Genomic DNA, 288358 nt, shown 5'->3' with positions numbered 1-288358 from the left:
CCACGTAGATTTTGACGCCGGCGTTAAAGTCAATGGGCGTCCAAATAGTGTTGACGGACGGATTCGACTTTTCGGACATGCACATTTTTTTGATGCCTGCGAATTTTCGTAGGAGTTTTGTGTATTTATTTGCCAATGGTGAAACCCGTAAATTCGCCACAAATTTGCACCAGCTGTATTGTCTTTATTAAGGTTCCCTTGACTTGTGTAATGTAATGTATTTGCTGCAACATATACGTCCATTCAACTTTAAATTTCCCGCCATATGCAAGACCTCTAGCGAATTTGCGCTAGGCAGAAATGAACGCTAACACATCTTTGCTTTCAATTGCTCGCATTGACGCCAACGCCTAAACTCTGCATTCCAGTGTACTGATAGGTGCGAACCGGTCGCTGGTTAATTTCCGGCCTTGAGTAAATCTGCCCCCTTAGTACCTTGTCTATAAGCTCTATAACACTCTTATTGCAGAATTTTAGAATAGTACAATGTGGGACTGAATCAGCTGATCCTCAGGTCTCCGTCAGGCTAGGTGCAAACACAGAATGGATTTTGGTGGGGAAAAAAGAATTTCTTCACCAAAATCCGCTCCTTGTCTCTGCACCCAGGACAATGCAGTGCCTGTAAGCATAGACACACCAACAAGTTGAGGCCTGTTGAGCTGGGTTTCGACCTGTATTTAATCCCAGGTTGCACCCAGTTGCACATGGGACTGATTCTCAACCTTGGTTTAAATGCAGTCCAAGAATCAGCCCCATGTGGAACTACCCTAAAGGTTCAGATTCATTTGGCTGATATCTTGATATTATTTAAAGCTTGGATTAAGCCATGTGTGAACATTTATATATAAAGGGTTTGTGTTTATGAACTGCATGATAAATTGTATACATTATATATTTACCGCATTTTTCTACATTTTCTTACAGAACACTGTGGCACATTTACCAACATAGAGGCGAAAACTGAGACCATGCAGATACACAAGAAAAATTGTTTCAGTATAAAAAAAAATATCATAAACAAAAGTAAAAATTCAATGTTACTTCAACTAGTTGTGAGTTTTCTATTTTCTCTTTGTTGTCTCTATGTTCAGTTATAGGTGAATTGATTTTTGTAAAATGAAAAAGGGATCTCACCAAAACATGGTTTCTTTTTATAGCACTTCACACGAAAGAAGCAAATGTTCCGTGGATTTATAGTTTCCCTTTCTCTCTCTTTTAAATATTCTTGGGTGTCATATTTCATTATTGCTTTATGTTCTCCTTGTGTTCTGCATTCTTAGAAGTGTACTTAAGTGATTTAAATGAGTAGCATTGCTAATCCTTTCCCTGACAACAAATATTATATGATTTGCTGGGGTAAGACAATGAGGTTACACTTTAGCTCTCAAGGAGAAAGGAGGTGCCACAAAACTGTCACATTTAAAAAGCTATACCAGCAGGCACTCACAGACTCCACAACCAGGCATTATGGAACAGAATTAAGCTTCATTACGAACAGATATTAGGTACACAAGTAGAGATACACGTTTCATGCCATGCTGCTATATAAGTAAAGCTTATTTTTCTTTTACTACACCTGATTGGAAGATCTCTGAGTGTCTGCTGCATTTTCTGCTTTGGATGACCATCTCAGGTTGTAAGTCTAGAGAATGTGCACCCAGAACACAACACTTAACGGATTCACTCGAACACGATTTCTAATTTAAAATTACGTTGCTTTATTCATACCTTTAAAATTTGTAAGCTAAGGTACAGTGCATGATGATCACCACTGACGCGTTTCATGCCCTATGGCACTTCCTCAGCACTTCCTCATCATGCACTGTACCTTAGCTTACAAATTTTAAAGGTATGAATAAAGCAACGTAATTTTAAATTAGAAATCGTGTTCGAGTGAATCCGTTAAGTGTTGTGTTATAGAAGAGAGTTCTCAGGCCAGGAACCCGGATTCAGAGACACGTGATGTCTGGAACCAATCAGAGATCCCACACACTGAAGTAAAAGTTTGTTTCAATGTGCACCCAGACCCCACATTTTTACTAGTGAGCTTTTGACTATGTGGCCATAAAACTATTTCATTTGTCCTTTAGAATACATGTAAAAAGCTGACATTATTAAGTAGCTTACGTGTTACTTGTAAGCTGTGTTCACCAGACATACAGTAGGTTGATTATGAAACTAAAAGGGTTCTAAAGTCAACCCAATAAGAATTCTGCTGACCAAAATCTTAAATGTAATTTAAAAATGAGAATGAGAATGCTAATTACCCGCAAAAATTGTTACTGAAATTTACAGAGATTACACTGCAGTCCCTGCACCAGTGGAATTTACAATCTAAGGGGGTTATTTATTAAAGTATGAATGCCAAAATCGCTAAAAAATCAAGTTTTTTTTTACTATAAAATCTGAATTTTTAGTGGGAAAAAGTGGGAATTTTTCAAGATTTATTATATCCCCCGAGCATGCAAAAACTTTGAATCAAAAAATACTCCATCTTCAACCTGTCTAGGTCCTGTAGAAGTCAAAATATTATGGTCTGCGCTGTTTTGTAGTATAATCAGAACATTGTGGGCTTTTCTGCTGATTCTTCCGATTTCACACAAAAAATCAGATTTTTCAGGCGTGAAATTTAAAAAAATTTTGGGCGACAATCCTAAAAAGTCACTGTTCTGTGCGACAATCTGAAAAAATTGCAATTTTCTACCGTTATTTTTAGTGATAAATAAGGTTATATGTAAAGGTGGCCATAGACGTAACAATTACGATCTTTCTTGTAAAAGATGTTTCCAAGAAAGATCGTACGTTTCAATACACACGTGTAGAGCTGAATCGTCAGATATACAGGTAGATATACAGGTAGAAACAATAGAATTCTACCTGTATCTGACGATTCAGGACTAACAATGGCTGATGTTTGGGTCCCTTCAAAGGCACCTGATCAAAATTCTCCGTCCAGCCCGATGATGAGCCGACCGATATCCAAGTCTTCTGCCGATATCGGTCGGCTCTTTTCCCACCATACACGCACCGAAAATTTGTTTTGTACCTTATTATCTCGGCGTCTAGGGCCACCTTTAATCGTGGTTTCTAGTTTGTTCAGACTTTTTTTTAAAAACATCTGAAAAATGTAGATTTTGATATATAACCCCCTAAATCTATAACATTTATATACACTATGGCCAATTTTATCAGGACTATGAATACTATTAGCATATCATTTGCATGTACCATGAGCAGAGTTACTGTCCTAGAATAGAATGACAAATCACTGAAATAATATTCCAAAAAAATGCACTTTGTGCAGTAAGTTTTATGTTGTGCCGGACTGTTACTTATGAATGCAATGCACATGGAAGACTACAGAAAAATCGACACACAGGAACCACTTGAAACATGTTCAGAATGCCCTCCTTATGAATGATGACAATATGTGATACGGTTATGTGTGTATGTATGTATGTATGTACAGAATATTTTTATTTGTATAGCTCTCCTTGAGGGCAAGACAGCAGAACAATAAATGTGTAGAACAACCAGGTGGTCATTGCAATAATAAGGGGCACATTTACTAAGGGTCTAAGTGAATTTTTGAATTTCAAAAACTGCGAATTTCGAAGTAATTTTTGGATACTTCGACCATCGAATAGAGCCTTCCCACCTCTACAATAGCTACCTGTCACTTACAGAATCACACTTAAAATAAGAATCCTTGAAAAAAAAACGACACCTCTGCTTGTGTATTTTGTTCTACCCATGCTCTCATGTCTTGGTTTGCTTATGCATTTGCTTTTGTTTGCAATTGATTTATTTCTGTTTGTTATATGATTTGTGTTCTCATTAAGTCATTGTACAGCACTGTGCAACATGCAAATAATAATACCAGTTTGCCAATACTAAATTTCACTGTAGGTGTGGGGCCTGTTATCAAGAATGCTCATGACCTGGGGCTCTTTACTCAGAGGACTGTGAGTGTTAATGGTTAGATTTGCCCGACCTGATAAAGTTTACTACTTAGTTTTAATGTTTCTTTGTCCTTTAAAAAAAAGTATCTATCTGCAATGACCGTCCACACAATAGACTTACTAACAATATTTTTTTTTTTTGTCACACACATGTTGATAACTATATACTGTAGTACTAAAGCAAAAATGCTGTTTGTAGCAGTGCAGGTTAACATATTTTTTTTTTTTAAGATGTTGGTCCTTTTAAAGTTGGATTTGTTTCAACTCCATTCAGTCCTATAGCTCTCCTCTCAGAAAGCACCTAGGGGCCCATTTACTTAACTCAAATGAAGGAATAGAATAAAAAAAACTTTGAATTTTGAATGTTTTTTTTGGCTACTACGACCATCGAATGGGCTACTTCGACCTTCGACTACGACTTCGAATCGAATGATTCGAACTAAAAATCGTTTGACTATTCAACCATTCGATAGTCGAAGTACTGTCTCTTTAAAAAAAAAACTTCGACCCCCTATTTCGCCACCTAAAACCTACCGAAGTCAATGTTAGCCAATGGGGAAGGTCCCCATAGGCTTTGCTATCTTTTTTAGGTCGAAGAAAAATCGTTCGATCGATGAATTAAAATCCTTCGAATGGAACGATTCGAACGAATTGCGGTAAATCCTTCGACTTTGATATTCGAAGTCGAAGGATTTCAATTCGGCAGTCGAATATCCAGGGTTAATTAACCCTCGATATGCCCCCCAATGTTAGATGAATTTCATAACAGCTAACATACTGTACATTAAACTCCCATAGTCTTTTTTTCTAGTCCCCCTTTTTTAAGCCCAGCCCTTTTAAGCTTTAGCTCCCAGCAATAACCCTCCAGCCTCACAGTTCTCTTTGCACCCCAGCAAAATTATTTCATCTCCCATAGACTATAAAAATCCTATCTGTATGAAAGTAGCTAAGCTACATAAATAAATGAATATCTGTGTGCTTATTATGTTACAGGTATTGGATCCGTTATCCAGGAACCCGTTATCCAGAAAGCTCTGAATTATGGAAAGACCGTCTCCCATAGGGTATATTTATCAAAGAGTGAAATTAGAGATCACCACAGTCCACTAGTGTAAAATTCCGCCACTCTCCATTCTTTTCTATAGGATTTTTAAAAGAGTATTTATCAATGGGTGAAAATGAAAGTTCACCCTTTGATAAATATCCCTGTAAAAATCCCATAGAAATTAATGGAGAGTGGCAGAATTTCACATTAGTGGACTGTGGTGATCTCTAATTTCACTTTTTGATAAATATACCCCATTGACTCCATTTTATCCAAATAATCAAAATGTTTAAAAATTGTTTCCTTTTTCTCTGTAATAATAAAAGATTACCTTGTACTTGATCCAAACTAAGATCAAATTAATCCTTATTGAAAGCAGAACTAGCCCATTTGGTTTATTTAATATTTTCATGTTTTTCTATGAGATTTAAGGTATGAAGATCCAAATTACAGAAAATCCTCTACAGAAGACCTTCATATGCTGGGTGGTCTAAACTTACACTGGGAAGCAGAGCAGGCAAGTGCAGCAGAGTCTGAGGATTCAACTCCTCTGCCAGCAAGGTGGAGTACAATATAGATGGATTATTACAGTCCTTTTCATGCATCCCTTCACATCTAAACACTCCCCATAGAACACTGACCATGCTAAAGTAAGTTTATAACCTGCTGCCTCCCTTACTTATTAGTTCGATACTTGTGTATTATAATGCTGCAGGCTACTGAAACTAAATTCACAGAGTACTAAGGTTTGGGTAGGCCTTCATTAAAATCCACCTATGTAAATAAAAACAATAGACTGGTTTTGCTTCCAATAGGGATTAATTACATCTTAGTTTGGATCAAGTACAATGAACTGTTTTATTATTGCAGAGTTTTAAAATTTTGGTTTATTTGAATAAATTAGAGCTTTTCAGTAATTCAGAGCTTTCTACATACTGGGTTTCCAGATAACAGTTCCCATACCTGTTTTTGCAACCACTTCACCTGCTGGTTCATTTCTGCTCAACACGTCATTTTTAATTTTATGTTTTAAAGCAGTGCTAGGTTTGTAGCATGAAGCATGTGAATGTCTTTATACTGCATGTATTGCATTGTGAATGGCTGTTAAGCACCGTTACCCATTCTTTTTTTTTTTTTTGTAACATTTTTATTGCAAAAGTTTTCAGAACATATAAAACAGAATTGAAAAGAAAAAACTAAGGACATATAGGGTTAAAACAAAAGGTAAAGGCAAGTCGTTATTATCATCGTTTTGATAATTACCGCATGCACATTACAAAACAACTCTAATATAAAAATATGCAATGTTACAATATGAGTGCAGTTTGTAAGCATAAGTACAGCTTAAGCCCATTCCTTAGTGGGGGTAATGTTGACAATAATTACAATATATTACCAGCATAAAAGAAATATGTTAGTTGATGGGTGCTTCTGTTAAGCCTTTGTATAGGCTTTGTGGTTGGAGCCAGAATGGGTAAGAATACAAGTATTAATCTATTGTCTTGTATTGTGAGGGCTTTGTAGCCTTTCTTAACTTGGCCACGATGGTTTCTCTCCTTTGAAAAATCTTGGTGTAACTCATTGGAGCAAACTGTAACAGCTTTACAGTGGGGACAACAAGATCGGGAATATCTCATTTCTGTTACAGCAATACAACAGCTCATTGCTGATCTGTCTTTGATGAAATCACCCCTTGTGGCCTGACATATTCATTTTTATATTATTTTAACATATGTGTTATTTCTAATGCCCTGTTACAAACACTATACAGTTGTGCACTCTCATTTTATATTCATTCAGATGATTCAGTGGCCCCCAACCAGTGGTTTGCGAGCAACATGTTGCTCACCAACCCTTTGGATATTGCTCCCAGTGACCACCAAGCAGCTGCTCAATTTTGAACTACAGGTTTGGAATTTAAAACCAGATGAGCTGCGAAATAGAGATTCCTTTAGACTGCCAGTCTACATAACGGCTACCAAATAACCAAGCACAGCCACAACTCTTTTTACAGTTGAATATGGCTGAAGGTAAAAAAGGTTCGCAAATTGGGCGTGAAAATTCGCTGGCGTCCAAAAAAATGGACACTGGCGTCAAAAACTAGATGAATTTTTGTGAATTTTTCGGCGAAGCGAAATGGCCCAAATTCGCCCATCACTATTGGGGAGCCCTGCTCTAGATGATATGGTGCCGTATTTTAATCGTGTATTGGGACTAAGTTGAATAGATTTCTTAATTTTTTTTCTGCTGTTGGGTTTGGTATAATAGGGTGACTCTTTGGAACTCTCACTTGCTTTTTTAACCTAGGACTTTATTAAACAGTATTTACATCTGTGAAGGTTTATTTGTCAATGCATAGCGTATATAGACTGTGTTAAACAGTATTTACATCTGTCAAGGTTTATTTGTCAATGCATAGCGTATATAGACTGTGTTTGGTCTTAAGGGCATGTAAACAGTGCCGGGCCATGCTGGGAAGGCGCCCTAGGCAGGCCCGGCAGTCGCGGCGCCTGCACGAATCTGCATTCGCGTGCATGCACATGCGCGAATTCAAGCGCATGCGCAGAAGCGTAAAGAAGCGAGAACAAATGCAGAGTAGGGAAGAGAAGGGAACCGGACTTGGGGTTGGCGACAGAGAAGGTACGTGCCTGGCGCCCTCCCAGCTTTGCGCCCTAGACACGTGGCTTCTCTGCCTACCCCTAGTTCCGGCGCTGCATGTAAAACAGTTTTTATTTCACTGTTTGAGCGATTTGAAGGACTTTCCCCTCTCCCTCCTTCTGCACTTGTTTTTAAGGTTTTAATTGCAGTAAATGTTGTGCAAACACCTGGGCATCTAGAGCACACATAGGAGGACAGCTAAAGGCACACTCAGCATTCTTCACTGAGGTGGTGGCCACAGCAGGGAAATGTGAGAGAAGCCACACTATCCCAATCCTTAGCCTCTAGGCTAAAACAAGAAAGCAGTAGGGGCTGTAGCTATTAATAGCAACAACCAATGATGACTTTCAATCCATTTTTGCTGGGCACATCATTTTTCCCCTTTAATTCATTTGAAAGGTTTCTTTGCATTTTAAGCATTCCCAGCCCTGTTAATAACAATAAGATATTTTCTGCTGTTATACTCAGGTTTTATAAGTGGATCCCCAAAGAGATAAGAAGCATGATTCAAATGATAATATAATCTTATTAAAGACATAATTAAATATAATTAGCATTCATATAGTGTACAATGCTTATATATATTCAGCAGTACGTAACCAGGTTTAATTTATGCATTACAAAGGGATAATTTAAGTTGCATAACATATATAAGCGTAAAAAGGGAGAAACAGAAAATTATCTTATGAATGGTGGCTTTATTACTTTGTAGTCATTTACTTCAGTTAGCACTTACTATAAATATTATTCCTTGTCCTCCAAATGTAATTGATATTGCAGCTCAAGCACAGCAGCAAGTAATGGGTCCTGGGGCTGGATAGAAAGACAATGAGTACCCCAGGGAATGTAACAACAATGAATATGCTTAAAGGCAAATGAAAATAAACAGGACATCATCTATAAAACATGGTTTCCCTATTTATGGAATCCTATAAGCTTGCAGAATACTTTGTCTTCCTTTCAGTTCTGTCTTAGAACACATGAGGAACCCTCCATATACCACTCACAGATCTAAAAAATTCCAAGTCTTAGTTTTCTTTTTGAGTGTATTCTGGGCTCATAGTATTACTTGTTTTTAGCATTACAAATAATGGGATGCCGGCTAAAGGTTTGATACTTGTACAATGTATGCAAACAATTGCAAGCTCAATGATCAAAATAAAAACAGCTACACAGATTGAAATGTAATAAGTACAGACAATGCAGTACTGCAACAGCTATTTATTAGGCTTGTACCTGAATTTTTAATGAGGTAGCCCTACCTTTACTGGATAATGCAAGAAAAGAAACACAAATATCATGTTACAATACTAAACCCAAAGAACAATCATAAATTAATTTCCTGAGAATTACTAAATACTTCTTTTTAGAAAGACTAAAAGTGTTTAGATGTAGACTCAGCCATTTTGAATTTTAAGGAACACATATGCCCTTTATCCCAATGTTTGATTAGAGTGGAATATTGTCAGAGCCGCACAGCCTCAAAACTTAGGAGGAAGCTTAACATTGGGTAATAGCCCTAGTAATGTAGTAACTAGTGATGAATGAAATTCCGCTGAAATGTAGGAAAGTGAAATTACGTCACAGAGTTGCAAAATCGTATACATTGCCCTACCTTGTTATAGAAGCCCTTCCCACTATGCTAGAGGAGCTTCTCCTGTACCCCTAATTACATAACATGAAAATATATATATATAAAATTTAAGAATAGCATGAGCCCTTATAAGCTGATGACTTGGTTAGTTGCCTGGGAGAAGGGTTACCCACGCATGTACATTACATACTACACAAAGCAATATCAGTGGAACTAAATTGGCCACCAATATTTGAGAGCTTACTGGTTAGGTGTGTTTTCTAAAACCACGTTTGCCATATCACATCACAATCCTTCCTCTTATTAAGATTCCATGTTCATTTTGGATTCTCACTGGAAAATGGTATTGCATGTATAACGTAGTATTTCTTAAACTCAAGCTGTAGTACAGAAACTTTTAATTGGAGCAAAAGTCCCATAAAAGATCAATGTTCCATCAAGGTAAATTCCTGTAGTTTGTTGAGCAAACTATTTGCTGGCAATCTTTCACTTTCAAATTATAAAGAATGACCATCGTAAAAATGTGTGAAACAAGTGAATAGTGAAAAAGTTTAATATACTGTAGGTTAAAAGGCAGTTCAGGGTTAAATTGATATTAAAATATTATCCATATTTTTGTGAATTAACATATGAAAACTATTACAAATATTAGGGAATCAAATTATCCAGTATAGTATTCGTTTTCCAGTAATATTATAAGATATAGGGGCACATTTACTTTGCTCGAGTGAAGGAATAGAATAAAAAAAACTTTGAATTTCGAATGTTTTTTTTTTTGGCTACTTCGACCATCGAATTGGCTACTTCGACCTTTGAATCGAACGTTTCGAACTAAAAATCGATTCGATAGTCGAAGTACTGTCTCTTTAAAAAAAACTTTGACCCCCTACTTCGCCACCTAAAACCTACCGAGGTGCAATGAAGGTCCCCATAGGCTTTCTAACAATTTTTCGTTCGATCGATGGATTAAAATCTAGCTATTTGCGGTAAATCCTTCGACTTCGATATACGAAGTTGAAGGATTTACATTCAGCAGTCGAATATCGAGGGTTAATTAACCCTCGATATTCAACCATATGTAAATCTGCCCCTAAGTGTAAATTTTTTTTTCCTTTTAGGTTTACCAAGCTTTACATCCAGTTTCATAAATCTATTCCACCTTATTAGATATTTCCCAAGAAATGGAACACATTTGTATTTGTGACATATTTTTTCTGAGCCAAATTTTAACCTGTTTGTACATATACTTTATTTTTTTTCTACTCAGTTCTTGTAATATTTATACATTACACCCTGTTGAGATTAGTATTGTCTAAATAAAGTTTTGGTAAACTATCATATTTCAAAGCTTGCTGAATTCTTTCCCTTGCATTTCATTTGCGCCATAAAAAAAGAACAAGGAAGTCACATTAGCCTTTTTTGATTCTTTATAGTGTGTCTTCTATATCTTAAGCAGACTCATATACATTAATCTCTGCAAGCATTTGGTTTGTCCAGTTCTATGGCTCTAAAATGAGATGTCTCAGAATTAGAGATGAGCAAAACTTGCAAAACCACTATTTGACAAATTGTCAAATGCATTGGAGTCAATGGGCGGTTTTTCTTCTTTATTTTTCCTATTCTAAAAAATTGGGATTTGCTCAGTGCAAGAACATTAGCACGAAAAAACACCAAATTTGTCACAATTGTATCAATGATACAAACAAATGTATCAGGTGAAAATTGTGTTTAATAGTTTTGGAATATAGGGGTCATAGAAAGGCATTATTTATACCTGCTTTGAAAAATGGCCGCAAGCAATACATTTCAGAAGACTGTGGCTGCCCAGATGAATACAGCACTGCCAAAGGTTAATCCAATGTTATCCCTGATTGAGCACTTAAGGGCTACTAGGTTCTTAGTACACAAAATAATTTAAAGGTCAAAAAGTAAAAAATGTAGATCAATTGCAAATTGTCTAAGACTATCAATGCTTACATCATACTGACATAACCCCTTTAGGGTAATGTCACACCTGGAGGTTCGGGGAGATTTAGTCACCCGGCTAATCGCCTCTTCTTTGGGGCGACTAATCTCCCCGAACTGCTTTCCCCTGTTACAATGAAAAAACTCCTGCAGCATGGCACTCATGGTGCTTCATTTCCCGAAGTCGCCCGAAGTTTCCTCGTGAGGCAACTTCGGGCGACTTCGGAAAACGAAGCATTGTGAGTGCCATGCCGCAGGCGTTTTTTCATTGTTTTTTCTCATGTATGTTAAAGCAAGAGTAATTCCAGATCTCAGAGATGCTGAGTTCCATCAAGAATCACTTGGTAAAACTAAACAAGCAATTAACGTTTTCTGTGATAATTTGAAAACTGAAGAACACTGTTACACTTGAGTGTATGCATAAGATGAACTGAATGATTTGATGAGAAACAATGTGGCAGCCCCCCAATTACAGGAATTAACACAGCAAAGCTATACCACTACACCAATACATTTTACTGAACTCTCAAATGAGAATAAAGTGACTGCAAGTCATATGTATACATAAGACTTAATTTTCTTTAACAAAATGATTTAGTGAAGTCAGAATACCAGAAAAGCAGCAAAGAGGAAGAACAATGTTATATAAACCAGCATAATTATGATGAAGAATGCAGTCTGAGTTCAGATGAAAAGCTACTAAGAGTTTTAAAAAAAGGAAAGTGGTAATAAGATGATAGTGTACCAGTTACCCTGCTGATAGCTATACAAGTAAATAGCACTGCAAGCTTGCCTGTTTCTTTCATTGAGGGGTTCTGTATAGAAGCAACTAAAAGGTAAACGCATTGCTTTTTATTTATAACAATAGATCATAAAATCTCAAAGAGATTTCTCCAGTATGTTATCTCTTACATTTAGAGCAATTTATTTTTTACTTTCTGAAGTAACATAACAAAAAGGCAGATTAGTCATTCGATAATTGAGTTCTTAAATGTCAAAAACAATACAGCATAAATATTCAACAGATCCATTCTTAAGTAGTGCTGAGCCTTAAATCACCCACACCTATTGTTTTTCACTAGAATGTCTGTTAACCTGACTTTCTAATGTTGATGGATAAGGGGTACTTAAAAAATATATTGTTTTGTTGCTCAGTAATGCAACAAGTTGCTATTTAATATGCAAATGATGTAGAATGTCACACACACACACAGAAAGCATTAATATATCTAGACATAGGTTCATTCAATATAATTCATGCTCCACTGGAATGGTATTGACATCTACTGATACTTCATTCTGTTTGTGCAGAGCCACTTTAGGGACCTGTACAACACTAGCACTACCAGGTACCCAAATTTTTTGCGTTGCCATTGTTTGATACATAACTTATGGAAGCTCCTTTGTAAATTTTGTTTCTCAGCAAGTTAAGGGAGTTTTTGCGGAAGTTGCATCATTTTTAACACAATTGTATTTGTTACTTATGCAATTTGCAGAACTTTCACATTTGAGCAGGCCTCCTTTCAGATGAAGATTTTACCAGGCCCAGCATAACAGTACCCCTGATGGCAGATTGATGTTGGCACAATTCATGAATGATGCAGTCTGTACAGTTGGCGATTACTTGATTGACCACAGTCCCTACTGGCCACAGATCTGAGCATCTAGAAGTCACTTGTAATGACTGCATGCGTGGTCGTCTTTAGCAGTGATTGGTTTCTTCTTTGTTTCCTTCTGTGTAGTTACCTGCATCAATTTTATTTCAGATGTTAGGAATTTCACATCACAAATACATTAAGAGGCAGATTTATCAAGGGTGAAAGTGAAAATTCGAAGTAAAAAGTTATTTTTGAGTACTTCGACTATCAAATAGGCCAAATTCTGATTTGAATTTGAAAAAAAAGTACTGTCTCTTTAAAACTTTGAATTTGATCATTCGCCATCAAAAACCTACAGAATTGTTATTTTAGCCTATGGGGGACCTCCTAGAACCTACTTGGAGTCATGTGGTGGACGTTTAATGGACATATGATTCGAACTATTCGAATAAAGCCTATTCACCCAAAGTTAAAAACATAGAAATGTAAAGAACTTTGATTAGTCTTTTTTTTTTTTATTGAATTTCAAAGTTATGGGAGTTCAAAAAATATCCAATTACTTCAAATATTCGACCTTTGATAAATCTGCCCCAAAATGGTGAATTTATCAAGGTGTGTGTAATTTTCTGCCATGCGAAAGCCAGATTTGCTGCTGTTATTTTACATTGCTACCGGCATAAGTCATGCTAAGAAAAACAGGTAAAAAATTTACATTGTTTTTTACACTGTTTTTTACACAGCATTATAAATATGCCCCTAAAAAGTGTGTTCTAATACAAAAAAAAATTAGTTTATTTGAATTCACATACTATATCTTTCTATCATATTAAAATGCATTTTGAGTGAAGTACAATGCGTATCTACCATAGAAAGCACAAGTGCTAATGGAGCCAAATTTGAGAGTGCATTCAGACAGTGAATAAAAGTATTTGAGTATATAGGCTCCCAGGTTGGGACTGAGTTTTTACATGCAAGCGCACACAAAAGGAACCTGACCCTAATGCAATGGAACCCTGGAATTTTCACCAACTTGGGTATGGTGATAGTTCTCAGTCTCCACTCTTGAGTAGCATGAATATTTATGACTTGTGTTGAGTGACACTAGTGCTGTTATTAACATGCCAGCTCTGGTAAATTATATACAAGTACACACATTAGAAAACCCTGACACAAGGGGACCCTGGAATTACCACAAGCTTTGGGACATGGTGGTAGTTGGCTCCACTAGTGAATTCCATCAATAGCCACTGCTGACTGTTTCAGACACTAATGCAGCTATTAAAATGTCATAAATTGCACTATTTCCACCATTATAACAAATGCCACTGTAGAGCAAGAAAGTTGCAGCAGATGCAGCTTAACATGTTGGAATTTTGTAGGGAAAGCTGTATAATGCATGGCAATTTCCTTTGTACTTTGGCCATCCTTTAAAGAGGCCTTACATGTAAATGCATGCAGAGCATCTTCCATTTCTATTGTTAGTGACTCAACTCTTTTAGGAGGTCTCACCTCTTAAACATTGAGCGGGTTTACTCCTGCTTATTTACCAACATTCATGGAGCACTACAAGAAGTACCCTGACCACAGCCTTGAAAATATTCATTTATTACTGCCTGTAGGTAGATTAGAAATGCAGTTATTGGTAGATGTAGGAATTAGGGCCTACAGTTGGTACACAAAAAAGTTATGGAGCACCCTGCCCCCCCCTCTCTCTCTCTCTCTCTATCTATATATATATATATATATATATATATATATATATATATATAGAGAGAGAGAGAGAGATACCCAGTTGACTGCTTTTTGTACTATACCTGTAACTTTTAATACTTGTCTTCACTATGGTGGTTCAAATCTCTTTTTTTATCATTTCTATTTTGAGCCTCTAAATTATTATAATTTGGAAACCGCATGATGTGATGTTCATATGGCATTTGAATTAGATTCTAAATATGAGCATAGAGTAATAAAATTCAAATGGTATGGATAAAATAATGTTATTAAAATATTGTTCAAATTGGTCACTGAGATATGCAAGATGGATCATATTATAAAAGTTAATAAAAGGCACTCAAACGTTGAATAATGAGCATAAGTAACACCTCTCTGCAGGTTTACATGCTGAAATGGGCATAAGCAAAGGCAATCCCAGCATCTCAGCACCCAGCAATAACTATTATTTATAATTTTGGGAGAAAATGATGATTATAAATGTACCATGGTTAATTTTCCCCCTTTCATGCTTCAATCAAACAATCTCATTTCTGTAAGGGGTATTATTACGCCTAGATAATTCATTTGCAGCCCCTGGTCCCAATCTCTTTTTCTAGGGAAGAGAATTAATATCCCCTGTAATAACAAGCAATCTGGAACTTTAACTGGGTGCTACCAATGAGTTTAAGTTATATATATAACTTGCTTTCCTGCCATTCCCGAATCTACTTGTCACATAAGCATTATGGTCACATGACCAGTGCACTGTGAGCGGTGAGAAGTGTCTGTAAGTTGTTGATGAGTTTGAGTGTGTGTTAGTGTATCATGGAATCTGAGTTTTTCTACTTCTATGCTTGTCTGTGGCCAGTTTGTGTTATTTGTTTGGTTCTGGGTGTGTCTAAGAGTCCCATTTATTAAAGTTAATGGTCATGGTGCTCTTGAAATAACAGTAGCCTAAAAGAATCATCAAAAATGTTTTATGACGAAAAATGACCCTAATGGGAGATTTGTCTTTGTTAAAGGTACTCTAGGTACTCAGAAACGTACCTTTGCAAATATATACCTGCCCAACGAACATCACGATGTAACATTCCATACTATGACTGAACCTCTCTTGGGCTTCACAGAGGGGCTTTTAATCCTCGGCGGAGACATGAACGTTCCTCTCGATCCTGCTATTGATTGCTCCAAAGGTAAATCTAGCATATCCACAAATCTTATTCACAACATCACAAAAGATTTACATCAACTACAGGTAGTGGACACATGGCGCCTCACCAAACCAGAAGAAAGGAACTATACTTTCTACTCAGCCAGACATGACCTATATACCAGAATTGATTATTTATTTTTGTCCCAGCATCACCTTGGCGACCTAAGTAAGGTCGAAATATTCACTCGTTCGTGGTCAGATCATACTTCTATATCTTTTTCTGTCTCTCTAAACGCAGACTCCCCCAGAGAAGGTACCTGGAGGCTGAATGAGGCAGGATTGAAAAATACAGTATTTTTGAACTAACTTAAATTAGCCCTCAAGAATTATTTTAAAGAAAATGTGACAGAGGATGTTAACCCCATAACAATCTGGGAGGCCAACAAATGCTATATTAGGGGCATACTTATCCAATTATGCTCTAGGAGAAAAAAGGCACACAAGGCCAAACATGAGAAGTTGCTCTCTGAAATTCGAAAACTTGAAATCACCCATAAAAAGGTCCCCACTGCAGCAATTTTATCACAACTAGTCATTTTACGCACATAACTAGCAAATCATCATAATCGCTTCACTAAGAAGGTTATCTTGAGTACTATGGGTACTATGAACACGGGGACAAGTGTGGCAGATTGCTTGCTCTACTCTTACATCCACAAGTGACTAGAAACCACACTTATAGCTTACAATCTAAAAAAGGCAGTTTATTGCATCACAGCCCCCGTCAACAATCAATGGCACATCCCATACTGTAGCTATAGATACATTTCTCAACTCAGTGACTATCCCTCAACTAAGCTCAGCACAGCAATTGACCTTAGAAGCAAACATTACAGCTGATGAAGTCTCTCAAGCTATTAAATCGTCCCCGACAGGCAAAAGGCCAGGACCAGACGGATATACCATAGGCTATTACAAAACATGTTCAGACCTACTCAATCCCCATCTGACTAGTGCATTCAACGCTCTACAAACTAACGCCCAATTCTCACATAACTCTTTGGAAGCGCATATTTCCCTCTTGTTAAAGACGAACAAAAACCCAGAAGATCCGAGCAGCTACAGACCCATTTCTCTGATAAATATTGACGTAAAACTTCTAGCAAAAATTGTCGCACTCACAATACAGAAAGTAATAAGCCCCCTGATAGGCCTTGATCAAACGGGCTTTATCCCTGGTAGAGAATCTAGAGATAATACCAATAAATTAATTAACATACTTCACTATGCGAAAAATAAAAACATTCCCCTCATGCTTTTGTCGACAGACGCCGAAAAGGCCTTTGACAGGCTCAACATATCACTTGTATACGATCTGTTAGGCCTAAAAGCTGAGAAGAAGCAATTGCCATTCACAAAAGCGTGGATAAGGGACCTAGGTCTGGAAATCTGGGAGAATAGCTAATCTAATGTTGAGCTCTAGATGTTGTAAAATCCAAGAGCTAAACTATAAAATCCTGAGCAGATGGTATTAAACACCCCTTAAGCTGAACCAAATTTACCCTGCTGTAAGTAATATATGTTGGAGATGCAAAGCCAATATAGGCTCCCTTTTCCATATTTTTGGGAATGTCCCTGTCTGGCGGAATACTGGGCAACGATTCTACAACTCAGCTCTATAATCTTGGGGAGGAAACTATCCGAATCACCTGCTCGAGTCCTATTATTTTTGGAGATTGGGAATGAGGAGGGAGTCCCAGACACCACCCTGGAGAGGCACCTGCTTAATGCCACTAAGATACTCATCCCACGGCTCTGGAAATTAGGGATGCACCGAATCCACAATTTTGGATTCGGCCGAACCCCCGAATCCTATGCATATGCAAATTAGGGGTTGGAAGGGGAAAACATTTTTTACTTCCTTGTTTTGTGACAAAAAGTCATGCAATTTCCCTCCCCGCCCCTAATTTGCATATGCATATTAGAATTCGGTTCGGCCGGGCAGAAGGATTCGGCTGAATCCGAATCCTGCTAAAAAAAGGCAGAATCCTGGCCGAATTCCGAACCGAATCTTGGATTCGGAGCATCCCTACTGGAAATCCTCCAGCCCACCGTCCGCTAAGGAATGGGCTGGAAAAGTGAATGAAATATCTAAATTTGAGGAGCTATCCACCTTTTCAAGTAAGCAACACTCCAAGTATAGCGACACATGGTTGAGATGGCTATTGTTTAGAGACACAGACGAATACAAACACTTATGGAGTCCTGATAGGGAAGGGAATGAAACAATTGAGACCCTAAAGCTTTCTGGAGAGTTGGCCCTCTCGCTAGGAGTCACGATACCTCTGGCACTCGGATACCATGGGTATAGAATTAAACAGGTTGTGATTTGTGATCTGTATCCTGCAGCATTTTACTGGTGATATTACCTATCTGAGAATGCATCTGTACTGTATTAATATGTAAAAATACGGAAACATTTGAAAGTTGTGTACTTTGGCTGTAGACTTCACCCCTCCCCCTTTTCTTCTTTTCTGTATCCCCATTTTATTTTTTCCTCTTCGGAAATCAATAAAAACTATATTGCAAATAAAAAAAAATTTGTGTGGGTACACTACATGTTTCTCAGGTGTACAGAGTGCAAGGCATTCATGCGCCAAAAGTCACAAAGTTTTCTGATTTGTTTATTCGGAAACTTTGTCACTTTCGGCGCATGCGCAGTAGAGCTGAACCGGCAAATGCTACTACTGTGCATGCGCCACCAAATGCTGGGCAATCCAGGAAGAAGACCGCATGGGAGAAGATGGCGCTTGTGAACTCCATGGACAGGACCTGCGCAGAGGGGTAAGTAGCAAGGGGGGGGAAACACAGGGGAGGGGGAGGGATTTTAGCACCAAAGGGGTTGACTTCTCCTTTAACAGCTCCTGCAGTGGAGAAGTCCGGACCAAGAAGGAAGCACTCAACTGAGAGTTCAATTCGCGGTTGCCAAGGGATAAGGAAAAGTCGTAGTCAGGATACAGGCAGAGTTCAATAGGCAGGCAGCATGGATCATAGTCAAAGTCTTAATTATAGGTCAAAAGTCCAAGAAACAAGTTATTATGAATTTAGAAGCACCCAGGAATACAAGTAGTAAATCCTATAATCAGGCATTGAACATCTTAGATGCGGTGCTGAAGGAGACGGGAGCACCATCGGGCTGAATTTCTGTAGACTTTGAAGTCCAAAATCTTTTCTACTTCATATTCCTCTTGACCATCCATGGTGACCGAAGAAGGAGGAGGTTGTGTAGAAGAGAAGCGATTCGCGATTGCTGGTTTCATCAGAGATACATGGAACACATTAGGGATTCACATCTCAGGGGGAAGTTGAAGTCTGATAGCCACAGAATTGACAATTTCCACAATGGAAAAAGGACAAACAAATTTTATAGGCAGGCAGCAAGGATCATAGTCAAAGTCTTAATTATAGGTCAAAAGTCCAGGAAACAAGTTATTATGAATTTAGAAGCACCCAGGACAGCATGGTTGTCCCTGGTTTAATTTTCTTTGTTCTGTTCCGGTACATTTGGTGTAGTGTGTATAGATGCAGGCCCAAACTAGGGGTAGTCAGAAGAGGCATGTGCCTAGGGCGCAAAGTGAAGGGGGCACAGGGCTCGTACCTCTTCCATCTGCTTATTCCTAGTCCGGGCCCTCTTCCCCACACTGAAGAGTGTGTCCATGCTCTCTGGTGCCCCCATGTGACATCACTGTGCGAACAAGCATTCATACAGGTGACGTCACCACGCCAACGAGCACATGCAGGAGGGGGTGAGGTGACCAGCTGGGTTGCCTAGGGCTACCAGCCAACTTGGTCTGGCTCTGGATAGGAGGGAAATAGTGATGAGTGAATATGTCCTGTTTGGCTTTGCTGGAAAATTTGCGAAACTGTTGAAGAATTTGAGATACAGCAAGAAATTCACAAATGCATTTAAGTCAATAAGCTACAATTTTTATTTTACACAACTTTTTTTCTCACTAAATATTATTTACATGGAAGTCAGTAGGTGTATTTTCTTGCCAGAGTTTTTTTTTTGTCTCTGAGACTTTTTTGTCGCCACAGTTTCGCAAAAATATTCGCAGATGGCAAAATGCGGAAATTCACTGTGACTGTGAATTTATGCCTGCCAAAAAAATAGCTCATCCCTAGAGAGCAATTCACTACAAGGAATAGTTCCCCCAATAACTTGCCACACTGGAGCTCATAAAGTGAATGGAATAGCAGCAAAGGGATGCAGTAGAATAAGAGGGAAGTTTGGGATGTATAGAATGAAATTTGAGAAATAATAACTCAAGCACATAGGAACAGTGGTAATTGGGTCAAAGCATGTAAGGAGGGTAACTGTTTGTTGGACAATTTTCCCACATAGGACACGAACTCCAGAAGAGCAGGTAACCAGGAGCTTTATTAAATCCACTGTCTCCACCATAACCACATGCATCCACCATTGCACAGTGACATACATTCAAACTTGCATAATATTCACACAGGCTTGTTTAAGTTTAAAATATATTAATAAAGACATCGGAGCTCACCCAGTGTGTGTAACCTCTCGTCCAGACGCTGCTCTGGCAAGAAGTCGGCCACTCCAAACAGGCACTAGTACATTCAACAAAAAGATTTCCCGCATTCACTGGCGCTGTCTGAGACTTCCAAGTGGGACCACTTCATTGGCAAAAAATTGGTTTATTTGCGACACACTGTGTGGTAATATCATTATGAAGTCCAGTGAATGTTTTACGTAAATATTTGCACAAGAAAACAAAGGACTAATTTTAATTGAGCACAATTTATTTAAATGAATTCAATGATGTTTGATTACAAATGCACTTTGTGTATGAACTTTACCTTTAAGAATAGATAATGAGCAATGTGTAGACTATTTAAATCTTGAGACATGCCTAAACCCTTTCCTAATGGGTCTCTATCCTTTGGAAAATCCACGGGCACTATCCCCACTACCTTCCTTGTTGGGGCATTAGCCGGCCCATGCTCACTATCCCAGTTCAGACACCTAGTGCCTGCTATACTCCCTCTTACCTTAGCCTGCTTCTATTTCTTTTTCAGGTCTCTTTTCTTCCCGTCTTCTGTTCTCTGCCATTCCCTCCTAAGACTAAGGCCAGGGTGTGGTCCCCTTTTTATAACTCTCCCTCTATTGATGGGGGAGTATATTACATCCACACTTCTACTACCTTCTTCTGCCACCTACTGGCCGATATAACAAGTTACACTGAACACCCTGTTTTGCAAACACACTCAAACATAAATAAACCTACTTTTACATATCAGAAAGTTGCTTATTTTAGTTCATATTACTCCCTTTTTTTGGGACATTTTCCTACACCATAACTTTATTTTTGTTATCACCTATGTAGTTCACATTATTAAATTGTACCATATAGGATAAAATATATATGCAGTTTTTTTTGGCTTTATGGGCCATCATGAGAATGAAATGAGCAGAGCTTGAAATGAAAAAGTTGAAAAACCACCATTGTAGATCTTCCATTCTAGCTTGATCTTTGTCCTTTCTAAAACTGATTTACTTTTTTATTGCATCCTGGAAAATAATACTGTTGTTACATTATCTGCTGCTAAGGCTACTTTTGGCTCCACATACTATGAAAAGAAGCAGTGGTGCTAAATTTATTAACAACGCTTCAGTTTGTTTAGCCTTGTCAAGTATTAATTATGTATAGAGAAGTAGATGTAGGCTGGACATTATAATTTTTTTGCAAAAATAAATCCCTCAAATCACGAGTTAGATATATTCCTTGGTCTATAATTTAACACCAGGGCTAGTAAGTTATTAAAATATAAATTAGGCAAATTTGGCACAAATTTATAATACAATATAAAGGCTAATAAACACTTTATTTAAAGGTGTTAACTCCCAAATTTGAGCTTCTATTTTTTTACCCTTAGACTATAAAGCACATTTGCTTATTGAGGGCACAGCATAATGTATTTTTCTGCATAAATTAGTTTGCATATCAGCTTGGGTCTTGCCATATCGCTTGCCTTGGAACTGATTCTCCTTCGAATAGATGCCCATGAATAGATGATATTGTTTCTTCTATATGAAATGATTTAACCATAGTAAACAGAATGTGGGTTAACACATTTATATGTATATCGAAATAGGCACAGTAGCTTCTGTACAATAATAATTTCAAATGTGAAATGTCTCTTTATGAAGCTATGGATCTGTGCACCAACTCATACAAATAAAAAGAGGTCTATCTGACTGCATATACATATAAGCTGGGAAAAGAGTGGGAGCAGAGAAGACAAATATGGTTTCATGTAATCTCATTCGCAAGGTACTGTATCTTCTGTTTGCTCACACCAGATAATTAACAAATCCCTTTTGGGATGAGTGGGGGGCAGTTTATCTCTGTCACTTTACATGTATCACAGTGTATTTCTCCCTATATAGACATTGATTATTTGTCCAACACCTCTGGGTATTCCTCCAGTGACCTTGATTCTGCTCCAAGTAGGGGTTTTTTTTTTTTGCTGTATCTCTCAGTCCTTGTATTAATGTGGTTTTGATTTAGTGTTTCATTCCCAGATAACGTGTGACTATACACATCTGCATGATTGTTTTGTATGTGTCTCCCATAATCAATGTGGAAATTATCATTAGCAAGATTGTGAATCTGTGTGGGTTAGAGTTGCTTCAGTGTTTCATTTTAAGGCAAAAGCATGCATTTACAGTGGCCAACCCTATTGTCAATAGCTAAATGTAACTATTTTATTGAAAATGATCTGCCAGTAGGTCTATTAATTTAAATAATTTATTAGAACACGTTTCTACTTGTGCGTTGACTGCTGCATTTGTATATGTGCATATTTTTTCATGAATTTACAGATATTTAAAAACGGCATTTGTTGTTTCGTAGCAGATAATGGTGTCCCGAGGAAGGATATTGCTTTTGTACCTTTGTTAGCTCTGTCCCATAGAAGGGGCTTAAAAGAGAACTAAATCCTAAAAACAAATATGGGTAAAAATTGTATATGTAATACACTGAACTTACTACACCAGCCTAAATTTGCAGAATTTCTATAACAGTAATGTTCCAGGCCTTCAAAGATGTGCACAGGAGCTCCCCATCTTGGATTCTGTAAGCATTGTTAGTAACATGCACTAGCTCAATGAGTTTTGGGCCGATGTTGAGAAGCTAAGCTACTTACCCTCCCCGCCTTCCATTCCAGGTCAGGTGCTGGAATGCTACCGTCACTAGTGATGGGTGAATTAATTTGGCAGGCATGGATTCGCTGTGCATTTCTGTATTTCGTGGCCTGAGAATACATTTCTCTGATTGTTTGGTTATTCAATATGTAGCCAGCTGGACAAGAACCTACATAAGACACATTTAAAGGGGACCTGTCACCCTAAGAAATAATTCCAAATCCTATTTTATGATGTTATTCAAGACAAAATAAACTTCTTACCGTACACTGCATACCGTACACTGGAAAATGACTCCAGACCAAATTTGATCATATTCGGCACAACTGTTGCAGACATAAACAAGGCTAAATCAGGTTCACATGTCACAGATTAAATTCTGATGCACAATGCACTGGGTTTGGAGCTGCCATTAAATGATACTCTGAATTAATTACTTCTTGTAGTGCAAATGTTATATTGTATATATACAGCATATTGTAAGTCTGTCCCTAAGCTCAGGTTACTAATATCAGCTCAGAGTTTGTGTTGTGAATCAGCAGAAAAGAAGGTGGGGAGCTACTAGGGAAGTCTTTGGAGGCGCAGATCTTCACTGCTAGAGGGCTGCGATTGACTTGGGCTGGTGCAGTCCCCCCAAAATATAATGTGCAGCATTTCTAGCCTTTGTTAAGATTTAGTTCTCCTTTAAAAGTCTTGGTGTTTCTTTACCTGTTTATGGCACCTTGTGGTGTCTAGAATTTACTCTCACTCTTTTATTATATTTCTATATGATCAGCGTGTATGCATGAAAGAGGATGTTAAAATGGCTTCATGGGGGTTGCAACTAGCAGCATACAGAATGTTCCCACCAATGAGAGTTAAAGCAATTTAGGAGCAACATCAGATATGGATTCTTAAAAGCATCACTGCTTGAAATTTCCCCCCTATTTCCTTTGGTTTCAGAAAACAGGTAAGCGGGTGCGGGTTGGGCTTAGAGTAAGTGGGTATGGAGTGGACACAGGTCTGAAAAAACATACCCACACAGGCCTCTAACATGAGGATCCTCCAGTGAAAGCCTTCTCTGTGTGCACCAGCTCCCTTTGGACCTATTATTGGTGCTGTCTGCATTAAGGGGATGTCAATTTTCCATAAAATTGATAACCCTGTGCTTTTCATATCAGAAAGTACTTAGTTACCCATAACCTTTCCTTACCCTTAAGTAAATGGCCCAGTTTTCTGGTTTATCGTCAATATGCCATTTGTTATGTTAAATACTATTATATACATTCGCACTACAATGTATATATAATTTTCGTACCTATGAGATGATGGTTAGTGTAAGCAAAATGTTTAAGGGCTTTCACGAGAAGCTACAAAATGTTGCCTTTGGGTTTCCTAAGCTGTTAAGGGAGAATCATCCCTCATATGTCAGTCATCTAGTGACAACTACACTGTCATTGAATTTAACAAGGGCAGAAATAGCAATATTTCCATATGCCAAGATGGAAAAAAATGTTTAATGTCTTTGATGACAGTATCCAGTGTAAACAGAGATTCCCATTGGAGGTCCATTTTGCAGTGTTGATGTAAGAATCCATCTCTTCTTTATTGTCATGCTTTAACTTTTGATAATATGCCCCAGAATTCTTACATTTGTAAAATAGCACCATGTTGTATAAATTTCAATAAGCAGGAGCACTCCCCAACATCTTGCCTGGGTGTAAGTAATAAAATCCATGTCATAATTAGAGTACCATACTCAGTCATCAGGATTAAGTGAGAAAAGGAAAATCCAACTACAAACTGGATTCACTTGTACTAGTTAGTTTGTAGTTTTGTTTCCCTTAGGCCTATTTCATGGAAGAACGTTTATCAAATGGGGATCTGTGTGTTGCAATGTGAAAATGCTTTTTTTCCATTTCTTTTCACACTTGGATGTTGGATGTTAAACAAGTCAGAAAGTGTCCATAATGACCAGTAACTATGGTGATTTTGTTGGCAGCCAATGATTTGAGCTACATCAGTCAACATGGATGCCAAAAGTTATAAATACAGTGCACATGCAAAAAAATAATTCTATATTCACAAAGTGTAGGTGGTTGAAGAGACTGTTATGGTAAGAAGCAAAGAGGATTAGCAAATGATATTACATTACACATACTGTACATCACAGTCTAAACTGTACAACGCTACACTCACACATTATCATATCAGGGTCCTTCAAATTTTGTGCATTTTCAAAGGAACAGATTTGAATTTAATTTATTCTGTGCCTAAAACTTGACAATAACCCAAACATATTGTAAAATAATAGTTTCTGATTCTACAATTTGTGATATATAGGGTTAAATTCATGGTTAGTTCAGTATTTATAAATGCTTTGTTAGCTTTTCAGCTCCTGAAACACGAATAAAGACAATGGATTTTATACCAGTGGCCAACTTGCTAAACCCATTAGTTTACTGATTGATTGTTGGCTTTACTGGCTGCTAAATTGCCTGGATTAATATGCATTTTCATCTTACTGGCCAAAAAATCTGCCATGGTCTAAGTGTTAGGGGCTAAGCCAAATTGCAACACATGTGATGGGCACTTTTTTTGTTTAGCAGAGCTGCAAAGTTATATTTTTTTTTTGCGTTTAAAATTAAGGCCCATCTGTTTTATTTTGAAAGCATTGTTTAAACATATCATAATTACTGCAGAGGAATTTAGGTTGTCTGGTTATAAGTAAATTCTCACTTCTGTCTAGTTATTTGGGAAGCTTTTTTATGCACATTGCATTCTTTTTTTGTCCATCTTTCTACATAACACTGGAGAAAATACTGTATTTGGACAGTTATAAAAACTGGAAAAAAATAGTAGATTCTAGTTTGGTCAGACTTTTTTCATTTAAAAAATCAGATAAATTCAGATTTTGATAAATAACCCCCTACGTGTTGAATGATAATTTTAGAGCCATGATGCCATTTTCATCCTTTCTACTTCATCATTTATTTAATGTATATAGTGCCAGAAGTAACATAATAAAAATAGTTTCAGAGAGCCCTGCTCATAAGAGATTTGGGGCTAAATTTACTAAGCGGCTTCGCAGCCATTGCAACACTTCACCAGGTAAAAATTCGGTCAGACAACGTTAATTTACTAAAATGCGTAGTTGCGTCCAGGGCGCCGAACGCTCGGGAATTTTCACTAGCGTTACTTCGTCAATCAAAGCGAAAATGCACTAGTGTTCAATTATGTCTAGCACAACTTCGTTAGAGGTCTTCGCTCAGACTTATTTGCATATGTTGGAAAAGTTATAAAGTTAAATGGACGTCTATGTTGCAGCAAATACATTACATTACACAAGTCCAGGGAAAGAAAATAGAGTTGTTATAATGCCCTACACATGAGTCCAGTGTATAGTTTATGTGCCATATGTGAGAAAATGTATGGGGGAACCCGTTTACCCAAAAAACATTTTTAGGACTTTTGCAGACTCACTCTGAAAAAAGGAAAAGACGCCAGCGTTTTTTGGGACTTAGAAACTTTTTCCACTAAAAATATGATGTAAATAACAGAAGATTGAGGAAGATCTATGCACTCCAATGCACTTCGCCTGGTCTGAGCTGGCAAGTTTGGTGAAAGAGGTAACGTTCAGTAAAATCTGCATCTTGGTAAATTTGCGGAGTAAAGTTAATTCGCCAGAAAGAAAATTCGCCTGGCGATTAGGGATGTAGCGAACTGTTCGCCGGCGAACTTGTTCGCGCGAACTTCGACCGTTCGCGTTTGCCTAATGTTCGCGAACGTTTGGGAACGTTCGCATTTTGAGTTCGCGTTCGATTCGAATACAAATCGTTCGACCATTCGACCACTAAAATCGAACGATTTCCATTCGTTCGAACGATTTCCATTCGTTCGAACGATTAAAATCCTTCGAACGTTCGATTCGAATGAAAATCCTTCGATCGAACGATTAAAATCCTTTGAACGTTCGATTCGAATGAAAAATCCTTCGAACGTTCAAATCGAACGATTTTAGCGGGTGTTCGAAGTTCGCGAACTGTTCGCGAACGTTCGCATTTTTTGCCAGTGTTCGCGAACGGCGTTCGCGAACACCAAATCGGCAGTTCGCTACATCCCTACTGGCGATAGAGTGCAAATGACCGCTACTGTCTGTCTCTTTTGCCAGCAAAGTTACGCTTGCGCCTGTAAGTAATTTGGCAAAGTGCCTGAAATTAGTAACACTGGCGAAATCAGTAACACTGGCGAATTTGCCCTTTACTTTCTATTCTGTTTTGAATGAATCCTCCCTAGTTCCTGTGATAATAATTAGGTAAGGAATTTTCCTATATGGAGTATGATTGATGTATTTATTCAGGTAGAGATCTCATACAAGTCAGAAATAGGCAGTTTATGTAGTATACCCCTAAAAAATATGTGTTTTGCGACTCCAGGATTACATGCCACGTGGCCACATATGTCCAGCCCATGGGCTGCATGCTACTATAGATCTATGTTAAAATAATGCAATTGTGGGAAAGCAGGAAGCAACCATTTTTTGCACTTTGTACACTGAGTGGGGCATTGTGAATGAGCCTTATGCACTAGTAACATGCATTTCTATATGCTACATCTGGATTAAATTGAAGAATTGATCTGATTTGATGTTGATGTATTGTTTTCTTTAATAATTCTAGAAATCTTTTGGATTGATGTGAATCAATATTTCTCTTCAGTACAAGTACAAGACAAGCTTTCCCATTGTTCCATAAAGGAAACAGAAAGTTGATATCCAGATAAATCTAGACATTATTATTATTCCTTTTGTTAAATACCTGCACAAACAAAATACCTACGGTATTTATAGAGAAGAAATGTGTGACTTATGTTTTTAAGGTCATCCAGTTTTACACCCCCCTCACACTTAATGTTCAATTTATTTTTCTCTTTGTCTTCCTTCCTTCTGTTTCTCAAAGTAATTACCACAATCAATGACCCCACTTACTACTGCCTCTCTACTTTTTCTTTGACCTTCCCTCCTTTCTAGTTGTTTGTCTGTCTGTATATTTTTATTTTTATAGCAATACTTATGTATGCAGCACTGTGCAGCAGAACAATAAACTAGATACAAGATGATCGAAGTCCCTGCCCCATAGAGCTTACAATCTAGCTTGCATTGTCTCTTCATTAATGTCCTCTCATTACCTAAAATTCATAAGGACAAAACTAAACCTCCACTAAAACTTCCAGTTTTTACATCTATCCTAAAATAATAAAATATTCTCTTATAATAATCAGTGTTGATAACAAGCATATAGCCCCAATTCCCCAGGTAAAATGTTTAGTAGTCATTGTTTTACTCTCCCTTCTAATTCATTCTCCACATCCATATGCACACAAAATCTGTGCACACACTGTTCTATCCTCCGTCATTGCCGCTTCACAATCTACATACAGGATTTTCAAATGCTACATCCGTTGTCTGAAATTCCCAAATTGTTCTTTAGTGTCGTTTTTATTTCTAAATTACACTGTTTATACTGCATGTAATTCTCTCTACCATATAAAATGTTATACCTGAACCAACAACTGTATTAGCTGTAATATTGGGGTGTAGGCAGCCATCTCAAGTAATTTTGCCTGATCCTGTGCTTTCAGAAAAAGCCAGCACTTTTACGATGGAACTGCTTTTAGGCTATTGTTTACCCAACTCAATGTAACTAGAGGAAACACAGTAGGACTTGGATTTGTACTACTGAGTGCAATTCTCATATGTACTTGAGCTGTTATCTGGTCACCTTCCCATTGGTCTGCTGAGGGGCTGCTAAGGGAGAAAAAGAGGTTGATGACATCACTCCAACTTGAGTGACTTAAGTTTATCAGAGCACAAGTCACATGACTGGGGGCACCTGTGAAACTAACAACATTTCTAGGCCCATGTCAGATTTCAAAATTAAATATAAAATAAAATATAAAAAAAATCTCTTTGCTTTTTGAAAAAAAGATTTCAGTGCAGAAGTCTGCTGGAGCAGCACTATTAACTGATGCATTTTGAAAAAAACATATTTTCTATTAAAAGCTTTTAACTGTTTTATTACAACAGAAAAAAAAAAAAATCATTAAAAAAATAAATAAAACAGTAGTTACACATTTGGCAGCTATCTAGATAATGAGTTCAGGATGCCATGCCTATACTGATCACTATAACCTTAAATTTCAATCCAACCCCCATTTAGAGTATGAGCTATTGCCAACAGGGTCATTCACCTAAACACTATGCAAATGAAACAATGTTTATCTGATTTTGTTAGATGCTATTATTAGTATGTGTTACTGGTTAAGTCTTGTGTTTGTATCCACTTACTGCTTGAGAAAATGGCATGATAAAAATAATAATTAATTAATAATTATTTGGAGGCTAGAAAATAGGATTAAGGTAGATGCTTCTTTAATGTTGGCATAAGAAGACTCCTTAATAGATATAACATGCTCTATGCTATATTCCATGTCTGCTATGTGCTTTAATGTCTATGTTGCAATCTTAAAGTGTGTTATTTCTCATATGCTGCCCTGACCCTAGCAAAGAGGCAGAATTACTTGTGAAAGCAGATTTTAACCAGGCTTCAGGCAAGGTCAGTGGGCGTATATGACCTGAGATCAAGAGAGAAGAAATATAGGTTTTAGCAGTTGTTCTGCATTAGAATAGCTCTTTGGCCTTTGTATATTTTCTAGGACTAGGTAAGAGGTACCTAAAATATATGCAGTAATTCTAGACATTTGTCTTTTGAGCCTTTAGTAGTTTCACCAGCATGCAACAAACTTCCTGGATGGTTTTGCATCTCAGTAGCAACTGCCTGGGCCTACACAGTACACATCATTTGAAAATACATTTTTGATTGATGGCCATTAACATGATTAGAAATAATTTAATGGTGATTTGTGACTCACCAACGGGCAACTAAAATCTTAGGACTTAAGGGTTAGTTCACACGAGGAGATTTTGTCGCATGGCTACTAATTGCCTCGTCTTCTGAGCGACAATCTCCCCGAACTGCCTCAGCGTGTTTTCCCATAGGCTATAATGAAAAGTCGCCCGAAGTTGCCTCTGTGAGGCCAGGTGACAAAATCTCCCCGAATCTCCTCTTGTGAACTAACCCTAAAAAACCCAGACTATATGCATATGCCTGATTAACATATATTATTAATTAAGTCTTCTTCATTCTTCCAACCCCATCCAATAAATCTGATTTCCTTCTGTAAAGATACAGTATATTGTTGCTACAGTGGCATACACTGGATTTTCATGGGTTTTCCAACTCCATTAAAAAATAAAAAGTCAAAACGAATTCATCCTATATATAGAAATGTTTGCCATATATTATGCCTCCAAATGCATTTGTACAATATATATATGTGCCCTGGAGCAGCCTACACAGAAGCCAGCTACTCAGTGTAACAAATGGAGCCAATATACAGCTAGGCCAGCATTAATGAAAACTCCTTAATCATAATGGTTTTGCAACTAAACCTCTTGAAATGGCTGTTTTGCTGTTGTTTCCCAATTTGAAAATTAGTATTTCACTGGCGAAATAAGCTTATCATTCTCAGCTGACTCCAAAACATGTAGGAATATCATTAAAAAAAATACTTGGCACTCCTATTTTTTATTGCTATCATTCATTATTTCCATACATGCAATGAGTACGGATAAACCAACTTTTACCATTACCTCTGTCCTTTGCTCAGATCCTAGCTTTATTCCTATGTATTTTGCAACATAAAAAATACTCTACTTTCCTGCTGGAAGTGACCAGAATGAATAAGCGGCTTGCATAAAACTCCTTAAACAATTGCCACAGCTTATTATCTTATTGTGGGTGGTAGGTTAATAAATGATACAAACAGTTTCCCAAAACATTGGTAACAGTTATTTCCCTGACTGTCTGGGGGGAGATCACCCACTAAGGCACAGATGTACCAGCTTCTAAGAGAACTTTTGGAAGTAATAAATGTGCAGAGACAAGTGTTTCCCAGTGATTCTTTCAATTTGGCACTGGAGATTTATTTGTAACTGAGGTTGTAATGCAGCTATACAAAAACAGAAAAATAACTAATCATACCTACTGGCCATATGTACAGTAAAACTCTAATTCATTCTTTGGCCTACAAGAATATAGCCTAGAGTCAGCAATGCTTCAAATATAATTCAGAAAGTATATAATGAAATCAGTCATATTGGTAAATATGTGCAGTATAACTCAAAATATCAGCTCTTTTATTGCCCAGGAAAATTCTTTTAATTAACAGTATGTGAAAAAAAAAAAAAACAACTTGGACCCTACAAGATGATTTATTTATTTTGCCATTGAAAATCTAATACCATCTTCATGCTAGAAATATCACTGGAATCAATATTAAGAGCTTGTTTAAGCTTGACTAAATTGTCATCAATCTCAGTAACTAAAATCTTCTAAACGAAATTTTAGGGATGCACCGAATCCACTATTTTGGATTTAGCTGAATCCCTGAATCCTATGTAAAAGATTTCGCCCAATACAAACCCGAATCCAACTCCTAATTTGCCTATGCAAATTAGGGTCAGGAAAGAAAAAAGTGGAACACATTTTTTTAACTTCCTTGTTTTGTGACAAAAAGTCACCTGATTTTCCTTCCCGCCCCTAATTTGCATATGCAAACTCAGATTCGCCAGGCACAAGGATTCGTCCGAATCCTAATCCTGTTGTAAAAGGCCGAATCGAATCCTGAATTCGGTGCATCCCTACTAAATTTCTTTGTATATTTTAATACATATGTTAGACCAAATGTTTTTAATCTTATTGTATGGAATTGGAGTAGATGTGGGGTAGTTGATCATGCCTCTACCCTTTTGATTTGTGAAACCAGCCATTCTTTCAATATACTCAGACCATGCCCTCCAAATAAATCAGACTATGGAGGATATTTATTATTGTTTATGCACTGATGTACCCCATTAGTGATTGCTCCTACTAGTTGCATTGTTCAAGTTGCATCCTTCCATATATTTTATACCTGCTTAACAGGACTCATGTTTGTGCTTAGCACCTTTGAAATGGTTCACTAGAAAGCATAATATGTGGACACTATGGGCCACCCACTTTCTGCCCCTTCCATGTTGGGGAGCAAACTTTGCCTGCCCTATTAAAATCGACCTCAAACTTACAGCCTTTTCCATTTGCAGTACAGATTGAATAGTTTCTAGTGATGGGCGAATTTGCGCCGTTTCGCTTCGCCGATAAATCCGCGAATTTTGCGCGAAATTCGCGAAACGGCACCGGTGTCACGTTTTTGACGACAGCGCCCGTTTTTGACGCCGAATTTTCGCGAGCGTTGCACGAATTTATTCGCTGGCGGCGAATCGCGCAAATTCGCTGCGAATTCGCGCCTGCCGAATAAATTCGCCCATCACTAATAGTTTCCTCTTCATTAGTATGAGCCGTATGACAAAGTGCTACAATATATATACCTGTCTTCAAAATACTGACACAAGCCATACTCATTGAACTCATGTTAATCAAGGGGGTATACTGCTTCTTTAAAGAGCAATATGACTTATCTACTGTCTAAATCCCTAACCAGTGGCAAATTACAAAACAACTATCAAACAAATACATCCACCACCCTAATTTAGGCATTCCCATAATACCTTGTATGTTCTGTGATTAACAGACCTGTAATTAGAGAATCAAAACATATCTAAGAATTATAGGAAATAGAACTTAAGGGGGAGGGTTACAACTCCCTAAAAATACTGAGCTAGAATTTAATAAGTTCTGCTAAGCAGATCTGTTTTGATTTGTACTAGGCAGGTAGATTCTACAGATATGTTACAGAATGTAGGTAAGGAAACGAGCACTGTAGTAGAGCAATATTTCTGTCACTTAAAGGAACAGTAACACCAAAAAATGTGTGTTTTAAAGTAATGAAAATATCATGTAGTGTTGCCCTGCACTGGTAAAACTGATCTGTTTGCTTCAGAAACACTACTATAGTTCATTAGCTCAAGCTGCTGTTGAGCAATGGCGGAAATTGAAAAACGGCTATATGGCACAGGTTAACTAATGGATAACAGATAACACCATTAGACAGACAGACCTAATTTGCTATCTGCTGTGTAACCTGAGTCTTTTCTCCTTTGAATGGCTGCCCCCATTGCTACACAGTAGCTTATTTATATAAACCAACATTGCTCAGAGGAGGATCTCTAATACCGAAGGCATCTGTGCCCTCTGACAGTGATATCAGGTGGGAGACGAGCATCTGCATAATATTGATTGATCTTAGCCACTGTCTTGAGTTAATAAATAGAAGTGAGAATTTCATGATTAGGTCCTACAAATCAATAGGGGAAGTTAGCATTTTGCAAGCATCTGTGCAATAATCTGCTGATTCTTCTGAGTGGAAGGTTTGTCCTTGAAAGGCTATGTATAAGGTTGCCTGCTAAGATATCCTTGTTGTAATGTTTCCTAAAATTCATTTCATTGGTAACAAATGACATTGTATTTGTTTATGATGGTGGAAACAACCTGTCATATTTACGGATGCCATTAGCTAGTTGCATTAGCTGTATCTTGGTACAATATATAAGCATTTGGAAGAGGATGGGACAGAAGCTTACCACTCATGAAGGCATTCTCTAAACAATGTTTTTATAAATACATACTAGACAAATAAAGTGTCCTTTATATTTGTAATACTGATTTTGATATACGGTCCATTTAGTATATGGTAAATAGATTTTCTACAGGTACTACTCATTTCTGTCCAAATCGTATACTGTAATTAACTTCAAGTGTGTTGAAGTCTTTGTGATGAAAATTTAAAACTACCTAGGTAACATAAGGTATTCTTCAAATTTCTGACTTTGCAGTAGAATGCTCTTAGTCATCATAAACAAAATGCTGTGTGTAGCACAACATAACATACTGTCATTCTGAAAATCTTTTCTATGCATAGTGTATCTTAATTTCCTCTTTGCAGGTCTTTACTTTTTATCTGAGCAGTTAAGTAGTAGTGAAGGTATGAGTAAGACATATTATGAGACTGCACTCAATTGTCTCCAAAGACACAGAAAACAACTTTTCTTTAGCTCTGAGCACCTGATAGAACTACAGCCACATTTATAACGTCACAGGTAATACTGACCAATGAATATTGAGTTGAAATTCCAATACTGTATGCTAGATAACAAAAAACATAGCACTAGTAGGGACAATTTCACTTGGAAAATAGGCTTTGAATATTGACCTTGGAGAGCAACAGAAAGTTTTATGGGAGCTATATGTTTACTTAAAGGGGTTGTTCACCTTCAATGTACAAATCTCATGAAACCACTAACAATGATCTCAACATGTTAGAAAAACAATTTTCCATAACAAAATGTAAAAATGCCATTGTAAAAGCTAATTTTTATACCTATTAACTAGTCCTTCCCCTGTCACTCTGACCAGTTTTCTGAAGTGATGGGAGTGGCCTATTTTGAACCTGACACACCAAGAACTTCCTATATGATGACATCATCATGCCCAGGCTTTGCCCTTACTTGTTTCCTATTGGACGTTGATACTGCCCTCCTCCTAGTAACTTACACATCAAGTAGTGACAGTAGGTTTGCCACCTCATCCCTTTAAAACCAAACACATATGGAAGCCACAGCCTGTATGGCTAATTAACAATTCATTTAGATGCATGCTGCAGACTGAACTGATTTATGTGCAGCCATGCATCATGCATTTAAATAAATTGCTAAGTATCAATACAGGCTGTGGCTTCCATATGTGTTTGGTTTAAAGGGGGTGAAGTGGCAAACCTAAGTGACAGGCAGAGCAGTGTGACAAGAGCAGGTAGGGTTAAGTGCTGTTTTTTGAACATTTTGAGCTCTCTCCCTTTAGAGGCATTTTGGGGGGTGGGGGGTAGTTTACCTAGGAAAACTATACCTTTTTTTCAGGAGAAGTTAAGTGTTTGAGTGTTCCACTTCTGGAACAAGATTTAGAGCTATAAATAATGAAGAAAATTGGGAAATTTCTATTTTTTATGATATAGGGATTTATACCAGAAAAATATTTCACTTTATACACCAAAAATTCAACTCATTCAGAAAGCCTCAAGCGCATACAAATAGTCCCGGAAGTCACGTCAGCTGCTGAATAATGATTTTTTTATGGGGTAAAAACACAAAAGAATACATTGACCCCCCCAAAAATAATATATTTATTGAAAGTACAAGGGCCATCTCCCATAGTATCCATTTTAAAAATGATTTCTTTTTTTTCTCTGTAATAATAAAACAGTAGCTTGTACTTGATCCCAACTAAGATATAATTAATCCTTATTGGAGGCAAAACTAGCCTAATGGGTTTATTTAATATTTACATGATTTTCTAGTAGACTTAAGGTATGAAGATCTAAATTACAGAAAGATCCATTATCAGGAAAACCCCAGGCCCTGAGCACCTCGATCCCCCCATCTGCACAGTTGAAGTCTCTGCAGCCCACCGCCCACACTCCCCCTCCCTCTCACAAACTTGTAACAGTTTCTCTTCAGTACCTGAATGCTGCTAACTAAAGTTCCCCAGCACAGTCCAGCACAGGAAGCAGTGGCAGATTGACAGCAGACATAGCCAATAGGAGTTAAGTTAGCTGCCAGTACAATGTGTGATGTCATATAAGGAAGAGGAAGTGAACACTGTAGTGTTTTTGGGGGTCAGTGACCCCCTCCCAGCACAGGGTCTTGTGCAACTGAAGGATTAGTACAGGAAAACTTCTGAGGTGAATATCTCTTCAACTGTACCTTTTCTGTTAACTATTTCTATGGCAAAGTTTGTTCTATAAATGTGAACTGTTAGATTTGTCAATTTGTTACAAAGGTGAACAACCCCTTTTTTTTTAAAAAAGATTTATTTGTTAATCCAACACAAAGCCATACATGGTGGCATATCAGTACAGTGAACAAGAAATTGCAGTTGACAACGTATTGGATGATTTTCCAATTAAACCCCTGGAGAAACAGAAAGGATGCGAGACAGCACCCTAGAGGTGAATAAAGACAGAAAGATCAAGGAGAAAGGGTAGCATGAAAAGAAGAAAAGAAAGAGAAGAGGTAAGAAGAGGTGAGGGGGGGAGACAGTGAGCGACAAAGCAGCGACAGGTAAATCCAACACAAAATTGAGATGGCACACATAGTCACCTATATGCAGTTACAAGTGTACTTAGTGAACAACCCCTTTAAAGAGTAGAAGTTATTATTGTACTAAAGGGATTGTGAACCTTCCTTCTGAATAACTCTTTTGCACCTTCCCCCAGCTCTTCAAAGAAGGCATCCCAAGTAAGTGCAGGAGGAAGATTCTCCAATGAGTATCATTTCTGCAAACACATTGTCAGTAACTTTGGTGTTATCTAATATCCCAGTGTTCTACAAACATTGATGCTAGTTGAGAAGAACGTTAAGGCCCTCAGTAAGACCAGTGTTCAACCAAGTGATAACAGCATTTGCCTTGTGAAAGCAAAGCCACTGTTTATGCGATTTTCTTAAAGGGCATGTAAAGGCAAAAAAATAAAATCCCATCTTAACTCTCTTTAATGAAAAAGAAACCTATCTCTAATATACTTTAATTAAAAAATGTGTACTGTTTTTATAAGAAACCTGACTGTATGCAGTGAAATCTCCCTTCGTTTACTGCTGAGGATAGGAATTGTTAGATGGTCCCTAACTGCTGAGCAGGGAAACAATCATACTTATGAACAGCAGGGGGAGCCCCCGCCTTACTTCCCAGCTGTGCAGAACTCAAGCAGCTTTGTTTATGATGATCCCTAAGCAGCCCAGACCACACTGAGCATGTGCACAGTCTTAGTCTTGCAAAGATGTTTAATAAAGTTACAAGATGGTGACCCCCTGTAGCCAACTTTGAAAGCATAAATTATTTGTTTTAGGCTTGTGGTGCAGTAAGTTCATGTTTATATTCATTATTCAAAATACAGCATTTTTAGCCTTATTCTATTTTAGACTTTACATGCCCTTTAAGTCAGAGTTTGACCTAAAGATTCCCATTTTTTTGCCTTCCTTCCTGCTGCATGGCTTTCTTTTCCCATTCTGTAATTTAATTCTATCAAACAATACAATTAAACAACCTTTTTCCTGCACATTGTTCAGTCTTGGTCTTCCATTTCTTGTCAAGCTCTGGTCCTGGTTTTACTCTAATACAAGTATTAATTCATATTTTTCTCCCTGTCATATAAAAGGCTCCAGTGATACTATGAAGCAAATTAATCAAATGGTGAACTTCAGCTCCTACTCATTGAAAAATATGATTCTAAAAGTCCTATAGGAATGAATAGAAAATGTGTGAGTTTTTCTGCAGTGAGCTGTAATTTCACACTTTGATAAATCTGTCCCAATAAGATGGCAATAATAGTATATAGTGCAGTATCGGACATTTCCCACAGCAATACCATTGACACCAGTGGGGGTGGGTACTTTCATACCAGTATTGGATATACACTCCTCACAGACAATTATTAACAGTAGCAATGAGTGAATCACCCGTTTCGCCGAAGATTAGCAAAACGGCAACACATTTTCTAAACACATTGAAGTCAATAGGTGACAAAAATTATTTTATGCGTGCAACTTTTTTTTTATCCTTCCAAATGCTATAAAGTCAATTGGCATTTTTTCTTGCGGCAACTTTTTTGCCAAAGCAACTTTTTTTTTCACAGCAAATTTTTGCCACAGTTTTGTGTAAATAATGCAAAATGCACATTTTCACCATGAATCCATGCCTGGGGGGAAAAATAGCTCATCACTAATTAGCAGGATGGTCCATGAATGTCCATCAAATTTTATTCTCAGACTGGAACATAGAAATGGAGGAGCACCCAGTCACATCTTTTATTTGGAAAAATACAAGTATTGCTTCCATTCCATACAGAGACAGGTGGAGTCTCTTTCTACCATATATCCCTTCACTGGCATCTAGTGATGATGTCACACCTGCCGTGTTTTACCATGTGGCTGAAAACTCTGAAAAATTGAGGGCATGATATTTATCCCTTTATTTTTGTTATTGTTTTTTCACATTGCTATACCTGGCTTGACCTCTGTCTGTTTGCATAACTCTTTCTAGCTCTCTATCGTCATAGTGAACATTCCCACATATATGCATACAAACGCATAGACTGCTCTCACAGATTGCCCCCCTTACACACAAGTTACTCTTTCTCTCTCTTTAGTTTTAATTTCCCCTTAATATTACTACCCTCTGTGCAGAGTTTGAAATTCATCAGCATTCTGTGTTTAACAATAATTATTTTAATATACCTTATGCCATAGTCTGTCTAGATAGGATATATTGGGTAATGGAGATTCCTTAGCATATAGTTCAGTAAGAAGATGCAGAATAAATGAGAACAGCTTCAGAGATCATCTAACAACCATGGCACACACTTGTACACACAAACGCTACAGTCTCCAGCAGTTTATATTCCCTCAGGGAAGTGACAACAAATGAAACATTGGAGATGAATGATTATTTTGTTGTTTTAAACCAAGCACTAAATACATATGGGTTTGGCATTTTAATGGTTTGAAATTTAAGGGTACTGTGGCAATCTTTATCATAGAAAATATGTTTGTTTGTGTCTTAAGTAAAACACATTTGTTTGCAATCATGAGGCATAAGGTTGGGTCATATCAGGGCAATTTGCCAGTTCTTCCCAGTATTCTAGACTAATTGCACCCACTGCAATCAAGCAAAAGGTTATGTTCTAGATCAGGGGTCCCCAACCTTTTTCATCCGTGAGCAACATTCAGATGTAAAAAGAGTTGGGGAGCAACACTAGCATGAAACAAGTTCCTAGGGTGCCAAATAAGGGCTGTGATTTGCTATTTGGAAGCCTCTATGTAGACTGACAGCCTAGAAGAGGCTCTGCTTGGCATTACACCTGGTTTTTATGCAACTAAATTGCCTCCAAGCCAGGAATTCAAAAATAAGCACATGCTTTGAGGCCACTGAGAGCAACATCCAAGGGGTTGGGGAGCAACATGTTGCTCACGAGCTACTGGTTGGGGATCACTGTTCTAGATAATGGAAGTTCACATCATTATGTCAGTTAGTAATACAGGAACAACTTAGGACATAGGGTCAACCTAATATGGGCTTTCAAGCAAGTGAGTGCGAATGAAGGAATGAATGAATTATGGTGCTTTTGTGTGACCCTTTATTTACTTTGCATGAGACCCTTTATTTACTTCTTGGTCATGCCAGGTGTTAGATACAGGACCCCCTTCTTGTAAAACGCACTGCACCTTGTGACTCATGTACCAAAGTACAATCAGCAAACGGTGTATGGCTCTAGTATAAAAGAGCGCAAGTATGAGCAAACACAAATTTTGGCCTAGTAATAGTAAATGAGTCTTTAAGGGTGTATGAGTAACACTTATGCTTCAGAAATAGGAGCAACCTTTGAGTTTGAAATAATAGGAGTTCAGGGGTCTATGTAAAAGAGGGTTACATTTTCCATTGGTCTAAGAAGCTAATAGCAACCCAAACAGATGTTTACAGCATACAGCAGTACATCATGGGGGTTATTTATCAAAGGTCGAGTTGTGTTTCTCTAAAAAGTTGAGTTTTTCAAAGCTAGTTTCACTAAAACTTGAATTATTTGGTTTAAAAAAAATTGAATATTTAGAGTTTTATTATGCCCCAAAGCAGCTAAAAGCCCAAATTGAGAAATACTCCAGCTAAAACCTGTTAAGGTCATGTAGAAGTCAACGGCAGAGGTCCCTTTAACCATCTGAAGATGTTTTTTTTCTTCATGATATACCAGTTTATATGGAAAACGCAATCAATTCTAGGAATTCAAGGTTTTCCTTTAATTGCATTCAATCGAGTTTTTTTCATTCAGGTTTTTTCATAAATAAACATTCGAGTTTATTCAAGGTTAAAAAAAAAACCTCACAAACTCGACCTTTGATAAATAACTCTCTAAATGTTATGGCCTAAATACCAATTACTGAGCAAACTTGGACTTTTACTTATTTACTATTTTAGAAACTAAAGACAAATGGGATAATTGATGATTGAACTTGTTGATTTGCTACCCCCAGCATCCACAACACTGCCTCCTGGACATAACCAAATTAGTATGGTGGAAGTTGCCCCTCAAATGAATGGAAAGAAATAAGCACAAGGTCTTTCATTCACCCAAATGATCGAGGTGCTGTAGCACATAAAATCACAGTATGCGCCTGACTAGGAGTCGTCGAATGAACAATTTAAGAGGAAAAATCAATAAAAACTGTAATATGGAGAGAGAATGTAGTGTTTGCAGCAACACTGATTTATTGATGGCGTAAACCACAAAAAAGGTCAACATAAACAAGAATAGAGAAGTGTCCCCTTTGTTACTTTGTTAAGTGCAAGCCATTATCATGATAATACTCTTGCTGGTGCTATCTCAATGAAATGTTGGCTTTGGAAACCAAATTAAAAAGCAGTCAAGTAATTTATGCAATGTAAGAAAATGGGGCTACATTCATACATACTAAATTAGGCAGAAGGGGAATGGGACAAGACATAAGATAGCAGTCAGGGATATAGAAAAGATCAAATGACCATGTTTAAATATCACCATGGAACAATTATACAGTCATATGAAAAAGTTTGGGAACCCCTCTTAATTCTTTGGAGTTTTGATTATCATTGGCTGAGCTTTGATCAACTTCCTTTTTTTATATAACCAGCCATTCCAGAATATTGTACTTCTCCCTCTGCATAAATGCCTTTGTAGATTTCGAAGTTTGTTTAGGGTCATTGTCTTGTTGGAATACCCAACCCCTGCTTTGTGACCGATGCTTGAACATTATCCTGAAGAGTTTGTTGATATTGGGTTGAATTCATTCGACTCTCGGCCCCAGTCCCTGAACTAGCCCCACAGCATGATGGAACCTCCACCAAATTGGACAGTAAGTAACAAGAGTTTTTCTTGGAATGCAGTGTTCTTCCTCAGCCATGCAAAGCTTTTTGTCATGATCAATTTTTGTCTCATCAGTCCAAAGTACTTTGTTCCAAAATGACTGTGGCTTGTCTTAATGAGCTTTTGCATACAACAAGTGACTCTGTTTGTGGCCTGAGTTCAGAAAGGGCTTCTTTCTCATCGCTCTGCCATACAGATGTTCTTTGTGTAAACTGCGCTGAATTGTAGAACAATGTACAGATACACCATCTGCAGCAATATGTTCTTGCAGGTCTTTTGAGGTGATCTTTGGGTTGTTTGTATTGATTATCACAATTCTCTGCATATGCTGCTCCTGTATTATGATATCTTGGCCTGCCAGACCTGGGGTTTACAGCAACTGTGCCTGTGGCCTTCCATTTCCTGATTACATTCCTTACAGTTGAAACCTTTGAGATAGCTTTGTGTAGTCTTCCCCTAAACCATGGTACTGAACAATCTTTGTTTTCAGATCTTTTGAGAGTTGCTTTGAGAATCCCATGCTGCCACTCTTCAGAGGAGAGTCAAACAGAAGCACAACTTGCAACTGGCCACCTTAAATATCTTTACTCATGATTGGACACACCTGCCATGAAGTTCAAGGCTTAAGGAGCTAATTCAAACAATTTAGTGTTGCCAGTAATCAGTATTGAGCAGTTACATGCATTCAGATTAGCAAAATTACAAGGGAACCCAACTTTTTGCACAGCCAGTTTTTCACATTTGATTACATTTTCAACTGAATACTGCTTCACTGAAAATCTTTGTTCAGAAAACACACCAGTAATCAGATGTTCCTGAGAAATAAAAGACATACCACTGTTATCTTTTTTGTTGAAAGTGGAGTTAATTATTATGCAGGCTGAGAGGGGTTCCCAAACATTTTCATATGACTGTATATATGGGCACAAAGTGACTGCCCATGTCAAGGGAAAGCATAATCGTTATATAGTTACATAGTTAAATTGGGTTAAAAGACAAAGTCCATCAAGTCCAACCCCTCCAAATGAAATCCCAGCGTCCATACACACCCCTCCCTACTTTCACATAAATTATAAATACCCATATACTAACTATAGAATTTAGTATCACAATAGTCTTTGAAATTGTGTCTATCCAATAAATCATCCAAGGCACTCTTAAAGGCATTAACTGAATCAGCCATTACAACATCACCCGGCAGTGCATTTCACAACCTCACTGTCCTGACTGTAAAGAACCACCTACGTTGCTTCAAATGAAAGTTCTTTTCTTCTAGTCGTAAGGGGTGGCCTCTGGTATGGTGATCCACTTTATGGGTAAAAAGGTCACCTGCTATTTGTCTATAATGTCCTCTAACGTACTTGTAAACTGTAATCGTGTTCCCTCACATTTTCCAGAGAAAACAACCTCAACCTTGACAGTGTAATTTAAGTCTTCCATCCTCCTAACCAGTTTAGTTGAACGTCTCTGTACTCTCTCCAGCTCATTTATATCCCTCTTAAGGACTGAAGTCTAAAACTGCACTGCATACTCCAGATGAGGCCTTACCAGTGACCTATAAAGAGGCATAATTATGTTTTCATCCCTTGAGTTAATGCCCTTTTTTATGCAAGACAGAACTTTATTTGCTTTAGTAGCCACAGAATGACACTGCCCAGAATTAGACAACTTGTTATCTACAAAAACCTCTAGATCCTTCTCATTTAAGGAAACTCCCAACACACTGCCATTTAGTGTATAACTTGCATTTATATTATTTTTGCCAAAGTGCATAACCTTGCATTTATCAACATTGAACCTCATTTTCCAGTTTGCTGCCCAGTTTTCCAACTTAGACAAATCACTCTGCAAAGTGGCAGCATCCTGCATGGAACCTATAGTTCTGCACAATTTAGTATCATCTGCAAAAATAGAAACAGTACTTTCAATGCCCACCTCCAGGTCATTAATAAACAAGTTGAAAAGCAAGGGACCTAGTACAGAGTTGTCACGGCCGGCACCCAACACCAGAACAAGTGCTCGAATCCTGGGTCTGAGCTAAGCTTCACCAGTGGTGTGACCACCTTTGAGCTTCGGGAGGAGCCCTCAGCCTAATCGGGTGCCACCTGGTCTTACGAGAGGTTCAAGCAAGTGTTCTGGCAGGCAATGGGGCACGGCTGGTAGCTAGAGTCTTTGGGACCGAGGATCACGGTAACAGACAAGGATAAGGCAGAAGGATCGTCAGACAGGCTGGGTCGTGGCAGACAGAAAGCAAGGGTTGTCAGGCAGGCAAGGGTCAAAACCGGGTATCAAGCAGGAAGGGTACAAGCAGAAGAGTAGTCGGATATCAGGCACTGGTCAGGATACAGAATTCGGGATGGTCAAGGTACAGGCTGGGTCAAACACGGATAATCAGATTCAAACAGACAAAATAGCACAAGGCTTCAGAACAGAGCACCAGAAACAAGTTCTATCACGGGCAGTTTGCTGGGAGTGGAAGTGGCCTATTTATACCTTGTTTGGACGCAAAGGTTTTCGCGCCAAAATCGGCGCACACGCGTCAGGATCGACGCGCGCGCGTCCGCGTCAATAAAGGAAACGAGACGCGGGCGCGCGCGTCCTAAGGAGGCAAGATGGTGGAACCACGAGGCGGGCGTCCCCGCGGCCGGCGTGGTGGGCGTCCCCGCGGCCGACTTACAGCACCCCCAATCCCAGGTAAGACAGATTTCCTTACATTACCCCCCTCTCTAGGGGGGGACACCGGACCCCCAGGCTTCCCAGGAAACTTTAAATGGAACTGCTTCCTAAGACGATCAGCCTTGATGTCATCAACTGAGACCCAGGAGTTCTCCTCAGGACCGAATCCCTTCCACCTAGTGAGGTATTGGAGTTTATTACGTACCATTCGGGAATCAAGGAACTCCTGGATCTCAAATTCAGGCTGACCGTCAACTTGCACTGGAGGGGGAACAGAAGTAAGGCGAGTATTAGCGGCAGGTTTAAGCAAAGAAACATGAAAAGAATCAGAAATCTTGAAATTAACAGGCAATTTAAGGCGAACAGACGAAGGGTTGATAACAGTAGTGATAGGGTAAGGACCAATGAAACGGGGACCCAGCTTAAGGGAAGGAACCTTTAACTTGATGTTTTTGGTAGAGAGCCACACCAAGTCTCCCACTTTATACTGGGGTGCTTCTCTACGTCTTTTATCAGCAGCCCTTTTCTGAGCAGAAGTAGCAGTAGACAAAGAATCATGTACCTGGGACCAAATCATGGAAAATTGTTCGACAGAGGAATTAGCGGAAGGGACAGAAGAACCAGAATTAGAGAAGGAAAAAGCTTTTGGGTTTAACCCATTAACAATAAAAAACGGAGACTCCCCAGTGGAGGAGTGAGTAGCGTTATTGTAGGCAAATTCTGCCCAGGGTAGCAGTTCTGCCCAGGAAGATTGATTTTCGGACACATAACATCTTAAAAATTGCTCTAAAGTCTGGTTCACTCTCTCGGTTTGCCCATTGGTTTGTGGGTGATAGGCGGTTGAAAAAGAAAGATCGATCCCCACTAACGAGCAAAATGCGCGCCAGAACTTAGAGACAAATTGAACACCTCTGTCTGAAACAATATTACTGGGAAAACCATGCAACTTAAATATATGTTGAATAAAAAGTTCAGACAAAGTTTTGGCAGATGGGAGGTGAGGAAGAGCAATAAAATGACCCATCTTACTGAATCTATCCACCACGACCCAAATTACTGTTTTCCCCTAGGACACAGGCAACTCCACAATAAAATCCATAGAAAGATGGGTCCATGGTCTTTCAGGAATAGGGAGGGGAATCAGTAACCCTTGGGACAAATTTCTAGAAGTCTTGGAGCGTTGGCAGACAGGACAAGAATCCACAAAAGATTTAACATCTTGTTTACAGGTCGGCCACCAAGCACTTCGAGTAAGTAATGAAATAGTTTTACTTACACCAGGATGTCCTGCCATCTTGGAATCATGAACCTCTCTTAGAACCTGTTCTCTAAGATCTTCAGGAACAAATAATCTCCCAACAGGAGTGTTAGAGGGAGCGTCTGTCTGAACAGGGGATAACAAAGAAGAGAGATCAGATTCCAAAGTAGCCACAATGACTTCACCCGGAATAATTGTACTACAGTCATCAGTTTCAGAATATATTGAGTCAAAGCTTCTGGAAAGAGCATCTGCCTTGACGTTCTTTGTACCAGGCCTAAACGTCAAGGTAAAGTTAAACCTAGAAAAGAACAAAGCCCACCTTGCCCTGTCTGGGATTTAGACGCTTTGCTGACTCAATATACAACAGATTTTTATGGTCAGTGTAGACCGTAACCTGGTGTTTAGCCCCTTCTAGTAGATGCCGCCATTCCTCAAAGGCCCACTTGACAGCTAATAGTTCTCTATTCCCTATGTCATAATTTGCCTCTGCAGGAAGAAATTTTCTAGAGAAAAATGCACAGGGGTGTAACTTATTAGTTATCGGGTGCCTTTGAGAGAGAATTGCCCCTGCTCCCACCTCAGAAGCATCTACCTCAACTATAAAAGGTAGTGTTGTATCAGGATGGCGGAGGATTGGGGCAGAACTAAACTCCCTTTTGAGGAACTCGAAAGCTTGGATAGCTTCCGGAGGCCACATACTGGGGTCAGCACCTTTCTTAGTAAGATTTGTGATAGGAGCCACAATAAGTGAAAAATTTTTAATGAATTGCCTATAATAGTTGGCAAAACCTAGGAACCTTTGGGTTGCACGAAAAGAATAAGGTTGGGTCCACTCCAGGACAGCTCTTACCTTGTCTGGATCCATTTCGAGACCCTTGGAAGAAATATTAAATCCCAAGAACTGTACGGAAGCAACCTCAAAAGTACACTTCTCCAATTTTGCATACAGGTTATTAGCTCTAAGCCTACGCAATACCTCACAAACATGAAGACGATGATCAGACAGATTGGCAGAGAAGATGAGGATGTCATCTAGGTAGACCACTACGTATATCCCCAGCAGGTCCCGAAAGATGTCATTGACAAACTCCTGAAACACTGCTGGGGCGTTACATAGACCAAACGGCATAACAAGGTACTCGTAGTGGCCATCCCTAGTATTAAAAGCCGTTTTCCACTCATCCCCCTCCCTGATGAGGTTATAGGCACCCCTCAAGTCAAGCTTGGAGTAGATTTTAGCATCCTTGACCTGGTCAAATAGTTCGGAGATTAATGGTAAGGGGTAGCGGTTTTTTACAGTGATTTTATTAAGCCCCTATAATCAATACAGGGGCGTAAACCACCGTCTTTCTTACCCACAAAAAAGAACCCTGCCCCCGCAGGGGAACAAGAGGGCCTAATGAAGCCCCTGTCAAGATTTTCTTGTATATACTCTTTCATTGCCTGGGCTTCGGGCAATGAAAGAGGGTAGGTTCTACCACGTGGAGGAGTTGACCCAGGAACTAAATCAATAGGGCAGTCATACTGCCGATGCGGAGGTAAGGTCTCAGCTGCTCTTTTAGAGAAAACATCAGAGAAAACAGAATATGCTGTGGGTAACCCCTCAAGAGAAGTAGTGGCTACTACAGAGGGAAAACAAACCCCACTACATCCTGTACCCCATTGAGTCACCCCCTTAGAAACCCAGTCTATCAGAGGGTTATGCCTCTGGAGCCATGGTAAACCAAGAATAAGAGGAGAGGAAGCTCCCTCAATGAGGTATAGAGCTATCTCCTCACAGTGTAGATTATTTGCACACATGGAAAGATTTGTGGTCTTTTGGGAAACCACCCCTGATCCCAAGGGTCTTTTATCGACAGCCAGAATTCTCATGGGAGGATTGAGGGCAACCAAAGGAATTTTATTTTTAGCAGCGAATGCTGCGTCCAAGAAATTACCCTCCGCCCCAGAATCAATGAAGGCTGACAATTTAACAGTGCCCGTAGGCCAGGTTAATTTAACAGATAATAGGACCTTGGAGGCAGATTGGGGAGAGGAAACGCCTGCACCCAAATGGAGCTCCCCTTCTCCATTTAGGCTAGGGCGTTTCCCGGCCTCTTGGAACACTGATTGAGGAAGTGACCCTTCTCCCCACAATACAAACACAACCCAAGAGACCGCCTCCGTGCCTTTTCCTCAGGAGTAAGGTGAAAAATGCCCAGCTGCATAGGCTCCTCCTGAGGTTGAGACACAGAGGGGTTTGACAACTTAGCACTAAAATTATGCTTATACACAGAAGAAGTACCCTGTTCCTCCCGATTTTCCCTCTGTCTCCTATCTATCTGGATAACCAGAGACATAAGGTCATCCAGACTGGTAGATAGGGGGTAATTGACCAGGCTGTCTTTGACAGATTTGGCTAGACCGATGCGAAACTGGCTCCTTAGAGCTGCATCGTTCCAACCAGTTTCCACCGCCCACCTACGAAACTCTGTGCAGTAAATCTCCACCTCCCGTTTACCCTGGCGTAGTTTGCGAATCGCGGAATCGGCCGAAGAGGCGCGATCCGGGTCATCGTAAAGAATGGCCATAGAGCGGAAGAAAATATCTAAAGAGTAACGGGCAGGGTCAGTGGCTGGCAATCTAAGTGCCCAGACTTGGGGGTCACCCACTAATAGGGTCATTACGAACCTGACCTTTTCCTCGTCAGAGGGAAATGAGTGGGGGAAAAAGCTGAGGTACAGCTTACAGGCCTCTTGAAAAACAAAAAACTGGGTTCTGTCCCCACCAAACTTGGCAGGAAATGCAATCTTGGGTTCCTGAGGTCTGAATACAGCACCTCTATCAGGCAGGGAACCCACAGAAGGAGTAGGAACAGAACTGGCTGGCTGCTGCGAGGGTTCCAGCTGGCGTGTTAGGTTATGGAACCCCTGGAGCAAATAGTTCTGCTTTTGCTCCTGCTCCTCCATACGTTGCAGTAGAGTAGTTAGCAACAGCTCGGAAGAAGATGGAAGTGGAGCAGCGGCAGCAGCTTCGGTGTGATCGTCGTCCTCCATGGCCCGTGATAAAGTCACGGCCGGCACCCAACACCAGAACAAGTGCTCGAATCCTGGGTCTGAGCTAAGCTTCACCAGTGGTGTGACCACCTTTGAGCTTCGGGAGGAGCCCTCAGCCTAATCGGGTGCCACCTGGTCTTACGAGAGGTTCAAGCAAGTGTTCTGGCAGGCAATGGGGCACGGCTGGTAGCTAGAGTCTTTGGGACCGAGGATCACGGTAACAGACAAGGATAAGGCAGAAGGATCGTCAGACAGGCTGGGTCGTGGCAGGCAGAAAGCAAGGGTCGTCAGGCAGGCAAGGGTCAAAACCGGGTATCAAGCAGGAAGGGTACAAGCAGAAGAGTAGTCGGATATCAGGCACTGGTCAGGATACAGAATTCGGGATGGTCAAGGTACAGGCTGGGTCAAACACGGATAATCAGATTCAAACAGACAAAATAGCACAAGGCTTCAGAACAGAGCACCAGAAACAAGTTCTATCACGGGCAGTTTGCTGGGAGTGGCCTATTTATACCTTGTTTGGACGCAAAGGTTTTCGCGCCAAAATCGGCGCACACGCGTCAGGATCGACGCGCGCGCGTCCGCGTCAATAAAGGAAACGAGACGCGGGCGCGCGCGTCCTAAGGAGGCAAGATGGTGGAACCACGAGGCGGGCGTCCCCGCGGCCGGCGTGGCGGGCGTCCCCGCGGCCGACTTACAGCACCCCCAATCCCAGGTAAGACAGATTTCCTTACAAGAGTCCTGCGGTACTCCACTAACAACACTGGTCCAATTAGAAAATGTTCCATTTACCACCACTCTTTGTAGTCTATCTTTTAGCCAGTTCTCTATCCAGGTACAAATACTATGTTCCAGGCCAACATTCCTTAATTCAACCAGTAACCTTCTCTGTGGCACTGTATCAAATGCTTTAGCAGTAAATCACATCCACTGTCATCCCAGAATCGAGGTCTCTACTTACCTTCTCATAAAAAGAAATAAGTTAGTCTGGCAAGATCTGCTATGCATAAAACCATGCTGGCACAAACTCATAGTATTATGATTTGCTATGAAGTCCAGTATCTTATCCTTTATTAACCCTTCAAAAAGCTTTCCTACCATTGACGTCAGACTGGCCTATAGTTTTGAGGCTGAGAACAGGATCCCTTTTTGAATAGCTGCATCACATTAGCTATTTGCCAGTCTCTGGCACTATGTCAGACCTCAAAGAATCCTGAAAAATTAAGTAAAGAGGTTTGACAGAGCTAAGTTTGTTTATTACCCTGGGATGAATACCATCCGGCCCAGACCTTTATCTTAACTTAACATCTTAACATGATCTAGTCTCTTTTGAATTTCCTCATGTTTGGACCATGCATCATTAGGTGTATTACTAGAACTGGGACAATCAAGAAGGAAACCTTCATTAACTGGTTCCTCATTCGTGTAGACAGATGAAAAATATGAGTTCAGAATCTGCACTTTTTGTTTTCATCAACCAGCTGACCCTCCTCTGATATTAAAAGTCCCACCCCTTCCTGCTTCATTTTTTTACTATTAACATATTTAAAAAATAATTTTGGATTCTTTTTACTGCTTGCTGCAATATCCTTTTCTATAGCAATTTTAGCTTGCCTTATAGCTTCTTTGCATGATTTATTGGCCTCCTTGTACCTTATAAATGATTCGGCTGTCCCAGCTAACTTGAAAGCCTTAAAAGCATGTCTTTTCTTACCCACCTCAACACCAACGCTTCTATTGAACCAAAAAGGTTTTGCTTTTCAAAGACGTTCCTTGCTTACAAGTGGAATATACTGACGTATATTTATTAAGCAGCATTTTAAATACTTTTTACCCATTTTTGCTCTGTGTTTAACCCTGTGAAAAGCAGATCCCATATAATATAAAATATGTTGCAGAGATGCCCTTATACTGTCAAAGTTTGCATGTCTGAAATTTAGTGTTTTAGTTACTCCCTTATAGAATTGCTTCTGCAACAGAATCTCAAAGGAGACCATGTTATGATCACTATTCCCTAAATGCTCACCCACACAAATGTTAGAGATGAGTTCAGTATTATTAGTTATTACAAGGTCCAAAAGAGAGTTATTCTTAGTAGGTTCTTGAACGAGCTGGAATAAAAAGTTGTCATTCAGCATATTTACAAACCTACTAGCTTTTTCTGTCTTGGCAACCCCATTACCCCAGTCAATGTCTGGATAATTGAAGTCACCCATAGCAACAACTTGACCCAGCTGTGAAGCCGCTTGTATCTGGGAGTAGCTGGGCTTCATACTCGACACTTATACAAGGTGGTTTATGAAAAATTAATGATATGCATTCAATACAAACAACTGTTTTAAAAAAAATTAGTAATGTAACTACAGACAAAAGTCTATCATTTTCTCTTCTATTCTCTTACTCCTGGTTATAAAAGAATATAACAAAAGTCAGTTCTCCTCCCGGGCTGTTAATCAGTTGGGTTCTACTACATTGCTTCAGGAATCAGAGCCAGCAGAGAGTATACTGGTAATATATAAATAACCAGTCAGATATTGATTTTACTTGCTATTGCATTTACAAATAATTTTTAAACTTAAGAAAACATTATTTTTACTTGATCTACGTTTCGGCTCCCCTCTAGAGCCTTTCTCAAGAGGTCGAAACGTTGGAGACACTGTGAGTTTTGAATAAATTATCGAATTGTTTTGGAAATAAATAAATAAATAAATGTATAAATTACAAAATAAAAAAAGGTCCTGGTACAGGACGGAAACATTGAGTATTCTGCATATGGTTTCTATTTAAATAAACGTATTACTATTTTTTCAATTCCTGAGAGTGCAGCAGCTTTATTCGTTTATATACAGTATATATATGATATTATAAACATGCACCACAACTGAGCCAGTGAAAGTGACACCTGTCTCTCAAGTTATGTATCAGAAAATATTATTTATGGGTTCATAGTTGAAATAGTAATATGTGAAAAGTTGAATCATATTGAATAGAATATGACATTCACACCTTTGTATCAGCCAAAGAGTTGTTTACAAAGACATTGCTTGTGGGAGGTATGTGTGGCTGTGTAATTTGAGTTTCTGTCGTCAGTCCCTTTAGGTGAAAAATATAATGAGTTGTATTCCCAGGAAGGACAGTTCTTAGGGTCTAATGAAAATCCCTTCCAAATAGCTTCCCGCTGCACAACCCCTGCTTGGCAGTCGGGAATCGCTGCTAAAAGGAGGGGAGACCTGGCTTTTGTGTGTTACTTACCTGAGAACAGATTGATGGGCGCTGTGTGATCTGCTTCTATTAACATTTAAAAACAATTAGCCACTGGGAGCGGCAGCTTGCGCCTGCACTGAGAGCTGTCATTATGCAGCAGAGTGAGGAAATAAGGCCATTAAGCTTGCAAGATAACGAGTCTATTTGTATTGCTCTTAAATGATTTTGTTTTTTGGATAATGTCTTCCACATGTAGCGCTGGTAGTTGATCAGCGCCACTTGAGACCATCCAAAAATGTTACCCCCTCTGTGCCTCTTGGCAAAACAAATATGACTCTAATGGCCTTGTTGTCTGTGTTGGAAAATGTCCAGAAATGTTGCTCTATGTTCTGCCAACTCGTTTATTGTGACACCTGTCTCCAGCCTTATCACACTAATATCAGTCACCTAGAGAGACTCTGACTCAGTCTATAAAGAACAGCATCGTGCCTAAGTAGTCCCTGAGATTTATTAAAGAACAAAACTAAATAACTTTGTAAAAAATCTAAATCTTCCCCTGAATGTAACAATTCATTTTCTATTGCACCTGTAACACGAATCAACCTACTCCCCCAGCCTTGATTCTTTTCATGCTAGCCAATGAAGCCACAATTATGCTGCAATTATGGGGGGAAACACTGCACTCTGAGTAAAAAGCATTGTAAATTGTGCCCAATATTGCATTTTGTGTACTGCACTTGAGTTCATCAAGTCCAAACCAGCAAGCTTAAAAAGATTTATAATGAAAAAAAAACAGCAAAAATTAAAAAAAATAAGTGCAAGATTTTCTGCAGGTGTAGTTACCTATTGCAATCAATCAGCAGGTAGCATTTATTTGTAGTCTATTTAAAAGCAAACATCTTATTTGCTGCTGTGGGTCACTGCACAAGTTCAAACCGTGTGCCTTTTATTAAATGCTCCTAAAATAATAAACTACTTGAAGTCTACGGGGTTTATTAACTAAACTCTGACTGCCAAAAATCTAAAAAATTGTGTTTTTTTAGTATAAAATCTGAATATTTAGTGGAAAAAAATACAATTTTTTTGGGATTTATTATATCTCGAGGATTGAAAAAGTCTGAATCCGAAAATCCGGCATCTCAGACCTGCCGAGGTAGCATATAAGTCAATGGGAGAAGTTCCAAAGATTTTTTGATCTGCGACGGTTTCGTGCAATAACCCAAAGTTTTCTGAGTTTTCAGGTGAAAATTCCGAAAAAATCTTGAAAATCGGATGTAAAAATCCGGGGTTTTCGGGCAAAATTTAGTGGAAAATCTGAAAAATTCATGTGTTTTTCGAGTTTTTTCCTCGCAAACAAAACTTTCAAAAAGTGTATTAATCAATAAGGCGTAAAAACCCTTTGCGGATTTGGTCGGAGTTTTTTCAAAAAAACTGAGATGAATTCAGACTTTGATAAATAACCCCCGACATATATGTGGATTTAAAAAATCTAACACTTTTGGTGACAGATGCTGAACATTTCAATGTGTTAATATTTTTCTCTATATAACAATGCAGTCAAAAATGGTTACACCATTGCTATATGTACCAATGTTTTTGACAAGTCAAATGAGGTGAAGCAAGAAAATATAGGGGGGAAAACCTGCTAGTAAAGAGGAAACTTTCACTAGCACACTGTTTTAGTTTTTTCTGGATTTATAGAAAAGGTTTTTCTTGAATGAGACGTGCATAAGAAAATCTGATCCAATGGATGGCAGCACATAGTGTTAAAATAAATTTAACTTAAGAATTGTAAGTAAAATAAACCAGTGCCTGTATCATAAGTCTGCCTATATTCCTACCCACATGTACAGTATGTGTTGCTCTGAATAGAAGGATGCCTAGCAGCAGAAAAGCTCACTGAGATAGCAGCTACTGCAGCTAGGTATGTATGTCTGTCACATTATTAACAATGCAATAAGCACAATGAAGACATCTTTTTATTAAAGGAGAAGGGAAGCTCCAAGACAGTTTATTGCCAACAGATTAGCCACAATAGTGCAAGATAGAACACAATATTTATTCTGCAGAATGCTTTACCATACCTGAGTTACCAGCTCTAGACACTGTCTCTGTTTGTTTAGGATAGAAGCTGCCATATAAGCTTGGTGTGACATCACTTCCTGCCTGTCTCTCCCTGCTCACTTACAGCTCTGAGCTCAGATTACAGCAGGGATTGGAGGAGGGAGGGGGTAAACTGAGCATGCTCAAGCCCTGCCCTGGAGGTTTATGCTGAAAACAGGAAGCCTGATACAGAAGCCCATGTGTACACAATAAAAGGAAAGATGCTGTGTTTCTTTTGACAGAGGGTTTACTGGTGTATTTATATAGACCTTTCTGATAAAGCTTAATTAATTTTAGCCTTTCCTTCTCCTTTAAATTCACTGTTAGGAATGCTGGGTGGTTTCAAATAAAAACACATACCAGTATCAGCTCCATAAATGAGGCCACTAAATATAAAATGACATACAGACCTAAGCCAAGCTTTATATAACAAAATAGAGGATATCTCAGCAAACCATAAAACTGCCCCAGTGTGTTTAGTGGAGTTTTAAGATATATGACTAAAAACATAAATTATAGATGGAAGAAAATTCACCAGTGGGAATGCTGAATACCAGCACTGTGTCAGGAATCTTGCTGTTATCTTTCACACAGAGAAAGGTACAGTATGTTGTTCTGTGGACTTGTTAGAGTAATTTTACAGAGAAAATAAAAGGATTATGTTTTTGGTATGTGTTAATCCGTATTCTTTCTCATTTTTATCTATCCACTGGGAGTGGCTCATATTTTTAATTGGTGTTTATCTCTAAACTCGGTGTATGGAGGATAGAGTTTGTTTTTTCTGCATCTTGATCTCAGGTCCACATGTGTATAATCTGTAATACTGAATAATATTTAAATGTTTAACATTAGACATTGCCAGAACTGTCACCTCCCTTCCTCTTCCTGCCACAAACATATTCTCCTGCAACAAACTTTATTAATCACACACAGCAACAGAATTAACAAGAAAAGAAAGGCAAAGCAAACCTGCATCAAAGCAAACCTGCATCAAAGCAAACCTGCATCAAAGCCTGAATACTAAATCATTATTAAACTCTTACAAGCATGTACAATCTACTTGCATGAATGCTAGAAATTCCAGTTTAGCAACATTTTGGCAGAGCAACATTATCTAGGAAGAAAAGAATTTATACCCAGGTAGAGTACCTACTCAATGGGCTTTCTAGGTCCTCATAGTGGTACCAGACTAGGGGTCCATTTACCCTGCTGTTTATTCTCTTGAACCCCTATGCTGAGGGCTGGAACTAGAGGTATGCTGGTGGGTGTCTACTAATGAACTACATTTTCTGCTTTCTCCAGTGGACCACCTGATTCCTCTACTAAATATCCCAATCCTATCTTATATTTTGGCAGTGAGCCATTACAGGAGCTAGCCCTCATTATCTAGTGGTACCATTTAGGTCTTCTACTGAGGCCTCCTGCCTCACATTCTTCAGCAGAGTAAGGTTTGGCTAAGCAACAAATGTTTATACCACTGTAATTTTAAATTTAAACTGCTCACATTTGATACACATTTCTTTGGATACATATTTTCAACAGCTAGGTTTGCTTGTAGTAGCAGAAATGACCAGCCTTTAGCTGTGTTTAAATGTACTATAAACAAGTAATGCCACGGATAGCAACAAGGATAGGAGGAGTGGCATCATGACCCGGGCTTAACACAGGCAGGATCCTAATTGGAGGGGACAGGGAGAAAGGGTGTGATTTAGCTTAAGGGTGGGCACTGGTGGCCATTTTAGTGCCAATACAAGAGCTTAGTGCCGCCATTTGATAAAATTGGAAAGAGTGAGAGGTTTCCCACCCACCGTCCCTGAAAAGGGGTTTACACGAGAGGTCAAGATGGTTTGCGTGGTACTACGGTAGAGTCGGAGTATTTGGGGTTGAGGCAAATATAGCCTAGTGGAGACAGCAGAAGGGTCGGGCCCTTGTCAGTCTGCTGGGTACTAAAATGGTGCCGCTAGGAGAGTCATACTCATGATGTGATGGTTTAACCCCTAAGGTGGATGACCATCAGGGGGAATTAGAGACAGGCAATTGATGCAGCATTAATGGCAGGCTCCAGTTAGGTGGAGGCTCTAAAGGATTTAAAGGCTGACGGCAAATCCTCTGAGCCAGGATGTTGCGACTAGAGGATATTGCTTTGGCAAAGCAAAGGCAGACTGACATATGCTCAGGGGATATTGGTTTACACAATGTCAATGTTATATTTTTTTTTTTTATATTTAATATTTTTTATTGGTTTTCAGTATAACAAATAAAAGATGCAATAAAGTACAAAAAAAGGAGAGAGAAAAGGAAGGGAAGGAAGATTTAAAGTAAGGGATAGTTATTTGGGATCAGTATAATATCACCAGACGACATCTGATCTGTGACGCTGCTCAAGTAGCTCCAGAATCACCAGGTTGAGATCCGGGTTGGATGCTTTCCAGGAGCTGGGCCCACGGATACCACTCCAGCTCACCCTCATAGCTCCTATCCAGAATTCTATCTCTGATTGATTCCATTGTTCGGGTCCAGTTTACTTTGATTATCAGCAATTGCCGATCAGGTAATTGTGGTCTTTTCCAGTTTGCTGCTAGGAGAGATCTTGCTGCTGTCAGGATATGTGTTGCTAATTTACAGGATTGTTTAGAGTTAATGGCCTCGATTTTCATGCCTAAAAGAAAGGTTTGTGGAGTTGCTGTAATAGTGCTGTGTAGAACTTGTGAGAGCAGAGTGGCTACCATCTTCCAGAATTCTTGGGCCACTGTGCAGGACCACCATGTGTGTATAAAAGACCCTTGTTCGCCACAGCCTCTAAAGCAGAAAGCATGTTCCGGATTGTTACTCAATTTACTTATGCGTGTGGGGTATAATACCATAAAAAAATAATTTTATGTGCTCTTTCGCTGGACGTTGCGCATATAGATTTTTTTGGCATTGTCCCAAACATATGACCATGTCTTATTTGGGATTGTGAGGTCTAAGTATATTTCCCATTTCGCCATGTAGGGTTGATGTATGACAGTGGTATCTGATGACAGTTGACTATATAATAGTGATATCAAATGTGCTGGGTAGGACCGTTTGGAATAAATTCAAAGTAGGTCATGGTCTGGGCGTTCTGGGTTTTGATTTCTGTGTCTAAATAGTGTCTAATTTGTAAGTAACAGAGAAATTTAAATTGGAGGATGTTATGTTGCTCCTTTTTCTGGGTGAAAAGCTGCAAGTGTGAGCAAGTTTGCGGCTATCCATGGTTGAAAGTCTAGTGGGTGACACAGAAGCGTAACTAGAGGGGGGCGGGCCCTGGCGCAGGACGCACAGCCGGGCCCCCTCCGTACACCCGGAAACTGGCCGGGAATATGCGCCACACAGCGGCACTCGTACTGAGCGGACTGCCGGGGGGCCCTGAGGGGGTGCGGGCCCTGGCCTCCGGTAGTTCCGCCACTGGGGTGACATCTTTATTGCAGAAGATAGTTCTGTGTCTAGTGTTACTCGTGCTCAATTTCATCCTAACGGCTATGGAGTCCCATAAATCCAGCACTTGTTGTGAGGAGGGTAAGAGGTTTCTGGGGGTGTCTCTGTGTGCTTTCGGGATCCAGAATAGGTGTGCCAGTTGCATGGGAGCTGAGAAATGATTCTCAATTGTTTTCCAAGATTCATCTACCTCTAATCTGCTTGCCAGATAATATCTGTATATGTGTGGTACTCCTAAACCCCCTAGTGTTTTCAGCTTGGTCATAATTGTCGCTTTAATTCTGGGTCTTTTCCCTCCCCAAATAAAATCTGAAATATTTTTTTGTAGTGAGAGAGCAATTTTTTCTGGGAAAGTTATCGGTAAAGTCCTGAAAAGGTATAGGAGTCGGGGTAAGAGTGTCATCTTTACGGACACTATTTTGCCAAACCAAGAAAGGTGATAGATATGCCAGATAGAGAGGTTTTTTTTAAGTTTGTCAGTTTGGGGTAATTTGCTTTATACAAAGTGTCCTAGGAAGGTGTGAGGTTGATTCCCAAGTATTCTAAGTGCTCACTTTCCCATTTGTAATCAAAGTTAAGCTGGAGTAGTTTTAATTCAGGTTTGGGCATTTTCAAAGGAAGAGCATGCATCTTTGTAGTGTTGATTTTGTATCCTGAGATCTTTTGGAACTGCTCCAGGGTAAGTAATAGGTTAGGTAATGTGGTTTGGGGGGATGTAAGAGTGAGGAGGATGTCATCCGCAAACAGATTGATTTTGTGTTCTACCTCTCCCACCTGGAATCCCTTGATGTCTGGGTTGGAGCTAATGGCATTAACCAGGGTTTCCAAGGATAATGTAGAAATAAGAGGGGACAGAGGGCATCCTTGACGTGTCCCTCCTTTTATCTCAATATGTTCAGATAAAAGACCCATGCTGAGTACTCTTGCTGAGGGAGAATCATATAATTGTCTAAGACCTGTGATGAATGGTTGTGGTATATTCAGTTTTTCCAGAACTGCAAACATATAGTTCCAGTCTACCCTATTGAATGCTTTTTGTGCATCTAGGGACATAAGGAGAGAGGAGGTGGGTAGTTTAGGGGCTAAGCTAATCAAATCAATCATCATGTGGATGGCATCTGCTGCCTGTCGACCTGGTACAAATCCCACTTGGTCCCGATGGATTATTTTGGGGAGAAACTTAGTGAGTCTAATTGCCAATATTTTCGAAAACAATTTGATGTCAGTATTTATTAATGAGATAGGTCTGTAACTATCACAGTAATGGGGGTCTTTTCCTAGTTTCAGTATCATCGTTATGGTTGCTGATTGCATATGTTTTGTAAGGGGTGATCCATAGAGGAGTGATTGGAAAAAGTCTTTCAAGTGTGGGCCCAAGAGTTTATCGCATTTCTTGTAATATCTAGCTGTGTAGCCATCTGGGCATGGGGCCTTAGTTGCCATAGAGATCTTAATCACATTTTCTATTTCTTCCATTTCTATGGGTGCAGCTAAAATATTTTGTTCCTCCATGGTGAGTTGGGGGGGGCGACCAATTAGATAGAAAACTGGATTCTCTGGCTAACCTTAGCTTCTGGGGCTTTGTCCGCTGAGTACAGTGCTGTGTAGAAATTACTAAACATATCAAGAATTTGTTTTGTGTTTCGCGTTACATGTATGGGTCCTAATGGCATGGATTGTTTGCGTGGCTTGTATAGCTCTCAGTTTGCGTGCTAGCATTGTGTGGGGCTCATTTGCATATTCGTAATATTGATATTTAGTTTTGCACATAGTGTAGGCTGCTTTATCTGAGAGCGTTTGTATTAACTGCGTTCTTGTGCTTTGTATGTCCCTATAGTTGTCTGGAGTTGGATTTTTTTTATGTGCTGTGGCCAAGTCATGCAATTTTTGGGATAATTGTTTAATCTGCAATGTTTTGGTTCTTTTTATTCGGGATGCATGTTTGATCAAGATCCCTCTAATTACTGTTTTATAAGCGTCCCACCTGACGGCCAGGGATGTATTTTCTGGGGTATTATTTTGGAAATATTCTTTAGTTATGTTGGTTATTTCCATACAGATGTCCCTGTCCAGCAGTAGGGAGTCGTTCAGTCTCCAATTTCCTCCCCCTCTAACCTTATCCCATCTGGTAAAAAGTGTTTTCCACTAAACCATGATCTGACCAAGTGACAGCGTGGATTTTAGCAGAGTGAATGTATTGTTGTAATGTGGGTTTGGTGAATATAAAATCTATGCGTGAGTAAGTGGCATGAACGGTGGAGTAGTATGTATAATCTCTGTCTATGGGATGTTTCTCTCTCCATACGTCTACTAATGCCTCCTCCTTAAGGTGATTGACAAGATCCTTCTTGTCTCTGTCATTCGTGCTGGATGACTGTTTGTCTAGAATGTCTCGTGATCTATCCACATTGTTATTTATAGTCGTATTAAAGTCTCCTCCCACTATGACTCTGCCCTCCGAGATTTCTGAGAGTTTGTTGAAAAAATTTCAAAGAAATTTCTGTTTTAAGGTATTAGGGGCATACACTGAGGCGAGTGTGGTCAACTGATTCTGGAGATATCCCGTTAGGATAATAAACCAGCCATCAGGGTCTATATATTTCCGATTAAGTTGAAATTTCACTTGATTTGGGATAAGTATAGCCACCCCTTTTGTTTTTGTGGATGAGTTTGCTAAGTATACTTGGGGGTAGTATTTTGACATGTATTTGGGTGATGAAGTTTTACTAAAGTGAGTCTCCTGCAGCAGTAAGATGTCCATTTTTAATTTGAAATAATCAGAAAATGCCATAGTGCTTTTTGTGGCACATTAAGGCCATTGACGTTATGAGAGCATACCTTCAGGTCAAACGAGCACAAGTCTGGGGGTATCCGTTGTCCTTCTCGAGTGATTCTTGGGGGAGCTGTATGTCACCAAGGTGTTAGGCTGATAATAAGGAGAAATCAGAATATAAGAATAAATCGAGTAACGAGATGAAGGAGGAAGGGTGAAGAAGGGGAGAGAAATAGGGGAGGGGGAACTAATAACAATCACTAATACTACTTAAAATAAAGCAAATCTAATTAAATTATTTTCTCACAAAGTAAGACAATTTCCAAAAATAATCACTAATACTACTAAAAATAAGACAGATCTAAGCTAAGTAAAAGTTATATTCTCACTAGGTGAGAGACTATTTTCTTAGTCAATGAGGTTACCAAGGAGGGGGGAACAGCAATGTTGCTCCCCACTGGAATGACCTCTGGTTGGGGGGGGTCACAGATTGGAGACCAAATAGATAGCCTGTCCATTATTCCCACCATGAGTTTTCTAAGTAAAGCCCCATATACGGGGGGTGAAGTATTTGGTCTCCTGAGAATCTAAAATCTATTAGAGAGATAAACCTTTCTAACCGATAAATTAAGTAACAATTTATCTTAGGCATATATTAACCCAAAAGTAGGTTGAACTAAGGAACTATTTGCTACTACAAAACTTGAATATCAACAACTTGTCCAGAGGATGTGTCCTAGGAGAGGTTCCTCGGGATCAGGATCGTCCAACCTTAATCTCAAACTGATTAAGTTCCATCATCCACATTCAATATATTGTGAATCATAAGACATCTTTCTGATATCACTTGTAGTCTGAGTAGTCTCTTTATTCCTGTTCAATATGTTCTTGGGGTTCCGGATCAGGGGAGGTCGGTGAAGAGTCCCGCAAATAAGGGAGTGTGTCTTCTATGTCATTGGGATGTCTGATTGTGTACGTCAGACCATTGTGCTGATATGTAAGTTTAAAGGGGAACCCCCATCTATAAGGAATGTTTTTCTGGCAAAGTACTTCTGTCAGTGGTCGGAAGTCTTTCCTCTTCTGCAGGTTAGTGGAAGCTAGATCAGAATATAGTTTTGGTATTATCCCTTCAAGTTTCACCTGGTTTGATCGGGATGCTTTCAGGATGGATTCTTTGGTCTGAAAGTAATGAAAGTGCACTATTACATCTCTTGGTGGCATGTTAGGTTTAGGTTTAGCCCGTAGTGCTCTGTGCGCTCTGTCTAGAAGGAGGAACTTTTCCTCAAGTCCAGACATCACAGCCTTGAAGTATTTAGGGAGAAAATTGTCCAAAGGAACTAATACAGGTATATCCCAGAGACGTAATTATTTCTTCTAGTGCGATTTTACAGGTCCTCATGAGCATCTTGAAGATCTCTTACTTGGGTTTGGAGGTCTTGGAGTAGGACGATCATGTTTGATGCTGTTTCCAGATCAGAGTCTTGAGTCTGTTCGAGTTGGAGAACTCTTTGATCAAATGCTGTAAGCTCTGTTCTTACTTCAGTAAGTGAGTTACGTGTTTCAGTTTGAATCTCATCCTTGAAGCTGAATAAGAGAGATTTAAGATCATTTTAATTTTTTTAATGTTTGGAGGCTGGCAAGCTTCTAATGTGCGCACCAGGAGAAGTCCCGCGGAGCCGTCAGAGCGCCGGTGAGTCTATGGGGAGCTCAGTGTGCAGCCTAGAGATGTTATCGAGGCGGGCTCCCAACCTTTCTTCGGTGGGTACTCTGTGCAGGGAGGGTCTCTTAGCCTACCAGATGGCGGTATCTCCGGTGTGGAGTCTGCTCCTCTGCTCAGTTGCTGTATGTGCTGCCTGCGTCGGGTATATCTCCTACGTATCGGCCGCTTCTGTGGTACTCGCGTCACCGAGTGCTGACTCTGCACGGTTGTCCGTCTCTAAGGCAGAAGTGCAGTGCCGGTTGCAGATAATCCCCACTGAAAGGTACAACAAGATCTCAGGGGTCTCCAGGAGACTCTTTAGAGAGAATTAGTCAGATATGGGGTGCTTATGTAGGCTATTGGCGGGTTATAGAGGAGGAGCTTTGGGATTAAGCAGCCATCTTTGTCAGCGCCCAGGCCACGCCCTGTCAATGTTCTATTTTGATGTTCTGAATGTATAATACGTTTTGATTAAATACATGAACATGATTTTAATGTTTGGGGAATTTCTGTGGTAAGATTAATAAAGCTGTGGCCAGGAACATTCCAATAAAGAAGTGTCACGCAGTGGTTATTGGTTGGATGAAAGTGGGTGTATGCAGTGGTGAATGCCTGGGTCAGGTGTGATTTACTTTTTAATATTGACGGGCTAGGGCCCACTGTCAACTTGGTTTTTGAGGCGGATGAGTGGATTGTTTTGCAGCCCTACAAACTCACAGATGAAGTTGGAATTACAATGGCACTCATACCTCCTGTAAAATAAGCTAAATACGGGGTTTAAAACCCTTTAAAACTGTAATTATACAATGCCCCATGTAAATGTTACTTATTTATCAACATATGCTGCAAATGTGCTATTATATTAACTCTTTCTCTTTCCATTTCATGAACACTGCCTGCAGCAGGTGCAGACTGCTAATTTGACTGGCATCACAGGGGTCAAGGGGAATATCAGTCTATCCGATGTAGTACAAATTGTTCATTGACAAAGTCATCGATCCAATTGATTGAATTCCCTCTCAATCTGGGATTTACCAGTAATCCCATAACTGTAGCAGTGTAATTGTCCAACCTTGTTTTCCGGTCTATGTACAACAGTGCAATCATTCAAAATGCTTTTTCAGAATCCCCATGCAGAGATCTGCAAGAAAAAATTCTTCAAATTAAGTGTCCAGATTCTTCCATGTGTGGTTATATGTACTAAAAATGAATTACAGACCTTAGTTTTTTAGGTATTAAGGGAGTATAAAGTGCAAACGATAAGCACAATTTGCAATTATTTTACACACAATATAGGTGCAAAGATTCACACCCACTGCAAGAAGGGGGGGGGGGGTCATTCACCTGCAGGAACATAGGCATATTCTTTTTAAAACATGCAAAAGTAGTCCTGTGTCTAGCATCTTAGGCCCAAAGTAAGGGCAAAATAATATGGTGCTAATACAAATGGGCAAAAGTATGTGTGTAGTAAATATGTAGTGCATTTTTTTGGCTCAACTCTGCACCCATTTTTTTCCCTGAGCACTGTACTTAGTCATTTTAGCTGAGCCTTTCATCTTCTCTATGGAATAGCAACCATTTTAGTCTACCTGTGGGAGGGTAAAGGTTTTGCTCTCCTTTACTTTCCCAGCAGAGTTAGGCTACTTATAGTTTGGAGGGGGAAGCTGTTCCCTGGGTAAACATTTTTTCTGGCAGTTTGGTAATTGGGATTTCTGGTGTCTCTTCTTTAAATGAGCCACTATGTGCTTTGCCTCTTTCTACTATGAATGTTGCTGGGGACAGGGCTGGACTGGGCCACCGAGACACCTGGCCTTCTGCCTGCTTTGAGCCAGGTGCTCCTCCCCAACCCTTGATTGCTGATGCAATAAGAGGAATGCGGTGGCATGCACGTATTTGCGAGAGCATGAAGGGGGTCGGGAGGATTAGGGGTTGGGGTCCCTGAGGTGACAACCCTGGTGGGCCCCAGTCACCCCAGTCTGACACTGGCTCGGGAGCCTGGATCATAATGCCCCATCAGAAGTTCTGTGCATTAAGAGAAGGAAGACCCTTAAAGGAACCGTTTAAATATGGTCGACAGTTGATCCTGTTATAGCACCTTTAGGAGTGGTGAGATACACAGGGTAACTTTAAAGGAACAGTTCAGTGTCAAAATAAAAACTGTGTAAATAGATAGGCTGTGCAAAATAAAAAATGTTTCTAATATAGTTAGTTAGCCAAAAATGTAATGTATAAAGGCTGGAGTGAACAGATGTCTAATAAAACAGCCAGAATCCAACTTCCTGCTTTTCAGCTCTATAACTCTGAGCTAGTCAGCGACTTGAAGGGGAGCCACATGGTACATTTCTGTTTAGTGAGTTTTCAGATTCAAAAGCAACAGAAATGACCCATGTGGCCCCCCTTCAAGTATCTGATTGGTTACTGCCTGGTAGCCAGGGTAACCAGTCAGTGTAAACCAAGAGAGCTGAAAGCAGGAAGTAGTGTTCTGACTGACATGTTATACATCAAATCACTCCAGCCTTTGAACATTACATTTTTGGCTAACTACCTATATTAGAAACACTTTTTATTTTGCACAGCCTATCTATTTACTCAGTTTTTATTTTTAAACTGAACAAATCCTTTAAGAGAGTCCTGTGCTACACAGCATGTGGGGTAGTTCCCCCGATGGTACACACCAGGGGGACTCAAGTGGTTAGGGACTCAAAAAATTGTGTGTGTAGAATAGTTATTTTGTAACTAGTTTCACAGTATATAATACTGAGACTGCATAATAATTCCTGGCAGGATTCTGTTCTCAATACTGCAAAATGAAATGCGTACAGGGTGAAGCCTCTAATACGACAGTGCTATGGTGCAGTCGTTTGACCTATGCAGGATGCGTGCTGCTTTGGTTCAGAGACCCTACTGTCTGCATTCCATTTTTTATCTGGAATGTTGTGGAAGGCACGGTCATTTATTATTCTTTTAGCACGTATCTAATCTTTTTTCTCTGTAAATATTTTACAGCATATTAAACTCCACAGGCATGTTGCCAGTTTTATTCAAGATGATATTTTATTGTGCAGCTAAATGACAGTTAGTAAAGAAAAATCTACCCTTCTAAAAATGTGAATTTAGTGTATGAGTAGACATTTTGTGGCACCCTGCCTCCTTTTCTCTCCTTAGACTTTTTTTTCACAGTTGTTCCTCCAACTGCAACCTGCTATCTTCAAAGCCAAATAAACTCAATTAGAAGCACCTATGCATTCTTTGTTCTACACACAGGAAACAAGTGAATCAGACCAGTGAATCATGTTCTGTGCATGTTATGTTTTGGGGAATATGACAAATTTTTCCTGAGTACAGAAGCTATCACTATATTTTTAGTATAGCTATAACGCAACTCCCCTGTGCTTTGTTTGTCTCTATATACCTGAGAAATATTAAAAAATGAGAGGACACATTCTCCCACAATACAAATATTCTGTCATTCTTTCTGGCTGACATTTTAGCTATCTTAATAACAGAATATTCTTACCAAAGTGACCCAAGATTGAGACTATGGTGTATATCCTTAACGGAATCAATTGGCATACAAGTAAATGCAGCAAAGAAACTATTTCTTGTCTGTTCTAAAATATAACATTTTAGCAAATGTTTACAATTTTTTATAAAAAGCTTTGTTTGGGGCTATAATTATCACTCTAACTGCATTTACACCAAATGCAACATTTTTATGCAACCTGTCAGATCACATTTTCATGCTGCAGAGTCTGTTCTAGAAAGTTGCTGTAAACTACACTGTGCTCCAATTGGTTTGTTCTGGAGAGTCATGTTTTAATCTGCTACTCAGATGCCGCCAAATCTTAAGTGAGAGGACCAAGAGGAGAGCTCTGAGCAGACTAGGAAACCGAACGTGCAAGGAAAGGACGGAGAACAAGGAGCATAGTTGAGGGTCAGGCCAGGTAGATACCAATCAGGCAGAGCAGTACAAAAACAGGAGTCAGAAACGTAATTCAGGTCACAGGCCAGGGCCAACACCAACAGTAACACAGTACAAAATCAGGATCCAGAAGAATGGTCAGTAAATAGGCAGAGGTCGGTACAGGCAGTGAAGTAGCAGAAGACAGGGACAGGCAAGGATCAAAGAACAGAGATCAGAAAAATAAGAGCACCCAGGAACTATTAGTAAATAATAAGTTGGGCACAGAACAATTGGGTGTGGGCCCTTTAAATATTTAATTTTCGTGCCAAAAGCGATGCAGCGCATGGAATAAAAGAGACGAGCATGTGATGCACGTCAAATCCGAATTCAAATTGCTTTGTTTTGGAGAGTCATGTTTTAAAAAGAGTAACAAACTCTTGTGGGACAGACGATGCCTATTTATAAAGCACAAATTTTAAAATAATTGAACACATTCTTACCATATTAATCTATTGCAGTCCCTTGCAGGAAAGTCACTGGGGGCATAAAAAAGCTATGACGAATTTAAACTTTTTTAAATAATTAAAGTAGGTTTACTATTGTTATTTATGAGAATTCAGAAATCTCAGAATTCTGATTTTTAATCTCAAAATTCTTTAAAAAACTGACATTTTGCATTTTTAAAGTCATAACTTTGAGATTACAATTTAAAACAGCATCTTTTTTTTTTTTTTTTTGCATTTTATATCATTTTGGGAAACTGAACCTTAATTTTGGATTTATGGCTCCTTTATACTTTTGTACCAGTTTTGGAGCCTTGAGAGCCCTTTAAGGCTAAGTAAAATAAAAGTACGGTACTGTCTAATGGAAAGACTACTGATCTGGCAAAATTTACTGCAACATAGAAAAGGGGATACTGATCCATGCACATTGACTGGCCTCATGTTTTATTAATAATTCCATGTATGTAAGTCCATATATTTCCCATGTCAATGTAAAGCCCATATGGTGGTTTTAACAATTTACCTCTGGTCATACATTTCATTGGCTGGCGCCTCACAGCTTGGTTGCATTTCTTTGGAAAATTGTATCTTGGCAAAAGCATTGGTCTCACAGGCTGATCCTCCCCACTGTAGCTTTATAGGAGAGAAACCAACACCTCTTTTAAAGGCAAAGGACTGCCATTGATGGCATAGGTATGAGAGTGCTATAACTTTAGGGAATTGGCTGTAGCCAGTTTACTCTGTTGCTTGTGCAATATAGTGGGAAATCACGCTAAATCCTCCCATTCCTGGCAATAGAGGTTGGCTTAAAATACCAACACTGGTGATTTTCCATAGGAAAATATTCACAAATATGTTGACTGTGTGTTTTTCCCCTGCATTAAAAAAAAGAATTAACATGCTTCGAATTGGCCCCTTCCACTCTAACTATGTCAATATACAGTCTTGGTTTTTATGTCCTTCACTTTTTGCTTTTCATTTCAACTCACTTGTATTTGTAAGTCCTGGCTAATAAAGTTCTTTGTCAAACAATCCTGCAGGCAGGGGTATGTTGTTCCAGCCTGGTCTTATCCATACTTTCAATAGACTAAAACAGGTATGTGCCTCTGAAGAAGGTAAGAGACATATTGTGGAACATGGATATCATCCTTATGCTGGCTCTTGTACATCACTCAATCTGTTTTTACTGGTGGAAAATGGCCAATAAGCACTTCATCAATCCCAGACATGCCAGTAAGATCACTGAAAAATGTCCAATGAGCACCCCATTTACTCCACACTTGCCAGCAAGACCACTGAAAATTGGCCAATAAGCACTCCATAAAATCCTGTCAGTAAGTGGATAGATTAAAAGCATTACCTTACATGTGCACAATACCAGTAACAAAGTTTCCTTCTTTACTTGCTTCCACAACTGCTTGGTGTGCTCTTTTTCTGTTTGCCTGCCTTCTCAATACACTGCTGTTCTACAGTGAAATACACAACCCTCCGTGAAAAACAGAAGAAAGCGCAGTAGGGTTGAGGAGGGCAGCAGGAGTCCCCCAAATCAGTGGAACCTGGGCAGATGCCCCATTTGCCAAATTATTAAAGTGACCCTGATTTGCAATATTTGGGAAGAAAACTAAATGGTCATTGAATTCAATGCATTTCAAGAATTTTCCTGGGCAAGAAAATGACCAAAAGGTGGTATAAAAGTGATACCGTTATTGGCTAACTAACATAATCATAGTAAGCTTTCAGAACATTTTAGTTCCTTTTTCAAGCTGATTACAATTAAGCTGTGGTGTTCTCTAATATATATATATATATATATATATATATATATATATATATATATATATATATATATATATATATACACAACATTCTGCTCATAGATCAAATGAGACCAATAAAAAGGAATTGGTGTGTGTGAGGTGTAATAGTAACACCAGTAACAGCAAAAAATTTCTAAAAAAAATTTGTTAGTATTCTACAAAAAAAAAGACACCAACACATATTAAACGTTAAAATTGTTAAGTCTTTATTTAGAAATAACTTACCGAATCTCCACTTGCGCTCCTCTTCAGAAACGGTGACAGGGCGACGGTCCATTGTGTGGCACTCGATTTCTCCTCCCTGGCTATCTCCTATAAGGAAGGCAGTGAGGAGAAATGGAGCACCGCACAATGGGCCGCCAATTGCCTTTTCTGAAGAGGAGCGCAAGCGGAATTTCGGTAAGTTATTTCTTAATAAAGACTTAGCGACTTTAAAGTTTAATATGTGTTGATGTCTTTTTTTGTAGCAAACGAATGAATTTTTTTTAAAAATTTTTTTGCTGTCACTGGTCCTTTAACAAAGTCATATACATGGGGACATGCAAGGGACAGCCAGATAAGGTACAAGATAATGTGTATCAAAGTGGCTGAGTATAAACTAGAGCTAAATTAATGGAATCTGAAATGAAAGTGATTCCATATGAGCAGTTAGTCTAGTGTCCCAACAACTGTAAATCCAAGGTCCAGGTTCAGTCCCTTCTCCAGAGAGTTGAAAGTTTTTATTAATTTGTAATCCCATACTTTTGTTTTGTTTTCTGTTTCAAAATGTCCCTTAAGAACCAATATTCTTAAATTATTTATGGAGTGGCGAGGGCTGTTGAAATGGTTTCCTACTGGTGTGTCCAATTCTTTATTGGTTATGGTGAAGCAGTGGTGTGTATTTCTCTTTCTCAGACTTTGACCCTTTCTCCTATATACAGTCCTCCTGTTTGGCATCTGGTGCATTGTATTAAGTACACCACATTGGAAGAAGAACAACTGTACTGGCTGTGGATGCTGTATTCTTCTAATGTTTACTGAATCTGTATTCTGTCTGAGTTCGGGTTGTGTGGGCAGGTTTCACATTGTGTTTTGCCACAGGGGTAGTTCAGTTTTTGGTGGGTTTAATTTTTCGGCAAAAGTAAAGCAACAGAAAATTGACAGATTCACTCCTCACTAAAGAGCATCAGTTACATTAGACCATATCTGTAAGTTTGGCTCTTGCAATGTTTTGTGGAGGAAGGTGTTGTCAATGTACACCTCTCAGAGATGTATACCAGAGGCTCTTAAACAGCAAAGGGAAAGATCAGGGAGTAGATTGTAGCCTGAATCTCTTCCTAAATTGTGGTCCCATCACTTTAAGGTTAGTAATACCTCAGGAGAAACCTCCAGATACCAATCCTAAACTGGAGCTTAGTGCTGCTCTCTCTAACTAAATCTGCTTAGCCCACTCACATAGAGTGTGCTATGATAGTGATCCTATTACTGTCTATATATCAGGACTTAGAAATAGAATGACATAGTCTAGTTGGGGTTCCAACATATGTGTTGATATTACTTATCAGTAGTATAGTAGTCTGTACTTAGCTGGGCCCCTTACACCTCTTAGACCCCAGCAATTTCAGAGTCTGCTTTAACTGTAGTTCCACACCTGCCAGAAACAATTTTTCTCAGTGAGTTGTTTGTATGTAAATATTTACTTTTCCTATTTGTTCAAACAAAGTAATTCTTTAAATAATGTATGCCACTTGAAGCTATTGTTTAGAAATTAAAATTCAAACTTTTTCTTTAATTATTTAGGTAGCTAATTAAACTTAGACTTTGCAGAACACTGTCACTTTATGATTTATTGCATTTATGCACATTTATCTTGAAGCTCACAGCACTTACAAGCATTTTAGAGCTATTCCCTGCAATGGGTTAAGTTTACTATGGATTCCCACTGCAGATGAAAGCACAAAAGCTACAGCAAGAAGAGTGCTCCCTTTTGCACCCCTTATTGCTCAAAGGTAGGAATGTGTGGCTCAAATATGGATGCAAGAGTGATGATCATACATGTTAGCACTCATCGGGCCAATATTATATAGTAAATCAAATATCAGAAAGGTGGATGCAAAGTCCTGCATGGGGGGAGGGGGGTAACCTGCAGAACAGGATTTGTCAGAAAAACTCAGATATATTGACCATGAAAGCATTGAGTAGGATTCTACCTGTAAAGTATTGTTATAAGAATAAATTTGTGCTCCCTAGTAATCCAACCTGTTAGTGATGTCACTTCCAACCTCCCCACAATGTAGTGACATCACTTTCAGGTTTTAGAGACTTCTGGTAAGGGGTTGGCTATGGCCTTTGGGAAGGCAGTTGCGATTGAGTGGATTTGGGTTGGATCTCCTGAAACAGACCAATGTTGGTCTACATCTTCTATAAACACTTCATCAGTGTAAGAGCCTGTTGTTTATACTTGCATGTACGCAACAGATATCCTAATTTACATAGATCAATTAAGGACCTTTTGCCTCATTTGGAATGCTGGTTCTGAATAGCTGCAACATATGGGTGATGATATAAACCTATTCCATAGAAATCTCCCTCCACACTTGCTAGTTCTACAGAGCAGGCAGGGGTGATCGAAAACCTCCATAAAATGGCACTGCTGCTAAAATAGTTGACCAAAAACATAATCACAAATGGAAAAGATTTGCTACTTTCCAGCACTCACTCTCACGGAAATGATTGTGCTGCTTCATTATGTTTCCCCGTAATCAAACATCGGATGGGGGCACACTGGTCCTACATTATTCTGCGGTAAAGCTGTGCTTAAAGCTTCCAGCTCCAGTTGCGGGAACAAAGAACATGGAGCCTGATTTATACAGATCAGCTGGGATTCCAAAGAGGATTCTAAAGAGCTGCCAACATTCTTTAACCCTTGATAATATCTTAAATATGCTTGTATTTGTAGTCCAGTGATAACCGTGCTAAGTGTGGCAGAGCTTAAAGCAACAGTGCCCAGTGAAACCTTTTTCAAGTCATCCAGGTCAGGAAACCCAATTCATGCAGTTGCTGCCCACCCTTTGTACAAATTATTCTCTATTTGTGGTATTATGCCACTGTCCCCTCAAGATGTTAAACAAGGTATTAAACACTTTAACAGTGCTATATCCTGCCTTCTTTTTAGATAAAGCTTACTACCTTACTACCAAGTGGACAGTAACCAATTGCAACCAATCAGTGAATAGTTGTTTTCAGCTAGCTGCAAGTAGAACAAGGACAGCAAGTTAATGCCCAGGGCCAAAGTGGCCCAGTGTTTATAAATGAGCCCAAGGCATAGTGCTAGTAGGGAGGATTTTTACTGGAGAATTCTTTTGCATCTGTAATTTTTTTAACAAGCCTGATCTGCACAGCTAGGGTGCTCAAATGAGAACATGTAAGGCTTTGTACTAGGTTTTGGCACATTTTGTTACATTTTCCTGGTTTAAGAGAAATTCATATGCTCTCACAACCTGACAAAGCATTTCAGTCATTTTTATGACCAGCATACACAGAACTCAGACCTTACAAACACATCTACAAACAGTTACAGCAAAGCCTGCAGGGAAAAGCAGCTTAGAATGTAATAAAATGTTGGGGGATACAGCCACAGATAAGAATAGCCTTATGGATAGGGTAACATGTATTACTGCGATTGTATATATCTTACTCATCCTTTCATCTATCTCCCTGCAACACAAAGCAATAAAAGAGGATTTGTCACTAAAATGAGAAGGGGTTTCCTCAGAAATTGCTTTTCGTTTCGGGACTGGAAAGTTACAGAATCTGCAAAAGCTCTAAAGGAACATTTGTGTGGCAACAGAGAAGTCAATAAGTGCAGATATGGGTCTTGCTGCCCACTGATCGGCATTGCTGCTCTAAATGTCATAGTGTAAATCTAACAGGTTCCTGCCTTGCACAGTTCCATACATTTGCCTTCATTAAAGGTCTTCTACAGTACAAAAATGAAACTTTCTAATTACTCCTCTATAAAAAAGCATATGGTATGGGTCTCCTTAGGGTGGGGGCACACGTAAAGATTCAGGGGAGATTAGTTGCCCAGCAATAAATCTCCCCTACTTCAGGCAACTAATCTCCCCAAATGCCTTCCCGCCAGCAAGAATACGAATCGCCGGCGGGATGGCATGTATTTCCAAAGTCGTCCAAAGTTGCCTCACGAGGAAACTTTGGGGGACTTCAGAAATTTGATGAGATTTGCATGCTATACCGCCGGCGATTCATATTCTTGCCAACGGGAAGGCATTTCGAGGAGATTAGTCGCCCGAAGAAGATTTGTTGCTGGGCGACTAATCTCTGCCGAATGTTCACATGTGCCACCATCCTTAGGGGGACCAGCTCAGAGGGGTCTTTGATTTATGCCCAAACTCACTGCCCTTCTGTTATATTTGCATATGTGTATATATAAGTGACACAATGCCCACTCTTAAAATCCTAGATGCTGGGATGGGGCAGGGGGCCATATTGAGCATGCATCCCAGAACCTAGGCAACCAATTGTCGACCTGTGACATACTACAGAATGATGATGTCATACACAACAGTTTATAGCTCCCATAGGCATGATATTGCAATCTGATCCACATTGTTGTTACATGTGCAAGTTCTGCATAGTTTTGCTCTTCACATATCACGACATTCATGACATGACATCATGGCATTCCTCTCCATGGATCTGTGTATTCAAGATTATGTTGATAGAGGGAAAGGCAAAGTACAAAATGTGATATTCTAATGTGATAGTGTAGCTTAAATGAGCTACAATATGTGCATAGGAAACCAAAGTCCTACTCTAGAAAGTCCTAGTCAATGCTTCATTGCTGTTACACATACAAGTGGCACATATTGTTATTTCCCCAGCCTCATATTTTCTATTTAGATGACTGGCATAGCTCTGTTTACATAGGCACCCAAAACTCAAATTACAGATGCAAGAAACTTCTTTAATGAAATTCCTCCTGCCAGTGCTATATCAGTCATCTTTCTGTTATCTATCATAGAAATAATTCTGTCATTTTGACTTGTTGATATTACACTCTAATCAAACATCAGAAGGGCAAACAGTCCTATTCACGTGCTTAGTGCCAGAAAATGTTTCCTTAATTCACTTAGTGGCATTGACTTGAGCAAAGAAAAGGCTTTTCAGAAAGCATTGCTTTAAAGGAGTGGTTCCAGGGCCGGAACTAAGGGTAGAGCAGACAGAAGAGGCATGTGCCTATGGCGCAAGGGAGGGGGGTCATCTAGCGTGTACCTCTTCCTTCGCTTACCCCTTGCTGACCTTGATCTTGCTGCTCCCAGCATGTTGTAATGTTTATTAATGTGTTGGGGTATGCTAGGTTTTGTAGCAACTACTATAGCAGGGTCAGTGAAATTATCCACATTAGTAAGAAACCCAACTACATTCCCAGATATAGGGAAGGAAGAGGAAATGGTTTAGCCCTTCCTATGCTTATTAGTACCTTTGTCCAGTACGGCTTGTAGTAAGCAAGTAATTGTATTTTCGTTCAGTATAGTTGAGCAAAATTGTTTACATCTCCTTTAATAGAAATTATAAAGATGATACATTATGCTGACCAATTATGGATAACTCTTTTGTATGGCATTTCTTTCTGAACTTAACATGCTTTAGAGACCCTTATTTTTAAGTAAGTAAATCAAAACAAGATTCCAACATGTGTTACAGTAATGAGGCCGCTCATTGAAATAAGGATTCTTAACCTAAGTTTTAAGACCCCAGCATAATTCCCTGTGCCTTTAGGATGGGTCTAGATGATTCCCTTTGATGCAACAGGAAATAATAATTAAAATATCTTGCATAACTAAACCAGTTCTTGGGTCTATAAACTGATTCCCAGATCTAAGCTGTGCCCCCCCTGAGAAAAAGGATAAGAAACTCTGCATTAGAGTCAATTCTTGATATATTATAATGTGCATATGTCTCAGAATAACAAGTATGAACCAACCATGCATTTAAATCTTTATGCAGAATAATTTATTCCAATACTGTATGTTTTACTAAACTTGTACAAGGAAAAAAAGCCAGCATTAAGCCTAAAGCATTTTTTCCCTTTTAATAAAAACAGCATACAGTATAAACGATCAACACAAGCGCAATCTGCTGGACACATGTTAAACACAAGAATATTTGGTTACACGGTTCTGTTAAATCTTAATGAAAACACAAAGTCTCACTGTTCTCTTTATACCAAGTCATTGTGGATGTCTATGGAGTTAATTTGTAACCTAAGAGCTGATTTTAGTTTTGGCATCAGAGGAGAAAGCTGGAACTGATTTTCTTCCACTTTAGAGGCCTGTCTTGTAAACATAAGGCTGCACAGCCTTTCAAACAGCGATTCTCCAAGAATATGAGCTTTCGTCTCAGTGAAATGCCAGTGTATATCAACTTTATCTACTCCCACCTGCTGTCTGTATACTTCATCTACCCCAGAATCTCCACAAATCATCTCCAAAGAAGTAGAGCAGTGTTTGATACATGATAGGGATGGTTTCCTTCCTCTTATCACACAGCAGGAAGGTGAATGCGCCTCTGGACACTGCACATTTCTGTGGACAAACATATTATACAAATGTGCCTCTTTTTTAAATTTTGTTCTTTATTCCAAGGGTTCTCATCTTTCCCGGGGCAGATCTCATCAATGTTCAAAAGTGAGTACAGCGCATCTCTGTATTGCTACCCGGGCTATATGTCTTTCTGAAGTCTGGTTCCTTGAAGTCCGGATCTATGCTACCCTCTTCTAATCGGACTGGACTGTGCCTGAGAAAAATGACGGCAAAGAGGCCCTCAGACTAATATATTGCTTGTTTGTTCCTCTGGCTTATGAAAGTTTTCTAGAACAATGGCCTCGTGATTTAAAGCTGATTTCTATAGAGACACAGGAAAATTAGATATCCTTCCTTCACATTATTTGTGCAGCATTGTGTAACTGACTCATCCCCCCTGCAGGCAGTAGATTGAAAGTAGTGAAATATTTGGTAGCAGCAAAAATGACACCTCCAGCACTAAGCTCCCAAGCACATAAGCAAAAGCTCACTAAAACTTCATTCCCATTCTCATCTATTTTCCAAAACAGCATGACTTCATTCAACCAGTGTTTGCTGAACCACAGTTAGAGATGGCAGCGTGTGCAACTCAGCAATAGGTACAGGAATTGAGCATTGTTCATACCATTTGATTTTCTGGCACAGGGTAACATAGTAACATAGTAACATAGTAAGTAAGGTTAAAAAAAGACACACGTCGATCAAGTTCAACCTTTTTTTTTATCTGCCTAACTGCCAGTTGATCCAGAAGAAGGCAAAAAAAAACCATCTGAAGCCTCTGAGTACTGAGTTTTTTCCCCAATATACCCAGGATGCTGAATGCTGCAACAACCATTTGCACCAATCATAATTCAGCACCCATGCTGCATTTTTAAATGGGGCACTACACTGGTTGGCAGGGCACTGACTGTCCCTATAGGAGCAACCCACACCAGCTGCAGGGAGCATCTGTAGCCAGGATATTTCTGACAACTTTAAAGCATGCTCTAGTAGTCACAGGAAACCCTGTGCTGGAGAAATACTTATCTGTGTCTAGTCAGCAACAAAGACATAACTTTAATGGAGTTGTAATGTCATTAGTGATGAGCGAATCTGTCCCGTTTCACGAAATGGTGAAATTGAAGTCTATGGGCGTTTTTGGGTGCAACAATTTTTTACAAATGCAGCAATTATTCTCACTCCAAATGCACAAGGGTAGTAGAAGAAGGGGAGATTAGTCGCCCAAATCTTCGTTTCTGCGGGCAGCCAATCTCCCCCCAAAATGCCTTTCCGGAGTCGCCCGGAGTTTTCTTACTGACTTTCAAGGCTTGGATCAATACTGTCACAAGGCTGCTGAACCTTTGGGCTATTAGTGGTGTAAGTTCAGCATAAAAAAAATAAAAACATCTAACCATATTCTTTTTAAGGGTTTAGTTCTCCTTTAAGTAAATGTTCAGCGTCGGAGTGAGTTAGTATCTTTGCTTTAACTGTAGAATTTCTACGTTTATCACAAATTATTGATTAACAATCATTAAAATAAATTAATCTGGACGCAGAATGCCACTTTTCAGGGACCATCCTCATATCAGGAGAAGAAAAAGTACTTTATGTTCACAAAATTTCAGTCCCCCTGCCCATAGATGCCTGCCATACTATATAACCAATTAGATTTCAGAGTTCAAAGTAGCTGAACTTTGATCTGCCAATCATTTACCCCCCACAAAAAAAATCACATACATGCCCATCTGATCAGATGTCAGTACAGAAAAACTACTTAGAAGCACATTATGGAAAATAACAAAACATGTACCTATGGGTTATTAGTAAATATTTCTACACATCATATTGGATGATTCAGGTAGTGTTAACCATCATTTCCAATGAGAAGAAGAAGAAAAAGGAAAGGATAATTAATAAGGGGGAAAGAGAAAAAGAAAAAATAAAGAAGCGTAAGAGGTTCAGGTTCCGTTTCACTTCTACTTAGTAATTCAATACATGTTGTGTTCTATATGAAATACCTTATGGATGTAATTCTTTAGGTATTAGCAAGAAAGGTTCAGTGAACGGGAGTGCCATTCAAGTGAATCTATAGAAGAAGAAAATTGTCTCTGGTAAGGGATAGCTATTTACTATAGGGCAGCCATGGCAGGAATAATTAAGATGGGAATGGTCAGTGCAACACCCTCTCCAGACTAATTTCCCAGCTCAAGATATTAATGAGCTATATAAAGCCCCCCTAAATACTGTGTTTGAGACTCTAACTTGTCATGCTTTCTCTTAACTATTGACCAGCATATAACATATAAAGGACTCCTTATGGACATAAAAGTTTTTTCTTAATAGTTACCGTAGTATACATTAAATCCCATAATGAATGAAGCATACACCATAAAAGGCTTATTTATAAAGTATACTGTATTCTAACTACTCTATTCTACTGCAACCTAATGTCTTGGTGTGCGTGCATATAGTGTTATGTGTATGGTTCTTTCCTTAAAGGTTTTTATTCAGATACATCTCTGGTTCCTTATTCCTTGGTTTCGTCTTCTTTTGCTACACCAAATGGAAAAGCTTCCAACTAAATCCCTTTGCTCTCCATGAAGACCAGACCATAGCTAAAGTTTGTTTGTAAACATCCTGTAACCAGGATAAAACACTCTCCAGTAGTAGTTGCTGTAGATCATTAGATAATTCAAGTCCTATAGGCATCCATTGAATTCCAGTAATGTACTGTGCTGAATACCATCCATTAGGTGCAGCTGTATACTGTTTCCTATGGGTCTTTGAGATTTACTCAATTCCTTTTAAGGCAGAGACACACGCTCAGATTCAGGGAGATAAGTCACCCAGCAACAAATCTCCTCTTCTTTGGAGCAATTAATCCCCCCGAACTGCCTTCCCGCCGGCTAAAATTAAAATCGCCGGCAGGATGGAACTCGGAGTGTTTCGTTTTCCGAAGTCGTCTGGAGTTGGCAACTTTGGGCAACTTCAGAAAATGAATTGTTCCGAGTGCCATCCCACCGATGATATATATTCTTACCGATGGGAAGGCAGAAGAAGGCAATTCAGAGAGATTAGCCTCCCCGAAGGAGAGGAGATTTGTCACCGGGCGTCTAATCTCCCCCGGAATCTGAGCGTGTGTCTCTGCCCTTAAACTAGTTTTCCTTGGAGATGGTTAGCACTCTTTACATGGGTTCATTGGGAGGAGATGACTCTCTTCTTAGTTTGTTTTAGCAACACCAACTGTCTTCCAAACCTTTCTTTTGTTTAGCATAACTGTTATGTTTTGGGTAGCGGAGGATGAGTAGAGTATAACAGTGCTTTATTAGCAGACTCATGCAGCCATTACACAGCTGAACCTGTATCAAGCATCAGGTTAATGGAGTGTCCCTTGTCAGCAGAAGCAGTACTGACACTGACAGTGCATATAAACTTGTCTGGAATAAATGTACCAGCTTTATCCACACTTACTACTGTAACATTTGTAGTAGTGACTTCATGAACATCTTTAGCAGAACTACGGCAGATCTTAGCAAAATGTCCTACCTTTTTGCATTTTTGGCACTGTAAAGCTTTTGCAGGACATGTAACATGATTTGCAGTGTGTTGTATTGAACCACAGCGAAATCAGTATTTTCTATTTGTATTTGCTGCACGGTTTTGCAGTACAAGTGAATCCTTTTCCTTAGCACTGTATTTTGCCTGTGACTGTGCATTATTAGGCCACAGTGTTGAATTCACAATCTGTACATTCCCAGCAGTTCCCTGACTGAGAGTTTTAGCCTCTGCCACTGCTGCTTCAATTTGGCTAGCAACTGTAATAGCCTTTGCAAGGGTTAAATCCTGCTCTAGGAGCAGTCTCTCTCTAATGCTTGGTGAATTAGTTTTTTCCACTATTTGGTCTCTTAGCATTTCATCTGTTAGATTCCCAAAGTCACAGGTAACAACCAGCTCTCTCAAAGCTGCTACAAATTGTTCTGTGGATTCGCCATTACGCTGTCCACGTTGGCGGGATTTATATCTTTCAGCAACCACATTTAAGGTGGCCATACACGGAGAGATCCGCTCGTTTGGAGATGTCGCCAAACGAGCAGATCTCTCCCCGATATGCCCACCTCAAGGTGGGCAATATCGGGCTGATCCGATCATGGGCCCTAGGGCCCAACGATCGGATCCTAATGAATAGTAATGGGCGGTCGGATCGCGGGACTGCATCAACGAATAGATGCGGCCGCGATCCGACGGGAGTTTTCGCCCCATTTCGTCCCATCCGATCGAGATCTGGCCGACTTTCGGCCAGATCTTGATCGGTGAAGCCCGTCGGGGGCTCCATACATGGGCCAATAAGCTGCTGACATGGTCTGTCAGCAGCTTTTATCGGCCCGTGTATGGCCACCTTTACTCTTGGCATGAAAAAGTTCTTTATAGCAGTAAGAGCAGTTTCATAAGTATCATCGGGTAATGGTAATTTATAGAATATACGCTGTCCCTCTGCTCCCAGGCAGTGAATAAGTAAAGCACACTTTCTAGCAGGAGAAATCTCCCCTTGGTCAGCAGCAATAATGTAAAAGGTATGGTAGGCTCACCAGGGTTTGGAAGAAAAGGTGCAGGCAGCTGCAGAGGTAGAAGAGCCATCTCGTCGTCAATTTGTTTTGGTAGCTGGGGATTATCTGAGTATTACAGTGCTTTATTAGCAGACTCATACAGCCATTACACAACAGTAACTTCCAACATCACTCTTAAGCAGTATTGATAGTACTATGTATATACAGTATAACTCATGTACACAGTGACATCTGCAGGCCATTTGTATAAACACCACAATAGCCAGGTTTCCAAAAGCTTCAACTTTCGCACAAGCTCTTGTTTATTTATTGTAACAGAAAGAAGCTGCTCTTCCAAAGGTTTGTTTGGATACCTATTATAGGGTCTTTCTCCGATATTATTTTATCATGAAGTCCATTATCATCATCATTTATTTATATAGCGCTGACAAGTTACGCAGTGCTTATAACAGAACTTACTGCAGAAGAAGGGGTTCGTCAATGGCCTGTCCCTTAGAAAGGAAATGCAGAACAATCCTACTTGTTTACACTATTTATTACCTTTTCTTTTCCCACCCTACACATACATCCATTCTTGCCCTTATTGACTATGCCTTGTCCTTTTATTATTTCCTTCCTTTATTACCTTTCTGACGTGTCTGTGCTGTTTTATTTTATTTCATTCTGTCTCTTTCTGATTTTTCTGGCTCTCTGTTCCATGCTGTTTCTGCCACTCCCCCTTTCATCTCTTTAGGTCACTGTTTTGTTTCTCCATTTAATCATCCTGTCGGTATATGTCCAGCATTCCTGCAGTTTGAAATAAAAGGTTTGATTAGAGGCAATGTCTATAAATATTATTCAGACTGTCCCTTGATATTTCCACCCTCTTAAGTATGAAGAGCTGCTACTGTCGTGCGAATGAACTCAACCTTGGTATAAAGGTTAAATTAGATTTGCAGTAAAGGGCAAAGTATGGTAATGAGTGAAACACACTTATCTCTAACTTGATGTTATTTTGTGTTGTCTATGTATTGTCGGAAGATGAAGATGAGTCTGTTAGGAAGCAGCGAAGAGAAAATAACTCTTAGGGGGTTATGTAAAGGTTATGTAAAAAGAGGTGCAATGTTTGCTATGGGTCTCATCTTTGTAAACGTAAACATCTCATTGGTCTCTACAGGTTATTGCCCCTGTCCAAAGACTATAGGGGTCATTTATGTCCATAAGAGCAAAGTACATTTTATAGAGCAATTGCCATGATTTTTTTCCTCAATGCAGCGTTTTACCCCAAAATTCCAGCATCATTGCACTTGCAAGGGTCTGAAAAGAGAAATTTTTGCTCTTAAACTGCTCCACTTGTAACAGAAATGTCCCTGCCCGTGATACTGGGGACCCTGAGCTAATGTTCTCTCTACCCTACTGTAAAAGCAACTCTGGTTAGCGAGGAGTATTTGAAAAATATAGAGAATGTGGAATACAACTAGAAAGAAGATTGAGGGCAGTAAGATGGGACTGGATAAGAGAATAATTAGTCAATTACTTGGTAAATCTGCAGTGGGAATGGGGTATTGGGTGAGGGTAGTGCAAAGAAGCTGGATTTAATGGGAGTTTGGCAAATGCACTGTATCTGCAGTAATGCAGCCTCTACAATGAAGCAGATGTGGGAGGTATACTGAGCGTAGAAATGGCAGAGATTTGTCTCACTGCAGCAAGTGGGAGAAAAATCAGCAGAAAAGGACACAAGCCTGTTTCTTGTCAATCATGCAGTAAGACTATATATCTGGGTTTATCTATGTGTTTATATAACTCTGTCAGGCATCGCACCGAGAATGACAGGTTAAATGATTAATCTATCTTCAATAACCCCCCTGAGGTCCTGATAAAATGTACATTATTTGCAGTGTAAATACCCTAATTGGAATCCTATTAATGTGCTAAAAACCCCTGAGTTGGGGACAGATTGCCTCGTGGTCCCTTTCCAATTAATCTGTAGCAGCGTTAGGCTGGCTCCTGCATACAGATACGACGCTTGTGCATGTGCAGGTAATTAGAAGTTCTCAATATACCTGCTGGATAAAATCTCATTGTTAATGCTCTCCACTTTCTCAGGTGTCAGAAACCACAACGCATCTGTCATTTTAGGGAACATATTTAAGGTACAGCAGCCGGACATCATATCAGAAAATGGATGTTTTTGAAAGTACTGCACCACTCATTTATTCACTGTTAAAGGTATGGTAGCATCATGGAATTAAGGTTAGGATAAATGTATAAGGTCAATGATAGTCCCAAACACTAAAAAAAACCTATCTGTGTTGTGTGATGCCCCTTCGCAGTCTTCTATTAACTATTTCCTGTTTTACATTACATTACCCACAAAAAGAGGTCATTGTATATTCCTCAGGTTAAAGTTAGAGTGCTTTTGACCAAGAGAGCCTGATTGTTTCACCATAGGGGTCATTTGGAAAGCAGCACACCTTGTGCAAAGTGCAAAAAAAACTTCCCATTTGTGTTGCTGCATTCTGCTCTTATGAAAGGACACCCACCACCTGCCTCTCTATCCAAGAAAAGTGGCTGGTGGGATGTTTATAAGTATTCCCTCTACCACCCTGTACCCCTGCCCTAACTTGAGCATCATTGGGACACTAGAGAGCCTCGCAAGGAAACTTCAGATTACTTTGTTAAAACAAAGCACCGCATATGTTTTCCCTACTATGGCCCATGATTACGTGTCCATGGAACACGAAATGTGTAGGGCAGATGGTGATTTTTTTAATGCAACTTTGAATAAAGCATTTTAATTTTATTTTTCTGTGACCCTTTGTGGAATCCTTTGGAGTGCCCGACTGCCATGCTGCTAGTGTTTCTTTATTGGTTCTAGATTTACATTATTTCTGATGAGAAAGCATTTGCAGGAGATTAGTTGCCTATGGTAGCGAAGATTTATCACGGGCAACAAATCTCCTCGTCTGCCAGTACCTAAAATTAATTATTTAATTAATCCTGCTGGTGCTCCGAGTTCAAAGAGTTTTTCTCAGCCCAACTGAACCCTGTGGGATTATTTGGAGCCAGGCCTAATCTTTGCCCCACTAATGATGTTGTGGAAGAATGGAAGCACATTCCACCAACGATATCCCGAAATCTTCCAGAATTCCCAGGAAGAGCCTGTTTTAGCAGGAAAGGATGGGCCGAATTCACAGAATGATAATAGTGCTTGTGTATTTTAAAGCATAATATATAACACAATATAAAACGAAAGAATATTAATCAAATTGGAGTTATGTGGCCTGTACAAAAGCACCTGACCTTTGACTTATTTGACTGTGTCAAGTTTAGCCCATCTTACTGCAGAACCTTCATAGCAAACCTTAGTCCTTTTGAGTGAATTTCCGAACAAGCTGTTTGCTCTTTAACAGTGAAGCGCATACATTTAACTTGGTACTTACTTGAAGGTTCCACTGTACATTTTAAATAAAAGGTGCAAGAATCAATATTTCTTGGAGCATGGGCAGGAAGATATACAGAGGTTTTTTTGTGTCCATATATTTGATTTAATCTTTTACACCAACTGATGCAAACTTCGCTGGGTGAATATGTTGTATAGTTTAGTTTATATTACCTATGGGGTGAAGTACATTCTGGGGATCACAACACAGAACAGGGGCTGTCAAGACAAGAAAAGTGATCTAGGGCAATATAAAAGTTAAATCTGGCCCGAAATTAAAGTTTTTGTTCAAGTTAATGATACACTTTGCAAATATGGCCAAAAAATTCAAAAAGTTACCTTTAACAAAACAAGAGTTGCCTTATTACAGATGGAAAAAAAGAAAGTTGAGATGTACCCCGTAATTTTAGATTTATTTAATTCAAAGGATTTTCCTTTTAAATGTGGTTACCTCTGCCTATCTGGCAATGGGCTCTATATTCCTCTCTCCGCAAATGAATAATGTTTCTGCCTTTCCTTGGTGAACTTTCAATTGTTGTCTAGAGAAATCTCTGAGACCACATTAAAAAAAGAAAAGAAAACCTTTTTCCAAGGTACACAAAGAAGAGCCTCCAGGGGCAGGGAGATAATTAATCTCACTTTGGCCTGGGTACTTTTAATTAAATGCCGCGGTATATTCTTTAAAACTAAATCAAAGGCACAGACAAGCCTTTTCTTTCAAAGCTCTGCAAAGAAGGACAGGGAAAATGAAAGAAATGGCAAAAATAAAAAAAAAAATCTCTGTTCTGCTCTTGCTTACTACCCACTGTGATGTTTTGGAGCCACAAAACACCTGTGCGTGTGCACTTCCCTTCGGTTATTTCAAGGGCATTTCTCCCAAGTAAATACAGGTGATCGCACATCTGAGCAAGGACATCCCTCATTGTGAGTTTTAGAGGCTATACTGTTTGTATTTATGTATGCATTATCAAACCTAGATGTTATGAATGCCTGAGTAAAGAAAATAAAACTCAGTGTGGATAGAGATGAAACCAATCACCAAATGATAACTATTTTGAAGACTAGGACAGCATGATAAGCTTAAAGGAAAACTATAACCCCAAACAATGTACTGTAGCTCTCTATGAAAATATTTTGTATAACACAGCTCATATGTTAAATCCTGCTTCATGATAAGATACTTTTTTAGTGCCATTGGGTACTCCTAAATAGAAAACTACCATTTTAAGAACTAAGGGCCGTCCCCTGGGATCATACGATTCACAGTGCACACAAACAAGCCAAATTTGTTAGATCACATGAGCCAATTAATGGAAAAGTTCTGTCTTTTGATCCCGTACTTCTTCCTTCTTCCTACTGTTGGAGCTGCATTATTTCTGGTCAGGTGATTACTGAGGCAGCACAGAGAATATTATAAAATGGGGGCGCAAGGGAAAAGATGTATTTACTTAAATATATATTCCAGTTTGGTAAAATATTTAATATGTCACTTCATATGATGTAAACTAACTTTTGCTTAAGTGTTTATTTTGGGGGTATAGTTTTCTTTTAAGGTAACTCACCAGGGATGAGACTGGATGGCTACAAGACAACATGGACATCAGATTGGTTGGGAAATTCTCTGCCTGGGATTCAATGGAAGGATCTACAGAGGTACATGGGCCTATGCAATACTATGAAAGGTAGGGTACTAGTAAATGTTTGTTTTTTAGGATATTGTGCATGAAAATGGGATGTTTGGGATCTACTGTAGGGAAGCAGGTGAAGGATAATCTACAGTGATCTAACTGGTATCTGTACATTTAGTACAACAGACCTTGAGTTCCCCAGGTCAGGAGCGACATGTTGACCCGTTTCTAGTTAGCTGAAAAGTTATTGTTATTGCAACTAGATCCCATATTACAAGATTTCGGCAAAAAAAATCAGACCTTCCTTTGCTGCTAAAACTGAAAAGAGAGATCAATATCAATGCACGATACCAAAGCAGCAAGATCCCACAATCAAGGACACAATTCCCTACAGCAGTTGTGGCTTGTCTCGTATACACAACTAGGCACTGATTTATTATTACAGGAAAAATATGAAAGCAATCAAGAAATAAGAATTGGTTGCTTACACAAGGAATGCAAAATTACATTTCTGTATTGGAGCCAGTGGCATAACTACAGAGGAGGCATACCCTGCAGTCACTGAGGGTCCTGGGAAAACTGCTGAATCGGCTTCCTCCATAGTATTAAAATCCCCCCTCCCTTTCTGCAATCAGCAGTAATGTGCCCGGGCCCCACCAAAAATAATTTCCGGCAGGGGGGCCCGACTTAGTCTTGTTTCACTGATGATTAGAGCTTTTTGGATTATTTATTCTATACCTGTACCTGTGTGCTAATGATCTGATCTAATAATAATAATATAGGGGCCAGCTATAGCTAATTCCAGTGCAGGCCCCACAACATGGAGGTAACATTTAGCAGGTGCTTAGTCTTGCCCTGAGTTATCACAGGATACACATCCATACAATAAATAATGTAACCCCAGTCAGGGAATTGCAGTGCCTTCTGTTAGCAAAAAAGGTACAGCAACCTGAAGCACATTTGCACATATTAAACCATAATCTATTGGATGTAACCAATGGCTTGAGCTACTGAGAGACTATATAATGTATATAATGGACACTAGCCATTTCAGTTTGTAAACAGCTATAGCGCTCTCCTTACATAACAATTCACGTGACGCCCATCACCTTAACTGGAGAGCAGCATAAGAACTGTATATAGCACCAATATTTAGAACAGATGAGCTACATGTGCTGTATACTTAATAATCACATCTTTCTTTTGGCATAAATCTGCTGTTTTTTCACAGGGAGCTGGCACATACATTTGCCGGATGAAAGCCAGTGGTCTGTTGCACCCATTTTCGATACTCTTCTGTCAGTCTTAGAATCCAATATGTTCAGCAAATCAGCTCACATTCAGAAAAATGCTATACAGCTATTACAGGCATGGGTGGACATTAACTGGCAACTGAGCCAACTGAAGAGTCACTCTCTGTTTACAGAACTCGAGTAAAAGAAATAATATCAGTTTGTCATTTCCATCTCATTATGTTTTTAAAGCCAATGACTTTAACACGCGGAATAGTCTCCTCGTAGAAATGATTCTTTTCCATACAATATCTACATCTTAAATGTCCTGTTTTTGTTTGGTCTGCATTTTATTAACCATTCTTATCTTTTCATTTTTTCTTAACTGTATTAACCACTACACTGGTGAACACCATATCATTTATGGCTCTTTTTGGATCTTGTGATTCAGCAGTCATGGTGGTTACAATGCCTGATAGAACATTTAAACATTGTTCTGCCTGCTCGTCTTTAACTGTGTTCCAAAACAGTCCTTTGTCCTTTTCCTCTACACCGTTTAAGGTTTTACTTTGTTTACAAGCTCTATTTCATGGCATCGCTCTGCCTTGATCCACAGTTCTAGTAAGCAAAGCAAGCACAGGTCCTAACAGCAGAAGTAAATTATCCTGCTGGAAGCCATAAATACACTAACTGCAATGAAATATAGGGTACCAGTGTTCACAAATATGGAACTGTGCCCTGGTCAACCTCATAATATTGAATAATCAGTGTGAGATATTGTGGATCATTGGATCAAACATGGGTTCCAGGTTCACGTGCCCTAGACCATCATCTAATGGAGTCAATCTTTAACAACAGAAAACAGCAGGCATTTAAGCCATAATGGGAATGTGTGCAGTTTACAATACATATTTATTTCCATTAATAACAATTCCAAAAAAACAAGAAAATTTAAAAAAAAAAGGCTATTTCATTGTTTAGTTTTGGGATTTGCTCCTCTAAACAAAAATGTATTCTAATTTGCACACATTTGCATTGTAGTCCACGTTCACTGTTTGGACAAAGACTTCTGATGTTGAACACTATGGCGTGGTCAAACAGTTATTACTCTTATGGATGAACTAAGGTGAGAGAAATATTTAGCCATGTCCGGGATGTATTGCTTGGCTGTGCAGCTTCCCTAACAAAACATATGACTTAAGGATTTGTGATTCTGAGTACTTAGTGATATATTGCTTTGGCACTAGAAGGCTGTGGGATTTACTGCATTCTCTATAAAGTAGGGATGCACCATATCAGGTCCGGACTGAGAATTAAAATAGGCCCTGGCATTTCAGGTACACAGAGGCCCAAACAGCCCCCACCAGCCCACTAAATACTGACTTTCTATGGGACCTTATAGCAGCCTCTCTGGCATTTGCCAGAACCCACAGCTTGCCAGTCCGGGCCTGCACCATATTCACCAAATTAAAAATGTCTAACTTCCTTGTTTGTGTGACAAAAAGTCATGTGATTTTTAGAATTTGGTTCTGCCAGAATCTGCAACCGAATGCTGGATTCTGCGCATCCTACCATGAAGATAGTTAAATACACTTTGATATACAGTATATAGAATTTGTACTGTGCAGAATTAATGTACTGCACAGAATAACTGAAGTCTGGGATCCAGTATAGGGGTTAATGGAAGTTTGACATGAAGTACAGGATTCTAGATGGAGTTTGGAGGGGACTGTGGGCTACAGATAGGGTTGCCACCTGGCGGGTATTTTACCGGTCTAGCCAGTAAAACACCTGCCAAGTCTGGGGCCAATATTACAAATAACCCACAGTAGCACAGACATTGTGACAATATCCCCTGTTCTATTGCCCTATTTGCTAATCTGCAGCACTTTACACCTGTGGCTACCAGAAACATGTGCCCACACTACCCAGTCAATTGTTCCTTCTGTGAATCTGTGGGGCTGTCACATGGTCTATACTTTGGGGGTGCACTTGGTTCCTGTGTGATAACCTGCAGAGGGACACTGAGGTAACATAATAATGAACTAAATCCAATAGATTTTAAAATCTGACACCCTTGTAGCTCAGCTTTTACACGACATTCCTCTCCATACTATACAACATTTTGTAGGCCCTGAAACAGCTCTTCCTTGACAAGTACATACTGATACGCTTTGCAGACATATGGGGAACTTTAAAGTTTTACAGTTTTTTCTCCATGCAAATAATTTTCATTTCACATTAGCATTTACTTAATATGAATTTTATATAATGTATCAGTTAGTATAGGTTTTCCTCTACAGAAGCAGGTCAGTAGCACCTGGAAAATGAATTGGGAGATTCTTGCTTCATGTTGAGTACTATGGCTTCGGGGTGCCCAAAAGTTAGATGGGGATCTACAGTAGACCTTTAGCTGGTGATCAGTACATCTCAAGACACTGTAAACAAACAGCTATTTCATGCTTTTCATTCAGATATTTATTACAGTTTATTTATTAAAGTTACTTAATAAATAGTTGGTTAGTTTAACATAGCAATATACGTTTGCTCATTAATCAATATAATATTAAGTAATGTTTTCTAAGGAGCAGAATGCTAACAATGCTTTTATCAATGTAGATCATAATAGGTCAACTACTACTTGACAGCTACTGGAGCTTGTTATCCTAATTTAAAATACAAAAGAGAGTATCCTTTATGTTCATAATCAATTTGTATCTTGATCCTGCTGACCTGTTACAGATGTGTTCTTCAACCTAATGTTGCTTGGTGCTATATAGGAGTGTCCATACAACAAAGTACATAGCATTTCATGTGCAAAGACAGGAGTGGGCATATGTGGGCAAATACTGTGATCTAGTGTGCCTAATTCAGATAAGCATTCAGAAACACAAGTAGAATTTGGTATTCATAGTGGTAAATAAAAGTAATCACAAGCACAACTTTCCCTTGTTTGTTATAGTTATACAGGAGCAGTGACCAGCTCCATGTTGTAGCTCCCACCCTTCCCAGCTATAGTCAGGTGATCCCACTGGTGTCTAATAAAAGGGCAGCCAAGTTTGGGAGTTTTAACCTTGAAAGCAGTAAGTTGCAGGTAAAACGCCATGTGTAAAATGTATAATGAAGCAATAGAATTCTGAATGAATCAGATGAAAATTGAGAGTAGGACTGGCCAGATATGGGATAACTTAAATATATTGCAATATATGGACAAACAATCCCTGTTTTGTTTAAAGGGTAAGCATTTTTCAGTAGCAGTATGCACAAAATGTCTCAATGTCTTAAATATATTCATAATGGGTTGAGTGCATAGAATCTCTTGTATTTGTCTATATAAAACAAGAGAAGGCTTTCATGTTATATATTAGACATTCCTAGTGAAAAAGTGATGCGTATTTGCTGGCTGGTAGGCTTGGGCGACTTTGACCCGTTTCGTTCCGGCAAAAATTTGCCACCGGTGAAATGGCGCAGATGGCCATTAAAGTCTATGTGAGACATTCACTAAGATTCGTTATTGCGCCAACGTCCGCTTCGCCGCACTTCGCCAGGCGTATTTTCACCAGCACTACGCAAATTCACTAAAATCCGAAGTTGCGCTCAGGGGAAGCGTAAGGTTGCGAAGTTGCGTTAGCGTTAATTCGCCAAGAAAAGCAAAGTTACGCTAGCGATGGTTAATTTGCATACGGCGCAAAAATGAAGTTACAATGGAGGTATATGTAGCATCACTACACAAGCCTGGGAAACCTTCAAAACAGCAAAAAAAAAATTTATTTTGCCCTACACATGTGCCCACTGTATAGTTAAGTTGCCATGAGTCAGGAAATGTAGGGGGGAAGGAGGGGAGCCCCAAAAAAAATTTCGATCTTTTTCAGCCTATCACCCATAAAAAATGAAAAAACGCCAGCGTTTTGTGGGACTTAAAATTTTTTTTAACTTTTTTTGAAGCAAACCCTATCTACTCTATTGCACTTCGTCTGGTCTGAGGTTGCGAAGGAAGTCTGGCGTTAAAGGTAGCGTTCAGAATAATTTGTGCGTTAGTGAATTTGCGTAGTTACGTCCGTTGCGCAAATTCGCCAGGCGTAAGGGTGCGAAGTAACACTAGCGAATTTACACAAGCGTCCGTTAGTGAATCGGCAAAATTAACGAAAATGTGCTATGCTGGCGCGTTCACGATAGCGTTAGACGCTTCGTCGTTTAGTGAATTTTTTTTGATGCACAACGCCATACAAGTCTATGGGAATCATCTCCGTGGCGAAAAAAGGCAAAAAAATTCGCCCATCCCTACTGGCTGGTCCTCCTTCTCCTGAACATGGTTACAACTTCACAAAAAGGCTCAAAACATTTAGGGGATTATTTACTAAACTCCGAATTTATTTGGTCCAGATTTTTGGGGCAAAAACATTTTTTCGAGATTTATTATACCCTGATTACTGCAAAAAGCTTAAATCTGAAAATCAGCCATCTCAGACCTGTCGAGGTCCTGTATAAGTCAATGGGAGAGGCACCAATCTCAGTTTGAAGTTATTGTGGTTTGCGCTAGGTTAATAGCCCAAAGATCAAAGAAAAAAACCCAAAAAAACAATCGATTTGGGGGGAAAAAAACCAAAAATTCGTGCAATCTGAATTTTCACTTTGTTTTTTTTGCGATCTGATTATAGCAAGTTTTTTTATTAATAGATGAGCTAAAATCAGGCATGGGAGTTAGCTCATGATTTTTTTATAATAAAATATGAGATAAACTCGGATTTTAGTAAATAGCCCCCTTAATGTACACTAGTGTACATGGGGACATTTTGGCTGTTGGGGTTGCTCCATGATGAGCTAAGTCCTTTACATTCATACAAGAAAAGGGGATCTTTGATTTCACTTTTTAAATTTGCGAGGACATTTATACCAGCTTTTTCCTAGTGAATTGCTCATAGTTATTTTAGCAGAAACCGGCATTTACAATATCTGCAATGTGATAAAACATACCAGCGACTTTGTTTTACTTTTCTTTTGTAATTAAATACTTTGAAACACCTGCTGTTTTTGCTCCTGAACCTCCCAAAATGATTTCTATTACCAGGAGAATTAATTCTATCTAGCGCCGTACGATGAATCCTCATATTATGTATCTACAACTCTCAAAATATTTTGAAAAACAAAGATTGCGCATTCCCAAAATGAAGATGGTTCCATTCAATTCATAGAGGGCTCATACACAAAAATGAAGTATTGTGTGAAGAACAAATTAAACCCCCAGTGTGCTCTGGCCCCTCAAGTTGTCTCCAATAATAGAAGTGCAACCAGCACAAGTCTGACTGCATTGGAGGCAGACACTAGCCCTGTGTGTATTGTGAGCTAATTGGCCAGATTTTGCACACATTACGGCATACCTTGCTTGTGCTCAGCTAGACATTATTTGGGATCAAAGCTTCAGCTTTGACTCAACTTGCCTTGAACTAATATAACACATGGGTAGAATATTTTTCCATATGAGTCTTTTATACTACATTGAAAGTGAAGAATATGATCTAAATTAATTAGGTGAGGCAGACTATTATATTTATACAAACACGGTCTATTATATACTGTATATTCTGTGAATCGTGACTGATATTGAGACTTCTATGTTATGTCCTACTTTTCCCACCCTATTGATCCTGTCCTCATGAGTCCCAATAAGTGTCATCAGAGCTAGGAATATTGAGGCGGGTGCAGTAATCAGAGCCAACTACATTCACATCACTAGCAGTAAGTATTTGCATTCTTAGACATGTCTCACATTTTTATTTTACTCAGGGGCCTGATCGTCTGCCCATTTAAGCTATTTCTCTTGGTTATATTTATCTCAGCTGGACGCAAACACCTTATGAGTGGCGGCACCAGGTATGCATGCGTGCACAAAGAAGATAGGAAGCAGCCAGGGGCTTCTTCATAATTAGCAGAGAAATCATCCTGTTTATTTAGTTTGTATTTGAATTCTTCATTTCCACCCTCCCAGCTATATCTCTCTCTTATAAATCTTTTCTGGAAACACTCGTTCATCATGTGGAGGAAATATCTGACAAACCGGACGAGAAAAGTAAAGAAAAAAAAACAGACTTCGAATTCACAAAAAATTCAGATTTTATAGTAAAAAAAAGTTTTTTTCAAGTTTTTGGCATTTGGACTTTAATAAATAACCCCCTAGATGTATATATATATAATATTAAGACAATAATAACCGCATTCACAGGTCTTTCTCATGGCGAAAAACAAAAAAAGTTTGCGGGTCTTCTTAGGATTAGTAGGGGCCGAAACGTTGAATAAACTTTTTTTCACCATGAGAAAGACCCGTGAGTTTGGTTATTGGCTTAATATTACGTATGTTTTAAACCAGCAACCAAGCATATCCTTTTGATGAGCGTTGTTCACCAGTTTTGGGACTGTGTGTATGTATATATATATATATATATATATATATATATATATATATATATATATATATATATATATATATATATATATATGACATGATCCTTGAGAAAAGCCCTAATGTAGGCCGAAACGTCGGACATGCATTAAATAAACACATTTACTTCACATAAATATATATATATATATTATAATTAAAATACCTGTAAATTTCCTTATAAACGGTGCTTAGTGCATTGGTTATAATCGGAGTTTAGTGTTGTCATTTCTGTCACATGACTGTATAAAAACACTTGGCCTTAGGTCTTGTGCTTTTATATGGTCATAAAACTCATTGGTAACTTAAAATAGCTTTATATTTTACAATAGGGGGTACTTTATTCACGATATATATTTCTATACTTAAAACAAGAAACAAAATGATTGCAAAATAGCAATATAGCAATGGCACACTGAGGTCCAAATTGCAGTTTCATGTTTTATTATTTGTAGTTTTTGAGTTATTTTGTTTGTTGTCCAGCAGCTCTCCAGTTTGCAATGTCAGCAAACTGATTACTAGGGTCCAAATGATCTTACACTGATTTGAATGAAAGACTAGAATATGAATAGAAGAGGGCCTGAATATGAACATGAAGTAGCGATAACAATAAATGTGTAGTCTAACGGAGCATTTGTTTTTTACATGGGGTCAGTGACCCCCATTTGAAAGCTGGAAAGAGTCAGATAAAGAAGGCAAATTATTCAAAAACTGTAAAAAGAAAAATGAAGGCGAATTGAAAAGTTGTTTAGAATTAGGCATTCTATAACATACTAAGTTAACTTAACGGGGAACAATGCCTTTAAATGACAGCTCTAAAGAACTTGTGTTTATATACCAACTGCTACTTTGAGTTTTCTGAAAATAATGAAGAGTCTTACCTAAAGTGCCTGAGGCTGTTAATATGAAATCATGTGGCAGGGAAAAGTGAGAGGAACAAAAATATGTCCTTAAGCTTCAGCCAATAGGTATAGAAATGACCCATGTAGAATGGATCCCAGAGAAGAAACAAACCTGGTGTGTGGCTTGCGCGTGGCAAAAATACAAGAAGTCCAACTTTTGGGTGCCAAAGTCAAGCACTGAGAGGGAGGCAGGGTCAAGCTATAGGTAGATGGGTAGATGCTGTTTTGTAGGGCTACAAGTTGTATATGCAAGGGGCTTCATTCTGAGATAGAGTTAGGTCTCCAGTGAGCTCTTATAGGAGACAAGGATGCTGGTATTGGAACTTAGAGACCTAAGAGTCCATAACAATGACCAGAAAATAGGATCCTCCCATAGATTTTACTCACTAAGGTAAAAGTGTAGTGAAAATAGAAATTTCAATAGAGTTTCTGTCCAATATTTATAGTGAGAAGAATTGTCTCAAAGTTACATTATTTTGCATTTATTTGTTCTTCCACAGTGACCCTGCAAGTGAGCCCCTCGCCACCTCTCAAGTGTTTCCTCTAATGATTCACATTGATGAAGGTTTAATATGCTGAAAATGCCTTTGAGGAAACAATGTCAAGGAAAATATTTAGCTTTTTTTTTCAAGATTTATTCTTCAGTAAGTATCCTTGCTCCTTGAATCAGTCTGCAGTTGTTTTCAGTTGCCTCTCATTTAAAGAACAACTTCATCCACAAACTTGGCACAACATTTACCTTAATAAGGTTCTGCTTTCTAATGCGACTCCAGGCCAACAGCACACATTCAAGGATTCATTTTATAACCATATGCAAATGTGATTTCATGCTTCTTTCTAATACATTATGAGGATGTCTCTGTCTGTAGCTGCTGGGGTGATATAATTGGGGGGGTGGGGGTTTATGTATTAAGAGCAAAGTGATATTTAAACTTGCAATAATCTTTTCTCTAGGAAGTAGGGATTAAGTTGAGAAACTCAAAATATGATTTTTAATACAGCTCATTTACTTTTTAATTTTTTTTTTCAAGAGAAGGTCGAATTCGAATGTCTGTGAATTTTTTTTGACTCAAATAAATTCGAATATACTCACAACTCTAATAGGAGATTAAAAACTCGAATGTCTAAAACTCGAACGAATATTACCGACTCGAAACTCTAATCAAATTTGAATCGAATTCGACTAAACTCAAATCGAGTTTTTTTCTCAAAAAAAAACTCGAATGTCAGGAAGGCTCTTAACGTCTTCAAGTGGGTCCTCTGCCATTGAATTCGGCTGGTTTTAGGTGGCAAATAGTCGAATAGACCTCTGCCATTGAATTCGGCTGGTTTTAGGGCAAGGCCAGACGTGGCGTTTTTGCTGCGTTTGTACGTTGCGTTTTTAAAAAAGAACAGCCAGGCGTAAATATGCCACTGAAACCACATGCAACCGTCAACATGCATTTTTCATGCGTTTTTCCGCACGTAGGATTATTTTCCCAACATGCACTTCTCATTGTTCTCATTGAATCTGGACGCCATATTTAAAATATGCTGCGTATTTGCGTAAAGTGTGGTTTCAAATGTGCAGATCCCATAGAGTCTATTAATTTGGTAGTTTCTTGACGTATTGGCGTTTACTGGCGTCCTGTGGCGGATTTCAGCTTGCAAGCGCCCTGTGTGAATTGCCATGGTGCGTTTTCCATTAGTTTCAGTGGTAGTGCAGTTTATGCGTATTTACGCTTGCCTGTTCTTTTTTAAAAACGCAATGTAAAAACACCACAAAATCGCCATGTCTGGCCTTGCCCTTAGGTGGCGAATAGACCTCTGCCATTGAACTCGGCTGGTTTTAGGTGGCGAATAGTCGAATAGACCTCTGCCATTGAGCTGGGCTGGTTTTAGGTGTTACAGTGTCAAGGTACGATAAATCTTGAATTCGAATTTGAGTTTTGATTATTCCCAAATCAAATTTGTTTTGACCGAGAAAATCCAACTTGAAAATTTGAATTCGAATTTACAAATCAAACCTTAATAAATCTGCCACTATACTTAAATTGTTCCTGTAAAAACCTTCTATAAGGTAATGCATATGATTTCACAGGGTTATAATACAGTGTACCGCTCTCTACAGGCTATGGTAAAACTGAAATTGCTCCTACATATATCATGTGTAGGGAAAAAATCCATTTGTTTGGCCTCATGTATAGTCACATAAGGTTATGCCCTCTTGGACTCTGGGTTCTGCCTTACCTACCTTCTTGTAAGAGAATTATAGAACAATATGAGAAAATTGGGAGCTAATTTGAAGACAGTATGCACGGGATAGATTAAAGTTAAAATCTAAAAAAATATATTTTAAGCTCAACTCTTAAAATTTCCAAAGGGAAATATTACAAGGGGAAAAACATGATTGTATAGTAGTCCTTGAATGATAATAATTTGATATCTTGAATATCTTGTTTTCACATTCATGTATCCCCATGGTGGAGACTATTTTGAGGAGAGGGCTGATGTTCATGTAACTGAGAGACATACTCAGAAATCAACGTTTCACTTATCAAGACCTATGTGTGCGGAAATTTTTTTTTTTTTTGTTTGTTTGTTTTTATATATATATATATATATATATATATATGTATATATATATATATATATATATATATATATATCTATCTATATATATATATATATATATATATAGACAAATACAAGATTCCTCTGCACTCAACCCATTATCAATATATTTAAGACAGCGACATTTTGTGCATACTGCTACTGAAAAATGCCTTACCCTTTAAACAAAACAGGGATTGTTTGTCCATATATTGCAATATATTTAAGCTGGCCAACTACGTCAAAGTCATCCCATATCTGGCCAGTCCTATGCTCAATTTTCATCTGATTCATTAAGAATTCTATGGTTTAATTATACATTTTATAAAAGGGACGAATACGTTTTACCTGCAACTTGCTAGCTGCTTTCAAAGTAAAACTCCCAAACTTGGCTGCCCTTTTATTAGACACCAGTGGGATCACCTGACTATAGTTGGAGGGGGTGGGAGCTACAACATGGAGCTGGTCACTGCTTCTGTATAACTATAACAAACAAGGGAAAGTTGTGCTCACCACTAGTTTTTAAAATCATTAGGCGGGGGTGCAATGAGGGTGTGACCACAAAAAACATATGAATCAGATGAAAATTGAGCATAGGACTGGCCAGATATGGGATGACTTTGACGTAGTTGGCCAGCTTAAATATATTGCAATATATGGACAAACAATCCCTGTTTTGTTTAAAGGGTAAGGCATTTTTCAGTAGCAGTATGCACAAAATGTCGCTGTCTTAAATATATTGATAATGGGTTGAGTGCAGAGGAATCTTGTATTTGTCTATATGTTTTTTGTGGTCACACCCTCATTGCACCCCCGCCTAATGATTTTAAAAACTAGTGGTGAGCACAACTTTCCCTTGTTTGTTATATATAGATAGATAGATAGATAGATATATATATATACGGAAAAGAGCGACACTCACAGGTTGTTTTTCAGTGCAGATAAGTTGTGCTTTATTCCACTCAACGTTTCGATCCCTCACAGGGATCTTCGTCAGGAGATTACAAACGAAGATCCCTGTGAGGGATCGAAACGTTGAGTGGAATAAAGCACAACTTATCTGCACTGAAAAACAACCTGTGAGTGTCGCTCTTTTCCGCAAATATTTACCCACGTTGGCTGGCACCCAGGATCTGACTGAGTTAACGGAGTGCACCTTTGGATTTCGTATATATATATATATATATATATATATATATATATATATATATATATATATATATATGCTCTGTGGGCCAATAACAATGAGGATAAATGTAACTGTTGCTGGCCTGCACATAAAAGTTGATAAAGGACAGTTCCGGGGCTCTGTGATTAGCAGAGAGCGTTTCACTGGGCATGTACAATTTTTTTATTTTATTTCCTGATGTGGAATTACCCTAGAAGATTCCTATATGTATCGAAATCCTGTGGAAGCTGAAGAGCCAGGCATGCAGTAGTTTGCCCTTGTTACCTCTTATAGTTCTGTATTTGTTGTTGAGCCACAACTGTCAAATTGGCATCCCATGACAGTGTTCAGCAACAGCTAGGGAGTCACAAGTTCAATGGGCAGCCTTTAGGGTTAACTTAACAATACAAAGCATGATTGCTTTCTTTTATTGGAAACATGAGCAAAGGATGAAAATGCTAATATTCCTTTACTAGGGGGTGTTCAGGAAAATTGCTTGATTTTTCCAGGTAAAATAGCCTCAGTAAAAATAGTAGAACCCTGTGGGAAATCTGGAAGACAAAGTGTGAGGAGGAGAGACAAAGTCAGATTAAAATTCTGCTGCAATCACCTGCCCTGTTTGTGTTCCGTCCAAGCGCACATAAGAGGCCATCAGTCACTGCGGAGCTCTGCTCCCAACACACAGCGCAGCTTTTTATGGCTCGTTTTATTAGACGTCTCTTTAGTCAGCGCTCTGTTTAACAAGAGAGATGGAGGGAAAGGTAGCTGAGCCTGTGAAATCTACATGACTACACCAAATTGATTTTCATTTGGCTTGGTAGCGAAAATTACCTGAAAAACGCTTCTTTTTTTTAAATCACCCATGGTTTATTTTAGGAAGCTTCTCAATAGTTTCAGGGTTTCTTTTAACGCTTGATACACTTGATATGGTGTACATGTAATTGCAAAGTTTATGTTCTGAACAACATGCAGAGGCTTTTAAAATTAAATAAATAAATAAAAAGGTGTTTCAGAATTAACTATTTCCACATTTTATTTCTATTCTCAACCAAGAGCAGCAGAGGTGGTTCTATTGTGTTGGCCAATGATCAGCTCAACCTCAAGCCCAGCACTGTTGCTAATGAGACCCCTATGTGCTATCTGTTCTGATAATTTCATCTTCCTATTTAATTAAGACTTTAAACCTTTATCTGTTTCCTTTGATAGTTAGCAGGAACTGAAAAGGTATAATAATACAAATAAAATATAATAGTACATGTTTGTAGTATGGGTGAGCAATAAAACAAACAGCAGTACAATTCTGTTTGAAGGTTGTTGACTTTATGATCTTGTTTTTTTTTTTATGAGGCATTTAGGATATAAATGGAATATTGCATCTCAATGGCCATGGTGAGAAGCTAAGGACAGAGGGCCTTCCACAAGAAGATAAAGGTGAATCTAATGGACAACATGGAGATATTTTGACCATCTAAGTAAGGAGAAAGCATCAAGCAGGAGATGGAGCAGACTGTCTGAGAACTATCATCTCCATAATTACCCACACCTATACCCCTAGACCTTGGTGGAGTAAAACCAGTCAAAAGAGAAGCATGGTCACTGTCATTCTCTTTTGTCTTTTGAAAGGAAACAGAAAACTGGGCAAAAGATGGATTTAAAAAACAGACACTAATGATGACACATAAGGAGAAACTGTTTTATATTGTACATTATATTGAGCATTAAACTCATGATGGATTTTCCAGGGCTTGAACAGGTAGTAAGTTTATCATAATAGCTCCGGAGTTCTATGGGTACACAGCTATTAGAAAAGAATGTGTAGTCAGAAAAGCTTTGTTTGGCCAGGGAAGAAGCCTGCTTATAGGAACAAGCACAACAGGAGGCAATTTAAAAAGATTGCTCATGGCAGCAAATAAGGCGTGTTTTATGAAAGGGAGTTTGGGCTGTTTAAAATGTCATTTATGATGACTTTTGACTGTACTTTTCACATAGGGAACTTGGCAGCCACATCAAAGTATTGTAGCCGCACAGCTTGCTGTCAAGTAAATAGCGACAAAACCAGACTACATAACCTGAAAAAAAAATATGTTTATTAAAAATTCAGGGGCGACAGGTAGACTCAAAGAGAGCTATTGTCTTATTTTTGACAGCAAAATTTACTGTTTTCTTTTGATAAGGTATGAATCAAGCTCGTGCCATAACTTAAATCCCTTATATATGGCATTATTTGAAAAACTAAAACCTTGGTCAGAATTTAACTCTCTGCCTCTAACAGTAAATGGCGAATAGGCTCTTGCATATCAATGTTCCATAATCCCCCCCAACATTAACTGACACCATTGGAGTGAATCATGACACCATCCTTTTACAATAAATAGCCCCATTATAAGCACAGCAATATATTTTAAATATTTAAATATATTATTCATAGTTATTTATTTCAAATTGTTTTTTAAATCAGTCACTTTTGTGAAGGTAAAGCAATTTATAAGTTGCAGGATGGTCTGGTATGAAATATACCAAAGAATGCATGTGGTTAAAATGAGAAAACCCAGCACTAATGTATAGTGATTTATTAAAACAAATTAGCTAAAACAAGCACACTCATCTTGCAAGTCAACATTTTAGAAATGACTATCTGGTTGGTTTCCAGCACGTTAAGTACAAGGATACAAATCAGAGCTTAGTAATAAACCAGGGTTGGACTGCTAGCTTTAAATATCATCTCTTACCATTAAAAGGGTACTTTGTGTGGGTGGGCTACATAAATAAGACAAATACATGCTGTATATAAGTATATAGTAGTAGAGGAGTTGCACAGTAATATGAGAAAAATATGTCATGTTTGCTTATATGTAGCAACCAATCAGCAGTAATATGTTCTTGGTCTAGTGGAGTTAGATAAATAGTAGTTTAAGAATAAAAAAAGCAAAGATCTGATTGGTTACTGAGAGGAAGACTGGCAATGTAATGACATAAAGCTCATTAATATACTGTAAGACAATGCAATCAAAGGATCAACAGTGGCTGCCTGTTACTGAACATCAAGACCAAGCTCAAGGGGACCAACTGAATTATTTGAATGGATCTTTTCAATAGAATACAGGATGACTGTACTTTGCGATTAGAAACAGGCCCTGTTATTTAGCAATACCTCAAAATCTTAATAAACTGCTTCCTTTAGGTATGGAAAACCATTTTATTTTATTATAAACCATCTCTACTCTACCATCCCGCTATTTGCCTGCAAATAGTTTTGTTTTTTTTAAATGGGACAAAAGACTTTAGTGTAGTATGCTTATAATGTTGAGTGAAGAGATGAAAATGATGTTTATAAATGCTGATACAAACATGGTCATCTAAAGGTTTGTTTTTATTTACAAGCAGTTATTTAGGTTCCTTCCCTTACAGATGTGAGATACTTGTTGAGACACTGCATACAAGAAAATCAACATTATAAGTGATTGCTCCTATGTGTTGGATCAGCTGGATCAGCTGGATGGATCAATTAATGAATTATAGATCAAGAAGAAAGTCAGGTAACTCCTAATAAATACATATATATATATATATATATATATATATATATATTTATATTTATATATATATATATATATATATATGTATATATATATATATATATATATATATATATATATATGTATATATATATATATATATATATATAGTACTTTGTGCAATTTGAATCTCTTGCACTCTTGTTGCCCGCCTCCAGTAAGTAAGTATCCACTTAAGAAGCCTGTTTGAGAGATACTCTTGAGATTAATCTGTCATTAAAAGAATAATTCTTGCCACTGGTAGAAAAAAATGGGGTATACATGAAAAGCTGCCAGGGCACCCAAAATGAATCAACAGCCAAAGGTAAGCATTACATGCAGGTCACTAAACCTCTCCAAGACAGTACAACGGTGAAAACGATCAATAATTGCAGTTATGCTGTTGTCATGTATTGTGTTAAATTACAGCAAATAATTGTGACACTGACATTTCCACAACTGTGATTTTTCTCGGCAATATTGCGTAATTTACCAAAAAAATGCAAAAAGTTAAAACGTAAGTTAAAACCCTTCATATATTTTCAGCCTTCAAGAAAGTTGTTTTTACCCCATCATTTTTTGCCAGTAGTGATTTATCAAAATGAATAGGAGTACCGCCCTTTCTGTGATTTGTTGCCAGGACTTAATTATGTGAAAACTCATGTTTAGGATTAGTTACAACGATTCTTTACCACAACTGGGATTCCATCTATTTTCGATAAATATGCCGCTCAATGTATCTCTGTACAACCAGAACTATCCAGATCTGTCACCTTTAAAGGGTCTTTCAGTAATTTGGATTTCTATACCTTAAGTCTACTATTAAATAATTTAAACATTGAATAATCCCAATTTGCTAGTTTTGCTTCCAATAAGGATTAGTTATATATTTGTTGGAATCAAGTACAAGGTACTGTTTTATTACTACAGAGAAAAAGGAAATCATCATTAAACATTTGAATTATTTGATTATAATGGAGAGATTATACATGCAGAGAGCCATGTAACTAGAACCTGGTTGGTCCAGATCTTCCATGGTGTGGCTAGGAACCAGCCAATGTTACACCTCATGATTAATATGAAAGGTCCAGGAATTCTCCTCACATGCTGAGTCTCTATTTTACTACACATACACATAAACAATATCATCAAGGTAAGTAAATGATATAATTAAATATGCAATAACTACAATAGAGTGCCTAAAAACTGACACAATATACACAAAACAAACATCGTAGCCAATCTTATTGATCTTATTGAGTGACAAAATACTTCAAGAAGAGATGGGGAAAGGTCTCTAGAAGATCTTTTATCCTAGCAGTACAAACATTATATTTTAAGAGAAGATGAGGAAAGGTCTTTAGAAGACCTAGCTATCAGTAAAGGCATATACTTCAAGAGAAGATGGGGACATGTATCTAGAGGACTTGACATACATGGGGCTAACAGTAAAGCACTATACTTCAAGGGGAGATGGGAAGAGGTCTCCAGAAGGCCTGTCATATATGTGGCTAGCAGTACAAGCATTAAACTTCATGGGGAGATGGGGAGAGATCTCTAGAAGGCTTGCCATCCTTTCCTGTGCATTTCATCTAAACTAAATGCTCGTACTGAAAATTATCAGAAACGAAACCACCTACTGTTACCTAAATAACGTCAAATAAGCCTGAGGTCTGCTAATGTTCAAAACACTGTCTGCCTTCCTGAAAAGAAACCCGCAATCTTTGGGAAGTCGTAATGCAAAGCCAAACAGTGATTTATCAAACTAAACCTTGCATCAACAAACACTTCTGGCCTGCAGCGGCTACTGCCATTAGATGGAACCATTCTATGCCAGATCACACAGAGAAAGGGATAACCATTTTATATGGTACGATTAAAAATGGAAAGTTGCTGTCAAACTATCACAATGCTGGCCTTTTTGTATAATTATCTCGTTTTACACCTGTTTTCTGATGATGATAAAAAGAATGGATATATCAGAAATTTGTCTAATTCCTCTCTCTTTTTTAATTGAAATGACCAATGCATAATACTTAATCCTGCACCAGACTGATTCGTTATTACTTGCTGTGCAAACCTGCCAACTGGGAGAAAAGCCCAGAATGTTTTGCATGATATAACTAAATGCTTTAATCTTAGACATGACATACCCATTCAGACTCTCACCCACTCAAATAGTTAACACCAGCACAATTACACAGAGACCCACTCACACATACAGAACCCCACACACACATTCATACTCTTGCAATGTATTCTACAGCATCATGGTTTATTCAGTGCTCCAAAGAACATATCCCCAACTCTCAAGGGACACGGGTGCAATAAATGCAACAGGAACATGCACTGTGTACACACCAACTAATGATGAATGCAGCCTTTAACCACCTTGGTGCTTTTTTTGAGAACCATGGTGGTCAAATGCCTTTGATCACCTGTTACCATTTCTGCCAGAAAACAGGGGAAATTATTTGTCTGCAAACTTTGTCGCTTTATAAATACCTCTTAATAAAAAGTGAATTGTTATATGACTATAAAGAATTTTTTTTTATTTTAGATTTATCTATACTAGATAAAGTGAATTGTTGTAACTGAAGTAGCAGATTTTTGAACTTAAAAATCATACTCTATGAACTCAGTATAAATAAGGGAATAAGGGCATGTAAAGTCTAAAATAGAATAAGGCTAAAAGTGTTGTATTTTGTATACTAATTATAAACATGAACTTACTGCACCACAAGCGTAATAAAACAAATAATTTATGCTTTCAAAGTTGGCTACAGTGGGTCACCATCTTGTAACTTTGTTAAACATCTTTGCAAGACTAAGACTGTGCACATGCTCAGTGTGGTCTGGGCTGCTTAGGGATCATCATAAACAAAGCTGCTTGAGTTCTGCATGGCTGGGAAGTAAGGCCGGGGCTCCCCCTGCTGTTCATAAGTATGATTGTTTCCCTGCTCAGCAGTTAGGGACCATCTGACAATTCCTATCCACAGCAGTAAATGAAGGGAGAATTTCACTGCATACAGTCAGGTTTCTTATAAAAATGGTACACATTTTTTAATTAAAGTATATCGGAGATAGGTTTCTTTTTCATTAAAGAAAGTAAAGATGGGATTATTTTTTTGACTTTACATGCCCTTTAAGCTGAGCATGTAATGCAACTGCTTCCTCACCTTGTTTCATTGTGAAGTGGTGTATTCCATAGTGTGAGGTGCACAGATTCTCTGGAAAGCAGAGGGACTTTATGTCCCAAGATATACCGCTTCCAAATGAAACAAGGTAGGGGAGGTGTTACATTACAGTAAGAGTCTAGGGGGGGTACTGATAAACACAACACTATAGGTTATTTTCAATCTGTGTTGGATATGTCTGTATAAAAATATATTTATTTATATAATAAGAATATAAAGATAGTATATTAAACTGGCAGGGGACTTAGTTAAACATTACAATCATCCTTAATTAGGACAATGCAAGAATCCTTATCAATCCTTGCAGCACAATGTCTGTTTTAAGAAGAGGCTTTACTGAAGCCTTAATTAGCCACACAAAGTTCTGATAGATCGCAGCCGGCACTGATATTAAAAGAGCTGAAAACAGCTTTTTAGCCATTGATTTGCATCCCTCATATTTAGCCATTTGTACACAAACTAGTATTAACAGCGGATCCGTGATGGTGAATGCTGAGAGTAGGCATCTTGCCAGTGAACTCAATGGCTGTCACACAACATTTAGTCCAAATTACCCTCAATCACTTGGATGTGCTGAAAGCTCAGTTAGGATGACAAACTACTACATAACATGTTTAATGCAATCAGTTTTAGAATAATTCATAAAAACACACCTGCAAGCATTGTTGAAAGATGACGGTAGTAAATAAATACAGCATAACGGAGGAATAACAAATGTTCTGAACTCACAGGGAGAGTGCTGAGTTTGGCATTTCCTTTTTCTAGTGTTGGCTTCCCTGTAGTTTAATAACATCCACCAATATGAGACATAATTTGTTCAATGTTTAATATTAATAAATGCTGATACTGATTCTAAACTTGTGGTGCCCAACATACAGTCTACAGGTACATGGGGAGGTGGGCTCCTCTGTGGTCAGCTGTGTCACCAATGCAGTACTAGGAGTTCTACCGGACATGATATATAAAATACACTGATGTGTTTTGTCTTTAAGATAAGAGAGGTCATTTATGTCCACAATTGCAGTGAGCAAAGTGCATTTTTTGAACATAATTGCTATTTTTTCAGCACTTTCCTCTAGAAGTTCAGCATAATTGTGGTCACAAGGTTCATCTGGTTCACCAAAATCTCAAGTTTCATTTGCACAAAGTTAATAACTGATTAATTCATAATCAGGTGTGTAACTATAGAGAAAGAAGATTCAGCAGCTGTGTGGGGGGGGGGGGCAGGAGGTAAATGGGCCCCTGAGACCCTAATTCATATACAATTTAAAAAAAATATTGGTGAGGGCCTCAAAAATAATTTGCTGTGGGGCCCAGTATTATCTAGTTACGCTATTGTTGGTGATGAATTTAATTTTGCATAAACACTGCTGTTTATAGCACTGATAAACATAAAGTACAAGTCACTTTCCTAAATAATTGATGAACTGAACCCCTAAATATGTGGAATGGTATGAATTAAGAGTTTTAAGTAACAATAGTGACATAAGCAACTATATGGGTTAACCATAAAAAGAAGGTTGTCTGTATTTTAAAAACGTATGATTTAACTAAATGAACACAAGTGCATGACCATTTCATCACAAATTGGACACAATTGCATGGAAGCCCAGCTAGTGTAATTTAGGGTGTGTGCCGTGCAAGTGACATCTTTGCCTGACTGACACCTATTGGCACTGGGTGCAAAGGGAACCCTGGAGCTAAAGTCTGGTCAGGAGGTGGTGGTAGCTCCAGGGTTCCACTACGTCAGTGATCCCCAACCAGTAGCTCGTGAGCAACATGTTGCTCTCCAACCACTTGGATGTTGCTCCCAGTGTCCTCAAATCAGGTGCTTATTTTTAAATTCCAGGATTGGAAGCAAGTTTTAATTGCATAAAAACTAAGTATAGTGCCAAATAGAGTCTCCTGTAGGCTGCCAGTTCACATAGAGGCTACCAAATAGCCAATAGTAGCCCTTATTTGGCACCCCAAGGGACTTGTGTTGCTTGTGTTGCTCCCCAACTCCTTTTACATTTGAATGTGGCTCACAGGTAAAAAAGGTTGGGGACCCCTGCACTACGTCAATAGGTGCAGCAGCACTAGATTTGGAATGGGAGGCCGGAAGGACTGGGCAGCCCTGAGCACAACTATATGAAAGGGCAAAGTTTGCATTTTTAAGACAAGTACTTGAATGAATGTGATTTAATGTGCAAAATATAAAAGGGGAATGCAGGAGTACAACTGGTTATACAGTTGTAACTGATCAATGGCCCAACCATTGACATAACTATAGAGAAAGCAGACACTGCGGGTCTGCTTCCTCTATAGCTTTCAAATTCCCCTCTTCGCCACTCTTTTTCTACTTCTAATTGATTTATTTGCATCTGTGTGAGTTTGCGTCGGGGGGGAGTTAGGAATTGGGGTGCGTTGCGGGCGGGAGCAGCCGTGTGTATCGGGCCCTCCGAAAAAAAATTCTGGCAGGTGGGCTAGGGTTGCCACCTTTTCTGTAAAAAAAATACCATCCTTCCTTTATATTTATCTTTTTTCCCTATTAATAACATTGGGATCAAACATAATTTGTATTGGCCAGATGGCAACCCTACCCTGGGCCCAACCTCCCATACTGCACTCATTACCCACTCTCTACACAGCTGAACAAAAAGAAATTTTTTTCACAATGGGGCATGCAGGATTTATCTTACCTACATTCTCTGTTGATAGAAGCAATCTGAATTCATGGTGCCCACAATATTGGGGCTTAAGCAAATGTGGGTAGGCTTTTAGGTATATTTGTGGTGTGCCTGGGCAAAACATGAATATTGGTTGAATTAATAAAAACACATTTACACATTACCAGTAAATGTACCTGATTGAGTGACTGTTGTCACAACAATTAATGAACTTCAGTTCTTCAGCAAACAAAGTCTTTCTCTTTAAACTCCCAAGCTGCTCTTTGAAGGTTTATAAACAGATTTTTTATATCTCTAAAGTTCTTTTCTATTTCTATCCTCTGAATTTCTTGCCAATAAACAAAACATCCCATTCCAGATGGATTTGTTCTGAAAATGTTAATGTTTTGACAAGTCTTCAATTCTCTTGTTGTCTCTATGGCAATATTTTAACTAAATGCTCTTTCAGTTTTCAGAACTCTAGAGGAAAAAATTGACATGACCCAACAGTGGCTCAAAATCCCTTACGGTAGCCCAAACCATGGCAGCGATTCTGTTGTGTTGTTTGCAGATCTACATCCAAAAATGTCAGGCAGTTGGCATGGCCAAAAATCAGTAGCTGAAAATATAACTAAAACTGACTTCATATGGAAGTCTATGCTAACAGCACATATGGAGTCAATAAACATTCCCTATATTGTAAATAAATTATCTATACTGTTAAAGGGACATTATGCTGACCAGTCTATAGTTATAGGAATTTTCTTACTGCAATAAAAATGTTTTTTTACTTTAATGTCTAAAATGCTCTGTCAAACATTAAGGGATATGTAAACCTTTCATAAGGCTTTATTAGTGCATCCTACAAATTTCCAAAATATGTATCCCACATAGTGATGAGCGAAAAATTTGTGAAATGCATTGAAGTCAATGGGCATCAAAATTTTGCACGTATTTTTCTTGCTCCAATTGCATGAAAGTCAATAGGTGTTTTTCTTATAGCAGCTTTTTTGTTTCAACAACTATTTTGTTGCGGCAAATTTTTCCATGGCGAATTTCAGCAGCAAGCTTCCAATAAGGTCATAGCACTAAAGTTTATTGTCAGTGAAAGCTCCAGATTTGTCCTAATCTTCTAATGTCATGTGTATGTGTATGTGTGCCATGTACATGTGTGTGTTTTACTTACTACTGTATATCACATTCTGCATTTGTGTGTTTGGAGCTGGCCCAGATCTGTTTGTGCTGCTGCCTAATGAATTGTGTATTATTCTGTGTGATTGCTAAGTATTGTCACAATTTCTCTACTTGTGCAACTGTTACATCTGCTTTTGTGTGTGTGTGTGCATGAGTGTGTGTATATGTGTGTGTTTGTGCACTTGCCTGAGTCCCTGATTGAGTAAAGCCCATGTACACCACTGGCAGGACCTGCACCCTATTTATTCTCCCTGTGATCTGATCTATCAGCTTTACAACTGGCACTGTGTATCTATCCAGCCTTGTCTTCTAGGGGCATTATTAATGGAACTGTTATTGGCACTATATTAATTCTGGTGTGTATTCTGGTGTGTAATAAAAATAATTCTGCACTGTGTTCTGTGGGATTCTTTATTGAATTGAAACCATGATTACACTGTGAGGTATTTAGGTCTATTATACACAGAGTTGGCCCTATTACCACATGGAGACAATTTACACGACATTGGCACTGAAACTCTATTCTGGGGCATTACATATCAGATTGGCACTGAACTGTATGTGCTGCATAAAGTGCCATTTGACTATGAAACAACTTTATAGCTGTTATTAACCTTCCCAAACCTTCACCCTCTGCCTGTGCCTGCATCACTACAGGAGCTCCAAGCACCACTAGTTTGTAGAGGATCAAATGAATGTCTTCTCCAAATAATGCAGGTTGTTTTCTTTCATGTGTATGTCCATTTCATGCTAGTGCCACACGTGATGTTTATTGGCTTCAACCCACTTACTGATGTCTTTGCATGGAGAGGACACTGTTTCAGCCTGCATAAATATAAACAGAATGGATTTCAGCACAAATGCATGTTTTCAATCCAAAATCTGCTATGTGTGTGTGTGCACCCAGGCCAACACTGTGCCTGTCAATGAAGAGGCAAAAGTGAGTGGGTTCCAGGTAGGGTTGCCACTTGGCTCAGAGTTATGACTCATATTATTTCCTCTGCACCGCATTTTTTTTCACCATCAGGCTATTTAACATTTTAGCTGACCAATAGTTCTCTCTTTCAAGTGTATTAACAATTTCATTCCTAGTCTGTGCCATGAAAATATTTGTGGACATTTTGGGGGAAATTTACTAAAGTACGAAGTGGCTAATGCTGGCGAAAATTCGACAGCGTGACGTCATTTCGGTACTTCGCGTAATTTTGCCAAGGAGATAGACTCTGGCGCAGTCAGTATTATAATAGAAAGCAGGACAAATCCAAGGCAGTAGCTATGACTGCAAAGTGCTTTTATTGGGGAAAAATGCTCCACAACATGTTTCGGGCGTTCGCCCTTTATCAAGACTCTGGAGTCTTTATCAAGACTCTGGCGCAACTTCACACTCTTACGCCAGGCGAATTTTCAATCTGGCGAAAGAGTGTTACTACGCAAATTCACTACGTTTTTGATTTTACTGACCGTTACCTCTATCACCAGACTTGCCTTCGCCACCTCAGATCAGGCGAAGTGCAATAGAGTAGATAGGAGTTCCTCAAAAAAAAGTTTAAAAATTTTCTAAATCCCAAAAAACGCTGGCGTCTTTTCCTTTTTACAAGGTGATAAGCTGAAAAAGATCGAAAAAAATGTCTGGGGTACCCTCCTTCCCCCCTACATTTGATAACATATGGCACCTAAACTAAACTGTGGGCACATGTGTAGGGCAATATTACACCTTTATATCATTTTATTAAGGTTCCCTGGCCTTGTGTAGTGTAATGTATTTGCTGCAGCATATACGGCCATTGTACTTTAACTGCATATAAGCAAAAAATACCGCTCAGACTCACCGCAGGTGCTTTCTACATTGCAGGCTGCCCATAGATGTAGTATCGGGTGACGGAGTCCCTTGGCGTCCAACGCCATGTTGAATTGCAGGAAAGAAAAATGGAGTTTCCGCACACCGATAGTAGTTAAAATCCAAAATCTTTATTAGACGATAATCATAGGCACACACAGTATCGCGCTTGACGCGTTTCAGCAAGATGCTTATGATTAAGGGTGTTCTTGCCCGAAACGCATCAAGCGTGATGCTGTGTGTGCCTATGATTATCGTCTAATAAAGATTTTGGATTTTAACTACTATCGGTGTGCGGAAACTCCATTTTTCTTTCCTACTTTAACTGCATGCCGTATGAAAATTAGCCAACGCTAGTGTAACTTCGAACTGCTGAGCATATTTTCACTAGCACAACTTCGCCAGCGTTCGGTACCCTGTGCGCAACTTCGGATCTTCGTGAATTAACGTTGTCCAGGTGAATTTACGCCTGGCGAGGTGTTCCGATGTGCGCAAAGCCAACGCTGTGTCAGTTTCTGGTACTAGTTAGCAAATGTGTGTTTAGCCTCATTTTTAATTGATCCACATTTTCAGCACTCAACTTCCTATGTTCTGATATAGATAGATAAAATATAGATGATGATAGATGACACAGACCGATGATAGATACTGTAAATAGATAGATATAATTTTACATGCGTACAAATTGTCCAAAGCATTCACAGAAAATAATGTGGTTGTTTAGCCCTTTATTTCTGTTCCCTACTACAGCTATCTCTACAGAATCCAATGTACTTTGCAGTTATCAAATCTCTATTAAGCAAGGCAAGGTCTTGAAGCAGAACTAATGCAACTTCAAAGTATTCTCTATGTCCACAAATATATTATTTGAGTGTCCTGACCTAAGCAAATTGGGTCACAGAGGATTTCTGCATTAACAAATAGCCACATATGTAATAAAAGGCACTGGATTTGTCCAGTTGCTGTAACTCCTAGCAACCAATGATAGCAAGTATATACATTGTCCTATAATTGAGAGAAGCTCCTTTCCACCTTTTCTTCATTAGGGATGTAGCGAACTGTTCTGCTGTGAACTAGTTCGCGCGAACTTCGACCGTTCGCGTCCGCCGAATGTTCGCGAACGTTTGGGAACGTTCGCATTTTGAGTTCGCGTTCGATTCGAATACAAGTCGTTCGACCATTCGACCATTCGACCGCTAAAAATCGAACGATTTCCATTCGTTCGAACGATTGTAAGCATTCGATCGAATGAAAAGCATTCGATCGAATGGCTTTGATCGTTCGATTCGAATGAAAATCCTTCGATCGAATGATTAAAATCCTTCGATCGTTCGAATCGAACGATTTTAGCTGGTGTTCGAAGTTCGCGAACTGTCCGCGAACGTTCGCATTTTTTGCCGGTGTTCGCGAACACCAAATCGGCAGTTCGCTACATCCCTATTCTTCATAGAAAAGGCTCTGATGTTGCCTGTAGATAGACCGGTAGATAGGGGAAGGGCTATTGTCTCATTGGTTAAGTTGGAAGGCAAGGGGCAAATAATGGTCTTGGCTTTTCCTTTCCAGTACAACATGTAGCATGTTTTCAAGCAAAACAGACTGCATAGTGAAATTGTAGAAAGAAATTCTACCAAGAACTTTGGAGCAAAACTGTACTGAATTGTGGTGAAAAAGTGTGTGTATAGACCAGCCACAGAATAACTGACGAACCAGTATCCCACAAACTAAGGGGCAAATTCAATAACCTCCGGAAATTCGCCAGCGACGGCTTCGCTAACATCGCAACACTTCGCCAAGTGTAGATTCACCAGGACAATGCTAATTCACTAAAATCCGAAGTTGCGTCCAGGGCACCGAACGCTGGCGAGGTTGGGCTAGCGTTGCCTAATTTGCATACGATGGGAAGTGAAAGTTTAATGGACGTATATGTTGCAGCAAATACATTACACGGCACAAGCCCAGGGAACCTTAATAAAAGAAAATAGAGTTGTTATATTGCCCTACACATGAGCCCAGTGTATAGTTTATGTGCCATATATTAGGAAATGTAGGGGGGAAGCCAGTTCCCCAAAAAAATGTTTTGCTCTTTTGCAGCCTATCACCCTAAAAAAAGGAAAAGATGCCAGCGTTTTTGGGACAATTTGGGAAAATCTATTGCACTTTGCCTGGTCTGAGGTGGTGAAGGCAAGTCTGGCGCAAGAGGTAACGTTCAGTAAAATCCGCATCTTATTTGCGTAGTTACGTCCATTCACCAGAGTGCAAATTCGCCTGGCGTTAGGGAGCGAAGTACCGCTAGAGTCTATCTCCTTCGCTAGCGAAGTTACACCATCGACTGTTAGTAAGTTGGAGAAGTTCCGAAATGACGTCACGCTGTCAATTTTTCGCCAGCGTTAGTCACTTCGCCCTTTAGTAAATTTGCCCCTGAGAGTGGATTTACACATAGTACATTTATCCTAAGGCATGCAAAACTTAAGCCCAAAACTAGTCTGTAGTGGGATTCTGATCAGCAATTTTTATAGATATGATTTTAAAATGCAGATCATATGCAATATCTTCTGTAGGTTAGAAGGAAATTCAAATATCTGAAGCAAAACAAGAATGTCTCTCCTACAATGCATGCTTTATATCACTTCTTTTGCAGTCTTTTTGACAGTTGTCATGGACTTTTAGAAAGGACAGTCAGTCTATGTGCTTGCTTTATATATATATATATATCAAAATGTTGTCTCTTACACTGTAACAAATCTATGAAATATTTGGAGGCAGAATTTGCTGCTTTAAAATTTGTATATTCTTTGACCATCCCTATTTAGGATTCTTCTCCCATGTGCCACTATAGAGGAAATACCTTGTTTTCAATACAAACAAAAAACAAACAAATATTTGGAGCTTTTGGAAATTTTAAACAAATAATTTTAATGCATTATCATCTTTTTGCCTTGTGCTGTGATGTAGTGATGTGTGGGATGGAAATTTCCCAACCCGTACCCACCCTAACCCACCTGTTCTTGGCCCGAGGTTGATAAAAAAAAATCATGGCCTGAACTAGAAATCCACTGAATCCTTTATTTTAGGATTCAGCAGAATCCTGAATCCTTTGTGGAAGATTCTGAATACGAACCAAATCGGAACCCTAATTTGCATATGTAAATTAGGGAAAATAGGGGGAAAAAGAACCCTGAACACAGCACTCAGTAAAGAAAATTGATTTCCATATTTGTGTGATGGAAAGTCACATGATTTTTTGTATTCGGTTTGGCTGAATTCAAATCCTGCTGAAAAAGCAGAATCCTGAATCAAATCCTGGATTTGGTGCATTCCTAGCCTGAACCCAGGCACACCCCTCTAATTGACATGATGGATGAAGTCACAAGGGGCTTGCTCCAGGAAGTTCCACAGCACCCAAAAAAAGTTATGTGAGCTCGGCAGGGCCCAATTTTGGCTTGTTAGAACAGAAAATAGCTTTTTATGATTTCATGAGAATTCAGGTTGAATTTCAAATGACAGAAGAAATCAATGTGCCTTAGATTGTCCTTCCTGCTCCCTAAACTTTCAGCTAAAGCCGTGTTGGTCTATGTTGTGCCGTCTTTTTCTTACAGATATTAGGAGGAGTCTATTGTCTCTGTTTAACATTTACTCTACTGTTCATAAACGGAGAAGTCAACTGCAGATAAATTAGTTACAAATCCAAGTGATTATAACTTCCATTTAAATTTCATTGATGAAATATATTCTCCAAGATACTTATAAAGAAGAAAGAAAAATCATTTTCAGTGACAGCTCTTATGCTGCCCGAGGGACCAGAGCCGTGTTGCTCTCTCACACACACCATTGCCTCATCAACATCGTCATTTATCTGTATAGCTCCAGCAAGTTACACCGTGCTTTACATCAATGTATAACAAACAGAGGTCTTACAATCATTTAATAAACAACGGCTACAGAGTAAGAATGGGGTCAGACAGCCCTGCTCAAAGAGTTTACAATCTAAAGGAACCTGGCCTCCTTCTTGGACTGAGGCAGAGGAGTGGCAACTTAATACAGAGTGTTGTAACAGTTTAGTTCCCTTAAACAAATAATCTTCAGTTAATAAATATTCCTCCAATGAAAATCACACCTGATCTTGGCGAATCTGGGTCCATCTTATTTGTTCTTGCAATTAGAGATGGAAGCATTAAGTTCATTTTCCTAGCACTGAACAATATGGTAATCAGCATTCTTACTGGTGAATTTTCTTTCATCTATTATTACGTTTTTGACCAGGAGAATTCTTATTGGTATATAATCTTGTATATGTAATGAATATTTCCTCAACTACTTCAGAGAATTTAGGGGTGCAGTATGGCAGAGTTAAGGTTACATTTGAAGAATTATAACCATGCTTTTTCCTTTCTTCTGCCATCATTAGCAGGGAAATTAAAAACAAATGAATCACTGTATGAAATATAAACCCTCACCAACTAGGCGATCTTTCGGGATTGGCTAATGGCTTCAGATATTCTTTAAATTGTAGAGGGGTCATTTCCTTAGACCCAGACAGAAGTGCAGGAAAACTAACGGGCACAAAATCGCACGCCCTCGTAGTCATTTAGAGAGCACTTCTTTCCAGGGTTTAACTGCACTCTGCATCTTGCACCCAGGGGCGTAACTACAGAAAAAAACAGACCCTGCAGCTGCAGGGGGACCCATGAGGTATAGGAGCCCATGAGGTAGCGGAACCCATGCGGTAGAGGAGCCCATGAGGTATAAGGGGCCAGGAATTCCTAATTCATATACAATTTCAATCAATATTGGTAAAAAAAAAAAAAGGTCAACCTCTATACATTTTGGGGGCCTGAAAAATAATTGGCTGTTGGGCCCATTTATTTCTAGTTATGCTACTGATAATTCCAGCAGTGTCAGTGGGACAAGGCAGCCCTATCTGTAAGTACAGAGCCCTGATTCAGCCTTCACTTGTATGTATTTGGTTTACATGTTCTTTTATCCTGACCTACATAGTCCTGCTTGACTGCAGTAACCCTCTGTTTCCTATTCGCTTACATAGATTGTAGGCAGGGTGTGTTAACACTGGGATACAGCTACGGGATTTCTAAATTTGTTTTATTCGAGCTTGTCTGGTGTATTTATATTTGTCCAAGGCAAAGCGTGGCTGAACACTGTGGAGTATTGTTAAGACTTTGCTTTTACACCTCTTTATTTGTACCATATATACTCGAGTATAAGCCGTCCCGAGTATAGCCAAGGTACCTAATTTTACCTCCAAAAACTGGTAAAGATTATTGACTCGAGTATAAGCCTAGGGTGAGAAATGCAGCAGCTTCTGGTAAGTTTCAATCAAAAAATTGAGTGTTTCTGCTCCCATTGGAGGTGCCGAATATTCTTGGAGACTATTCTTGGACGCCGGCGACTATTCTTAGACGCCGGCGACTATTCTTAGACGCCGGAGACCGTTTTTGCGCTTGACCCGAGTATAAGCCGAGGTTGAGTTTTTCAGCATATTTTGGGAGCTGAAAAACTCGGCTTATACTCGAGTATATACGGTATGTTAGAATGTAAGGAGTAGTATAATTTATGTTATATGTGTTATTAATTCTAATTGGTCACCAGATGGCATTGTGGGAATGGGGAAGTCCCAGCCAGATGTTATATAAGAGAGAGATCTTTGGCTGAGAAGAGGATTAAAGGAGATAAAAATGCAATATTTTATATACTGCACTTATTGCACCTGCCTAAAGTTTTAGCTTCTCAATAACAGCAATGATCCAGGAGTTCGAACTTGTCACAGGGGGGTCACCATCTTGGAAAGTGTCTGTGACTGTGTCTGCTCTGAGCAGCTGTTGAGAATTTACGCCTGGGGGTTGTCGCAAATTAACAAGCAGAAAATCAGGTTGGTCTGTAATATAAACTGATGCTACAGGGCTGATTATTACATTCTGATGTTAGTTAAACTGGTTTCTGAGCCAACAGTTATTATCTGTATTAATTACTAATCTGGTGACATTTCTATTCTGTATATACAGTATATAGTAGAACCCACATTTTACGTTTTTCAAAGGACCAGGAAAAAATTATGTAAAATCCGGGAAAATGTAAAATCAGGGAAATGTGTTAAAGTAACTTTTTCTTCAAGTACTGAAAGGATATAAGCACAGGAGTCCAGTTTACTTTGAGATACAATATTTACTGTGTTAATAACAAGGGTTAAGCATTGCAGCCTTAATGTTACACTATGGGGTCATGTGCAAGACTCTCAGTCACATACACAATCTAAAGCAATAAGTGATTGGTGCAGGACTGTATAAGGGGCAGACTCATTGGAATTGACTATTTACAGGCAGAACCATGGTAAAATATACATTTGGCTAGTATTTTAAAACTCTTTATTTCACAAATAATAAAATTCATAGTGGGGAAAAAAATCAGTTTTTAGGAACATCGGGACATTTTGATGTAAAATCCTGGTAAACATTACTTAAAATTAGGGAAATGCACCCATTGAATGCATTATAAATTGGTGGGACCACAAATAGAAAATGTAAAATGCAGGAAAACTTAAAATCAGGGGACTTCAAATTGAGGTTTCACTGTATTGTGAGTTGGTCCCTAAGCTCAGTAAGTGACATCAGCACAGAGCATTTGCAGTGAATCAGCAGAAAAGAAGATGAGGAGCTACTGGGGCATCTTTGGTGACACAGATCTTCCCTGGGCTGTGGTTGTCTTGGGCTGGTACAGAAGCACGTTGGAAAGCCTAAGGCCTGCCACCACAAAGAGGTACTAAGAAGATCAATAGCCAGGTTATTTAGTGGTAGGTAGTTTGGTGGAGCATGTTTTAGTCATCGAGATTCAAGTGTAGGTTCGAAGGCAGAGCAGCTGAGTTCCAATGAGGAGAGGGGCTAGGGTAGATAGGGCCTAGTATCTTATGAAATGAAGACACTGGTGCTGAAAGTCAGTTAAAGTGTACAGCATCCCTGGCTCAAGGAGGAGGTGGGCAGCTGGTGGACCTGGTGGCCTGGGACTTCTAATTCAAGTTAAAATACATTGGGGGGTGGCGATTGTGTGTGGCAAGTATCACTGTGGAAGCTGAGGTGGTGACCAACAAAGAGATGTTTCTGAGCTTGACTCATATGGAATCTTCCATTTATTGCTTCTAAGTGGTTACTACAGTCCCCGGGAGAGTAATGGTGGTGTGGTTGAGGGTGACTACTTGTATTTATTAATACTTTATTGATACTACTAATATAAAGCATTGGGTAATATATATCTATTGGTATGCCTGTTTTTATGCCCATTACCACCATCTACCCCACAGCATCTTAATCATTATACATCCTATCCCCTTAAATAAGGACTACAGCAATACAGATATCATGCATTAGATATTGGCTTCATGACCGTTAAAATGATGCAGTAACATATGCTGACAAAAGATCATTTCATTATTATAGCACACAGCATTCCTCCTCAAAGCTTCATTCAGTAAGCTGAAATAAATGATTGGTTCATTTGCTCCCTTGCATGGAAAGGCTCCAGTGGGAATAAACCAGTAAACAAGCAAAAATAACTGAACATCAAATATGTTTTCCATTCATGCTGAATAAGGCCCCGAAGCCTAATAGCAGTTGGAATGAATGCAAATGGAAGAGGTGGTAACTAGTAAGCAGGCATAAACAGCATTGAATGATAATAAAAATGAAAAGGTTAGTGTGACTATAAATGAATAGCAGGCGCGTTATTTGACGGCTGAATTGTGTATGAGAGAATACGTCTTAGATATGAAAATGATGATAGGAAGGAAGCAGAAAGCTCTAATGGAACAGGGAACAAAGGGAACATGTAGAAGAACAATAATCCACATGACATGAGAGAGATATTTCCTATGTGCACATCTCACCTTCTTACTTGTTGCATCTTCTTCAGTGGATTCATGTTCAGGCAGAATGTTACCAGAAGATCAGGGACAGCGGCTGGAAGTCAGGATAATATTCATATATTTATTCTTCTATAGAATTAATAGATGCAGAACTGTAGTACTACTGGCTATGATCATTCTCTGTCCTATAAAGTGTTTTATACAGGCCCAGTGCTGCGGGGGAAAAGGAGATGAAGGGACAGATATTGATCTGTTTACATGTTTACATGTTTGATCTTTCAATGTTTCAAAAATTCAGGAGACGGCATTTTCACATACGTTCTACACCTACATCTAAAAATAACACCTCAAGCGAATGTTTTCCTCTATTCCTCAGAAAATGACATCTATTGATAAGTATTAGGCTGCAAAATTCACACCAGATGATGTATGTATATTAACATTTCTAGAGAGGCGATGAGGGAATTGCTTGGCAATTTATTTAGGTTTCTAGTTGATTTATACATTGTTACTTGTCTAAGGGCAATCGTCATCCACTGGGAAATGACGCTCCTTGAAGGCAACAAAACACCCAAACATTCCTTGCCATTGGCCCCAATTTCAGAACCAGCTCTGCATACTCTGTTTAGTTGGATCTGTTCGTGGAATTGGGCCTATGGATTACAATAATATTAATAACAGCACTTCCATTCTAGTGTATGGATCAAGCCTGGATTTCTAAATTGTGCACCCCTAGGTCAGGTGGTCCCTGTACCCACTCTGCCCCCTTCCCCAAGTTTGCCTGTGTTTATGCATGTGCAATAGCATTTCATACAGGGTCATGAGCACTGGGGAATTTGTAGGGGCTCTAGAAAAAAATTTGATGCAGCTGGGTGGCATGCCACCCCTGAATTCCCAGGCCAAGGATTGCCACTTGTCCACTTTTCACCCAGACAGCCTGAATTTTTGGGATGGTTGCCCAGGTGACAACTGACTGTCCGGATTTCCAAATGAGTAAATCAGGCTTTAAAATAAATGGCATGGCAATCAGCCAATTGGCTATTTCCACATTATAACCCCACCCCTGACATCATGGACACATCCCATGGCCGCCAGAAGGAGGCAATCCTACTCAGGCTTTGTGGCCTTCCCACAAATCCGTGCCTGGAAGGGATGTGAAAGGATATGACAGACATGTGACCCCTGCTCTGTAGAAGAGAGTTGTAGCTTTGTTAAATAGTGGGATGTACTCCCTAGATGACAAAAGGAGTGGCGATCACCATGTGCTTGGCTCTTGGTGCTCTGTTGAGGAGCAGGTAGGAATACTGATGGTCCAGAGACTTTACTGGGCCTCACTTTCTGGATTAAGCTGGGACACCAGGGCCCCATGAATGAAATAAAGTATAGTTATTGATAGTCCATTTCAGTGATGGTACAACCTGGGGGTGAAATGTGGGGAAGCTTAGTAATCAAGCAACAGCAGCACAGTAACCTGATTTAGGAAAATCAGTGGAGTTAGTATTTCTTAGACAATAGTAACCTAGTACAGGGACCACAGTGGAAATAGAAACAGAATACTCTCCCTACTACTGGATTTTATTCACTGAGGCGTCTCTACATCTAGCAAGGTTTAACCTATAATTGATGATCTACAGGATTGATGTGTTCTACCTCGTTTGAGCTCCATTGGAGTATGACATTTTGCATTTGTTGTCACCTTCTGCTAATATTACAATGCTGCATATAGACTCGTGCAGAAGGTACAGCTGTACTGCACATGTGCGAATTGCAGAAGAGCCAGGTATATGGTAAATATGGGTTTGCCTACCATTGAAATCAAGGATTTGGATCCCTGAAATTGGAGGCTTTTTACCTTTCTTTCCTATTAATAACATTGGCACTAAGTTTCATTATTCCTGGCAGGGCTGATACAATAGCCGCCAAGTGGCAACCTGCAAGAATAATATATCTTTCAGATATCAAGTAGCCTTACCTATGCATTACCTTCCACCTGCCCTTCACACACTCTCATGAAGCCTGCTACATTGAATTACAGCAAGAAAATCCAGTAGCTACAAGTCTTTGTGATCATCTGCTGCTAAATAGACTGATGATATGTAAATCATTTTCTGTATACTTTCCCTTTAAGAGGGGATTCAGATTGCAGCAGAGAAACACGCCTCTGATTGGCTGGATTGTCGTTAAGCCCAGCTAGCAGGCGCAGGCATGCCTGTAAGTGTGTCCACGAGCAGATATTTTGTTGTATGAACATTGTATTCACTGTATATACTGATAATAGGATTAGCCCCGCTGGAGATCATCGGAAACTGTCTGGGTTTAGCTGCCTTTCTGGAACAGCTGCTCGCTTGTTTGGCTTTCTTTGTGCCTTTATTATTTTGCTGCTGTTTCATGTTTGTCTTATGATGCCAGTGTGTCCAGCCAGATGCTGTAAAATGCTCATTGGCAATCCAGACATTTGTAAAGATGATCCGTTTGTGTAAGCTCTTTGCTCTCTCTGTCTAGTTAGTTAGCTGACAGTTAATCCTCCATCTTTATGGATAGAACGCAATTGCAGTTGGGGAATGAAAAACTTTTCCTTTATAAGGAACACTATACCCCCCCAAACAATGTAGGTCTCTATAAAAAGATATAGCATAAAACAGCTCCTATGTAAAACCCTGCTTCATGTAAATAAACCATTTTCATAATAATATACTTTTCTAGTAGTATGTGCCATTGGGTAATCATAAATAGAAAATTGCCATTTTAAAAAATAAGGGCCACCTCCTGGGATCGTAGGATTCACGGTGCACACAAACAAACCAAACAAACTACATGTTAGGTCACATAAGCCAATTAACAGACAGAGTTGTGTCTTTTGCTTCCACACTACCTGTTACAGTTAGAGCTGCAGTATTTCTGGTCAGGTGATCTCTGAGACAGCACACAGACCATCACAAAATGGTGGCTCAAGGCAAGAGATGTAAAAGATTTACTTAAATATATATTCCAGTTTGGTAAGATTCTTTAATATGCCACTTACGGTAATATGATATAAACTATCTGTTGCTTAAGTATTCATTTATGGGGGTATCTGTAAATTAAAAAACCCAAACTTAATTACAGATGTAAAATTATTCTTTAATAAAAGTCATGCAGTGTTGCTATCACATAAACAATAAAAAGTACAGTTACAGGATCTATTATCCAGAATGTTTGGGACCTGGGGTTACTTTGATTTGGATCTCCATATCTTAACTCTGCTGAATAATAATAATAATTTAAACATTTAGGGGGTTATTTATTTTATTTGTGAGCTTTATTAGACCTCGAATGAACTCAAATGGTTTCGAAAGGGATGAGCGAAATTTTTTGCCAAGTTTTGCCTCAAAAATAACTCCCACAGAGTCTAGTGGGTGAAAAAAATTGGTGTCGTGAGTCAAAACAACTCGAAAAAACTCAACGACTCAATTTTATAGAGTTTTCTGCAAAAAAAAACCCTTGAATCGCTTGAATTGATCAAATTTTTGAGGGAAACCCAAAAAAAAACTAACATCATGAAGGCTATAAACATTTTCAAATGGTTCAAGGGACCTCTGCCATTGACTTCTACATGACCTCTACAGGTTTTAGATGGTGTATTTTCAGATTCAAGCTATTTCCAGTTTTGGAGTATAATAAATCTCAAAAAAAGTTTTTTCTTTAATGGCAGAGACACAAGCTCAGATTCGTGGAGATTTAGTTGCCCGGCGATAAATCGCCTCTTCTTCGGGGTGACTAATCTCCCCGAACTGCCTCCTGGGATGCGTTTTGTTTTCCGAAGTCGCCGGAAAGTTTTCTCGTGAGTCAACTTTGGGCGACGAAGTACACCGATTGCCATCAATCTGAGTGTGTGTCTCTGCCCTTAAAGCTGGAATTTTCAGAGTATTTTTTAACCAGAAAATTTGAGTTTTATCTTTTTCGACCTTTGATAAATAACCCTCTAAATAAACCCAATAGGATTGTTTTGCCTTCAGTATAGATCGATGTATTTTAATTTGGATCTAAAGTACAAGGTACTGTTTTTTTAAAAAGGAAATCAATATTAAAACTAGAAAGGCCTGCCTGTAATTCAGAGCTTTCTCGATAATAGGTTCCCAGATAAAGGATCATATACCTGTAATCAAAAATAACAAGGACAATATAGTGCTGTTTGGTTGTTAGGAACAAGAAGAAATAAGCTTAATGACTCAATTAAGATTATATGAACAAAGAACCAGGTATACACAGAAGGAGAGGATTTTCATTGGAGGTTAAAACATGTTACTGGTCTTGTAGAACTGAGGTTTTATTAAAGGGGTGGTTCCACTGTAAATTAACTTTTAGGATGTTATAGAATAGTCAGTTCTAAGAAACGTTTCAATAGGTCTTCATTGTTTATTTTTTAAGGGCAGGGGCACACAAAGCTACTGGGACAAACCGCATCTTCGGGCGACTAATCTCCAAAACTGCCTTCCCACCGGCTAGAATCTAAATCGCCAGCGAGATGGCACTCGCAGCACTTTGTTTTCTGAAGTTGCCCAAAGTTTCCTTGTGAGAGCCCCTTATATTTTTTTTAATTATTTGTGTTTTTCTTCTGACTTGTTCCAGCTTTCAAATAGGGGTCACTGATGACCCCATCCAAAATAAATGTGTAAAGCTACACATTTATTGTTATTGCTACATTTTTTTTACTCATCTTTCTATTCAGGCCTCTCCTATTCATATTCCAGTCCCTTATTCAAATCAGTGCATGGTTGCTAGGGTAATTTGGACCCTAGCAGCCAGAGGGCTGAAACTACAAACTGGAGAGGCGCTGAATAAAAAGCTAATTACTCAAAAACCACAAATAATAAAAAATGAAAACCAATTGCAAATTGTTTTAGAATATCACTCTCTACGTCATACTAAAAGTTAATTTAAAGGTGACCAACCCATTAAAGCAGTGTTGCATAAAACTAGGACTTTGTCCTTTCCTAACATTTTCCTTTCATGCTCCCTCTTAAGTAATTAGTGATAAGTAAATCTGTCCTGTTTCGCTACACCAGAAAAATTGCAAAAATTGTGAAAAGCATAGAAGTCAATGGGCATTTTTTCACTGCAACTTTTTCAGAGCAAAATACATTGGAGTCTAGGGGCATTTTTCACGGTGACTTTTTCTGCTGCAACTTTTCATGCGTTGGTTTTTTTCCATGCAAAATTTATTAAAATCATTAGGTGTTTTTTTTCTCTGCAAATGTTTTTTGCAGTTTCGCAAAAATATTTACCGATGGTGAAACGCAGATTTTTGCCGAAAATCCATACCTAATAAAAAATGTGGTTCATCATTCCAAACCTTCCAATCCTAGAGGTGTGTGTGTCTGTGCCCAAGTTGGAGCTTGCAAACCTGGGAGTAGCGAAGAGCGAATCTGTCCATTTAGCTGAAAAATATGCAAAAAGGCTGAAAATTTCAGAAATGGGGTGAAGTCAACAGGTGTTTTTTTTTCAAGTTTTCTTATATGCCAAACTAATTAAAGTCAAAGGGCATTTTTTTACATGCCAAATTCATTGAAGTCATGCACTCTGAATGCATGACTCAATGGGCATTATTTCTCAAGTTACTCCAACTCCATTACAGTCAATGGGCGTTTTTCTGTGGCGTCTGTCTTGCAGTTTTTGCTGTGAAAAGTTTTGTGGCAAATCTTTGCTGCAGAATTTCACAGATAATCCATCGTTAGTGAAAAAATTAACTTATGGCTACCTGGGAGTCTATATAATATGCAGGCAAGGTGGCATTGCTGCCCAGACAGAAATTATTTCTAACCAATAAAAGACTGGAATAAGTTAAATAACAAGAAGCTGATGTGAGAAGTTGTAGATTTGCTTTGTCTCTCATCAGGCCTGGGCAGAGCACAGTGTTCTGGCACTTTGTATAATTCCCAGTAGGGTATGCCCTAGGTAATGGAATGGGTATTTAAATAAGAATAGAATAATTAGCAGCAGAGTCCTGCGAGGAAGCAAAGAAAGCGTTTGAACAGTTTATCTGAAGAAAATGAGGATAAAGTAATGTCATTTGTAAAATGTGGCCTATTGCCCCTAAGGCAAATATTGAAGGGACTTTGAGCAAACTCGCCCTCTCTCCGAATTACACCAAGAACTCACCTCCTCTCTCTCCTTTAATGTCAACTTGCTTTTTTTTCAAATATGTATATCTCAAATAACCTATGACAAAATGTCTAAAAATTGAATGTACGCCGATATAAAAGCAGCCGTGCAAGGGGCTTAAGTGAATGCAGCGAGGGACACGTCTAATGTGGGGCTGTATAGGCTGAAAAATAGCCCACCCAGCCCTCTGTTTCCAAGTCTAGTATTTTAAAGAGGAATGTTGGAATTATTCTTAAATGTTTCAGAATATTTCATCATGATTTAAGAAGATTAAAAATGTAGTTCCAGTCGCTGGCTATTTTGTGTAGGATCAGTGTTAGTACATGAAATGCGTTTCTCGCTGAACTGAATGAGCCTCCAGCCGTTAAGGATCGGCGAAGGAAATGGCAAGAGGAGAAACATAGAAAGAAATAAATGGACTGAAAAGTGTATTCCCTGGGCTCAAACATTCACTCACTCGTACAATAAAAAATGTAAGCACTTCTTTCATCCTCAGCTAAAAATGATATTGTTGTTAGATTCTGAATCCCGGGCACCACAAATGGCAACAGATACAATCAGAGCGAGGCAAATCTCCTGTGTCCCAGTGCAAAGCCCAAGCACAGTTCCATATCCGGCACCAATAAATCAAACACTAGAATATCTGGGAACACTTTTTTGAAAAATAATTTCCAACAAAAAAATAAAGACCTTTTATTGACTGTTCATGTTAAATATCCAATAGCTGTTCCTTTGTGGTTAGCAATTGTTATTGCAGTGTTTATTTGCTCCCTGACTAAAGACATCTTTTATCACTCAAATATAGAACATTCCAGTCTCAGGGCTATTACATCTAGTTGCTTATACATATGCAATGACTTGGTCCAACAAGCTTGCTAAAGAGAAACCAAACAATGGCCAAACAATAGCAATGCCTCTTATGCATTTATATTAGGGATGCACCAAATCCACTATTTGAGATTCGCCGAGTCCCCGAATCCTTGGTGAAATCGGCTGAATACCAAACCCGAATCCTAATTTGCATATGCAAATTAGGGGCAGGAAAGGAAAAAGTGATAAAAAATTTGTTACGAAAAGTCATGTAATTGCCCTACCTGCCTCTAATTTGTTAGAATTTTCTGTTGACAGATGAGATCAAACTAGATTTAAGCTTCAAAAATGTTATATCTGGGCAAAAGATAACGCATGGTGGTGGCAGTACCATGGTTTGGACCTGCTGCCTCTGGACTAGGAAGGCTTGCCATCATTGATGGAACTATGAATTTTGCACCAGCAAATTCTGCAGGGAAATACCAAGGTACCTGTCCATGTACTGAATCTCAAGGGAAGTTGGGTCACACACCAAGACAATGACCCTAAAGACACAAGTCGATCTACCAAGGAATGGTGGAAGCAGAAAAGTTTAAGGTTGTGGAATTCCTGAGCTTACTCCTATAGAAATGTTAAAGAAGAACATGAAGGACAGATAGTTCATGTGAGGAAGCTCACAAAGATCCCTGAAATAGTTCTAAACAGAGGAATGAGCTAAAATTTCTTCAAACCAGGGTGCATGACTGATCGACAATTACAAACAAACTGGAAAATGAGGTTCAATGTTGATAAATGCAAGGTTATGCACTTTGGCAGAAATAATATAAATGCAATTTATACACTAAATGGAAGTGTGTTGGGAGATTCCTTAAAGGAGTTTCTGAGGAAAACACACCAGTTGTACCAGTACAGCACAAGAGTAAACTATATGTTTACTCTTGTGTCTACTACATTCCTATCACAGTTCTACATGGCCCAATCACTCAAAGCTCCCATGGCCTGCTCAAGTGGTTACTCTATACTTAAACAGTACGTCTGTGGTGCTAGGACTAAATGTTGGCCTTCCTTGAGTTCTCTCAGCCCAGTGGGTTTTAGCACTTACTCAATGTGTATGTGTTAATGTATATGAAGCCTTTCAGTATTAGATGCTGCTGTTTTTATATATATATATATATATATATATATATATATATATATATATATATATATATATATATATAAAAAGCAACTATTCCTCACAGTACAGGCTTAATTTTGCATTTTATAGGACATAAATATTGAATAAAGGTAATTTTTGCTCTTAGTTTATTACCCTTTTATTCTGTGTTTGATTTAATTAGAATAATGTGCCTGTACTTCTTCTAATTGATGCAAACTGTGCCTGTGAGAGCTTGCAGCAGGGGAGGGGGGTTGCAGATGGGGGTGGGTTGCGGGTGGGAGTGGCTGTGCAGGCAGGGCCCTCCAAAAGTCTTTCTGGCGAGGGGGCTCGGCACAAGCTTGTTGCATCACAAAAATGTCTTAATATTTTTGCCCTTTTTCAGTGGAAATTAGCTAATCTCATACTTTTAACCTGTCAATTTCAGTCCCCATGCCCTTAAAGGGCATGTAAAGGCAAAAAAATAAAATCCCATCTTTAATGAAAAAGAAACCTATCTCTAATATACTTTAATTAAAAAGTGTGTACCGTTTTTATAAGAAACCTGACTGTATGCAGTGAAATTCTCCCTTCGTTTACTGCTGTGGATAGGAATTGTCAGATGGTCCCTAACTGTTCTGCAGGGAAACAATCATACTTATGAACAGCAGGGGGAGCCCCGGCCTTACTTCCCAGCCATGCAGAACTCAAGCAGCTTTGTTTATGACGATCCCTAAGCAGCCCAGACCACACTGAGCATGTGCACAGTCTTAGTCTTGCAAAGATGTTTAACAAAGTTACAAGATGGTGACCCCCTGTAACCAACTTTGAAAGCATAAATTATTTGTTTGATTAGGCTTGTGGTGCAGTAAGTTCATGTTTATATTTAGTATACAAAATACAGCATTCCTAGCCTTATTCTATTTTAGACTTTACATGCCCTTTAAGTGGATTCTATCAGCATATAAATGAAATTTCCTTTCATTGTTTTATACTTGCTTTAAAAGTGATTTGTATTTAGGTTTTACACAAGAAACACATTTTACTGCTTTTATTTTGATGTTTCTCTGTGTTCCCACTTTTACTTTTTTGTTTTTTTACTTTTATAAATTCTTTCCAGAGCTTTAAAGGTTCTTTTCCTTTGTCGTGTGCCTATTAGTCAGAAACACATGCGTGAGGCCTGCCCAGGGAAAGCTTTGCCAGCTTGAGCCTGCTGTTAGAACATATGTAATGTGCTGGTCAGTTTCTCATGCATAAAATTGTACACTCTACCTCCTAGCAACTTCTGCAATCAGACAGATTTCCTCTGCCTACTCATGTGATACTACAATAGTGTAATAAGTGCTGTCCCTTTTCAGTGTGAACCCACTTCAGCAAGACCATTTCTACAGTGGTGGCAGACTCAGGGGCCAGTGAAGTTAAAATATACAGGATGTGACTATTATTGGCCTTGAATTCTGCATGAAAACCAAGCTCCAGTTTTCTGAAGTAGCTGAACTTTGTCTTCCTGCCACAATATACATGGATTCATCTGGAGCATGGACTTTTAAGGTGATGCTCTGCAACTACTAAACTCCAGCTTCAATGACTGCCAGTTATATTACCAGTTCATATGAAAAATGAAGTACCCTTCTAGAAACTACAGCCAGAAGGGCAGAGCTGATTCCAGCCATGTGAATTTGAATAAAGGCATTTTTAACCTCAAGGTGCTGTGCTGAAACATTTTTACTGCATTGGATTGGAGGATGGACCACTGATGGTACGTGCACCTCTTTATCTAAGAAATTGGGGTATTTGAGCTGACTCGAAATTTCTACAGAGCTGATTCCAGTACAGATCAGATGTGATCTTGCAGCATTATGAATGACAGAGCCTGGATTTATTTACATTAGCCAAGCACAAAACAATACAATTCACTGGGTTAAATCTATCTATCTACTCTCTCTCTCTCTCTACATATATATTCCAAACCACAAAACATGCTTGCAAATCAAATAAGCCTTGAGGAGATCCCTTGCTCTCCATATCAAAAGCAAAAGTGCCTGAATATTTTACTCCAGTTGTGTTTGATATAGAGAAGCAGGATCTGAAGAGCCACTGGTTATGGATCTCTCCCCCCCCCAGAGGAACATACATAGCATGGGTCGGGTGCAGGTCCTACAAATTGGGTGTGGGTAAGGTTTTGCGGGATTGGGTTGGATGCGGGTAAGGTTTTGCGGGGTTGGGTTGGATGCGGGCAAGGTTTTGCGGGATTGGGTTGGGTGCAGGTTGAGGTTTTCCTGACCTGTACATCACTACACCTTTGGTAAATGAATATGGTGATATAAATATTATAGGGTTTATACTGCATTTCTTTCTGCTTTGCAGATTAATAAAATATGCGGTCAGGGAACTTCAGAACAAAGTGAAACATTTTATAGGTCTGGAGAAATATATGGAGGTAAGAGGTATTAAGGCACTTTGCAATTTACTGGGATACCGTTGTAGCATTGTTTTACTGTGATGAGCTAGAATAAATTCTGGGCTACTGGATATTTCCTTCCGTTTAACATTTACATATTCAAGCAGCTGTCAGCAGTGTTTGGACTGGAGTGAGGGCAATGGGGTCAGGTTAACACTCAGACAGTATTGTACTGTACTTCCATTCCATTATACATTTATGGCCCCGCCACACACAGGAATAACTAGAATATTGAAAGCTATAATTAATATAAAAATCCTGTACATTTTTCAAAGGTACAATACATTATATATCACCAGCTACTCCCCAGCCTCTCCAGCTTAAAATGTATTTTGGTAAATAATATGAAACTATTCCAGTAAATAAGTGCATTTCTGGACCACAGATGACAATCCTTCATTTCAGCTCAGATCCATAGTCTGATCTCTGAAGAGAGGGTTAAACCACTGCTAGAAAGGATACAATGGAAGAGGCCAGAACAACAACATAAAATATTGTGAATTAAAGCGTATTTGTTTGCTACTTTGAGTATATTATGATGGCATTTTATTCAGCATTAAGGTAGCCTGAACTGGCCTCTTCAATCCTGGCTTGTGGGGTTCATAAGAACAAGTCCCAAGGAGAAACCATTCCTCTGGTGTGTGTGTGTATTCACCTCATTCAGCCAGATAAGTATTTATAGGTGGAGTGTTAGTTGTACCAACAAGCTTACAATTTTAACTGTATTACTACTCTAACATTCTCTATATCAGTCATTCTACCTCCTACAATGCATGCTTCAAAGCCTTTGAAAAACAAAGGGTTAATCAATGCCTTTTAGCATCGCAATCACTTTATCTCATGGCTGCCGTGTCAGGCATTTTCAGTTTTTAAGATGTGGATTAGACAGAGAAACAGATAAATCTGTAAAGAGGGAACACAGCAGCCAAGATTAAAGACACTTCACTTTATGGAAATTGGAGACAAATGGCCGTGGCAGAGTATGCTTTCCTTGTGATCCTCTTGCTTCTGCTCAGCTCTCTACCTCACTGGAGCTTTTCTGCAATTTCCTCATCACACGCTGCTTGAAAGAGTCTTTTTTTGTGAAATCTTGATGCTCTACTATTATCAGAAAGCGTTGGCCTGAGGGTGAATGTGTTCTTTGTGAGATTGCTCACCCTTGAAGTGGCCATCGTTACACCAAGATGAGCAGTTAGTTGGAAGGTACAGGGAGCAATGTGTAATCGTTGTGCAAATGACCAGTGGGTTGAGACTGCCCTTAATTATACAGAAGAGTTGGGGGTATTGTAGGAAACAAGCCTTCTGACAAGCGCAGCGTTGACCTATATGGAACAAACAATGCAATTTATTAAGATCTGCTGTATAAGGCGGCTATTTATTTCATTGTCTGCGAATCATCATTGGAAACTCTGAACTGAGGAGCTGGGGCTCTTGTCACAGAAGTATTGTTATGTTCTCAGAAATACAACACTCAAATACTATAGTCATAGTGACAAAAGATGCTAAATAGAACACGTAACAAGCCACCTTCAGACCAAACCACTGAATCGTTCAGTGCAACCCCGGCTAAGATTCCCAAACATTCAAGAAAGACCAAGAAAGTTATACTATACACTATTCCATTGTACTACTGGTAATGGAGCAGAACTACAGGGGCAATGCTCACAACCCTATCAGGCTTCTTTTGGAGAACTGGGTGGAGGGGAATTAGGCCATATTTTTTAGTAATAAAGTGTCATGGGATGGGTCATGTAGTGTAGTCAGGGGTAAATCAACATGTAGAGCTTTAAAAGGTCCCTGGTGAATCATAGTAGTTGGCATTTGCTATAGGCCCTTGAAAATTCCCTTGGAGAACTAATCTAGGGATTTATGCAATGCTTACTTACAGCAGTTGTGGATAGTAGAGGCCTTCTGCAACTGCTACAAAAAGAACAGTATGTATTTTCCAAATCAGGCCTAGGTTCTCCGGCACCCAAAGCAAAGGTAGCAATCTGCACCTCCTTCCTGGGTTAAATACTGAATTGACTTTTCTTCCCTGCAAGTATCTCTGTTTATCTCACATTTTCTAGGCTATTGATGCAGTGGTAATTTTTTTTATGAAGGTGTGTCATTGCTAGGTAATTAGATATACACAATAAACATTTTCTTTTATTGCAACCCTTTTGCTTATCCTTAGGTACCTCTGCTGCCTACTCCTAGTTCCAGTCCTGCTTATTCCAGTTACGTATGATCTTGTTTTTAATCCGTTGCGGCCAGACTTTCCAGACTTCACGTATAAAGGACAGTTTCTATATAAACATCATATTGGTTCCCCTCATTTTGTGAGAAAACTGGGTGCTTACTGTTAGGGGGCTATCTGTAAGCCGCAATAGAATTGCAAACAATGAAAGAACAGGGCACTCCAGTCTATGGAAAAAAACTTTTATTGTATGTAAGGGATACGGTCATAGGTCAAAACGCATCAGTTAATAGTGCTGCTCCAGCAGAATTCTGCACAGAAATCCATTTCTCAAAAGAGCAAAGTTTTTTTTTTATATTTAATTTTGAAATCTGACATGGAGCTAGACATATTGTCAGTTTCCCAGCTGCCCCCAGTCATGTGACTTGTTCTTTGATAAACTTCAGCCATTCTTTACTGCTGCACTGAAAGTTGCACTGAAAGTTGGAGTGATATCACCCCCTTCCCTTTCCCCCCAGCAATGGAACAATGGGAAGATAACCAGATAACAGCTCCATAACACAAGATAACCGCTGCCTGGTAGATTTAAGAACAGCATTCAATAGTAAAATCCAGGTCCCACTGCGACACATTCAGTTACATTAAGTAGGAGAAACAACAGCCTGTCAGAAAGCAGTTCCATTCTACAGTGCTGGCTCTTTCAGAAAGTACATGACCAGGCAAAATGACCTGAGATGGCTGCCTACACACCAATATTACAACTAAAAAAATACACTTGCTGGTTCACGAATTTCATTTTATATTGTAGAGCGCATTATTTGCAGTGTAATTTAGAAAAAAAAGCATGACAGAATCTCTAAGAATAAGCAATTAAGAAACCCAGGTTTCAACCCAAGAAAAGGGGATCTTTGTCAGGGGCACATGCCTAAAAATACAAACGCAGGCTGCATGTACCCCTGATGAAGACCCCCCCCCCCCCCATGTATGGTGTTAAAGCCTGTTAGATTTCTTATTTGCTTACTCTGAATATGAAATAAAATAATTGATTGTTTTTCTCACACACTGAAATGCCTTCTTTCTTTTGTTAATAAAGTTACAGCAGAGACAGCAATTGCTAAAACGGTAACAATAGGAAAATGAAGGTAGGTGATGGGTCTCCAGTTTTTGTTGTCATATTTATTTCTTTCACCAGCTAATGTATTTTTCCCACTGCATGTTCTGATGCTTTCATCTTAAAGGGGACCCGTCACCCAAAAAAAAACATTCCAAATCCTATTTTATCACATTAGTCAAGCAAAATGAACTTTAATTACACTATATAAATTATTTAAGTCTTGTTTCCTTCAGTCTGGGAATTCATAATTATAGCAAGCAGGAAGCAGCCATTTTTTTTTTCAGTTTTATTAAGACAAGCCTTGCATCATCTCAGAATCTTGTTTGTGCACCAGAATGGGGGACCTGATGTCCATCCCCATGTCCTGGTTACACAATTAATCGGTAAAGAGAATGGGGGGAATGTGGGGAGAGCAGTGACATCTAGGAAGTGCTGAATGGAAAGTGAAAGTAATTGTCTGCCCCGCCTCTATGCCACTGGCATAGAGGAGGGGCAGACAATATTTGATTGACAGCTGAGATTTTTAAATGAGCTTACAACAGCTATGAATGCTTTAATAAAAAATAGAAATTGGATTTCATGTTTAATTTGAAAAGGACTTTTATTATACAGATGTTTGTGTCTGGATGACAGGTCCACTTTAAGTGCAGTCCCTTCTGAGTACAAGCATTTGTGTCAACCCCAGAATAACAATGCTACAATGCGATTGTTCTGAAATCCAGAGCCATTTATTGTTACTGCTCTACTGTTGCCTTCAACATAGACAATTTTCCTTTCACCCTAGGCCACATCACTGAGATTGCTTCCGCCACATGCATGTCATTCACACAGGACATGTATCCAGTATATCTGAGCAGTGTGTGCCCTGTGTGTGTCACTTTTAGACTAAGTTCAAAACACAATCTTTTTCTGCAGCCCTGTATTTTTGTTCCTTGTGTGTATCTCCAATCCCCCTGTGCAGTGCCATTATCTTCCACAGCGCAACTCTCTCAACTCATGTTGTATGTGCTAGCTGCCATGTGATATGTGGCCTGCACTATTATAACTATTATTAATCCAGCAAAGGTGGCAAACAGTTTCATTCATTTATTGGTAGGGATGCACTGAATCCACTATTTTGGATTCGGCCGAACCCCAGAATCCTTTGCGAAAGATTTGGCCGAATACCGAACCGAATTTGCATATGCAAATTAGGTGTGGGAACAGGAACACATTTTTTACTTCCTTGCTTAGTGCAAAAATTCATGCGATTTCCCTCCCTGCCCTTAATTTGCATATGCAAATTAGGATTCGGTTAGGCAGAGGGATTCGGCCGATTCCTGCTTATAAAGGCCGAATCCCAAACCGAATCCTGGATTCGGTGCATTCGTTTTCATTGGTATCTGGCTCATCTTACTGAAATGGTACATATGGTGGAAATAGGAAAAGACATTATACTTGTAGATATTTATATATAAAATCCAATTTCACATGTAATGGGTTATGGATCTAAATTATATACATCCTTGTTAAGAACATCAGCACACCAACATCTCTTTTTCGTGATTATTTATTCCACTGTGCATTCCAACGTTTCCGATCCACATAAGGTCCAAAAGTTTAGTCTTAAACTCAGGCAACCGTTTTAACACTAGATAAAATTCATACTTGAACATTGCTTCAGCCCCCTTTTAAAATCAAGAGGAGCCTTTAATGAAGATCCTGCAGCTTATCTGGCTTTTTGTTCTTGTAATTTGTACTACTAGACAATAGACATTTCTTGCATCCAAACACTTCAGCAGCATTTTTATCTGGCCTTCAGATTTTGGATTAATATTAGTGAGTAGCATCTCATTGTGCTAGATCAGGGGTCCCCAACCTTTTTTAAATGGGAGCCACATTCAAATGTAAAAAGAGTTGGGGAGAAACACAAGCATGAAAAAGTCCCTTGGGTGCCAAATAAGGCCTATAATTGGTTATTTGGTAGCCCCCATGTGGACTAGCAGCCTTCAAGAGGCTTTACTTGGCACTATACTTAGTTTTTATGCAAATAAAACTTGCTTCCAAGCCTGGAATTCAAAAATAAGCACCTGCTTTGAGGACACTGAGAGCAACATCCAAGGGGATGGAGAGCAACATGTTGCTCGCGAGCTACTGGTTGGGGATCACTGTGCTAGATAATATCAAGGTGACGGATATGGCTTGAGTAGGGACAATTCTCACTGGAAAGTCCTCCTGTATCTATAACTAACCATATCACTGCCTTTTGAGAGGGAAGGTTTATGTTACTTTATAGGCAAAGGACAAGTGATTCCATATTACATTGCTACAATAAGATTGGTGCAGCCATGGGACCTGATGCTCAAGTCCTGGGATAAGGGGTCTTTCCATAATAGGATCACCATACTTTGTCTACTAAAATCATTTTACAGATTTTACAAAAATGTTTATTATTTGATTAAAATGGAGTCTATGGAAGATCACCTTCCCATAATTTGGAGGCTTTTGGGTAATGGGTTTCCGGTTAAGGGATCCCTATGCCTTTAGGGCTTTTAAAAAAAAAAAAACACTTGTTCTTCCTACAGAAAGTATGGAAATCACAGTGACTAGACAGATTGATTGATTGAGGAGTGGAGAAAAAAAAAAAAGATTGTTAAGATAAGTCTGTTCCAGAAATGGTATTTGTTCATCTCCCAGCATCTGCTTCAGTTCTTAGACCCATTAAGTCTGCTGTTGAAATTTAAGAAATGCTTTGCATGTTGTGCAAAATGATACCAAAGCACAGTATAGCATGGGAAAAAAGGCTTCATCTTTAACCTGTATAGCTTTGCCAAACTCATATTTAAAGGGGAACTATAGCGACAATTTAATACAAGCTTTATTATACTGAAATAAGAAACTTTGTAAATACAATCAATTAAATATTCTGCATCGTTTCGGAACTAATCAAGTTTATGTTCACTTTCCCACTCTCAGCATCTGTTTCTCTTCATTCTTTCTTCATGCAGCAGTTGGGTGTCAGATATTCATTGACAGTCATATTCAATATATTTTATAGGGGGCTTCCTTTCCTAGCAGATGAATTAGAGCGAACTCAAATAACTGATTCCAGTACAAACAAAATCTAACAAAATGATTGCACACATTCTGCACGTAGAGAGACGTGATGTCTGGTGAAACTTGATTATTTCAGAAACAGAACATTTAATTGATTGTATTTAGAAAGGTTCTTATTTCAGTATGTTGAAACCTCATTCATACATGTATTGAACAACCCCTTACATAGATGTTTATGTTCCTCAGCATACTGCCAGACTGTGGGGGTTTGCATCTTAGTGTAAAGATCAATCTAGTATTAGAAATGCAATGAGCAGATCATACAACTGCAGGCATGATATTCAATGTGTCAATTCAGCTAGAGTTTCATTTTCAAGAGAAAAGCATTAAATAATTTTATATTTTATTTTCATTTTCTTACAAAGTAATACTCAACAATACATTTCGAACAGTGTACCGTATATTAAAAAAAATACAGAAATAATACAACTAAAAGCAAAAAAAAAATTACAAAAAATATTAAAAAAATTAAAATGACCAAAGAAAAAAAATAAGGAGAAAAAATAAAATCATTATCTATCCATAGTGTGGTTGTTTTTGTTTCAGTTTCCAATGTGGGGGCTAAAGTTTAGCAGCCTACCTGAGACAGAACAGACAAGGGTGGGAACACAGGGACCTGAGACAAGCAGAAGCAAGAACAGGCGTTCACAATAAACAAAACAGGAGCCACCAAGAGGTGTAACACAAGAGCATACACAGGATAAAATATCTAGTTCCAAATAGACTTAACAATCCACCCTAAACTGACCTGTATGGGGAATTCGATATCCTTCCCCTCACTCCCATCTTAAATATCACATCACCTCATTCTATCAATGACCTTTGGGTGCATTAAAGATGGCCTGCTGGTTAAAGCACTTTAAGGCTTAGCAATAAGAAATCTACAAAAAGGCTGATTTTGAAGCATCGTGGATGCAAGAGTAATTCTTGTGATATCATGATATGGGAGCGGAGGAAGGATGGGGCCAGAAATGGAGTCACAGAGGAGGAGGCGTCCAGGTATATTCAAACAAAACACTCTATGCAGAAGAAACAAAGTGGCATTTAGAACATTCCCATTACCCCCCAAAAAAGTTTTTTTTTTTTTTTTTTTAAAAAAAAAAAACCCCAAAATTATCATGCGTTAATAACAATGGTCTGCAAATGATGACTTCAAAAATAAGTCCATGTTACTGCCCACAACATAGACCATTAAAATATATTATTTCTTTAGGGTCATTAAACAGTTTGCTGAAGCAAACATGGCAGGAAAAACATCAGTGTTTTCACAGAAAAAAAAACAAGTTAATCAAGGAAATATTTCTCATTTGAACAACTCGGACTTCTTGGACAATCTCTACTTCCTCTATACTAGATTGATGGAAGAACACCAAGGAGGCCTATAGAAATCACTGTAGGCTTTTATATACATTCCCCCTTGCTTTATCCCCACATTGCTCTTTACTTTCTTACTGAAAATAAGAAAAATAGATCTCTCTGCTAAAGCACATTACAAACCAATCTTTGAAATCTGATAAATGATCAGATAAAATCAGCAGTGCATTGCCTTATAAACTGTGTAGCAGGCTGGCTGGGTTGTAAGATTAAAAACAGTTGGTCACCTATAAGAAAAATTCCATTGCAGAGACCATGATTCAGATAATCACAATAACGGAGAATTGCAGGGAGGGACTGTCTGATATTATTCTGATCTCCAGAAGATGGTTGCTAAAGGTAGTGACGTATGTGGTCAAGGTTCTATATAAATATATGTCTTTACTCTCTATATATATGCACATAGATAAATGGTTTAACATGTAATCATCAGGGTCTCTGAGATCCGCAAATGAAAACGGTGAGATTCCTGTGTGTCCTGGCAATACTTTAGGTTTCCTTCTATCAACATTTATACAGTACTACAGAGTTATGTGCTTGGTATCCCAGTTTACAGATGAAGGCAATCCTCTTAATGAAAGCTGCATTCAGCATCACAATATTTCTTCAAGGCTACCATACAAGATTATGGTATGGATGGGGAGGATAAAACGACAGAGTTGCGTGTACTCTGATAATTGCCGGCACACACAGGCCTTTAAAAAATACATCTGCATAATGCTACCTAAGACTTTGGTCACTCACCCATATAACAAACTTTCTGCTGTTTTCATTTACATGTAAGCAACAAAAATACTAAATAAACTTGGTGGCCATCTTTAAATAACCCCCTTCATTTTAGATCTTTAAGACAGAGTACAGGTGCAGTTCTACTCAGCAATATACAATGGGCGCAACAATAAGCAACACACTTACCCTGCTAACACCTTCTATAGCAGCAATGACATTTCTCTCTTTTTTTTTTTTTTTACAGCATAACAAAGTTGGACTGAACCCTCCAGACAACACAATATTATTACGGAATATATAATACAGACTGCGTTTAGTAGGGGCTCAAATGGAGGACTAAAGGCTTTAACATTAAGTGGAACTGCACCTTTAATGCAGCGATTATGAAACAGAGGGCACTGGAAACAAACATTTAGAAGAAATGATGCTCTATTGTAGGAAAAGCTACAGCATCAGCACCCTGTACCAAGACAATGAACAGAGAGAGGGTGAAAGAAAAAAAGGGATTGAGAGAGGGATAAATAGGTGGTAGCGGGAGAGAGAGAGGCAGTCGGTAAAAGCTGATAGTGTTGTTTTAAAATTATCAGAGCAAAACTGTTCCCATGTCCTTCCCTCCTCTTCCTCCAGCTCGTTTGTTAGTGAATAAAAAGGCACGTCCACTTGTATTCCCACCGACTATCCAAGGCAGTGGTGGGAGAGGTGTGGGAGCTTCCTCACGCTTGTGAAGCAACCATTTTCAGAAGTCTCTTATCTCAGATCTCTTCACTTCACCAAGAAAGTGATAGATTATTCACTTCCCAGAGAAGAACAGAACATCTTCTCTTTATTACAGGCCTAACATCCATAAGGGGACTGGCAAAAAAAAAAAAAAGATGACTGGCAAATAAGGAAAGTGACGAAAGTAGGCGGTAGAGCCACGAGAAATATATAAATATAAGCTAGGAATGCCAGAAACATAGACAAATACATCAGCTTTAGAAGACCCAAAAAGTCAACCTAAAGGAATTTACATAATATGGATAGACAGCAGAAACATACATATGCCCTCATCACAGGAAGAAGAGAGGCGATAAAGAGAAAACATTCTAAGTAGGATGTGCTATGAGTATAGAGAGAAGTGATTCCAATGAGAGGTGACAATTATGGGAAGAAAGCCAAGTTGTACTCCCAACAGCAAATGACACACAGAACAGCAGGAACAGAAGAAAAATATGACATGGACAAACAACAGTGGCCCCAGAAAATGGCATGAGATTTAATGACTTGTGACCCCATCAGAATGTTACACCAGGACAGAAAGAAGAGTTTCCCTTAGACAGAAGTGAGATCATATGAGAAAGACAGAAGCCCAGACAAAAATGAGCACAAGGCTGGCTAGAGGACTGACCCTGGCAGGGAGTGGCATGAAAATTAGCCGGAAGCAAAACTTCTCAGGAAAGTGGGGAAAAAAATAATAATCAAGCAAGGCACCAAATTGTCTGCAGATGATAATATGCATCATCAGTGGAGGAGGAGTCTGCAGCAAACCACTCTACACACAGGTACAGCGGGCTCTGCACACAGACGCAGTGTCCCCCAACACTGAGGAGCTTGTAATTCATATTTTTCTTGCACCCCCCACCCACATCCGCAAAATAAAAACAAACAATTCAAGCTCTTGTTTATCCCGTGAAAGGAAAAGTGGCAAACAATAAAAGCAGACAGTGTTGTGGGGCATTCACTTGAAACCAGATGGGTCCCCTGCTCCTCCATCCGCTCCAAAACCAAAATGATAAAAAAACGCGAGACGCTGGAAGGTCCTTCTCCTCTCGAGCGGTGAGTCTGAATGGAGCTCACACCCATTAACAAGGCCAAGCTAGATAAAATACTCTTTCTTCTCTTCACAGCTGTTCTGACCTCCCTCTGCATTTATGATTGCTGTATCGGCATCTGCTGCATCGTCTGCTCCTTTGGCTTCATGGGTAAAATATGTTCCTGCAGAAAGAAAACAAAGAAGCATCAAATGTGTTGTTTGTATTTCATGCTTCAGACATACAGAATATAGAACATCTTAGGATGTGGGTGAACATCACCCACTGATATTCTAACAAAATATTAAATGCATGAATGTTAGAATGTAGAATTTTATAATGAATCAAGGCCCAAAAGGTAAAATCCTGACATGGGAAGGCCCATTTATCAACATTCTGATTTTAGTGGTTTTAGAAACAACTAAAAACTAATTTTCTATAAAACCATAAATGCCAAGTAATTCATTAAAACAACCTAATGAAAGATGAATAAAAAAAGCCATAACTAATCCGAATACTGATAAAAAGGTATGGGACCTGTTAACCAGAATTGTCTGGATACGGTTGGTCAGGATAAGGGGGTCTTTGTGTAATTTGAAACTCCATACCTTAAGTCTGCAAAAAAATTAAAAAAAATTTGTGGTTTGTACTATTGGGAGAAAAGCAAAAATATGAACGTTGGTAAATTGGCCCCTAAGGGAAGCAACACATGCCTCTCACCTTGGAAAAAACAAGAAGCAAAACAATACCCAACTCCATTTTTCTAAATTATATATTTTTTTTCTAACAAAAGAACAAGTGCATATGATGTGTGTTTGCACTGGCCAATCAGAAAGATTTCATTATTTTTAACTTACCTTTATGTCGAGCAAAGTAGCGTCCTAAGATTATAAGAAGGCAAAGCATAGCAAAGACGACAACAGCCACAACGCCACCGATCACTGCATGATCAACTACCAGGGGTGTCTCATCACCTGCTCGGGTGTCTGTGTAAAGTAGAGACAAGACATAGGCTCTAATATCACGTTGAATTCAATGGAGCAAAGCACATGAGCGGAGGTCTGCAGAGACACTGGGGCTCATTTATCAACACTGGGCAAATTTGCCCATGGGCAGTTACCTATAGCAACCAATCAGTGATTAGCTTTTTGAAACCAGCTGCAAGTAGAACAATGAATGCAGTAATTTGATTGGTTGTCACGGGTTACTGCCCATGGGCAGATTTGCCCAGTGTTGATAAATGACCCCAACTGACTAGGAAACACTGCTGGAATGATCTTCTCAGAGCCACTCACTATAAATATCCATTGATATTCACACAGGCGACATAACTGTGCACTCACACAGATACACTAAGTAATAGATCCTGTGTGACCAACCAACTGCTCCACACCTGCTGGGCTTCACTAGAAAAGGAACATAAACCGTATCTTACCTATACTCGATTAGACAGACGGAAGAAAACCACAATAACTCAAATGAGCTATTCTCCAAGTGTACTTATGCAGAGAGTGTAATGCAGGCCCTACCTCCGTTTGTTCCATGATAGATTCTGGAATTGATGTCATTCTGCTTCCGTAGAGGGTAGTGTACAGACTAACTGGTAAACAGAGGATTTCAAGTCCCAGAATCCACCACTTCACAATGGAACAAGGTGAAGAAGGTGTGCGTTACAGTGAGGCTCTAGGGGGTTGGGGAGTGGAGAAGTGACAAACGCACAGACATAATATGGTTTCCTTTCAATGTGTGGAATCCGGTATGTCTGTGTAAAAATAAAACGGCTCCTGTCTAAATGGGGGGTAGATTTTCCCTTTAATACTGGCATCATGGGTGCTAAGCTGCTGGCCTTCCCTACTTTCCACCATACCCTGGCAGTGCACACACCCAATTCAGAAATAATAACATCAAAACTATGTCCAAAGCCCTCAGAAACGTCACAAGCAGTAAATATAAAACCTGTTATATGACTTTAAACCTCTAATCACCAGTTCAATTAAAATTTTACATGAGATAATAAAATTAAATGGATTCACTTAAAGTAGACCTGTCACACAGACACAAAAATCTGTATAATAAAAGTCCTTTTCAAATTAAACATGAAATCCAAATCTCTATTTTTTATTAAAGCATTCATAGCGGTTGTAAATTCATTTAAAAATCTCAGCGGTCAATCAAATATTGTCTGCCCTTCCTCTATGCCTTAGGCATAGAGGCGGAGCAGGGAATTACTTTCACTTTCCATTCAGCACTTTCTAGATGCCACTGCTCTCCACACCGCCCCCTCTCTCTTCACCATTTAATTGTGTAGCCAGGGCATGGACATTCGGTTGCCAATTCTGGTGCACAAACAAGTTTCTGAGATCATACAAGGCTTGCCTTAACAAGTGTCCACAAAATGGCTCATGCCTGCTTGCTATAATTATAAATTCCCAGATTGAAGGAAACGAGATTCAAATAATTTACACAGTGTAATTAAAGTTAATTTTGCTTTACTAATGTGATAAAATAGGATTTTGAATTATTTTTATTGGGTGACGGGTTCCCTTTAAACTCCAGCCACTTTTATAACTACACCTTTTATGCCTGTGTTTCAAGCAGATGGTATATCAAAGGAGCAATACACACCAGATACTATTAAAGGCAAATCACTAACTATATGACAGCCATAGAATGAATGAACCAGACTATGTATTTCAACAATAATTGTGAATTATACAAGTTATAGATAGAACATATCATGAACTGCACACATTAATTAAAATTAGGTAACAAGCCCATTCAAAATACCATCCCTCATCTTGCTTGGAATATTGACCATGAGTAAATGGAAGACCGAAGAGCAGATTGACAGAAATATACCACCCTGAAGTCTTTAAGTTAAGATAAGGTCAAAAGCAAACTGCCACCACAGAAAGATTCATCCAGCAGGTGGAGCTCCAGGTGAACAGCATTGATCAAACATTAAATAGTATTAAGTCATAGTATTAAGTCAAAGTATTAAATCATAGTATTAAGTCCTAGTGGGTTACTTACTAAAGCTAGAATTTTTCATTTTTTAGTAAAACAAAGTTGACCAAACTCCCTTGCACCAACTGAGTTCATTTATCCATAACTTCTCGAAAAATTTGGAGCGAAAAATAGCACGGCAAAATCGACAATTTGTATTGTACGATTGACACTCCAAAAACTTGAGTTGAGAAATGGTCTAGGACCATCCATGTATCATATATTTTAATACAGCAAATAGCAGGAAACCTAAAACTACAATAAACCTACACGTGATCCTCTCCTATTTCTTTAATCGTTTTTAATGCACATCTAAATTTGCTGGTGGCAATACCCTAGTTCTCCCATGACTGGAAGGGCAAAGAATGCCTAATATGTGCCAGGCTCAAACACCTTAGCTAGATAGGATAATATGTTTTGGGGTTGTGCTAGAGCTGGAATTAGACAGGCTGCCAATGTCTGCTCTATTGATATGAAGAAATATTTGTTATTACATTAATCCGATGAGAGACAGGAAGAGATGGTAAAACAAATTAACTGTGATGAGTAAATGGCAGTCTGTCACTCATCAGGCTATGAGGCAATTCAACAATTCTTACCAAGAAACATTTATTTTAACATTTCAATAATATATACATATATATATATATATATATATATATATATATACACATACATACATATATACATACATACATACATACATACATACATACATACATATATATATATATACATACATACATATATATATACATACATATATATATATATATATATATACATATATATATATATATACATACATATATATATATATATACATACATATATATATATATATATATACATACATACATATATATATACATACATACATATATATATACATACACATATATATATACATACACATATATATATATACATACACATATATATATACATACACATACATACATACATACACATACATACATACACACACACACATACATACATACACACATACATACATACATACATACATATATATATATATATATATATATATTCAAAGTCCTATCGCACACCATCCATTAGTGATTCCAAAATATAAATAGATCACATACCTGGGTGCTACCCTAAAAAAGCTGCATTATCCATATTCCATTGAGAAAGGTGCACACCAGGATTTTTCAATTAAAACTTCATGTTTATTAAATAAGTTTAAAACAGGAACCGGCCAATGTTTCGGTCTTTCTCGGGGGCCTCAAAAATGGCAGGCTGTAATAGAGGACTGGAGGCATTCTTCTACTGAGCCTATATACCAGCAAATAACTTGCTATGGGGCAAATTGGAATGAAAAGCCTAGCAACTAAAAGCATATCTGAAGATCTCAAGAAAATGTTAGGTTCCAGTTTTTTTTTGTTTTTTTTTTTTAATTAAAACTGTGAATTTATAGCCTCACTGAAAATGATTGAAACAACGTGACTGACTTTCACTTTTTTTCCCACAAACACGCCATTAGGATTACTCTTCAATTTTTACTTATAAGGCAACTCTGGCTTCCAAACCAAAATTTGAGAAAGAGGCCCACATATCGCAGAAACCCCTTCTACCCATCACAGTTACCTGTTTCTTCAAAATGTATGAATAAATGCTATTTTCTATACTGAAATCCAGCTGTTTAACAGTTCTTCTCTTTCTGCATCATTTGAAATCCTGGCAGGGAAGGAGGGACTAAACACTGATGTTACAAATTGTAACAACTTCTCCACAGCTTACAGACAGCATGCAGGAACTGTTATGTTCCGTTCCTTATTGAAATCACGTGTGCAGGGAATTGTGGGGTTTGGAGGATACAGGCTGAGGACAGATGGTTGCTGATACAAAGTAACAGTAGTCAGACAAATCAGCAAAGTAGTCAGACAGATCAGAAGGAGAGGAGGGGGATAGGCTTAGGGAACTGTTCCAAACCATTAAAAATGATGAAAAGTCTGCATATTTTTTAACTGATGTATATTGTAAACGTGCTTGAAATTACGTTTACTTTTCAAAATGCTTAAGTTATGTTAAGTATATGTTAAGTATATGCCAATGCTTGACAATGAATTGCAGAAACAAATGTTGCCGGAGTTTTGGCCTAATATTTTTTCAACTGTTGCAGTTTTCTTTACTCATAATCTCAAAACTGGGTATGTTGGTTAAGGATATCCAACGCTGAATTTCTCAATTGCAGTATGCAGTAGGCATTCCTCTTATATTTCTTAACACACCGTATTCTTAAGTTTAAACAATATATATTGACTTTCTATGCCACAAAAAAAAAAAAAAAAGAATAAGGCTTTTCTTTCCCACCACTTTAGAATGTATACCATGTGAATGGAACAGGACAAAGAAGAGGAAAGAGTACAGATGTTATAGTTAAAAAGGCCACAAAGAGAACAAGATGCAATATAATCTTAGTGCAACCTACAAACCTATTAAAAGATCAACTTTTGTTTGATAAAAACAGAAAATACCTTCAATAATGCTTTTAACAATGGATACACATACAAAAACATAGGCAAGAAATGTTACAAAAGTTTGTGACTGCAAACCCTAGCTATACTGATCTTAGAGCCAGAGTCCACTCAAGGAACACACATTACAAAACTATGCATGTCATTGAATCTTTTCTATTTGTTTGGCTCAAGGAATTGAGAAGCAATCACGACTATGTTACAAGAGAAACAATTGGAGAAAAGAGGGAAGCTGCCATTGTTACCTACTGTAGGTACACAAAATTACATTACTTATCCTTAAGGCGGGTATAGGGCATCCCAACGGACCTCCCAGACCAATATCTGGCCAAAAATCAGGCAGATATCGATCTGGCTGGTTTGATTTTCCCCTGCAATCGAGGACCGCATTGGCTACTTGATTTGGTCCTCATCCCATTGTCACCTATTCCCTTCATCGTAATCTGATCATTTGGCTTTAGGGCCGAACAATTGGATTAGCCAATATCAGCCTGCTTAAGGTGGGCATATCAGGGAAAGATCCGCTCATCTGGCGACCTTGCCAAATGAGCAGATCTTATAGTGTATGGTCACCTTTACAGTCTTATCTGGGAAAGTTATTTCGATATTGAGCTAAACTTAAACTCAAAGTGCTGCAGCAAAGTGCAACCACTACAGGATTCAATAAACCAAAAACCCCTGGTTATCATATGACTGGCTACATATCGAGCACCCCTAAAACAGATACAACGGGAGTCACCATAGTCATATATCAATATTAGAAATGTATTGCCTACTAAACCATATGTCCATATTACACCCAGGCATCTTGAGATGTCTCCAATTCACCGCATGGCACCCCTTTTCCAGAGTAATGCTCTATAAATCTTTTTTTCCCTATATTGATTCGTCTTTAAAGTTGATTGTTTCACTTTAGCAACGCGTGACATTTCTAAAATTGCATTTTTAAATGCGTTCGAAAGAAAATGACCCAGAGATGAGACAAATCCACTCAAGGGTTACCACAGCGTGCGTGTGTCAGCAGATATATATCTGCCCCCTTGCAGGAGCACAGCTTCTCAGAGCAGTGACTCTAATGTGAACCGAAGGTTATTGATCCAAGTCCTGCAGCTGACATCCACAGGTAATACTGCAAACTAGTGACAGATGATTGGGGCTGTCTATCCACAGTGCTCATCCACAGATGGCAACAAGGCACTGGAATGGAGAGAAAAGAGCAAGGGGCGAGAGACAACACTTTAATTAAAGTTGTTTAAATTAGAGCTGCCAAGAGTAGTGTTCATCCAAATTACAGGAAATAAAAAATGGAATCTGCCAACTCTGATTATACCCCATAGAGGCTCACACAATAGCAGAAAATCACATGTAATAAAACCTAAACCAATTTCCTAATGCTACTGTAATCCAAGAATACCCAATATTATCAGTACATAAGCACTCTATATAAACATTATCCAAAACCCCCCTAAACAGCCCTGACACACTGTGACTCACTGCATTTACTTGTTCAATTTTAAGCCTAGTTTAGTGTTTAATCCATATCAAACTCCCATAACTCCCTATAGATAAGCCTGTAAAGGCAGCGGTACATGGAGCCCGTGAGATTTTCCTGCTTTGTGGGAGGGCAGTAAATTCTCAAAATTTTCCTCTGTTGCCTTGACCCTGCCAGCACATCTGCAAAATGTTCACTATCACGTTTTCAAATTATAATTGCATACCCCCCGAGTTTCGCTGCCCATCAAGCTTGAAATCTCACGGGTGGCAAAATGTCAGGAATTGCCCTATGTACCACCGACATAACTTTACCTCTATGGATCTCCTTCTATACATTATAACAATGCACCTACTTCCTCCTGTTGCTTTCTGTACTTTATTACACATGGTAAATCTAATTTACTGGGGGTGCCAATTTTCTTTGAAGACCAGGGATAAAAAAAAATCTGCCAGGGATCCCTTGTCCCCTCTCAACTTGCACATGCTCTTTGGCGGGAATTAAAAATTGTTACTATACTGTCCATGAGTCTAGTTAGGCGCATGGGATACCAAGGAAATGCAGGTTAGCTGGCTGCATGGTGCTTAGACAGCAAGAACTCCAGGTAACAATTTTTACTCCCAAAGTGGAGCGCTGGACTGGGGAAAACAATGTAATCTGCCTCAGAGGGATAAACTCTCAAATAAAATAAATAAATAGGGCTTTTGCAGATCTTAAAATACTCATCAAGTAAGAAGTATGTATGTTTTTTCTTGGAAATTGGGCTTAATATAAAATTGAAAGTAAAGTCCCATTCAATGACTGTTCATACAAGCATAGGCAAAACAAATCAGCAGTCCACTGAAAAGACCAGAAACCCAGACAATAAAAGCAGTCTATAAAAACAGCATTGGCAAAAGGTGCTCATTTAAAATGACAACTACATCTATCCATTAAATGTAAAAAAAAAACCATGACCCGCACATCACTAATGGACACCTAGGGGGTTATTTATCAAAGGTCAAATTTCGAATTAGAATTTTTTTTTTTATTCACTCAAATGGAGGCAAATTATGAAACAACTCAAACGTCTAATATTCTAATCAAATTTAAATTGAGTTTACCTCCGAAGGAAAAAAAAAACCAGTCAGGAAGGCAATTAACATATTCAAATGGTGAAATGGACCTCTGTCATTGACTTGTAAATGAACTTGGTAGGTTTAAGATGGAGAATATTCAAATTAAAACTTTTCTATGGTCAAGGTGTGATAAATCTCACATTTTAATTTACATTCTAATTGGTGCTTTTAAATTTGAATTTGTGAATTTTGACAATTTTTTTTTTAATTTACTTTAATAAATCTGCCCCCTACTGTACATAATACTGGGGACCACATAGTAAAATCTTGAAGCTGTATTGCTTAGGGAGGAAAAAGTTGACCAAAAAACAGTCAAAAGGACGTAAAATAATGAAATAAGAGACCAATAAATTGAGATTAAAAACTCTTCAAGAAGCAGAGTATTTATTTTCCTCTACAAACCAAGACGGTATACAACCTATTCATTCTCTTGTTCAACTAACTCTAGTTATTATCCTCAAATTACATAGCAAAGAAAATTGCTGTGCATTTTCCTTTTCATTTTTAATAATCAGTATCCTCTGTTATTGTTCCTTTAGTTACCTTAGTCTGTCAACACTAAAGGTAGTTATGAACCCAGCACAGGAGCGGGGGAACCAACATGTTTTGCATCTTACTTCAAATGCTTCAGTGTTTTGTTCTTTTGTCTATTGTAGACCATTTAATACATTTAGATGGTCTTATCCATCCCCTAGAACTGTTGCTCAGCCAAAATGTTGCTACCACCATATTCTTAACTTACAGCTTCTTGAGAACAGCAGCTGTTCTGTTGGCAAAGATTTTAAATAGAAAGAGGACTAAAAGATAAACGTTATAATACATTTGTGGCTTTACAGAGCATTTGTTTCTAGATGAGGTCAGTGACCCCCATTCGAATGCTGGAAAGTGCCAGAAGAAAAAGGCAAATCATTAAAAAAATTTATAAAAAAAAATAATGAAGACCAATGGAAAGTTGCTTAGAATTGGCCATTCTATCAACTGGACTCTCACCCCTTTGAAAAATTCCTAGGAAGCCCATATTCTTATAAGGGTCTGGTCTCCCATAGCTCATGGAGATTATTGATAAGTAACCCACTACGCATTGAGAATATGTATGTTAAAAATTTGATTGAACTGCCACAGTTATACTGTTTCTTATTGTTATTATTAAGTCAACAGGAGAGGTCCAGTGATCAGTTTGGTGATGTTCATAGCCTTGACATTCCAGTTTTTTTTTTTATAGCCTGACATTCAAATTTTTTTCTTTGAAAGTTTGTATTAATTTAATTTTTTAATAAATTTTCCCCAACTGAATATCGAATTCAATGGAATTTAAAAAAAAAAATCACATGAATTCGACCCTTAATAAATGTGTCTATAAAAGTTAACTGAAAGGTGAACCACACCTTTAAAGAGGACCTAAAGTCTACATACAGATTAAAGTAAAAAGCTCTTCAGTAATTTTGCTCTTTATGCTTTTAAGCGGTTGTTGCAATATTTAAGCTTTCAGTTCCACAGTACATGGAGTGTTTTCTCTGCAGGTGTTTTTCCAATGAAGAGGAGGTGCGAGAACACGATCTTGCAGCCTGTAATTTACTTGAATGGAATTTTCCTTCACTACTGGATTTTATTTAAGTAAATGTGAGCCTTCAAGGCCATGTTCGGGCACTTCTTTATCAGCTGAAAAATGCATGCAAAGAATATGCCTTGTTTGCCATGAGCCTTATATCTGTCCATCTACTTTGGCATTGGAGTTCTTCTGGATGGCTTGCAACCCAGAAATTAAACTAACATGCAACCTGTAGAGTTAAGTTACAAATATATAAATAAAAGTAACTAAGAGTTTAACAATCAGACAGGATGACAATTTACGAGCATATTCCAGCCAAACACAACATTTTGCACAGTAAAACAAAATGGAATTCTATACAACTTTGCAAAATGTTTCAGTAGTTCTAAACTGTCTGTGCAATTATAAGAAATATATCTGAAAAGTTGCAATCCCTGCACTACTGGCTCCGACAAGGCAGCGGATTATAAGAACCAGAGAAGAACCTACTCATGTTCCATGTTTTAAGTACCAATTTTTTTTAAGTATGTTTTAAGACCAATTTAACTGAAGGGGATAAGAAAACACACTTTCAACTGCAGTTACATTTACACAAATGTAAAAACAACGGAAATATTTAAAAAATGTTGATTGGAATGTTGCTTTGAAATTTATTTAAAACGTTTTTTATTTGGAGAAGCCTTTTGGGTAAGGCCACACAGATGAGTGTCTGTTTTGTGCACAGGTGGAGGAAAGCAGATCCATTAACCTGTGTGGAACTGCACGGTGTGGATATCGGACACTTTCGAGTTTCTGTGCTTACTTTTTGACACATGTTCATTCCGTTGGGTTTATGTATAAAAGGTGCATATACACTATCAGAACTTCTTTTTCACAGACACATTTAATTCCAAAGATTAATAGGAAGCCATGATAGTCTTAAGAACCATTTCCTAAATCCACTCTGCTTTCCAGAGAATTTGTGCATTTGCTATGAAAAGGAGAGAATTCATTAGTTCACAAAGGAGCAAGAGGCTGCGCGCGACACTGTGAGCCCAAAGTGGGTTGGGGAATGGTTGTTATGAGCAACATGGCTTTCTATACTCTATGGAATCAGGTAAGTCTGTGTAAAAAAACCCAAAACAACGTATTTTCGGACATTCAGATAGTATTCAAGCACCAATGGTTTCAGTAAAGGACAAAGTAACTTTTACAGTTACCACAAGTTTAAGAGCTTTGGAAAAAATCGCTTTACTTACACAATACTGGACACACCTTAATTGATATTACACAAACCTAATACAGTAAAATCAGGGAATGGGAAACGTTACATTAGTAACAATAGGTGTGCACCGCTTACCGTATTTTAGCTTAATGGTCATCCATATACATGTCTGCCATTTTCCAACAAAACCATTGGTTCAGTCTTTTCACCATAACAACACCAGTGTTATACTGTCGCTAATAATGATTTTATATACTGCATAAGCCAAATTGGATAAATCGTTACATTAACATTTATCATTGTTCCATCACCCTCAGTATTTTTTTTCCTACAAAGCATCTTTGCATCACATTTCAAACAGTTTCTTTAATATGACCAGTAGCATGAACCTTTTAGCAGTTACATGCTTATACACTTTAATCCACGGGTGCCCAAAAGGTAGATCGGGATCTACCAGTAGACCTTTAGCTGGTGATCAGTAGATCTCAAGACACTGTCAACAAACAGCTTGACTTGATCACCTCCTGTTTCATGCTTTTCATTTAGATATTTATTCTGTTAAAGCTACTGTACACAAGAAATAGTTGTTTTTAAATATAGTGATATAAATTCTATTATAAATCAATATAATATTTAAGTAATATTTTCCACGGAACATAATGCTAACAGTGATATAATGGATGTAGATCATAATGGGAGAACATCACTAAAAGTATGGGCACTCTTGCTTTAATCAGTGGTGTCTTCTAGTTTATCTATAATGCACCAATGATGGGCAACCTGTGGAGCTACAAGAATTGAACTACACCTAACATTATGCTCACATAGTTCTACACATGGAACTGAACTGCATCTTCCACTATCCCTGAAAAGGTTTAATACTCAGGAGTAATATTTCATTTTCTGCAATACCACCGCACACCATAGAATTCACAACAAATGCTCTATAAATGGTTTTAGTAATACAAACTGTTGAGTAAAAACTCATTGTCTATTGGCATCGCCTTTTCATCTCATTTATATTTGTTTGTTTGTTTAAAGCATGGCATCTGATCTTTTACTGTTAAACAACAAGCACATCCAGGCTTTGCACTGTATATAACCATAAAACTTCATTTCCCATAGCTCTGGATTAGAAAAGTAGTATTGTACTGCATGTAGACATTGAAAGTTGGACAATGTTCCAATGAGGTTTTCTACTTTACATTTTTTTTTCCGTATGCTAGAAATCTCAAAGATATTTGGATTTCTGCACTGTACATCACTGCTCTATAAATAATCTCCATCATCACTTTTTCAATACTTTGCCAGCAGTTACTGTTCTATCAATACTCTGCCATTAGTCCACTGATCTTTCAGTACTATCGAGCTTTACTTGCTTTGTTGGTACCGTTACAAAGACTGCTTTTTGATAATTATTTTTTGAGAAGACCCATTAACACTATGTTTCCTACCCACCATGATTGTTTTATCAGTACCTTCCATAATCCACCACTATCTATTTCTGTTCTATTAATATCTCACCAGAAGCTTTGGTTTAGTGATATGCGAGCTGGCTACCACAAAATATCTGGTTGCGGATGGGTTTGGGTCAAGTGCTCCCTTCTGCTATCCCTGCCTGTGAACTAACGATGCCGGCTTCTGGCCCCTGAATTTATAAACTCTTGCCTGCCCCACCCTTTCCGTGACATCACAACAGTGTGGGCCTATAAATAGAGGGAAGGAGCGGGCCGGGTTCAGGTTGGGAGGGGGCAGGTTAGGGTCACTACTTGGGCTATTGCATTTATACAAGTACACTATATTACACTACTGCTGTAAGGTACTATACCATGGTATGTCTCCCCATTAACCTTTATGGCTTCATGAATTCATGTCCACTATACTGTACATCTCCAATACTAATATGCCAATATTTTTGGTAAAGGTAAGCTCCTGCCTTTAGGAGTAAAAACATTCTATATTTTGCTTATGTCCATTACTGCTTATTCAGCAGTTACCACTCTCAATACCAGGGGCGTAACTACAGAGGAAGCCAGTTGCAGGGTCCCAGTAAGGCCCTAAATAATTGGCAACGTCAATACATCTGGGTAGAATTGGTCAACTCAGCAATGTTTTGGGCCCAAACTTGAATTTGCTGTGGGCCCAGTAACATCTAGTTACACCACTGCTCAATATTCTCTCATACAATTACTGAGCTATAACTCTCCAATGAGCTATATCTCCTTAGTGAATATCATCCAATAATCCATTACTACTTGACCATTACAGCCCTATAGATTTTTCTATTGCTATTATTGTTGTAAAAGAATTCTTGCCAGACAGTCTGAAGGGATAAACTCTAGACAATATTTACATGTAGACCGGTTTTACATTTAATCCCACATAGGGAACACAATGTGGTCAAATACCTAATGAGACCTATACTAAATCTTTACATATAAAAGCAGTCATTCAAATCTATTTTGTAATATTTGCACTAATTTACAACTACACAAGTTCCTTGAAGTGAACAAAATATCTCAAATAGCTATTAATGTTCATAATAATAAGCATATATGTTGTAAATGCTAACAACGCAGGCCCTGCTAAACATCAAAGATGCAGAATTGACTTGGAACACGCAAAAAAACAAAAAAAACCCCAAAAAAACCTAATATATAATATGGAGGCTTCTTAAGGAACTATGAGCATGAATTCTTCTTGAGTGGCATATGACTTAACAGCTACCTGATCACGTAATTATCTCCCAAACACTAAAGGCATATTTTAAACCTACTTGTTGAAAAGGTACAATCTGGTCACTATGTTGAAGGTTTGGAGCACAGAAATTAGTTAATTTCAAAATCACAGTCCTGCGGAAGATCAGCTTCCATTTTCAGGCTTCAAAGAACAGATAGAGGACCCTGTAAACATTCCATGAAAATGCTTTCTTTGCACCTAAACCTAACCACTGCTCGCTTACTATCTGTAATAATCTGTCCACATACATTTTAATTTCAGTCAAGTCTTATTACATTGTCTTCCACTGTCAACAGATTCTATCAACAATTTTTAATTTCCTTCCTAGTACAGATATGCGACCCATTATCAAGAATTCTCGGGAACTGGGGTTTTCTGGATAACAGATCTTTCTGTAATTTGGATTTTCATACCTTCAGTCTACTAGAAAAAAATGTAAACATTAAATAAGCCCAATAGGCTGGTTCTGCTTCCAATAAGGATTAATTATATCTTAGTGTGGATCAAGTACAAGGTACTGTTTTATTATTAAAGAGAAAAAGGAAATAATTTTAAAAAAATCTGTATTTGATTATAATTTAGTCTATGTGAGATGTTCATTCTGTTATTCAGAACTTTCTGGATAATGGGTTTCCGGATAACTGATCCCATACCTTTACCTAGCAAGTGTGTGACCATTGGCTTCTTAAACCTCTGGGCTTTGTTACAAATAATTGTAGTACCAATGATCTTGTGACCAATTTAAATAACAAATGTCCACTTCATACCTCAGTCATTTCATAGCTACATTTCTAGCACCTCACACTACTTTTGCCACTATTACCTACATTTCTCCTACAAATGCTGCAATACTAGTCCATATACTTATATCAGTCGTCCTGGGTCCGGTAGGGTAACTGTTGCATGAGTTCCATCATCGGTTATGTATCTGGGTCACCAGTCATCTCTGCTTTTAATACAATAATCAACACCAAATCAGAATATGTTGCTGTTTATAATACCTGAGCCTAATTGTGCCATCAGTGCATTTTGAGAACCTTTACATTGCTCGATGTAACATACTATACATGACTACATGCAACAGAGAAAATCCCAACAGATTACCAGTAAAGGTTGTGTGTGTTTTTTCATCTGTGCAAAGTCAGATGTTATATTACTAGAGGAAAAATGAACCAGCCAGTGCTATGGTTTCAATTACTAATCATAATTATTTTTTGACAATGGGAAAATTTATTTTTCGGTCCACAACTTATTCTTTCTGGATTTGTACAAAAGGTAATCAGCTTGAAATGACTTAAACAGAGGCAGCCCTCTAGCATCTTTACTACATTCATTTCTCTTAAGCATAACAAACCTTTTGTATAATGCAGAAGAAAAACAGCTAAAAATGCACAGAGAAAATGCACAATAAGTACAGGAGAACACAGCCAATTTAAAATAAATGTACAGCATAGAATAGTACAAGGAAAGGGGACCACAGAGCACAGGTCTTTCAGGAAATCTCAAAAACCAGAGAGGCCAGTAGACAGAGCAGAGGTCTACAGCAGAAAGCGTAGTGCTGGTAAAGGGCAGCAAAACAAGAAAATAGCAGCAAAGGTGAGCAAAGATTAGCTTAAGGAGTACAAAGTATGACAAATAGCAAACAGCCAGCAACAGAAGAGCACAACATATACAGAGAATGAAGGATTGCGAGTCACCCATTAAAAAACCTGGATGGGGGCTAAAAAAAATAGAGAAAGCAGGATAGAAAAAAATAATTCAGAAATACTGAAGAACTGACCATTTCCAAATACAACAAACTGTAATGCCACCCATTATCACACAGGGCAAGAGGGCTTACTGGAGTTCCATGACCATATAAATGCACAAGGTGACTTCGAATATCCTCATATTTTGCAACAAGGGGTGCTTTATTTATTATAATACACAAGTTTCAGTGAGTCATGTGACAGAAATGATATCACAAAGTACCTTTATAAGTATATAATTTACAGGATAATCATGGCTCTTGTGTATTGTATATCAACCACTAGACAGGACGGTTTATACAGTGTACTGAAAACGTTGCTGCTTTACTGATAAAATGGTAATCCATTTCAAATGCAGCTTTCTTGCTGCATAGGAGACACACACGTTCATAAATCTTCCGCATGATGACAAAGTAGCTATGTCTTCAGTCTGAATTAACAGCGGAAATCAAATATCTGAAAAACTGCACAGACAACATAGGAAATGTGCCAGCTGTTGAATAGGAAACTTTGATACTGGGTCCAGGCACTTTTCCATGCAACACTGGTCTTACACACCATGCATCAAGATGCAGTAAAGGCAACCAGCATGCAGGCAGGCAATGAAAAGAGGAGGAGAGAAACAAAACGATGGAGAAAGAAACAAAATATATGGCAGGGAAAAGGAATAAGTGCAATGTGAGTGTGACAGACAGAGACAAAGATTAGGAAGAGGGGATGAGATACACAGGAATGGAGCGCTGACGGAATGAGAGGAAAGCAGGGGGGAACAGGGGAGGTCAGGCATTCTCTAGCCTCATGCATGTGAAGAATCCTGATTAAAGCCAACACTGGCAAAGCTATATTAATAAATCCTCTCCAGCTTGGGAGGAGGAGTAATGCAAACTGTCAGTATGTGTATCATTTATACAAGAGGAGCGCTGATAAATTCCTCCTGATTAAACTTCTGTGCAGCCTCAGTGTATCTGGAAATTAATGTATACAGACAGAATGTCACAATGTATACAGAGAATGTGTGTCTCCAGCCCCCAGACATTCTAATTAAATGAAGGTGCTGAGCTACCAGAGAAAGGGAATGGCTCAAAAGAGCGTGCAGTGTACTATCATACTATACTAGTGGCATTTACCATGTTATAGGTTAACTTAAGGTATGAATAAATCTGTGTGTGTGTGTATATGTATGTGTATATATATATACATATATATATATATGTATGTATATATATATGTATGTGTGTATATATATATATATATATATATATATATATATATATATATATATATATATATATGTATGTATATATATATATGTATGTGTGTATATATATATATATATATATATATATATATATATATATATATATATATATATATATATATATATATATATATATATATATATATATATATATATATATATATATATATATATATTTACGAACAAGCTTAAAAAAAAAAAAAAAAAAAAAAAAAAAAAGAATAATCCCAAAATCAAGACTTTACATTTTATATGCAGTTCACAGCAGGTACCTACATTTTTTCCATCATTATTTTGTGCTATTTTAGCGTTATAGAACCAATAACCTGGTATTGAAATTTTTAGTAGCTATTCTAACTTCCTAACTATATAGACATATAGTAAAGATATGTTTCCCTTTTTTTCCCTAATTCTGACAGTGTTGGGGCAGCAGCACTGCTTATAATAAAGCATAATATTAGAATGGATATCAAGTGACTCAAATATTAGTAAAATATTTCTGGAATTCCACTACTCTTATGTCATTTAATGATTTTAATAATGTCTTTCAGTCAGTAGGATATTTTCTGTCTTGCCAAAAAAAATGTGTGGGTCAAGAAAAACTAGACTCGCACCCGATCCTGACCCGGCACCACAGAACCCGCATCCTGACCCCAACTCGCAGTGCTCTCCCATTTATATACCTGTGCGAGAGGTTATAAAAAGGAGCGTATGGAAGTGTGGCACTAGGTGGCCCACAAACTTCAGCCGGATGTCGACCTGAACCCGCCCATGGGCTTCTGGTGGGTGCCGCACATCACTAATTGTCTGCTTTAGGAAACACATGATTTCACCAGGTCTAGAGCAGGAAAGAAATTGACATGGGCAGCACCACCATCTGCAAGGAGTTTTTATGTTCCTGCCACACTCCAAAATCCTAAAGGCAAAACCTACAAAATCTAATTGGTTCCTGAACAAATTGTCTGTGTGTGTAAATATGAACAAATTGCAGGCTGTATTAAACCTTTGTTAAAATGCAATTGAAGTGTTCTGTGTTAAACTAAAAAGGATATTAATGCTTTCAAATGATTAAAATGCATGTATGCAATCCTACTTCTACATTTGAATAATCAATATGATTTAGAATATAAATTACAAGTACCTATTGTAATGTGGTTCTGGGCCCAAACAATTTGGTATCTGTTTATCAACCCCTTTTTGCCTTATGTCTACATAATAATGATTTTGCCTAAGTTTCATCCACAGCAGCTAGCAACATTGGCATCTCACCTACAAATCTTTAGATTCAGCATCTTCCAACCCTCCATCATCTCATGCACTTCATGCAGGGATTTGGGAATTGACCAAAATATGGACAACACACATGAAGAGGAAGTGAACCACTAAACCAAGCCTGGGTGTGAGACAGTACTATGCAAGGTAAGAGTAGGTATAGACATTCAATCAAGATAATGGTGTATGTAAGCCCCAAGCTATAATAAAATGTTACAAATTAAAATGCTAAATCAGAATAGACACCTAAATCAGTTGAATACCCCCTCTCTGTTGCATTCCTTCTCACTGCAGGCTTGGTTTGTTTCAGCACTGAAAAAAAAAGTACAGAAAGCTGATACCAACCGTGAACTGCAGGCTCTGTCGTTGCACTTGCGTCTACACACGGGAAGAGGAGTAGGAAGGGAGGAAACAGGAGGAACAGCATGCAAAAAAAGGAAAAAAATGGGACAAAATAAAGGGAACAGATAATACACGAGCAATAATGAATCTCACACAGCATTAAGAGTCAGTAAGACAAGGGAAAACATGACAGTCATACACAAGAGACACCTCAGACTTACCTCCAGACCTGAAAAGGTCAGATCCCTTTAGGACCAAAAGAACTACATTATGAACTTTGGGAACATAATGGCTTAAGGAGAACAGCTTTGAATATAATAAAGGAATTATTTAAAATGTAAATTGTCATAAAGGCCATAGTCTTGGTAAAGGAAATATGCCCTCGGTGCCTCCTTGTGTTGAGAGAGTTTAAAGCCCTAAATGAAAGAAGGGAACCTAGGGCAAAGCAAATGATGCATACACTGCCAACAATTTCTACCGGCTTTCAGTCAGCATTGTCTGACAGTTGTGAGGTTTTCTTAAATTCCCCTTCTCTGGGCTTGATTATATGTACAGTCACTTAAATGACTCTGCTAACCACACGATAGACTGAATTCTCTGACTGTTGTATTTATAGAGGTTTAAAATGTTAACATATAGGGAGGCAGAAATATCCTTTCACTAGGAGGTAATATAACAGAACTTACAAAGAGCAAATATGTTTTTTTTTTTTTAAACTTGTTATTTCTGTTCATTCCTAACCCACAAAAATTTAGAAAAACATAGCCATACATAGCTATTTCAGATATCTCCTCATCAGCAATCATTATGGTGACCACATAAATAACATTCTCCTAGTTCATGTGGTCACCTAAATTAACAACCGAACACTATTCCCAAACCACAATCTATTCAATAGTTTACATAAATTGGCCCAGCTACTAATTTAAACTCAAAAGAATGCTGTAACTCAACTGATTTGAACTTGTCAACAATCTGTGCAGCCAGTGTTTCTTTGATTATGTACACTATTAAAAACAATAAAACTTACCTCTCTTACAACTACTATTCGAATTATATGAAATATGCCAGGTCATAAACTTAAAAAATGTTGATTGGAAGATGGGGCTGTTACAGAACACTAAAGGGCCAGGGAAGATAAACGGAAGAGTGGAGGCATGAATACAGGAGTCCCATATTATTATTAACCTATTTATAACATGCCAACATATTCCAAAGCACTGTACCACAAAATTATACAGGAATATCAATGTAATAATTGAAGGATCTGAAGCACATTTCTGTGTTCAAAAGTTATGAATACATTTTAATACGTGGACTTTAATACTAGGAAGCAAATACATAGTCATGTATCTTGGACCATAATTCTTAGTATGGCTTCTGTTTGAGTAATGAAAGCATTCCTACACTGTGATCATCTACCATTAAAGGGGTAGTTCAAGTTTAACTTAACTTGTTTTTTTTTTAAAGATGTTTATTTTCAATTTTCAAGGAAAGGGTTATTCAAACAAAACTTGGTTCACAAGCAATAACAATAATTAGCTTGGAAAAAAAGCTAAAAAAAATGCAGGAAAAGTCAATTGGTCATCAGAGAACAGAGTAATAAAACAGTATTACACATCAACTTACATACAATGCAGTAGTGAATGTGGAAACCTATCTTAGTACCTGGCCAGTCTAACCAGCATGTGTTAAGATTAAGATTCAAGGACGTCTATTGTATTGACATCAAGCCATGGGTACCATATCTTGAGAATGACCTATACTTAATTTGACTTCATTTTTTTTTTTTTTTTTAGAAATTTTGAATTATTTACTTCCCATTCTGCCTCTTTAAAGCTTCAAATTTAAAAATGCTATCTTCATCATTGGGGTGACTGTAAACTTTAAACAGTTAGCCCTTGAAGTTACAGTTTTATTATTTGTACTATCTTCTCATTCTATTCAGGCCCTCTTCTATTCAGATTAAATTGGACCCTATCAAATAAATAGACGAAATTCCAAACTGGAGAACTGCTGAAAAAAAAAGTTAAATTGAAAACAGTAAGACTGATTGTGAACTGTTTTACAATATCTACATTAAATGAAAGGTAATTTTTAAAGATGAACTACCTCTTTATCCCTGGGTGAAATCTCATGCCAGAGTAGGCCAGGAAACCAGTAACCAAATAACAGGTACGGGACCTGTTATCCAGAATGCTCGGGACCTGGGGTTTTCCAGATAACGGATTTTTCTGTAGTTTGGATCTTCATAGCTTAAGTTTACAACAAATTCATGTAAACATTAAATAAATGCAATAGGCTGGTTCTGCTTCAAATAAGGATTAGCTATATCTTAGTTTGGATTAAGTACAAGATACTGTTTTATTATTACAGAGAAAATTGAATTTATAAATAAAATAACTATTGCTACCCCTAACCAGAGAGCAGGCTCTATTAGGCCGCCACTTTGGTTGCGGAAAATATTTTTTGCCCAACAGGCACCTTTTAATGGAGCAGTAACACCAACAAAGAGAATTATTTCACTTGACATCATTCTTTTGTTCTGTACACGCAAATGTTTTATACGAAGTAGATGTCCCCTTTTTTTGGTTTATCAACTGTATCCATCATTTATCTTAAAAAAAGGGAGATTCAAATTGCAAATATTTATCATCTTATCCCAAAATGTCTGCCAAATCAATCTACAGGAAAATCAAAATAAACATGTTATGCTTTTAGTAATAGTGCTGAATTGTATAAAGAGCAGAGTAGCTACAGGATCATCTGTAAAAGCATTTGAGCCATTTTAATTTAGTGTCATTATTGGTTCTGTAGGGCCATTCACAGCAACATCCAGTGCTACAAACAACCATATATGTTATGTACTGTATAAAGCACCACAGCTATAGAACTTTTAACAAGTATACAGTACAAATACAGAATGTTTAACTATATAAAGAATTTTATTTTTAATTTCAATGTAACTTTTATGAGAATTTCCCTCAAGCATAATGTCTGGTGGGCATCAGACGGCAAAGCAATTCTTCAATCAATTGCAGATGATATCATTTTAGTTACAATACACAATCTTCCTTGTCCAACTGCAGCAGCCCCATGCAGTGAGATGACACATACACACAGCTTATGAGGGTACCATACCTGGGATGATGAAAGGGGTGGTGGTTGTAGTGGTTGTGGTTGTTGTGGGTGGAGGGAGGGTGGTAGGGTGATCTGGATGGGAAAAAACAAGGAAAACAAACAAAAAAACACCAAATTTAAAAAATAAACATCACAGAGAAAGCACAATGTCAAAGCGAAATAAGCAGGAATTGATAACGGCAAAATACTCATGAGCAATTGATACAAAATGCAACAAGTTATCAATTTGCAAAGTAGTAAGAAAAATAAAATATCAGCAAAACATGAATGATAACACAATGTAATGTATTAGCAAAATACAAGGAAAAATATTAATGAGCATATTGAGTAAAATTTGGAAAAAATAAAATGAGTGGCGGAAGGGCATAAGGAATTAAAGCAAGGACTCAAGACAATGTAGCAAGAGCAGGACCTCCAGCTGTTATTGAGCTATAAAGTTCAAACATAACTTCAAGAATCCTTCATCTCTGTTTGGATGCTGGAAGTTGTAGTTTGAAAACAGCTAAAGGGAATCTAGACAGATCCTTGACATGGATACTAAAAAAAAAACTGCTATACAAAATGAAATTAAACTTTTACAAAAAACATCTTCTGTCTTAAGGGAGAAGTAAACCCTATAAAGAAATGTGGGTAGAAATGATTTTGTATACTGCACTTACAGCTCAAGTAATGGATAGCTGCTACACAAAGCATGTGCTAGAAAAGTTGGGGAGATGCAGGGGGTATATTTGGAGGCACAGATCTTCACTGCTAAAGGGTTGTGTTCGCCTTGGGTTGGCACATAACACCAACATGTAGTATGCAGCAAATCTACCCTACTCTTTTGTGAAGTCTTGGTTATCCTTTAAGGTAGGGATGCACCGAATCCGGGATTCGGCCTTTTTCAGCAGGATTCAGCCGAATCCTAATTTGCATATGCAAATTAGGGGCGGGAGGGAAATCACGTGACTTTTTGTCACAAAACCAGGAAGTAAAACATTTTCCCCCTCCCAGCCCTAATTTGCATATGCAAATTAGGATTCGGTTCGGTATTCGGCCAAATCTTTTCCGAAGGATTCGGGGGTTCGGCCGAATCCAAAATAGTGTATTCGGTGCATCCCTACTTTAAGGTGTAACTGAAAAAGGGCTCACTGGGTGAATAAATTACTATATTACAGAGTGTCATCTGTATGATTAGTAACTATGCGTTAAAGCAGTGATTTTCATATTATTTTAGTTTCCCCCTCCCTATGGATATTGCACTATTTGGTCAAGACCCTCTCACCTCAAAACAAGATTACAAATTACTGTTACATGAGACATATTTAACAGTTGCAAGACTATCTAAGGCAGGAAATAAGTGTTCCTGCAACATAAATGACCCGAAACTAGGCTTTCAAAGATATCAAGTATAGCAGAAGTAAACCGACATTCTCTCCAAATCTCAAACTAACCTTTAATCTGGACCCAATTTAAAGGGGCCCAGATTAGCAACGACTGCCTGATAACCAGTTACCCAGGGCCACTAGCTATCAAAGGGCGAAAGAAGAGGGTGGAGAAATTTGGCATTTTCTCTCTGAGCAAATAGCATTGCATGGGCCAAATTACTCAAAATTAATCCATGTGCCAGTGTCCTAAACGTTCCTTGATACAAGTAGGCATAAAAGATTTCCACTGATAGGAGCATATATCTATGCCAAATTTGATAGCATAGATGTATAAATGTTGGCAAGCCCAATATATTACAAATTTTCATAACTTCTTGCTAAATTGGTGCTTAAAAAGCCATTTGATTGCAAAAAAATCTAAACAGAATTTAAACAGAACAGTATTTTTGTTCTGAATCTTTCCTACTTTCCCTCACTGTGACCTCAGCAAGCAAATAGGAGTTTGGATGCCAGACTAGAGAGGTGATTAAATCAAAGAAACTTACAACAGAAAAAAAGAAAACGTCTTTTTTCTTGCTCGAAGGGTCAGTTTTGATTTCTGTTTATGAATAACTGGGTTTCTTAGCGTACCAACTCAAATCCAGTATTATTTCTATTTGAAGCTCAGTTGCTTCCAAAGTTGATTTCCTATCAATTTTAAGTCAACGTTGGCTTATGGCCCTACCTAATTATTATCGTAGATACTAATGCCACCTACACTTGCCTGTTATATTCTGTGTAATGTCAAATAGTTGTTGTGTAACCCTTATTCTTTTCTGAAACTTTGTTACAGCTATTCACAGTACTGTTTTGTAAATGGAAAGAGAAATAAAAAAAAAATAAAAAAATTGCTTCAGTTTCCTTCTAATTCAAGTTTGCAGCTTATTCTTCATGGATTTTTAATGGATTTTCCTGCCAGAGCAAGGACCTCAAATTAGCCTACCTGTTATTTTAAAATCATTGTGATACAGTTGGCCTGTTTGCAAATTCTGTGCTAAAGCTTTTGCTGATAACAATTGGCTAGACTTGATTTTCCTGGCAATAGCAGACTCTTCAGTTTAGTCTCCTGGAAATACAAACCACGAAGAGGCCAGACTTCCTGTAAAGGGATTGTTCCACTAAATCTAAGCTTGGTGGCTCACTTTGCTTTGGCTGGTATACGAGCAGCTCATCTTGTCAGTACAGATATAGACTGTTAAATGAACATGCAAAGAAACACATCCAATACTTTCTTGCAAACAAACCCCTGGATTTTGACAGGGGCTTTGATCCAGGGTGGAAGGAACATCAGAAGCTTGTGTTTAACAAATAGTATAGTATACCAAGCCAATAAAACTGAGCCTGAAAAAAGCACAATTTAGAATAGATTTCAAACATTTTGTCTAAAAACAAAGGGCATCATTAAGACAGTGCAACAATGTGGTAAATAAAAACATTGCACAAATAAGGATTGTGATATATTAAGAATGCTTAAAAATAAGGGAAAAAAAAAGAAAATTAAAATAAAATTGCAGACAAATCTCAAAAAGCAGTGGCATATCTGCTGTGGACATTATTGATATTACATTTAAATGAATAGTTGGAACTGCATTTGCAGGTTTCATTTAAAAAACGGTACTTTCTTGCATCTTGGTTTTAGTTGTCTAGCATCGCCCACATATATAAATTAATTAAAAGAGGGGCAACTGTCATATTCAATCTAACACACTGCAAAACTCAAGGGAAAGGCAGAAATATCTGCATAATTGTACAGGTATGCAATATACTTTTATAATGCATGTTCTGAAGATCAAAAATGTACTGAATACTACAGTGTTTTGAAACTGGAAGAAGTATGCTCCTTTTGATTCAGGACAATATCTTTTTGGCCCTCATTATTGCTACCTTTGCTTTATTATGCAAAAGTACTCCTTCTTTAATTCAGTCACATTATATATTGTGACAGTCCAATTCTGAACTTTATGACATAAATTAAGGAAAAAAAAAATCTGGCCTGTATCCAATGTGTTGAATTTTTCTATATTGCTGCAAGATAGCAGACTGCACTGTAAATACAACCAGATGTAGAAATCATTAGCGAGTATTGGCAACTGGTGCCTAGCTCATTCTTCAGCTCAAATTTTCATGTGTGTTGTGAGAGCAAAGATTAGAGAAAGGAAACAACCAGTATGTATCATTAAAAGGGTCAACCAAAAGGATTAATCTGTTAGAGAAGAAACATAAAATAAATACCTAAAAAGAGATATTAATGGCATGTGTAAACCAAAATAAACTCAAGAAAAGAGGATTTGATGGGACCTCAGAAACAAACATTTATGAAAGTAAGGCATTTATTGAAAATTGGGATGCTATAGGGGGACAGATGAAACCATGTCAAAATCAAATTAACCAAAAGGATGCTAATAAACAGGCATCCACTACAAAAAATATACCATATACTGTACTTATGGTTGTAAGTGACACTGGCACCCTTTAGAACCTAGATATATCAAATTGGGTTGAGAACATAAATTAGGGTTTAAAATAGATTGCAAATTAAAAAAAAAAAATGTAATTGTAAAATTAGGGTTGTAAATAATTCGAGATTAACAGTGTTCCACTTAGTATATTAAAAAAAATTGAATGCATAGGTATGAAAATAATTGTAGTGCATAGTGAAAAGATTGTATTTAAGATATGCATATGCGCAGAAATTCAACGCAATGAGAAAAGGTTATATTTCTGCTACTAGAAAAGTGGAAGTAATGACCTACATTTAATGGCAAGAAAATCCAATTTAACATCAAATGTTTTCAATGGTTTTACTGTTTTGTATACTGTATTGCAGTTACGACTCTATATACTTATTATTCTCCGGTTCTGACTCAACAATTTAGAAACTGGTCCTCTTCCAAGCCGACTCCCTCAGACAGACACTGCTTTCAACACCAATTACATTTGCAAAGAACTTAAATGTATATTAATGTATATTTGAAAGTTACTTAAAATCACATTTTATTTTATTATGAAAAACTTTTTTTTTTTTTGAATGAAGAACCCCTTACAAGGAATAATAGTACATAGATATAATGGATGGATTCATTTAGAGAGAAACGCCTCTTATCAGCAAAAAATTGCTGAGTAAGGTTCATCCTAACACTACAAAAACCCCATGCACTGTTCTTCTTACAGGACTCTTTGTGAGCACTGTGGCCTATCGTATATATTTCGGAGAAAGCAATAGAATATAAATGGAAAAATCAGGAAAATAGTCATGGATAACGGCAAAACAAATGACACTGGGCAGCCAGCGTGAGATTTATAGAAAAACAACAGTATATAAATGAGAAATAAGCAATACATGTATTGAGATGACAACAAATTTATACAGAAATCAGCAGAATGGCAAATGCAATGTGTCTCCTACATAGTATCAGTAGGTAACATGCAAAGTGCTTCAGAGAAAGGAAAAGGTACGGTACTGCAGGATGATGTGGAAAGCAGGAAGTCATCTACAAATCCTAAATAAGAAGTATAGACCTATACATACTTTTTTTTTTTTAACATGTATAAAGGAAAAATAATTTAAACAGACATAATATGTACTGTACAGGTATGGGATCCATTATTCTGAAACCTCTGAATTACAGGAAGGCTACCTGCCAGTGTACATTATAATAAAATGTTTTTCCTTCTTGTGGAAAAGCACTGTAGCTTATTATAACTTATTTTAGACACCTGGCCAGTGCTCCTATTTACTAAAAAAAAAAAAAAAAAAAAAGCACTGTCCTGGGGTACTATCTTTTAAAGGGGACCTGTCACCCAGACATAAGCTGTATAAAAAAAAGTCCTTTAAAGTAAACATGAATGCCAAATTATTTTTTTTTTATCCATCCATACCTGTTATAAACTTGTTTAAAAATCTTAGCTGTCTATCAGATATTGCCTGCCCCTCCTCTATGCCTTAGGCATAGAGGTGGGGCAGGCAATTACTTTCACTTTTGATTCTGCACTTTCCAGATGTCACTGCCCTCCCCACATCCCCCCTTATCACCATCTAATTGTGAAGCCAGTGCATGGGCTTTGGCATTAGGTGCCCTATTCTGGCAAATAAACAAGATTTTGGCATGATGCTAAACTTTCCTTAATAACAGTGTCTGCAAAATGGCTGCTGCCTGTTTCAAAAAATTGTGAATCCCAATACTAAAATAAACAAGATTAATACAATTTATATAGCGTAAGTGAAGTTTATTTTGTTTGACTAACATCACAAGATAGGATTTGGAATTATTTCTTAGGCCGGCAGTTCCCCTTTAAACAACATGTCACCATATCTGGCAGTTATCTGTGCTGTCCTAAATAGCATGAATGCACAGTAAGGATCTCACCTTTAACTGTAAAGCTTTGATTTTTAATCTACTGTGCATGTAGGCTGTCCTGGACAGCTGTGAGGATTTCAGAGATTTCAGCAGAGATGGAAGTCTGGTGGTCAAGGGATAGAACTTTTCAGCAAACAGGATCACCTGCCAGGGGTCTAAAGTAAGCATTTACATTCACTGGAGAAGCCTAACACACTGGGATGAATTTGAGCAAACTCAAACTAGAATTTTGGGTTGCATTAAATTAAAAATGACAATGTCCAACAATTCAATTCTATGGTGCCTAGGCACAAAATTTTGGAACGCTGCATCAGGTCCATGGAGTCCAGCTGGACAGCCCACCTACCAAAACAATAAAATGAACGGTAGTGAAGTTGCAGTGACTCAAGAAGCAAAAGCAACTAAATGAGCGCATAGTCTGAGAATGAAATTATGGGATTCATGCTGTTTTGCAGCCCTGGATACCCCTGGAATTACACCAGCTAATGTGCCAATATTTTCACATTTCTTTAACCTTATTATGAGAGAAGGAAAGGCTTTAACAAAGATTGGACCATGCTGAGCCCAAAATAGATGTAGATCTGCATAGCTTGGACTACCAGTGCACAGGAGAAGGGCTCAGCTGGCTGGCTAGAAATGACATTAGAGAAAGGAGAAAATGCCAGGTCTGTTGTGAGCTAAAGATTTGGGAGAAATTGTATGTGACCAATGCAGTGCAACCATTAGTAAAGGGATGAGTATAACTGAATTAATCTTTAGTGGCAAGAGATTCCAACAGCATATTTAACACTGGGACAAATAAAAGTAAAGTATATCTCATTGTGGACATGGGTTACTGAAGAGGTTCAAATTTGTCCAGTGTTGGTAAATAACCCCATTAAATGTTAAATCGAACTTTTATAAAATTTGGTGTTTCAGAATGAGGTTTAACCACATTAAATGGATTGTTTCTTATATAACATAATGTAGAATTGTTCTATAGTTTTAAAGAAAAAAGATTTATCCTGAGCTTCCCCTTCTCCAGTGCTGCTAAGCCATACATCACCAGCTCTGTCTGCTTTTAATACACTCTACTATACTCTGTTGATAACATTATTGCTTTCACACAGACTCTTGAGCTAGAACTGTTCTTAGACCTATAGCGCACACAGCCTTTCCTCCAATGTCATAAAAACTCAGACACAGTAGAGGCCAATTCTGTATACTTAGAATAAGATTAAGCAAAATGTGAGATCTAGAACTCACCACAGAAAATTTCACCCACTTTCTATTAATTCCTAGGGGATTTTTAGACACAAATTTATCAAATTGTTAAATATACTTCTAAAAATTCCATAGGATGAAAAAAGAATTTTTCTTTGGTGAGCTCTAAAAGGACATCTTAATGATCAACATCATCATGATCGTTCCGGTTGGGGGGGTCCTTATGGAGGAGGATTGCATTAAGCCAAAGCAGTCTGTCCATTGATACACCCATCTTATATGCTTACTATCAGAAAGAGCACATTTTAATTTAAGCATTAAACTATTAAGATGGGCAGGCTCATTACTGTTATAGTTGCCACCTGTTTATGAATGATCGTTGCCCTTAAACCCATATCAAAGTTATTTGGGGTAAGGCATTAGGCCTTGAAATGCTGCGAAACGAGGCAGGAAGAGAGTGCGGTATGAATATTCTGCATATAATATGAGAAGCTAGCAGGATGCCAGCTTCCAATCACACATACATCTGGAAGTCTCTTAATCTGTGCTAGAGCCGGCCTGTCTGTAATTAATACATCAAATCCTTAATTACAGGCAGTACCTTTATGAGCATTTAGGGAATATAGAATGACGATGTTATTACTGGCAAGATGAGAAAGACAAATAATTGGCAGTATATATACATACATACACACTGAATAGGTAACATATAATGTGATGTTTAGCAAATGTCACATTGAATCTTCAAATTGAAACATCCACTAATTTTAACCGATGGGGCAGTTTCTTAATGGGCATTAGGTCAAATAAGTAATTAGATATCTCGGTGTGCTCTTACAGGATGTTTGCTTTATCAGTGCTGCCACCCAGTTTGGGGCAGATACTGTAAGTAAAGAGAGCCCGAGACAGCACTTAGGCTAACAGAGATTGCAATCAATGTCCAATTCTGGCCAAGGTACATTTTTGCCCAAGCAACAAGCTGACATCATTGGCCCATCTTGCTTTAACATATGGGGAATCATGCTGGGAAGTTTTTATAGATTTTCATGAGGTGCCTCAAACAATATGCTTCCACCACATATCAGCATGTGAACAGGTAGTATACATCAAATTTAAAAAGAATTTAAAAAAAAAAAATTCAAATAAAAATGGTTACAATTTATATCCAAAATATTTTTTGTGAAAACATATTTGCTCTCTGCTTTCCAATTGTGCTTTTTTCTATCTTTGTATTAGTATACATAAAAATAATGTGATTAATGTGTGAATGCTGAATTATCTCCATCTTCTTTTGTAATATACAATAGTTTGTTCAGGAGTTGCTTGTAATTTCAGGCTTGTCTAGGCCTCCCTTAGTCATTGGGTCATGCCCAAACTGTTCTCCTTATCAACATATACATGCCTCTTACAAGTAGTTAGCAGGATAATCATAGGGTATGATTTAACATTGTATGGTCAGTTGGAACAGATACACAGGGAACTGAGCAGGCACAGCCAAACCATGAACAAACTACAAGTTCATAGACTGTAATGAAAGAAAATATATAATACTAGGTAAGCATACAGTATGTATTTCCTTGTACTAAGCACAATCCAGCTATAATATGTGTCATGGCTCTTTCGCTCCACTTATTGTAAAATTATACTGTATATTACAGAGTGATATGCTAGTTACTGAATATGTTCAAAGATTGTATTGTGACTGTGATTTTTTTACTCCCTTCCGGATCTTCCTTTACTGCTATACTGTGCTATAATTTGTGGAGTACTGTAAAAGAATCACAAGTTGTACAGCTCTTCACTTTGTTATAACAAAATGAAGAGACACTTGTGGACCAGTATGTACTTAAATCATCAGTAATTATTAGGGGCATCAAATAGCCAGACCATTAATGTCTCATAATGATGATAGATGTAGACTGGTAACTGCTGAAGGGATATACAATCTAGATTAGGGCTGATCAACAGAAGGCCAGATGTAATCCTATACTGAAAGTTCCCATAGGTTCTATAGACTGCTTTAATATCTTCATTTTAATAAAATATGTCCCACAGCTTTGCAGGCAGTTAGTAAAAATTGTTAGTAAAAGTTGGTCATCCCTGATCTACATGTATCAGAAGGTATTTCAATAAAAGTGGAACTGATTTAAATCATTAAAGACATTTGTTGTAGATACTGTATAGGAATTTCTATTAAAATGAAGAAACCTGTTTAACCTTTAATATACAATTTGGCGTCAAATAAGGTAAGGAAAAATAATTTTAAAGCTGGTCAAGGTGAGCAGAAATTGTTTTTAGAAAATAATGCAATACAGCTGAAAAATGGCTGGTCCTAAGGAAATGCATAAAAAGTGTTGCATTTTACTATACAAATAGAAATAAATGATCAAAATGCACCAGCACCGTGTTTTTGTGTACAGTTTGCTGCCAGAATTCTTTGTATACATATAGAAAGGGCACAGAAAAGGTCAAAATGTTATAAGAAAAGACTTGAAAAAACCAAGTAAAAAGTCAATCGATGCATGTTCTATAATAACTACTATAATCATACTGAAAACAGTTCAGAGAAGAAACAAAATTTTTCAATTGAACATATTAAGCCAACACCCATCAGTAAGGCAGGCACAAAAAAGGGTTGAAGAGAGAGAAAGCAGATAAGAAGACAATATGTAAAGTTTCTAAAATGAATGTGGACTTATGTACATGTGCAAGTTTCAGAGTCCCCATCTCAGAGTCAGACCCCCATATTTTTTACCTCCATTACTCACCGTACACAAACAGAGTGTAATCTGCTGAAGCACTGCCCACACTGTTGGAGGCCTTGCACCGGTAAGTGCCATTGTCTGTTTTGTTAAGGTTGCCAAAGAGCAAGTTGTCACCTAAGATGAGGACGTGTTCAGGAAGATCCTCCTCTACTCGCTGCCACAAAACATGCTCTGGGCTGTAGGCAGATTTAAAAATTAGGATTCAGACTAAGCTGTAGCCCTTAACCGTGATATATAATTTTCACTGTCTGACCTTCATTGAATGGCATATATACATTTATAAACAAACATAAAAAATAACAGCTAAAATGCAGTGTAACATTATAATAAAATCCTAAAATGTTGCCAGGGATGACAGGGAAAACAGAGATAAAAACACAGAAGACGCCATAACCTTCAAATGTGCAATATATGTACAGTATATAGGGTCTATAATTCAAAAAATATTGTGGAATATGTGGAAAACTAAATAATTCCAAGGAAAGCTAGTTTTGAATCTATTTTAAGTGACTTTTTCCATTTGTCATTTTGCTTTTGATTTTTTCAATAAAATCCCTTTTTATTCTAAATGCATTCACATAAAAAATAGATACTGATCGTAAAGCTTTATTTTTAAGTCTATACTTATTGTTCACGCATTATTATTTACTATTTTCTAATTAGGCCCTCCCCTACTGCCCATACAATTCTACTTCTGAGCCACTCATTGCTAGAGCATTGAAGCCGTAGCAACTACAGCTGTATAACTACATGACAAATAATTCTAAAATTATCTGAATATTTAACTTCAAATACGGAAGTACTTGTATTGTATTATCTTTATCTAAGAGCATTTGTGCTATTTTGGCTGCACATAGTTTTTATTTATATTAAAAAAAAAAAAAAAGAAGAACCCCCATTTGTTATCATAACGAATATACCACCCATATGCCAAATGTATTTTCCCTTTGCTGCAGAAAAAATTATTAAGGAAAAGATGATTCGTGACATCCAAGGGTGCCTTGCATCGGGATTTTTTTAAAGGAACATAAGATGAAATTCTCTATGCTTATCTATTACTAGCACATGGATACCTTATTCTAGACATCATTTTAAGTTCATACTCTGCAATGGTAAAGCTATTGTAGGATATGTTTCTCTTCCTGGGCTCATTGGCCTTCAAAATCTGGCTGCACATAGCTGCCCTTAGCTTCAGAGACATCAAGGCAACCATCTAATGATAAATTATACCCACAACAGGTATGCACAATGCATAACATTCCTTAATATGAATATTTATCTGACCACTGCAACAGAGATAAGAAAAATATCTTACCTGGGTTTGCCTGTGGCGCTACAGATGAGCTCTAATGTTTCTCCTTCTCTGGTCAGGCCTTGTGGGTATTTCACAGACACACTCACCAGTGGTGCATCTGCAGAATAAAAATACACAAATTCTGTGTAATTTTGCAGTAATTAAGTTATAAAGCCAACAATGATTACGTTTTAGTGTTTTCAAGTACTGAAAATACTTCACATAAAGCAATTTTAAAATGGATACAGTGACAAGAGTGTGTTCATGCTAGATCTTGAAGATATATAGGTGATCTGGACCCCAACACTGACCCTCTCTCTGCCAGCAGGATAAACTAAGAGGATTATGAATAACTGTAGACTGCCAAGAAATCAACTCTATTAAAATCATTCACTCTAGAAAATCTATTTACCTTGTAATGCAGAGATACACGTAACAAAAGCTGATTAAATAAAAACATTAAGATAGCCAACACTTGTATGCTTCAAAGTGCACATTCAGGCCCGGATTTGTGGAAAGGCCACCAAGGTCGGGGCCTAGGGCGGCAGGACTTTAGTGGGCGGCATGCTGTCCAGCCACATTGGTTGAGAAACACTTGAGATCCATAGAAGATATATTTTTTTTTTAAATTTCCTGTGCGCCAATCCCCATTACTCTGGTCCCAATGACGAAATTTTACATGAATAGGGGAGAGGGCGATGAACGGCAGTGGGCCTAGGGGCGCCTGCTATGTAAATCCGGCCCTGTGCACACTGGTTTGCCAATAAACTTGGCGCTACTGTCCTGTGGCATGTCCACAAAGCTACAATCATGGTATAACCTGCACCTTTACAATATGCCTTTGCGATTAGGTAAAAAAGCATTGATAACCTCAAAATGTGTGCTGGCCCTGACCCACTATTCTGACAAATCTATTTGCCATGCATAGCACATTTGCAAACTGTTCTTTCCTGTGAACTATCTCATATAAAAACCAGCAAACTGTAATGTAAATAATTTATTATTTATATTTTGGTTGGTATTATAAGGGTTACTCAACAAAATCTCTGCCTGTATGGTCAACTTTAGAGGTTACAATTGCACAGAGACCACACAATAAGTATCTGCCTGTTTTGACTGCTACGGTTCTTTTAAAGATGTCCTTTACATGCCCAGACTTGGCTAATGTTGACCATACTGCACAACCATCTGCACATGACTGGCCAGTGGGTAGCATTTCACCAGATAATTGTGTGCATCTGGCCGATTAAAGGGGACTTGTCACCTTAAGAAATAATTCTAAATACTAGGTAACGATGTTAGTCAAGCAAAATAAACGTAATTTACGCTATATAAAGAATTTATATCTTGATTCTTTTAGCCATGGAATTTACAATCAAACTTTGCAGCATGGCAAAATATTGTTTATGGACCAGAATTGTCTATCAATAGGAAGAGGCAGGACTGCTTTTTCAATGCTTCTCTGCTTGCAGAAATACATCAGAAAAGAAAACCATCCATGCGCCTTCAAGTCTTAAAGGCTGACATATCTCCAGTTTTTTTTTTGTTTTTTTTTTTCATATCAATTCAATGTCAATCAAGAGTCAAATATTCAATCCTTATGGAAGTGTTGCGAAGTATTGTGACTTTATCATTATTTTACCCTTGTCTTTGGTATTGTGCATAACATGACTTATCATATTGATGTGACCTTCTATGCCCAGCACTACTACTCTCTACACTGGGACCTCTGACACAAAAAGCAATCAAAACGCAGAAGACATCAGGAGACAGAAGTCTCGTTATCTGATGAAGATTTCCTTCTTTGATCTAAATCTGGCTTTCGGTGGCTGAAGCTAAAGGTAGAAATGCATTATTAAAGCTAACGAGCACTTGCAAAATGTTAATGGACATTAAGTTTGAATAAATGAATTACACATTAGGAGTCACAGGAAATTCCACCACCTGCCAATTTAGGAAGATCAAATCTTTTCTGTTTGCCAATTACAGGGACATTATTTCACAATACTTTCAATTTAGGGACATTAGGAAAAGAAGGCTAAGTAGCTCTGAAACTGTAAAGGGACTTGGGGTTGAACCAAAGCTGGAGTCTGGAATCGGATAGTGAACTTTCCACAATACAATTTATTGATTAATCTAGTTCACAGTATGCATCTGGTACTCATCAAATGGTCTGCTGTAGGTTGTTCAAATATAAAAATATGACTGCAGTAGTTAACTGATAAATATTAAAAGCAGGCTATACAATTTGAAGGGGTTCTTCAATTTCAAACACTTTTTTCAATTAATTATTTTTATTTGTTACCATTTTTCAAATACTGATGTTTAAAGTTTAATTTTTCACTATCTTAGGTCTTTCTGAAGGAGCTCTGGGGGGGGGGGGTTGTCAAATCCTTAAACTGTTCTAAATGTATACATTAGTTGATACATTTCTTATCTTTGGCCATGACTAGCAGAAATAACTACTGCAGTATAAAAAGCAGCCTGTTTTCCCATATCGTATAATACACAAAAGCCATGAATATCTTGTAAATTATATCCTTATAAACGGTGAGTAGTGATGTCATCAGTTATAAACGGTGAGTAGTGATGTAATTTCTGTCACATGACTCACTAAAATTTGTGTATTATAATTAATAAAGTACCCCCAGTTGTAAAATATGAGGATATTATAAGTTACCTCGGAGTTCCATGACCTGTATAAAAACACTCGGCCTTCGGCCTCGTGTTTTTATATGGTCATGAAACTCCTCGGTAACTTATAATATCCTTATATTTTACAAGAGGGGGTACTTTATTCACTATATCATTAGACAGAAAGATATTTTTTCTGTTATGTCATTTCAATATGGCAATTTCTGCACAAATAGAACAATTTGAGGCTGAGGGCCTCCCCAAAAATGCCTTCTCAGCCCATACCTACAATCAGAATGGACTGTAAATACTAAAACAATATGTAAAGTTGAAATCCGACACTGGAATTTTTACCAAGGACCACAGATTCAGTGCCAGAGGAGCAACATATAACCTCTGGACCAGCCTCTCCTCTCACAATTGTCTGAATTTGATGGGTTTAAGAGATGTCTTCACTGTGGCAGTAAAATGAAAATATTGTCCTTTATGTATAGCATCCATAAAATGACACAGGGAAGAGACAAATCATTTTAGCTAGGTCCCTGGTAAAAATGCCAAGATCAGTTCAGAATGACCTTGGATAGTACACTTAACTGCTAATGGGAAGTAGGAATAGTTATATTAAAGGACAAGGAAAGGGTTAAATCTGACGAGTTGCACGCTCTAGGGAATATAACCCAGGGTACCATTCTGTTGAGAGCTGCAACCCCATCTTCTGGCTTTTTCCCTGGGATCCCTTGTGATTGTTTATGGCCATGCACGTAACATGAAATCTGAACTTTTGGAGTGAAGTTCTGCTTTTACTTTACTGCAAAATGTGCAGAAAAGTAAAATCGTTAACCGTGATTGTAAAATCCTCACATCTACGGTTCTGAGTCAGCATCCTTAAAGGGCATCTATCACCCACCAGAGCACTACACTGGCATAGCCCCGCTGCCAACTGCGATGCCACAATGTGTGCTTCCATATCTTTGTATGTGCAAGCAATTCTTTGGTCCCATGTGCATAGCACTAATGCTGCAGTTCTCTAATAGGCTCAGCTTAGGTTGATCGGTGCCCTAAAAGAAAATTTGGTACTGGAAACAAGACTTTGGGATGGGATCCCTGTTGCTTCTGGGAAGCCCTGGAATTCTTCCCCTGAATGTTTAAATTGTATTAGTTAGTATTGCTATTAATCTAGTCTCATATTTTGAAAGAAAAAGGGGAACACAGAAATCCAAACATTTCAATAACCCTTGATTTAAGTGATTTGACCTGCAGATTAAAAGGTAAAACTGCAGTTGTGCTTTGGTAGTAGATCTGGTTGTATAAGACCAACTTAAGGATCCCAAATAATAACTTCACATATACCTGAAAAGCTATTCTTTCTAACACCCAATTACAGCCAGCCTGGGTGCCTAAAGCCAATGAATTGACAAGTGATTACTCCTGTTTTCCATGTGTTACCAGAAAGATTTCCTCAATGAAGCTGCTAATCATCAACATGACATTATAATATTAAGTTGACAATATGACATTTTAAAACTATAACTAAAAAATGAGAATGCAAACAGGGTGTCTCAGTTTAAATCTCAATGGAAACCATAACAGTAGTAGTATACTCCACACTATCTGCCCCAAACTGATATTTTCTGTTTTATCAGTAATGGCGTAATGCCAGTAATGGTGAGCAGACAGAGTGCAATACTACCTACAAATATTTTTTGCCTTTAATAATAGCAATACTATAACAAATATAGTTATGTTAATCTGCCAACACCGAACTAATTTGCAACTGAGCAGTGACTCATAGCAATGAGTCAGTGATAAGAATTGTTTAGGCTGTGCTGTTGGTTTTATTAAAGGACAAATGAGATTGGTTGCTATTGGTTAAAGCCAATGGCAGATGCAAATCTGCTTAATGTTGGCAAATAAGCACATCATTAATAGCCAGGTCATTTACAGTGATGCTGGAAAATAAAAAAAATATGCAAGTTTTTACTGGAGCGGATGACTACCTTTATGTAGTAGCAGTTTCACAGTACACAGATAGCTATATTACTCGGTTGGTTCATATGTACATGTGTTGACTCCCAAAACAATCAAGTTTGGCCAATAAAATACAGCAAGTTCATCAGCTAAAATCAATCTGGCAGGTGACCCACTATAATAACACCAAAAAACAAGTGTTTTAAAGTAATTGAATCACAATGTACTGTTGCTATGCTTTGGTGAAAGTTAGGTGTTTGCTTTTAGAAAGACTACTATAGTTTATGTAAATAGGCTATTGTGTAGCCATGGGGGCAGCCATTCAAGCTTCAAAAAGAGAAAAGGTACAGGCTACTTAGCAGATAACAGAATACAATGGGATGCTAAAGAGTGCATCTAGGTTCTATGTATGTAACCAGTGCTTTGAATGGCTGCCCCCGTGGCTACACCATAGCTTGTTTATATAAACTATCGTAGTGTTTCTGAAGCAAAGGCATCAGTTCTACCACTGCAGGAAAGGTACAATATATGGTAATTACTTTAAAACACTTTTTGGTGTTGACTGTTCCTTTAAGTTTTGAAACAAAGTTATTGGTTCATCTAGAAATAGAATATATACACAATTTCACCAGGTGCCAGATACTGGAAACAGCCCATTTTCACCCACCACCTGCAAAATCTTGTTGAAGATTGTAAAACCAATGTATGGGCAAATGTCATACATAGGCAGTAATTATGGAAACCTTATTGAATTATGTCCCTCTTTTAGATTGTATTGTAAAAACAAATTTGTGGCATTATATATGACATCCCTGTAACCTTCTTTTACCAGAGTGCTGCTACAAATCTTCTATTGAAATGACCACTTTCAGCCCTATCAAGCTTTAGTACTCACATTGAACCTCAAGGTACTGCTGGGTCTGTAGGTCTTTCACAGCTGGATGGTCAACAAGACACACAATGGGGATGCCATCATCCTCTCGTTTTGCTGTAAGCATAAGTTGACTTCGCACTCGGAACATCCTCTCTTCCATGGGCTCCACATCGGTCTTAACAGCTGTGCACATCCAATGAACAACACATTATCATCAGTATTCACAAGTTAGAACTTTCTGACACCATTAAACTGATACTAGGGCCCTACCCAGACACAATCGGCTTGCACTCTATAGGTAAATCCTAATAGCACTCTCTTTTCACTTATCTCCTCCATCCACAACATAATCTTCAGCTATTATTTTTCTTTTATAACAAACCAGCTCTTCCCAGACTTGGCAATACGTATCCCCTGGTTTAACAACTTAATGTCCTTTATATCTAAGCAACATTAAGCTTCAGGATTGCAAGTGAAACTGTAAAGAATAAATAAGAATTTTATCCACAACAAGGTTTCAACAACAAGGTATAGTTTTTGAGATATATTTTTTTTTGTATGCTGTCTTTACCTAACATTGTTTTGTGTCTGCAAACAACTTATACTGAATTCAGACAATTGAAGCAGGTGAAATCTGTCTGAGTCACAGCAGGAGGGGTTGCAGAAAGAAAAAATAAAGACTATTTATTTTGTTAACTCCATGAATAATACTGTGCAGTCCATCACATAAGACTCACCTGTAAGCTCTTTGTTTCCCTTGAACCAGCGTATAGTTGCTGCTGGTTTGCTGGCCAATGCTGTACAGTTCATCTCCACCTCATCCCCTTCCACGTATGTGTCCTTCTGCACATCAATTACCAGATTGTGTGGAGGAACTAAATGAGAACATTAAAGGATGGAGTGAGAGGGAGAAGCCATAAAAAATGTTGTGCAGTATTAGGAATACATGAAGCATAGTTAACAATGTAGAAAAAAAAAAAAAGAAAAAAAGAAAACTACAAAGAAGTAGTTTATGAACTAAAGATGGTCACACATTGCACTGATCAGATCCTGGTGGACAGATACACAAGTAGATGTGAATCATTGGAGAACCAAGATTTTAGTTCTAACCAATCAACTCCATTTTCATTCAAATTGTTCGTGGAAAACAAATTATTTAATGACAATAATGGATTACCAGTTCAAAGCAGAGACTATTTGGATATGTCATCGTAAAAAGAATAATATATAGATATATATTTTAGAGTTGTTTTTTTTGGAGCAGTCTTAAAGCATGTGTGACCCGTGTGCTAGTTTAAAAGGGTGGTTCAACTTTAAGTTAAATTTTAGTAGGTTATAGAATGGTAACTTCTCAATTGCCCTTCATATTTTTATTTTTTTTATATATCGTTTTTTCTCTCTCCTTCTGGCTCTTTCAAGCTTTAAAATGGGGTCACTGACCCCATCTAAAAAAACCAATGCTCTGTAAGGCTACACCCCAGTAAAATAATAATAATGAAGTTACACATGTAATGCATTTTGACAAATGTAGTTATATCATAATATGTCTGTGTGGACTCACATAGGGAAAATGAACAGGCGCATTAAAGGAAATCGCTGCTCAGCACTGTGAGCAGCCTTTACTTAATGGTAAGATAGACATTTCGTATATAAACAATTGTCAGTGGCAGTAACTGAGGGATTTACAGGAAGAAAAATGCTTATGAACTGTTTTAATAAGGGATAACTTTTGTTCATTTTAATTCTCTGTTCTTCGTTCTCTCCAAGTTGCTATATTAGCTAAGGTATTCTCAGCAGCAAACAACATAAGAGAAACCATCTATTTTAAACAGCTGGGGGGCGGGTCCGATTCAGACATACAACATACATCAAATTTTGTTATCCAGTGTTGGATTTTGCGGATGTGAACTGTGAACGCCTAAAAGGGCAATATACCAATCTAGGGAAGTTTGTGGAGGAAAACACTAGGTCAGACTAGGCGATTTGCTGGCTCCATAAAAAAAAAAAAAAATGAAACACAGCCCGGCATTCGCACATGCAGTGGGCCCTAGAAATTTGGAACACTGTGGGCCCCCAACAGTTACACAGTTAAATCGGGTTGAAAAAAGACAAAGTCCATCAAGTTCAACCCCTCCAAATGAAAACTCAGCATCCATACAGACCCCTCCCCACTTTCACATAAATGTAAGTACTCTCAGGTACCCTGCTATAGCCTTTTACCCCCATAACACTGACCTCGAACACCGCCCCCAGCTCAAACTTACTGTTTTCCCAGGGTTGGTTCAGTCCAACTCTGGGAAAACAGAATGATATAAAGCCTCTCCTGCACAATATGGGCCTGCTTTCTATGCGTTCCCTGCAATAAAAGACATAGTAAGAGGAGGAATTTATTTGGTCTCACAGGAATTATTTTTACTGGATGCCCAAAATGGGTTAAGTCACAATACCAACACTGATTATCATGAAACAGAGAAACAGTGCACAAAAGATAACAAGGTATAATCCTTACCAAGCACTGTAATTGTTGTAAAAGCCTCCTGAGGAGGGTCAGTGTAAAGCTGGCAGAGATAACGGCCCTCATCTTCCAGAGTAACATTAGAGAGCGAAACTCGCAGCTCGTTACTGGAGAAGTTCACCAACTGAAATCGGCTGTCCTTCAGGGCTGTAAGAGATCAGTATCATTAACAATCACGCAGAGATGGGAGCCATCTACATTTTATAGAGGATATATTATTACATTGTGAATACAGGCAAGGGCTTTTTTTGGATGAGTAGTTTCCAGATAAATCATAAAACCTGTTACACAAAAAATTCAAAAAGACAGCAATACAAATTCTCGAAGAGCCCATAGAGGCCCTGGGTATGGACTCTTCGGTACTTACATTGTAAATACGGCCTTGATCAAGGGCTAAGCAAATATGGAGCAGAAAGCTACACGTATGAGATGAATGAAATAGTAGCATCAGTAACAAAGTAATATCCACAGGTTGCCAAAGGTTCAAGACAGCAGGTAAAAGTTATATCAATAAGGTTACAAAATAATTATGCTCATAATTCACATTATTTCAATACCAGTGAGAGCAATACTGTGATTAGCCATGAATTAGAGGTGTAGTTTAATATAATTTATTGCAAAGTTAATAAAAAGCTTATGCCACACAGGACACTGATCAGCTAGCTAAAAAGCACAATCTCTCATTGATTTGATTGGGAAAGGCCTAAGGCCCTATGAGAAATGTTTCAGTGAGTATTTCTAGCCCCTAACAGATAAAAAAAAAAATGTTTAATATCTCCCGTCTGCCGAGTAATTGAGCCTAGGTGATGCTATAAAATGTATTAAATGATAAACATATACTTGTTTGTAAAGTTGTTTTGGGTCAGTTAGGTTATTAACCAGTGTCTTCATCTTCATGTGTGCAGCCAGCTGCCAACACTGGACATAATCCCAATTTATTAATTTCAACACCACAAATAAACCCACACAGGTTATATTGTTCACACACTGCATGCATACAGGTCTTCATTTTAAAGACTAATAAATAAATACAAGGTATTATGTATAAAGCCAATTAATGCCAGACATCAACTTAAGTATGTATAGAAATAACATCTGTATATCTATATATTATTTATTTTTTTGCACCATTTTATGCTCCTTTTTCTGGTGTAAATAACTTTACACAGCTTTATAAATACATTCCACAGTGTATCTTATTATAGCATTCTGCACTGGCCATGAATGGTTAACACAAGCACTATTGCCTAAGTAGGCTTGAAAGAATTACACAGCAGAAAAAACGAAAGGAAAAAAAAACATTACTGACTGGATACAGGCTTCATTAATCACTCACCCTAGGCCTATCTATTAATATTCACTCTGGCCTTAGCAGATGACACTACTGCTTTGCTGGTAGATCATTCCACAAGGACTGGGCAAACTATCCTTAAAACAGAAATAGCAGCAAGAAAATACAAATACAAATGAGACCAAAAATAGTCAGCTTTGCATTTTTTTTTATAGAATTAATGCACTAGATCTGTATTATGGAAGTATGTGGATTTCAAGCAGGTGACTTTCCATTTGTTTGTACGTGATCTTGCCAGTCATGAGTTTGTTTTTCTTTATTTTCACTATGGTGCACACAGAAAATGCAGAGGAACAGCCTAGCGAGAAGAGAGTTTTGTTTCCCCTGAGAGAAAGAAAATTGCAAGGAAAAATCTTAGAAACATGAAGGCCTCTAGAGATAGACATGTAGCCTTGTCTACACTGTACACTATGAAGAAGCTTTAGACTTCTCCAATCTACTAGGACTTTGACGCAACAGTAACATTGATCAAAGCTTGAAGAAAAGAATTGCGGCTGTGGATTGAATCTGACCTTGAGACAGAAGACACAACCATTGCAACTCACACCACCTCTTTCCAACTGTAACAGGGGCTCTATGTTAGAAGACACACAACTTCCCCTTTCCTGACAGAGGAAAAAAAAAAATCCAGACTTGTACACTCAAATCTGTTACAGCTGTCCCAGGGAGGTGATGAACTGACTTGTAAAAACTTGGATCCTATGATGTTGCATGTTGCTCAGTGCTACACTACAACCAACTGTAGTTTGTTTGTTGGTGGAGATTATGGAATGGGAGTAGCTTAACTAACCAATTCCAGTAATTGGAAAGGATGTCTTCTTTGTAGTTTTGGCTATGTCCTCCAGTAGCCATATATTGGTAGATGTAAAAAGCCTACGCACAAGAGGTTTGTGTAAATGTATTCATCATGGGTGTCAAAAGAAAAAAGGTCTAACAAGAACCTTTAGACATTATTACCAACTGTCTATCATTGAGGTTTACAGCTTTATCATAAAATCAATTTCTAAACTCAGTCCACATTAAAGAGGACCTGTCACACGAAAAAAAATATTCCAAATCCTATTGTATCACGTTTGTCAAGAAAAATAAACTTTAATTACACTATAAAAATTATTTGAATCTTGTTTCTAGCAAGCAGGCAGGAGCCATTTTGTGGACAATACTATTAAGAAAAGCCTTGTATCATCTCAGAATCTTGTTTGTGCACCAGAATGGGGGACCTGATGTTCATCCCCATGCACTGGCTACACAATTAAATGGTAAAGAAAAAGGGGATTGTGGGGAAGAGCAGTGACAGCTAGGAAGTGCTGAATGGAAAGTGAAAGTAATTGCCTGCCCTGCCTAAAGCATAGAGGAGGGGCAGGCAATATTTGATTGACAGGTGAATTTTTTTTAAAGAGTTTACAACAGCTATGAATGCTTTAATAAAAAAAGAATTTGGATTTCATGTTAAATTTGAAAAGGACTTTTATTATACAAATTTGTATGTCTGGGTGACAGGTCCACTTTAACAAGTGGAGTGCAATGCTGCAGAACTGGAAAGAAATGAAGCAATGCTTTCTTGGGCAACAGTAGGAACACTACAGCCAATCGGGTTTTCTTCATAGAAATGAAAAGCAAAGATGCATTGAAATGCTGATGCTGATACATTGGAATGCCTAATGCAGAAGATAATAAACTTTGCTTTAGGGAGTGGGTAACAACGAGCTTGAGGGTAATAATAAATTACTGAGGTGTTAAACACAGCATGTGGCACTACAGGTGGTCAGATTGCCTGCAGAGAAGAAATGCATTATGGAGGTCTCCTTAAAGAAGAGTTTAATACCTCAGTTAATCAGCTTTCCTTCCAGGGAAAGTAACAGGGCATATCTTATCCGTAATTAAGTGCCAGTTAACATTACAGTTAATCTTTTTCCCATTCTTGGGGATAAACAATTAGTGACGATCAGTAAGGGCCATCAGTTTAGCATTGATAACTAGTCATCATATATAAAGGGCAAACAGAAGTATCCGAGCAATAGTCTGTCTCCACCTCAAGTTTTACTTTCAAACTGAATAATTAAACTAAGCAGAGTATGTTTTAACATGCACTAAATTCTAATATTACAGATCTTTGCTCTTCATTTTTTATACATGGCCAACCGAAATTCGGGGATTAAATAAATTGAAAAATAAAAAGTCATATGCTCATGTACAAAGCCGAGAGCACATGAGGGTACTAGCAAGATGGCCCAACCTTCAGAATAGTGTTGCCAGTTCGAGAAGGATTTCAAAGAGACTCATTAAATGTAATTTCAAGAAACCTGTATATTTTATTAGAAAAAAAAATTAATATTTCATGGAGGGATCTTTGTTGGTCTTTTGTTGGCCAGGCAGCCAAGCGAAGAATGGAAACTAACAAAAGAAAAACTGCATGCTGAGACATTAACACAGTCACTGTGAATAGCAATTAGACATTCACCCCTGAATATTTCCATTAGATAAATACAAAGAGAAAATAAAAAGTTAAGGTGTAATGGCCCAGAGACAAAGCACCACTTGGGCTCTTTGCCAGTAGTGCAGCATTCTCCTTCTGCAGACTACAGATGGGCCAACAGCCTACATTGAATTTGCAAATAACACGGTCATATGAGGATTTATATTTATTTTTAATTGCTGCTACAGTCTCATACACAAAAAAATCAAGAGCTGCTGAAAGTCAGTGATCAGGAATGCAACCCTGTTATCTAGATCAACTGCAGAAATCTTTTTTAAAAGGGTCATTTGGTGCAAGCTGTTTTCCCAACATGAGCATAGTGGTGCAAAATTGTATGTTTTCTGCTTTACAAGAGTGCAACCAATAGCACAAGAGCATGCATTTTGCCACAGGATAGAGTAGGCAGTGATGACATTGTTGTGAGCAAAGACACAGTCAATCGATTGTGAAGCTTTGATACTCTTGACTTAACCCTGTGTACTTATAAGCAGAGCACTGAACACCAAGTTTCAGGCTGACTGAGCTCTGGTAAATATGCCTTGCAGTTAATGCTTCTATACTGGAACCTGGTCTTTCCAGAAATCCTTCCTCCATGTTCATGTTTCAGTCAGATCCTATCTCATGGATAATCACCATTTTGCTTTTTACACAAACATTTTTTTTGCAATTTTTTTTTTGAAAATGAGATGCAGGTTTATAAATTATCATCCAAAGAATTGGAGGTGACTGCACACCCTACGTACCCAAGTGTCTTCTCTTGGTGCTCAGTGATGGGGGAAATCGGCAACCTCCAATACAGCGTAGTAAGAAATTCACTGGCACACATGCATATTGAATACGCGGTGCAGAAAAAAAGTTAACCTGAAGGTGAACCACCCCTTTAATATGCAGGATTATCATGTTCTTGACAAACGGATACTTTAATACTGTGAAATTGGTTTTGTTTGTTACTTTTGTTGCCATTTTTGTTTTTGGTACATGGTTATTTTATTGCTTTCCTAAAGGTTACGGTTTCCAATTTTTCACTACACCTTTACACCACAAGGGATATGAGACTTTGGACTTATCTGGCTAGAATGTGTCTTTGGACTTAATTGGACTCATTAAATTACCTCCTACTATTGTGTTATTTATATGCTAATTTGTTCTTGAGTGAGTACCCTTTAAATGTTTTCTGCACCACGTATTCACTATGCTTTACAAAGGGAAGTGTCCCGAAACTTTGCACTATGCATTATTAAGATTGCAAGGGCTTGCCCTGCTAAATGCAAGTCTTGTGTATCAGTGAATTTCTTCATACGATAAATTATCTACATCTAGACAAATTAGTAGCTACTAGTAAGATGATGCTTATTAGCATTACCATTCTTACGGCTGCAGTGGTGTTATGTATGACACATAGTTCGATATGGCTGGCAAACTGATTCCATTCGACAATCTGACAATGAACACTCTTTGAGGGGGGGGGGTGTTACACAATAATAAGGTCTATAAAGCAATTTAGAGTACCTAAACTGCTAGTGATTGAATCAGTATGTACAGTATACATCCAAATTCCCATAGACAGACAAGTACTTGGTGGTTAGAATTCTATTCTATAGTATTTACCTGTATATCGGATGATTTAGCTGTAAATGTCTGTAATAAAAATTAATGATTGTAACCGTTATGTCTATGGCCACCTTAAAGTCTATTGTCTGACAAATCATGAGTACTTCCAGAAAATCCAGCTATAAAGGGCTGAAAAGACGTTATTTCATTTAGATGCAACACTTTCCAATCAGTGCAGCACTAAATTGATCCTTTATTGTATCCCATACTAATGTAACTGTATTATATTCAAGGCTATCCTAAAAAGTCTTCTAGTGGAAATATTACCTTTCTGACCTGGTCAGTGATAAAGAATAACGACTGCTTTCCAACCCACCTTTCCATTTTTTCTTAATTGAATCAAATCTTATGTACATTATAAATAGTTTTATTTTGAACATTGTATTCAATATGCTAACTGTACCAAATAAAATACAATTGCTTCAACTGGATATAACACAGCCCAGTGTATAGACTGGGAGTACAGACAAGGAGCACTTACTTTGAATTACAGATGTACTTACTATGCTTAATCTACAAAGTCATCACAGGGCACAGGTCACATGTGCAGATACAATCAGAGTTTGAGCATCTTAAAAAGGACCAGTAACACAAAATTTTTTTTTGAATACTTGTTTTGCCCCCCCCCCCTCATAGCTATAATGATAGGTAAGGCTTACTTTCCCCTTGGCGTTTTTCAAATCTTTAGCTTGAATTTGACTTTCAAAGTGTCCCAAAGGAGAAAGGCGAAAAGGCAATACAGCTTGAATTCCTGTGCGCTGAACCAGAAGTCAGTTTCGTACCGATAACCTAAAGCACCTAAGCTTTTTTTCAATGTCTGCATCTTAAATGTATGCTTCTACTCTTTGACAGCTTTGGGGGTAATGATGTGAGCATATATTTAAGCTGTAGACTCTGAAAAAATGCTTATGTGCTTTAGGTCTTTGGTGCAAAACTTCTGGTTCAGGGCACAGAGGAATTGAAGTTGCTGTCTCCTTTCTGCCTTCCTCCTATGGGGCACTTTGAAAGTCAAATAAGATTTGAAAAACGCCATGGCAAAGTAAGCCTTACCTGTTATTATAGCTGTTTTTGGGTGAATTAAGCATTAAAAAAAAAAAGTGTTACTGTTCCTTTAACTAATTTAAAATCACCTAGAATATTGTAGAGAAATAAAAGATAGAAATCTGTGTACAAACATTACATTGCTAGTGCATTGCGAAGATCTGTTTCAACGTGAACCCCTTATTAAGTTTATAGAGCAGCTTGGTATTGAGAACAAACATCGTTCTGTGTTCTATCCAGTTGAAGCAATTGCATTTATAGAAGTCACCAGCTTTTTTTTTTTTTTTTTTTGGAATAGCTTGGAATTTCATTGTCTGCAACTCACAGTATCATATGACTAAAATATGTTCAGGCATGAGAGCACCATTTTCACTCCTCAAGAACAGCCCTGCAGGACATGTATTATTTTCTAAAACCATAATGACACAATCAACATGGAACAGGATACTGAAATATGAATAATAAATTGGAGCATCATTAAATAGAAGTAAAATTATCCATATAATTACAAAATATGTCACAATTTCCAAGTAAAATACAGAATTATATTAACAGTCTACAGGTTATAGGCTTCACTACATAAACACAAATGTATTCCACCTGCACATCAGGCACATATAAACAGCATCATGAAAGAAAACAACACAGAATGCACTAATAATAACAAGGAACTCTAGACTAGCATGCACCAAGAAACCCATCCATAGCACAGGTATTTCAATACAACTCTAATTTTTAAACAAATTTCTGAGTAAAAAAAAAAAAAAAAAGCCTTGTATGATTGGTAGCTAGTCTTGTCTTTATTTCCTCTTTTATAACATTGTTTTATGTTCTGAAGACTCAAGGCAGAGGATAAAACAATGTGCTGCAAAGATATCCTTAAGCAATATACCAAATAGCAATGTAAGATGTCTGACCGCCATTGTAAACACTGTCAATATAACCATTTAGAAAGACTTTAAGTGACAACATACAGATAGGCAAGGTTACAAACAGTTTTCTGCCCTGGAGGGCACACATAAGTGGAAGTGTGTATGTGAATAGCTGTCCCTGAGCATCATCACATTAACATTTCAGATACGCAGCTGTAATTCAAGACTGGAGGGAATAACATTGTACTATAGTGCCATCACATCAGAGGAAGGAATACATTTGGAGAGTAATAAACCATGATCAGCTGTCCCTCAGAAATGAGGTGTTTACACAAGACACTTACTGCTGCCAATAATTAACTGTCATGCAGTGATGTGTACAGTCAGGAATCATATACCAGAGGGAGAGCATTGGCAGGATAGGAAGGCAAACTGGTACTCTCGTGCAATTTACAGTCAACAATCTATACCAGAGGGAAACCACTGGCAGGCTAACTGGTACTCACATGCAACATAAAGTCAGGACTTTATACCAAAGGGAAACACTTGAAAGCTAGACATACAAACTGGTATGCTTTACGATTCTGTGCGCAATACATGGCAATAAATATGGAGGCAACTTACGTCTGACATCCCGGAAGTAGATGGTTTGTCTGTTAGGGTTGAGCAGCTGGATGACCGAGTCATCATTATTCTTTACCCGGCAGCTGATGATTGCAACTTCTCCTTCCACCACAGTAACATCTTCAGTTACAAGGTTCTGATGCTCCCCTGGAAGTGGTAAAAAGGCAACAAGTTAAGCACATATCTACAGCACAATTGCAGACAAAGTGGAAAGATCCACCAACCCACAGTCCACAAGTAAGTTAAAAATAAATAAACACGCTGTAGGTGCAAGTGGTTGGCATAAGGCAAATGTCCTTTTCGCCTGTACCTGGAACAAACTATGGCGACAATATGTCAATTTCTGTCAAATACTGCCTAGCACAGATTTAATTTACTAGTATCACATAAGCTTTGGTACCCAGAAATATCTGTGTAACTATGCCTAGTCTTATTTTTTATTGAAGATCAGTCTATTAAATGATCTGATGCTTTCCTAGTTAAATCGGAAAAATGTGTAGTCTGGTCAAGTTACATGTAACAACTTTCTGTAAATTCAACCTGCAAAATCCGCTGTTTGTTTATGTTAATGTCCCATCCAATTAAATCTGACCATTACCCTCGGTTTCTCACATCGCGTCAAGAACCATTTGTACATATAGCCAATCATTCAGATTTGCCAATTTTCTGAAATATATTTCCTATATTATTTTGTCCTCCATCCGGTTAGAACCCTCCCCATTACTAAACAGTAATAGGGGCTGTTCTGTCTAAATTCGTGCTGTTTTTTGTGATTTGCAGGTACAAGGCTGTTCTTCTGTTGATGCAGTACAATCTTGGTGCTTTATCAGTACAGCAGCAACACATTTAACTTACAGTATCAAAGAAACAATGCACAATGTGACTAAGAGTATCAATCTGTTATTCAGTGTATTAGAGGTACAAGTGTGTAATGTAGATTCATTGTTCCTTTTTAGCACTTCTATACATGCTGCTAAAAGTGTAATATAGCTACAAGGTCTTCTGTGTACCATCTAGATTCACAATCTGCTCATGGTATAATACGTGGGTGCACCAGATACATCACGATCAATCATGGACATACAATCAAAGTGGTTTTTATACCATTATGCTTTAAGTCTCCATTTTGAATATTAGGTCAGTCCCCCCCTTACCTAATAACATGGTTTCACAACATGAAAACATTTTTATATGAGCCATATAGTAACCGTTCCGAGAATATATGCAGTAAGGAAACAAGTGCTGAAACCAAGCCAGTCTAAATTACCTTTAAAAATCAGACTTCAAAGAGCCACCAGACATTTTGCCAAGATTGCACATTAACCAGTCTGAAAGGAGTCGGCATCCCCACTCTAACCAGTCTGTGGCTGTGTAGGGAATGATGGAAGCTTCACAACTCCTGTAGTATTTAACAGCCAAATTAAAATGTTATTGTTTTTTAAGGGAAATAGCGCCACTGTTAACACCATTGTAGTATAGTGAGCTTTTAAAGGACAAGGAAAGTGTAAACATAAATCTGGGGGCATGGAAAGGCATACCGGAATGCTCTTTAGAAGTGCTTCTAAATTGCTCCACTTTAAAGCCAATCGGTAGTTCAAAATCCCCATTTTCCAGAAAACCGCTTACTAGAGAAAAAAAATGACCACAATGCAACACCCCCTATCACCAAGACTATGAACATGTGCAATGGATAGTTTTCCCAAAAGGCGCATGCGCAGAAAAAGATGATTCTTCTATTGCAAGCAGGATCGTAGGATCAGGGGGTGGGTGGCAAGGTTCGTGCATGCGCAGACCGTGAAAACGGGGAGCAAACTTAGAAAACTGAATGGAAGCATCATTTGTAAAAAAATAAACCTAAAGATTTAGTAGATTTAGGGGTAACTAATTATATCCTGAAATCTTTAAGGATGGCAAAGGAACAACTTCTCCATAGTTTCAAAATCTTTGTAGGAGGATTTTTTTGGCCTTCATTTGACTAAACCCCTTTAAAAAAAAAATTAGATTTTTTATTTTAGAATGTACATATGGCTTATATAATGTGTTATTGGAGTTACCAACCCTGCCTTCTCTCTAATTCTTCCCAATAACATTGGCTTTGGTTACCATTTTTGATGACACGCGTACCCCTACAATCTTTATAAAAGAAACACTCTTTTTTATCAACCTAGTAGCATTTTTGAGGAAAATAAGACCGCCATGACAGCAGAAAACCTAAATTTTTTGAAGAAGTAAATGTTGAATTCAGGTGGCTCAGCACGGATATATTTTAACACTGTATATTATAACTATTGACCCATATAAAATAACATTTTTTAACAACTGCAAGGACAGTGTGTACTGTAGTAAGATATACTTTACAGTACAGACAAATAAATCTAGCACCTTGGCTCTGCTGTGGGTTGCTGAAGTTACTGCAGCATCAGCCTGCGGACTTAATGCAATTTTCAACGTACTGGATAATATTGAGCAGTTGACAGAGATTCTACTTTATGCATTTAATAAACTGTAAAAATTAATGAAGTGAGCTTGTTAGAGACAGAATCTCGTTAGAAAGAATTTACACTGAACACCAGGAGAATGCAGAGCAGGACGCTATTTGTGTGGGAAGTGGGAATTACAGTCGACGGCTAAGACTCACACAAGTCCACGGTGGCTTGACGACAGTGACAGGTTAGTCAGGCAATCCCACTAATAAGATGAACGAATGTAATGTTGAACAAATATCAGGAAAACAGTTCAAGCAAGTATTTTTCAAATGGTTTCTAACAGATTTAGCTTTGAGAAACCTGTTTTTATGGTTACTCCTGCTTTATTCGTGACTAAGACCGCCATCAGAAATCACAGGGCCCCATACGACAAAATTTCCTGGGCCCCCTGGGCTGTGGATGGGGGGCCCGGCTAATCACCACCAAGTGTGGTGTGGTCGGGCCCCCTACAACTGTCCCCCCTGATGGCGGCCCTGTTCGTGACCGCTTTTAGTCTGATCAGACAAGTTTTCTTTTCATCTTCAACTCCGAATCTAAAAAACTTGCCGATTTGATGAAATGGACAGTGGGGAAGGAATTGCCACATGGCATAAAGGGAAAGCTTGGGAGGCCAGAGAATCTACACAAATGGTTGTGATAGACCATGAGTATAAGAGTTAAAGAGGAGGGGTTGGAAAATATTAAATCAGTCATCAGATAATATTACATACTGCAGCCATCTCAACCAAGTAGGCAGCTTAACGGCCGCTGTAATGAGTCAATATGACTGCCTCTCTGACCAATATCTAGTTAGGACACAGTTTGATATTGCTTGGGTGCATGGAAAACCCCCACTTGTGTTGAGGATTTAGTCTACTATCAACATGATTGCACAGGGCCCCCATGTGATCTGATCTTTGGCACAGTCCTGCGACTTGTGGGAGTGTGTTTTCAGTCAGGTGTAAAATTCAAATAAAAGCTGATGGTTTGATCATTTGATGTTCCCACAGCCAGCCTGGAATACCATTTTTATTCTTAATTTACACACTAGCTACTCCATATAACTTGCATGTCACATGGCCCCCCCCTTTCTATATTCTGCTTCAGGGGTCCCCAACCTTTTTCACCCATGAGCAAAATTCAGGTGTAAAGAGAGTTGGGGAGCAACACTAGCATATAAAATGTTTCTGGGAGGTGCCAAATAAGGGCTGTGATTGGCTATTGGTAGCCCCTATGTGGACTAGCAGCCTACAGGAGGCTCCACTTGGCAGTATATCTGTTTTTTATACAACCAAAACTTGCATCCAGGTCTGAAATTTAAAAATAAGCACCTGCTTTGAGGACACGGAGAGCAACATCCAAGGGGTTGCTCACAAGCTACTGGTTGGGGATAACTGACTTGATCGGACTGTGGCTCCTATTCACTTCCTCAACTGCTGATGCACCATACAGTGGTAAAAATTGTAACTGGCTGATGAAATTTTCAAACCTAAATGATCTATAAATTAACTGAAATCCCATTTACAGAACCACCATACACATACAAAGAAGAAGAAAAAAACAACATACTTTCATATTATTCTATTGGTTTGTTTTAGAAGAGGCAGGGCTTTAACAATTACATTTAATAGGTATAACACATGGGAACATGATGAAACAGCCACAATTTCCACACTGAATGTCCAAATACCAGTTCACTGCACAGACAGAGATACACCATGTATTTAATGATCACATCCTCTGAATAAAAAAAAATATACACCAATGATGAAAACACAGGAGATGGGATCAGATTATCCAAACTTTTTTCCAGCTGTAGCCTCCTCCATTGGCTTATTAAGGATGATGGAAGTTAAAGTTTAGCAAAGCTGGAGAGCTATTTGGATATCCCTGAGTTTAATTTGGGTATGATCACTCTTAGGTGCACATAACAGCACAAGTGTGAGGATGGGCATCCAGTGACACAGACACAATACAAAAGTGTACATATAGTGTCACATACCAGAAATCTGAAGTGGCTCAGAGAACAAATCAAAGTTTTCGTAGGAACTGTGAAGACTGGAACTTCTCCCTGATAGAAATAAGGCAGTAATTAAATATTTGAGAAAGTGCACAGCACATTTGTGTGTCTTCCTAACCCAGTGTTTAATTTTTTTGCTTTCAGTACCGAAAACATTCCTGTCGCATCTGCTCTCGTATTCAGCATGAAATCAGCCTGTTGTGTGCTGAAGGAAATCGCAACGCAACCCTATAATCAGACACAATTGCTCACAACCTTGCTGTGCCCTGATGTTCTAGTTATGTACCATTTATCCTGCAGCTTCCCATGCATAGAGCTGCTTTTTCTCCATGTATACAGTATATTCAATACAATATCCTAAAGTGAAATTTCAAGGCATTATACGGCACATAGTTCAATGTCATTGTGAAATTATAACATACAGGGAGTGGTACAGAACATAAGTAGTAAGAAGGGCTATAAACTTTTTAATTATTTGCTAAAAATGCAGTCCCTCTGAACAAATTATTTATCAGAGGTATGAAAAGGGAAGGAGATATAACCTAAAGCAGAAAAACAAAAAGAAGCCTCTGCAGGATCAACATTTTTAAATGTGAATACACAATGTACGTTTAATTTTAAGGCTTTATCAATGTTAAACTGCACAATATTGTCATCCTACTGGTCATTCCCACTCCCCAAGCACTCTGCCTGCCCTTATCCCGATCCCCATCTCCACTGTGCCTGCTCTCTCTACTTTTCTCTTCATTCCCACTGCTCATTCTACATCCCAACACAACTTTGCCTGACCTCATCCTTATCCCCATTTCCGCTGTGCCTTCATTCACTCTACTTTTCATTCCGACTCCCCATTCTACTTCCTATCCCCATTTTGCCTTCCCTCATCAACATCCCCGCCCACTCTGCCTGCCCTCATCCCCATCACCGCCCGCTCTGTCTGCTCTTATCCAACTCATCATTCGCACTCTATCTACTGTTATCATGTTCCCCTTCCTACTAGCCATCCCAATCTACCCTCATCAAATGCACAATTTCCATTCCCTTATCCTGTTTTCCATTCACACTGACTGCCCTCATTGTGTCCTCCATGCCCATATCTTGCTCTCCATCCCCACTCTTCCGGTCTTATCCTGCCATCCATACTCAATTGGTCTTTCACTCTTCTCCCCATACTACCTATGCCAGCTCCAAAATCTTTCTAGATCAGTGCTCATCATGGTAACTAAAACTAATGTGAAACACCCATCAATCTTTGTAACCCTGCCTAGTTTGTTTCTGAAATATTTTTATCCCTCTCCCTTTAGCTTTCTCTGTTGGCTGCCTCGTTTCCAGAGCTTGCCAGCCCTTCTGTTCTTCAATTCCCTGCCTGTCCTTTCTTTGAGGTTTGTTGTGAATATTGCATCTAGTGAGTCAGTAATGACACTCTGGCTGCATATTCCTTAATGTTGCTATTACATATTACATGTGACTATTTGCTGTGCTAATAATCCAAGCTACAGACGGAATAGTCATAATTAGAAAAGTAAACTGGCCTAGATATAACAGTGCTCATGTGCTCAGAATCTTCTGAGAGCACACGGCCTACACATTTACAGAGAGGAGATTAAATAACACACATGCTGGCCTGCCAAGCAAATTAACTTGACACTAGGGCATTAGCCATTGGCAGCATGTGTAAAGGTATGTGGATAGATGGACATCTCTTTTCAACAAAGAAAACCCGGGCAAGCCAAAAACAGGAATCCGAGCCAAAGAGATAAAGATGCATGCAATAATAAAAAAATCCATGCACAAGGCAGGCTGCGAACAAATATATATCGTATTTTTATGCATTTGTGTAGGTGCCTACAAGAGAAACAGTATATGAAATGCAGATATGCAAATTACTTAAATATCCTGTATAATCTCTAAAGCAGGGATTCTACACCAATGGGTCAAGGGGAAAAAAAAAAAAAGAGCATAACTAGTGCTAAGCCAGTGGATATTTAAGTAATTGAAGCCAATTCTGCAACCTAGTTTAGGTCCCCTGAGAAAAGGGTTAATAAACACTGCTCTGAAACCAAGTCAATGACAAAAATCACATATGACCAGTCAAGCAATGTGTTGTACATGATATGATTTTGTGACATACAGGAAGTATATGCATTCACAGATTTCTACAGAGGAAAGCTTAGCTGTCAGAACTTGAAAATCTCCTCAAGTCAGGGATCCAAAACTGTCGTTCGAAAAACTTGTGAATGCCAAATATGAGTGGATTAGTGACATTAATCTGAAGCAGAAGATCTTCCCACAGTCACTGTACAGGATGGCCACAGGCAACTTATAAAGTGCCCCCCCCCCATCCCAGGTAGAGAAATATTCCATCTGATCGTACATAATACTGTACAGGGCTACTATTAAGGCTCCCATACACGGGTAAGCCCGATATCGCCCACTTCAATGTGGGCATATCGGGGAGAGATCCGCTCATTTGGCGATACCGCCAAATGAGTGGATCTCTGCGTCTATGGCCACCTTAAGTAATTTAGGGGCACAATTCTATTAAATTAGCAGTGCCCTTTCCCCAGGGGTACCACATTTTGAGTTGTGCAACTACATGTTTCGGGCCACAAGCCCTTTCTCAAGTGAGTGCTTGTGGCCCGAAACATGTAATGTAGAACTCAAATTTAATTGCAGCAAAGTTCTGCTTTAAGGCTTCCTTCATCTTTTTGTTTAATTTGTTACCAAATCGAGTGTGACGACAGACGCATGTGGTGGAGTCAGCCTAAGAATTATTAGCCAAATTATTGTGCAAGTGCTCAAAACGACACCTTCTCATCTTGGCGCCCCCAACTTCCACTGGGCCCCTGACTGCAGTACCCCTATACAACAGTTACTTGTATCATGAAATGATTTTTAGGGAATCGCATATTCCAGGTCTGGGACCCACTATTATATTATAAGGCAGTAATTTACTCAACAATCCCAAATTATACCCAAAAGACAACCAGTGTATCACTGACTTAACAGTCCTTCAGTGCATGGGATATACTGTATGCAATGATTACATATATAGTGCAGGCATTTGGAAGTTTTAACCTTGAAAGCAAGTTGCAGGTAAAATTTAGTCCCCATGAAAAATGTATAATGAAGCAGCACAATACTCAATGAATCAGGTCAAAGTGAATGTAGGACTGGCCAGACCAGGAATGACCTTGATGTAACTGGTCAGCTTGAATATATTGCAATAAATGGACAAACAAGCCTGTTTTGTTTATAGTAGAACTAAATCCTAAAAATTAATGTGGCTAAAAATGTCATAGTTAATATACTGGACTTATTGCACCAGCCTAAAATCTCGCCTGATTCAGGACTTCAAACTTGTCACAGGGGGTCACCATCTTGGAAAATGTCTGACACCCACATGCTCGATGGGCTCGGAGCAGCTGGTGAGAAGCAAAGCTTAGGGGTCGTCACAAATGTTCAAGCAGAAAATGAGGTTTGTCTGTAATATAATCTGATGCTACAAGGCTGATTATTAAATTGTGATGCTAGTTGCACTAGTTTCTGTGCGTCCAACGTTTCGGCCCTCAATGATAAAGGCCCCAATGAGGGCCGAAACGTTGGAAACACGAGTGATGTTTGAATAAAACCATTTGAAAAACAGTTGGAGTGCTGGTCCAATTTGAACTTTGTATATACTATGCTGTGTGCAGGTACTTTACAAATCAATATATTTTATATATATATATATATATATATATATATATATATATATATATATATATATATATATATATATATATATATATAGAGACAAATACAAGATTCCTCTGCACTCAACCCATTATCAATATATTTAAGACAGAGACATTTTGTGCATACTGCTACTGAAAAATGCCTTACCCTTTAAACAAAACAGGGATTGTTTGTCCATATATTGCAATATATTTAAGCTGGCCAACTACGTCAAAGTCATCCCATATCTGGCCAGTCCTATGCTCAATTTTCATCTGATTCATTAAGAATTCTATGGTTTAATTATACATTTTATAAAAGGGACGAGTACGTTTTACCTGCAACTTACTAGCTGCTTTCAAAGTAAAACTCCCAAACTTGGCTGCCCTTTTATTAGACACCAGTGGGATCACCTGACTATAGTTGGAGGGGGTGGGAGCTACAACATCGAGCTGGTCACTGCTCTTGTAGAACTATAACAAACAAGGGAAAGTTGTGCTCACCACTAGTTTTTAAAAACATTAGGCGGGGGTGCAATGAGGGTGTGACCACAAAATACATATAGACAAATACAAGATTCCTCTGCACTCAACCCATTATCAATATATTTAAGACAGATGGTGTCTAATAAAAGGGCAGCCAAGTTTGGGAGTTTTACTTTGAAAGCAGCTAGTAAGTTGCAGGTAAAACGTACTCGTCCCTTTTATAAAATGTATAATTAAACCATAGAATTCTTAATGAATCAGATGAAAATTGAGCATAGGACTGGCCAGATATGGGATGACTTTGACGTAGTTGGCCAGCTTAAATATATTGCAATATATGGACAAACAATCCCTGTTTTGTTTAAAGGGTAAGGCATTTTTCAGTAGCAGTATGCACAAAATGTCTCTGTCTTAAATATATTGATAATGGGTTGAGTGCAGAGGAATCTTGTATTTGTCTATATGCATTTTGTGGTCACACCCTCATTGCACCCCCGCCTAATGTTTTTAAAAACTAGTGGTGAGCACAACTTTCCCTTGTTTGTTATATATATATATATATATATATATATATATATATATATATATATATATATATATATATATATATATATATATATATATATATATATATATATATATATATATATATATATATATATATATATATATATATATATATATATATATATATATATAGGACATAGGTTTTTTTTTTTTTGTTTTTTTTTTTTACAGCAAATCAAGTTTTTGGATGCATCATACAGTAACACTATTTCAAATGTTGTGGAAAATGTACGTTTAAGAAAGGCTTGAGTTAAACAATAACAAAACATATATACCATGACCCCTCTTGATATTTCCTTCAAGCATAACATCCATTACAAACAAGCTGCATTTGGTACGTGTACAATCGTGGGTTTCAAAACAAAATTCAGTGGAGAGTATGACACTAGCTTCCGTCCTTATATCTATATAAATACCAGCTGCAGTTCTCTTTACTATTTGATGGTTTCGGTATCAGATGTAGGATCCTGGGAATTTTTAATATACATTTTCCAACAAGGCTGAATTGTAGACAAGGTATTAGAGTTGCATACTTTTTTCACAAAAGGTTTTACTTACAGCTACAAAATACCACAAAATCATTGCACATCTTTATAACACATCCCATATATTTCACTTAATCTGCATTTAATTTGGTTGTTTATTATTGGAACAACTTCAAACTTCCAGTTTGCATGAGCCATTGAAGACAGTTCTCAAAATATTTATTTAAATGATGGGTCTTCACCTTGTGAGTGTGCAGCTACTGAAGCATTAAGGGAAAAACTTTTTCATCTGGGCAGCTGCAATCACATTTTAAAACATTATGAGGACTGTTTGAGAAAATGTTCTTGAGGTTAAAGTGCAGGCTAATCTGTAGCTGAATGTGGGAACATAAAACCACTAGTGGACCCTTGTGAAGGCAACATATGTGTGCTAGGAAGACATATATAAAGAAGGAGAGTCCAGCTGCCATTGTTGCAAAAGATATTTTAAACACAGTTGATCTCAATTGGCAGAAAAGCTTGTGATTTCTTTGGACAGACGCACAGATATCGTACAAAACAAATTTTCAGACAATATACAGCACATGTATGGTGGGATACAAGCCACCCAATATCGGCAGAAGACTTGGATATTGTTTGGCTCATCAGATACAGGTAGAATCCTATTGTTTCTAACTGTATATCTAATGATTCAGCACTACACATGTATTGAAACGAACAAGCTTTCCTATGACCAATGGTAATTGTAATGTCTATGGCCATCTTATGTAAACTGTAACCAGTCAATAACTAATATGTGACGTGAAGGAGGGACACATGGGACATAACTGTCAGTGAATCTGACCTGCAAGCTAAGGATCCAAACCAACTGAACGGTTATGTCCCATGTGGCCCCCTCCTTCAAATCGCTGACTAACGAAGATGTTAGAGAGCTTTTAAGCAGGAAATTGGGTTCTGGTTATGTTCACTCCAGCCTTTATAGATCACATTTTTGTGTAATTAACTATATAGAAAATATTCAATATTCTTGATTTAGTACAGCCTATGTACACAGGTTTTATCTTTACACTGGTTTCTTTGAGATCATATGCAAATAAAATAATCCCTCAGACACAGGCTAAAAGGTACATTGTGACTGCCTGTATACTGCAGGTAGACTAAAGCATTCTTGCACAAGAATCCATACAAGACAGCTAGCAGCCTGGGAATTCCATTCTAACTCCTAAATCCAGGAAATATGTACAAAGATAGTGATCCTGTGCATGAATTGCTTCATCTTTCTCTGACATCCTTGCAGTTCTCAGGAAAGGATTGCAGAGTCCAACACAATGCAAACTCATTAAACACACAGAGGAATAGGAAGCGCAGGGATCCAGCTGACAGTCATTTGGCTCCAGTGTTAATGGGAGGCTGGCAGCGTCCACACAGAAACAGAGCAAGGGAAAGCACACAAAAGAAACCGGAATGAAATGTGCCCAGCACCTCTCTCTACTTAACGAGCAATCTCCACTATTCATACAGAGCAATGTCTCCAAGACTGGGGGTCACACAAAAGCACAGCTTACAAACTGCACATTTTCCCTTCATCAGCGTGCTGACAAGAAAGAGATGGCAGCACAGACAGCAAATTCTGCAAATGCATTATGCACGATGAAAAGAATATACAGGATACAACTCCCAAAGCATATAGAAAACGATCCAATTTATATTAGCCTTCCTGTTACATATCTAAATGTGACCCACAACCAGCTCAAAAACACAATCTATCGAATGCTGCGTCCATAATACTTGCAGCTATAGATTATTCTTCTTTCTTTGGAATATGCCCGCACTTTATAAATTGCTTTACAGACATTATAAACCATTAACATCACAGTAAGTTTAGGTCTGATACAGACAAGCTACAAGGTAAATAAATAAAACTAATTCTCATGAACAGAAGCTCTGATACAAAGTTGCTTTGATTACTTCGGTCTAAAAAGTTAAGTTAATTTTACGTGAACGTCACTTTTAGGGCTCTTACAGACAAGCATTTTTACCTGTGCTCCCCTGCGTTCTGGTTTCATGCGTACAGCCGCAAGGGAGCGCAGGAGTAGACGCACTGAATTCTTTTCAATATGGCTGTACACACAGACGCATGTAAGTGCAGAACGCAGCATGTTGCATTTTACCTGCGTCTGTGTGAGTACAGCCACATTGAAAAGAATTCAGTGTGTGTACTCCTGCACTTACCTGCGGCTGAACGCATGAAACCGGAACGCAGGGGTGCGAAGGGAAAAACGCTCGTCTGTAAGAGCCCTTAAAGGATCTTTCTGCCCTGTGGTGGATTTCAGGGGTTCTACTGCAGGGGAATGCAGGAAGAAATGCAGCCCCTTCTTTCACATGATTTAGTACTCACAAAAATGCAGTCAAGCTGCAAATACAGATGTCGTGCATCAACAGCCCACTTTGGTTCAAGTGCATACTTGGCATTGAATGGGTCATGCAGTTGTGCATGAAAATTACCAAAACAATACTTGTAATGGACCTATACAGCTGTTGCCAGCAACTACTTGCCCAGAAGAATAATATGTGCACAATGAACAGTCAGCCAGTGTGAAGAATTATATACCAAGAGAGAGATATGGCAGACACCACTGTATACATTTCAAAGGATATAGTACCAGCAAAAAACAGAAATATATATGTATGTATAAAAGATGGGGCATAGTTCCTCATGAAAATAAAACTGTGTAAATAGATAGGCTGTGCAAAATAAAAAATGTTTCTAATATAGTTAGTTAGCCAAAAATGTAATGTATAAAGCCTGTCGTGACTGGATGTGTAACACAATAGCCAGGACATTTCCTGCTTTTCAACTCTCCAACGCTGAGCTAGTCAGCAACCATGGTACATATCTGTTCAGTGAGTTTGCAATTGATCTTCAGCATGCAGCTCAGGTTCAAAAGCAACAGATATGACCCATGTGGTCCCCCTTCAAGTCTCTCATTGGTTACTGTCTGGTAACCAGTCTGTGGAAACCAAGAGAGTTGAAAAGCAGGAAGTTGGGCTATGTTCTGTTATGTTACACATTCAGTCACTCCAGTCTTTATACATTACATATTTGGCTGACTATATTAGAAATATTTTTTATTTTGCACAGCCTATTTACACAGTTTATTTTTACACTGAACAATTCCTTTAACTTTTGTTGCACACAAGTAGGGATGAGAAAAATATTTTGCCAAGAAAAATTACCCATAGACTAGAACGGATAGTAAAAAAAAAATTTTTATAAAAATTGTTGCACGAAAAAATGCCCATTTACTTCTAGGAGTCTGGCGACTTTTTTGCTGTTTCATGAATTCTCAGCAAAGCAAAACATTTCAGATTTGCCCATCACTACACAAAAGGTACGATTTATTTGGTTTACTATTTTTTAATTATGCCACCCTACTAGGTCACAGAGTTGCCTTTGTTGCTGTGAATGGCTTAAAAATATCCTATGCTTACTGGTTGCTAGGATCCATTCATTTGTAAGAGAATTGCACAAAACAATACACTCCATGTATACAAATTTTACACTGCATTATAGGAAGAATCCATTGTGCACTGTCCTTATTGGAACATTTACTTACAGTCTAAGATTGCAAATAAAAGGCATGGGAAGCGCTTCCTGTGACAGACGTAGCAAGTTTGATTCTTCTACTTGTGTCTGTCCTATCACACTATTAAACACACAAGCAGGTTAATTGGGTCCTGAAAAAAAAGCCAAATACATTGCACTTGTGGGGATTTCAGTTGTCATTTTGTACAAAGGTTTCATATATTTATTGCAGCCAATAGACATTTAAAATATCATGAGTTAAAATAAAACTTTCAGGAGGACAACCGTAATCAAAATGCCTATACTGCTTACTGCTGCTTCCCATTAATCTGAATAGGAACCACACTAGTGGGACTCATTTATAACCACTGGGTAAATTTGCCCCGGGCAGTAACCTATAGCAACCAATCAGTGAGTGGCTTTTTTCAGCCAGCTGCAGGTCGAGCAATGTAAGCAGGCCTCTGATTGGTTGCCATGAGTTACTGACCAAGTGCAAATTTGCCCGGTGTTTATAAATGAGCCCCACTACGCTCTAAGTCCATCGGCAGGCAGTGTTTATGCAAATCATCATTCAACAGTAATACTGGACTGATGGCAAAATAGTGTGCCAGAAAAATGCTTTGGAGAATGCAGAGAGATTTAGATCAATGGTGAAGAGATACTGCCCTTTGTTGAAACTGTAGTAATCATGTATCTAAACAAAGGGCATTTCTTTCAACTATAGCCTATGCGACAAATTCCCTAACTGGCAAAACTTATAAAGTTACATGGACGTATATATTGCAGCAAATACATTACACATGAGCCCACTGTATAGTTTATGTTCCATTTGTTAGGAAATGTAGGGGGGTTACGACGACGACCCAAAACATTTTTACGGACCTTTGCAGGCTATCACTCAGAAAAACGGAAAAGACAGAAGTGTTTTTTGGGACTTAGAAAAAGTTTGCACTAAAAACTGAATAAAGTCCTATGCAGTTCATTGAACTTCGCCTGGTCTGAGCTGGCGAAGGCAAGTCGGGCGAATGAGGTAATATTGTTACATCATTCGCATTGAGTGTGAAGCCAGATGATACTAAATTGTGCAGAACTATAGGTTCCATGCAGGATGTTGCCACTTTGCAGAGTGATTTGTCCAAGTTGGGAAACTGGGCAGCAAACTGGAAAATGAGGTTCAATGTTGATAAATGCAAGGTTATGCACTTTGGCAAAACTAATATAAATGCAAGTTATACACTAAATGGCAGTGTGTTGGGAGTTTCCTTAAAGGAGAAGGAAAGGCTAAAATTAATTAAGCTTTAGCAGAAAGGTCTATATAAATACACCAGTGAACCCTCAAAGTAATGCTGCTCTGAGCCCTCTGTCAAAAGAAACACAACATTTCTTTCCTTCTATTGTGTACACATGGGCTTCTGTATCAGACTTCCTGTTTTCAGCTTAAACCTTCTGGGCTAGGGCATGCTTGGTTTGCTTCGCTCTCCCTCTCCCTTCCCCCCCCCTGCTGTAATCTGAGCCCAGAGCTATGAGTGAGCAGGAAGTGATGTCACATTAAGCTAATGTGGCAGCCTCTATCCTAAACAGATAGAGCTTCTAGAGCAGATTACTCAGTTATGGTAAAGTGTTCTGCAGAATAAATATAGGGTTATAGATTGCACAATTGTGGCTAATCTATTGGCAATCAACTGCTTTGGTAGCTTTCTTTCTCCTTTAACTAAGAAGGATCTAGGGGTTTTTGTAGATAACAAGTTGTCAAATTCTGAGCAGTGCAATTCCGTGGCTACTAAAGCAAATAAAGTTCTGTCTTGCATAAAAAAAGGCCATTAACTCAAGGGATGAAAACATAATTATGCCTCTTTATAGGTCCCTGGCAAGGCCTCTTCTGTAGTATGCAGTGCAGTTTTGGACTCCAGCCATTAAGAGGGGTATAAATGAGCTGGAGAGAGTGCAGAGACGTGCAACTAAACTGGTTAGAGGGATGGAAGATTATGAGGGTAGACTGTCACGGTTGGGGTTGTTTTCTCTGGAAAAAAAGGCGCTTGCGAGGGGACATGAATAGACTTTACAAGTACATTAAAGGACATTATAGACAAACAGCAGGGGACCTTTTTACCCATAAAGAGGAACACCGTACCAGAGGCCACCCCTAAAGACTAGAAGAAAATAACTTTCATTTGAAGCAACGTAGGTGGTTCTTCACAGTCAGGACAGTGAGGTTGTGGAATGCACTGCCGGGTGATGTGATGGCTGATTCATTTAATGCCTTTAAGAGTGGCTTGAATGATTTCTTGGATAGACAGAAGGCAATTGTGATACTAATTTTTATAGTTAGTATAGATATGGGTATATCATTTATGTGAAAGTAGGGAGGAGTGTGTGTATGGATGCTGGGTTTTCATTTGGAGGGGTTGAACTTACCTTTTTTCAAACCAATTTAACTATGTAACCAACACTAGCGTCTATCTCCTTAGCTAGCAAAGTGACGCCTGCGCCCGTTAGGAAATCGGTGAAGTTCCAAAATGACGTCACGCTGGTGAAATTTCGCTATTGTTAGTCACTTCACCCTTTAATGAATCTGCCCCCATATGTTTTGGATGTATGAAAAGATTCTATGGAATATGTTTATCTAGATCTAGAAGAAATCTACTTATATGAAATTCAGAAGCAGCAATGTTGAGCACTATGTTTGGCTCCTCATAGCTAATGAGAACTTGCTTTAAGCAGAGGGCTCACCTGAGGATCATTTTGTTTGGGGGTTTTTTTGGATGACAGATGGTCATGATTAAGTGCAACACAAGGCATCTATTTCACCCCTTCTAACATTAACATGACTTCTTTACCATCTGTTGCTTAGTGGCCACAAAAGCAGAGTGGTATGCAAAATCATACATATGCCTTGCAGAGCCGACACTCGTACATACGCCACTTTAAAGTTTTAAAAGCTGTAGCCAATTTCCTTGCAGAATAAAACAACAAGCTATTGTTCGAAAGCCCACTGAAATTAAAGGGAAAATAAAAACCCTCTCATTATAAAAAAGAATTGCATGCTGAATTATTTTCAATCTCAGAGGTTCAAATTTCACATGTACAAATCCAGCGTTATTGCATGAAAATGTGACATTTCTCACATGTATATGACACTGCATTTAACACGTAGTGGTTTGAATAAATACATAAGTTCAGAGGTGCATTGTTGTCTGGAAGAGAGGTGAATATCCACAGTCAACAAAGCACTATATGTGTCATTGCCCTAAATGTTAAATTAGCCTTGCAAGGAAAGAAAACATGTAATTGACATTTCTTTGTGTTGTGGGACACTGACTTTCATTCTGAAAGTATCCCTGACACAAAGGATATGGTATAAGTGGTCAAACATCACTGACATGGTGCTTTGACAGATGACATTTTCAAACAAGTTCATCATTTTCAATCCGAATCCAGGATCGCTGAATGATACGTTGAAATTGCCACATCATGGCAGATCATCATTTATTTATATAGCGCCGACAGGTGTGTTCAGGTGGATAGATAAAATGGACGAAATAGGCTAAACTGCACAACAAAATCTGGGAATGTATGGCCAGCTTTATTTTTCAGTTTAGTTTTGTAGGATTATGGATACATTGCAGTGAGTAAAGTTGAGTAAAGTATCAGCATCTGCTTATTCCCTATTACTGCCTGACAGTATGTTCACGGTGTATAGTACTATATTTATGCAATTGGGACTTCATTTGTATATACTTCTGGCATTTCCTCTTGATTCTCAAGTTCTGGAATTGGTTCCCTGTAATTCTGGTGTTAAATGGCCCAAGACCAAGTAAAGGAACAGCAACCACCAACAAATTCAAGTTTTAGAGTAATTAAAATATAGTGTACTGTTGTCCTGCCCTGTTAAAACTTCTGTGTTTGCTTCAGAAACTACACTTTAGATTATATAAACGAGCTGCTGTGTAGCCATGGAGACAGTTATTCAAAGCTGAAAACAGAGAAAAGGCAAAGGATACACAGGAGATAACAGCTAAGTGCTGTAGTATACAATGGGATTCTTCAGAATATATCTTATCTACTGTGTATCCTGTGCTTGAATGGCTGCCCCCATGACTACACAGCAGCTGGTTTATATTAACTATAGTTGTGTTTTTGAAGAAACACACCAGTTTCACCAGTGCAGGGCAATAGTACATTAGATTGCCATTCTTTTCAAATGCTATCATTTCTTGGCGTTACTGTTCCTTTAACATTTCAGATTTTAGTACAGGTATGGGATCAGTTATCCGAAAACCAGTTATCCAAAAAGCTCTGAATTACGCAAAGGCCATTTCTCATAGGCTCCATTTTATACAAATAATCCAAATTTTGAATTTTTTTTTTCCTTTTCTCTGTAATAATAAAGTTCCTTGTACTGATTCAAACTAAGATATAATTAATCCTTATTGGAAGCAAAAGCAGCCTATTGGGTTCCTGAGCATTCTGGGTAACAGGTCCCACATACCTTTACAGATTTATTATCAGAATTGCTTGTAACTGGGAATTTTCTTGATAATGAACCTTTTTGTAAATTGGATCAAGATACCTTTAATCTACTAATAAAAGTTTAAATATTAACCAAACCCCAATTGTATTTCCATGAATATGGATATATTCAACAGGTGGATACCATGCCTGTCTTTCCTCCAGCAACCTGGGTGGATTGGAAACTAATAACACACTTTATCTGTAATAAATGCTCTATCTATGTTGATTACTCTGCCCTCTTTTTTTCATGCCCAAATAAAGTTATTTTGATGAGTATTTTTCAGTGTCAGCTCCTCCAGTTACTGGCAGTTTACCTCAGTATTATAAATAAGATGAACTTTGAGTGATGATATAAATAACATCTTGAGTGTCAGCCTCACAAGACCTTGCTATCTGTAAACTGTGACACTGAGGTGTCACCTCTATCACACAACTTGATTACTACGCTGATGGCTTTTCCACGGCCTGAGCTGGATGAAACCGTGAATCCCAGCATAATGAAAATGTGCAAGGTGAGGACGGGTCAGGAGAAAATGCTACATTTCAAATACGGTACAGGAGTGGCACCTGTTATCCAGAATACTGGGTCCTGTGGAGCATTCTATCTATCTGTAATTTGGAGAATCATTCTTTAGGCCTATTAAAAAAATTACATCAAATTACTAATCTGTTGTTTTGCCCCCAATATGCATCTTAGTTACCATCAAGTACAAGGTAATGCAGGAACGTAACAAGAAGTTACTGGGCTTCACTGCAAATTAATTTTAAGGTAGGCCTGTCACCCAGACATAAAAAATCTGTATAATAAAAGTCCTTTTCAAATTAAAGGAGAAGGAAAGCTACGGAGGCATTTTATTGCCAATAGATTAGCTGCAATAGTGCAAGCTAGAATGCTATATTTATTATGTAGAATGTTTTACCATACCTGAGTAAAAAGCTCTAGAAACTCTCTGTTTGTTTAGGATAGGAGCTGCAGTATTAACATGGTGTGACATCACTTCCTCCCTGAGTCTCTCCCTGCTCTAGGCTCAGATTACAGTAGAGAAGGGAGGGGGGGGGAAGAGGAGCAAACTGAGCATGCTCTTGCCCAGGGCAATGAGGTTTAAGCTGGAAACAGGAAGTCTGATACAGAAGCCCATGTATACACAATAGAAGGAAAGAAAAGCAGTGTTTCTTTTGACAGGGGACTCAGAGCAACATTACTTTGGGGATTTACTGGTATATTTAGATGGACCTTTCTGATAAGGCTTACTTAGTTTTAATCTTTCCTTCTCCTTTAAGCAAGAAATCCAAGTTCTTTTTTTTTTTATTTAAGCATTCATAGCTGTTGTAAACGTATTTAAAAATCTCAGCTGTCAATCAAATACTGTCTGCCCCTCCTCTATGGCATAGAGGTGGGGCAGGGAATTACTTTCACTTTTCATTCGTCACTTACTAGATGTCACTGCTCTCCCCACTTTCCCACTTTTCTCTTTACCATTTGTGTAGCCAGTTCATGGGGATGAACATCGGGTCCATCGGGTTGCACCCCATTCTGGTGCAAGGCTTCCACAAAATGGCTCCTGTCTGTTTTATATAATCGAGTTCCCAGACAGAAGGAAACAAGATTCAAATATTTTTTACAGTGTAATCAATGTACTTGTGTTCACTCAGTTAGGGTCAAGTATAAGGTACTGCTTTATTATGACAAGAGAAAAAAAAAATCACTTTTAAAATGAATTATTTGCTTATAATGGAGTCTATGGGAGACGGCTTTTCTGTAAGTTGGAGCTTTCTAGATAACGGGTTTCTGAATAATGAATACCATACCTGTAGCTGCAAGTGTGAACAGCCATTTGTTTTCTTATATGTTATTTACTTTATTGCCATTGGGACAGTATTTCGGGGAGATTTGACACCCATAGTATCACAGACCCAAACGTAAGTGACAAATCTTCCTGCGTGCCAGTACCTTTAGACTTCAGTGGCATTAAACAACTGTATAATTGTTAGCACTATTGCTGCTTGTATACCAGCCACTGGGATGTCCCTTTTTATAGATCAGGTCATGATGAATGACAGCTGGAGCAGACTGCAGATATGTTAAAATAGTTGCCACCCCTATTCTTTTGTCTCCTGAACCTCTTCTTGCAGCTTGTATAACGGATTCATGTCAGCACACATCTTGGAATAAATGACTCACAGTGTTATGGGGGCAACCAGGGTTTTGTTTTTTTTACCAGAAACATCAATAATCATTGCTTGTCACAAAACCAAAAGAGTTACCAAAGGGAATTGGGACAAAAAACCCTGTTTTGCTTGACTAACATTATAAAATAGGAAATGGAATAATTTTTGTGTGCGACGGGTCCACTTAAAGGCCCCAAAATGTGCAGAGGTTGACCTGTTTTACCAATATATATTGAAATTGCTCATTAATTAAGGCCTCATGGAACCCCCTACCCCTTCTGTGACCCCCTATACCTTCTGGTCCCTGTAGCTGCAGGGTCTGCTACCGCTGTAGTTACTCCCCGGAGAAAATAATTTAATATTACAGAGAAATAGTAAATCGGTAAAAAAAAAAATGATATATCATAAATAGAACTCTGCGGGAAATGGCATTGCCTACTTCTGAGCTTTCTTAATAATGTGATTTTCACTAAACAGATTCTGCACTTGACCATCGATATACCCATAAGGCAGCACAAGATCTCCTTTGGACCAGTGGTTGAAAGTAGAGTCATTATTTTATACAACTGTGCACTGAGTATACAGGTTTGGGATCCATTATCCGGAAAGCCATTTTCCAGAGAGCTTGAATTATCAGCTGATGGTATTACATTAACAAATCTTTTAAGACATATATTTAAAATCTTTAGGGCTGCATTTATTCATTATCAAGCAGTCTTTCACATGAGCTCTAAAGTATATCATTAAACAACTATAAAATAGCACAATAGAGAGAAAAAGAATATATAGAATAGTCAAGAGCATTTGTGAGAAAGTTCAAAGGCTAGATATGTTACTATATGGGGCTAGAAATGCCAGACCACATGAAAGCATGGATACATTCTAATCTCCCCTTTATGTTTCCATGGAAACACAGGAATCCTGCATCATTAGGGCACAGCATTCATGCAGGAGGATTCAGACCCGTCTCATAGCTGTTAGAATCAGAAACAGTAACAAGATTACAGGGCATGGAAAGAGATAAAACCTCTCCGCATACAGCATTAGGGTGCCTTAGACACACCAGTCGGGATCTCAAGAGCCCTACACAAAGCATTGGAAAGTCTAAAATACTTGTACAACAAACTGAATCATTCCATTCTATATAAAAAATAATTTAATATAAATATAATTATATATTTACATTATATACATATACACACACAGTGTGAAACCTCGATTTTAACTACTGTGATTTTAAGTTTTCCCGCATTTTACATTTTTTATTTGTGTGAAAGTTGTTTGAAATCTGCTTTTGTAAATAATCACCTGGATAGTGGGATCATTGATGTCCCAATTGTTTGGTGATCTTTTTAAATCCCTTCCCAGACTCATAGTCAACTATAACCTTCTTTCTTTAGGCCTCAAAGAAATCTTTTAATTTAGGCATAGTGATACCACACACTTCAGTAACAAAGAGCAATCCAAACTAATGTCAGACATTTAAATAAGTTAAGGTGGTCCAAGATCTTCTCTAAACATTTCCACTTGATATGGGGCACTCAAATTTTTGGTGTGTGAGTTAGGGTAGGACTAAACTGACGTTTTCAACGCGATCCGGCGCTCTGCGACAAATCACTTGCAACGGAAATAAGGTAAGAAATAGAAATGTTGGATGAACAGCACTGAGCCGACGCAACAGGACTGTCGGATGCAGACGCAGTGCGATGGATCAACGCTGAGACTTCATCCAACAATGAATTCACTTACCTTATTTCCGTTGCATGCAATTTGTCGCAGCACAGCTGATCGCGCCGAAAATGTCCCTGTAGTCCTACCCTTGGTAGTGATAAATGTAGGATGTACTTTTCCCATAAGTAAAATTTGTATTTAAATTACACAAAATAGAAATGGTGCATACCATGTGTTATATCAGCTTTACCCATCAATATAAAGGTCACATATATGTAAAAATTTACATGGTGTGTATTTACTTATTTACATCATTGTACAGGCACTTAACTGATAGGCAGGTTAGTTACTGGACTCAGAGTTATTGCCTAGTATAAAAGTGCAGAAGCACCCTTTGCTATGAATGGGTCCATTCTCTTCTCTTTGACAGCTGCTACTCCAGTGGAACATCATAGTCTTATGACCCCAATGTTAAGGTGGTGTCAGGCAAGTATTGCAAATAGTTTATGTTATAATGCAGTTAAGAAAATTTCTCTCTCTAGTAGGCTAGGGTCACATGAACAATAGTCACACTAGTGACAATATTTATAACATTGCAGATTTCCTTTTATTCCAAAGTAGGAGTTGTTGGCATTTAAACTAACACCAGCTTACAATTTTATAAATGTGACCCTATATGATATAACTACCTTTGGTGTAAAGTGCCCAGTGTTCCAAACACCTGCAATACCCATGCATATAATGCATTGCTCAAATATTAAGCTCTTCATTTTTACCTGTTCATTGTTCTAAATTGGACCATGGTATTTAGAAGACTTTAGGCATGACCAAAAATAAACACCTAGGGCCCAAGCATTATGGATTCCATACCTGCACTTTGCAAGCTCTATTATAAGTCTATTATGTCACATCATTTTGGTTATAAAACGTTAAAAAAAAAAAAAAAAAAAAAGACGTAAATGTTCAATAGCAAGGAAAGAAATAATAATGTAGTCTCCCAGAATGCAAAGGAATGGATTTCTGAAAGCAATATATATTTTCCGCAAGTTTGGTCATCTGCTCAACAGGAGAATGGACAGAGCTCTGAGGAGGTCACAGGGTTAATGAGCATTCATCAGTGACAAAGGACTTACTCATTCCCAGGGAGCTGAAGCAGAGGGACAGAACTTGCATAGTACCCTCATTAACAGCCTGCCCTTAATTAAAGAGCTAATTGCAATGTATTTCATAGCATCAATTACTTCCCCTAAGCTCCAAGAGAACTCAAACTTAAAGGGAAAGGACACTACTAACAAAAGGTATACTTAATTAGGCCAAAAAGACTAGGATTTACATAAGCAGCACTACTTTACATTTTGCACATTAATTAAGAAGAACACTGAGCTTAAAAATTTAGGGAGTTTTATAGTGACTTGCACTAGACCAACAACTCCACGACTAATGCTCAAATTTTAGTAGTTTGTCTACATCAGTTACCTTAAAGGAGAACTAAACCCTAAAAATGAATATGGCTAAAAATATAATTTTATATAATGACCTTATTGCACCGGCCTAAAGTTTCAGCTTGACAATAGCAGCAATGATCCAGAACTTCAAATTTGTCACAGGGGGTCACCATCTTGGAAAGTGTCTGCGACAATCACATGCTCAGCAGGCTCTGAGCAGCTGTTCAGAAGCTAAGCTTAGGGGTCGTCAAAAACTATCAAGCAGAAAATGAGATTTTCTGTAATATAAACTGATGCTACCGGGCTGATTATTAAATTATGATGCTAGTTGCACTGGTTTCTATGCTGTCATGTAGTTAACTGTATTAATGACAATTCAGCCTTATATTGTGACATTTACATTCTATACATACTGTATATTGTGAGTGGATCCCCAAGCTCAGTAAGTGACAGCAGCACAGAGTATGTGCAGTGAATCAGCAGAAAAGAAGATGGGGAGCTACTGGGGCATCTTTGGAGACACCGATCTTTACTGCTAAAGGGCTGTGGTTGCCTTGAGCTGGTACAGAAGCCCAAAACAATGTACAACATTTCTAACCTACTTCTTTAGTTAAGCTTTAGTTCTCCTTTAAAAAAAATGAAAGAATTGCAGCTATAAGTTACAAAAACACAGCTTATATTTGCCTGTGTTTCCCATAACCAGCCATGCCGTGCTAACAAATATAGCCTGAAGAAAAACAAAATTTGAAATTTCACAAGCCAAAAAAAAGAAAAAAAAACATTACCCTCCCACAAACCACAATACATACACAAAGTTACTAGTTGCAGCTTGTTTATATATGATGTTAGCTGGGGCACGCACAGGTCTGTCTTTAGTCAGTCCCCATAAAAGACAGACCAATGTAATGGATTGCTCTCAACTAGACTGCTAAATGCATTAACAACTATTGAATCAATTTTAGACTTCTCGTGAGAAAAACAGAGCATGAAACCATTTGCGAATGTCTAAAATTACCATTTCAATCACAGGGGCTGTTTGTGAAAAACAATGAAATGTAGGAACTGCTTAAAGGGGTTGCTCACCTTTGAGTCAACTTTTAGTATGCTGTATGTAGCGAGTCAAATTCTGAGACAATTTGCAATTGGTTTTCATTTTTTTATTATTTGTAGTTTGAGTTATTTGGCTTATTTTTCAGCAGCTCTGCAGTTAGCAATTTCTGCAATCTGGTTGCTAGGGTCAGTTATCCTAGCAACCATGCACTGATTTGAATGGGAGACTGGAATATGGATAGGAAAGGACCTGAATAGAAAGAGGAGTAAAAAAAAAAGTAGCAATAACAATAAATCTGTAGCCTTATAGAACATTCGTTTTTTTTTTTTTAAATGGGGTCAGTGACCCTCATTTGAAAGCTGGAAAGTATAGTAAGATGGCGGCAAATAATTCAAAAAATATAAAAAAAAAATAATAATGAAGACCAATTGAAAATAGAATTGGCCATTCTATAACATACATAAAGTTAACTTAAAGGTGAACCACCTCTTTAATAATTTTGTTGCATAAAACAACATTCTAGCTTTATGCAATACAATTCCCATGTTAGTTGATACATTTCTCAGCAGCATAACAGAAATGCCAGCAACTAATGGATCAAATCATTGAGGCTTTTCGGGAAAATGGTCAAAGGGGCAAGAGATTTTGTGACAAGATGGAATGAGCTGCTACTGTGAAGCATAAGAAAGGAGAACTTAAACGACTCCATTTTGAAAATTAGCATTTTTAAAAAAAAAAAGCAGTAAATACTATTTAAAAACATGACAATCACTTACTAGATTTTTAGTTTATTTGGCATTCTTAAGACATGCCTTAACATGTGCATTAAACTAAGTATTTTTTGCTCTTGCTATCCAACCTTCTCTGTGATATTTAAGCAAAGATCTTGCTACGGAACTAATGCAAGCCAATTATTCTCACTCATTAGTAAATACACCAAGTGTAACACATTGATGGATGAATCAAGGGTGGCTATTTACAAAGTGCTTGCTATATAAATCAAAATGTTATACTATTTTGCACTGCAAAGTAATGAACTGAATAAAGAATAACTGCAGCAAATAGTAAAGACTACAAAGTTTGTTTTTATGCCTTAAATATGCAGAGAATTGCAATAAGCCAATAGCAATATTGAACATCGATTTTATTATGCTTTGAGTTGTGTTTAGCTAAATAACTTGGCAGCCTATAATAATTGGCACGTTATTACACATCCTTTTATCTCAATAAGGGAAACAGTTTAACAATCAGTAAAAGCAAACATATCAAAATATGAATGTCATATTAATGTGGTTTATTTATTTCCTATGTTAACACTAACTCAAATACATTGAGTGGTTCACAGTGGAAATTGCCTTCAACTGTAGCTCCTCATGATTGATTTAATGATTTTCTGATCTTTCAAAATTCCAATACGTTTAATTCCATGGGTGAATCATGTACCCAGAAGGGAATCTATACTTAAAGGAGAACTAAAGCTTAACTAAAGAAGTAGGCCAGAAATGTTGTACATTATATTTTGGGCTTCTGTACCAGCCCACCACAGCCCTTTAGCAGGGAAGATCTGTGTCTCCAAAGATGCCCCAATAGCCTTCCATCTTCTCTTCTGCTGATTCACTGCACATGCTCTGTGCTGCTGTCACTTACTGAGCTTAGGGACCAACTCAAAATATACAGTACACATAGAATAGAAATGTCACAGTATAAGGCTGATTAGTAATTAATACAGATAATGACTACATGGCAGCACAGAAACCAATGCAACTAGCATCAGAATTTAATAATCAGCCCTGTCAATTTATATTACAGACAAACCTCATTTCCCGCTTGATAATTTGTGACAACCCCTAAACTTAGCTTCTCAACAGCTGCCCAGAGCCCACTGATCATGTGAGTGTCGCAAACACTTTCCAAGATGGTGACCCCCTGTGACAAGTTTGACGTCCTGGATCACTGCTGCTATTAAGAAGCTGAAACTTTAGGCTGATGCAAGTTCACTATATAAAACATAGCATATTTAGCCATATTCATTTTAGGGTTTAGTTCTCCTTTAATTCACCATATTATGAAACAAAAGGATATTAGCAGGGATCTTAAATATTTTAGCTGGAAAGCATTTTGCAGGAGGCACTAGAAATGTTCCCATAGGAATGCTCAGCTAAAACTACACCAGTCTGTGGCAACCAAACAATCCATGTTGATACAATTCTGGTTTCTTAAGATGGATTGTTCCGGCTACCATATATCGCCAGTTCAAAAACCCAACAGTCTGTGAAAGGAAGCATAGATCATTTTGATCATTTCATATGCAGCATTAATGACAGTAAGTGGAAGATATTAACCCACGATAATAAATATGCAGCAATTAGGCTTACAGCAGAGGTATTGCGTTAAAACAAGCTCTGTACATCAGCTAATCCCCTCTATAAAAATACTTTTTTTAACTAAAACAAGCTTGCTGAAAGTGATCAAGCCGGTCACATATTATTAAGCAAGAATAAAAACAGAAGCAACTTCACAATTAATGTCCCTTAATATGTCATAAATTAACAACCTTTACAATAAAATAAAAAAATGTCTTCTGAAAATCTGTTATACGCTTTTCACGTAGCCCCGCCATTGCCTAAATGAAGATGGTCAGTCCTGAGCCGAAAAATTAAAAAACAGGAATTTCTTTCTACAGACAACTCGCTGGTCTGACATTTGCTATTTTCAAGAATTAATCTTTATTGGTCACTGTTCAATCGTCCACAACATGACCAAAAATACAATCCGGTACAGATATGGGATCTGTTATCCGGAGACCAGTTATCCAGAAAGCTCTGAATTACAAAAAGGTGGTCTCCCAAAGACTCCATTTTATCCACATAATCAAATTTTTTAAGAATAAATTTCTTTTTGCCTGTAATAAAACAGTACCACGTACTTGATTCACGATAAGATAATATAATTAATCCTTATTGGAAGCATAACCAGCCTATTGGATTTATACAATGTTTTACATGATTTTCGAGTAGACAAGGTACATATGAAGAGCCAAATTACAGAAAGATCCCTTATCCAGAAAATTCCAGGTCCTGAGCATTCTGGATAACTGGTCCTGTACCTTTATATGTACTATATATTGCATTTATATAGTCCAGTTAAGGAAGTCTTGCTTTAAACACATTCAGCTCTTTTCCATCAGTACTGACACATTCAGATGATTTTGTAACAAGAATACTCAGGAGCCCATAACGAAGAAAGGATCTTACCCACAGAGTCAAGGTTTAGTATAAACACTCATTTAACGCCTCATTGGCCATCATCCTTCCTAATAAATCCAGCAGGTTCTTCTATATGGAATTTCCCAGGGGGGCAGTGAAACACGCAGTGATACATTTATACGAGTCCCATAGTAGAATTAAGAAAATATTATAATTTGTCTCATTAAGTGTAAATGTCTAGAACAACTGTGCTCAGGTGCAACATCAAGCCAACTGCTTTATGGAATATTCTGAAATAACACTTAGCAGTCTTGTTTATTTATTAGTGTACTTTAAATGGAACCCACAATGCATCACTGTGGAATATTTTAGAAAATTAGGAAATGTATTGTAAATATTCTAGATGCAGCTTAGGCACAGGCATTCAATAATTTTTACAACTAGGCCAATGACTCTGCAGTTCACTATGAAATCTGCTTTATTGGCTCCTTGGCACTGGACCAGGAGGAGAATCTGTGACCCATTTCTGAGATAAATGTACCGAGCTCTAAGGGATTGCAGAGCAGATTTTGTGTAAAATAACCAGAGCAAAAGCAGCGAAGAGATGTGGTTGTTAACTAAAGTTTGCTCTATGACTGCAGTGCATAGAATAGACTACATATGTGCATCATGGAAGGAAATGAAAGATTTTCAAATCAAACAAAAATTACCCCCGTTTTTTGTTTTTTTTCATAAACTCATTCCATTGGTTTTATTTAATGCATACATAATACCTGAAATGCATATCGTATTTATAAACACACACATAATTTCTCAGATTCACATGAAGCCATGGTAACCTGCCTCTGAAACACAGTAAGCATTCACCATCCACCTTAGGCTGGCAGAGTATTTCAACTTCACTCACATCTTTTTCTAAGGTTCTAGGACTTGAAGTACTTCTGCTTTCCCATTTGCGGCGTTGAGCACTAAGCATGCATGTATTTCTTTATTGACGGGTGCAAACGTGTGCCATACGAGAATGTCGAGGTAGGCAATATCAGGATTATCTTATGGTTTGACCTGAGGGGGCTGGCAGCACATGAAGGCCATCGGGGTGAGGACCACATCAAAGAGCAGATGTGGCCCCCGTCCTGACTGGATTTTTAAACCTACCCAATCAATATCTGCCTGATCTTCAGGAATCAACAGCTTAATCTTAAAGGGGTGGTTCACCGTTAAGGTAACTTTTAGTATTATAGCGCTGTAATAAATTTAGTGGCACCGTCTCTATTATGAGCTTACTTTCAAATATATTTGTGCCACGGATGAGACCTTTTTCTCAGGTGCAAGCCCTCGAAACAGTGTGGAGGCAGGGTGTAGTACAACTGTAACAATGTGCTTATGCACAAGAACTGGACGCCAGTGGCTCTTTTATCCTTAACCAGGAACTCCGTTTATTTACAACACAATTCACAATGGAGTTCATAGAACATATAGAATAAAGGATAGCAGTATACTCACAGCACCAAGAACAGCTTGATCCCTGCAGGCAATGGAACAGTACAGCAGTAGTTAAGCAGCAATTGAGAAGGTATCCTGGCTTTCAGCCTGTACCCTAAGTGGAACATAGGGGAAATTCTACCACTCCTAAGTCTATGCACTTAGTCCCTACTTCTGGGTTATTAGTACCTGGGATCGTAATCCCTCTGACTCTACTCATCGGAGCCTTCAGCTGCTCAACTATATAACATTCCTAGAATGATCTATGAAAGAGTATAGCTATCCACTTGGCCCGAAGCACCTAGGTGCCACTATCCATTCCCTTCCTGCCTGATTGGTAAAGGCTAAAGCAATGGACCCAGACCACATGGTTACCTAGACCTCTATACTATAGCAAAGTGCCATCTACAATACACTGTGAGAACAACAGGGGCTTACATAAGCAGCACAATGACACAAGTCCCTATTAGGACCCATTTAGGTGTCTAAAACCTTTAGGATGTGCCTGCCAAAATTATGTGAGGGTGTATAAATTATCACATCCTTACAGTATAAATTAGAATTCTAAGCAACTTTTCGATTGGTTTTCATTGTTTATTTTTTTATTGTTTTATAGTTATTTGCCTTTTTCTTCAGACTCTTTGGAGCTTTCTAAAAAAAAGCAAATGCTCTGTAAGGCTAAAAATGTATTGTTATTGCTAATTTTTATTACTTATCTTTCTATTCAGGCCTCTCCTATTCCAGTCTCTTATTCAAACCAATTTATGGTTGCTAGGGTAATTTGGACCATAGCTACCAGATTGCTTAAAATGTAAAAGTTGCTTAAAAAAAGTCTGAAACCTTATATATATATATATATATATATATATATATATATATATATATATATATAATAAAAAGTGAATACCAATCTCAGAATATCACTCTCTACATCATATTAAAAGGTGGACAATCCTTTTAAACATCTTAAATTAATTAAATATAAGATACAGTGTTGTGAGGTTGCCCTTTGTGCATTGTGCCCATGAATGCTTTATTTTTGCACTAAAATGGACATAATTAATTAATTAGAGGGAGGATAAGAGAGCACCAATGCCCTGTCCACATTCCATTCATACAAATGCGTGTCATTTTACACACAGGCAATGTTTTGAACCTATATGTTCTACTCCTCAGATAAAAGGTGCAAAATATTGCAATAACTTGCAGCAGGACCTATGGCTTTCTGGTATGTCCACCAAAACGTATTTGTGTTTCTCAATCAGAAGATTGTTTCAACTCAGAACATAGAGGAGGAGACAGACTAAAAGAGGGATCTTACCATGAGTCTGGCAAAGTTCACAGACAGTAGATAAAATTGACAAGCAACAAGTAACAGTCAACCAAGCAGGCTAACAATCATTTATGGTTGGCACTCTTGTTTTGTTCATCTACCACCATTTTAAAATGCTATATATTGTGGTTTTGTCCAAATTGAAAATGGTGTCTAGCAATTTTTTTGTCATTTGCAGAAAACTAACAATGGTTATACTCAAATGATAAAACACTCATACAGAAATGCCCTGTCCACATTTTCCCCAAACATCAATTTATGAAAAAATTTGATAATCTGCAGTTTTTCAGTTTACAAGTATGCCCTCCTGGCTCTTTGAGGAATGCCAATAGTTCTTTGAAAAGGATTTGCAGAGTTGAGCTTCCCACTGGGGAAAACTGTGAGAGAATGCAAAACTGCACAAGTAAGTTATCATTAAGACATGATAATTCAGGAACAGAAGCTATGGAAAATTAGGATGATTTTATGGCTTCATTGTTCCAGTTCAAAGGAGAAACTAGACAAAGCCAAACACTCATGCAATGGGACAGATTATTGGATACATATTTGCAGCTTCGGACATCCTGTTTGAAGGGCATCAGCCTGGAGATTTCACTCATTTCTCATCTTCTACAAAATTAACGATGATGGATGCTTGATTAGGGCCATTTATTAGTCCAATTTAGCACAAGGATTCATTTTGTAATTGATATCTCAGTTCTGTTGCCTCTCATTTATTTCGGTAGTGGAAAGGTGACTCCTGGCAGCACGTTAATGGAATCTGAGGGCCGTTCAGGAAGTTTTCTGAGCTCCTCACAGAGAGGTCACATCATCCATCAGAACTGTCACTGAATCCAGACTGAGTCGACAAACAGAGTTTTACTGCAGCACTGTCCATGTGCAGAGGGAAAAAAATGATATTTCCTTGTTCACAATTTTAATGTATTCTCACTAGAGAGAAGGTTATAGTCATTCATAATTAAAAATCCTAGAAGACAGGTCCCCACTAAAAGATTAACACTGCAGAGCACCTGTCTTCCAGTCTCTAAATATCCCCTAGCCTTGGGAGCTCACACTTATTTGCTACAATAAACTCTGGCAGGTATCAAGCTATCGTACCATCAGTAATATACAATTTCTTCATTAGCTCATAAAATAGCAAACATAGCAGAGAGCTCAGTCTTGCAAACACACTGCCAAGTATTTAAATAGAAGTGCAAGACACCGCAGCATTTACAGAAGCTTCAGCTCATACATTTAGGTACAACCTGCTACACTTTCAACCAAACACTAACTACACTACTTGACAGAAGTCTAACATAATAAGATGCAATCGACAACCAGAATATTAAGGGTAGATGCATAACAGAGATAAACTTTACAGAACTATAAGAAATCAATAAAGTAATATAAAACAGTGCAGCACAGTGGGGAAACACTTAGGGGCAGATTTAGGGGTCGAGGTGAAGTTTCGAGTTGAAAAACTTAAAAATTTCGAGCTATTTTGTGTACTTCGACTAGGGAATAGTCCAACTTCGATTCAAATTTGAAAAAACTTCGAAATTCGAAGGTCGAATTTTTTTGAAATACTATCTCTTTAAAACTTCAACTTCGACCATTCGCCACCTAAAAGCTGCCAAAGTGCTGTTTTAGCCTATGGGGGACCTCCTATAACCTGTATGGAGGCAACCTGGGGACTTTGAGAGATCGAAGGTCGAAGTAAACCAAAAAAACTTCGAATCGAAGTAGATCAAAATAGCGCTACTTCGACCCCAACATACTTTGACCACCATTCGGTTGGTCTTTTTGAATTCAAAGTTCGAAGTTTTTTTAACTTCGAACTTTGATAAATATGCCCCTTACTATACATAGCAAAAACCACAATGCATGCTCACAATTAGAATGCACCAAATCCAGGATTCAGATTCGGCCGAATCCAAGTGCTCATAAAGTGTGGGCTGGGCACAGAGTCACTAAAACAGTAGAAAAAGTACAATTAAAAAAACCAATTCTTTCCTTTGTGACTGATTGCAAATGTAACACATTTATCTCCGCCACTGAATATATGACAATATTAAAAAACATGGAGATGCAATTCCTCATCGTCTTTGATACAGAGTCCCTATAAGAATGCCATATTTGCCTAAAGGTGGCCATACGATCTTTTTTGGAAAAGGTGTTTGTTTCAATACACATCTGTAGAGCTGAATCGACATATATACAAGTTGAAACAATAGAATTCTACCTGTATCTGACAATTCAGCACTAACAATGGCAGATGTTTGGGTCCCTTCAAAGGCACCCGATCCAAATTTTCCGTCCAGCCTGATCGACGAGCCGACCAATATCCAAGTCTTCTGCTGATATTGGTCGGCTCTTTTCCCATAAAAAAAAGCACCAAATATCGTACGAAAATTTGTTTCGTACATTATTGTCTGTGCGTCTATGGCCACCTTTAGAGTATGGTTTCCCTTCTCCAATTGTATGAGTTTGTTATACCTGCCAACTGTCCCAATTTTCACAAGACAGTCCCAATTTTGAAAGCTCAGCTTGCAGTACTGGTTTGTTACTAAAATGTCTCTTTTTCTGGTGTCCGTGCAGGAGATCAAAGTTTCTAGAACTTAATTTAAAAAAAAAAAAAAAAAAAAAAAGGCTTTTTGGCAGAGAACCCAGAATATTCAGCATCTGCACTTAAGATAACTATTTAAGATAAGCAAAGACAGAATTGTAACTATTTAAGATAAAAGGGTCTCTTGGGAGAACTGAAACTTAAAGCTTTAAGAGCAACATGACCTTAATAACCCCCAGAAATGTGTCACATTTTGTAAAATGGACATGGAATTTAGGGAGTGTGGCTACAAATGGGCTTGGGGGAAAAAAATGACCCCAAGCTAGGCACTGCAGAACTTATTTTGTCCCTTTTTCTGGTTTTCAAATTAGGATACCTGTGACTAAAGTACACATAGCAAACAACCCCTGAAGTTGGTCTCAAAACGAATATATTTTGTCACAAAACATCTTTCTTAAATCTCGTCTTGGTAATCATGAGCAACCCATGCATCATTTGAAAACAAAAGCTAACTCCTTTTAATTTTAGAATTAAATTAATTGCCTGAGATTGGCCGAGTATGAGGCTTTATAAAAAAACAAAACAAAAAACACACACACACAGGCAATGGAGAACATAAAGAAAACATTACTTGCAATGCATGGTGTGCTGCCGTTTCTCACTCCCACATTGGCAACGGCAAACCTTTTTAACAATGGCTGAAACCAGAGAATTGGTCACTTGTAGCTACTGAATAACAAGTCGCTAAACACGGAGAAATAATGATGAATTTTGTTTTTCTGTACTAATGCATTCTTACCCACTTGACCAGTACAACGTGTATTCTAAACACTCACACAGAAGTCTGCCTCTTTAGTGTGAGATGTCTTGGCTGCTTACAAGTCTAAGAAGAATTGATATGAGGAAGGCTGTGTGGATGGCCGCAAATGACTCAACATTAGATTAATCTAATTATATTTAAATATATTTCTTTTTAATGTATTTTATGTATTTTTTTTAGTTTAAAGAAAGATGATAAAATATGGAATTCTGCAATGAATTTTGATGAAATAAAATCTATAGTCCCACATATTTGCAAGTTTAGAATACTGTATATTCATTCCATCTACCATTAACAACTGTATACAATGCTATAATTTCATACAAATGTACTACATACAATATTTTATGTGTTCATCCTAGCTTTTTTGGCTACATAAAAGCCATAGGCACTTACTTATCTGAGCAAGAAATGAGTGAGCAAATCAGTAATTAAAGGGCATGTAAAGTCTTAAATAGAATAAGGCTAAAAATGCTGTATTTTGTATACTAAATATAAACATGAACTTACTGCACCACAAGCCTAATCAAACAAATAATTTATGCTTTCAAAGTTGGCTACAGGGGGTCACCATCTTTGTTAAACATCTTTGCAAGATTAAGACTGTGCACATGCTCAGTGTGGTCTGAGCTGCTTAGGGATCGTCATAAACAAAGCTGCTTGAGTTCTGCACGGCTGGGAAGTAAGGCAGGGGCTCCCCCTGCTGTTCATAAGTATGATTGTTTCCCTGCTCAGCAGTTAGGGACCATCTGACAATTCCTATCCACAGCAGTAAATGAAGGGAGAATTTCACAGCATACAGTCAAGTTTCTTATAAAAACGGTACACATTTTTTAATTAAAGTAGATAGGAGATAGGTTTCTTTTTCATTAAAGAAAGTAAAGATGGGATTTTATTTTTTTTCCATTACATGCCCTTTAAAGGGGCAGCTTTTACAACATTAATTTAATAAACGGGCTTGTGCTGAAATTATTTTTTACCTATGGTTTTAAGAAATATCTACAATTATGATTAGGGGCAATCTACCAAAGGCTATGAAAAAATTTCTGGAGATAAACTGAAAGATATATTTGTGTCATGCAGCTGAATCCAGAGAGTGGCCAAGAGGTAAGAAGTCTAAGCTTGTTGGCTTCAGAACTGTGTGTGCGTTGAGTGTCCCTTCTGTGAGTGTGAAGAGCTTGGAGCAATGCCAAAAGAGGTTTAAACAGAAGAAAACAGAGAGCTGCACAGCAGTTTCTGGAGTCTTTGTAACCCTAGTCGGTAAGCATAGATCTATAGAGAACTGTAGAGGAGAACTAAAGCTACATTCAATTGTTTGTGCACTCACCCCAACAACTAAGGGCTATATTTATTTAATCATTTTTTTCTACTACAAATATCATCTTCTCCATGAGGAGGTGGCTTTTAAAAATAAAGTGCCATGCTCAGGCTTGGATTTGTGGAAAGGCCACAAAGTTATGTGGCTAAGGCAGCACCTTTTTTTTTTCAGGGCGCATGCTGCCCAGCCATATCTGTAATTCCTCATTCCTACAGACATTTGGAACACTGTTGACCAGATGTGTGACATTATGAATTATTTGAATCTCCCGTGCCCAGTCCTTAGTGCTCGAGTTGTAAGATCTAGTGAGCCCATACTTTCTAGTGAGAATGCATGCTCTGTGGTGGTAGGGCATTTAAGGCAGCAGGAACAAACAAGTGCATAATCTATACGTATGCATACATGCATGCAGCGGTGGTGGTGGGGGGGGATCAGATGTTTGCGGTGTGCAGGAGGCTGCCGGCCTAGGGGCGCAAGATTTGGATATCCAGCGCTGGTTATGTTTACTAAACCAATCTTATCAACAGACTTCAGCTTGAATGGTACAAGTTATTCGATAAAGTTCAAAGCCTTCCACAACTGTGTCCCCCCCCAACAGTATCATGAAGTATGGAGTCAATGGAGATCAGTAGTGGGGTGTGGTAGTTACAGTGGTGTGAAAAACTATTTGCCCCCTTCCTGATTTCTTATTCTTTTGCATGTTTGTCACACAAAATGTTTCTGATCATCAAACACATTTAACTATTAGTCAAAGATAACACAAGTAAACACAAAATGCAGTTTTTAAATGAGGGTTTTTATTATTTAGGGAGAAAAGATATCCAAACCTGTGTAAAAAAGGAATTGCCCCCTGAACCCAATAACTGGTTGGGCCACCCTTAGCAGCAATAACTGCAATCAAGCGTTTGCGATAACTTGCAACGAGTCTTTTACAGCGCTCTGGAGGAATTTTGGCCCACTCATCTTTGCAGAATTGTTGTAATTCAGCTTTGAGGGTTTTCTAGCATGAACCGCCTTTTTAAGGTCATGCCACAACATCTCAATAGGATTCAGGTCAGGACTTTGACTAGGCCACTCCAAAGTCTTCGTTTTGTTTTTCTTCAGCCATTCAGAGGTGGATTTGCTGGTGTGTTTTGGGTCATTGTCCTGCTGCAGCACCCAAGATCGCTTCAGCTTGAGTTGACGAACAGATGGCCGGACATTCTCCTTCAGGATTTTTTGGTAGACAGTAGAATTCATGGTTCCATCTATCACAGCAAGTCTTCCAGGTCCTGAAGCAGCAAAACAACCCCAGACCATCACACTACCACCACAATATTTTACTGTTGGTATGATGTTCTTTTTCTGAAATGCTGTGTTACTTTTACGCCAGATGTAACGGGACGCGCACCTTCCAAAAAGTTCAACTTTTGTCTCGTCGGTCCACAAGGTATTTTCCCAAAAGTCTTGGCAATCATTGAGATGTTTTTTAGCAAAATTGAGACGAGCCTTAATGTTCTTTTTGCTTAAAAGTGGTTTGCGCCTTGGAAATCTGCCATGCAGGCCGTTTTTGCCCAGTCTCTTTCTTATGGTGGAGTCGTGAACACTGACCTTAATTGAGGCAAGTGAGGCCTGCAGTTCTTTAGATGTTGTCCTGGGGTCTTTTGTGGCCTCTCGGATGAGTTGTCTCTGCGCTCTTGGGGTAATTTTGGTCGGCCGGCCACTCCTGGGAAGGTTCACCACTGTTCCATGTTTTTGCCATTTGTGGATAATGGCTCTCACTGTGGCTCGCTGGAGTCCCAAAGCTTTAGAAATGGCTTTATAACCTTTGAAATTGAACTCAGGTGTGAAACCACAGTTAAGTTATTTTTTAACAAGGGGGGCAATCACTTTTTCACACAGGCCCATGTAGATTTGGAGTTTTTTTTCTCCCTTAATAACGTAAACCTTCATTTAAAAACTGCATTTTGTGTTCAATTATGTTATCTTTGACTAATAGTTAACGGTTTTTGATGAGCAGAAACATTTAAGTGTGACAAACATGCAAAAGAATAAGAAATCAGGAAGGGGGCAAATAGTTTTTCACACCACTGTATTTATGGATTTCTGGGGTTCAAATTTATTTTTAAAGCACAAGGAAAAAATAATGAATTTGACCAAATGAAAAAACAAAAAATGTATATAGTAGTTCTCTTTTAAAGCGACAGGATGTTGAGAGGCAGAAATGAAAGTACAAACAATATTGCTAAGGTTAGAAAGTGATAAGAAAATTAAAGTTAAACTTCCCATTTGAGAAGGTACTGTAAGAAAAGGAGCCTTTTTTCAATTATTTTTCAGGAAGCAGTAAGAAGCATTTTATTTATAAATATGTGTAAGCTAAGAAGTTAGTAGCCAGAAGGCATATTATGTAGTCCTGGTTACTTGGCTCCTGGGCTTTACAAGTACTGACTTAAGATACAGTATTTTTTTTTTTTTAAACAGCCTTGTGAATAGCCTTGAGCAAAACATATTTAAGCTTAGTCAATGACTTACAAAAGAACAATGTTACAACATACAATTTATATTTTCTACAGGAATGCCAAGCAAGTAGTGAGCTAGCAACCAGTTTATAAAAGGGTGTTCCTATTTGAAACCATGTTGTAACATTCATGCTTCGAAATATACACTGACAAAAGCAACCAGGAGAAAAAAAAAAGTAGCAGATACACAAGAGCTGCATCTGGTTACTATGGGGACCTGAGACATGACGCAGTTAAAAAAAACAAAAAAAAAACCAGCAGCACTCCAATTTCCCTAGTAATGCAGATTCTCTTGTAAATCACAGAAAAGAAGCTAGAGCTCATATTCAGTATCCCATACGGTATGTAGGTCTATGGCTTTTAGGGTAGTCCATATCAAACGGGCTGGTAAGAAAGAATTGTCCGCCGGCACTTTTGTTCCTTTTCTGTCCCACAACTATCAGACCCTGCTATACACAGCACACTATTTGTTTCAAAAGAAAAATCATGTTATTCAAAACCTTAAACTGTAGAGGCACAAAATATCAGGCAGCTGGGTTTTTTTCCTGGAGATTTGTAATGGCTTCCTATTTGTGTGTAGTACACCTCACGTCTCGGGCACAAGGGTCAGTTAAGGTGAGATTTGTGGTTACTTACATGGTTCCCTAGATATTCCTAGAATTATAACTGAATGGCTGACAAACTAAGGTTTTCCAACATCTATAATCTTGTTATGCACTAAAGGAGGGGGGGGGGCGCTAAGGTTAAAAAATGTAACTCTTAGGCTGGGTTACCCCAACCACGGCCCTTAAAGTAATAGTAACAAAGGTGTTCTAAAGTAAAGAAAATATCATGTACTGTTGCCCTGCACTGGAAAAACTGACGTGTTTGCTTCAGAAGCACTACTATAGTTCATATAAACAAGCTGCTGTGTAGCAATGGTGGAAACTGAAAAAAAAGGCTTTATGGTAGAGGTAAAATAGTGGATAAAAATAACACCATTATGTTATACAGGGCTTATTTGCTATGCTACCTGAGCCTTTTCTCCTTCGAATGGCTGCAAGTAGCTTATTTATATAAACAATAGTGTTTCTGAAGCAAACATACAGTTCTACCAGTGCAGGGCAACACTGCATTATATAACTTAAAACACTAATTTTTTTGATGCTACTGTTCCTTTAAGAAAGGCAAGCCAGGCAATTTGGAGACAACCCTGAACATTGCAGGTTTTTGTTTATATGAAAACAATTGGACTATTTAATGTGACTTATTTTTGTAAAGTATTTCAACAGCATGTGCCATTGGACAATCCCATATAGACAAACCAGCGGGCCACAGAAGATATCTATGTTAAAGAGATACCGACACCAGAAAATAACCTTTTTTTATATCCATCATAACATTATCTTTGAATGCTATTTATAATTTTGTCATAAAAGTATTTGCCTGATGCTTTTACATTACCTTCTTACCCCCAGGTTACACTATGAGGGGGCTGCCATTGTAGACATTTCTTCACCAAAGCAAGAGCAGACATTTTGGGTTGGTTTTGTGGCTAGCTCCCATGTCCTAAAGCCATTATACCTCTCAGCACAAACAGAAGCTATACAAATCAGTGGAAGAACGCTTGCAAAAATATTCTGTGCATATGCTACCGTTAATCATTTCCAATTTAGAAGAGCTACTTTTCTAGAAAGGTTCAAAATTCACAATGCTGAGGTGGCTCACAGATTTTAAGTTTATGACAATGGAAAGACAAAAAAAAAAAAAAAAAAAAATAAAGAATAAAAGTTAAAGGTCTCTATAAACAGATGCCTCACATTTTTAAGATAAAAATAATGTGAAATGTTCCTTCAGATATGAGCTATATATAGGCACGTTAGAAATCCATTATCCAAAAAGCTCAAAAATATGGCAATTCAATGTTTCAGTAGGTGCACTTGATAATTAAGCTAGCATCAACCCACATTGCTATTCAAAACAATGATATCATTTTGGGTTCTACATTTCAGAAAGATTTGTTAACCAAACATTGCAGATGATAAATCCCCTATCTGCATTTTGGCTGCTTCAATATATCCAACACCAGGTTCAATAGACCTCTCCATCCTTCTGTCATCACCTTTTATTATTTTATTTTGTTTAAGAAAAATATTTTCCTTACAAACATGACTTATTCCCTACATGAGGGAAACAAGAGTCAGCCGAGGTAGTTGTGTAAGAGAAAAAATAGTTTTCTTTTTTCGTTTAATCTTTTATTTCATTTTAGGCATATTCACCTTTAGGGCAGCGGCACACCAGGTGTTTGGAATGCTACGGTCCTCTCAGGGATCAAAACACCCTGACCTGCTTCCCATTTTAACAAATACAAAACATGCTGCCTATGGCAAAGTGTTGCAAGTATCACTGGAGAATGAAGAACCGAGTGTTCTCTTATGATATAGACTACAATATACCATAAGCACGGCTGCCAGTGGTTTTGGGGCAATTTAAACAGAGGATTTCCCTAAACAGAGCAAAAGCCTGCACAGCACTAAATTTTAATTGCCATTCCATAAATCTGTTTTGCAATGCTTTCTGTTATTTACAATGTATTTATTATATTTCTTCACTAACCAAGGCAAACAGCACAACTGTACAACAGTAGCAGTGCCTTAACAGAGAACTATGAAAGTCAAGAAGCCTGAAACCATCGGTTACCCTTTGCAAAATATGAAATATGCTCTACCTGTGGTCGCTTTAGGTATTTTTTTTGTAAAAAAAAAAAAAAAAAAATGAAACCACTAATAACACTTTTCTTCTTTGTATATCATCTTCTAGTGCTCTGTAATGCGAGACGAGCATTGATAAATTCCATACCTCCCACCATTTTGAAAATGAGAAAAGGGACAAAGTTGGAGCTCATAGCGAGGTGAAATTCTTTGTCCACACCCCCAATTTACAATGTTCATTTTACAAAATTTGTCAGGTTATGAAAGTTTGAATATATTTGTTTTTTTTTTTTTTAGTTATAACAGTTTTGCTAATGAAAGTGAATTACCCTTTTAGCTGCAAGTCTAACTTTTCCCAAGGGACCTATTATCTTATATTGTTAAAATTACTTATATTCTCATTTAGACATTGTTACAAAAGTATCTTATCTTCTGCTGTGGCTGTTCTGGGCTCTCTGCCAAAAGCCAATTAAGTTCGAAACTTTGTTTCTTTTTCTGACTTTCCAGTACAAACGAGGGACTGCGGTTTCAGCGGTCAAAAGAGGGACTGTCCCTCTAAAAACGGGACAGTTGGGAGGTATGAAACCTACAAATATTATATTAGGTGAGTGAAAATCTTCTATGGGAGAGATTAAAAAATTTGAGGAAATAAGAGCAATAAGACAAGGTTCCTTTGACTTATTTAGAAAGGTCTGGTCAAATTGGGATTCCTATACTAATGTGCAAGTTGTACCAATACTTTGAATGTTCTGAACTACCCTCTCAAACAATTCCCCTTACTACTTCTAATGTGATTCATCTGTACCTTTCCCCTCCCATGCCTGCTCATATGGTTGATGTACCCGTATGTATCTTTTATCTGCAATATCTACGTGCCAATATTGATGTACTCAACTTCCCCCCCCTTTCCCTCTTGCTTTCTGTACCCCTCCCTACTTTTCCCCTTTTTGTTAAAATTGCAATAAAGAAAGAATTTACAAAAAAATATTATATTAGGCCCAACAAAATCTGTAGTACAAATATATATCAAAATACAAGGCATACAGCATGTGCTAGATAATTATTGATTATTGGCCTCTTTTTTTAAGGTTTACTTTTATTGGTTCAGGGAAATGTATTTGTGGTCACAATCAGCAAATGGTTAGTGATAGGACAGTAGTAACAACTGCTATAGGACAGATGCCATGGGTTACTTTATATTAACAGTACGCTAAAGCACAAGTACTTGTAATGCTTCCCTTTCTTTTCCGAGGAGATGCCTTAAAGGAAAAACTATACCCCCAAAATGAATACTTAAGCAACGGATAGTTTATATCATATTAAAGAATCTTACCACACTGGAATATATATTTAAGTAAATAGTCCTTTTACATCTCTTGCCTTGAACCCCCATTTTGTGATGGTCTGTGTGCTGCCTCAGATCACCTGACCAGAAATACAACTCTCACTGTAACAGGAAGAATTGTGGAAGCAAAATACGGAACTCGGTCTGTTAATTGGCTTATGTGACCTAAGAAGTATAGTTTGTTAGGTATGTTTGTGTGCACAGTGAATCGTACGATCCCAAGTTTTGCAAATCCCGACTTGAGGATGAACAAGCAATGCTTTTTAACCCTTTCTGAACTGGACTTCTGGTCCATTTTACTTGGAAAGAATTGACAATGATCAGCTATCAGTTCTGGATAAATTACGGACCTGGCTTACTGCCAAATAAATTAATAAAATAAAATGTACATTTGGGTGGTGCCAAATAAGGGTTATGATTGACTATTAGTAGCCCCTTTGTGGAATGGCAGCCTACAGGAGACTCTGCTTGGCGCTATACTTAGTTTTTATGCAAATAAAACTTGGGAATTCAAAAGTAATCACCTGCTTTGAGGCTACTGAGAGCAACATCCAAGGAGTTGGGGAGCAACATGTTGCTCACGAGCTACTGGTTGGGGATCACTGGGCTATAGTAATAAGCCTTAAAATGAATTATTAAAAAAAAGTATACTTCTTTATTTATATTACAAAACAATATCGGTTAGGTCAGTCTCCATCACCCATGAACTTTTTATAATCTTTGATGATCTCTATGCCAGAAAATACACCGTACTTCATATATTGTATGTGTAAGAGAAAGGGCATGGATGAAAAGGACACAGGTTAGAAGGCAAAATTCAAGGGAGCACATAAGGAAAAGGGAAGTTTACTGAGAAGCAGAAGGTTTATGGGAGCAGAAGGCACAAAAGTTTATAATAAAGAGGGAGTCAGAACACCAGTTCACTCCTCCCCACCCTACTGTAGAACCCCAATGAGCCTAGACGAGCCTCATTCACTTTATTGTTTTCCAAATACCACAGATTTATAATGTATGGGTGAACTTTAATCTGACGGCCAGTTTGCCCTTTATGATTGGTACACAATGTTTCTGTAAAGCATGAGCAACTGTCACAGGCTTCCAGAAATATCATACCAACAAAATACATTCATTTCCTGCACTAAAGGAACCGAGGGTTGTACGATCAAGAGGAAAGATCCTTTTGCTGCCTCTTGTCCCATCATACCAGCCTGAGTGATTTAATTTTGTAGCAAAATTATCAATCTTATGCAAAAATATTCTATGAACAACAAAATAAATGTCAAGAATCATTCACATTTTCTCTATAGTGGCCTGATTATACAACATGCTCATGGGCTAGATTAGGTTTAATTGATGTCTTACACAAGTCTTTGGAGTCCTGCCATACATTTGCCACATATAGAATACTGCAAAAAAAAAATCACACCAATATAATCATTTCCCTGGTGAGAAAACACCATTTGATGATTATTCAAGATTTTTTTCCCCTTAAATAAATCCCACTCCACAAGGAAAAAAAAAAATACATTTCACACATAGTGTGATTCATTTACACATGTATTAAAAAATGCCAAAGCTCCAGTTACTCCACAATTAAAAAAAAAAAAAATCAGCTTTTGTGTAAAAATGAAGACATGGTTCTATTGTTAAATACATATTACCCCATATACTGTGAAAAGTAAATAAAGCACTGCACGTAGACTTGGGAATATAGATGATCATGCTCTACTTTTCCTTTACAGACATTTTGAAATGAGTGCTAGTCTCCGTTTGAAATTTAGCCTTTGTCTGACAATAAGTGCACAACGTTTAAATCAATACCAATGTAGTTAAGGCTATAAAATGTTCCTTTATGGAGGGAAAATGATTGACTGCCCTGAGGTATATGCCCTGAAAAAAACACTTGACTCTTGAGCACCGAGGAGATTTTTTTTAACTTCCTTGGTTTCCAGGTTTGGCAAACTGTATATCTGCAGTACAGTCAGTGTTAACCTGCAGCTTTGCTAGACACGTTTTCAGAATTCAGAAAGTAAAAATCAGAAGAGACTTTTCGGCAAACAGTCCTTTAAATATTCCCCACATTAGAAGCACATACACAATCTACTACCCCAGCACACATTGTACCACCTCCAATCTCCTTGCCTTCTTGCCAGTTTGATAGTAGGGTGCAGAGGGGGGGGTCAGGAACTCAGCTGCTCTGACGTACAGGCTTTGCAGATGCTGAGGACATGCACGGTACCAGGAAATGCTGTGCAGCTCTGAATATGGCACTAATTAGCAGAATTAATCTTCACGCTTCCCATCTCTTGCCATTGTGTTTTAATTAGCAGCTTCCATCTCCTAGAGTGTTTGTGCATGTGTATGTATACATATACAGTAACTGCACCCATGTGCCTTTCCCAAAACCTTCTAGACTCCTTTTAAAATTATAATCTCTTTTTTTAAATTAAAATTTCCATTTTTCTTCAGCTAAAGAACTGCCATTGGAGGCTCAGACTTGCAGGTGCCAAAACATTCTCCCTGATATTACATTTCAACCTGTCTCTGCTCATCTTGCATCAAGCTTTTATACTGCAGTCCTGCCATGTGTTTTTGACAAAAGCCTTTCTTAAGCAACCATTTATCATTAAGGTCTTTAGACAAGGTTAATAAAAGCTTTGTTGCTTTAATGTCTCGCCCACTTTAATTTACAAAATGCCATGCGCCATGACTAAAGAAAGGGCAGTTTGCAATCACACCATAAAGTCTCACCCCTGGGACTTTCAGGTAATTGCAGCGCTCATTAAAAAAAAACAGTTTTAATTATTAATTGACCGTGTCAGAGTTGTCCTTTGAAGTCAATTTTATTTTTCTCTCTCTTTGAAAAAGCATTTTGATTTGTGACTGACCTTACAGAAATAAGTTTTAAGGCACAATTTTCAGAAAGGCCCGTAAACACAAGTGGTATATACTCAAATGCAGACATTGCTCCCACAAGTTGCTTATAATGGAATAAAATAGGCCTATAGAATAGTCTTGCCTTTGTTCCAAGTTTATCAGACCATAGTCAGTATAAGTTGGGCTGGCCTGAGAGAATGCTCTACAACAGGGGTCCTACAGGAGGCTTTATTTGGAAGTACACCTGGTTTTTATGCAACCAAAACTTCCCCCCCCCCAAGCCAGGAATTCAAAAATAAAGTAGAAGGAAAGCTACTGAAGTAGTTTATGGCCAAAAGATTAGCCACAAAAGTGCAAGCTAGAACACTATTTATTCTGCAGAATGCTTTACCACATCTGAGTAAACAGCTGGAGAAGCTATGTCATATTAGTTTGGGGTGACCACTTGCTGCCCGAGTCTCTCCCTGTTCACGCATAGCACTGGGCAGATTACAGCAATTAGAGGAGGAGGAAGAAAAGAGCAAACTGAGCATGCTCATGCCCTAGCCCTGGAGGTTTATGCTGAAAACAGTCTGAAGGAAAGAAATGCTATGTTTCTTTTGACAGAGGACTCAGAGCAGCATTACTTTGAGGGTTTACTGGTGTATTTAGATAGACCTTTCAGATAAAGCTTACTTAACTTTAGCCTTTCCTTCTCCCAGGCCAATGGGAGTAACATCCAAGGGGTTGGTGAGCAACAGGTTGCTCAGGAGCCACTGGTTGGGGATCACTGCTCTATAGGTTTCAAAAACCAAACAGCCACTGTCCTTGTCAAAGATGCAACTGCAATAACCATTGACACTTATACTGTATTGATATGTTTATATCATTTATATGGGAGACAATGGCAGCATAGAAAAACAGCCAGTAGAAATGGTCCAGAAACTATAGGGCATAGGGAAAGAATATTTTTTTATTGAATATACAAATAAAATAAATATGATACAAATCAGGTTCTACCAGAACCTCTGTCTATGTCTCTAGCTCATAATACCTTTAAGAATAATGCACGATCAGCAGCTAGGATGTTAAAAATAAAAAAAACAAGGTGCCTTCCGCAAAAGGACTTAAATACATGGGCACATTTATCATGACTGGGCAAATTTACACCTGTGCAGTAACCCATAGCAACCAGTGATTTTTTGTGTGTGTGTTTAACAAAAAAACCTCTGCCAAATGTGCAAAATAGGAAAACATTGTCTTTTTCAAGCCACAGGAGATGTAGACAGCACTGAATCTGAATGGGCTGCTTAACCTTTTAAAAAAAAAAACTGCAGGCAAATAACACTAAGCAGAGACAGCAAATTGTAAGAACAGTAGCAAGTGTAGAGCCATGAAGGATGATGAGAGGGGGCAGATGTGCTGAAAAAGCAAGTGTGATTGTCGTCAGCAGGAAGTGCATCTGACCGTACCACAAGGATAAAGAATGCAATGCTCATACAGTGTATCACTGAGCCACTGAATAGGCGGTAGGGCTATGAGGACACTGATAACCCCGGGGTCTGGCACACATGCCCTATTGTCTCTGCCCTTATGAAACACATCAATGAAATTCTCTGTCTGGGAACCACTGCACCAGACTGCAATAATTGGGAGCAATTAGTGGATCCATCAACATGAATAAACATTCACAAAGAAATTACTTTTCATTTTTCACAAAGACCGAAGCTTATTGTGAGTTGGGGAAGGGGTCAATTTCTTAACCATTACAAAATATGGCATTATATTTAGATGAAATAGGGCACAATGAGCATATAGTAACACTGGAGTTTCTCAGTTTTCTTCGGCTTTGCTTCAGGGTATGTAGTGCAATGTGGGAATGAAGTTGGACACGTGAAGTTTGGTTGACAGCATGTGTATCTGCTGTATGATTTTGAGCGTGGGAAATGTATGGTTCAATCCAAATAGCCTCCCGATTGTCGCTTGTGCTTTTGTAATCGCTAGTTTTGGTTAAATGGGCATCGCATGCACACAAGCAGAAAATGGAGACAGTAAGTCTGTTTCCTATAGTGCTAGAACACTTATAAACCACTCTGTTGCTAATCGATTTTCTAAGTCCAGCCCTAAAGGGACAATCCGACATTGAAAAGTAGAAAAACAAAAGAAGAGGAGAGCAAAGTGCTGGAGGTCAGGTACATTGTGATGGAGATCTCAGCACTCAGATTAGATTGATAGTTCAAATGTAAAGATAATCGATACTAGAGGCTAAAATAAATTGAATCAAGTCTAAATGTTAAAACAAACATCACAAGCATTCCCTCCTCTAGATCCTGTGTGTAATGTGGGGACAAACTTCTACTGCATGAAGCAATATTTTGAAATATTGATTCAGAATGAATAATGCTGAAGGTTGTAAGCGTCTGACCAAGATACACGAATATCTGTAAGTTGATTTGCCACAACCCGTCAGCAAACTTCTTACATTAGCCTGGTATCCAACCAATCACCCAAATTGCCATCTATGTGGGTGTGGTCAAACTTTTGTCATTTGGTGGCTTGGTGCAGGCCTGGACTGGCAAATGGCGGAGGGGCTGCTGTAAGATGCCATTGGCAGTCACTATTTATTTGGCCTGTGAGGGCTGTTTGGTCCTCTGTGTATTTGAAATGCCAGTAATATCAATGGAGGGCACTAATGTACCAATAGTATGAAAGAATTTATTTAAATACAGGTGCAAAATAGCCCAAAGAATGCCCCCATACTAGGGATGCACCAAATCCACTATTTTGGATACGGCCGAACCCTTCACGAAAGATTTGGCCGAATAACGACCTGAATCCGAATTTGCATATGCAAATTAGGGGTGGGAAGGGGACACATTTTTTACTTCCTTGTTTTGTGACAAAAATGCACGTAATTTCCTTCCCTGCCCATAATTTGCATATGCAAATTGGGATTCAGATTTGGTTCGGCCGAATCCGAATCCTGCTGAAAAAGGCAGAATCCTGGATTCGGTGCATCCTACCCCATACAAGGCAAAACAATAGACAATCTCATAGAGAGGGCCTGCATGCCAAAAAAAACAGACAAAGTGGTATTGCAAAAGATCTATATTTACAAAATAAACAATCACAAAAAAAGTCAGTTTGTCATAATACAAAACTGTCAGCAAAATGCACAATTTAAGCATTCGGGAATTGCCCTTGAGAAAGGCTTATTGTCGAAACGTTGGGGGTAATTCTCATTCTGTGGTAAAGGTATCTGCTTCCTTTTTCTGAACACCTGCTTTTGACTAAATTTGGGTGGTATGTATGCTTGAGTTGTGCATTTTACTGAGTTTTGTCTTACTTTGTATTATGACCAAACTAACTTTTTTCTGTGATTGCTGGAGCAAAGGGGTGATATATCACATATACTGGTAAGAGAAAAACAGCAGGGCAGCCTTAACACATTAAAAGGCCATAAATAAGATTCTCTGGCTAGCCTATGGACTCATATATATTTAGGGGAAAGGCATGTTAATGCAGTTAAAGGCAGAGAAAGTAATGAATTTACTATACCAAAGCTTTTACTCATGACAATTCTGACACCTAGGTAAGGAAGGGCTAGGTAAGAGCAACAGACCATCTGCTCATGAATACTGATGGGCAAATAAATTCGGCAGACATGGATTTGCGGTGAATTTTCGGATTTTGCCGTCTGCAAATGTTTTTGCAAAACTGCGTTGGAAATTCGTCTGGAGAAAAATTCGGCGAGACAAAACATTTTGTGCGTCATTATTCGGACGCCCATTGACTAATGCATTTGGACAAAATAGTCACGCATATAAAAATTGCAGCTCATTGACTTCACCGTTTCTCGCAAATTTTTGCCGTTTAGTGAATTTGCCCATCACTACTCATGAACACCATAAGTGTATTGCATGAGTGTGTATATTATGTTATATGACTCAAACATGTAAAACATTTAGATAGTATTCAGAGTTCTATGCTCATTGTTTTATAATGTGTATAAAGTGCAGCATATGCTAAATACATGTACAAGATGTCAGTACCTAAATTGGCATGTTTATTCAATAAAGAAGATTCTCGCGTGCAATCACAGAACAACCTGGAAGGTATAGCAAAACTCAGCAGCCATTACTCAACAAGAGCAGAGGAATTCAATCTTATACAATTGCATTTTATAAGATATGGCTTATGATGGGCTGCAGTGCTGCTTGAACTCTATTCAATAAATAAACCATCACTGTTGCTTAGAGATAAAAAGCAGATTGGAGTTTTTTTTAGTTTAAAGGGGAACTATCTCAAAATTGAAAATTTTATATAAGCTTAATCATAATGAAATAAGAAACTTTCTAGATACAATCAATTAAAAATTCTGTACGGTTTCTGAAATAATCAAGTTTATCATCACTATTCCGCGTTCAGCATCTGTTTCACTTCATACTCTTTTTGGGTGTCAGATAATCATGGATAGTTAGATCCAATATATCTTATGGGTTTGGGGGTCTTATGTATTAGAGCTCACTCTATTAAAATCACCAGACATGTCTCTCTACATGCAGAATTTGTGCAAAAGGCAGTTATTTTGTTAGATTTTGTTTGTACTGGAATCAGTTACCGTATATACTCTAGTATAAGCCAACCCGAGTATGAGCTGAGGTACCTAATTTTACCTACAAAAACTGGGAAAACTTAATGACTCGAGTATAAGCCTAGGGTGAGAAATGCATTGTTGGTGGAGTGCATGGAAGTAGTAGTTCAGCTACAGCTGGAGGGCTGCAAACTGTTACACAACATAACATATTTCTTTATGCAAGTTCCTGGAGTCAAAACATTCCTTTTCATTGAAGGGAAAGGGAATGAGACAGAAGGCAAGGTTGTGGCAGACTTGCAGGTTTGCTAGGAACTTCCAGCAGTCTGATCAGAGGCTTAAGCTCGGGTTTCACTGGCAAATGAATGAGAGCCTCCCACAGCTCGAGTGCTGCACTGAAGTCAAATTCCCTCCTTCCTCAGTAACACACAAACTTGCAGCCGCTCGCCCGCACTCCCTGCACATTTCTTGATAATTCCGCCTGCTCGGACTCTTGTGAGGACGGAAAAGTGTCCTAATTTACTCCCGAGTATCAGAGCCCCCCCCCCCCGTGTCCACGTTGGCTGGTCTCTTCCAACACAACTTTACATGGGTTTGCGATCCTGTGCTGTGCCTCTGGGAAGCGCTCACTTACTTTGAACCCAAGGTTCTAAGGCAAAGAGAACGTGACATATAATCTCTTCACTCGGCTTATACTCGAGTATATATGGTATTTGAGTGAGCTCGAATACATCTGCTAGGAAAGGAAGCCCCCTATAAGATATATTGGATCTAATTGTCAGTGAATATCTGACACCCAACTGCTGCATAAAGACAGAATGAAGAGAACAGATGCCGAGAGGGGAATAGTGAACATAAGCTTGATTATTTAAAAAATGATGCAGACTATTTAATTGATTGTATTTACAAAGTTTCTCATTTCAGTATGCTGAAGCTTATATTAAATTTTCATGTTCGCTATAGTTCCCCTTTGCACATAAAAATCTATGCCATATCTAAGCAAAGCATCAAAAGGGCAAACTAAATGGCAGGGTACTTATAAGAGATTGATAATTTCATCATGTTTGACTTTTCAGAAAGTGCAATGGTTCTCCTGTCGCCTCATAAACAGGTTACTTAGCTCCCTTCAAATGCAGCTGTGACAACAAGTTAGCTGGTCAGGGAATATAACACAAGGCAAGGAGTCAAATGGAGTCTGCTGTAATTGCTACTTGCAGTGATATTTAAAAACACTGCGGCACAGAAAACTGCAAGCCCCATACATTTACTGCAGGTGGGGGACATTAATTTGAAGCGTTTTTTGTCACAATTGCATTCTAATAAAACCACAACCCAAAAGGGAGAGGGGATTTTGACACTGGCCAATTTGCTAAAAGGTTTCTGCTGGCTGCAACTGCTTGAAAATGCTGAAGGCAGTTGTTTTATCACAAAATAAATAAACCTAGATATTCCAATTGCTATAAAGATAAAAACACACAGATATAGGATCTATTATCCAGAAAGCTAAAAATCATCAAAACATTAAAAACCATTAGGATTGTTTTACCAACAATATGGATTCATGCAGTATAGTCACTATTAGTTATGGTTTAACAGTTACAAGAAAATTATAATTACTTGCTTAAAATGGACTGTATGGGAGATGACCATCCCATTATTTGCAGCTTTCTGAAAACCGTGTAAATAAAATTTAAATTTACCAAATTAGGCAGAAAGCAGATAATAGTGCATGCTTCATATAAAGGCTCACACAATCAAGTTTCTACCTTGGCAACGCCTTCAGGCCATATAAACAATGACAGTCTACCAACAACAGTTTGTATTAAATATCACATTTATAACTTTTTATTAAAATTTACCAGTTGGATGCCTTCAATCCCCATGCAAGACAGTACATTCATGAAAGATGAAACTTACCTATAAAAAGAAAAAAACAAATTTAGTAATTATATATATTTTTTATATTACACAAGAGCCATGAATATCTTACAAATTTTCAGTGATGTCATTTCTGACATACCACTCACTGAAACTTGTATGTATATATACAGGTATGGGATCCGGAAACCAGTTATCCAGAAAGTTCCGAATTATAGAATGTGTCTGCCAATTTTAAATAATTACATCTACATTGGCTTTATTTAATATTTACATTAGTTTCTAGTTGAGTTAAAGCGGACCGGTCACCCAGACGTAAAAAGCTGTGTAGGGACCTATAGGATATCCTATCCCTATAGAGTTAATTCCCTACCTTTTGTATGTAGTTCTCTTTTCCCTTGTTATTGGGCCAAGCCCTTGTAACTGGTAAAGTGTAACACCCTCACCTATTGGACAAAGAGTGTAATGACATTCCCCTGCCGCACTGCTATATAGTGTTGTGCAGAGAGTGTCCTCTTCCTCTTTGGCTCCTGGTGCTGCTGCTAGGTGAATCCCCATTGAGCCTGGGATCACCATAGGCCCCAGTAAGCATTTACCCCAGAGGGACCCGACACCTTTGGTGCTAAGTCGGGACCAGGTAACCCCGTGAACGAGGAACAGCTAATATAGTAAGATCTTGTTATAGACTCTCTAGGAGAGTAAGACAGAGAGGTGTAGCAGAAAGAGCAGTTGTCGCTCCAACGAGGATTGTAGGAGGAAGTAGCTTTCCCACAAGGCCTGTTTGCCTTTAGAGCAGGGAACTCAGTTGATAGGCATCTAGGTTAGCAAAGGACTACCTGTACCCTACCTGATCGATCCCGATCCCCTCACTGGCAACGTCGGTTGAACTGGGAATTGATGTACACCTATCTGCATTATCCTTTGGGAGTCGCTTCTGTCTGACTTTGAGCCTTGTAATGTCCAAAGTGATTACATCTGCTGTGTCCTATACATTTTTGTAAGTAAACCTGTGGTCATTTGCCTCTGGCATAATAAATCTGTGCTCCTGTTTTACTATCCAAGAACCTCCTGGCGTCCATTATTCTATTTTTACACTTATATGTTTGTGAGTTGTAGTTTAACTACAGTTTAAAGGGGAAGCTTCCATTTGGCGAAGGCTCTGCCCTGGGTGAGGATTCACAATGTAACCCATGCTCACTACCTAGCTGGTCAACCTTAACTCCTAATTGGCAGAATAGGCCAGGAAAGTGTTACAGCTGTATAATAAAAGTCATTTTCAAATTAAACATGAAATCCAAATTCTTTTTTTTATTAAAGCATTTATAGCAGTTGTTAAAATTCTCAGCTGTCAATCAAATATTGCCTGCTCCGCCTCCATTCAGCACTTACTCGATGTCACTGCACTCCCCACATTCCCCCTCTTTTCACCATTTACTTACTGTATGTATCAGTGCATGGGGATGGACATCAGGTCCCCTATTCTGATGCACAAACAAGATTTTGAGATGATGCCAGGCTTGCCTTAATAACAAGATTCAAAGAATTTATATAGTGTAATTAAATTTTATTTTGCTGGAATAACGTGATAAAATAGGATTTGGAATATTTTTTTGGGTGACAGGTCCCCTTTAAGGTATGAAGATCCAAGTTACAGAAAGATCCATTATCCAGAAAACCCCAGGTCCCAACCATTCTGGATACCAGGTCCCATACATGTTAACTTAAAGTTGTCACATTTTAGTGCCATTACTAGTTGCCCACTGTGACTGCAATTACAAAAGTTACTATACCTTTACATAAAAAGGTGTTTTTGCACACAGAATCACAGAATGAACAGAATACCTGAAAACAGCTAGCACATGCAATATATAAGCATACAAGTCACCACCAAGTCCATACTAAATTTACAGAAACCAGATTCATAAAAAAAACATCAATGCAGGACTAAATCAAGTTAAACTGCAGTAATGCGTATGATCATAATAGACGTCTGTCTAAATACAAAAAATTCTCTTTTGCATAAATAAGGGATTTGTATCAGAAATATGTTTAATATCTTAGGTCAAGTGCTGCTAAAACTAAAAAGATTAGCTTGGAGGCTTTACACACACACATACTAAAATAATGCAAGCGTGCGTTAAAAACTGTGCATATAAAATTTCATAAAATACACTTTTTTGTTTAATCAGTGTTTTACTTATGAGGCATTTACACCTATAGGGTTAGACAAATTTGTGCCCCGACTAGAAGATGCTAATCCCTATTAATATGCAAAATCCCCAATGGGGTACCTACAAGAGGTGTAAAATGAAGATGGGTGAACCAAAGCAGAGCAGATTATCTTAGAATTGATCGGATACATGGGCAAGAGTTATAATGAGCTTTAAACCGTTTTTAAAATGTTGGGAGAAAACGTAGTTTAAAATTACGTTTTTTTCGCTTGAAAGATACATTTATAGAAGTGTCTGTAGAACGGTCTCTCTTTCATGAAAGAATAAAAAGAGGCGGTTGAGTGGGAATGTAGGCGGATTTTGTAGGCTAGGCCCGGTGACGGACCACATGATGTAGGGACCGGGAAGGATGACAGGACTGATGAAGTGGCTTATCGCCATGTCATTCACTTCAATATCCTGTCCGGGTTTCCTAATTGGTAATCCGGCAGGTATTTTTCACCCAAACAGCCATTCCGAAAACCAGGCTGTCTGGGTGAAATCTGGACAGGTGGCAACCCTAGTTCTGTCCCCTACCCATTTGCATACCTCCCTGTCCATGACCTGCTTGCACACTGCTAATAACCCCCTTCCCCACAGCCCTGCTTTGCAGACCGTTCCCTAGATTGCCAGAGCTGGGGACCAGACGGGTGATTTATACAACAGTCAAAATCTCCCGCCCAGTCCTCAGTTCAGATGTGGCTAGGGGCCCGGGCCATTGTGGCCTGCCCACAAATCCGGGCCTGGACATGGCATTAAAATCTTGCATGCCATTGCAACTCATCCATTAGGGTTTTTTTCTGCACTTCTTTTCCTGCCTGAACCCACTTGCCCCTTTTATTCTTCCCATTGACTTTCATAGATTATGCCAGGTCTGAAGTGCTCTAAAATAATGGCACCAAATCCTTTGTTTGGGATTCTGCCTTTTTCATCAGGATTCGGACGAATCCTTCTGCCCGGCCAATCCGAATCCTAATTTGCATATGCAAATTGCGTGACTTTTTGTCAGAAAACAAGGAAGTAAAAAATATTTTCCCTTTCCCACCCCTAAATTTCATATGCAAATTAGGGTTCGGATTCGGTTCGGTATTCTGCCGAATCTTTCGCGAAGGATTCAGGGGTTCGGCTGAATCCAAAAAAGTGGATTTGGTGCATCCCTAATATTTAGATTTAGAAACACATCATAATGGCTTCAGTTCACTTTAGAGACATTTTTCAGGCCAATTAACAACTCATTAGGAGGATTTTTTTCTCAGCAGTAAATCACCATCCTGTTGTTCGAGCTAGATCACCATAACATTGCAGCCTCTTGATTCTTTAATTAATCATTAGATTGACAAACAATGTATTATTCTCCTACAGAGAACCACTCAGTTTCATAAAGCAAAGACGCTCCTAGAGTTTCTGGGTTCCCAATGATAACCCCCTACCAAGGCACATTTGGTTTTATAATGCCACAATCCCAAATAACTGGTTGCATTGCTGGAATAATCTACTCTCTTTGCAGTAAAACCTGGATGCACCTCTAATTCTGCCAGAAGCTGTACAATTTACTCAAGCGGTAAATACATTACTGATACAGAACACAGTTTATCCAAGCACTCTGTTAATAAATTCAGTTAATTTCTTAAGCAGGAACACACTCATAAATCCAAGACTTTATCTGACAATGAAAATATAAAACTCACTAGCCCAAAGCGCTCTGGAAAACACACACACACACACACACACACACACACACACACATATACATATACATATACATATACACACACATACATATACATACATACATACATACATATATAAAACTCAGTGGTCTGCAAGGCCAGCACATGATAGTGAGAAGTGATGAGACAACAAAGAACGGTCAGTAAAATAACATTGTCAGAGGAAAAAAAAAAAGACAGAATGCGTAAGCACAATGCAAGGACTGTGAAGGGAATAAATAAATAAATAAATAGAAGAATGAAGGGAGAGGACAACTGGAATAGACAAAGCAAAAAGGAAAAAAAAATTATGTAGAGGAAAAAAATAAGAGAAACCAGTTTAATCTTTATCTGACATTCTTTTCTGTTTGCAACTGAAAATAAAGTTCTCCATCAGGAGAGTTGCCCAAGCAAAGAGACAACATGACCATCCCTTGGTTATTGATTAGATAACATCAGAGTCATCCAGTAAGGACCACATACAAAGCCTGAAGGGATTTTTTTATTCACCAATCAATATTCAACAGGATCTTGCCTCATGCTGGACCTGCAGAGTGAAGGCAAAACTGCAACTACCCTTGCTCACATCACCTTCCATTCAACTGAGAGGTAGGCTTACCACTCTAAAACAGAAGAAGCGCTTGGGCAAGTAGTGAAAGATTTTAACTAAACCCAGTTGCTTTAGAATTACCACTGTCAGATATTGATAAACACAATAGATCTTGTAATGTTAGCAATATTTGCAATTTGGTTTAATTAAAACATGGAGCCTTTTCAATATATCTACCTGGAAAGGTAGTAATGCATAGTTCCTTAAAGGGGTTGTTTACCTTTAAATTAACTATTAGTATAATGTAGAAAGTGTTATTCTGAGACAGTTTGCAATTGGTTTTCAAGTTATTTAGCTTATTATTCAGCAGCTCTGCAGTTTTGCTATTTCAACAATCTGGTTGCCAGTGACCAAGTTACCCTAGCAACCATGCGCCAATTTGAATAAGAGACCAGGCTATGAATAGGAAAGGGCCTGGTTTGAAAGACAAGTAATAAATAGTAGTAATAACAATACATTTGCATTTGTTTTTTAGATGGGGTCAGTGACCCGATTTGAAAGCTGGAAAGAATCAGAAGATGGCAAATTACTAAAAAACTATAAAAATAATAATGAAAACCAAATGAAAATTTTCTTAGTACAGGCCATTCTATAACACACTAAAAGATAACTTAAAGTTGAATCAACCCTTTCAGGCTCTTTTCTCTGTCCAAGCCAGGGTAACCCTGTCACCAGCATATAGAAGGAAGTGCAAGAATTAACATTTAATGCGCACGTCCCTTTCATTTGTATTTTCCCTGATTGGCAAATCATTATCAGCCAATCAAATCAATTACTAGCAAAGGAAGGCAAAAGAAGGGGCATGTGCACTAGCGAGCAAGCACTGCCTACACCCAACTTGTAAAATTACTTTGCAAGCTTACAAAGCTGCATGGTTAGAAGGCCCTCTGGTTCACTAACAAAAAAGACCTAAGGATCTTTTCATTGCTACCTTTTCAGATATATTAAAAATATTAAATAAATGAATAATGAATTAATGAATTAAACCAAATTTCAAATAGTTACTAAGATCTATTTATTTCGCAAAATGGTTTAAAAAGGTGAAAATTCTGTTTAATTTACAGTAGAGCCACCATTTTACGTTTTTCAGAAGACCCAAAAAGAAAATGGTGTAAAATCCAGGAAAATGTAAAATCAGGTAAATGTATTATGCATAATATGCAAGTGGGACCACAAAACAACAATGAGGGAAAACAAAATCAGGGGATGTAAAAAGTGAGTCTACTGTATTATCTTTTTTTTGTGCTATGGTGAGAAAGGTCCGTCTAAATACTCATTCTCTATGAAGCATACATTCAAGCTACACAAATCACAATCCAGACTGCTTTAAATATAAATTCTATTGCATTGGTCCTCTACTTATGACCCACTGGTTGTGTGAAGGGAATAGCAGACTTTCCTCTTTACTTTGTAATGAGCAAAGTGCTAAACTGCATTTGTGATTTCCTCTTCACGTGTTATCCTGATTCCACTTTTAATATCACATAAATACAGGGAGAGCAACGATACATTTTAGAAATATGAGATGGAGCATAACCAGTACAGTATGTATTTTTGCATGTCTAACAGCAATGAAACATAATCTAGGGTTTTGTACAGGAGGATCTTGTTTTAAAGCAACGCCTTTGGGTTAGGATGTTACATTTTGCACTTTGTGAATCCAATTTCAGAATATTTAAACCCAGGGGGAGGAGTGTCAAGTCAAGATAGTTGAACAGAAAAAAATATGTAGTAATTGGACATGGGGCTAAAAGAATCAAAGTTGTAATACAAATAATCGAAGAATGAAACACAACCGGTTTTATTTCTTAGGGCTAGTCCACACGGGGAGATAGCGACGCGTTTGCGGTCGCGGCGACAAAGCGCCGCGACCGGCGCAGGCGACAGTTTTGTATGGGCGCCTATGTAAAAACGCCTGTGCTAACCACACGAGGCGATGCGCTTTTCAACAGTCGCCTGAAAAAGCCTGGCGAGGCATTTTCAGGCGACTGTTGAAAAGCGCATCGCCTCGTGTGGTTAGCACAGGCGTTTTTACATAGGCGCCCATACAAAACTGTCGCCTGCGCCGGTCGCGGCGACTGTCGCAGCGCTTTGTCGCCGCGACCGCAAACGCGTCGCTATCTCCCCGTGTGGACTAGCCCTTAACAAGGATTTCTTACTATATCAAACGGGATATGCACAAAGCCTGCTGCAATTGGCACCATACCAGATATGCACAACATATTGTTTTGATTTTTTTTTTTCTTTTAATAAGCATCCATCTTAGCTGTCTTTGTTAAATCAAAACAAGCCCCCATCATGTTTCATTTTAAGAGTCCAAATTGAAGGTTCAGCTAATAGAAGAGTAGTGAGGCCCTTGTGTTGCTTTAAAAAGTTGTGTTCCCTTTCTATTATGGATATACGTTTATTGTCTCTATTATACATTCTCTTCACTGCAGTAATCCTGTGGGCAAAATCAATTATAACAAATTAAAATGCTAATCATATAATGTTAATTTAAAAATTCGGATTTTTTTTTTCAAAAATATTATTTACACTTGTATTAAAAAGTTCACTATGTCTCCCCAGATTCACTCATAGTTGAGGTTATACTAGGCCCTTTCCTTATCACTACCACATCATTTGGCCAAAGGTTATTCATAAGCATATAAAGAAGATCACCGGCAGTGTAATAAAAGTTGGTATAGCTGAACATTAAAAGACATGACAAGAAAGTTAGAGCTGCTTTAAAGTACTTGGGGTTCACATTTTACACATTTTTTTTCCCAAGTCTCCTAAGCATTCTACTTTAAGAGGCCTATTTATCAACAGTCTAATTTTTCATGGTTTTTGAAACCACAACCAAACTCACAAATTTAAACTACGAATGGCATGAGATTCATAAAATAAAATCAAAATAAAATAAGTATGAACTTAAAATGACGCTCTTTGTTCTAAAAAATATGAATACCTCGGAAATTCTAGTTTTTCATACCATTCCTTGTGAAAAAAAACCCCCTGAAAACCTCTAAAAGTCCAAACGGATTTAAAGTGGTCAGATAGATCAGTGCAGCTCCCACTGACTTCTACAGGACCAACAACTTTTACCTGGCGAAGTTTATATTAAAGATTTTTTTTTTTTTATTATTTTTACAAATTTTCTCTAATTTAGAGAGCTTTAAAAAAAATTAAAACCCTGAATTTTTAAAGATATTCGTGGAAAAAAAATCAAATTGCGATCGTTAGTAAATGGGCCCCTATATGTCCATGAGTGCCACCAAACAGCTGACCATATCAGTTAGGCGACATAGTAACTTTTATAATCGTAGTTTAAGGAAAAGCATCAATATTAAAATGTATTCCTAACCTGATCTAGAGGCCTGAAGGGAGACACAAACAGATTAAAAAGTAATGACAAACTGAATCCAGTAACATATTCAGCTTTCCCAGAGGTCCAATTAGCAGGCAAATTCAGAGAGGACCCCTTACAAGTAAACATTATTCCGTCCATAAATGATCACCATTAGTAACTTGCTATGGCTCATGTAATTTTGCACCAGTTCAAAACTCAATGTTAAAGGGCCAACAACACCAGTAAAATAAAAAAAAAAACAAGTTACAGTAAAATCACAGGATTGTTTTAACATCAATTTGTATTTATACTGGCTTAGTTACCATCAAGTATAATGAACTGTTATATTATTACAGAAAAAAAAGATTTATAAAAATGATAATTATTTGCTTAAAATAGACTCTATTGGGAGTTGCCTTCTCGTAATATGAATAATAATAGATTTTATCTAAAGCTTCACTAAACACAATAAACAGCTTGGAGTTTTGTTTATCAAACAGATGGCTCAACTAGTTAAAGGATTAGCTTTCATGTTGGTGTAAATGGTATGTTAATGGTTTCTAATCAAACCATCAATATATTACACTACTGACTGGCTTGGGACAGAACAGTTGGATAATGCACAAGTGGCTGTACATTTGTTTGGCCACCTTTTGTTGTTCCAACTGTCTGGACCAACAAACAATCAAAATTGCAGAAAAGTATGAGGAGCGTCTCGTCTTTTGCCAATTCACCATGCACTCGCCAACATGGTGCAAATTATCTTTTCAAACCTGTCTTAGCATCAGAGAACTAACAGGATCTCAGTGGGATATGTCAAAATGAGCCCCCCAAACGTTTATACATGTCCAGAACGTCAAACAAGGTTACAGTCCACATATTGGCTGAGCTGAACAAAATCTTGGAATGTATTGGGATAGGGATGCACTGAACCCACTATTTGGGATTCGGCCAAATCCTTTGTGAAAGATTCAGCCAAATACAGAACCGAATACTAATTTGTATGTGCAAATTAGGGTGGGGAAAGGAAAATGTGGAATGAATTTCAATTCCATGTTGTGCGATGAAGTCACGCGATTTTAGTTCTCTACCCTAATTTACATATGCAAATTAGGATTCCGTTAGGCCAGGAAAAGGATTGGGCCGAATCCTACTGAAAAAGGCCAAATCCTGAATTCGGTGAATCCCTAGTTTGGGATTCAATGCCCCTCAGACTTGCACAAGCATTTGTCAGGGGATTCAATGTAAGTCTCCCCTACTTAGAAGGGGAGGAGGATGGAGGCTTTTGGTGCTTTGGTGTCATGATTAGTAACCACCATACTCATTGTACTTGCCTTAAAGGGAACATTGGCCTTATGATGATTTAGGCCCTGTAAACTTTTTTTTTTTTTTTTTTTTACAATTGGCCTTAAATATCAAATATATCTTAAATAGTTCTGGCATTCATAGTGCAGTGACAACCCCTGTAACCAGTGATATAATTTTATTATGTCTATAAGTTCCACTAGCGATTGTAAGCTCTATGGGACAAGGACCTCAGTCCTCTTGCCTTTTTAATACTTTGTACTTAAATACAAAGTACAGTTAATTATGGTTGATTATTTGTTTTTATCATTGTAATGACCCCTGTTTGGTCTATAATTTATAGTTCTCTACAGTGCTGTGTACATACTGTAGTTAGTGCTATATAAATATACACACATGCATTGTATAGGGCTGGGGTCATTTTGTTGTGTCTAGTTGTACAGGCCATGAAGAAACAAGTTTTATTGCATGGTAAAATTGGGTAATGTTTATGAGTCAACGATACAGGAGGCCTTTGACAAGTCGATAATGAAGGATGAAGCCAGTCTGCCAAAATTAGTTGCAATTGATTGGGAACACCTTCAAGAGTAAAATATATATTCAACTTTTAATATGGTCATTAGACAAACATACATCTGAATGTATGATTCATTTAGGAAGTCTGGCACTGAACACCACTTCTTGGGTGGTCGTCATCATCATCGTCGTGGAATGCTTCACCATTATAATGCCTACGCCTTTGTTGAGATGGATCAAAATCCATTAGTTCAGCCTGCTCCATGTCTTCGGTCTCTTAAAGAAGACAGGTTGATAAATGGAAAAAAGCATATTTAGAGTATACCTCCGAGTAACAGGTATTATTTATTGTAAAAAAAAAAAAACCTTCATGTCATGCTGTCCCTATTTTAAGCCCATGGCACTTTTTGATATCAAAAATTGCACCACTCACATACTGTTGTAGATGCAAACTGCATTATAACACCAGCATGTCTAGGACTAGGTCATTTCAAAGGGTTGGGGAGCAACTGTTGCAGTGTGATTTAGATAAAGTAAAAAGGCACAAACCAAGATCAGATAGAGCTACAAATGGAATAGGCCGAGACTAGCAGAACAATGCTAATAGGAAGCGCCCACCAATATTTGGTTGGCTGGGTCTCTATTCCTTTAATCCCACAAGAACACACAAAGGCCAGGAAGTATAGGAGTTAGGGAGCAATAGAACTACATTTGAGGGTGTACACTTAAATCAGACCTGGCACTGAAGCTTTTAAATAATGCATAGGTAGCAATTTAATAGCATTTTAATATGTGTATTTTAATTTATTTGTTTAAATAAGCTGCTCATCCTTCCACTCATATTATGGACATGATTTTTGTTGGTTTTATTTATTTTTTTTGGTTGATTCAATGTTAAAAACCTTATAAAAGCCATCTGCTGCAGGGTTGATTAATTACCATTTTATGTGCTGCATGATTATATGAGAAAAATCAGAGCATTGTCTAGATTGCAGATTTTAGAACATGTTTTAGAGGAATGCAGAGAAACCCTATGGATCAATGAGACTAAGCTATATACACTTTAGGACACTTGCCTTTTTTCCCCGCCTTTTAAACTTTGTTCTGTTTTTAGTAAGGTTATTTGAAGGGGATGAGCTGGCAATCATACCCACTACAGTCATTTCCTGATGACAGCCATGTGAGAGAAATAAACTGAACTTCTATTTTATGCAAAGACCATGTGACTAAACTAACTATCAAGGGCTGAAAAATGGGGGGGGGGGGCAAATACTATGACAGCCCCCAAAAACCAGGACAGCTGGAGAGTATAAAATAAATAATCCAGAACGATTTGATCTTTGGCACACCATTTACTTCATAGGGTGCATTTGATCCCAGGCTGCCTCCAAGCCAAAAAGAACTACAGTCTTTCAAAAGAGGGAAAAGTTGGTAGTCAGTAGTTGGACATGGCTCTGTTTGAAAACAGTGACGCCATTATAAGTGAATGTGATCTAGTATTCCACTGTAATTAGAAATGGCTGTATCTAAATTTTTGCTTGTAATAAACAGAATAGCCCTGTTACACTACTTGACACAGTGTAAATTGCTATAGTTACTGGTCTAGACTTGCTGGAGCCAAACATTTCTGTATAAGTACTGCAAGCTCCTTGGAATCACATTAGAGCACAGGAGGCACTCATTTAGGAATACCAGCTCCTGGAATTTGAACCAGTCACTGAACATTCAAGAAAAAAATAATATATACAGTATATATGTGTGTGTGCGCCTAGACCTCTACCGAGATCTTTTTAACCATATTTCCTTTTTTATGAACAGAGCGGTAGTTGAGTTTTTCCATGAAAATTGACATTTTTGATGTGAACTTGGCTTTTACTCAAGCATTCCTGCTGTTTATTATACAAATATAAGATGCACCCGTTAATCTGAAATTTAAAAACAAATTTTCCATATCTGGGTGAGGCAACATGGCCTGTATACATCTTTATACACCTTTTTAAACAGGAGCACAATATATAGGATGAGTGCGTGTTTATCCTAGTGATATTTGGGTTAAACACTGGTTGGGTGGGTTTGGGTTGAAATTTGGCCAACAAATGCTGGTTGAGGTTTGGTGCGAGTCAGACTAGAGATGTATACTCCTCCATTACGCATAAAGATTCCCTGTGTTGGAACCAGAGGCATGGACTGAAGTAGGGTACAGAGTGAGAAGACTAGGTTACAAGTCCTACAATGGCAACATTTTCAGGCCCGGATTTGTGGAAAGGCCACCAATGCCCGGAGGCGGCATGCTGCCCAACCACACCCACATTGGTTCGGAAACACTGTGGAGATCCGCAGGAGATAAAATAGTTTCAATTTCCTGTGCGCCAATCCCCATTGCTCTGGTCCCAATGATGAAATTTTGCACAAATAAAGGGGAGGGGACAGGAGCAACAAATGGCAGTGGGCCTAGGGGCGCCTGCTATGTAAATCCAGCCCTGAACGTTTTGTGGGTTAGGATCGGGTGCAGGTTACGTTTTTCCTGGTTGTATTTGAATGGCAGTGATCAGCCATAGCAATGTGCCATATCATAACCCCACCCCCTGACCTCATAGACCCAGCCCTGAAATGTCATCTGCCCTATCCAGACTCCACAGACACAAAAGGTGGCAACTCTATTCAGCACCCATGTGAGGTTTCACTCCTACAGTACAGACCTTTTTGTCAAAAAGTGTTCAGTGAAATTTGTTTACTACATTATTTATAACACCTAAAAGGAAAAGCAAGGGCCACCAGGAAAATATTAAATTTATATTCAACATACAGAAGAATATCTTTGTATTCACAATGATCATTTTATATCGAAGCAATTTGCTCCAATGCCTCCATATCTCACTTGAATTTTGCATATCTAGAGGCTAACTGAATATGTATGGGAACAATTACATGCAAAGTAAATATTTCCTTTTTTTCCCCTCCCCAAGTCTGGTACTTTTGCTTGCTTCAAATTAGCTCTTATTGAAAGTAAAACTTAAGTGTAGGAAATGTGTTTTATACTTTTTTTGATATTTAAAGTCTGCTGTTTGATCACAGAATTAACGAGGCTGTGATTTCGCCCATCTCCGATTACCAGCATACAGACGCAGGTTTAATTTATTCACCATCTATCACGAAAGGATTTAATGGGGTTTATGTTTAACCAAAATGCCAAGAGGGAAACAAAATCATGTTGTATCTATAAATCTTATTTCCTCTAGTGTTGGTGCTCCTGGAAATGCTTTTTGTTTTCAAGCTACAATGTAAACAGTTCCTTGTTTACAAGCAGCAACAATCCTTGTTAAACTTCCCTTGCCATGGTCACAAAACGTTGCTATTGTAGAACCCTTACCTGGGTCTTCTCACTCTGTACCCTATTTCTGTGTGTGTCTCTGGTTCCAAGACAGGGAATCTTTGGGAGCAGTAGAGGAGTATACTTCCCCTGTCTGACCCGCACCCAACCACAACCAGCAAATGGGCAAATTTCAACCCAAACCCGCCCAACCGGTGGTAACCCACACATTACTAGTATACACACACACATCCTATTTATTGTTCTCAGGTTAAAAAAGGTGTATATAGAGAGGTTTACAGGCTGTGTTGTCTCACCCATATATGGAAAATAAGTTTTCAAATAAGTCGTCCAGAGACGCCAATTTATTCAGTGGTATCTCTTTAGCTAACATCAAACAAGACTAAAACCTGGCCTACTGAAAAATGCAGGATGAGAATCAGTACCAATGCAGGTATTAGTTCCTTACCTTTGCCTGCACCTGGATCCACTGCATCTGCCCGGGTACAAGCACATGCAGCAGATTTCGTCGTCAAAAACACAAGAGTTTGCATTTCGGCACAGAAATCCTTTGCACGTGCCTGCATTCGGGCCCACGTAATGGATCTGGGTGCAAGCAAGGTAAGAAACAGATTCCAGCATAGGGGCTGATCCTTGTCCTGAGATTTTCAGCAGGTGGAGTTGCAGACCAGTATGATATTTTAGAATTTAGCTTTTGCTGTTTACATGGACTTTCTCCTGGTGGTTTCATATGGCAGCCACCCAAAGCATACTAAATTAAGCTTAAAATGCCTAATAGAGGGCACAGTTTATTGCACTTGCAATTTAGGACAGCCCATTTTCCATGTGTAATTAGCCAAACAACTGCAAAAACTTTTCGGAACTTTGAGAAGTATAAGGGAAAAAAACTACATTTGTGCAACTGTATCAGTTATATTATTAGTTACATTAGCTATTAGTAGTTTATTAGATGTTTAACAAGATGTTATTAGTTTGAAAACAGACTGCAAATGGATTCGAATGCCACGGTCTACATCATACTAAAGGTTAAATCTGAACTTGAGCTACAACTTTAAACGAACTGTGAGGCAATTTTTTATAGGGTTTCAGTATTATTGCACAGAGTTGCAGATTTCTTCAGGCTGCTAAATAACAGAAAGGCTCAGGTTAAAAAGGAGGAAGGAGGAGGAGGAAGGCTCAGGTTAAAAAGAAAAGTCAAACGCTGCATAATTTACCACCCAAAAAAGAAATAAATAAAATACTAATAAATCTGAGGCTGTACATTTTAAAACGAAAGCCTTAAATTTTATTTATTTCTGGCGAGATTAGGACACACTCTAACTAAAGCCTTAAATTCTATTTATTTCTCGTGAGATTAGGACACACAAACTGTCATTTCTCCAAACTGTCATCTGGAGTCTAAACATGAAGGAAATGTTCTGGCTATCTGCACAGCAGATTACCTAAAAGAGCTCCTTCCCATAACCATTTGGGGGCTTTCAAACATGGATACTCGGACTTTTAACTCTTTCTGCTCCATGCCAACACCTGCATCCACTGCTGCTCTACATTTCATGCCTCTCAACAAATACAAATCTTCTCCCACAAGGCCAAGGTTAGTACGTGACTGAAAGAACAGCCATACTCACAATGCTGAAATCTAAGCAACACAGCTACTGAAGGTGCCGAGAAGAAAAACACCTTAGGCCTTATAGCAATACAAATAGCATTGCTGATTTGCAGTACTGGAGCACAGTATTGGGTCAAATCAACCTGTTAAAAATTCTAGGATGTCCAGTGATACCTGTCTCTGGGAACACAAGGTTAAGAAATAAAATAGGAAACTTACACCTATCATTGCTATTTTGTTATACAAGACAGTGCAGCTCTGTCACACATTTGGTTTTATAAAAAGGTTATGGTCACAGCATTTATACACATGCAGTACATGAACGCGTGTTTGGAGAGAGATTTCTCAAGCATTTATAGAGAGAGCCAACAGACAAAGCTTTGTCTTTTCCTCGCGTGCACAGTCACAGCAGGGGTGCAATCTTCCTCAGATCTTGCTCACTGGCTGGCAAACCCTTGGGTTCATGCAGTTATTTTTATTTGTGCACTGCCTGATTTAGCGTCTTACAAAAGGAATGGCGCTCATTTTATTGGCAATTCGAAGTGATAAATGAGGCATGAAATATCATCAGGGCAGAGTTAAAAAAGATGAAACTCAATTTAAAGTAACATTACTGTCCTCCCTCCTTTCTCTCCTCACATATTCACCCCTCTATTTTCCACTTGAATTCCTCTTATGAAGTGCCAGACCACAGCACTGCCAGTGGCTCCGAATGCCCATTTTTGAGAACAAAGCATTACCACAGGATTAGAAAGTACAGTGAGAGATTAGAGACAAAACAAACAACAATTTGGAACTTCATCAAATATAAGAGCCGACAACCAAAACGTCCCCTCATTACCCAAACTCTTAAGCATCTTATCCAGAATTCTGATTCAGTCAGAGCATTCCAATTGGAGTCACAGGAGTGACATACAATACAATTTGTGAGGCAGTCTCATATGAGGCTGTAGCAATTTTGGACTGATCCAAACAGCTGTGCAAGAAATGAAATTCACTTGTAAAGCACACGCATGCAGATTTCATTCATTCAGGTTGTACAATCAACAAGGTTTTAGCAGAAATCTGAAATGAATCCAGAATTTAATTTCCCCAACATAAGTGCATCATATAGGACACTAGTTGAATTTGGTCAGAATGGGAAACATCAAGGCAAAGGGGTTAAGTTCAGCTCGGCAACAGTTGTAAGTAAATGTCACTTGCTCTATCCAGGATGAATCATTAATTAGCAAGGAGGGACTAGCCCCCCCACCCAGAGTAAAAGACCTCATTCACATAGTGTGTGTAACACACAGTAATGAATAGTCTTATTGTTTGCTGTAGAAAGACTGCTTCTGCACCCCTCCAGTAGCCCCCCTGTTCTGTCGTCTATAGTCTCCCTCAATGGCTCCCTTGTTCCCTCCCATAAATTCCCCAAAACATGACACTAATGCTACTCTTTGCACACAGAACAAGAGATGGGTGTAGTGGTCACTTTAAAGCAACAGCTAGTATTTGTTAATTGTGATTTATCAGTTATACGACTTCAAGTACAAAGCCTCCAACCATGAACTCAATCTGCCAATATATCAAACACACATATGGAAAACTTTAAAAATATTTCACTTATCTTGTTCCGAAGATCTATGTGTAAATGTAAATGCCATTAAACTTTGTAAAGACCAACTTTTCTTTTTAACCATAGCACCACGTAACTGTACAAAAACAGTATTATTTCACTTCAATTTAATACACAGTATTCACTTCCTAGTATTGCTTACTTACAAGTTCTTTTTTAAAGGTCCCTTGCAAGTTTTATGGACCACACCCTGTACAACACAACTTTTACAAGGAAAACACTTTCACAAACCTCTCAATAATGTAGTTGGTAAAGTGCAGGAATTGCCGCTGCACCCATATATAAAAATGATTTTATATAGGCCAAACATGGGCCGATAAAAGCTGCAGACAGACTGATCCCTACGACCGGCTTCCCATATCGATTTCTGGCCAAACGTTGACCAGATGTTGATCGGGCAGGGCTAAAAATCCCATTGGATCACAAACCGAATCTATTCGTTGATACGGTCCCGCCATCCGACTGCACGTATTGCCTGCATCATGATTTGATGGTTGGGCCCTAGGATCAGCCCAATATATGGGCATATCAGGGAGAGATCCGAACGTTTGGCAAAATCGCCAAAGGGTAGCAAAGTGTGAAGAATATTTTTTTTTTTCAGCGTATTACAGGGAGTCTTTTTACAAGATAAGCAGTGAAATTTAGTGGGCTCATTTACAGTTAATGGATACTGTCCATGGCTACAGGTATTAGGTTTATTATATGAAATACTTCAGACCTGGAGATTTCTGCATATAGTTTTTTCCATAACTTGAAACAACATGCCTTAAAGCTACTAAAAACATTTAAATGTTAAAAACAGTGTTTTTCTATTAAAAGGAAACTACTTTAATTTTTTTTTAAATAGGACTGTATGGAAATGCCAGACATATTTCGGAGTTTTCTGGATAAAAAGTTTTATGGGCAGATTTATCAAAGGTTGAATTTTGAGTTCATGTGAATTTTTTTTTACTGTAATAAATTTGAATATACTCACAACTTGAATATGAGGTTATTTAAGAAAAATCTCTAAAACTGGAATCAAATTAGACTAAACTCAAATTGTCTTATCTCCTAAAAAACTGGAATGTTTGGAAGGCTATGAACATCTTCCTCTGCCATCAACTTCTACATGAACTCAGCAGGTTTTAGGTTAGTCAAATTCAAGTTGTTCCCAGGGTCCAGGTACGATAAATTCGAATTCAAGTTTGGATTATTCACATCTCGAATTTGCGAATTTTAACCAAAAAACAAACTCGAAAATGTTAATTCTAATTTACAATTCAACCATTAATAAATCTGTCCCTTAGATCTTTGACCTCTACCGCTCAAACACTGTGCGAATTCTGCATTAACTAAACTAGTTTCTCACAAGAGTTATCCAGGGACACACTGGGAAACAACCTAAAAATAAATAAATAAAAAATACTAATATAGGGTGGCCTATTCAAACTCTGACTGACCAGTTCCAGCAATATGAAAAATTTTACAAAACTGTTCACTTTTGATAGTTCAGTACTAAAATCAGAAAAGTCTGTATAACAAGAAAAAGGGTTTCATTCACTTATGTAAAGGCATATACCTATTTACTGCACTTGTAAACTATAAACTATTTAAGTCTTCCATATAAATGATTGATTTTGTCATGAATATTGCTTGTTTACATGTTCTGCTTTGCAACATGCCTGCAAGTGCCGTCATAAACCCTGAGGAAAATGTTTGGTTTTTTTTCTTTTGTTTTACAGAATGAAGGGGCCACCATGAAAAATATCCCAATGCACATCATAATGCTTACAACTCCACACACTGATTAAAAGACAAGGAAACCATACCCACTAACTTTTATCCATGTAAAATTTCACATTTTCTTAGTTTATCTGTGTTACATTGTCTTAAGCTGACATACAACATCTGCACCACAGGCGCCATATTGCCAGTTCTAACATAACAAAGATGGCCGCATTGTGTTCATTGCACATGTGCGAATCCCCCTGTCCACTTAGAGATTCGAGGATGTGTTTTTAAATATACTTGGTTAAGATGTGTAACTGTTATGTGATGCATCACAAAAGGTAGGACAATATTTAACAGCCACGGATCTTAAAGGGATACTGTCATGGGGATTATTTTTTTTTTTTCAAAATGAATCAGTTAATAGTGCTGCTCCAGCAGAATTCTGCACTGTAGTCCATTTCTCAAAAGAGCAAACAGATTTTTTTTTCTATTCAATTTTAAAATCTGACATGGGGCTACACATTTTGTCAATCTCCCAGCTGCCCCCAGTCAAAACGTGTTTTGTGGGGTTTTTTTTGTATCGGTTGATTGGTTACCTACAAATAAACTATTTATTGGCAACATGTCATATTTTATATAAGAAAGGGCTTTCATTCTATAGTTCTGTAGAAATCCAGAATGTCCTTTAGCCCCCTTTATGTTTCTGGATCAAAATTAAAGAGGTCCTCAAAGCAAAAACTTTTTTTTCCACAGTACGTCTAAGCAGCTTTCCAATACACATATTACAATGGCAATTACAATTACATTTCCTGAACTCAAGTCTCTGACGTCTTTCACTGCTTTCAATGGCAATTATACTAAGAAATAGCGTTTTTATGGATGTATATTGGAAAGTTGCTTAGAATGACATTTTCTTTCGTCAAAAAAAATAATAATAATGTTTTTTGGGTGGAGAACCCTTTTAAGCCCATTGAGTCTGATGTCTGCTCTGTAAACACGTGTCTTTTTGCCCTATTCGGCATGATTGGCTGCCCCATGGCTACACAGAAACATTCATATAAACTATAATTAATGTTTCTGAGGCAAACACAGACATGTGCAGGTTCCATTTTCGATCTATTACAGCTTTTAGTTCAAGTGCTTCACATACCTCTTCCATGAGTTTGAACAATTCCTTAACTCCCTATTCCATATATAAATTCTTCCTTTATCCACAGTAGACCTAAACAAACATGATGCCATTCTGATGACAAACATTTTCCCTTCTTAATAACAAGAAGCTCCTTCCCCATACCCACACTTTCATCTGTTCCATTTTCCGTTCACTATTTCCCTCCTCCTCCATATTTCACACATATACTTGTTGATACTGAATGCATTTGCTCAACTTGCAACAGCTGCGCTCCAGCATTACTCCAATACAAAAAAATCGGACTGGTTATTTTGGCGTAGTGAAAGAGGAAGGAAAACCTGCGCAAATCATTTACATTGTAGCTTAACGGCATTAGGAAAGAGAATGTTACTTAATGTAGGGGTTGAGCATTACTAATCAGTGACAAAGAAGCGAGTAAACACTGTGCAATTTATGGGGAAGTCAAAGGAAAATTTTAATATTTTGCATACCAGACAGGGTTTTAAAAAGTGCCTTTCAAGTGACAAGGCAACCATGAAAAGAAAGGGCCTTATAATTATACATTACTATATGGTATAGGTAAAGTAAGCCATTGGTCCATGGAGCAAGCCGACAGATACTGTTGTGTGGCCACTTTTCTACTATTTATTTAGGTCAATTACCCGAATGATCGGAAGAGAAGGAAGTAAAGAGAAGCAGCGGCTGCTCAACTTCTTTTCAGTCAGTAGAAATTTTCAATCCATCAGGATTGCAGGATTATTTGTAACAATGGCCCGATTTGCCATGATCAGATGGTTGAGCAATATGGTTGAAATTGACCAAACTACCTGTTGAAAGATGGATATGTATAGCTAGCTCACTACATCTGAAAAGGCCTATGGAAGACAATAGAATACTGGAAGAAAAAGGAATATTTTCATAATGTGTTTGAGCAGCATAGTGTAAAGGCCTTAATAACCATGAAGAAGGTGCAGTAAAGTAAAACCACTAGGGGGCAAAAATCTGTGTCCAAAGAAATCAAGTCACAGTATTGTTTAGGTAGTCATGGATGGCTTTACTAACCCTTCTAATACAAGGAGATTTCCCATGGATTCTTGCTGTGCTAGTTATCTATTACCAAGAGGAACAAACTCTCTAGGCAGGTTGTTTTAATCCTCTCTATTCCTTTAGGTCTTGATTTGCTGAAATAAATTATTTAAGCTGCCATTATAGCAATAAGATAGCAGGGATGTAATGAAAACGGCTTACTGATGACAAGAGTTGGGAGAAGCAAAAAAGATGCATTATGGGGGCTGAAGGACCAAATGCTTATAATGGGGTAGGAAAGGGATATACAGATATATTGGCATCATGTAAGGAAGAAGATAGATTTTTTTTTTTTTTTATAACCAGCATCATTTAGCCTTTTATGCTCAGGACAACCAAAATTATTAAAAGCTTGCACAAAACATATTGTTATGTGCCAGAAGAAATGAAAATTAGCCTAAGAAAGTATTGCAAAGATTAGAGTCATTAATAATGGCATCTATCCAGTCCAGTGGGAGCCTTGTGAAGCAATGGCTGGGCAGATGGCTGGGCAGAGGCTCTCTACATGATTCGTAAAGGACAAATTTCTATTCTGCGTAAACGGGGAGTGATATAGAACGCTTTCCTGCACAACAGTCAGTGTTTAGAGGCAGGATTTCTGTAGGATGAGTATAACCAGTAGAGAGAGCAGGCTCTGCATGATGGACAGATGAGGGTTAAAGGAGAAATTCTGCATGGTAGGTAGGGAGGTGGGAGAAGAGGATTTCTGTGTGTTTTTGTTCTGGAAATGCAAACACTGCCCTCTTGATTCGGAACGCTGCCAGGACGGCTGCAGCCAGAATTTATGCAAAAGCAACGGTAACATGTAACAATATGGGTCATCCTATGTAACCTGAGCCCTGCTCTTCAAAGCCACTTTACCTTTGCCAATCAAAAGTAACAGATTGGTCACAGCACACAGCAGCATGACATATAGAGAATGATCTGCGCACACATATAAAAACACACACACAAACAGAATCCCGCTAGGGCTAAAACAGGATGGGCTCAGCCTTGGAATAGCAATAAAATATCCATTCAGAGATTTATTTAAAAAGAACATTTTAAAACAGGTTTGGAATAAAGCAGCTCATTCTCCCTACATAGAAAACCACCCCCTCTTTTAAACCAGCCAGCTTACACAAAGTGCCCCCAGGGAAAGAAGGGGGTGAGCAACAGTTTGAGATTATTCGACAACAGTGCTTTGCCATTTAGAATGCATATTAATCAGACAGAACCAACAACAGCTCTACCGTTTATTTAAATGCAGCAAAAGATGAGATGACAGAATTTACCCTGTCAGTGCGCCAAAGGGACATACATCATACTACTATGAGAAGCTGGTGGATTCTGCACTGGGCACAAGTCATCTACCTCACACATTCTAAGGGGGCCCCATATCAGTGCATAAAGGCAGATACCAGAATAGTAAAACATGCTTGAAATTGTTCATTGTGAGCTCCCAAACTGAAAACAGAAATGGAAATGAAAGTGCAGTAGAAACAATTGTAGCACACAGAGATTTGTGTGATTTACTGTGGATTTATTATAGGGAGCAGTAATGAAGAAGTGGACTAGCACAATCAGGGAACCAGCCCAGCACTGAATACATTCCCTCAGCAAATTGTGCTAAAGAGCGAGCTTGGGGACTGCAAGCTGCAAATATATAGCAACAGAGCTTTTGTTTGCTACAAGACAAACAGGAGGGGGGTTAAAACCTCCCATGTATAGGAATAAGCATAGATGCCGTGGCATTGGATGGGAACTTGTAGTTATCCTGCCCAAACGAAGGCTCTGAACCTGTTGAACTACAACTCACTAATCCATATCAGCCATTAACAGCAGTCAGAGGTAGCACTTGTTGGACGTCCCTAGTAACAAGGAGGATATTGCTTTGAGCACCCCCCTCTGCTATGCAACAAGTGGATCTTGGGGAAAATAAATGAGATATGGTTCATTTTACAATAGCTGTCTCATACACATCCCATTGTCATCCCTTATTTTAGGATTCTTTGGAACCTGCTCCCCAGCCCCTTCCCTTTTGTTCCACTTTCATCTCTTTCCCCCTCTCATCTCCCTGATCCTTCCATCTCTCTTTCATGTGCAGTCTTTTTCCCCGGCCATCCTTCTTCCCTCTCTCTCCCCCCACCCCCTCTCCATTCATCTATCTGCCTGCACTCCCCATTCTCATCCTTCACGTTGCCGTTTGCTGGTTCCACCCGTTCATAAGGAACATTATGGCAGGGAAACATTTGGGATATGCAACCCTGGTTTCAGAGCACCCGTGCAGGCTACCAGTCCCCCAGACAGCACCTCACTTCCCTCTCACTTTGCCTCATCCCCCACCACTTGGGTCCAAGCCAAATGAGTGATTTCTTCAAAGCCTTTTAAAATTGAATTATGTGCCAGTTATACAGGTAAAATACAGCGCTCTTTTCTTGCAGTGATTGCGTTGCCTCCTTTAACCCCTTACTCGCTCACTGATCCCCGTGGGCAGAACTGCTGCAATTACACACCAGTGTGGTACCACGTAGATAAAGAAGTGATTAACAGTCAAAGCCCAAACTGGAAAGCAAATTTGCTTTCGTCAAACACAGATCTCAGCTGCTGGGTGCAGATGGCTAGTGTGGCTTGCTAGTCAATGGCAAGGCCGCTTTAAGCAGAGAGGGCATTTTTTGGGGGATCCCCCAAGCACCACTCCTTGACAGTGAAGATTGTATGTAAAATCACAAGAGTATTTTGTTTTCAATAAAAGAGTTTCTATCTCAGTATATACATGAGGGATGTCCAACCTGCAGTCCCCCTGCTGCTCTTGGACCGCAACTCCCCTGCATCCCACCGACAACACAATATGGGGGAGGGGATTGTGAGCTCCAGTTCAACAACAGCTGGAGGAGCTGCAGATTGAAAATGTCTGATTTATGTAATTACCCCCAGATAGCGGACCCAGCCTTCTTGTATTTTCTTGGGGCCCCTTTTCCTCGAACCAATGGAACACACAGTTCTGCCCATATGAGACACTGCAGGATGCCTTTCATTGCACTGCGAAATGTATAAACGGTTTGGCCCCTCTCTTGCACTACAGGCATAGACCATCTGCAGCCCACTGTTCGACTACAACTCACACCAACAACTCGAGAACTGGAGAAGCGAGGAAAAGCTAGAGGACTGCAAGATGAACAACATTCATGCTCTTTCCAATCTATACGGTTTTGGATCCCTCCTTCCCACAAGGAAATCTCGTTGCCAATGATAGTGATCCTCAGCAGTTCATTTGTACAGAACAATGGGAGTAATAGGTAGAGAGAGAGCAGAGCCTGGATATCCCTGTCCTGTTAGTAGCCTGTGCTTTTCCCTCTCCCGCATTCCTCACTGTTATCCCTCCCTCTCTCTCCCTTGCTCTCCGGCTGCTAGTCTCCTCGCTCTCTCCTCCCCGTGAATCATGTCGCACTCATACACTCACAGCCGCTCTTTACCTTGCTGCAGCAATCCAGCATGGAGTCCAGTTAGCAGAAGAAGGAAGCGGAGAGCAGCTCCGGGATGACTCGCCATGTTCGGCACCTGCTTCACTCTGCAGCTTCTAGCTCGGCGCTAATCACATGCTAATGATATGTTAATCCATTCAACTGAAGGCTATGCTTTTCCAAAAGTTACGCCTCCCGCCCACTACTGACGTACAAAATAGGCGTGTTTTGGTGACGTCAGCATGCTCTCTGAACTGCTCCAACCACGTGGGTGATTCCATGTACAAACACGGGGGAAGGGAAGAGTGCTAGGAGTCTGAAGTAAACAGAAGGCGGGAAAAGGAACAAGAGAATTGTTCAGGGATAAAGTTGTAGCTGCAAAGTTTGAGTGGGATGAGAGATGGAAACAGAATAAGAATGATACACATAGGGAGGTTTCTCCTGCCAACAACACACAAATTGCTATATAGAAGTAAATGCTTACTCTAATTTCTCTCATGAAAAGCTATCTTTTGGTAACCTATCCAAACACAAACTCCCATCTATTGGGATTGTAGATGCACAAGCAATATCCACGTCCCTGATTAATGGCAGAGATAAGTAGAGCAATAGCATGTATGTTCGCTGTATGCTCCTGTTAATTGATAAAGATATGGGGAAGACACCATTATTAATATATTTTAAAATGCAGGAATTTTTGAAGTATAATCAGGTGGTAGTAGGGTTGCCACCATTTCTGTAAAAAAATACTGGCCTTCCTATACAGTGTCGGACTTGCCCAGTGGCCCCCGACCCTCATGGGCCCCTGCCGGGCCAGAATCTCTTTCTCCATTGTGAAATTTAAAAAAAAAAATTGTCGCCGTGCAGCCTACGCGATGCGTCGAGTGCAGCAGCGTGCGTGCCGAGCGCGCCTGAATGCATGTGCGCCAGCGTGCTTCACAGTAGGGGCCGGGTGGGGAGGCCAGAGGGGGACCCTGGACAGCGGTCCCAGTGGGCACCGGGCCCCCCAGTCCGACCCTGTTCCTATATATATTTATCTTTTTTCCCTATTAATAAGATTGGGATCAACCATATTTTTTCCAGGCCAGTAAAATACCTGCCAGGTGGCAACCCTAGTGGTAGAATAATCTCAGGTAATGGGGTGGGGAATAACTACAAAGGAAGCAGGCCCTGTCACTTCAATGGTCCAGTGCTATTAAGGTTGCCACATTTTCTAGAAAAATACACACACACACACATATATATATATATATAACATAATATATCTTCAGTATCTGCACTCCAATCAAGCAATCTCGGGTGCACGGCCAATTTTTCATATAATCAAAGTTTGGAATAAAACGGCCCCTCCTTGAGAAAGGTCCCAAGAGGGACCGAAACGTTGGAGCACTGTGATGTGTGTAAAATAAAAAGACACTTGTTTCACTAAGGGAAGTGCTGGTTCAGGGATGTTTTATTCCAAACCTTGAAATTTAAAAAACTATTGTATCTCCTGCGGATCGCCAGTGTTTCTGAACCAATGTGGGTGTGGTTGGGCAGCATGCCACCCCCTAAAGTCCTGCCGCCCTTGGTGGCCTTTCCATAAATCCGGGCCTGCGTTCACACTCTTCTCTAGTGATGATGGTTCGGGTGCTTGTAGAATCCAAAACACCAAAAATTGCATGCATTCTGTGTTACAATTCTTTTAATAACATTCACATCATTTTAACAGGCCAGACTGGTAAAATACTAGCCAGGTGGAAGTTATATAACTAGGGGCAGCCGGACCTAGTTGCATAAAGTGTACCATGCTCCCCTTCCTCCAGTTTTGCGCTCCCCCAGCCTCCAGATGCATGAGCACCAAAGACTCTCCTGCCACCCATGATAAGCCTAACTGTGGCTCCTTCGGGCCCCAACAGTGTATGGCTCTGGTTGCTGTCGCACCCCCTGCAACCCCAGTAGTTCCGCCACTGCCAAGTGGCAACTCAGAAAATGGTAATGTAATCCACATTCAATGTCAAACTGATATATAAAAAATCCTTCACTATCTTCTAAGAACAAGTGCTGGTGTGCTAAGGAAAAGGCAAGCACAGCCGGACGTCACTTCTTAGGGTAAAATTTCAACTTTTATTTCAAATACATTTGAAAAACATTCTGGTTTTAATGTATTTGAAATAAAAGTTGAAATTTTACCCTACGAAGTGACGTCCGGCTGTGCTTGCCTTTTCCTCTATACTCAACTGTGCACACACCCCCTGCTACGGGTTCGGGGCGATGCACCCGGACCACTAAAGACTACGGGTGAGTGTTTTTCCACTTATACTTCAGCGACCGTTTATTTGAATCATTTATTCAAGCGCTGGACCTGGGGTTTTTACACCCAGGTCACGTCTGTTACCGGGTGAGCAGGATTTGCCTATCCTTCATCCGATTAGATAAATTACGTACATCCATTTTGATCCATTACGGAACTGTGCAGCTGTTTTTCGTTTACTGGTGTGCTAAGGGGTGCAATATTACACCTATTTATGGTGCATCAGTCGGTAATACTTTTAAGTGGGGCACTGAGTGTTTATCAGTTACAGTATACTAATCACAAATGTCATATACAGGAAAAACTAAAAGGGTTAAAGCATATTTGCATTTTTATAGTCTTCTTGATTATATAGGCATATAGAGGCACATTATTCTGCTGTTTAGAGCATTTTTATATGTGGTAAAGGCCAACTGAGTGAACTGACTAAATGCATGATCAACTTGAAATCCACACCTCAATGAAGTTGGAGGTACATTGAATGTACCAATCAAGCTGGTGCACAAGTCAGTGCCAACCCCAATTGCACTCTCTGTAATAGTCGAGACGAAATTCCGATTTAAAAACCAACTCACCTCATCGGCACAACCCCCTGGCTCTAAAAACCCACACCTCCACGGGGGGGAAACAATTTGGGTAACAGGTGCCCTTTAACACACCAGCACTTGTTTCTGCAAGATAGTAAATGATCCCTTATGTGTCAGTAATGCATTTAAAGTCAAAGTACTAGTCTTGAAAAAAGACTGATTATTCTGAATGTTCAATATTTTTTAAGCTTTTATTAACATGCCACAAGTGTTTTATAATTATTGCAGTTTCATTACACATTGCCCTGGCACCTTTGAGTATGTTCTACATATTGTATGCATTTAGTATCATTAAATAGTTTGATGCGCTACATAAATCTTTTATATTTTTTTAGCACTTGCAGCATGTGGTTTTGTAAAAGCGAAATAAAGGAAAGCTTTAGTATGTCAAATTCTTGACTCCAAAAGATGTCAGTATGTACAGTTGGTGCTATGATTTGGTTTTAATCTAATTTGGTTTAAAATAAATATTATTTGAAGACCCTTTAAATTCTATACTCTTAAATTCATAACAGTATGACCATTGCAACTGCTGTTCTGGACAGAAAAGGGAAACTATAAATAACTATTGAAGCTGCTGATTCCTTGCTATGGAATTCCTTCTGGTTTGGGTGGTGGTATCAAGACAAAGGTCTGAAACTTCTGAAAAGCAAGTGCCTCTACTGATCCAGAGATGCAGGTTATGGATAATACATGACTTCTATCTAGAGACTGGAAAAACCACAAAAAATGCGGGAGAGGGAAAAGACACAGGCTAAAAGGACAGGGATATCCAGGCTCTACTCTACCTATTGCTCCTATCATTCTGTACAAATGAACTGCTGATGATCACTATTAGGGATGGGCGAATTTGACCCGTTTCATTTCGCCAAAAGTTTGCCGCCAGCGAAATGTCGCCGACGCCCATTAAAGTCTATGGGCATCAAAAAAAATTTTGTTGCGCGGCAAAATTGTTTTGACACGCGTCTTTTTTTTTTGACGCACAATGCCATACAAGTCTATGGCCGTCATTTTTGAGGCGAAACAAGGCGAAAAAATTCGCCTATCCGTAATCACTATCATTGGGAAATCGGGATTCCCTTGTGGGAATGGGGGATCCAGAAACGCATCTGCCACTATAAAGCTGTGGTACCGCGCTCAAAAATGGCTTAAGCATTGCCCCTTTATGCCCCTGTGACAAAGCCGGTTGGTAAAATGCATGTCAGACGTTTATACATTTTGTTTGAATTCTATAGTGCTACGGTTTTTCTCCAATCTCTACATGCACTCCCCAGCCCTGCAAACAATTTTATCGCTATTAATGAATAAATGTTTTGGGTCAGTGGTGTAACTAGACTGTTCCAGACACCCCTGCAAATAAAAATATTTGGAAGCTTGAAGCACTTGGGGTGCCAAATGTTAGGCATCCTCAAGTGATTGTAGTTACTTACCTGAAAAACCCCGGGCCGGTGCTCCTAACAGCAGAAAAAAAGCACTGGCCCGGGGTTATACCAGTGAGCAACACGTATTGAACTTCTTCCGTCTTCCTCCTTCTTTGCTCAGCTGCGCATGCGCAGTAGAACAAAAAGCCGAACTTTAACTAAAAAGTCGGCTATTTCATTCAACTGTGCATGCGTTTGCCCCAGGAAATTTGAAGACAGAAGAAGAAGGAAGTGGATCGCTGCATGGTGCTCACTTTGGCACCCCCAAGTGCTGCAAGCCTTTCCTTCTCCTTTAATGCAGTTTCAACTCTGTTAGTAATAGGGACCAGGCAGCAGATGATGGGTTTCTAACACTTAACTGAATAATACTAATAACTAATGTTTGTGATATTGACATCGCTCTCAACGTGTGGGCCCAGCCCAATCTAAAATTGACTGGACCACAAAAATAAAACAGGTGTAAAGTGCAGGAAACCTTAGTTTCACCCTGTATTCCTAAATATATCAACAAGTATAGGATCTATTACCCTGAATGCTTGGTACCTTCAACTTTCCAGGGATAAGGGACCTTTCTGTAATTTGGATCTCCGTAACTTAAAGAGATACTGAAACCAGAGATTAAACTCTTTTTTACATCTGTCATAATGTTGCCTTTGAAAGCTACTTATAACTTTGACATAAAGTATTTGCACAATGCTTTTACAGTACCTGCCTGATGCCCCATGTTCCTGAATGAGGGGGCTGCCATATTTGTGCAGCAGGAGTCTGTTAGCATTAGAATCTCTAACTGACAGGCTGAGAAGGGACAGTCAGGTTGGCAAAACAGTCAGGTTTAGACACTTCAACTAACAATTACTTACAAAAACAAACCTCTCAGCAAAAATGATCAACATCACCTATAGGTAACTTTTAATGCACATTCATATATTAAAAAAAAGTTTTTTAGTGTCAGTATCACTTTAAAGCTGCTAAAAATAATTAAAACATGAATCAAGTATGAGGTACTCTTTTATTATTACAGTACAAAAGGAAATAATTTTTAAAAATTAAAATTATTTGCTTGAAATGAAGTTTATTAGAGATGGCCTTCTTGTAATTCAAAGTTTTCTGGATAATACATTTTCGGATAAGTGATTGCATGCCTGTAAAGAAATATACATAGATATGCAGCACACAGGGCTATTCAGAGAAGAAATTTAGGTAGAAAGGAAGAATCTCAGTAGAACAGACTATGTCATGTTAAATTACAGATGGGGGTTGGAAGGAGTTTGGAGGTCTTTTTTTACCTCTTTTGTGTCTAGTTGTCAATTTGTTTATCACTCCTTTTTCCAGTGCCATTACAATGGCAAGCTGATTTAGCTGGGTCTACAACCACAAGTCTCAGCATCCTCACTAGGCCACAATGGTGAAAAATAAGGGAAAAATACTGAAAAACAAAAAAACAAAAGTTGATTGCAACACAGGAGCCCATTTTAATTGGCAGATTGCAGTGTCGGAATGGCCAACCAGGATACCAGGAAAACTCCCGGTGGGCCAAGGGGTCAGTGGGCCAAGGGGTCAGTGGGCCCTCCTGCTTCTAAGCATTTGTAACAATTTCATGTTCTTTCTATAATTCTTTATGGAAACAAAGGGGACAGATATATGGAGTATATCATGTAAAGAAAGGTACTAAGAAAATAAAAAGGTTAGATTGGAGAATGGGCCCATGGTCTAATTTTTTCTGGTGGGCCCCTGGCATCCCAGTCCAACACTGGCAGATTGAGGGACACATGTATCACAGTACATTCAAACACAATACTCAGAGTGAGTGGGGTGGCATTGTGGTTGAGGCCTCAAACAACAGCGACCCTAATAGTGCCTCTGACAATATAGCATACCAAGGTGTGACTTCTCAAGGGTCAGGTCTGGGCTGATATTCAAAATAGACATTGCCATTTCATGTACACAGAGACCCAAATAACCCTCACAGGCCCAATAAATAGTGACTTTATATGGCATCTTACAGCAGCCCCTCTGGCATTTGCCAAAATCTACAGATTGCCAGTCCAGGCCTGTCAAGGTTTATAACACACATACTGAATACATAAAGAAAGTGTGTCAGTTCAGAATTTCCCACTTGGAGTAGGTGCAGATATTGTCCCTGGCAATATTATTTATCAAGGTGCAGGGAGTTGTAATGCACATATGAGTTTACTCCAGCACAGGTATTATATACACACCTACGCAATTAACAATATTGTGACAAGAAAATAAATAAACCTTTAATGCCATTTAACCTCTTAAACACCAGCTATTCACTGAACGCTCAAACGGTGAGGCATAATTTTAATAAATAACACGGAAAGACAGAATTCTTACAGCAAAAGGTCTTGTTATCTGAGATTTAAGGAAAAAAAGAAGAGATATTGATGTTTCTCCTATAGTTTGTAACTAGGTAATAATCAGTTTCATCTGTATTTCAAATGCTGTGTACAAATCAATAGGACGTCGCACTTATGTGACTGTCTGTCAATTGTTTTAGTCCCCAATGCTAACACTTCATTAGCATAGAAGCCATAGGTAAGCTGAGGAATATCAATTGCATTTCCACATGTTCACATAGGTTAATGTTCTGGGCTGTACAATCAGTATTCAGTAGTTATGTGCGGGTTGGGGTTTTCCCGACCTGCACCTGCCCGAAACCCTCCCTCCACCCGAGCCCGCCCGCACCCGCCTAGCAGCTTCCTTTTATAGACCCACGCCGCCCTGCTTATGACATCACAAAAGGGGCGGGGAAGCACGTCTATTAAAGAAGCCAGCAGTGTAAGGTGGCGGCCGGGGAGAGCAGGAGAAGAGCTCAACCCAGACATGCCCGTCTCCCACGAATAGGGGTGCGAGGTCGACCCGAACCTGTCCGACCTGCAGGTAAACCCGTGGGTATTGGGCCGGCCCAGACATCACTAGCATTCAGAGACTATGCTGACTGGGACCATCTAGTGGTGGTCTTTTGAATGCAGCTTTTGTTAACTAAACGAGTTTTAGTGCAAGATCGCAACTGGTTATAGCCAAACACCTTATGGTGGTGAATCCCCAACCAGTGGCTCATGAACAACATGTTGCTCATCTCCCCCTTGGCTCCCAATGGTCTCAAAGCATGTGCTAATTTTTCAATTCCTGGCTTGGAGGCAAGTTTTGGTTGCATAATACCAGACGTACTGCTAAATAGAGCCTCAATTAGACCAGTCCACATAGGGGCTACAAAATAGCCAATCACAGCCCATATTTGGTACCTTCCCCGGAACGTTTTCATGCTTGTGTTGCTCCCCAACACTTTTTACAATTGACTATGGCTCACGTGTAAAAAAAAGGTTGGGAATCCCTGCTTTATGGGATAGCTGATACTTCATCTGTATATTACAATAGCCAGAAGTTAGAGGAAAGGTGTCCGTAAGAAAATGTAGGAAGGCTGCATCCCCAGTCTTTATTACAGGGTTATTACAATAATTAGAGATTTTCAATCTGCAGCTCCTCCAGCTATTGTTGAACTGGAGCTCTCTATCCCCTCCCCAGATAGCCTTCGGTGGGATGCAGGGGAGTTGTGGTCCAAGAGCAGCAGGAGGGCTGCAGGTTGGCCATCCCTGATGAACTGTATATACTAAGATACTAAGCAGATACTGAACTGTATATACTAAGACCCAGCAGATGAGATTTGTGTTTGAGGAAAGCAAATTTGCTTTGCTTTGGGCTTTGACTGTTAATCACTTCTTTATCTACATGGTACAACCATACTGGTGTGTAACTTTAGCAGTTCTGTCCATTGGGGAAAGTGAGCGAGTAAGGGGTTAATGGAGGCCAAGCAATCACTGCAAGAAAAGAACACTGTATTATACCTGTAAAACTGGCACATTATTAAGGTAAAAAGCTTTGATAAATCACTTTTTTGGCTTGAATCCAAGGTGGGGGGGTGTGGCAAAGTGAGAGGTAGCCGAGGGGGCTAATAGTCCACAGAGTTTTATATCCCAAATGTTTCCGTGCCATAATGTTCCTTATTGTGAACGGGTGGAACCAGCAAACAGCAATGTGAAGGAGAGAGAGGAAGAAGGGTGGCTGGGAAAAGAGACTGCAAATGAAAGAGAGATGGAAGGATCAGGGAGATCAGAGGGGCAAAGAAATGAAAGAGGAACAAAAGGGAAGGATGTTGGAGGGCAGTTTCAGAAGAATCCTAAAATAAGGGAGGACAATGGGATAAGTATGAGACAGTTATTGTAAAATGAACCATATCTCATTTATTTTCCCCAAGATCCACTTGTTGCATAGCAGACGGGGGTGCTCAAAACAATATCCTTGTTACTAGGGACGTCCAACAAGTGCTACCTCTGACTGCTGTTAATGGCTGATATGGATTAGTGAGTTGTAGTTCAACAGGTTCAGAGCCATAGTTTGGGCAGAGCAGGATAACTAGATGTTCCCATCCCATCCAATGCCACGGCAACATATTGTCTATTCCTATACATGGGAGGTTTTAATCCACCTCCTGTTTATAACTTGTAGCAAACAATAGCTCTGTTGCTATATGGTTGCTGGCTGCAGTCCCCAAGCATCATTTGCTGAGGGAATGTTTTCAACACTGCTCATGGGGATGAATCCATAGTAAATGAGACAAAACTCTTTGTGCTACAATTTTCTAACACACTTTCATTTCCCTTTCTATTTTTGGTTTGGGAGCTCATGATGTGCCGTTGCAAGCATGTTCACTATTCTTGTGTCTGCCTTTATGTGCTGACATGGGGACCCAGCAAAATGTGTGGGGAAATGATTCCTGCCCAGTGCAGAATCTGCCAGCTCTACAAACAGACACACTGTTTTTACTATAGCAGTATAGATTATTAGTTAATGGATCATTAATACTAATACAGTCATATAATCACAGCCACAAACTTATTTTAAAAATGGCATAATAATCTTAAGTAAGAGTGTACTTAGCGAAGCATCTATACAACAGACAATTTAAACTCATAGGACCCAAATGCAGGCAACTTTTGGTCACCACCACGAATGCCCCAAACACTCCCTTTATGCCCTTTTAGGTACCATTGCTGGTGGCATGTAAAAAAATTATTTTATACAGGTATGGGATCTGTTATCCAGAATGCTCGATACCTGGGGTTTTCCGGATAATGGATCTTTCCATAATTTTGATCTTCATACCTTAAGTCTACTAGAAAATCATGTGAACTTTAAATAAACCCAACAGGCTGGTTTTACTTCCAATAAGGATTAATTATATCTCAGTTTGGATCAAGTACAAGGTACTGTTTTATTATAACAGAGAAAAATAATTTTTAAACATTTTGATTATTTGGATAAAACGGAGTCTATGGGAGATGACCTTTCTGTAATTCGGAGGTTTCTGCACAATAGGTTTCTGGATAATAAAAGGGAAGCATCCGAAGCAAAATTTAGTTTTTGGAGCGTCAATCATATGATATGAATTGATGCTTGATTTTGTCGTGACGTTTTATTGCTCCAATTTTTTTGATAAAAATTAAGTTAAATTCATGGAAGGGAGTTAGGTCAACTTTGTTTACAGAAAAAAAAAAAATCATAAATTTGAGTAAATCAGCCCCTTAAAGTTCAATATCCAGACAAGGGGTTTAAAGCAGGTAGAGGTCAAGGCACAGGGTTAGAAGTGTACACACAAGGGATCAGGAACTCAGGATTTATGGATGATGTGACCAGCGGAAAAGAGATCAGGTACCATCGGCATAGTTTTAAATTTTGTACCTCTATGGCATGTACTAATGTCACTTCTAGAAGAAAGGGGGGTCTGGATGCCGGCATGGCCAAGATTAGGGTTGCCACCTTTTTAGAAAGTTTGGTGGGTGCGGAAACAAAAGTGCAAAAGCCGCCTACTGGGACACAAAAGGGGGCGGAACCACGTCGCACAATGGCCAGAAGGCCAAAATTAATTACGTTTTGAGCGAATTGTGGGCAGGCCAAAGGCTTTTGTTTAAGGGTATTACAAATTTACCGGCTACTACGTTGCCAATAAATTTGTAATACCGGCCTTGGCAGGTATTTTACTGGCTAGGCAGGTAAAATACCAGATTGGGGGCAACCCAAGTCAAGATGCACCCGGATCCATTCTGATTCAGGCTGACATTTGTAGAAAGGGTCATCAAAAAACCCAACTCTCCAAGATCAGTTTTCTTATTAATGCAAGAGCATCTTACACTGAGAACTCCACCTCTTGTATGTACATTTGTGCCATGTTTTTTTACTCATGCAATGTTCTTTGGGGAAACAAAGGCGTCCGTTTACTAAAAATATGCACACAAGATATAGACAAATTTATTGTTGAATATGTTTTAGCCAGTTTACTAACCTGCAGTAAATATAAATATAATAAATATAATTATTAATCTGTGCATTTATATGATGCAAAGAGATTGACTGGTATGATTTCTTGTTCATATGATTCTATTGACAGAAGGGTTTGTGACTGGATGTATGAAGTATCCGTTTATATGATACATACATGTTTGATTGGTGTTACTCTGGTAATGTTGTTGGATGGTATGCAATTGTGGCCATAAATGTCACAGTAAAAATTATACCGCCATAAAACAAGACTATTTTATAGCATAAAGATTTGCAAACTTAATTTGTCATTAGGAAATTCGCAACTCGCTAAACTTACCGATAACGTAAGCTGGTTCATTAATGTAATTACCACAAGTAAACGCAATAACTTCCAGAAACATGTAGTCAAATTTACCGCACTTTAGTAAACTGACCCCTAAGCATATTTTGCCTTTCACTGAGCACTTACTCATGTTTGTTACAGAAATATGTTGGCAGGCAAATTGTGAACAGTAATCTAACTATTTCAGATAAAAGCAAAGCTTGGTAGGGATGATTCTCATTGGCTTGAATAGCACTTGGAGAGGAACACGATGTCCACTGGTTTATAGTTAATATTTTGCCATTATTTTTGTTGGCTGCAAATTATATGAGCACTGAAAACAGAAATTGCTTATTCAGTCTCTGCTGTAACAGTGTTTTCTTGTTCAGCTGACAGCTGCTGCTCAGGTATGAGCTCCCATTCAGATGCTGCTCATTAATAAATAAATAGATTTTTTTTGGGTGTCACCAGCAATGACAGGGACAGGGCAGAGCAAAAAGACATAGCAGGAGTGTGTTTGGGTCCCATGAATTTAATATTTTTTGTATAGGTGATTCAGTAAGTAAACTCTCCCTTAAAGGAAACCTAAACCTTAAATATGAATATGGCTAAAAATTATCCAGGACTTCAAACTTGTCACAGGGGGTCACCATCTTGGAGAGTGTCTGCGACACTCATATGCTCATTGGGCTCTGAGCAGCTGTTGAGAAGCTAAGCTTAGGGGTCGTTGCAAATCATCAAGTAGAAAATGAGGTTGGCCTGTAATATAAGATACAGGGCTGATTATTAAATACTGATGCCAGTTGCACTGGTTTCTGTGCTATTCTGTTCTAATGCGCATGCATCTGCCCCAGGAAATTTGAAGAAAGAAGAAGAAGGAAGCCAATCGATCTGTGGTGCTCGCTGGAAGAATGCCCGGACCAGTGCACTTTTTCCCTGATAGGAGAGGTAACTTTTGGCACCCCAAGTAAATTGGCATTTCCTTCTCCTTTAAAAACTGCATGTGGTGTAACCACAGTTTCTTTCTATTGGATTCCAAAGTGTGCAACTGCTTTTTGATGACCTTAGATGGGTTTAGACTGCAGTATGTCTGAAGGATTTCCTACTAGCTTGCCCTCAACACTGTTGGAAAAAAAAATCAAGTTAATCTATGCACACTGATGCTTTCAGATTTGTCAATCCTGGTAGGTGCAGGTGTAAATATCACATGGGAATTTATTACAAAAGTAAGGTTGAGACCTCTAGGTGCTTTTTGAAATACACCAGGCCAAACTTGACAAGGACCCCACTGAAGAAAATAATACAGTTAAAGTTACAGAATGCGTTAACTATGATTTTAAAAATAATCTGTGGATTATTTACTGAGACAAGTGGATGAAGCAAGATGGAATAATCAAAGTAGAGATATTTTAAAAGAGGTCTCCTCTTAGGTCAAGGTAAATTTGCATGTGGGGAAATTAATTAAAAAGAGTAAGCAAAATTAATTAAAAAACAGCTTAACATTAATTGCAGCTTCATTTTAGATGGATCAAGTCAAATGTTCTGATTATTTTAAAAGTAAAACCAACTAAATAAATGGAACTATTTTCTTGTCAGGTGGAATGAGCTTAATTGCTACTCTTTTCTACCAAATTATGCACCCATCATTACACAAACACAACTTCAAAGACAAAGATTAACTTTGATTATACAACACTCTAAACACAACTGTATCACATATTGCCAGCTTTTATGAGCAGGGCATTCTGACCATGTTTCAAGTGTTTTCTGTACGTACATTTGTCTGCAGTATTCCATGTTTGTGCATTGCATTCACAAGTAACAGTCCAGCTCAGCATAAAACTTCTCTAAAATATTATTTCAGTGTTTTTGCATTGATAAAGATACTATTCTAAGGCAGGAACTCTGCTCATGGTACATGAAAATGATATGCTAATAGTATTCATAGTCCTGATAAAACAGGCCATAGTGTGTATGAATGTAATAGAGACTTAGATTGTAAGCTCCACTGGTGCAGGGACTGAAGTGTAATATACATAAAGTGCAATAGCAATTTGTCAGCTATATATACATACCAGGAAAAAAAAAAATTCTCAGATACATAATTGCTTCTGTTTGTAGTGGCAAACAAAAAGCTGTGAATTTGCACAGGCCACTTTATATTAAAAGGATACTGTCATGGAACAAAATGCATCAATTGATAGTGCTGCTCTAGCAGACTTATGCACTGAAATCTGTTTTTCAAAAGAGCAAATTTATTTTTTTTAGATTTAATTTTGAAATCCCAAATGGGGCTAGACATATTTTCAGTTTCCCAGATGCCCCCAGTCATGTGACTTGTGCTTTGATAAACTTCAGTCACTCTTTACTGCTGCACTGCAAGTTGGAGTGATATCACCCCCATCACTCTCCACCCCAGCAGCCCATCTGAAGAACAATGGGAAGGTAACCAGAGAACAGCACTCAATAATAAAAATCCATGTCCCATGTTACTCCTTCAGTTACATTGAGTAGGAGAAACAATAGCCTGCCTGAAAGCTGTTCATCCTAAAGTGCTGACTCTTTCTGAAAGCACATGGCCAGGTAAAATGACCTGAGATGACTGCCTACACACCTATATTAAAACTTAAAAAAATATACTTGTTGGGTTAGGAAAGAAATTTTACATGGTAGAGTGAATTATTTGCAATGTAAACAGTGTTATTTAGAAGTAAAAATTACACGATAAAAATCATGTCCCTTTAATGGCCTGAAACCCATGATTAGTAGAAGTGATCAAAATGACAGAGGTTTCTTGTAATGACAATTCATCATTCTATAGATAAAACATTTCTTGTTAAGACAAAGAATTAGGGATGCATTGAATCGGGAATTTGTTCTGGATTGGGCTTTTTTTCAGCAGGATTTGGATTTGAATGAAATGAAAGTGCTTGACCAAACAGAATCCAAATCCTTAAAGTGACTTTTTGCCACTAAACAAGGAAGTGAACTTCTTTTCACTTTAGCCCTTCCTGGCACTAATTTGCATAAACCGAATTCAGGATTCAGACAAATCCCAAATTAGTGGATTCAGTTCATCCCTACATAGAATACACAAAATACTTCTTATTGTAGTCAATATAATCCCCAACCCCTCTTGCTGTTTAAGAGAAAGGGAAAATATAAGAAGCTTCCATAATAAATTAAGACATGTATTAAAATTACAATTTATCTGCTATTGCTAACCTGCACCCAACCCAAACAAGCCCTCTCATAATTCCAGGTCGACACATTATGTGTCTTTGGTGCCAACCTGCCAATCTCTGATGTTACCTGAAGGTGTGAAGCAGGCATGCATTTACATAACAAGGTACCAGGAGACATGTGAAAGACACCAGAGAGGCCTGGGATGGATGGGGAATTGACAATGAGAATTGGGTGGGGGCAAAGCGAGACCCACAACCATGTGGAGGTCAATCCAGGCAAGACTACAGCCTAGACCATGCAGTCTGTTGAAAAATGCACTATTTGCTGTCAAATGGCCTTATCCAATCTTCAAGTTAATGAGAAAAGAGTATCCAATGGCAGATGCAGAGAACATATCCTCACTGTTCCAAAGCTCTCTATTGACATTACAAGCCTTTGCCATAGGTAGAGCATTTCAAATGCATGCCATGTGGTTAGGAAAGGCCATTTATATAGCAGCATTTCTCCTGTAGTGTGCCATAGACCACACTGTGTAAAACAGTCCTTACACTGTCCAGTTTCCGGATGATACATGTAACATTTGACCAATAAAATAAAAGTTTTTGTGCTGAATGATCTGTAATTGTAATGAATCTTTTTACTTAATAAAGAGAATACATTGCAGGTACCATATGGCTTGGAACTATAGGCATATGTTTCCCGTTGTATTAGGATGCAAGGGATCAGTGATTATAGTACTGCTTAGCTACAATACAATTTTTTTTTAAAAAAAGTACAGCCCTTCATTAAATCTAACATCAGATAGGTGCAGAAAAGTTTTTCATAACACATGTGTAAAACTGACACAATTATTTATCTATAAAATCAGAAAAATGTTTGTGCTATCAGTAAGTTTTGCTGTGATAATTACACCTGAGCCAAAGTATCAACTATTGTGAGGTGCAAAGCACGTTGCTAAAATCATATGAAACTTAATGGCCCCATGATCCCAACTAATATCCATCTTGAATGGTTCACCAATCAGGCAAAACATTAGAAAATTAAATCTACAAATGCATCATATGTCTGCAGTGTATGGTGCTTTGGCACATGAGGAAGTGAAATGACCGGAGCAAAAGGAAGATGGCCATACTGTGCATGTTGGCTCCATCTTTTCGGCTGGATTGATTGGATACTGTAAGGGGTTAATATTAACCTCTATGGCCACTTATAGTGCAGGGTTTCCTGCATCAACTGAATGCCATGGAAGAAATTAAATAGAGCTCCCACGCTATGCCATGTGAAGGCCACATTGATACCTATGATTTACAGAATGATTACATTTTGTGGCAGTATTGATGCATAGCTTGCACATGGGAACATTGGAAACACTGGGCACTTGACCAGTGTTTGTTAATGATGATGTATTTTTTTTAAAAAAAAATATTGATTCCAATATAAGCTTTCAGCCATTGGGATGCTTATTCTCTTAATCATGTATGGTAGGGTAAAATATACTGGGGCAACCAATCGAATGGTTGCATTCATTGTTCTACTTGCCGCTGGTTTGAAAAAGCTAATCACGGATAAGTTGCTATGGGTAACTGCCCATGTGCCAATTTGCCCAGTGCTGATAAATGGGCCCCACTTTTCTGTGTCTTGAACTAGAAAAGAACCGCAACGGAAGAACTGATGCTCAGACTGGGGTATAAAGGATTTACCTTTAAAACAATATTGTTGTACAGCAAAACTGTTTAAAAAATTCCAAACTAGGAAATAAATCCCAGTTTCAATATAAAGAAATGAAAACAATGGCTTGTGGGTATTTGAAATATGGTGTGGTTAATTTCAGTTCTTTGTATTTCATCAACAAAAAGTTTTTATACCTGAGGCTACTTCTTTATTTGTATTCCGTGTGATGAAAGGGTGTGTGCTGCTTTCTTTAGATAGTCTGATCCTATATACTAACCGAAGGCCTATCTATGTCCCGAGTGGAGGGGAGGCAGATGCGCACGCAACTTCGGTTAGGATCTATGAGATGCGCGCGCAACTTCAGCCGAAAGACATAGATGCGGCCTTCGATTAGCAGATGTGCTGGAAGGTTAGGATCAGAACAGGTTAGGATCGGGGAGGCAGATGCGCTGGAAGGTTAGGATCTAGGGAGGCAGATGCGCTCACCGTCTCCTTCTGCCTCCCGCCACCTCTTCTTTCCTGCTCACTCAGGCGGCGACCGCTGGAAGGTTAGGATCTAGGGAGGCAGATGCGCTCACCGTCACACTAGGGGAACCGGTTGCGTACCTGCACGAAAGTCTGTATAAGCGTCGGCCATCTTGCTACTCCTCTGCGACTTTGTCATCCGCCCACTGCCAAATCCGCCCACTAAAGTCTGTATAAGCGTCGGCCATCTTGCTACTCCTCTGCGAGTTTGTCATCCGCCCACTAAAGTCTGTATAAGCATCGGCCATCTTGCTACTCCTTTGCAAGTTTGTCTAATGGCGGCGCTAGCGTCACTCTAGGAGGGGAACCGGTTGCGTACCTGCACGAAAGTCTGTATAAGCGTCGGCCATCTTGCTACTCCTCTGCGACTTTGTCATCCGCCCACTGCCAAATCCGCCCACTAAAGTCTGTATAAGCGTCGGCCATCTTGCTACTCCTCTGCGAGTTTGTCATCCGCCCACTAAAGTCTGTATAAGCGTCGGCCATCTTGCTACTCCTTTGCAAGTTTGTCTAATGGCGGCGCTAGCGTCACTCTAGGAGGGGAACCGGTTGCGTACCTGCGTGGGTGGCCATTTTTAGCAAAACGGGCTATATTATCTCCAAAAAATATTGATGTTGACATGATAAACAACCAAGTGATTGCATTACTTCCTGGACAAAGCTGTGTCTTTCTGAGTACTGACTGTATTGATTCTGAAGACGAAAGTGAGAAACTTAACTTCCCATTAGAATATTTAAACACTATCAACAATGCTGGATTACCACAACACAATCTTATACTCAAAGTAGGAACAATAGTCATGCTGTTAAGAAACCTTAAGGGTAGGGGCACACGGCGCGATTTCGCCGCGATTCTGCGCTAAGCGAGTTGTCGCTGCGTTTTTTAAGCCGAAATAGCTTTGCTAACTTTGGCGCTGGCGTCAATGCAAATCGCGGCGAAATCGCTGCGCTAATTCACACGCGGCGATTCGTTTTCTATTGTCGTCCGAAGTTGCCTCGCTGAGCGTTTCCGGGCGACAGTAGAAAAAGAATCGCCGCGTGTGAATTAGCGCAGCGATTTCGCCGCGATTTGCATTGACGCCAGCGCCAAAGTTAGCAAAGCTATTTCGGCTTAAAAAACGCAGCGACAACTCGCCCAGCGCAGAATCGCGGCGAAATCGCGCCGTGTGCCCCTACCCTAACACTAAGCAAGGTTTATGTAACGGTACACGGTTGGTTGTGAAGAGCATGAGACAAAATGTTATCAAGGCAGAAGTGCTTACAGGATCCCATAGCGGTGATACTGTTTTGATTCCCAGAATTGACCTTACCAGTTCTGACCAGGAATTACCTTTTAAACTTAAACGACGACAATTCCCCATTAAGGCTGCATTTGCCATGACAATCAACAAATCACAAGGACAAACATTGGATAAAGTCGGCATTTACCTATCTGAGCCTGTGTTTGGTCATGGTCAACTTTATGTTGCATTTTCAAGAGTGCAGCGTTCATCTGATGTTAAAGTCAAGATTTTAAGTACAGCTCACCAGGGAGAACTCATTCAAGGACAGGAGAACATTTTCACAAAAAATGTTGTTTATAAAGAAATTTTTCAGTAACACTTTACTACCAATAAACTCAAAATTTAAGAATTCTAATAGCAGATAGGTAATAACAAGCAATAGGCACAGATTCACTCTACATCCCCACAAATTAGCGTCGCCAGTTGCTGCCTGGGGATGCCGAGTGAATCAGCACCCATCGCATTTTGCTGCCTCACTGTTGTTACCATTCTTTCATTAACGATTCTTTAGAGAATCGGGGGTTTACTGGTATATTATAACACATTCATCTTCTGACTTAGCTCTTTAAGTTACATGTATCACACAATACAGGTATTGGACCTATTATCCATAATGCTCGGGACCTGGGGTTTTCCGGATGATAGATCCTTCCGTAATTTGGATCTTCATACCTTAAAGGAGAACTAAACCTCCAATGTGAAAAGTCCCTACCTTCTAAGTGTTACACCAGAATTGTGTCCGCCGTAGGATTACTGACCTGCGCTCAGGGGCACCATCTTCCGGTGCTTCGGTAATCTTTGGGTCTTCTTCCTTCCCTTCGGCAATTTACGCCACTTCCGGCACATGCCCGTAAACTGCTCCAACTGTGCATGCGCCGATACACCTCTCACTTTTCGAGGATTACCTAAGATGGTGACCGTGAGCTCCGCTGTATGCACGGACAGTAATCCTACAGGGGACACAATTCTGGGGAAACATTTAGCAGTGGGGAGGAGGCAGGGAGGGGGGCCAGTGGGAATTTATCGCATTGGGGTGTTTAGTTCTCCTTTAAGTCTACTAGAAAATAATTTAAACAATAAATAAACCCAATAGGCTGGTTTTGCTTCCAATAAGTATTAATTATATCTTAATTTGGGATCAAGTACAAGGAACTGTTTTATTATTACATTGAAAAGGGAAATCATTTTTTAAAAATTTGGATTATTTGGATAAAATGGAGTCTATGGGAAATGGCCTTTCCATAATTCTGAGCTTTCTGGATAACAGGTTTCCGGGTAACGGATCCCATACCTCTATTACACATAAACAGTTCATTGAGCAAGAGCAGGAGATTCTAACTTTCTATATTATACAACTTTATAATATAGAAAAGTGCACATAGGGAGGACAACATTTAAATTAATATAGAGATTATGTGCCATGTGATAAGATGCACGGTAGGAAGGAAGTCACTTCCCCGTAGAGCTTACAATGTATGTATTCTGTATACATGCAAAAATCTGCAACGCAGTTGTGCATGCCACCCATGCTACTTAATTGAATCTGCGAGTGCCAATTTGTTTGCTTTTATAGTTAACTACTGGAACTACACAGAAATGATATTTATTATATTAATTTATTACATTAATATAAACATTACAAATATAGTATGGTGTACAGTTTCCAGATCATTTGCCTTTAAATTATGTATTACTGTTTTTCTAATAGCTTTTTTTTCCTAGTATTAGAATTTATGTTTTTTGTTCCAATCTGAAGGAGAAAAGGTACATGTTTAATTATGTTTCTATTTTGCATCTGTAAAGTGGATTCAGCCCCCAGTTCCGAGTGTGAAGCCTGAATCCATCTGCAGTATGCTGGCCCTCTGTATCTTAATACCATAGAAAGGCAGACAGAACAATAAATATCAATAACACAGCAGTGAAAACAAATGCTGACACATTACAGCCAGCTAAATGTCTGCAAATGGTAACTAAGCATCTTGAACTGAAGGCTGGACAAAGAGCACTAGCTGCAAAATTTCCACCCTCTCTCTCTCTCTCACTCACTTTCTCTCTCTCTCTCTTTTTTTCTCTCTCACCCAAACCAGCGACTGCTTAATTCTCTAGTAACATAAAATAATTAACATTTGAGATCTGTACTCACAGATATTTTTATAAAGTTATTTCTTTGAAAGAGGAACTATACAATAATTTTAATGGAAATTCAGCATAGACAATACACTTGGACTATCTGGTATATCATGAAATACAATAGTGTACTCCTGCAAGTGCCAACCCCATACTCTAGACTAGACAGGCATATAGTACAGGATCCCTGTTTCCGCTGTGCCCACAGACAGTGCCAGGAACTGAAAGGCACTTTAAACTCCTATTCAGATGTGATGTCTCAAATGTTAAGTTGACATATCTTGCATTTTCACTCACACGAGATAGACGTGCAAGCACACTAATGAACTCAAAACGTGCTTAGTGCTCATTCAAAATCACTTCTGTCTGAAGTCTGTCTGGTCTCTTCATGATTTTAGGGTGTTGTTTTATTTCTAAATTACACAGTTTACACTGCAAATAATTCACTCTACCATATAATATTTTATTCCTGAACCAAGTGTATTCTTGTTTAGTTGTATTATTGGTTTGTAGGCAGCCATCTCAGGTCATTGTGCCTGATCTTGTGCTTTCAGATAGAGCCAGCACTTAATGATGGAACTGCTTAAAGGAATTGTTCAGTGTAAAAATAAAAACTGGGTAAATAAATAGGCTGTGCAAAATAAAAAATGTTTCTAATATAGTTAGTTAGCCAAAAATGTAATGTATAAAGGCTGGAGTGATTTGATGTATAATATGTCAGTCTGAACACTACTTCCTGCTTTTCAGCTCTCTTGGTTTACACTGACTGGTTACCCTGGTTACCAGGCAATAACCAATCAGAGACTTGGGGGGGGGCACATGGGTCATATTTGTTGCTTTTGAATCTGAGATGAATGCTGAGGATCAATTGCAAACTCACTGAACAGAAATGTACCATGTGGCCCCCCTTCAAGTCGCTGACTAACTCAGAGTTATAGAGCTGAAAAGTAGGAAGTTAGATTCTGGCTGTTTTATTAGACATCTGTTCACTCCAGCCTTTATACATTACATTTTTGCCTAACTAACTATATTAGAAACATTTTTTTATTTTGCACAGCCTATCTATTTACACAGTTTTTATTTTCACACTGAACTGTTCCTTTAAGACGTTTTTCCTACTAACTGTAACTGCAGGAGTTACAGTGGGACTTGGATTTTTAATACTGATGGTATTCTCATATGTACCAGGGAGCTGTTATCTTGTGTTAGGGAGCTGTTATCTGGTTACCTTCCCATTGTTCTGTTGATGGGGAGAAAGGGAGGGGGTGACATCACTCCAACTTGCAGTGCAGCAGTAAAGAGTGACTGAAGTTTATCAGAGCACATGACTGAGGGCACCTGGGAAACGAACGATGGGGCAAATTTACTCACCTCAGAAGTTGCGCCAGCGTTGGCTTCGCTGCACTTCCAGGCGAAGTTTCCACAGGGCGCCGCTAATTCATTAAAATCCAAAGTTGCGCTCAGGGAGGCGAAAGGTAGCGAAGCGTTAATTCATCAAGCAAACAAAGTTATGCTAGCAAGCCTAATTTGCATACGGTGCCAAGTTAAAGTACAATCGACATGTATATATGTAGCAGCAAATACATTACACTACACAAGCCTGGGAAAGCTTCATTAAATAAAATAGAGTTGTTATTTTGCCCTATACATGTGCCAACTGTATAGTTTAGGTGCCATATGTTAGGAAATGGAGGGGGGGAAGGAGGTACCCCCACATTTTTTTTAGATCTTTTTAAGCCTATCACCCTTAAAAAAGTAGCGTTTTTTGTGACTTAGAAAAAATGTCAACTTTTTTTGAAGCAAGCCCTATCTACTCTATTGCACTTTGCCTGGCCTCAGGTGGCGACGGCAAGTCTTGCGCAAGAGGTAACGTTCAGTAAAATGCGCAGTTAGTGAATAAGTGTAGTTACGTCCCTTCGCCATAGCGCAACTTTGCCTGGGGTGCGAAGTAGCGCTAGAGTAAGTCCACTTTGCTAGTGAATTTACGCCAGCCCCCGTTAGTAAATCGGCAAAGTAACGAAATGACGTCACGCTGGCGAATTTGCACTAGCGTTAGCCGCTTCGCGCTTTAGTGAATTTGCCCCAATATGTCTATCCCCATGTCAGATTACAAAATTAAATGTAAAAAAAAAAGTGAAAAAGTCTGCTGGAGCAGCATTAACAGCATTAACTGCTGCATGGCAGAATCAATTTTAAAGTGCAGCACTCTGTCCTGAGCTGCCATAGGGCAGGTAGTAATTAAAGGGCTCCAGTTGAAGTGTGAACTTGCTGGCTCTCCATAATTCCAGATTCAAGGATTGGTAGGGCTTGAATCTCATGAATATAGTACTGCCGAATGTGCCAAATGCAAGCAGCACTTTAATCATCAAGGAAATGTAATTTTCCTACATGCAAGACAGGGTGCAAAGTATATAAAATATGGTGGATTGTGCCTGTATTATGCACTTTGCACCATGCACTGCAGGCTAAAGTGCAGACTAAAGCTGGCCATAGATGTTGAGATTTTTAAAAGATCAGATCCTCATCGTGAGACCACAATTTTCTCGGAACGATCGTACAAATTTACCATCAACTAAAAAGACCAATTTTGCCAGGAAAACAAAGGGGAGCTGCCTGCTTGTCCCTGCAAACATAGATAAATTGCACTGGGACCGACAAAGATTTTTTGACCCGGCCGTTCAATTTCCTGACAGATGTCGGCCGAAAAATAGTAAGATGTACGATCGTTCGAATCCCACTAACCGCACGATAATTTCGAAGGATTGGTCGGACTTCCCTAAAATTAGTCGTTCGGCAAGAAGAATTGTAGCATCTATGGGGATCTTAAGAAGTTCTGCAAGCTGTACCAGATATACAGGGCATGCAGGTAGAAAAGGGTAAAACCAGAGCTCACAATCTGCTTAGTGCTAAGATGCAGTCATAGTAGTAATTCCAGTACTGCTCAGCCCCTTTAAATATTAAGCTGAATTATCATAATTTAACGTATGTGTAACACAGATCTACAGTGCCATGTTATAGTGTGCAAATCACCAGCTTCATTACTAAGCGCCTGCTGGACCCTCATTTACAATAACAAGCAACCAATATCAATTGCCTTTGATATGTCTGAAGCATTTAGAATTTAAGGCTAATAACTGACTGGTTGTTATGATTTACTACACTGGTGCAAACTGTAAAGCTATTTAAATTAGAGCCATGTTTTCTGAACGTTCAGTAAAAAATAGTCCAGAAGCTCAACCCATATTGCTGGTAAAATAATTGTGTTTGGACATTTATCAATTCTAGTGTTTAAGTATCAAATTTTAATGTCTAATTTGCTGTGTTTAGGGTTGGTAACTTCTCCTTAAAATGTCTTTATATATTTTTCCTAATATAACAATGGCTCAGAGTATATATGTGTCTTTCTCTCTCTCTTCTTTGTATTTCAAATATACAATTCTATGCGTGACCGGTTTCTGAAATATAGGAAATAATGGCTCACGAAAGGCACTTTAGACACAATCACATAAAATGATACAGAACAAACTTATAGCATTTGCGTTCTCCTGGTTGATGGACTAGGTGACTCTCACAGCTGCAAAGGTCATATAACAGCATGCAGGGTCAGTCAAAAGGCCCACTGATTTGGTAACAATATATGTCATTTCTAAAGAAATAGGATAACCTAGACATCTTGAAAGACATTCTCTCCGAGGTCCTACCATCTTTCCAATGAAATATCAGGTGAAGGGTTTTGGAGCATCCCTATATAACTGCATGGAATGAAAATTCAAGGTTTGCCACTAATTGAGAAACAAGGAGGAAAAAGGATAGAATATCTACCAGATGGTACTGAAATGCTTCATATGGCCTGTTATTGATCTACTGAAAGTAGTTATATGGGCTTGGTCTACTATAATGAACAACTATTAATACCACACTAAGGGGCAGATTTATTAAGGATCGAGTTGTGTTTTCGAGTTTTTGAGGTTATTTTCGGGTCAAAAATTTTTTCGGGTTTTTTAAAATAGCTCAAATCCAAAAATACACCATCTACAACCTGTCGAGATTATGTAGAAGTCATCAGCAGAGGTCCCTTAAACCAATTGAAGATGTTAATAGCCTTCATGATGTTCACATTTTTAGGATTGTTAACCCAAACTTGCTGATTCAAGTTATAACTTGAAGAGATAAGTTATAAAGCAAGAGATAACGTTCAGTGAAATCCGCATCTTAGTGAATTTGCGTAGTTACATCCATTCGCCAGAGCACAAATTCGCCAGGCGTTAGGGAGCGAAGTACCGCTAGAGTCTATCTCATTCACTAGCAAAGTTACGCCAGCGACCGTTAGTAAATTGGTGAAGTACCGAAATGGCGAATTTTCACCCGCGTTAGTCACTTCACCCTTTAGTGAATTTGCCCCATAGACTCTATAGACTCCCGAGCAACCTGGATAACAGGTCCCACACCTGTATAATAAAAGTATATAAAAGAATATAAAAGATTTTGAACAATGGGCTCCAATAAATAGTAAAAATGTAAAATGAAAGTGGGTGACATTTATTTCTCATTTTTTCAAATTTCTCTCCATACCATGTAGTCTCTATTCCATATCTCCACATATTTTAAAAATACAGTTTAAGCTATGCTACTAACTCAGCCAACCCAGGTGAAACTAAATCTGTATTCTTTTTTGGGTCTGTGATTTATGATGAGTACCCCTCCTTCAACATGATCATTGGGTACTTATGTTATTGCTGCAGCTTAGTTAGCCTCTAAAATAACCAACATAGTTAATTTTGGTACACCTAACATTGCTGCGCTTCCCTAATTCAGATCTAACTGAATACTTCCATGGACAATTGTAATCCATGTATAAAGGGTACACAACAGCTTTGTTGCTGTAATCCTACACTTACAAAAAAAAATGTTTGCCATTATAGCAGCCCTGTTGGTTCTTCCACCTATAGTTTATAACAGCAAATGACTACAAAGCTCAACTTATCCTCTGTTCTTTATTTCAGCCTAAGCTATCAAAATATACCCCAGTCCCCCCTAGGAACAAAGGGTCCCAGTTGACCTCTCAAAGATGTGGATTTAATTTATTACTTACTAAAATTACTGGAAATGTGGGACACAGAGATGTGGAGAAAATCCTACACATGAGCTTAGGGGGCTATTTCTGAGTGAGGAGCATTTGCATGCCTAATATTTGTAATGTTTTTCTGTCTGACTTGTTTTCTATTTTCAACATCTGGCAATGCATCATTAAGAAGGCAGAGAGACACTTCATGGCTATGGGGCTACATGGATCTATATAAATAGCTAATTTGAAATATGTAAATAGGAGTTATGCTATGTTTTTGGAAAATGGTGTGTGATTTTGGGCATGGCGAAGCAACCTATTTTTAAATAACTGCTCCCCTCTTCATCAGCCTACTATTATAAAATTTGTAGTTTAGCAACAGCTGGAGAACCACAGGTTGCCTGCCCCTGGCCTAGAGATTATATATAGCTCCTTTCTGCTTCATGTCAGAGAGCTGTGCTTGCTTCACAGCCAAGAGAATCTGCTGGGCGTGGAAAACACACATTTTACCAATTTAATTTACACATCAATGTAACCAATTGCCAAAATGATGATTTAATCAAAAAATATGACAGGCCGTGATGTGGACTGATGTGGAAAATATAGCTATTTAGACACATTTTAGGGACTTTGATGAATGTACTGCAGAGTCTTTTTATCTGAAGCGAAGGAGAAAACATATTGCTGCTCTGCATTCAGTTCCAGTTTAAGAACTTTCATGGGCAGGAAAGCTTTTTAAGGACTAAGGTGGTTTGCTGGTATTTGGTTGCATAAACATTGAGTATCTATCACCCCTTTCAGTCGAGCAAGCAATTTTTTAATGGGGTGTCATCAACAAGGCTGGAGCATTTCCTATGTGCTTTCCAATGTGCATGTAGCAATTAGGTAACTGTTTAGACTTCTATGAGCAAAAACCAGGACACCTAAGTTCCATATATGTTATATTATTTATGCATATTTCAGATACTTTTTTATTTTTGTTCTTCTAACTGCATACTCTTACTTCTCATTCTTAAGAAGCCTTCATGTTTTAGTCTGAAATAAACAGGTTTTTAGTCTGATTTTCCCATGACGGGATACTGTCATTGGAAAAAAATTTTTCAAAATGAATCAGTTAATAGTGCTGCTCTATGCATTGAAATCCATTTCTCAAAAGAGCAAACAGATTTTTTTATATTCAATTTTGAAATCTGACATGGGGCTAGACATATTGTCAATTTCCCAGCTGCCCCAAGTCATGTGACTTGTGCTCTGATAAACTTCAATCACTCTTTACTGCTGTACTGCAAGTTGGAGTGATATCACCCCCTCCCTTTCCCCCCCCCCCCAGCAGCCAAACAACAGAACAATGGGAAGGTAACCAGATAGCAGCTCCCTAACACAAGATAACAGCTGCTTGGTAGATCTAAGAACAACACTCAATAGTAAAAACCCATGTCTCACTGAGACAAATTCAGTTACATTGAGAAGGAAAAACAGCAGCCTGCCAGAAAGCATTTCTCTCCTAAAGTGCAGGCACAAGTCACATGACATGGGGCAGCTGGGAAATTGACAAAATGTCTAGCCCCATGTCAGATTTCAAAATTGAATATAAAAAAATTTGTTTGCTCTTTTGAGAAATGGATTTCAGTGCAGAATTCTGCTGGAGCAGCACTATTAACTGATTCATTTTGAAAAAAATAATTTTTTCCATGACAGTATCCCTTTAACTATACATTCAAGTACAGTAACTAACTAGACAAGACTGAAAGTAGCATCTACATTCCCAGAGCAAATTATTCTTCTAGAATCTAGATTAAGCAAAGGCAATACTCAAGAAAAATGGTAGTAGTATTTTGTAGACAACAGCTAATAATTGTTTGTACTTATGCTAAGGGCATTAATATGTTGGATCCAATAAGAAAGAGTTAATAATATTATAACTGTGCTGTAATGAAAACTTTGTGTACTGATCTCTTATTTTATTTGATTTTCTTTGTGATATCATTCTCCAAATATTGTCTGCCAGCTAGAAATAATACCTCAGGCGCAGTCTCTTCTCTATTTCTCTCAGTCAACATTTCTCTCTACAATGTGTCTTATTGGTTAACTCTTCCATTTAGCCAGCCTTGTTTACCAAAGGAATGCAAACTCTCAAAAGATGGTTCACCATGTTCTTTACTTATGATGCAACATTCTTTCCAAATTTAGCATCATTATGCTCACCATAATTTTGCTGGTTAGTAAATTGCATTCAAATGGGGGCAGCTTGCAACTGAGGAAAGAAGTAGCATCAACTGTGTGCAATGCAAGTGACGTAGTGAGATACTATTACTCAAAACACAAGGCAAATTCTGCAGTTAAAGCCAGGCAAGTTCTAAGCAGAGGGCTCCATTGCACCATTAACATTCTTTTGAATGGCAGGGAAGGGTGTTTAGATTACTGTTTCCATCTGTGAAAGCACCATGACCGTGAAATTGGGATGAACCCAATCCATCATTTTTGGATTGGTTGGCTGAATCATCCACAAAAGATAGAGTAGAATAGAATACCTCATTTGTATATTGAGATTTGAAGAAGAAGGAAAGCTACTGAGGCTGTTTATTACCAATAGATTTGCCATAAAAATGTAAGCTAGAACACTATATTTATTCTGAAGAATGCTTTACTATACCTGAGTAAACAGCTCTAGAAGCTCTCTGTTTGTTTAGGATACAGCTGACATGTTCCTGACATCACTTCCTGCCTCTCTCTGCTCACTCAAAGCTCTGGGCTCAGATTACAGTTGGGAGGGAAGAGGGAGAAGGGAGGGGGAGAGAGGAGCAAACTGAGCATGCTCACGTCCAGGGCAAAGAGGTTTAAGCTGAAGGCAGGAAGTCTGATACAGAAGCCCATGTGTACACAATAAAAGGAAAGAAATTCAGTGTTTCTTTTTACAGAGCAGCATTTCTTTGAGGGTTTATTGGTGTATTTATATAGGCCTTTCTGATAAAGCTTACTTCATTTTAACCTTTCCTTCTCCTTTAAGCAAAAAAATGGTATTTAAAAAAATGTTGCCTTTATTTAAATTCACATGTCATTAAAGGGGATCTAAACCCAACTATTGCACCCCAAGTGTGCGGAAACTGGCACAAAACAGGGAAATACTACAAACTGTATCAAACTGTGATAAGCTCCAGCGTTTAAACTGGGGAGAATGCAGGAGAGAGTCAATAACGTGAAACTCACGAGATGATTAGCACACTCCCATAAATAATCCACAGAATAACCATATACAACTCCCCTGGAGGCAGGCCACAGACTACCAAAAACAGTCCCCAATGCAAAGTCAACAATCATAGGTCAAAGTGGAGTAGTACAGGTATCTGGAAAGACAATCCACAGAAGCACAGCTTTAGGCAAGCAACAAAACAGTACTTTTAAATATACTGTAGGGGGGTTATTTATCAATGTCCAAGTTTATCTCAATATCGGCTGCTACAAACTCCGATCTAACTCGCTCGGGTTTTTAATGCTTATTTATTATTACATTTTCCCGAAAATTTGCTTTGCGGGAAAAGCTCTGATTTTTTTCGGGAATTTTCCACAAAAGCTCCGAAAACATTGTGAAATTGTCCGAAACCCCCAACCCAACCAAAAATCAGTGCCGCGTTTTTATATTTGGACTTTTTAGCCCTCAGGGTTTAATAAATTCTGAAAAATTTGTGATTTTTTAAAAATCTGATTTTATAAAAAAAATCACAAATTTTTTGGATTTCGGGTATTCAGAGCTTAGTAAATAACCCCCTTGGTGTCCAGGAACATGAAGCCCTTCTGAGGGTAGGGGATCCAATACAATCGTAGAGAGCTAGGGTAGACTCCAGGAATGAGACAAGGGGT

At 38.5% G+C, this 288358-nt stretch overlaps 1 protein-coding gene across 5 annotated transcripts; it reads right to left on the bottom strand.

Moving 5' to 3' along the window:
- Nucleotides 1-133392: 133392 nt before the first annotated feature.
- On the bottom strand, nt 133393-259826 carry cadm1.L (cell adhesion molecule 1 L homeolog). Of its 5 annotated transcripts, XM_018224647.2 has the most exons (12): nt 259691-259826; nt 189792-189860; nt 185325-185471; nt 177344-177496; nt 175572-175709; nt 174856-175017; nt 169380-169476; nt 168068-168240; nt 158333-158404; nt 155195-155227; nt 137817-137945; nt 133393-137143 (listed from the first exon to the last, which is right to left on the bottom strand). In XM_018224647.2, exons 1-12 carry the CDS (start codon nt 259764-259766, stop codon nt 137025-137027), a joined length of 1368 nt encoding a protein of 455 aa, XP_018080136.1. In that variant the 5' UTR covers nt 259767-259826; the 3' UTR covers nt 133393-137024.
- Nucleotides 259827-288358: the final 28532 nt, after the last annotated feature.

This window comes from Xenopus laevis, chromosome 7L, assembly GCF_017654675.1.
Source record: "Xenopus laevis strain J_2021 chromosome 7L, Xenopus_laevis_v10.1, whole genome shotgun sequence".
Taxonomy (NCBI): Eukaryota; Metazoa; Chordata; class Amphibia; order Anura; family Pipidae; genus Xenopus; species Xenopus laevis.
Note: the sequence above shows the minus strand (reverse complement) of the source record. Positions and strands in the feature narration are given on the sequence as shown.

What these genes read in the sequence shown, in the direction of transcription:
- cadm1.L (XM_018224647.2), bottom strand. Translation starts at nt 259,766, where the DNA reads ATGGCGAGTCATCCCGGAGCTGCTCTCCGCTTCCTTCTTCTGCTAACT. An exon ending in CTACTTCCGGGATGTCAGAC is followed by an intron (nt 177,497 to 185,324) that starts GTAAGTTGCCTC and finishes GATCTCTTACAG; the next exon opens with CCCTGAAGGACAGCCGATTT. An exon ending in CTACTTTGCTCGACATAAAG is followed by an intron (nt 137,144 to 137,816) that starts GTAAGTTAAAAA and finishes TTCTTTCTGCAG; the next exon opens with GAACATATTTTACCCATGAA.